General features: G+C 36.6%; 2 protein-coding genes, 7 long non-coding RNA genes, 9 other non-coding genes and 2 pseudogenes across 29 annotated transcripts; 5 read left to right on the top strand and 15 right to left on the bottom strand.

The window, feature by feature from the left end:
- Nucleotides 1-3,078: 3,078 nt before the first annotated feature.
- Nucleotides 3,079-38,145, bottom strand: slc1a2b (solute carrier family 1 member 2b). Its single transcript, XM_055192578.2, has 11 exons — nt 37,954-38,145; nt 17,659-17,798; nt 16,604-16,756; nt 14,730-14,980; nt 14,497-14,647; nt 14,275-14,401; nt 13,968-14,201; nt 12,461-12,655; nt 9,856-9,990; nt 9,506-9,740; nt 3,079-6,395 (listed from the first exon to the last, which is right to left on the bottom strand). The coding sequence occupies exons 2-11, from the start codon at nt 17,786-17,788 to the stop codon at nt 6,333-6,335; spliced, it is 1,674 nt and encodes a 557-aa protein (XP_055048553.1). The 5' UTR covers nt 17,789-17,798; nt 37,954-38,145; the 3' UTR covers nt 3,079-6,332.
- Nucleotides 38,146-45,795: 7,650 nt separating this feature from the next.
- On the bottom strand, nt 45,796-47,663 carry LOC129434274 (C-type mannose receptor 2-like). Its single transcript, XM_073869103.1, has 3 exons — nt 47,606-47,663; nt 47,031-47,375; nt 45,796-46,324 (listed from the first exon to the last, which is right to left on the bottom strand). Exons 1-3 carry the CDS (start codon nt 47,661-47,663, stop codon nt 45,954-45,956), a joined length of 774 nt encoding a protein of 257 aa, XP_073725204.1. The 3' UTR covers nt 45,796-45,953.
- Nucleotides 47,664-50,240: 2,577 nt separating this feature from the next.
- On the bottom strand, nt 50,241-52,650 carry LOC141364230 (uncharacterized). 5 transcript variants are annotated; one of them, XR_012369887.1, is made up of 3 exons: nt 51,407-52,650; nt 50,766-51,214; nt 50,241-50,641 (listed from the first exon to the last, which is right to left on the bottom strand). It is a non-coding gene; the product is annotated as an uncharacterized lncRNA (long non-coding RNA). The 5 variants fall into 5 exon arrangements; XR_012369888.1 differs by having other exon boundaries at nt 50,766-51,855; nt 51,962-52,650; XR_012369886.1 differs by having other exon boundaries at nt 50,766-52,143; nt 52,349-52,650.
- Nucleotides 52,651-60,341: 7,691 nt separating this feature from the next.
- On the top strand, nt 60,342-62,211 carry LOC129434277 (uncharacterized). Its single transcript, XR_008640662.2, has 4 exons — nt 60,342-60,475; nt 61,149-61,305; nt 61,413-61,460; nt 61,781-62,211. It is a non-coding gene; the product is annotated as an uncharacterized lncRNA (long non-coding RNA).
- A 6,371-nt stretch (nt 62,212-68,582) lies between these two features.
- Nucleotides 68,583-68,747, bottom strand: LOC129435525 (U1 spliceosomal RNA). The gene has a single exon (XR_008641331.2). It is a non-coding gene; the product is annotated as a U1 spliceosomal RNA (small nuclear RNA).
- Nucleotides 68,748-69,818: 1,071 nt separating this feature from the next.
- LOC129435528 (U2 spliceosomal RNA) lies at nt 69,819-69,993 on the bottom strand (annotated as a pseudogene).
- Nucleotides 69,994-80,127: 10,134 nt separating this feature from the next.
- Nucleotides 80,128-80,292, bottom strand: LOC129435537 (U1 spliceosomal RNA). The gene has a single exon (XR_008641336.1). It is a non-coding gene; the product is annotated as a U1 spliceosomal RNA (small nuclear RNA).
- Nucleotides 80,293-94,086: 13,794 nt separating this feature from the next.
- On the bottom strand, nt 94,087-94,277 carry LOC141364454 (U2 spliceosomal RNA). The gene has a single exon (XR_012370174.1). It is a non-coding gene; the product is annotated as a U2 spliceosomal RNA (small nuclear RNA).
- A 7,517-nt stretch (nt 94,278-101,794) lies between these two features.
- On the top strand, nt 101,795-105,472 carry LOC141364229 (uncharacterized). 2 transcript variants are annotated; one of them, XR_012369883.1, is made up of 5 exons: nt 101,795-103,302; nt 103,578-103,715; nt 104,072-104,197; nt 104,493-104,584; nt 104,932-105,472. It is a non-coding gene; the product is annotated as an uncharacterized lncRNA (long non-coding RNA). The 2 variants fall into 2 exon arrangements; XR_012369882.1 differs by having other exon boundaries at nt 101,795-103,715.
- Nucleotides 105,473-125,593: 20,121 nt separating this feature from the next.
- LOC141364453 (U2 spliceosomal RNA) lies at nt 125,594-125,784 on the bottom strand. The gene has a single exon (XR_012370173.1). It is a non-coding gene; the product is annotated as a U2 spliceosomal RNA (small nuclear RNA).
- An 8,756-nt stretch (nt 125,785-134,540) lies between these two features.
- On the bottom strand, nt 134,541-134,705 carry LOC141364505 (U1 spliceosomal RNA). Its single transcript, XR_012370215.1, has one exon. It is a non-coding gene; the product is annotated as a U1 spliceosomal RNA (small nuclear RNA).
- Nucleotides 134,706-135,779: 1,074 nt separating this feature from the next.
- LOC141364452 (U2 spliceosomal RNA) lies at nt 135,780-135,970 on the bottom strand. Its single transcript, XR_012370172.1, has one exon. It is a non-coding gene; the product is annotated as a U2 spliceosomal RNA (small nuclear RNA).
- A 4,047-nt stretch (nt 135,971-140,017) lies between these two features.
- Nucleotides 140,018-140,170, bottom strand: LOC141364464 (U2 spliceosomal RNA; annotated as a pseudogene).
- A 12,137-nt stretch (nt 140,171-152,307) lies between these two features.
- On the top strand, nt 152,308-157,622 carry LOC129434388 (uncharacterized). Of its 7 annotated transcripts, XR_012369880.1 has the most exons (9): nt 152,308-154,052; nt 154,409-154,534; nt 154,830-154,921; nt 155,269-156,365; nt 156,449-156,627; nt 156,703-156,805; nt 156,983-157,110; nt 157,338-157,451; nt 157,531-157,622. It is a non-coding gene; the product is annotated as an uncharacterized lncRNA (long non-coding RNA). The 7 variants fall into 7 exon arrangements; XR_012369875.1 differs by having other exon boundaries at nt 152,308-153,639; nt 153,915-154,052; nt 156,449-157,110; XR_012369876.1 differs by having other exon boundaries at nt 155,269-155,889; nt 156,133-156,365; nt 156,449-157,110.
- A 4-nt stretch (nt 157,623-157,626) lies between these two features.
- On the top strand, nt 157,627-162,171 carry LOC141364228 (uncharacterized). The gene is made up of 5 exons (XR_012369881.1): nt 157,627-158,322; nt 158,621-158,812; nt 159,003-159,155; nt 160,567-160,750; nt 161,517-162,171. It is a non-coding gene; the product is annotated as an uncharacterized lncRNA (long non-coding RNA).
- A 3,859-nt stretch (nt 162,172-166,030) lies between these two features.
- On the bottom strand, nt 166,031-166,634 carry LOC141364227 (uncharacterized). Its single transcript, XR_012369873.1, has 2 exons — nt 166,330-166,634; nt 166,031-166,120 (listed from the first exon to the last, which is right to left on the bottom strand). It is a non-coding gene; the product is annotated as an uncharacterized lncRNA (long non-coding RNA).
- An 8,764-nt stretch (nt 166,635-175,398) lies between these two features.
- Nucleotides 175,399-175,589, bottom strand: LOC141364451 (U2 spliceosomal RNA). Its single transcript, XR_012370171.1, has one exon. It is a non-coding gene; the product is annotated as a U2 spliceosomal RNA (small nuclear RNA).
- An 8,756-nt stretch (nt 175,590-184,345) lies between these two features.
- On the bottom strand, nt 184,346-184,510 carry LOC141364501 (U1 spliceosomal RNA). The gene has a single exon (XR_012370211.1). It is a non-coding gene; the product is annotated as a U1 spliceosomal RNA (small nuclear RNA).
- A 1,074-nt stretch (nt 184,511-185,584) lies between these two features.
- On the bottom strand, nt 185,585-185,775 carry LOC129435370 (U2 spliceosomal RNA). Its single transcript, XR_008641268.1, has one exon. It is a non-coding gene; the product is annotated as a U2 spliceosomal RNA (small nuclear RNA).
- Nucleotides 185,776-193,277: 7,502 nt separating this feature from the next.
- Nucleotides 193,278-195,677, top strand: LOC141364226 (uncharacterized). The gene is made up of 3 exons (XR_012369872.1): nt 193,278-194,782; nt 195,058-195,195; nt 195,552-195,677. It is a non-coding gene; the product is annotated as an uncharacterized lncRNA (long non-coding RNA).
- The last annotated feature ends 19,390 nt before the right edge of the window (nt 195,678-215,067 follow it).

The raw sequence follows: 215,067 nt of genomic DNA, 5'->3' as shown, positions 1-215,067 counted from the left end.
GTTATTTTAAGACGTTTGACAGACTGGTGTGCATTTAACAGAAAATAACCAACACCCATGGAACAGTTCTCAACCACCCGACGCGTAGCGTAGTGCATTAAAACCCTTTAATGCATGGCTAGCTGTGGATTATCCTACTTATACCTTGGTTATTTGCCAAGTTAAAGCTGTAATTAATGTTTACAGTGTAATCTTTTAACAGACGGGTAAAATGACGGTCATTTTCTTAAGTTAAGGCTCGCACTCCGTTCGCCATTGTATTGCTCTTATTTAAATGAATTATCACATTTATTTAAATTTATTATTAAAAGAGAGAGACAGAGAAATGAGAGAAAGAGAGAGAGAGAGAGATGTGTGCTCGAGTTACCTGTGGCTGTGTGCGTCTCCTTTAAAGTTTATCCCGTCGTTGCTTAAGCACAAGAGCGTCGCCAGGGGATTTTTGAGTTTAGAGTTTAGCCCCGAATGTATTTTGAAAAGTTGACTGACAAATATTGAACCGGACAATAGCCTAGGTAAACCTTTTCAATCAAGTTGTCTTATTTCATTGTGCCTTATTTCGTTTCTGCCACTCTGTTGAATATGCAACAGGTAGGGGAGAAGCTAACGAGAGCACTATTTAGCTATCGGAATGGAACCACCGATCTCTACAACGGTAACTTGAAAAAGTATCTTTAATATTTAAATCAGATAATTTAATGCATTATTACATTAAACGTAATAATATAAAACATAACTTATAAAAACATTCCCAAAATAGCAATTTCTTCTATGGCTGTCCAGAAACAAGGGGTGGAACTACTTCCCCCCTGGCACAAATCGCCCCACTCTCCCCTATATTATGTTTTAGAAGTTCTGTATGGTACATAAATAAGGTGGTTATACAGTAAGTATAAAGTATTGTAGGTTTATTTATCACTTGATCGTTATTCCTTCGGCGCAGCAGTTTAATAATCTAATTTTGACGGTTCTGTGACATCATCAACTCACTCGGGTAATGTCTGAGTAAAACTCAGGTGCAAAAATCTACCTGAGAGGAAAGATTAAAGTTCTTATGACATTTTACTCCTGCGACCCACCGCGATTAGGTGAGTACACTTTTATATGCTACAGATCACAGATCACTCTTTGAATGATCCCTGTATTTAATATGGTCTGGGCTAAGCCCCGGATATCCTTCAATGCTGGAAACTCCTCTGCTTAAGCATATAGCTAACTTAATGATTCTTTATTTGATTTATTCAAATAATTTATGAATGACAGGCAACACTGACAGTGACAATGCAATATTTATTTAAACTAATCATGTCATTTATTTATTTATGTAAAGTGTGAAATAAAACCGGCGTCTCTAACCACGATTACTATATAAGGACACATTATATTTATTGAAAGCGATGTTTTAAAAGAGATAGACAGAGAACTGAGAGAAAGAGAGAGAGACGCACTCAAGTCTCTCTCGCTTGCTCGCTCGCTCTCTCTGCAAATGTAACCATGTTACTATAGTTACCAATGTTTATAGTAGCGGATTAATTTCTAACTGTAATCAAACTGACTGGAACTACCTGTGCATTAAACGATTTAATGCACACCTTCCAGCCAATGAGAATCGAGTATTTAAACAGACCATGGTATAATAATGGGTATAATATGAATGAAATGTCTGTGAGGTGTTGCCGTTTTAATTATTACTGGATTACATGAACTATATTGCGGGAACATTTTGAAATGTGTTTAGATATTTCAGTGATACTGTATTTGTTTGTTGAATAGAAATTATAAATCTGAGCATGATATTGAGTGTCATATGGTTTTATATGTATTTACCATGTTCATGTTACAAACTAGAATAGAATAGAATAGAAGTTTCCTTTATGAGTTATGAATGAGTTTTGTTTCTTCTGTGTGGATGTGATTTGTTCTTACTGTCTTGTAGGTAAAATTAACTGACTTTAAGTAGTTTTTATCTCACAAGCGTATATATATTAAATTAATAACAGTCTAAATGAAATCCATATCTGTTTATTACAGTTTTTACCAATTGCTTACACACGTTTTCAAAACTAAGTCTCCTTTTTTCAAAACTAAGTCTCTCTTTAGTGGAATGGATTTGACTGACGGCACCCTGACAAGTGAACAGACATACACTCACCTAAAAGATTATTAGGAACACCATACTAATACTGTGTTTGACCCCTTTTCGCCTTCAGAACTGCCTTAATTCTATGTGGCATTGACTCAACAAGGTGCTGAAAGCATTCTTTAGAAATGTTGACCCATATTGATAGGATAGCATCTTTGGGTTGAGATCTGGTGACTGTGGGGGCCACTTTAGTACAGTGAACTCATTGTCATGTTCAAGAAACCAATTTGAAATGATTCGAGCTTTGTGACATGGTGCATTATCCTGCTGGAAGTAGCCATCAGAGGATGGGTACATGGTGGTCATAAAGGAATGGACATGGTCAGAAACAATGCTCAGGTAGGCCATGGAATTTAAATGATGCCTAATTGGCACTAAGGGGCCTAAAGTGTGCCAAGAAAACCTCCCCCACACCATTACACCATTGCCTAAATGAGAAATTGAACAGGTGTTCCTAATAATGCTTTAGGTTAGTGTATGTGCTAAATTAGAGAAAAAGTGAATGAGTCCAATATCATTAGTCTTTAGAAGTGGGGGGGGGGATATGTCCCACACACATATAATGGTTCTGATGCCATGCTTAGAAATAACTACTTATTATCAGTTGTGTAAAATTCACGGGCTATATGATCATGTTTACTATTCATGATACAGGTTAACAAATTCTCTTTATTTTCCGTCAACTGAATCATTTATGTTACAAATTACCACTAAGAAAACTAATATTTTAACTCATTCAAATTTGACGGGTCATAGCTCCGAGCGAGTATTTTGTAGAAACATGTGGGTTACTACATTTGAAGAGGTTGAGGCTCTGTAAATGTTTCCTTTTTTTTAAGTTATTAAAGTTATCCGTCTTATGCTGATTTCTTGGACTACATGTTACAGTACACCTATGTTGTTAAATGATCCTGTCAGGTCAAAAACATAAACTTCAGTTAGTTATGAATCAACATTTATTAGTTATAATAACTGTATGTACACCAATGGTACAACACATTTATGTGCATGAACATAAATTTTATTTGACAAAGGAAAAAAATGTAACACTTTCCTTTTGACTTTAGTTGTCTCCCCTTTTACATAAAAAACATCAAAATAGGATAAGAGAAGAGAGTAACAGAACAGATGGGTTTAAATGTAAGACCATTGTAAGAAATGTAACCATCTGCTAATGATGGCTTTAAAATAATCAGTTAGGTAAGAAGAATAAGCATGGGTTTATATTAATATGATTCTAAATTTAACATTTCACATGAGAAATTATGTCTGTAAATTTCTTTGAGTGTGTGCACTGACACAAAGTATAATGTGAGTCACAGAAGCAGCAAAGAATGGAGAAATAAACAGTTTTACAGATACTGTAGATGTGTCTCAACACAGAATGAATATAGCATGCTTTATAATATCAAAATCAGATAATTTTATAAGTTGCTATACCAAACTTTTTTAAACATCTGGAAAATGTTTTGTGAATACAGGAAACACACACACACACACACACAAATTATATATATTTTTTCAAAATGCATATATATTTTGAGATGCATTACATAATACCCAAATATTTTTATGTATATGCTATAATAGGTAACTTTATAAAGGAAGAAAACATTCCAAACACAGATCAGATACAAGAATGAATACAAAACAAATGAGTCTGAGAAAGCTACATAAAGCTGTTTAGAATTAAAATCAAACAATATATTACCTTTCTATACATTTCACTATAGATCTAGCAGAGAGGGTTACAAAAATCACCAGTTAAATTGTCACAACAAACACCATATCCATGTTTCTACATTTGAAAATGCTACAGTACCCACAATATTCATACTAAACTGGTGCAAATGCTAAATGTCCATGCATCTTACAAAAGTAAAATGAATCCGTGGCTCAGTGACTTAGCAAACTTCTTAAATATCTCAAACAGCTGCCTGCTTAACAGATGGTCCAGATGAGCGACATCATTCAACTCAATATTATGTGGCAACTTGAACTTGTGTTTATATGGAATTCATTTTCTTGGCAAAGGATATAACACTGAAACATCAAAAAGCTGCAATGATGTAATATTATCGATACATGTATCAATGTAAAAGTATAGTTTATACTCACCTGTACCTCATGTAGAAAGGAATAAGAAAACAGATCCCGTAGCGGATTTCTATATGCCTCTAATTTATTAATCCATCTAAATTTCTCACTCATTTGAAAGAAAGAAAAAATCTGCCTAAATCTCTAAGTGGCATAGCGAGGTATGTGAAGACGTGAGGTGTGTGTGCTGATTGGTCAGACTAAAAAGAAGCGAAAAGAAGTTGCAGCATTGTTGGGCTAAGAAACAGTCAAGTGCACTGTAAAAAAACTTTGCTGCCTTGTAAATCCGAGTTGATTCAACAAAAATGTTTAAGTCATTTTAACTGACTATTATTTATCTTGTTTTATAACTACAGGTGAGTTGTTATAACTTATAAAATATAGTTGAAAAAAACTCAACTTCATGTTTTAAGTTGTAACAACTCGTCTATATTCAAGATAAATAATAGTAAGTTGACATGACTTGTAAATCTGAGTTGATTTAACAAAAAAATGTTAAGGCAGCAAAGTAATTTTTTACAGTGTGTATTATAAGAGATAAATGCTTAAAAGGTCTCTGATGAATACATACACATAGTGCTTCACATCACTATATATGCAATATCATCTCATTACTGTAATTTATCCCTTGCAGAGTAATATTTTGTTGGTTTTATGGGACCCAGTCTGTGAAAAGCCAGTTTTAAAGTCATTTTTTTGCGGTTCACTGTTTTCTACATAAAATCATCCTAAAGATTATTCTGTGAAAATATAATCTTTTAATATTGAAGTAAGATCATGAATTGAAATGACGTCAATAGATTATGAAACTTTAGACTGAATTTCACAGACAGGATCACATATGTGCAGTTCAGTTATGTGCAGTGTAAAACAAAAAGTACTCTAATTACAGTAGCCTTGGCTATTTCTATTTGAGGTAAGAAGTCATTTAAAAAGGTTGTAAACAATGATAAAAGCAGACGTCGGCAGTGAACTAGGTTAGAAAAGTGTAAATCCACACTGATTGAACAGCTCTCTGCGATTTAGTAACAGGACCTCAATACAAATGATTTCATCTGGCTGCATTAGGAATGTTTTGTAAATGAGTATATATATACTGTATATCTTATGTGCCTGAGTAATATTTCAACATCATATGATGGTCATTTAGTCCAAAATACAGTCTATGCAAACCTTGTGTATTTGCTTTAGTTAATAATACTGCACACACATACACACACAAATGGGATTCATCCAAATTTTGAATTCCAAACCACCGCAGCATCTACAAATAGTCACACAATTTATTAGCACTTCTGGATTTCAAATGGTCACGTGGCATTAACCATATGTTCATTTTATGACACAACCTCAGGCATTGCTTTGGTTGTACAAAAATAGACAGTTTCTGCTTTTAAATAAAAAAACAATGCATTGCATATTTCAGTATGTTTCAGTAAATGTCAGACAGCTCACTTTAAAAATTAGGGCTCTTTAAACACCTGATATGGTAAATATGATTATTTGTTTGAAAAGTTATTGTGCTTTTCTTTGACAGAATAAATCCCACGTTATAAAAACAGCTCTGCCAAATGTGGCTTGTGCTTTACGTTTCATCTATGTGCCATGCCATCCCTCCCTCCTATGGTATCCTAGCAACCACACATGAGCCTCCATGACAACAGTGATTCTGTTCTGAAAATAATGTTGTGCGGTTGTCACAGCGAGAGGCGGAGGAACAGGACAGGTTTTTATTGTGCCTTCATATAAAGAGCAGCTTTGCCAGGAAATTAATCTAGTAACTGAGTTAACTTTCTATTCTCATCATACCTCATATTTCACCTCTCCTCATTATATAGAAATTTGGAAGTTCACACTGTACATATTTATTAGCATTGTGAATATTTTACGTAACAGCTGCATGTGTGAGCTTGGAGCCTCACATTCTTGTTTCATCATACAACCAGATATATACTGTAGTTAAACATGTTAAAAGAAGGACAGAAACCATAGAAATAAACTATAAAACCCATCGTTTGTTCTATGTGCATGATTATAGGTTTTTTCTCTCTTGTTTTGCAAGCTGGGGTCCGTGTGCTTGAATTGAATGGTTTTTTCAAGGGTCTTCCTCAACAAGCGTGCACTCCGCATTTGAGCCATTCGTGGCTCCCAAGGTTACCTGAAACAATTATCAACAAATATAAGTGCACAGCTATGACAATATTCAACAACGCATGAGAAGCTCAGATGCAAAACCCTCTAAGTGATTCTTGTAAATTAGCATTTTTATTCACTCTTATGTTTATGTTCAGTCATTTCACTTTAATGCAAATGAAAACGTCATTGGTCACTAATCAAAAGGTGACCCAAGTTTGCATGTGATCCATGGTGGTTTCATGTTCGCTCTCCACGCACTTTGAAGACTTGATGTGGGGTTAAAGCACTGATCTATATAAATGACTGGATTGCGCATGACGTCACAACTGTGAAGCCACCGCGCCGCCATGTTGGTATACCCAAACATTCTATTAAATCAATGGACGCGATCAGATTTTAATGATAAAACATCACTTTACTAGTCTTCATTTTAATATCTGAAGTTACCCTGTACATTATTACAACACAAACATCCTAAGCATGTACATAGTTATTTACTGAAAGTTGTACATTTTAGTTTTTAATCAGTTATTATACATTCATCTTCATTACAGTATCAGATCAGCAGACAGACCACAGCATATTTAGTATTAATGACAAACAATCATACTTTGTACAGTATGTGCATGCAATAATTTGCTGGTTTTATGTTATCTAAACTTACAAGTTACCTAAACTTATTTAGAGAAATAACGCTGGCCGTGTAGCTGAATGTCAAAAAAAACTTTATTTATACCCGTGTCATTAACAGAACGCAGCAGACACACTCACATTAACGTTTTTTTACAAATCCATTTTCCTGCCTGATTTAAACATAAACATTGCAAATAACACCAGAATTAACAGTTAATTTACGTACACATATCCTAAAAATAATCTTGCGTGACTGATACGCTGTAAAGCGGGTGAATTTAAAACATGATTTTGAATGGAAGTCAATGACACCATCTGCTGGTTGGGTATACCAAGATGGCGGCTCGAACTCTGCGCTGGCTTCACCTCACGCTGTTACGTTAAGCGTTCTATGCGCAATCCAGTCATTTATATAGATCAGTGGGTTAAAGCCACTATTTCTGAATGGCCTGAATCTGGGATTAAGCAGCAGCATTTAATGAACTTTTAATATGTGCCGAAAGGCATTTTTGTAATATCATTATCTCATTTCAGACAGAAATGGTGTTTAGCAGTTTTTGCATCTGAACTCTTCACATGTAAATGATGTCTGAAGTTTTAAAGTAAAGAATCTAGGATCAAATTTAGTCCCACTTTATAATAAATTGTCTTCTATAAATATAATGTGTCCATACTTAAAATAATAACATTTGACACATTATACTTATTGTGCATATGTGTTGTTCTGGGTGGTGTTGTGTTAATTGGTGGGTTTAGGGTTAGTGACAGGGTCAAGAGTTTAACTACTCTATATTTATAAAGAAATGTATACAGCACAGCTGTTGTCTAGCATATAAATGCAGTTAAATACACCAAATATAAAGTGGGTACTTGCAAATAAAAAGTATAATTCCTTGACAAATACACAGACTAATCTATAACATTCAATATTCAATTAAGCTTTTTTTCATTCTTCTGGCATTTATGAGTACTGTAATTTCTTGCTTTTCTAATGATAAGCATTTAGATAAATTGGGTTAGTTTATAGATGTGCATCAAAAGCATGCAAGCAAGTAATAACAGTAGCAGCAGCAAAAGCAGATCTAGTTCTGTCAATAACAAATACACTGACAACCATTAACATGCTAAAACTTACACAGCTGCAGTCACAGGTTCTTATTTTTTGGTTTCAAGATATAATTTATTTACGTAGAAACGTCCCTTAAAAGTAACTGACATCATTCTGTGAGTCTCCCAATAGGGGATTATCACGCTTCCGGGTTTCGTGGGCAGGACTTGTTAACTTTGTGCATGTCCACTTCCGGCGCAGTTAGGTTAGGCATCTAACATCTTTTTGACCCAACGCCAGATACTGGAATGAAAATAATCCAACATTTTTAAGCGTGTAGACTCCAGCAGTCAGAGATCACTAAAGAAGATATTAAAGAGTTGTGTGAGCTCGCAAAAACTCAGACAATCTTATATGCTCTGGTCCCCTCCCGCCCTATCGTGCTGATGCGATATACAGTAGATTATTGTTACTTCATTGTCCCTACAATGTCCCTACTACATTGTTAAAAACTATGCACACCCGTGTAGTGATAGGGCGATATATCGGGCCGATTTTGCAAGTTGTATGCGTATCGGCCAATAAGTGGCTGCTGTGTTCGCAGATTTTTTCCGGCATTATTTACAGACAGAGTGCTGGAAATCGCAAGCGATTGCAGGTCATGCGACTAAAAACAACCAACCTTTCCATGACAACATCGAAAGCTCGGCCTAACAACTGATCATAGTTGGACAAAGCGGGTTTTTATTTCTCATCTCTATATATATATTTGTAGAAGTGTTAGAAATCAATATCATTTGCTGATAGTTCCTCGTCATTGTGGAGAGTGCAGTTCATGGTTCCATAGCACCCTCACCTGTTATTGCTATTTGTTAAATATAGTTTAAGTTCAATAAATGTTACTTTTTTAAATTGAGAATTGTAACATTTGGCATCATCATGTCATTTTTATGATGTTAATTGAGTGAGCAAAAGCAGTATCGGCTCCAAATATCGGCAGCCTGTATCGGTCTAAGGCTGATGAAAAGAAATCGGCATCGGCACTAAAAAATCCATATCGGTCGATCCCTACACCCGTGGTGTAACGGCACTCTGCTTCGCGTCATATATCACCTTGGGTGTGTGTTATTTTTGAATAATTAAACAGCCTGTCATCAATTATTCCTTACTTCATTGACTAAGTGTTTGATAGTTTACAATCTAAGGTTACAATATATTTATAAAGACAAAAAATTTCAACACAATGAAATGTTGACATTCTTTTTTTACTTTTTTAATACATGTAAAATAGTTTCATATGTGAAAAAGATAAAATAGATAGAATATAAAATTATGATTCTTTTTTTTAAATTTTGCAAATTCCTCAAGGCATATGTAAGCTTATTATCCCAACCCCATATACATATTGTAAACATGCAGGGAGGTGTTAGATATGTTAGTATGACCTGTACCTTGCAATCATCTACTAACACTGAATTTTGAGCAGCATTGACGCACTGGTTGGAGTTGTTTTCATGATGGTTTTTGAGATCATCGTAGTAAGACTGGGTCTTGTTCATCATCTCAATGTCATCTGATTTTCCATGCTGAGCATCCAGAGCATCAAGCTCTGCCTTTGACAGATGGTAGACGATGCCAGCACCATATGAGTCACCAACCACATTGACTGAGGTACGGAAACGATCCCTGTAATGAAAATAAACAGCAAGTCAAAAACTCCACTCAGCTTGAATGTATTCGTAAATTGGATAAGTAAATCTAGACTAAATAAAGATTCTGGAACTGGATTCAGAAAACCTACAAAAGCCAGTCAACGGCCACCAACAGACTGATGTCTTGAGTCGGCAATCCTACAGCTGTCAGAATGAGTAACATGGTGACGAGTCCAGCACTCGGGATACTCGCTGCTCCCACACTGGCAAGTGTTGCTGTAAGACTAAATTCAAGAGAAAAGATTGAAAGAACTTAGTTTTCATTCATATTTACATTTTAATTTATGTTTATCGGTCTAGGTGGAAGGAGTACAATGCAGATATTATGTACTGTGTTTGCTCTACTATAAGTAGCTCAAAACCAAGCAGGCAGCGGATCTTCGCCCAGACAGCAGCCGAGCCAAGCACGCTAATAGTGGGTGACTCTATTATCAGAAACATTGAAAGCAAGGCTACCCGTACATATTGTTTTCCTCAGGCAATGGTTTCTGATGTTAACAAGGAACTATGCAAGATTCTGATCAATCAACTGTCAGTCGGAGTGTCAAACTTGTGGTAAGAATTCGGAAATCCTTAAGAGGGATTTCAATGAACTTTTTGAAACACTTGGAAGACCGATCAGTCATTCATCAGTGGACCTCTCCTAGCTCGAGGAACAAATGTTTTCTCGGCTACTCAGTTTAAATACATGGCTGCAAAAAAAAACATAAAAAGAACATGTCCTCCACTTAAATAACTGGTCCTAGGTTGTTTAAGGACAATATATATTTCTTCCTTCATCATACATCAGCACAGTGTGCAAATCCCCTCCTGAATGGCTTAAATGACAATAGGATTTCACATCAGCATTGAGATGGAGATTTAGATGACAAGGATAAAACTACTGTTCACTAACACAGATCAGGATGAACCCCACCCACACACAGGCCTCACTACAGCTCGATTGTGAATCAACACCCTCTCTCCAACATCATCACTTCTGTGCTTTTCAGAGAAAATGGAGGAACTAATATTTGATGGAACAAAGCTCTCCCACTATATTGCTGGGAGTCCCCAAATATCAACCAAGAACCTATGGGCTCCACAACCACCAAAGCCTTCTGGCCCAGCTCGCCCTCCCCCTTTTGCTGAGAAAGCACTCCGACCTCTGCCTCAACATCAGGGATCACACCAGCCCTCATCTGCAAACAACACTGGTAACTGATTTGTGTTGGGTCTCCTCTACGACAGCAGTAACAATCATAAATGTTTACAGAACGAGGTGATTACCAGTCCTTTTAATACTTGCTGTGTTACTTCAAAAGATGCACCATACATTTTGTTGATAATGATCTATAGGCCTCCTAAATACACCCCAGCATTTGTTGATGATTTTACAGAACTGTTATCAATTATTTCCTCTCCTTATTGTTGGAGATTTCAATATAGACAACACAGAAAACAACAGTGCGATTGAATGTTTTAAAGAAATGTTCTAAAGGCACGGACCTAAACACAATCAGGGAATCACTCTTCATTTCACTACGTGAAATCACACGTGAATTCTACTATTCTACCATCTCAGAAATATTGTCAAAATTCAATATTTTGTCTTATGACAGGATTTAGAGAAACTCGTAAATGGAATCAGCTGCCAGAGATCACATCAGATGTGCTTCAATCTAAATTAAAACCACATCTGATTAACTGTGCATTTACTGAATAAGCACTGTGCTGCTTCACACTTACTGCACTTTTATTCCATTAATTTAATTTCTGTTAAATTTGTGTGTATCTTTTAAAATATCTTTATTTTTTTACTGTTAGTTTTATGTTGCTTCTTTTTCTTGGAAATGATTTATTTCTATTGTGGTAAAGTACAGTACTTACCCATGAGTATGAAATGTTCTACATAAAACAACTTGCCTCGCCTTTTTCAGGAAATAGCAGTTCTAAAAGGCACTCTTGTGTCAGTTGGAACCACTTTTGTTGTATGTTTTGTAAAAAGTTTGTGAATGTATAAGTGAGGTATTGGCACACTTTGCACTGACAGTTGATGAGATCGCACCATTGAAGCGGGGTGGTTTGCATCAAATACTGTTTTCTATGGTAATATCTGTACTCAAGAGGACAGAGCTCAGGTCATGAAACTGAACCAACGCTACTTTGAAATGGGGTTGCATCTATTACTAGAGGGAGTAAATAGTGGTGTCTCAGGAAATAATGTCTCAATGCCTTATAGTGTTTCTGAGCCTCTGTGAAGCACTCAGCGAAGTTCTCCATGGAACCTTGAAGACGGACAAACAGGGATACAGGAGGGTCTTTTTGTTCCTGTCCTTCAGCCACAACAACAATGTCTGAGGCTATGTAGCGTATTATGTAGCAATAGAAGCTCTCCCTGATCCCACCCTTAAACAGCAGTACTATTTTACTGCCATCATGTAATAAGGCTTCAGTGTTAAGGTGAAAAGGAGTTTCCAAGTAGTGTCAGCTAATGATATGATGATAATGATAAGGTTTGTCTTGGATGTTTAGGTCAAGAGGCTTCACATGGTTACACATTTCTATTGAGCATATCTACAGGTTCCCAGAAAATGTTTTTTTATGCTGTATTAGTACAACTGTGATGTTTTGTTAGTGTACCAGCATAAAATTAATTAAAGATTAAATATAAGTTTGTTTATAATACAGTTTATAATAAATATTCTGTCTTACCTGACAGTGACGATCTGACCAGGATCTAAGTCAATTCCATTCATCTGGGCAATAAAGATGGCAGCTACAGCCTCGTAAAGAGCCGTACCATCCATGTTAATTGTTGCTCCGACCGGAAGCACAAATCGTGTAACTCTTTTGTCTATACCAAGGTTCTCCTCAAGACAACGGAAAGTTACAGGCAGAGTGCCAGCACTATAAGAAGAAAATAGAAATTATCTTATGTATATGCTTGTAGTTTTGTCTCAATAATTAGCTTATCAGAATCTTTTTCTAATTTAAGATGTTTCAGATGAAACACAGGTATGTAATTTTCCACAGACAAATATCTGTCTTTTTCATCTTCAAAGTAAGAAGTATTTTGGTTTTGTTGAATTATTTGTTCTACAAATCTATTTTGAACTAATTGGCAACAAACAGCGGTTTGTTACTATTTACATACACCACACATACACCTCAACCCAGTATCACGAAATTACGTACCTATAATCCCTAAACTGAAGCATCAATGGTTTGAAAATAGGACAAAACAGTTGAGTAAGAAATACGTGACAGTGACATGTAAACAGAAATGCGTGACATGTTCACGCAAAAAGGCTGAAAAACGTGTCAGTATCACAGAAAAGACACACATTTACGTAACTATAGACCGTTTCATCGGACGCACGTGCGGTGACGCGATACCGTCTGGTCCGAACTTTACTTCTGGCTTCATTTTTTTAATGATCTGCTACACTGAACTCTTGAACAAATACCTCGTCGAAAATAACAAATGTTTTGGTTTCCTAGGTAATCTACCTGTTATTTATTTTGCTTGTTATATAAATAAACTATGTTTAAAGTATTTTGTTGTTATTTATTCTTAGCGGAATTTACTGTAAGTTACATGTTGACCACAAAAGCTGCTTGTGTATGTTGTTACTGCTAAAGCCGTCTATTCGTGATACAGGGTTGTACACCTATATGTTACATTAATGACATAACAAAGACACCGTAATTTACCGGTTCAGCTTTAATGAGTCAACATCCTAATTAAAAAAAAAAATGAACATTTTGTCATTCATTTCCCTACCTTCATGCCGTTTTGAATATGTACATTTTATTTACTTTATGTTTAAATAAGCACAATTTAAAGGTATTTCTATAGTACAGGCATTATAGAAATGAAATAAAGAAAGAGAGTTGATGGAAAACATAATAAAGTTAGAAAATACATAGAATACAGGGTATTATGGCAATTTTTTTCAGAGAATGTATATTAACCTTACTTGCTATGAAATAATGTATTAACAAATGTATTGATGAATATATCAGGTATAAAAAATATTTTGTAGTGTAATCTCTTCAAATAAGCCAAAATTGTCAGCACACTAAAAACATAAAAAGACCAAAAAGTCTCAGAAATATTGCTTTTTTACACATGCAAGGTGCAAAGTGTCTTAAAAACAGACCCAAGAGCAAATGTTTCAGCACATGATTTTATCAGTGCTCATTTTTTTTCTCTTACCTGGAGGCTGTGCCCAGGGCAGTGATCCAGGCCTGGAAGATACCCATGAAGAACGTGAAGGGGTTTTTCCTCACAATTGCAAAGTAGATACATGGCAGGAATATAGCACCATGGATGATCAGACCAATGATAACAGTGACCATGTACATCCCCAGCTGCCTTGCCACTACCTCCAAATCTTTAATGGAGATGATCTTTCCACAAATCAGGCAGGCAATGCCAAGGGGTGAGTACCTATAAGATTAAGCCAATCCATGTAAAGTTTACGCAAGTTTTTAGCAAGTTACTGTTAAAGATTTTAACTTACCACATGATCATGATAACCAGCTTCATCACAATCTCATTAAGAATGTTGAAGAAGTCAATCATAAGCCTGGCTTTCTCTCCCATCTTACCCATAGAAATACCAAATGCAATGAAGAATCCAATTAGACCTGGAACATATCAAAAGTCAGAGAAGTGAACTAATTAAAAAGAAGGGAAAACAACAAGGAAGTATCGGTAAATATCTCAGAAATATTTTCCCTACCCAGTACATTCATTCCACTCTTGAATTGCAGGGATTTCTTGTCTTTGAAAATGGGGGGAGCCTTGGTGGCGTTAGCGAGGTAGTCACCCATAGTGCTATTGGTGTTGTCAAAATCAGGTTGAACCTCTACCTTCTTAACAACAGTCTGGACCTGTGTATTCAAACAGCACTCAACTGTATTCAACATTTTACTGCAAGTACATTATGGGAGCATATAGCAGCATGCATCTTACCTGCTGAAAGCAAGCCTGGACCAAGTTCTCGGGAAAGAGGTTTCTGATAAGGTCAAAAAAGGCATCAAGACTGGAAACCTCATCGTTTTCGGCTCCCTCTCCCAGATTCTCCTTAAGTTTTGGGTTTCCAGGGTGAATGAGGAGCACCAGAATCACACCCAGCACAGCAGCAATGATTGTAGTAGTCATGTAATATATCATGGCTCTGGAACCCAGACGACCACTCGACTTTGCATCCAGACCCGCAAGACCTTTGTTCAGAAATTGGGGAAGATTATTTTACACCATTGTGGTTTTATATTTATAATGTCAAATATACTCGTTTACATTCACTGCCATTGTTTCTACAAGAATATACAGTTTGCCACATTTTCTCAATTCTGTTCTCAGCATAGTTTGTTATTTGGGGGTGGTTTCTCAGATAGTGATTAGTTTAAGCCAGGGCTAGGCCTTAGTTTAATTAGGACATATAACTAGTTTTAAAGCAACACTAAAGAGTTTTTGCTCTTTGCTCCCCCTACAGGTTAGAAGCGGAATTGTCAATTACCTCTGTCTTAAATACTGCAGCATAGCTGGCTCTGATTGGATTGTAGGTCTGCCGTAAAGCAAGTTTTTGTAGTTTTCACTCAAACTACAGGACCGCAACCCGATGGTTGGAAACTTCTTTAGTGCGGTTTTGGCCGATAGATGGCTGCAAAGCGAATGTGAAAGTGCCGTTCACCCTGTTTCGAGTCGATGAACGACTAAAACTTTTTTGGAAACGTTATTTTAAGGTAAAAAAATCTTTGGTGTTGCTTTAACAAACATGCTGTCAGGATCCTGTCAGAATCGTGTCTTGAATTATATCTAGTCTTTGTGACAGGGTCCTGGCAGTACAATGTTTTATGTGGGAGATGCGTGGTTTTAGTATTGATTTATTCTGACCACGCATTTCCCGGGTCTCATCACTTTTTCCTCGATCCCTTACTTGTGATTTGTTTCAGATGTTTGTAATTTATTTTGACCCTATTTAAAGTCCTTGTGTTTGATGTTCCTTACTCGTGCATTTGTCCAGTTTTGTGACCATTTATTCCTAGTCTAGTTTAGTGTCAGTTAAGGGTCAAGTCTCTAGTTTATTGTCAAGTTTAGTCTAGTCCTGTTAGTCTTTTGTATTTAAGTCTTGTTGTTTGCCCCATCATGGGTTTTTGTTTTGCTGTTTTTGTTTAATAAAGTGTTCATTGATTTTTTTACCCCCCCCCCGTCTGCACTTGGGTTCATTTTCCGCAATTCCTGACACATGCCTTACTAAAAGCATTACTTGTGTGCATTTTGAAGCAAAACAAAGGGCACTGGTATATTTTAAAATAAGTTGTTTTCAGTAGTTGTATTTAAGTCTAGGACTAGTCTTATCCCTGTCCAGGAAACCGCCCCATAGCGTTTAATTTAAAACTACAGTATTGTAACGTTGTAATGAGGTAAGCAATTTGAGAACCCAAGTGCAGTTTATTAAAACATAGACATGAACAAGAACTAAACGTAGACATGAACAAAAACATGGCATGGCATGAAAACTCACCAAACTGAAGAACATTACATTAACAAAGCTTGACAAAGACAATGGGAACATGAGGCCTATATATACAGACAAGGAACAATTCATAACATGACACATCAGGGAACATGGACACTAGAGACAAACATGACAATGAACAATATCAAAATAAACGACATGAACATGAGAACTATGACTTTAAAATAAAAGACCTGAACACAAGACACGACAGAATCCTGACAGGTATATATTACAACTAGATTTGTTTATCTGTTTAACTTCTTTATAGTTTCTGTGATTTTCAATCTTTTTATTAATGATAGTTTGTGAAGGTTTGTGTTACCTGTAATTAAGCTGGAGATGATCAAGGGAAGGATGAGCATTTTCAGCATCCTCATCAGAATATCTCCAGGGAAGGAAATGACCATGACAATGTTGTCATCGATCGGAGAAGCAATGCGCAGCAGCATGCCAAAAACAGCTCCCAAAATCACACCTATGATGGTACAGTGTCAGAGAGAATGTGTTAAAAGGATTATTTTTACTTTCATTAGTCAAATGATTAAAAGATTACAAATCATACAGCAAAAGTCTAAGGCCACCACTCAACCATTAGATTTGTTGTTTCTTTATTAGAGTCTCTTAATTTGTATGCAGTGCTAAAAATTGGTAAAAGTTTTATTTTGTGCCACCATACTTACTGGTGTAACTACTCATGTAACAGTCTTTAAATAGGCAAAACATGAAAGTGTTTGGTGGCTTCTTCTAAATGCATCCCTGTTTGGAGCCATAGGAATAAATGGGGCTAGGCCAGTGGTTCTCAATCCTGGTCCTGGAGGCCCACTGCTCTGCACATTTTGTATGTCTCTCTTATCTGATAGACAATGGGATCTCTGCTAATGAGCTGATGATTTGAATCAGCTGTGTTAAACAAGGGAGACATACAAAATGTACAGAGCAGTGCAGAACCACTGGGCTAGGCTAAATGCGAACACATTCGCAAGGTGCTGTACAAAGATTAAAAGTGCACGCAAAAAAGATAGATATGTATTAATTTGTATAAATTGAGGTAAGAACCCATAGTACAATATTGAAAAACGGTGGTGTTTTCCTTTAAGGACCTTGTACTTAATTGGCCAGCAAACTCCCCTGACCTTAACCCCATAGAAAATCTATGGGGTATTGTGAAGAGGAAGATGTGATATGCCAGACCCAACAATGCAGAAGGTGAAGCTGAAGGCCACTATCAGAGCAACCTGGGCTCTCATAACACCTGAGCAGTGCCACAGACTGATCGACTCCATGCTACGCCACATTGCCTTGTCAATGTAAAACTTCATAATTGCAGAGGATAGGTTTGGTAAAAGAAAAGGCATTGGCCTGTTGGAGGACACTCACCCAGCACAGTCAGTGTGAGCAGCAGGTTCTTGCACATCTTCTGGCAAATTGTGGCCAATTTGGAGCGCGGCCTGGTTTCTATAGGTTCTAAGTGGCTGTCGTGCATTCTCACCTCCACGTGCTTCGGCATGATGTCAGAGCTGCAGAGATAAACAGAATTACAGTAAATCAATTTATGTAATCCCTGTAGGATTAAATAAATGTAACCCTGATATCCCTGATTTGTGTTTTAAATGTAATAAGATTCCAGGTACATTTTTCCACTTTGTGTGGGAGTGTGAGTTGGTACAGAGGTTTTGGGTTGGGGTAATTCAATATGTATCACAGTTTACTTCCTCTCCAGTTCCTCTTTGTGTTGTGTGTAATGAGTATGTACAAAGACAATTGTTCGTTGTCCACTATAGAAAGAAAGTAGATGGATTTGTGCATATTACAAGCAAGACGCTCTATTGCCCTCTGTTGGAAGAGTAGGAATTGCTCTTAGCTTGGACTATGGCTGAAAAACTTAATGGGGTGGTTTCCCGGACAGGGATTAGCTTAAACCAGGACTAGGTCTCAGTTTAATTAGGAAATATAACTAGTTTGACAGACATGCCTTACTAAAAACATTACTTGTGTGCATTTTGAGGCAAAACAAAGGGCACTGATGTATTTTAAGATATGTCAGTGCAAGATGTTTTCAGTTTGGACAGCTCTCACATTTATTTTAGTCTAGGACTAGTCTAATCCCTGTCCGGGAAACCACCCCAATAACTTGTTTGGCTCTTATAAAGCTTACATATGTAATAAGAAAGAAACCCTCTGAATTTTTTGATATCTGGAGGATGTTCCTAGATTTTGTTAAAAAATTTAGATATTGAAGAAGCTTTGGATGTATGTAAGATGTGGTTTGTTTGATTTTTATTTTATTTTATTATTTATTTGTATTTTATTTATTGATTTGTTTTATTTTTTTAATCCTGCCTGGGGTAAGAGGTTGTGTGTTTTTTCTGTTTTGAATATTGTGTAAAATCTCAATAAAGACATGTTCTACAAAACAATTTAAGTTAAAGATTAATTATTTTAGGTCTGAGTTTGCACACACATACAAATTTATCTCAAAATAACAAAAATGGTACAATATGAACAGACAATGTCCTAAAATAATCTATTTATTTTATCTGACAATATACTAATATTGCAAACACAAGCTAAACTATTTAATAAGGTATCATGTACTGCAATGTGCTTTTAGAACCAAAAATCGACCTAGTCCTGGAAATCCTGTTAATGTTTTCAATAAAAATCAAAATTATTTTGGATGAGCTCTAATTTTTTGTAAAGCCAACTAATTAAAATCATTTAATTCCACTTACTAAATCTCTAATATAAATTTTCCTGGATAATTACAAAGGTCAGAAAAGCTGTTGTAAAACTGTAGAGCTCAAGTTCATTAGCAAAACTTGCTCTCATAGATATCATAGTGTTAAAGTTGGTTCATTATGTGTTATCTTATGTAATTATACATATTTTTAATTGGATGCAAGTAAATGGGTTTAGATGAATTAGCAGCATGGGCACATGTCTTTTTTTTGTAGGTCATCTCATCTGCTTAAAGAAATAAAGAAATATAAGACTAAAGGGATTTCTTGAATGCACTCTACCGTAGTGACCGAAAGTAAATGTTGGGGGGGGGGTATACAATATTTGCTTTCAACGTCCCCTCAAATTTGATTAAACCATTACAATATGAAGTGTATGGTACAAAATGCCAAAACATTTTTTGGGCAAAACAGCAAACTACAGCATATCGACAAATCTGGATTTTGTTTGAATAGACAAAAATGCATAGAAGAATAAAAAGTTCAAGGATATAAAGCATACACTGACTACAGTTTTATCTGTTGTTAACATTTCTTGATCGTTGTTGGATCAATGAGTGGATCCAAAAGTCCAAAATTGCCTCAGTCAAATTTGGTGTTCCCCAGGGATCAATTTAGATTTTTCCCCTTGCTCAGTTTCTTGGATCTCTTGGTCTTAAATTGCACTTTTATGCTGATAACACCCAGATGCTAATTATGCTAATTTTACATTTGACCCTTCAATTCAATTCAATTTTATTTATATAGTGCTTTTCACAATTGGTAATTGTTTCAAAGCAGCTTTACATTAATAGAAGCAGGGAACAACACAGAAAATTCGACAGATAGCATAACATAATACAGGTAGCATAAGCAGCAGATTTTGCTGTAGCTATGAATCAACATTATAAGCGAGCGTATTAGTAATGTAACGTATAGAAGATGGTGCAAAGTAAAGCTAAAGAAGGCTGACTCCCCGGGTTGAAAAACCCCCTAGGAGAAAACCCCCCAGACTTTTAGCCGAGGAAAAAAAGTCCTAGGAGGAAAAAACCCTTGAGATATATATATATATACACCCTCATGTCCAGAACACTGTTAAATCTTTATTTTTCATCTCAGAAATATTGCAAGACTGCACCCCATCATGTTATCTTTTTCTTTTACTTTGGCAGAATAAAGATCAATACATTTGACGCTTTCTCCAAAAATGTGTCCCTGAAAAACTATGTCTGACCCTTCTCATATTCTATATGAGGAATATAAGCTTTGTCATCAAACTGAAGACTTTGACCACCATATGCTACAGTGAACTGATTACGGAAATATTTTGTTATGTCTATGGGATTAATATATCAGAATCGGGGATCTATAGGCCTCTGGATTCTGAAGAAAAGAAGGACGAGATCATTGCACTGCAGCTGGATGTGTATTAACATACTTATGTGCTATGTGATTTGTATAATGTGGTGTCTACTGTGGTATCTTATTAATTGATGTGGATGTGCACTGATGTGAAGTAATGTTAGACAGTAAATGCTTTTGTGATGGCCATTTAATAGAAATGCCATTTAATAAACAGAAAATTGAATCGAAATGAATATTACAGCTGCTTTACTATTTAAAGGGCTGGATTATTTTGAAGGATGTGGAAGGCAGGCACTCGGTCTTCAAAGGATGCTGACTTTAAAGTCCACAAAGGATTAAATGAAATGGGACAGTGTAGCTTAGAGTGGATTTCCTAGTTTCATCATCTGTTCTCAGCCACTGCTCCTAATATCAGTGACAACAGCAGTGAACCTTCTGATACTCTGCTGTGATGCATTTAGTCATTGAATGCAGCCTTTGGAGGACACAGTCTTTAAATTGGGATGCAGCAGCTAAGATCATACAAATGTGAATGGACCTCAAAATGTCCCCACATGTTCAAAAATGTACTGCTATTTCGACATAAATTTGGTCCCCACAATGTGATGATTACCAGGTACACACCGCCCAGGCCACCTAAACTGTCTGCACCCTCTTGCTTCCGGTGCGGGCTGCACCTCCCTGACTCCCGGTGCCATGTTTACCGTCCTTATACCATTGGCAGATTTGTTTTACTTGTTTTATGCACAAAATCACTTAAATTTTATATTTTTGGTCTAAAAACTAGACTTATTTTCTTGGGTCGTTTTGCTCATCAAGGAAAAGCATCCTAATTTAAGAATTTTTTGATATTTTTACTGAAAATAAGACAAAAATACTACAATTTTTTTTCTTGAAAATCATTTTTTGCAGTGCAAGATCGGCTTAACCATCCTTTTGCTAGCTGTCTTGACATGTTAAGATCACATAAATCACAGGTTACTAAGTTTATTAGTAGTGTGGGTATGGTTTTATGTGAATATACAGTGTATTGTTTTAAGCCATATGTCAAAATGATAGCTGATCTCTTAATTAAATAAGGAGTAAACGCAAAGCGGAGTCCCGTTACACCATGGGTGTGCATTATTTTCAAGTAATTCAAAGGACCAGAGTCAATTATTAATAAGTTATTAATTATATTATTACAGACCAAAATATGGATGTGCTTTGGTTGACAAAAACCTGGCTTAAAATTACATTACATTTAAATGGAGCCACAGCACAAGATTATTATTATAGGCATGAGCCTTTTTTAAAGGGTGGTAAAATTATTCAAAGTAAGTCATAAATCTGGACTAAAATTTAATTCATTGGAAATTATGGTGCTAAATATGACATATAGACCACAACAACAATCATCAGACATTCATATTTCCAATCTTTGCCCCCCATTTTTTTCCATCTTAGAAATATTTCAAAAATGCTTCACATGCTGTCTACTCCAGATGCCGAGAAGCTTAAGAACCTCAAGAATTGACTATTGTAACTCATTACTAGGGAAATGTCATGCAAATCAAGTAAACAAGCTTCAAATTTTCATTTAAAATATTGCTAATCACATATAAAGCCTTAAATGGCCCAGCACTTCTGTACATTTGTTTTCTGATAGTTATTTACTATCCATCACGGTCATTGTGTTCGCAAAATTCTGGTCTCTTAATAATCCCTAGAATTTCAATTTTATCTAAAGGTGCTTGACCTACCTGGCCCCTAAGCTCTTGAATGACGTATCCAGCAACAGTGTTGGGGAAAGTTACTTTTAAAAGTAATGCATTACAATATTAAGTTACTCCCAAAAAAAGTAACTAATTGCTTTACTAAGTTAAAAGTAATCCTTATGTTACAGTTTAGTTACTTATGCGTTACTTTTTCTTGGCTGAGGCTTGATCTCTTTCATGCCTTGCAGGTGTTTTTATGACTGAAAAGTTCTGCATTCAGAAATAGCTTATTTCATCATAAAAATGTCGAGCTCTGGCCTGACATGTCAGATTCTGACTCAAACTTTTCCTACACAAGCGTGTACGCATGGAGTGCATAATGTAACTATGTTTAGTTTAATTTAGTACATAATTTATTTTTAATCGAATTAATTAAACTAAAAAAGTAACTTGCATTACAAATAATCCGGCCACCGCCACCAGTACGACGGTCTGTGAGAGCCGAGCTGGCCCATCTGCTATTGCTACCTCCGGACAACTTCCAAAAGTAACTAGCGCAGATATAGAGCAACAATCGTCAAGCCCTCCAAGTCAGCGGACAGCGGTTGATGACATCGGGACCGACAAGCCTGTTCAAATTGTGTTAAAACATTGCCCCCTCAGATCTGATTTGTGCCCCCTGTGTTTCATTTTTGTATTCATGGTTACAAATAAAATGTTCAACCTTTTGAGTTAAGTAATAATTTAAACTTATCCCCATATGGGATTTATAATGTTGAGTGAAGTGACATTACTGCCAGATTCAAACGTCTTTTGCGTTGGTTGGCGCTGAGTCAGACGGACGAGCTCAGCGGTGTCAATGCAGTGTTTTCAACCTCATAATGTTTATTTTAGATTTCAGACATTTAAATACACATAAGCACTGGTAAAACAATAGCCTACATTTAGTGTGTAAATTACACACCGATGTCTGTGGACGCAGCAATAAAAATCTATTCAAATAAGATAGTAATTTGCAAATAATAAATAAATATTATTTTCAAATAATAATAATTTGCCGACGTGTGTTATTCATGTCAGACAAACACAGTGGAAGCAACTATAAAGTTTACTCTATTGTTATAAAGGTTATAATGATAACTTTATTTAAACTTGCGGTTAACAGCGTTTGGTGCATTTAGCCTGCCTCAGAGTTTATTTCAGTAATATTGCTGTTATTCCGGTAATAATAATAAAATTGACATGTCAATCCTGCTTCCTTCTCTGTTTTTGAATTTCATTATGCTGCTATGTTAAGTTATATGTGGAAATGTATTGCCATATGAAACGTCCGTTGCCGTTATATAAATACCCTCGTCTATTGAAATCATATGCAGAATAATGCGTGCATCTTTGAATAATTGTAAGAATACAGTTCCTTTGAAAATAACTTTTGTCAAAGTTTTGAGAAATAATGTTAGGATATTTATTGCAGACGTTTATTGCTGTTGAATAGCCTACTCTCCTCTATAATATGGAAATCACATAGGAAATATATAATGTGGTATACTGCACAGTTACCCTGCTAATTTTAATTTATATGTGGAGATAAATAAACCTTTGCAAATCTGCTGATTTAATTAATTAATTTCCTTACCACCAAGCACCAGGCTAGAGATGTTAAACATCCTTAATCCACACTTACTGGTCTATCAAATAATATCTTATGATCTATCATCATTAGTGAGTTTCTGGTTACCTGTGCTGTGCAGTTGCGTATGGAGTGTTTTATGGACAGCTACATTTAAAAGTATGTCTTTCCAAAGCGAGATCTCAGTGTATCATTGATGGTATAACTTTAAGCCCCCTCAAAAATTTCACATGCCCCCTCAGTCATTTCATCCTGCAGCCGGGCCTGGGTTACACATGTCAAAAACAACAAATATAGAATAGGCCTATTTTATTTGTATTTTCTTTTTTGAGATGCCAGTAAAAAATTCTGTCTGGGCAAGTAAAATAACTAACTAGTTAGCAATTATTGTATTGTTCGTGCTTTCTTTTTTCTGAGCAGCCTGTATGTAGTTCAGTGTGCACTATACTATTACAAGTTTGCAACTCCTCAGGTTAATATAAGATTGCCATGGAAAACACTGTCCCTGAATCATTAAGTGAAACAACGTGTCCTGTATTTTGTGCATAAAACTGTTAAGAATGCTTTCTTACTCACTCACTTACCGGTAGCCTGCCTGTAGTTGTTATGTTATATAAATGAGTTGTTATATATAAATAAAGATCAATTGTTTGGTTGACATTACTGCTAGGGACAATTCAGTGTTCCCTGAATATTGGTAGGGACATGTCCCTAGTGTCCCTACCCAAATCGACACCCTTGCTAGAAACAACTCGCCACTTTCTTGGTGTACTTGCAGCTCTTTTAAATTCTATAATATTTTTCTTTATTTCAATTTCATGTACAGCTGTTCTGGAGCAATGAACAATTGTGAACAGTGCTAAATAAGCAAAATTTACTTGACTTGTTAAAGTTTTTGTTATAGTGTTCTTTTCTCATTTTATTGTTTTAAGAGACTATGCTTAACGTTTTGAATTAAGTTTAAAATGAAATGCACAGCAAGACATGAATTTGCAAAAAACAAGGTGCTGTTGGGTTTTTGTTTCTTCATTGCACCCATCTGTGGCCTTAAAACAATGCTGATTTTGTAAACTAATTCTTTAAATAGGATTGCTATTTTATTTCTTATTATCATATGATTATGGGGCAGTCTCACGGCCGGCGGGTTGCGACTGTGGTGCCTTTGAGCAAGGCAACTTACAATAATTGCTCGGATAGCTGCCCACTGCTTCGGGTGCATGTGCGTTCATGACTTATAGTGCCTGCAGAAGTCATGCAGAAGTCACATTTCGAGTATGTGTTGCGTGCTTGTCACTTTCACTTTTTCATTTTTGTAAGTCCTTAATTGATTCCTCATAATGATCATCAAAAATGTTTTTATGACAACAGTCTATCTTGTGATTGGACAACAGGCAGACCGAAAGCAATTCACTCACTCTCTAAAGATACTATTATAGGCTTCCTCTAGTTTAAACACACTTTCACGCCGCATTTGAGAGTAGTTATAGGTGGAATGCAGAGTGTGTTGTTTATGTAATTGGGACTTCCATGCCAAAAGAGGCCACTGAAAGGTAATGTAGAATTCATTACCTTTTTCTCTCATACTTGGCTGGGACCATGTGAAGTCCCTGGCTACTTGTCTACCGATCTGAGGGCTTTTGTCCTGCCCTCCATTCCCCCACCACCACCCCTGAGCAAAGCTTTGGGTTCAGTATGGCAGTGAGAGGGATGCAGGAGAATGCCAGCCACATTCATCCCGCTGATGTCATGAATATGCCTACCGTGGGAGAGCAGCGGATGGACTCAGAGGAGGATGAGGGCCCATTCTTCTCTTCCCCACCCACTCTCTTTTTGAATGAATGAATGAATCTTTCTGCTATGGCAGCAAACTGTGTGGCACAATGGATGATGGTTATCCTATTTTTATGCTATACCTTCCCTGAGTGAAGTTTCTCTCTGACTTTTTCTGTATCTCTCTCTCTCTCTCTCTCTCTGACAGCTTTTACAACATTTCTGCCTTGCTTGAAACACAAAGACTTCAATCTCATAATCCCCCGTTAAAGGCTAAAAATTCTACCTTAGAATTATTATTAGCCATGTGTTCAGTAATTAATAGACGGTTTCATTGGAAGCATGAACGTTGCCACGGTTATGAGCCTGGCCCGAAGTTAACTTCCAGTCTGTGCTTGTTTATCAGTCTGGCTAGTGGCTAAAATGACCTCTGGAACAAACTGACCCTTGTTGAAAATAAAGTGCTTTGGTGTCCCCAAAGACACAGACTGTGTGGAATTTGGCAGCCAGGCAAGAATTCAAGGATCTGTAGTATGCATTTATTTTATAGTAACGTTAGCTCATTGTAATGGTTAACTCTTTAATGGTAATTTACTGGTTATTTGGTGGTTTTTGTTAACAGTGCATGGCAGAAATCGGCACAAGGCGCATTTACTTCATCAGGATCTCTGAAGTGCAGCTTAAGCTATGGCCTCACCAAACAAATGTTTTAATCTTATCAGATTTTCAAAATGTGAGAGACAACAAACATGATGAAAAAAATAGACGATTTAACAAGTTTTTACCTATAGTGTGTACACTGCCGCTATGTGGTCATGACAGTGCACCACGCACCATCAGATTAACTTCACAAACAACAACAGTCTCAGCTGAGAACACAGGAAATCTGGCGAGATCTCGCAATTTTTCATGGTGAACAACTGGCATAAAGAAATGGCATTAATACAATGGACTGCTTTGTATTTATGTCCATCTCACTTTGGACTGTGCCTGTTGCGCCCATGTAGTTGTTATGGGTTTATCTTTTATCAGCTTCCTTTCTAATTGAGTATCGTTTTGTTTCACGTGATCTACAGCATGTGTGTATGTTTGTCCAAGGGGTTTCTTCACAAAACAAGATTTCTGATCAACATGTGGATTATTTGCAATTTGTGATTGGAGCGACCCAGACATGCTTCCTAGCAAATTCAGACACTCTTAACACACTGCGCACCACAGAAAAATCTGATAAGATAATTGGTTCAACTACGAAGACGATCCCTTTTCCAAAGTGGTCTCAGACCCTTTCTTGTTCACATCAGGGAACTACACTAATCTTTTCCACTGGTGGCACTTGCGCTACTAACTTTTCAGTTACTGGCGCAAAACATGATTTGGCCACACAAATTAGTTATATTAGTATATTAGTTATATATTATTATAATCATGAGGTCAAAGGAACTGCCCAAGGAGCTCAGAGACAGAATTGTGGCAAGGCATGGATCTGGCCAAGGTTACAAAATAATTTCTGCAGCACTCAAGGTTCCTAAGAGCACAGTGGCCTCCATAATCCTTAAATGAAAGAAGTTTGTGATGACCAGAACTCTTGCTAGACCAGGCCGTCCAGCCAAACTGAGCAATCATGGGAGGAGAGCCTTGGTGAGAGAGGTAAAGAAGAACCCAAAGAACACTGTGGCTGAGCTCCAGAGATTGAAGTTTTTGGCGTTAATTCTAAGCTGTATGTGTGGAGAAAACCAGGCACTGCTCATCACCTACCCAATACAATCCCAACAGTGAAACATGGTGGTGGCAGCATCATGCTATGGGGGTGTTTTTCAGCTGCAAGGACAGGACAACTGGTTGAAATTGAAGGAAATATGAATGTGAGCAAGTACAGAGATATCCTGGAAGAAAACCTCTTCCAGAGTGCTTTAGACTGGGCAGAAGGTTCACCTTCCAACAAGACAATGACCATAAGCACACAGCTTATGGTAACAAATGAGTGGCTTCAGAACAACTCTGTGACCATTTTTGATTGGTTAAGAAGTCATCACAAGCTATGCACCACTTCTTGCAGAAAAGGATGAGCTCTTCCACTGATGTCGTCCGCCCCAAACTGCCGCAACAATGCTCTAAATCTGCACCAACCCCAGCACAGTTGCAGCAGCAACCCAGAGCTGAACCAGATCTTAAACATCAGCGAGAACATGGTGGCCTGACAAGATCCCCGTCCCAGACTGAAATTGGACCCCGCACCTCCGCTAAATACCTGAAGCGTAAGGTTCAAGTAATAAAAGAGGCTTATGTCTCGCCTCCCGCAGAAAACCCCTGAAATTTTCCCTGAGATAACTGGAACGAGCATTGCGTAGCTGGCTGTGCTATAACACCAAGCATTAATAATCTAGTATGTGTTCATTTTCTGTCATAGTTTCTTCAAAATTAAGTTTTATTTGAGTGTTTTAAATAAAAATATTTTAATTTACACCCCGCCCCTTTGATTGTCATGCCCCCCGGCCCCGCAATCCCCCGCCCAACACTACCACCTTAACTAACACATTTTCTGCGGGAAACCCTGTATTGTAAATAAGTATTAAATAAAACTCAATATGAGATGTAGTGGAGTAAAAAGTATGGTATTATGCTTTAGATTGTAGATGTCAGGGGTGTGTGTGGAGAGAGACAAGCAAATCCACACAATAAATACTTTAATTATAATTAAACAAGAAACAGGTAACTGGTAGGAGCAATACACACTAAACACATGACAGGGGGTATAAACGCACAAAACTGATGATAACTAAACAAGAAACAGGTGATGATGATAAGAACCAGACAATGAAATGATAAACAGGATAATTAAATAATAAATGAACATGAGGAAAACTACCAAACAGAAACATGACTATGACAGTAGAAAAGTAAAAGAAACACACTGATAAAGTACAGATACTTAAAAAGTACTTTACACCTTGTCAGGTGCATTTAACCCTTCCCAGTAAGTTGTGCAACACACGCACTGCAAGTCATGAACAGACATACATCCGACTCTCTAACTGTGAAAATAGTATTCCAAATTCTAATATTCCAATATCCTGGTTAAAATATAAAACTGTTATTTTAGCATAGCATATATCAAGGGACCTGGATTAGATAGGGGGTGCTGGTCCATAAAAGGTTGAGAACTGCACTGTGCTTAAGGGTTTGACTGATTAAAATGATTTTAAAAACTTTCTGCCATGAGTCTTTTGGTGATGCATGCCAAGTTCCAAGCATATCAGGCAAACAGAAGTGATACAACAAACATGGAGATGCACCTGAGTAGTTGTGGAATTTCTGACCATTCCAACAAGTTCAGTATCTCTTCAGCTTAGTCTATGATTCCCAGATACCTTTGAGGCTAAAAAGACCCATAAAATACCCCCAAAATACACCATAAGTAGTACCATGAGCTGCCAGTATGAGTTAAAGTATGGACATAAGCTCTGTCACACAGCACACACACAAACAAGCAGGGCAAAAACATTATGTCCTGGATCAAGACTCAAGGCAAAAATGAATATAAATGTCAAGACAGAAGTCAAATGTTTGCTGGAGGACACACACACACACACACACACACACACACACACACACACACACACACACACACACACACACACACACACACACACACACACACACACACACACACACACACACAAAGGACACAAATGTTCCCACCAGGTAAACTATTAAAACTGAATCATAGGAGCAAATACAATACTAATTTTGTTTGAATAAGCTTTTATAAACAACAGTCAAACCAAAAAGTAGTTACTACAGTACAAATCTCTTTAAAAAAAAAGCTAAAACATCACAAGTATTTAAGCCACAATGGGGCGGTTTCCCGGACAGGGATTAGACTAGTTCTAGACTAAAATAAATGTAAGAGCTGCCCAAACTGAAAACAACTTACACTTACATATCTTAAAATACATCAGTACCCTTTGTTTTGCCTCGAAATGCACCTAAGTAATCTTTTTAGTAGGTATGTTTGTTAAAACTAGTTATATTTTCTAATTAAACTAAGGCTTAGTCCTGGCTTAAGCTAATCTTTGTCCGGGAAACCACCCCAATATCTTTGTAACTAAATTCGTATTTGCAGTGGAGGCTGGGGTGCAAAAAATTTCATGAGTTTCAGACATGAAGACAGACATGAGGCACATGTAGGGAAAGCATAATATTGCACAGATGATTTTCTGTCATATCATGTCCTACAAATAACAATTTATATCATTTATTTTATAGTGTGTGTGTTGCCAAGGAAGGGTGGTGCCCTGACGCCCTCTATTTAGTCGCTACTGCATATTTCTTACTTAGAAAATGGCAACACAAAGAAGTCTGCGTTTGATGGGGAGCGTGAGGTAAATACAAACACATGACTGACCCATATGAACCATGTGCTCTATCAGTGTGCATGGTCGCACATTCATTGTGCACGAAAACTGTAATGAGTTGGTGATTAGGGCATTGTGGGATATTATGTGAGCAGTAATGATGTGTTTACAGATCATTCTGGATGAAGGGATACCAGGCTTTCAAAAAGAGAGAGAGAGAGAGAGGTCACATCACAATTACTCACCTACATATCCCACTTCATATCTCTTTATATCTTTTTATAATTTCAGAAATATTAAAGGTTATTTTCAGCATCATGTTTATAGACAGCACCTGTGCCATGTTGTTGAATTTCACAGAATCACACAATAACACACATGAGCATAAGCGTCATGTGATGATTCACTTACTAACTTTATGCGGGTATAGTTATATTCACACTGTTTGTCTTGACTAGTTTAGAATGTAAACCCAATTACTTTCACTTGATTACTGTGCACAAATACCTTGAATTAACTCATATTTTAGGCAAAGTTGACATGAGGTAAAGTTGACATCCATTAAGAAAAGCAGTAAATCACTTTAAAACAGTGATTTTGAGATTGAACAGATTCATTTCCTCTACAAATGTGATGGTATGACAGTAAACGATTACTGTTTTTCTACAATAACACATTACTGCACTTGTATATTCTAGGGCTGGGCAAAAAAATCGGGTAGATTCAAAATCAATTCTCAAAGAGCAGAATCGATTTTTTCTTTCATATTTATTTCCGCAAACATTAACCGTAAGATTAACGTTAATCTAATTACTAGTCTTCTTCACTCTTCATTCATTCAGTGCTTAAAATGGCAGTTTCATGTGCTTCATTGACGTTGATGCCACCTTCACATAAAAAGTCAGAAGTATGGAAGAATTTTAGATTTCACAACCAAGACGACGACGATAGTGTTGTGTCTTTTTTATTTCTTTTTATTAATTACCCACTTGTAAACTGCTGTTCACTGTTCTTTTTTATTAATATAGTATTTGTATTAAATCTATATTCATTGAGTTGAATCGAGCATCGAGTATAAAAACCTACCCGAGAACCGTAATCAAAAATTGAACCGAGAATCGAAATCGAATCGATTTGATAGCTTGTGAATCGAAATCGAATCGATCTGGAACATCTGAATCGATACCCAGCCCTAGTAAATTCACACTTACTGTAGAAGTCAGCACTACTATTTTAAATCTTGACTACTAGAAATGCTTATAAAAAAGTTGAAACTGCTTATTTTGATGTGTTAAAGTAATGTGAAACCATACAGTAGGTTTTCATGATTTATTAATTTATTTATTAATTTATTTTTACACTGTATAGGGAGAACAAATAATCTTGAACAAATAATTGAATGTAAATAATATTGTTCTAGTGCCAATTGAACTATTAGTGAATAATGGCAGATTCTCTAGCTCACATTCCTCTTGCATGTGTCTCTCTCTCTTTTTCACATGCACCTCTCTCTCTCTCTCTCTCTCTCTCTCTCTCTCTCTCTCTCTCTCTCTCTCTCTCTCTCAACTTGGACCGCTATTGAAAGATCTTTCTCAAAGCAAAGCAATACGCTCCATATCAATAAAATACACACCACTGGGGCAGAGTTTTAATGCGGGGCTTTGATAAGAAAGAAGACAAAAGAGCCACAATACTAAAAGTGTGAGGGAGACAGACTTATATGTGAAGTAATATTAAAAACTGAGGTTGCAAGTATCATAATGCATTGAGATCTCAAACTGAATCTTTGACATAATAATACTAATCGGATCGTGAGACCAGTGACAATTCACAACCCTAGAGAATTTATAATGAAACTGTTAGCATTGTTGTTGTGATTTTTTATGTGTAATCGAATGTATGTTGAGTGAAGTCTTATGTGAACGATCTTTATTTTTATGTGTGTCCTGTATGATTACAAGAGACTATTCAGCACGTTTGTCTAGAGACCAAGACGAGAAGATGTCAGGATAACTGTATTTACAATGTGTTTAAAATTATTATGCACATGTAATTTTGTTTATTTATATAATACAGTCAGTAGGTTTACTCATTTTATTTTACCCTCAACCGTTATATGACAGTGTGGATGTTATTATAATGACATTAAATAGAAATGTCAAAAGATATTTTAATACTTAAATGCAAAATTTGCTGTTCCAAATTATTATGGAGAATGCACTTTCACAAAATTCAATGGGTTATAATGATCCAAAAACAAATGTGCTGCATATATGAATTAAAATAGTCAATGGTGCTTTTTGCAGCATGGGATGATGTATTATCCTTCATGAAAGTAAATTTATTTCAGAAGACATGATTCCTTTCATACCCTATAGTAAAAAGCAACTTTTAGGAACTCTACATATCTCACAGATGCCTTTTTGACACCCTCAAAGACCCTAAAGAAATCTACCATCTTTCTTCACAATATTCCTGTCCAAATCATTATTCTGCCTCTCTTTGGTTTACATGTTTGATTCTTAGCATTGGCTTTTTTATAGTATTTTCCTTAATAAGCCTTCATAAATCTTTCTGAACTGTAAATCACTCATAACTCTTTTTGTAAGATAATGCACATTATTTTGTCTTTAGAAAGATCTTTTTTTCATACCCATATTGTATGACAACTACAACTTGCTTAATAATGTGAAACAACTTTTTCAACTAGATTTCCTTTTAACTAAGATCTTCCAACCAGTGAAGATCTGCAAACTTGTAAAGAAACGTGTACCCTTTAGATAAAAAGTTATGGGAAATAAAATAAAAAGCTAGTTCTTTAAAACCTGTTTTTTTACTGAAATCTTACTGATATGTGACATGCATAATTTGAAACACAGTGTAGTATGGAGTATTTTTCTTTATATTCATTACTAACATGAGTAAATAAGGGTGTAATATGCTGATATTTAGCTTAACCAGAACTGAACACATACATCCATTTTACTGGGTACACACTAAAAATTTGTATACCAGCATAGGTTTAACTCAGTGGTGGTCAATACATTTTACACCTAGGCCTTCAGTGCTGTCCTAGATGAAATAATCCATCTCGTAATAACATCATTATGAAGTCACAACAATAGAAACACATCAACAGTTTAATTGCAGTAGAAGAAGTAAATTAGAAATTACTATATTTTACACCTCAAGGAATAACAGTCAAATTTTACTTTATTAAAAAAGACAATAAAAAATAAGACACAGCTGATATTATACAGAGACCCATTTGAAAGCTATATGAAATGAAGGCAAATTCTTTTATTTTGGTTCTTTAAAAAGCTTACCAGGTGTTTTGAAGAATCAAAAGTATAACAAATTATCTTGTTGACTTCAAAGATAATGAAAAGAGTTTTTCAAAGGTTTATATTAAAAAAGTGATATTCACAAATTTTACAAATATTCAAGGATACTTTTGCCTTCAAAATGAGTCCTGACATACATTACAGTTAGTCCTGTTTTTAAGTGGGACAGATTCAGTGGCGGCTCGGTGACAACCGAGAGACGCTAATTTAAAATAAGTGTTTGGAGTGTCATGTGTGTGGTTCCTTTTTTCAAAATATGTGTTCTGTGCATCAAGAGATTCTGTGTGCATCACGTGTTTTGTTAAAAATAAATCGTTTATGATAAAAGAGATGCCCACGTTCACAAAATACACGCAAGACACTCCCTTAAAAGTAAACTTTGATTACACATGAGTTTATGCGAGTATCTGGCAAACGCAAGCGTCTCTTTTATCATAAACCCTTTAGATGCATATGCAACAGGCACTTATTTTGACAAAACACGTGATGCACACAGGATCTCAACTCACAGAACACATATTTTGAAAAAAACGAACCACACAAATTACAGGTTATTTACATGTTGTGACGAACTTTGCATTGAGTGCCCTCGAAAAAGTGTTCCATGACTCTGCGACTGCGTTAAGATGGAGAACTTATGGATGATGTACTTATGGATAACCGATTGCTTCCGACTGCTCGTAGATCAACAACAATTTTCAAGTACTACTACAATGCTTTTGGGTAACAGCCCAAGAGTCTAAGATGATTTGTACAATTTTAAATATCAATCTACATACATTTCCAGAAAACAGTACCTTTAAAAATGATGCTAATATGTATTATTTAGGTACATATATGTACCTTTGAGATACCCATTTGTATCAGCGTGTACCTTTTGAAAAGGTACCACCCCAATGACAACTTTTGTACCTCCATGTACCTTTTTTTCTGAGAGTGTAGGCTTATGATGCTTTTAGGAAATGCAGCCCTGATGGTTTTTTTTTTACTTGTGAGTTATAATACTTTTATATCCCATATATTTCATCCTATGTGTTTCATTTTAATATGTTTATTTTACTCTATTTACTGTAAAGCAATTGTATTCTCTTTTGTTTTGTGTATCTGGATTTGTTTTGTAGTTGTCATTTGTATTTTTAAACGTGAATAGGTATAATATGTATTAGTTTAATTATTCGTGCCTACTAAAAATAACCAATATTCACAGCTGCTGTATATAGACATAAATATAGACATAGACATATAGATATTAAAATGTAGGCATTCTGTGATGGCATCCTCTCATCTCATAAAAGAACGGTTTACAACGGCTCGGCCCATCATTAAACGTGGCACATCTGTTATCTGAGTTTAGTGAAGAGCAGCATTTGATCATCTCAGCTTGAAGCCCAGAGGAGCTCATTAAATCCTCAAACCCCAACCCCCAGCATCCCATACTACACACATTCATACGGAGAGTAGGGAAACAGACTTCAGGAGAGTCTAATTAAAGAAGACTGGATATTGACAAAGCCACACTTCTGTTCGAGACAAAAAAATGCACAAAAATTTGTGGAATCAAATTAAAGATTGAGTTTTGTTTTATTTACTGATGAGTAAGAATCATTGGGACATTGAAAAAGCTAAACAATCTGCTCTGTGAATTTAACTGAATGGTGAGATTAACATAAGTCACATGCTTCTTAAAGTTATGTACAACAGAGAATCAATGTGTTGTCTTTTTGCATAAGAAACTGTAAATACTGGTTGCTGCAGAGTGGCTGAAGCATTTTACCATCAGGATAAGAATGACATTATATAAAAACACCACGCTGACTTCATCATTATTCACTGCACGTTAACTCCAATCTACTGGCATGTCAGTGAGAGAGAAAATTACATAATGTTAAGATTTCCTAAAATGTATTGCTTTAGCATTCTGGTACCAGGTATATAGGTGGTATACTACAGCCACGAAAACCACAACAAGCCATTCAATAATTTGTACCGATCGCTAGACAAACAGTCGAACGGACAGATAGAGCAAATGAATGACAATCTTAATGAACTAATGTGTGTGAGCCGAGCCAAGTTCCCCACAAAAGCCTTCTGTTTGGAACTGGCCATTCAAACACAAGCAGCTCTTGCGCCATGCCAAGTGCTGAGAAATAATGGAGCCGTTTAAAGGCTCTGTGCCTGTTCACAGGCTCTCTGAGCTGGGAAACTGTTATTGCAACCTTCACCACGGGCTTTTCATTGTTTTCTCATCTATCTTTTTTTCTCTCCGCCTTTCAAAACCAGGGCTCGCAAACAAGCGATGAACGGGATTGTTTGGTGTTCCGCTGGCCGAGGCCGGAGGTAAACACAGCACGCCTCTGTGTTCCCCCGGGCGGCGACGACCGGGCCATTTTGAAAAGGGGGAGCGAAAGAGTCAGAGATTGAGGCCCTCCGGAAGCTAATGGAGATGCTCACAGGGTGCCATTATGAGAGCTGGCATTGTGTGTGGGGCTGAGATTCCCATGTAGCCTATGTCTGTTAAGAACGAACGAGTGAGGGTGATAAAGCTTTCTGATGAAGTGAGTAACAGTTCTCCGCTCCCACACATTTTCTTACTCAAGAGTGAAATTAATGCCCCGCAATATCCGGCAGTGCACACAAAGACACCTTAAAGGCCCATTAGAGACTTTGGGAGAAATGGATGGTTTGGGAAGAGAGGGTTCATGAATCTGGGGTTTGGGAGCGGCACTTGAGAGGCTGCCAACAAGCGCCAGAGATTGCTTCCCTGTAAGCGAAAAATACAAAAAAAACTGAAACAGAAACAGACAGAGCCTATAAAACAGATAGGTCCTTGCATGTTATATGCATTTTTATCATTTCCCTTGTTTTTGCTGATCATCACTGTTCTTACACTTAACACTGTAAGCTAATTGATGATTGGACATCACAGACCTGCCTCTGATCTCTTTTACTCAAAAGATAATCATAATGCGCAATCATTAATATAAACGCTGCATTTTGACTGAATTTTTATGGGAACATTACACAGATATATGAAAAAACCTCCGGCCATAAGACTATAATGGTGCACCTGTTCAAAATGATTGGAAATCCCATTAGTCAGTGCAGCCCATGGGAATGGATTTAGCATTTCGAATGCCGATATATATCCAACAGCCAAAAGAGCAAGACACCGTCTCTACCAACTCTAATGACCAAATTCATTTACAACCCGCACAGGCCGTGGACGAGCTGGGATGGGGGAGGTGAAAGACACAGAAAGGAGTGATGAAGAGAGCAAAGAGAAAGGAGTTGGATGGCGTTTTGGCAGCACATGCTTGTTCCCAGGAGGATTACTTAGGCCTGAAACACACATATACATTGGATTTTTCTCTTTTACATCTAACAGCCCTCAAGCTGTTTAAAATGTCTATTCATTTATCCATGTTTTCAGCATCCTGCTTTTCAGTTTCTAATCAGTCTCATTCCTTTTCCCAGTATGTAAGGAAGAACGTTCTTCATCTCAAGCAATGTGTTCAAAATGCATGTGTGCAGGTTTTAATACCCACTGTACACTCTAAACAAAAGCCTACCAAAATGACCGCATCTTTACGTCCATTCATTACTCCTACAATCACTCATATAAAATAGCCTATCTTCACAGATTTAACAGACAATATCATAACCTGAATATAACCTCCTTATTCAAAACCAATGTACCCTAATTCATCTTTACAGCTGGTTTAATGGAGATGAATGCTCTGTTTCCCTGGTGATACTTTATTACATTGATCGTGACCTAACACATCTAACCCGAGGCTTAATTTCACCCCCACCACACCTGCCCGCCCTGGCTAACCTTTGACCTTCAGCTGTGATTTAAAACAACATAGGGTGGGCCTCATGGATGGGTTTTATATCTTACTACCAATGCTCCATCACCTATTGTTAAAATCAAAGAAAGTTAAAAACAGCATGCAAAATTCTGCTTCTTATTTTCAGCTAAAACCGTTCATTTGGATTTGTTGTAGTTGCACATTTGTAGATTTTTTAGGTTTGAATAAAACATTATGTATATATAACTCTATAAATAATATGAATGCACATACAGGTCCTGGAACAAAGTGTCGGATCTCTGACAGAATGAAAGTAATAAAAGCTAATTCAATAAATTAGTCAAGCAGTGATTTTAAAATAAAAGAGTTTAACATGATTCCTAAAAAATACTTACAATTTAGAAAGGTAAAAGTGCGGAATGAATCCAAAAGGATAAAATATTTTTTTCTTAAAGAACAAAGGATCGAGGTATGAATAGATTTTGTTGCCATTTTTTTCCGTTTTGCTCAATCACATATTTTATTTAATATGTTGTCAAATTCGATTTTAGCAATTAATTATCAGTCTTTCTTGTTTACATTTTTACATTTCTTTCAGATTATTTACAACCTGAAGTAAAAAATAATTGTTAAATAAAAGTATTTTTCACCAGCAGCTTTAAGCAAAACAATGTGCAGATTTGCGCGACGTTGTCTGGTAACAGGTGAATGAATTACGACACATCAAAATAACAGAAATCCTAATACAGCTCAATGAAAAATGCAGCTCCCTATTTAATATATTTAGTCAATTTTATCCAGACAAGTAAATACAAAGAAAGAAAGAAAAAAAGAAAGAAAGAAAGAAAGAAAGAAAGAGATTCCACTCAAGCAATTCAACAATCTGAAAGATCACCTCAGTATATTAATGCATTCTATTAATGGTAAATTTATTTAAATGAAGTCATAGTTGTGAAAAAACAGATATCTGTGCAGCTCTCACCTTTGTTGTCAGACCTGAAGATTCACAAACAGATAAATGTTGATGTTTTCTGCGCTCTCTGCTCTGTTTCTTTCATGCGACGCGACGCGTTGGGATCGCGCAGGAGAATAGACGCGCATTCACAGCTCTCGGTTTGGTTAATCCGGTGCACGATCGCTCTGAAGAAAGCAAGCAAGACTACCTCATTGAGAGCACACGAACTGTGTTTACAATGCCTCTGCTCCGCCTCGTACCCCCTCCTGATGTGTCCACCTGGTGCAGGATTTCAGAAACACAGGCTACTGTTAATAAACCTACAGTGTTTTACATTCATTATCTATGCACATTTTCTCTGTTTAAAAGGAACTCGGTAACACAACGCTAAATTGCTAAGATTCAGTTTGTGCTGATAAAATACTTACATCTGATTAATAAAAACACTCGACTGAAAGTGTAAAAAGTTGTGGAGAAAGAAGCATGACAGGCTACTGTACATGCATAGAATTCACTTCTACTTGTGTTTCTCATAATATTGATTCAAAGCAACTTTACAGATTTTTTTACAAAGTAGAACAGTGCATAAAAGAAGTGGGGTATTATTTGAGCAATTCAAATAAATTAATAATAAAAAAAAAACGAATACATTTCTGCTGAACATTTACATAGAGAAGACAGGTGTTTTAATACGGCTGTAAGAGGGAAGCAAAAGTTGTTGTTAGTGTAGGGTTCAGTCTTCTCTGAAATGTAATTGTCAATGTTAAAAAAAAAAAAAAATCATAATAGGTGTAGCAATTAAACAAGCTGTATAATAATAAAGATTCTGTAAGGTCTACCATATGTTTTTGATGTGCTAATGGAAGGTGCTGGGTTCTTTTGTTTTTAATGCACTGTTTTCTGTAAAATAAAGGTGGTGCTGGTAAGATAATAAAGTCGCCATGAAAATATTAATTGTTTTTTTTCCTGTGGTGATATCCAAGTAAAACCGGCAGGGCTAATTGCTAATCGCTGCAATCTTTTCCGGGACTATACCATATGACCGGAAGTAAAGAGATCGTTTTGAGGAGGGAAGGAGTTTTTGATAAAAGATAATGAGGGCACATGAATTTAAAAAAAATAATGACGCTCACAGATAAGTCATTAAAATACCAAAATATTCCTAAACAAATGACAGTTGTTCCTTTTAATTTCATGGTGACTTTAAGTAAGGGATAATGTATAGGCAGCCGGTTGTTATCGCAGAATTAAGCCCCGGACTGACAGGAAGCGGGGGGTCTTGTATCACACTGAAGAGGTTTATTTCACAATAACAACCTGCTGCCTGTACATTATCCCGCTTATTACATGGTTATTTATCTCATAAGTAAGGTAAGGTATTTTATTTGCTCATTTTTAACAAATGCAGACCTTCCATAAGAAAAACCTGTTCACTTTCAGTTTTAAGATAAGACAAAATGTTCAATTCAATTCAATTTTATTTATATAGCGCTTTTCACAATTGTTAATTGTTGCAAAGCAGCTTTACATGAGTAGATGTAAAGGAGAACACAGAAAATCAATAGATAATATAAGAAGTAGAATATAACGGCTAAGGTTAAACCGTACAAGCTAGCGCATTAATAATGTAACGTATACAGTAAAGTGCTAAGTTAAGCCAAAGTTGGCTGACTCTCCCTGGGACGAAAAAAAACGCTAGGAGAAAACCCGGTGGGAAAAACTCCTAGAAGGACAAAAACGCTTGGGAGAAATTAATATATATATATATATATATATATATATATATATATATATATATATATATATATATATATATGGGCCATTCTACCGAATTCGTGCAAATTGCTGTCCCGGAACCAAAAAACTAATTTAAAAAGCATTAATGTAGGAAAATGTTTGATAATAAAAAAATATAAGCAAATACCAATCAACACCCAAAGTAATATTTGAGGTAGCGGCAGGCTTTATATATAAAATATCATCATTTATATGGTGCTTTCAATTGAGAGGTGGTTGTCCCAAACCCCAAGGTCTGAATTTCACCATAGGAAAAAAAATATGAAATATTTTTTGTAATTTTTTTTATCATTGTTTTAAGAAGTATCATTTTGAATACTTTTGTTAATTAAAACCAAAAATATATTTATTGAATATTTTCAGTAAAAAATCATGTAAAATCATGTAAAAAAACACTGTCCCGCATTTTCACGTCACTACCGAAACATTGCATAGTTTGGTCAATAATATAATACTGCTTTAAGCCACTCCCCTCCATTTTGAACCAGAAACTTTGTCTGTGTCTCTCTCCCTTGTGGTGACATGGTGATTAGATCAGTCCCATGGTTTTGAAGTAAATGTGATCAAAAGTTTGGAAATCAGTGTGTGACATTTATGAAGGTCACTACCGATCACACGTTTTCAATGATTAATTAAGTTTTTTTTATTTTTTCTACTGGTCATTTAGGTTTTACTCATGTTTCAATGTTGAGAACTGTGCTAGTTAACTATTCAGCCGGTGGTCGTTGGTCGCGCATCGGCTAGGCATCACGTTGAAGGACAGCCAGTAGATCAGTGGTGCGATGACCTTCACAGCAACAGGAACTGGGGCTGTTTGTCTCATTGTCCTCGGGGTCGAGGACGAGACAGGGAGACAAAAACAGAGTTCTATTAGTGTAGGGGCCGTTCGCATGTAATGCAAGTGTCATACATTATAGTGATTTAAGTCAGCTCGGTTCCAGACAGGCTAACTATTGCGGCAATAGTATATTACCCATGTGAGTGCTTTGTTCTAGACAAACTAACTACTGCGTGAAAAGTACATTTACTGGACATATTTTATGTGAATGCTTTGTTAAAGAAGAATGTCTTAAGTTTAGATTTAAATTGATCAACTGTGTCTGACACTCGAACACTACCTGGCAAATCATTCCAGAGCCCAGGGGCCAAGCAGGAAAAGGATCCACCACCTTTCGACACTTTTGATATTCTAGGGATAATTAAGTGACCAGAATTTTGTGAGCGCAGTTTACGTGGTGGATTGTATTCTGATAGTAGTTCTTTAATATACGAGGGCGCTAGGCCACTTAAGGCTTTGTATGGGATTAGTAATATTTTAAATTGTATGGGATATTTAACTGGTAGCCAATGTAAAGATTCCAGAATTGGACTAATGTGGTCATACTTTTTAGATCAAGTAAGCACTCTTGCGGCGGCGTTTCGAACCAGCTGTAGCTTGTTTACCTGATTTGAATGGCATCCCCCGAGTAACGAGTTACAATAGTCTATTCTAGAGGTCATAAAAGCATGGATAAGCTTTTCTGCATCTGATGCAGACAGCATATGGCGCATTTTTGAGATATTTCTAAGATGGAAGAATGCTGTGCGGCAGACGTTGGAGATATGACTATCGAAAGATAGATTGCTGTCGAACATTACACCTAAATTCTTAACCGTGGAAGATGGCACCACCATGCAGCCATCTATGGACAACTTGTAATCTGACATATTATGTTTGTAGCGATTTGGTTCAATAATAAGTATATCAGTCTTATTGGAGTTTAGCATAAGAAAGTTATGTGCCACCCAGTCCCTAATATCACTAATGCAGTCTGTTAGCTTAGCAAACTGGTGGGTTTCACTAGGATGTGACTGTTATGATTTCCGTCTTATTGGCTGCTTTGTCTTTGTTTCACTATGTGTTGTGTTTTTGTTTTGACAGCTCCACACGTGCGCGTCTTCCACCTGGTGATCTCATTACCTCTGACTTCTCTCACCTGCGACCCGCACCTGATTCTCATTATTGTCCAATCCGGTTTGATTTAAATTCCCCTCGTTTCCTTTGTTCTTTGCAAGTTCGTCTTTGTGTGTTCCTGCCCGCTAGCTCTGTCTAGTTCTTGTCGAGTCTAGTTCTGATTGTGTCTTAGTTCTTTCAAGTTTATTTTCACCGTGCTCTCTGCTGCCTTTGCCCCGTTAGATTTCCTGTCCTGCTGTCAGTCTTCCCGATTGGTGTGGCATCTGTCAAGTCGGATACTCCCGGTCATAGGACACTCTTAGTGATTTTCTACTCCGTTCGCTGTCCAGCCGCAGTGCGCTCATGAGCGCGTAATTCTGCTGAAGACGCTGACAGCCGCAGTGCGCTCTTGCGCGTAATTCTGCTCTACTCCCTGACTACCGCCGTGCGCTGTCCAGCGCGCGCTCTGCTGAAGATTCTGACCTCCTCTCTCTTTCATTGTGCCACCAGGATCTCTCTCTGTGCCCTGTGAAGATATCATCTAGTGTTTACTGAAAGTGGATGTCCTGCTGTGTTTCCCACTTAGTGTTTTGCCGTTACACACACACACATACATTACATGAAGACATTGAGTGTTTTATTATTATACATACCCACTGATTCTGTGTCTCATTAAAGACCCTCTGCTCTGGGAATCCCGTGTTGTGTAGTTCCTAACAGTGACGAGATGTAAAGCTGGGTATCATCCGCATAGCAGTGAAAACTTATGTTATGTTTCCTGATAATGTCTCCTAGAGGTAACATATATAACGAGAATAGGATAGGGCCTAAAACTGATCCCTGTGGTACGCCGTATTTAACCGGGGAGTGATATGACTCAATAAACAAAGTGATATCGATTGGTTAGATACGATCTAAACCAGGCTAACGCCTGACCACTGATGCCAACATAGTTTTCTAGCCTATTGAGTAAGATTCTGTGATCTATTGTGTCAAAGGCTGCACTTAAGGTCTAGTAATATAAGGAGTGAAATGTCACCACGATCGGATGTTAATAGGAGGTCATTTGTAACTCTAAGCAGCGCTGTCTCTGTGCTATGGTGGGGCCTGAATCCTGATTGGAACTTTTCATATGTATTATTATTCGCTATGAATGTGCGTAGCTGGCTTGCCACTACTTTTTCTAATATTTTAGAAAGAAAAGGTAGATTTGAGATTGGTCTAAAGTTATTAAGATCTCCCTGGTCAAGGTTTGGTTTTTTAATGAGCGGTCTAATAACTGCTAGTTTGAAAGCCGTTGGAACGTATCCTAATTCTAGAGATGAGTTAAAGATGTTTAGTACCGTGTCTGACACTACATGAAATACCTCTTTTAGTAATTTTGTGGGAACGGGGTCTAGTATACAGGACGATGATTTGGATGAAGTTACTAATTTAGAGAGCTCTTCTATTGTAGTAGGTTTAAATGACTCAAAATGTTTGTATGGTAATCTAGTGGTAACTGTACTATTGGGTATAGTGGTGGCTGCTTGCGTAGTTTCTATGTTTCCCCTAACAAACATAATTTTGTTAGTAAAGAAGTTCATGAAGTCGTTACTATTGTGTTGGAGTTTACTATTGGTTTCTGTTTGTTCTTTGTTTCTAGTCAGTTTCGCAACTGTGCTAAGGAGGAAACAAGGGTTGTTATGATTTTCTTTAATAAGCGTACTGAGATAGGTAGATCTGGCGGTTTTAATAGCCTGTCTGTTGTGTTGAACACTCTCTTTCCATGCTGAACGCCATACCTCTAACTTTGTGCTTCGGTAGTTTCTCTCCATTTTACTATCTACTTTTTTAAGGGCTGCAGTGTGATGGTCATACCATGGAGCTGGCATTTATTTCTTTGATTCTCTTTTTTCGAATGGGAGCAACGGCATCCAATGTGCTAGTGCAAACGTTGTTCAGGTTATCTATTATAATATCCAGATCTTCACAGTTATCTGCTACATGTTTCATTTGAGACAGGTCTGGAAGAGTGCTAATAAAGCTATCTTTAGTGGTGGAGATTATTGTTCAGGCTAATCTGTAGCATGTTGTAGACTGAGCTGTCCTATCTAGAAGCATTGTGTATGACACAAGGCAATGGTCTGAAACGGCATCGCTCTGGGGTGATATTTCGATGTCATTAATATTGAGTCCGAGTGACAGAATTAAGTCTAATGTGTGCTTACGAGTATGCGTGGGCCCTGACACGTTTCGTTTAATACCGAGAGAATTTAGAACATCCATAAATGCACATCCTAATGCATCTTTTGGGTTATCCACATGAATATTAAAATCACCAACGCTCACTATCTGAGCTACAGTGACTGTGAGCTCAGATAGGATGTCTGCTATTTCTTTAAGAAAATCTGTGTGGTGGGCCGGAGGCCTGTATATGGTAGCTAAAATGAACGAAAGCTGTTTGTTGTTACGATCAGTTATTTCCATAAATATTTTGTTGTGTTGCGCTAATTGCTTCTATTGTTACCTCATTTGTAAGTCGCTTTGAACAAAGGGTCTGCTAAATGACTAAACGTAAATATAAATAAGACTTAATGTAAATATAAATATATAAATGACTAAATGTAAATATATTTGCTAATTGGTGCATGCCAGGGCAGTAACCACAATAGTAGGGATGGCTCCCGCGAAACTGACGTTTCGACACTGTGTCGAGATCCCGAAGCGTAAATGTTTCGAAACACTGCTCCGAAATGTGATTCGAAACACCCATGTCACGTGATGAAGTGATTCGAAAGGTGGCGTACCTGTCGAATCTGCATCGAATCTTAATATGACAGGGTAGGAAACAAATCTGACAATACATCATGCGTTTTTGGCAAGATCAAATACTATAATTTACTGAAAAGAAGTCATTTTTCCTCATATGTATGTAACACTTACAAAAAAAATGCATGCCAGCAAAAGTGTCCCTTGTGTGAGAATGTTTTCAAAGGCTGGAGAAATTATATGTAAAAAAGAAGCTGGTTGAGTTTATCAACACAGAACAATTTATATTTATGAATCAACATCTTTATATGTAAACAATGTGGCATTTTATGGCTTGATATATTTTATGAATCTCTTATTATTTATTTGGTATATCTCTATTCAATTTATTAATTAAATAGACACGAATAGCCTATAGTTATCGACAATTGTGAGCCTAAAAGCTCATGTAGTTGTCAAACAGATGTTAAAACAACAACAAAAAGCATTTTATTACGATGACATAGCGCATACATTTCCCGGGTTTGATCCTAAGATCTACGCATGAGAGTCAAGAGCACTATCCACTCTCCCATTCTATCACTTGTGGCTCAATCAAACAACATGTGGGATACAATTTGTCAGCGCTCATCTAAAATCTTGTCAAGGCTGCTTCATGTAAAGACATGCAAACGACCGCTAGGTGTCACTGTGGAGGCAGTTTCGGATTGATGTTTCGAAGCCTCGAAACATACGGCACAATTGATTAAACTGTTTCAGTGTTTCACGAAGCCTCGCTCTGCCCACCACTACACAATAGACACAGAGGGGGACATGCCCCCCCAAAAAAAATCAGAAACAGCCCAACTGTCCCAAGGTTTGATTTTTTTAATATACATACAGGGAAATAAACATACATATTCTCGAAGTAAACGCAGAACAGAAGAAACACAAGGCACAACTTTACACTTGATAATACCAGACAGTAGACAACTGAAACACAAGGGTTATTTATACACAGGTGAGATTGTGGTGGATCAATAAATTGCTATGGCAACAAAACAAGGTGGGAGTGGTTTCAATCAATATCCATGGAAACAAACAAGAGGGGTGGAGTAGAAACAACAGGGAAACAAGGAACACTAAAAACAGGGGAAACAGACAGGACTCGTAACAGAATCAATCTAAACACATTTGATTCACTTAAGATCCAGAAATAATTCTCATTAAACTCTGATATGAACTCATAATCTTTATTAATCACACATGAAACAGAACAGAAGTGACACATCTGATGATTAAATATTTTTACCCACTCCCAAAATATACATGTAACTAACACATTTATTTCACATAATTCAACAGTAAAGAAACATAAGATATTGTGTCAGGAGATTAAAATGGGAGATTAATGTAGAATATATATATATTTTTTAATATACATGAAATGATTCTTAAATGAAGTATAATGCTGTTATATGTTTATAAATTCTCCCTACAGCTAAAAAAAGAAAAGCAGACAATTAACAAAAAAAGAACAAGAAGAAAGGGATAGACACAAATCGTTTTATTCATCATCTTTTCTAATGCAGATGAAGTTGAGTTGGTGAGATTCAGGAAGGCTGATCCAGCCATGATCTCCTCCAGATTGAACTGCTCCAGATTTCACTTCATGGTCACAGTCTTCCACAGCGGTTTTGTTCCCTGGAGCCCAATTCTTATAGCACACCATCTCTCCATTCACCCAGAACCAAAGGCCAACAGCACAGGAGTGACGCAAGCCCATCCACACAGCATCAGTTGAGGCCTGATCAATCACGTCTGTCACCCAACGCTGAATCTCCTCTAAATCAACTGAAACCAGATCCAGATGATTCTCTCTGCAGTATCTCAGAGCTTCAGACCAGCTCAGACTCTTCTGAATCAATATCAGAATATCTGAACACACAACAAACACAAACTACACATCAGATTAAAAGAAACATACAGGACGAACACTCAACTGAGATCATTTTAATAATGAGAAACTTCTTTCATCAAACACACAATGAGTGTGTTTACATGCACAGTCTTGCGCCGATTATGCTTAATAAACTGATAACGTGTGGGGTCATGTAAACGCGTAAAAAGGTTTTCCTTTATCGGGGAAAGCCCATAAACGGCGTAAGCAAAAACTGATCGGCATAGGTAGTTTTTTGCTCATTACGCCGATTTCGCGCGGCATGTAAACACCTTAACCGGCTTTCTCACGGTTTTGTCCATGTGCACATGTCTCTGCGTATGAAAGATAAACGTCACATGCGGAAGTAAGCGCAAAGTAATGCATAAAAGTCTCCGCTCGACTAAAGCAGATGGCAGAGAAACTGTTAAAATAGAAGCTCATGTTACATTTACAGGTTTTGCACACACGAGAAGAGATACAACAGTATAGCTTAAGACAGATATGCCATTGACTTTTTGAACGACTATTGTGTACAATAGGTGATGACGTCACTGCCTGCAAGAAAACTGACAATTGTCTGCATAGCCGGCTTATTGATTTGCATGTAAATGCATGAAAACAGTTTTCTGTAATAAGCAGATTTTTGATAGTTATCCGCTTATTCTGTGCATGTAAACCTACTCATTGACTTTTATTACTCACCTTCATGACACACAAAGGTCAGAGAGGCATTGCATCTCAAGTCATTCCACTGACCCTGCTGATTTATTTTAACCTTTGTACAATCTTCAATACCATCATAATTATCAGGTTGACCAGGCACCCAGTATCTGAATCCAGATTCACTGTTATCTGACCACTCCCATGAGTCATTGAACAGACAAATCCAGACTTCAGATATGTTTGTGTTATTTAGGATCTTCTCAATCTGTTGATTCTCAGTCTGATTGCTCACACTGGTCAGATCAGTATGATGCTCTCTGCAGAAGGTCTGAGCTTCTTTCCATGATACTGAAGAACCATCAATGATGAATCCTTCACTGCTCTCTGTTTAAGAAAATAAAGATTGTTTAATGATTTACTTTGACTCTTGGATGTGAATCTACAAAAACTCTTGACTTGTCAAACTCTAAACACATGTAGCTTGCTGTAGTTTACAGAAGAGTGAATGTGTCAAACATGATATTTCTGTTTCTGTGATGTTTATTGTTGTCTTTTAAAGTTTACATCTGATCATGTTTTGGATCATGTTTTGTTAAAAACTTCTTAACACGCACCGGCCCGGCGGCGGGCCCTAAGGGGCGTTTTTACGTGTTTTTGTACTTTGTTTAACATCAAATATTCAATCAACAATCATAAACTTTGCATTCTTTGAAAGTTTAAACACTCCAAATTCATGTTCTGAGCTTATTTTTGCAATCAATACACTGGTGTGCAAAAGATTATGCATATAAAATTTTTTGTGGGTACTCACATGTCTTGCCATATGGTTCTGATAATTTCTGACAATTCCCAAAAACTTCAACGTACATTTCAAGGTAAGGGTCCACTCTTCAAAAAGCATCCCACGTTTTAATCCAAAACAATGAAAAATAGTGAGAAATCCAGCAATATCCTCCTTTGTTTACATCCGCGCGTCCGCTAAGTATGATCGATCATGTATATTTTCTATCAAATATCGATTTTTATCAGTGAAAATCCATCTCTTCCTGCTTCGTTAGACTGTTCAGATAAATATCCCGCCCTATTTTTCTGTTTTGTCCAATCAGAAAAGGTTTGACAACTCAAAATCTCATGCGAGCAATGATTTGCTTAGATAGATGTCCTTCAGCTCACCATAGGCTTTTGACTGGATTACACCAAAACAAAGCCAGCCAATGCATAGTGAGCAAAGCTTTGATTGACAGAGGAAGTAACCAATCATGAAACGATTACAAGGATTCAACTTACGTCAGTAAAGTGTACTTCTGCGCAAATCTACAGAAGCGCATGGAGAGAAATGCCCACGCCCTCTCCATGCGCGTTTGTTTGTTTGGGTAGCATAGCAGCCGGCTAAGCGCTCCGGAGCCGCTGAGAAACCTCTTCAAAGGTTAGATATAACATCTCCATTGTGGATCGTGGACTGCAGATGACTTTTTTGTGTTGAAAGTGTTTTGGAGAAGTCGATAAAGAGCATGATCGCGGATCAACAATGCAAGACTGGATATAAACAAAGTGCGTCGTCGAGGAGAGATGGACCGGATTATTAGCTCAGCTGCTCTCGCTTGGATAAAGTAAGTGGATTATTTTGTTGATTATTTATTTTACGTTACATTTCTTGTTTCATGTAAGCTGTTTTGATTATAAAGTAGCACTGGAGATGACTAATATACGAGTTTTACATGGTTTCGTTTTTCTGACATGTTATATAAATGCATCATATTTATAGCTAACGTTATATGAATCCAATGCACAGGATATACAAACTAAAAACTAGATAATAAGATATGTGGTGGAAAATATGAGTATTACCAGCTGATAAATATAGGTTATTTGGCAAACATAAGACATTTGTAATTATAAATAAATATATTCATGTAATGTGTGTGTGTGTTTGTGTATATGTATTATGTTCATGTATATTACATCATAGTTTCTCATACAAATAGTTGTATGTCTCTAACTTTTGACTCAAACTAAAATCCTCTCTTGCTTTGTGTGTGTGTGATGTGATGTGATGTAAAACAGGACTTCAGCTGACACAGGAGGACTGGAATCTGGAGTGCATTCATGAGCGACCACATTCAAAATAGCAAGTATTTTGTTATAATGTGCAAATGTTTTTTTCTGAAATAGTTTTTTCTATGTGCTTTGGTGGGCAGAGAAGTTCTGAATTGATATACATAATGTAATATGTAGTCCTGACTCATTTTCTTTTTATAATAATGTCATATTGTTATCATGTGTATATTTGGAGTTTCCAAGTGCACTTTTTCTGAAAGGACGCCTGGACTTTTTTGAAATAAAAGCTCACAGAAACAACATTTTTTGGAGTATCATTCTCAAATTTGAATCACAGCATGGTCAGACATTCAGTTCACCTATATGGTGTCCCCAGGTGTCTCACATGACCATTTCATACCTTTTTTGCTAAGTGAATGTTATTTAAAGAAAAACGGAAGTCATTTAATGTATATTTTACCTTGTTTTACTCTGTTTCTTTACTACTCTGAGTTGTTATGACTATTAGGCAACAATATGTCAAGTGTCTAGTTTCAAACAAGACCAGAATTATGAATATAGACCATAGGGTTTAAGAGCTGCAGATGTTTTAGTTTGGAGTTGTCGTTTTTCAGAAAATGCTCAAAAATAGAAGTGCTAGCTAACAGGTTAAGTGAAGGTTTAATGTCATTTTAGAAAGCTTCACTCACCATTGTAGCAGATGAATCTCATGTTCATATTACAGCCCCATGATGATGCCATGATCCATCTCTCATAAAAGCACAATGATCTGAACCATTTGAGTCTCCATTATACCAGTTTGCATATTTCACGGGATCACCCAGAGACCACTTCCATTTATAAACACTTAATTTATTCAGTCCAATCCAGACCTCATATGTCAGACTGTTATTCACACTCTTCGTCAGTTGATTCATGTCATTGATGTTGTTGACTGTGGCCAGATCTGTGTAGTTTTCTCTGGAGTACCTCTGAGCTTCAGTCCAGGTCTTCTCTATTTTTATATGGTGATAGCGGCGCTGAATGCATTCAGATAATAAACAGAGAGCTATGAAAGAAAGAGTTTGAGTCAAATCTCATGAGATTGTCACAAGCCGGGGGTGGCCGCAAATGTAACTAGGCCATGCCCCTGTTTAACTTCCACCTCGAGGAGGTCCCCAAAGCCAACCCAATGACCAAACAACACAAGCGTGAATAAGTAATAAAATAATCTTTTATTTAATTTAATTAAAATAACTTTAAGAAGGGCAGGGGAAAAGGGGGTATTTAAAACTAATGCTCCGATTCTGTTCTCCAGGTAGATCGTGACCCAAAACCAATAGAAGGGGAGGGGGAGAGAAGGGGGTCGGACCTGGGACTTCCACGTATTTCACAAAGGGAGGGGTGTGCCTCAGGCTTCTCCGCCTGGCTCGTGAACCCGTGGCGCCCTCCTCTTCCTCCTGGAGGCAGAACAGAATACAACAATGAATGCTGGGAAAACAACGTGTGTGTGTCTGGAACGTACCCCTAATCACGGGTATCTCTCTCTCTCTTCCCAGGTAGCTGGTCGAACACACAGAGGGGTCAAATACACAACTGGGGGTTTCTCTCACCTCTCCAGCGGACACGTCGTGCAGTAAGTATGGTAAGTATGGGCGCCGCTTCTCTCTTCCTCCGCACAGGCTGCTGGCTGGGGCACACAGAATGGTTACGTACACAATTGGGGGTTTCTCTCACCTCTCCAGCGGACACGACATACAGTAAGTATGGTAGGTATAATCTCCTCTTCTCCCTTTCTTCACACAGGCTGCTGTCTGGGACACACAGAATAGGTAAGTACACAACTGGGGGTTCCTCTCACCTCTCCAGCGGACACGACATACAGTAAGTATGGTAGGTATAATCTCCTCTTCTCTCTTTCTTCACACAGGCTGCTGGCTGGGACACACAGAATGATTAAGTACACAACTGGGGGTTTCTCTCACCTCTCCAGCGGACGCGGCATACAGTAAGTATGGTAGATATAATCTCTTCTTCTTCCCTTCTTCACACAGGCTGCTGTCTGGGACGCACAGAATAGGTAAGTACACAACTGGGGGTTCCTCTCACCTCTCCAGCAGACACGACATACAGTAAGTATGGTAGGTATAATCTCCTCTTCTCTCTTTCTTCACACAGGCTGCTGGCTGGGACACACAGAATAGGTAAGTACACAACTGGGGGTTTCTCTCACCTCTCCAGCGGACACCACATACAGTAAGTATGGAAGGTATAATCTCTTCTTCTCTAGTTCCCTTACTTTCACACGTGGCTAGTCAACGGTCAATACAGGCATACGTTTCGTTTGGGTGAGTGAGAGAAGAAAAAGGTGGACTTACAGTGACCATTGTTCCCCAACTCGCCGAAGGCCTCGAGGCAAGATGACAATGATGGTATCGAGGAACAACACCTCTTGATGGCTGCTGCTACTGCGGGGGCACAACTCACTCTGCCACACCGAGCCGAGTGCTGCCCTCTCCTTTCCACTGCGTCGGCTAGCGAGCGCTAGACAGGGGCACCCTTTTGAAGAGGCTACGGGACAGATGAGAACGACCCCGCCTCACTCCGCAAAGCACAGGTTATGAATCACAACATGCAAGCAATTGCGTATCCTTCATGTTACTCACACAGTTCGTTGTGGTCAAACGCTTCACCACCTCTCCGTCACACAACCCAAATCCACAGGAAGTCCGTCGATCTCCAGCCACAACAAGCGTCTCCACTCGGGCTCACCTACAGCATGAATTTGAAAGATGCAGCGACTGACGCCGGCAGCCTTTCCGTCTTTCTACAGTTCAGAGGATAGGGGCGGGGGTCTGGCAGATAATACACACACAGCAAAGAAAAGACACTGCACCACTTCAAGTGAAAGGTTCCACACAATATAGACTCACCACACCACACTACAAGTGAGCGCTGAGAAACCCTGTCTTCTCCTTCTTCCCCGGAATTCGATGTGGCGTTGTTTACCGACTCAGTCTACGTTCATAGGGACCATAGTCACCCAAGCTGGCTTTCTTCCGGCACTCCCACCACACTGCTCCGCGGTAGGGCCGTCCTGCTTTCACTAGACAGTCTGTCACATAACGGGTTAGCAGCCAATGTCTAAAAGTATTTATTTGTACTCATAAGCACCGTACAGTATGCTCCGTTGCCAGCCTTTCTTCCACACACAGGCTCACATCCACAGCAGCAGACGAGTTGGCGTGTACACACGCAGCACAATGTTTACACCAATAATGCCAGTAGCTCTTGTTTCCTTCGAATCATTTATTACTCACTCTGATGCCGATTTCTCTCTTTGTTTCGTTTCAGGTTTCCAGCAATATGCTTTCCTTCGTCCCACGCCAGCCCAGCCTGAAGAGTAATACACCACACAACAGCAACGCCAACACACGCCAACAAAGACTCCAGCAAAACGACTGACTCTAACTGCGTTTTTAGATGATCTCTTTATACTCCCCGGATCTGTTGTTTCCTTCAGTCACCAACCGCTACGGTTAATCAGCCGCACCTGCGACGAATTCGCTGATTTTGCGCTTGCGGGGTTTTACCGGAAGTTCCGGTGTTCGTGGTCTTCCGTCTAGACTCAATCCACTTTACAAAGGGAAACTCGACTCGCAAACAAACAGAAAATGCTTTGCAAATACAAAATCAATTTGAGTGAAAATGTAGAGGTGTTACAAATATGTACTGTGTTTTGCACAAATGTGACCATGATTTTCTCACAGATGTGCACATGATTTTCTCACAAATGTGAACATGATTTTCTCACAAATGTGACCATGATTTTCTCACAAATGTGAACATGATTTTCTCACAATTGTGAACATGATTTTCTCACAAATGTGAACATGATTTTCTCACAAATGTGAACATGATTTTCTCACAAATGTGAACATGATTTTCTCACAAATGTGTGCAATCCAAAACAGCAGATGGCACTTTTTCGACTTTGTCAGACTTTTTAAACCCCCAAAAAACCCTGGATTTTACGTTAGACACCACCCCTGCTTATTATGGCAGCAACTGAATAAAGACATATTTCCTTTGTCGGGCTTCATGTTAAAGGTACCGTTCTTTCTGTGTTTTTAAAGCTTTGATTGTGTTAACAGTGCTTAATATAACATGTGTTCATGTTTCAGGTGTACAAAACACAGTATTTTTGACACAATTTACTTATTTGTGTATACCGCTGTTTTCACGGTCCTAAAAACAGGCTGATGTCTTCTTTGTTCAAAAAGTCCCTCCTTCAAAAATGCATTAGTTCTGATTGTTTAGTTTGTTTAGTATGTTGTGATTTGACAGCAGCTTAGCTTAGCAGAGCAGTTTGAGCTTAGCTGGCGACTGAGGTATTCCTGTGGGCGGAGTTTAGTCAAAAACTCTTATATTGACGTCATTCAACTGGGAAGTAGAGGGCTGTAGTCCAAACTGGCCGTTCGCTGTAGGCTTTGAAAGGGGAATTCTGTTAAAGAAAATATATTGCCTGGCAGTGAACTTTTCAGCTTTATCAATTTGCAGGTATTATTAACTAACAGCAACATTACACACTAACTAAAGTTTGAAAAAATTGGATCAGGAAGAACGTCACCTTTAATATTATTTAATTTATTAAAAGTGTAATAATAATAATAAAATGTCTGTTATTAGTACACACAGAATTTGTTTACTATTAACAGACATTTAGGGTGGGTTGCACCAACAAGGATTAAATTAAGCAGAGTTTAGAGCTAACCTAGGGTTTGTTGATCTCAGTTTAATTTTAATTCGAGTTGTGCTGCACCACTTAAATTTAAACACAGATTAACAAATCTTAGATTAAAACTTTAAACTGTATTAAACCCTTCATCTGCTATTTATTTTGTCCGCTATGTTGTAATTACGGTGTAATTAAATAGCAATAATGTTGACGTTGTCATTTAAAAAACAAATAAACAGTTTATGCAAGCAAAGGTAATGTAATTTTTGTATTATAAATCACCTACATACACCAGTAGGCTAATCTAAAGGCCTGATTCAAATAAAAACATTTGACAATCTTTTAAAACAATTGTATTGATTAACAGATCAGGAAATATTGTGACAGGAAATATCGCAAAGCTCAGATATTGTGATATAATGAAAAAGATGTGTCGACGCATTTGTCATGAAGCGCCACCATGTGTCCGTTCATTCACTGTCCTTCGTCTGGCTGGAGCGCGCGTGACAGAGGAGAAGCACATACGAGCATCGCTGTCAGCGGTGCTGTTAATAATCTTTTTGAGCCGCCAAACACACTTTGTTGAGACGTTATAATAAACGCATCTTTGAGTTGCTCCACCATGCTCGCAGTATGTGTTTCAAATCATTTAGCCAGACATTTAATTGTAAAAAAAAACATATTTAAACCTCCTCATATGCAAGTTTAAAGTTAATCCCTCACTGAGATTTTAAACAGAGTTTAAAGTAATAGAGCAACAGGATAAAAGATAATCTAGGTTTACTGTAAAAACTTGGATCAAAATGGCAGTTTAAACCAGATTTATGTCTAATTCTTGTTGGTGCAACCAACTCTTAAACTTGGATCAAAATGGCAGTTTAAATGAAAACCTGATTATTTTTAAACAGGTTTAAAGTTTGGTGCAACATAATTATTAAATAAGCTTTGATTTAAACCAGATTTAGGCCTAATCCTTGTTGGTGCAACCCACACTTGGTATTATTAACACTTTCAATAAATTCAATGAGACCAACAGAATGAAGCCCAACAAATGAAATATGTCTTTATTCAGTTGCTGACACTGGATGATCAAGATCATGCAAGATCATGATTTCTCACAAATGTGAACACTGTGTTCACATTTGTGAGAAAACGGTGTTCACATTTGTGAGAAAACGGTGTTCACATTTTTGAGAAATCATGATCTTGCAAAGCATTTTCTGTTTGTTTGCGAGTCGAGTTACCCTTTGCAAAGCGGATTGAGTTTGTTTGCAACATGCTGGATTTGTTAACTCTTTCCCCGCCATAATCTGCAATACCGCTATTATCCACCAGGTGGGCAAACTAGAGCCCTGCACGGGCCGGAAATCTAAGCCCTGACCCGGTCCTGGCCCGAGACGCTTAAGCCTTAGCCCGGCCCTTGTCCGACAGCTTATCAGAATTCTCAGCCCGAGTCCGACCCAAGTCCGAACTTTTTAATTCTCCCCATTAGGAATCTGTGTCCGCATAGTCACTGCATTGCGTGTGTTTGTGAGTAGAAGTCTGTGCTGTCTGCTGTGAGGTTTTTATGAGAGAAGCACAAACTTTTTAATAGCCTATTTAATATGTAAACTTGAATTTGAAATAAAACTTACTGCGGAGAAGTTAATGAGATCTCTATCGTCTCTCTTGCTACGTGACGCGACAATTATTTATTATTTGAAATCCGTTTACAAGATAAATATATATACATTGTGTTGTTAAACTGATTAAAATTATCTTGCTATACGCTACATTCATTATGAGAAGCTTTTTCTTTTTACTCTTACACTGTAGACAGTAATATATGTAATTTATATAAAACTCTATGGTCGTGACAGCACATTATCCATTATCTGTTGGTTCATGTTGGTCCAGTTTAATTCAGGGTAATCCTTTAATAAAATGTATAATATAGTTATAAAATATTTTATTGTTTTGTAATATTCACAGCGCACATTCTTACACGAAATTAATACAGGGAGAAGTCTTTAATAGATTATGTCTTGGATGCTGTCTGCATAGATTATGTGCAGTATCCAAGGTTTTAATCTAGTACTCCATTTATAATTTTTCCTGGTGCGCTGAAGGTCCATATGCAACAGTTGCATTGTAAATGTGTGGCTGTGCGTAGCGGACTCATGCGATAGGTTAAACGTCTTCCTATGTTTGTTTTGCAATCATCATTGTCTGTCAAAAGGTTCTTTTAATTAAATTGAAAAATATAAAAAGATGGATAAGCCTAAATAAGCCCGAGGTCCGGCCCGCGTATCTGCTGTGACGTTAAAATTGGCCCGAAACCCGACCCGAAGGGCGTAAACAGGTCGGGCCCCGTTGGGCTGAAATACAGGGCTCTAGGGCAAACAGCATATGTCCGTGTATGTTTTAAAGATCGCTCTGCATCTGATCTATATCAAAAGTCCTTCACAAAAATGGAATTACCTCAGCTTTTTGCTCAAAATTTGGTGTTTTTGATGAAACCTACACATATTCTAGAGGTGATAAAAACAGAACACATGAAGGTAGGATGAAAGATTTTTTTGTTTGAAAGCAGAGGGTCTGTTCTTTTAATTCATAGCATTTTCTGGAAGGCATTAAACTTTTGTGAAAATCATGAAAAATGCTGGCGGTGAAAGAGTTAAATATGGCACAAAATTCACTCTATATTTAAAGTGTCTAGTTTTTTTCTGTCCACTCCCAATAAAAACAGAATGTTGTGCTTTTCGCAAAATTAAGAAAATAAACATGATGCGCGTTTTGTTCTCTCTCCCTCAGTGAAGTCCTTTCAGAAACGTGTCAGAAAAATTAACTGTAACTTAACGAATACATGTCATAGAAACAAAAGATAAATGTCTACATAATGCTTGGAATGTCAGCTTTTAAATGATATTTTAAATGAAAACATATATTGTCATTCGGTGTAAACTGTATGAGAAGGAGAAGAGGGACCGTCTCTCTCAGTGGCGGCGTTTCACGAAAACCTAGGGTATGGCAAAAATTCTTCGTACAAGAAGGCCATTCAAATAACTAATCTATGAAACCACATTATATGTGTACATACTCCACCAACCTGTACAAAATCATACTACGATTGCACGGATGTGCACTTACTGACAACAATACGGAGGCAATACAAATAAAAACAAAAATAGAAATCATGGTTGTTTAAAATGCTTTTCAAATGTTGTAATTCTTAACTAAGTGCAACTCCAGCAACAGATAAACTAAAACAAGATAATATCAAAACATACCCTTCACAAACTTGTCATGACAACCGCCAATAAACACTTATAAAAACACAATAAAGACTTTTAAATGATGTGATAGAGCACACGTATTTAACCAAATAAGACTAAAACACTAAATAAAACTCTTAGTAAAACAGGGCTAAACGCAAAAACAAGTCTTACCTTTTGTCGTCGTGCAGTTTTTATTCCACAAGTGGCCATATTCAAAAATGCGTGAAAATAATTAATACAATTCACTTCGACTGCGCTACAATTTCCCAGTGGAAGAGAACCTGTTTATTTATCCACAGAGAACAAATCATATTACTGCAGAAAAAATGTGTGCAGCATAGCGCGAGTGTGGGGGAGAACGAGTCTGTTTGAATGTTAAAACAAAAAAAGGATTTTACTAGCGAAAATAAAGATTATAACAGCAGCGTTTATCATGAGACCTCCTGCAGGGACTTCAAGCTGCGCTGCAAGAACGACAGGCTGATGACATCAAAGTTCCGCGAGGGTGAGGCGAGAAATCATCGGAAGAGTTTGCTTTCAAACAGCTCTCGCGGCACGTTGATGTCATCCGCATGTCGGTTCCTGTATTTCAGCATGAAGTCGAACACACGTGTAAATTATCCATATTAGTGATGTACCAATGTTCAGATATGTTCTACTGAAAATATTTAAAATGATCCTTAATGAGCATCATTATATCCTGTTGATTTCTGGTGTTTTGTCTGAATGCTAGGGTATGGCAACTGCCATACCCTGCCATACGCAAAGCCGCCCCTGGTCTCTCTCCTGTTACCTGTTTATCTGTAATGAGTTGAGATCGCCACACCCCCACGCCATTGAAGTGAATGAGCAGAGACATCCATATGCATAACTCGTGCCTCCTACAGTCAATGGATACACAATCCACAATCCAATCTCTCCATTCCTTGTTGTTTCATCCGAGTGCACCAAACATGACATATAAATCCTTATTTACTTGCGTATGTGTGTCAGTATCTCCAGACGCGAGTGTTTTCTTTGTTCTTCCGTCAAACAGTTCAAGCAACGCGTACATACACAACGCACTTTTTGCTATTCTTATAAAATACGCGATTGCAAACAGTACAATCCTTATTTAGTTGCGTCTAAGCGCACAGCAAGTTTATTAAACACAGGATCACTTGCATGTGCACACATACTGCTTTCATGATCAACACGTGGCGTGAGGGAGTAATGGCGGCGGCGGCTGTAAACAAACATTGATACGTTTATCACGCTTGTCCCTTGTTGTGTTTCTACTATAATGATTACAAAAACACAAATAAGAGTCCAGACAATGATAGGCAGTTCTTTTGAGCTTTTTACTGCACAAAAGTAAACCTCTCGCTGGCCAACCAAACACTAACCCTGTTTTCATTTTTATGATGGCCAAACACTTTACTATGATTACTATGGTTTTTAAGGTATACTTGTGAAATTAATAGAAAATATTTCTATATATTTCGATATATACACACACATTATATATTTTTTGTTATAAATTCCCAAGTAAACCTTTTCATGGTTTTACTACAGAGAAAGTCACATTTCTATTCCTACAAGGCTCATTATGTGGCTCATTATGCAACTCTTTTGTTTCTCAGCTGTCAATCACTGATTATTCAGGAGCTTTCCCGCCTCCACGCATAGTGCCTTTCCCAAGCAAATGTGTCGTAAATCAATATATTGTTTTATGTGAATGAGCAGGCCGGATGATTTTCACATCATTTTGAAGAAAAAAAACTATAGACTACTAGATCATGTTTTGAAAAGTCTTGGGAAAACATGTTTAGAATGAGTTTTGTGGACTTATATCAGTGACTTAAAAATTTAGCTTTTTCAAAAACCATGCATAAACATTTTTCGCTCAAAAATACAAACATGTACATACATGTTGATCATATAATATTGTAGCCCAGTTTGTGCTGAACGCAGTGTTATGAGACTTTTACCATTTATATGTTTTTAAGCAACTGAAGAAAGGACAAATGTCAGTGCATGTCAAAACTTCCCCAGGGCCCTAAAAACCCCTTAGACCCCAGAGGGTTAAAGTCTGCACTCTATGATGTCGTAAAAGTGTGGACTCCGAGGAGGACCACAAGTCCTGAGTGTGCCATTTGGGACAGGCCCATTACAGTCAACATCTTTCATCTGAAGACTCTTGTCGGGAAATTTTGCCTTCAACATGAGAATAAGGCCCTGCAAGAGTGGCCCTCTTTCAAGATTCATGTCCTTATTGAAGCATTTAAAGTGGGTGAAATAAAGTCATAACTTCAATCAGCCCTTTTTCACAACACACTAATTCTATGTGTGGGGGCAGTTAAAACCAGCTAGTAGGGGATATTACAACTTTATAAAGTTTATATTTATATACCCTTAAAGACTTAAACGAGGAAAGGATCTTTTCCCCCACCTCAGTACTTTGAGGCTCAATGTATGTGTATACTTTTTTATCTTACTCTTTTGTATGATATATTATAATACAGACATAGGAAATGTGGGCTTCAGGTAAGTATGTTGAAACTGTGGCTTTTCTAAAGTGTAGATGTTTAGTACAAGGTAGAGATCTTATTGGGTCCAAAGAAATGTACCTGACCTAAAATGATCACTTTTTACTCGAACCCAACTATTTTTTTCTTTTAAAGAAAGACCCAACCCAAGACTTGAGTCCAACCCAATCGAGTGGCAATTTTTTTTAACCCGCATGTAAATTGAACTAACGTGTGTGCAGTCTGCAGCCCCACAGCACCCTGAACAAGACAGAAAGAAACCCTGGTGGCCTCACAACCAATCTGGTACACTGCTCCATTTATTCCGTGGTCCTTAAACCAGATTTATTCTGACTTTGCATCTCAGAATTCTGACTTTGCATCTCAAAATTCTGACTTTACATCTCAGAATTGTGACTTTGTATCTCAGAATTCTGACTTTACATCTCGGAATTCTTACTTACATCTCAGAATTCTGACTAAAAAAAATTTTACAACATGGCGGAAACGTATAGAGATAGATTAATCTCTTTAATAATTCACGCAAAAAACATGATTCACACATGCGTACACACACAATTTCACATGCATGAAATCTAACTCACATACACAAAAATATATATATTCGCAAAAAAACGATGTACATACACAAAATAAAAATACATATTCATAAAATACGTTTCACAAACGAAAAAAAAACTATTCACAAATGTAGAACAGTGTATGAAAAGTTTTAAATTTTGAGTTTATCATGACTGTGAATGTACGAATCGTCTTTTTCGTGAGTGAATTGCTTTGAATTCGTAAGCTTACCATTCAACCAATCATAACCCGCCAAAAGCGCAGCATTCAAGGAGCTCAGCATTGCACACCTTTTGCGCAATCAACTGAAATGAAGCTTCACGTCATCAACCAAGCATGGCGAATGAAGTGCGGGATATACGTGTAAGTTATTACTTTATTTCATATTGTTTCATAATTTAATATCGCTAAAATAACACACATTACACTCGCTGTTTACAAGAGATTCCCGCGATTAATGTGAACGACGTTAATCGTATTGCAAGACAGACTGTCTCACCTAACAGTAAGAAGGAGAAGTGTTTTTTAAAGTTAAATCAACAACTTTGAGAGTACGTTAAGTATTCTCATCTCATGCTAAATCCTCGTCTCTGTTTCTGACCAGTTAATATTGATCTTTGTATTATTTATCTATTTAGTTAAATAGTAAACACTTACAGTATAGTCTTTATGTTATGCCATAAAGTGTTTGTTTTTGCAATGTACGTACAGAAATACGATTGTTACTGACTATAAGTAGTTTTTCAGGTCACTGCATGAGAGATCAGGGTGAGGGCGACTTGTTTCAGGCCGATGAGAAAGTCAAACAACATAAACTGAGTGTATATGAAAACACAAAAGACAGCTAAAATGCATTTTAAGCAGACGTTTTTGTGGGTTCTACATCTGTGCATATACAGGCTAAATCTGTTCATAAGTGCTTCAGTTTCATGACAGTAGCCTAGTAAATAGAGTTTACATGTGTCATATTTAGAATCAGTTTACATATAACATTGATTCTTTATTCTTGATATTGTTTAATGTCATTTATTCACAGATTGTATTAAAGGACTCTCGTCATGTAATACTGTCACAGAGCAGTGGTTCTTGTGTTGCTGGGACAGCACATTGTTGCACTACTCAGAACTTGGCATCAGTGAAGTTCACAGCTGTACTAAAAAACGGTTGAGAGCTGACACAGACCTAGAACAATGGTAATTTTTATTTAATCTACATTTTACTCTAATGTAGTATTCCAAACTTTGCTGTTATTTTTTATTAATGTTAACATGGCCACTGTGTGTTTTCTGTGTATTTTCAGAGGTTCTGTCTGCAAGACCCAAAGAAATGAGCTTGCTGATGTATTAAGGTACAACACAAAAATTTTGCAATGTAGTATTTTACACAGACACACATATATACTTCACAAATGAGATTATGAGTATGAGATCAGGCTCATTTCACTGAAAATGTTTATGTAACAGATAAATTCCATACGAGTGGTTATTACAGAATAATCCATTACAATGTACAAAACAGTCCTGTCCAGATTGAGGCTGCGGTGTGACATTCAGGACGTCAGACAATTAGAAGTATTGCAAATGTCATGTAATAAGAAGCAGTATTTGATAAAAAACTGCAAAAGATTTTACAGACTAAAATGATAGGAATTGACCTTTTTTATTTCAGGAGTACCTTTTAAAAGAGTGACACCTGTAAGCTGTCTGACCTCACAGTCCTCCAAGTAGCAGAGGCATTTAAGGACTTTGCCAGTGCTGTAGCCCCTTCGGTCACCACTATCAGGATGTCACATGTCAATTCTTTGGTGGATTTTGGCTTTGGCAGAGTTTAGTATGAAAGTGTGCTGTCATACCAGCCGCAACAACACGCAACCTTAATCGCTATCAAGATGCCCCATAACTACAACCTCTGCAACTACTTGGCTACAGCCTTGACACATCTGTTTGCTTGTTAGTTATTTATATTTACATGTTTACATTTCTGAAGTGTAGGCAGTTATTTACAGTATATTTAAATACATTACTGCATGGTAAATGTTCAAAGCCACATGTTTACATTCCTGCAGTGCATGCAACACTGAATAAAAGTTACTTACAGTATATTTACATTCATTACTGCATTGCAAATGTTTAAAGTCATTTATATTTCCATCCCTGCAGTGCAGGCAACACTGAATGAAAGTAATTAACAGTATATTTAAATACATTTCTGCATTGCAAATGTGTAAAGTCATTTATATTTCCATCCCTGCAGTGCAGGCAACACTGAATGAAAGTAATTAACAGTATATTTAAATACATTACTGCATTGCAAATGTGTAAAGTAATTTATATTTACATTCCTGCAGTGCAGGCAACACTGAATAGAAGTTAATTATATACATGTCAATATTAATTATACCTGAACAAAACTAAATGCAATACTTGGTTCACTGGATAAGGCAGCGTCCTTTCTCAGCCAGCGACGCACTTTAGATAGCCATATCAAATTATAGCACGATCAAATTATCACTTATAAAATGACTGCAGATCCTTGTATGATATGTGATGTTAAATCGTTCACGTCGAATGTTGTGAATCCATTTTCTGCGTGTTTTTCGTCCACAAAAAACATTTGGAAACTCATACAGAGTTGAACTTTGAGGAGTCCTCACATAACTGGACACAGCAATGTTCAGCTTAACTACTTTCTTTCCGCTGTAGATTTTAAACTTTCTGGAAGCCATTACTATAATGGTTAACTACATAATGCTATAAATATACTTTAGTTATAAATCGCTCTCAAATGAATTATATGAAAGCATTTTGCTGCTAGTACACTCAGATACGAAATGCGCTGGAAGATTCTTCCGGAAATACGTCAGGAGAGCCAGATTGCGCAAAAGGTGTGCATTGCTGAGCTCCTTGAGTGCTGCGCTCTTGGCGGGTTATGATTAGTTGACCGTGTGTCTCAATTCGTTCCCTAGCTCCCGAGGTCGTGAATCAGTATATCGTGTACACAGGTTCGGGCACTGGTAAGGACCCTAGCTCACTTCACATTGGGACGATGTTCACTTATTTTTCTGTCACGGCTGCTTAAGCGCGTTGTAATCACTCACAGCTGTTACTCATCAACAACCAGCAAAACCAACATCTCTCTGACCTAATTTTAAAAACAGTACATTGTGAAAAATGCTGTCATTATTCTCTTACATATCTTTGCATAAAATTGGAGGCATATAATTACATTTTAAATGTAATAAATATATTTACAATTTTAAATAAATATTATTCTTTTAAATATTGAGTAGATTGTGGTCCCTTACTGTGTAGCAATGTGTGTTTATATTTACAACTAAAACAAACGTTTGTCTTTATAAAAGTTCTGTAACATTTCATAAAGTTTATTGAGTTGGATCACGTGATGTTCGGTTGGCGAGCTTTAGAAAAGGTCACGTGATTTCCGGTTAGGGAACATAGGGATCATCGATGCTCACTGGTTTTTGCGTTGCATTGTGGGAATTTTTAGGGAACGAACGTTCCAGTGCACTGATCGGATTTTGCGATTGAGACAGCCCTTAAAATGGCCGACTCCCTGATCAGTGCCCTGACTACTGAACAAGGGAGCTGATTGAGACACACGGTAGTTGAATGGTAAGCTTGCATCTGATTGGCTAAAGAGTACGAGTGACCCACGTTGGAGAGCGCGCTGCCACCAAAGTCTCAAAAAACACACACACGAATTCAAAGCAATTCACACACAAAAAAGACGATTCGTACATTCACAGTCATGATAAACTCAAAATGTAAAACTTTTCGTACACAGTTCTACATTTGTAAATAGTTTTTTTTTTTGTTTGTGAAACGTATTTTATAAATATGTATTTTTTGTATGTAAATCGTTTTTTTTGCGAATATATATATTTTTGTGTATGTGAATTAGATTTCATGCATGTGAATTATGTTTTTTGCGTGAATTATTAATGAGATTAAGCTATCTCCATAGGAATCAGCTTTCAGATGAGATCAGACGTGTTTCCACAGTATACGCACTTTTAAATCTAGATTAAAAACACAACGGTTTAACTTTGCATTGACTGAAGAATATAAAACAGTACGAATAAAACAGTATAAAAGAATACAACAGTATGATCGGTTTAACTTTGCATTTACTGAATGATTTAAAACAGTACGAATAAAACAGTATAAAAGAATACAACAGTATGATCGGTTTAACTTTGCATTTACTGAATGATTTAAAACAGTACGAATAAAACAGTATAAAAGAATACAACAGTATGATCGGTTTAACTTTGCATTTACTGAATGATTTAAAACAGTACGAATAAAACAGTATAAAAGAATACAACAGTATGAACCTGTAGCTGGAATCAGCTTTCAAATGAGATCCGATGTGTTTCAACAGAAGACACTTTTAGATCTAGATCGGTTTAACTTTGCATTTACTGAATGATTTAAAACGGTACGAATATCGCAGTATAAAAGAATACAACAGTATGAACCTGTAGCTGGAATCAGCTTTCAAATGAGATCCGATGTGTTTCAACAGAAGATACTTTTAAACCTAGATTAAAGACACATCGGTTTAACTTTGCATTTACTGAATGATTTAAAACAGTACGAATATAACAGTATAAAATAATACAACAGTATGAACCTGTAGCTGGAATCAGCTTTCAAATGAGATCAGATGTGTTTCAACAGTAGGCACTTTTAAACATAAATTAAAAACACATCGGTTTAACTTTGCATTTACTGAATGATTTAAAACAGTACGAATAAAACAGTATAAAAGAATACAACAGTATGAACCTGTAGCTGGAATCAGCTTTCAAATGAGGTCAGATGTGTTTCAACAGAAGACACTTTTAAACCTAGATTAAAGACACATCGGTTTAACTTTGCATTTACTGAATGATTTAAAACAGTACGAATATAACAGTATAAAAGAATACAACAGTATGAACCTGTAGCTGGAATCAGCTTTCAAATGAGATCAGATGTGTTTCAACAGTAGGCACTTTTAAATCTAGATTAAAAACACATCGGTTTAATTTTGCATTTACTGAAGAATATAAAACAGTACGAATAAAACAGTATAAAAGAATACAACAGTATGATCGGTTTAACTTTGCATTTACTGAATGATTTAAAACAGTACGAATATAACAGTATAAAAGAATACAACAGTATGAACCTGTAGCTGGAATCAGCTTTCAAATGAGATCAGATGTGTTTCAACAGTAGGCACTTTTAAATCTAGATTAAAAACACATCGGTTTAATTTTGCATTTACTGAAGAATATAAAACAGTACGAATGAAACAGTATAAAAGAATACAACAGTATGATCGGTTTAACTTTGCATTTACTGAATGATTTAAAACAGTACGAATAAAACAGTATAAAAGAATACAACAGTATGAACCTGTAGCTGGAATCAGCTTTCAAATGAGGTCAGATGTGTTTCAACAGAAGACACTTTTAAACCTAGATTAAAGACACATCGGTTTAACTTTGCATTTACTGAATGATTTAAAACAGTACGAATATAACAGTATAAAAGAATACAACAGTATGAACCTGTAGCTGGAATCAGCTTTCAAATGAGATCAGATGTGTTTCAACAGTAGGCACTTTTAAATCTAGATTAAAAACACATCGGTTTAATTTTGCATTTACTGAAGAATATAAAACAGTACGAATAAAACAGTATAAAAGAATACAACAGTATGATCGGTTTAACTTTGCATTTACTGAATGATTTAAAACAGTACGAATATAACAGTATAAAAGAATACAACAGTATGAACCTGTAGCTGGAATCAGCTTTCAAATGAGATCAGATGTGTTTCAACAGTAGGCACTTTTAAATCTAGATTAAAAACACATCGGTTTAATTTTGCATTTACTGAAGAATATAAAACAGTACGAATTAAACAGTATAAAAGAATACAACAGTATGATCGGTTTAACTTTGCATTTACTGAATGATTTAAAACAGTACGAATAAAACAGTATAAAAGAATACAACAGTATGAACCTGTAGCTGGAATCAGCTTTCAAATGAGGTCAGATGTGTTTCAACAGAAGACACTTTTAAACCTAGATTAAAGACACATCGGTTTAACTTTGCATTTACTGAATGATTTAAAACAGAACGAATAAAACAGTATAAAAGAATACAACAGTATGAACCTGCAGCTGGAATCAGCTTTCAGAAGAGATCAGATGTGTTTCAACAGAAGACACTTTTAGATCTAGATTAAAAACACATCGGTTTAACTTTGCATTTACTGAATGATTTAAAACGGTACGAATATAACAGTATAAAAGAATACAACAGTATGAACCTGTAGCTGGAATCAGCTTTCAAATGAGATCAGATGTGTTTCAACAGTAGGCACTTTTAAACATAAATTAAAAACACATCGGTTTAACTTTGCATTTACTGAATGATTTAAAACAGTACGAATAAAACAGTATAAAAGAATACAACAGTATGAACCTGTAGCTGGAATTAGCTTTCAAATGAGATCAGATGTGTTTCAACAGTAGGCACTTTTAAATCTAGATTAAAAACACATCGGTTTAACTTTGCATTTACTGAATGATTTAAAACGGTACGAATATAACAGTATGAAAGAATACAACAGTATAAACCTGTAGCTGGAATCAGCTTTCAGATGAGATCAGATGTGTTTCAACAGTAGGCACTTTTAAATCTAGATTAAAAACACCATCGGTTTAACTTTGCATTTACTGAATGATTTAAAATAAAACAGTATAAAAGAATAAAACAGTATGAACCTTACCTGTTATAAAGGGAATGAAGCTTACGGTATGGTGCTTACCTGCAGAAATAAATAAAGTACAAAAAGAACACACAGAACTTCAATTTTCAACCTGTTTGTGATTACCACACAATCCGGTCACCTGGCTGTGGTCTTCATTTGGTGAACGGTTCTTCACTCATAATTGACCTATACAAGAAATAGAGAAAAATAATAAGCAATTCTGCTCTTACATTTAGATGTGCCCCAAGAACACAGACACACCGGCTCCAAAATGTTGAAACAGTACATTTCTGTTATTTTAATGTGGCAAATGTGTCAGCTTTAAAAGAATCATACATTACCTTTTAAACACGATGCGCACTGCATTAAATACCTTTACTTCCAGCATAAGCAAGCAATTTTCAAAATGCTTTAAAAGTAAATGGTGATTATTTTACTTGTTTACCTGTTTTTGACTACCAGAGAATCCTGTCACCTGGATTCCAACCTATCATTTTCAGGCTTGTAAAGCAAATAATGAAATACATTATCATTGACTTCCATAGTAGGAAAAAAATATTTTGGAAGTATCGTGATAAATGATGAAGAAAATATTTTGAAAAATGACGGTTAGCACACAGTTGATGGTACCTATTAAATTTCATCATATTTTTTTATTCCTACTATGGAAGTCAATGGTCACTATCTGCTGTGGGTTTACCATCATTCCTCAAAATATCTTCTTTTGTGTTAATCAGAAAAAACGAACGCATACAGGTTTAAAACAACAGGAGGATGAGTAAATGATGACAGAATTATCATTATTATAAATTGAAATATTTTCTTACTGCAAGTCATTTAGGTAATCAAGAAAATACTTTACCCGTTGTCTTTGCAAGTTAAACAAATACAGCTTTGCTTCCAGGTCTGTCGACGTTGCTGCGGTTTTTCGACAGCTGTAGTATGAAGGGTAGCGAATGAATGAATACATTTCACAAAAAAATCATTTTTAACTATGCAAATATCTAAAAATTCTTAAAATAAGATGCATTATTTTGATGAGCAAAATGACATAAGAAAATAAGCCTAGCCTTTCGGGAGACAAAACATAAAATTTAAGTGAATTTGGGCTTAAAACAAGCAAATAAATCTGCCAAAGGGGTTAGAAACAAATCTAGATTTAAACACCTAATTCAAGAAAAAATGTCTTAGCCCATTGGCAGATTTGTTGGCTTGTTTTAATGTACATTCATGTACAATATTTCGTTTTGTCTTGTATTTCTAAGCATTTTGTATTGCCCAACGTTGTCTAGGTTGTTTAACGGTTGTCATTTTCTTTTAAAAGCTTTATAATTTATTAGTTTGGATGATTGCCATTCCTGAGAACCGCTTACATTGTAAGTAAAAGAATCATCTAAGCATTATTTTGTTGAATGTCTCTTAGACATGTAGCTGTTTGATTGTGGTTCTATTTAATGGCCAGTCTATACTTGGGGAACGGTCAAACGTCTATTAGATTTTCACTGACAGCCCAAATTAAGCCTTGTTTTAGCCTAGACACATATTCGCGGTCTATTAGAAGTTATGTAGTCGTATAATAGCCGCTTTTTGATGACCAATCCGTTCTTGTGCCGTGGTTAGACGTCTCTTGGATTTTCCGTAAAAAGACAAACGAATCTATTTTTAACACAAAGGCCAGGGGAGAGCGCGAACGCAGTCCCCCGCTATCAGAAATTTTGCAGTCGAGATTCCCACATTTGGGGAATTCGCAAAGGGTCAGCACAACCGGAGTGCAATGGCTGAGCCTCGCCCTGGGTGAACCACCTTCATGATCATGGTATCTCCCCTGCCAGGTAAGTATGAGCAACAGCCTTTGAGGCCAGACGGCCGCATCTTCCTGTGACCGATCACATCGACGGCGCCCCCGAAGGCCGTCCGACTACCATTTCATTACTGCGTGTGACCAGGCGGAAAGGCGCACAAAGCCAGGTCTGAAACCAAATATTCTTCGAGATCTACCCATTTTCCGTTTCCAGCCCGGTTAAACCGTGCAGAGAGAAAAACGTGAAACAATTTAAATCAAATGGATTTAAATAGCGCATTTCAATATATCGTTTCGTTATTACAAAGTAACTTTACGTGGAATAGAAACAAAGAAATGTACAGAGCAATCGAGAAACAACGAAAGCATAGCAATTTTAGAACGTGGATAAATAAAAACACAAGGGCTCAATGACTTACCCGTTGTCGTTGTGAGTTAAACAAATACAGCTATGCTTCCAGATCTGCCGACGTTGCTGTGGTTCTTCGACAGCTGTAGTACAGTGAAAAAAAGTTTTAAGGTGTTGTTGCGAACATCCCAATCTGTCTCGTTCGCTTTTTCAGCTGTGTCGATGATGTTTAAGTCGTCATCGTGTCACCTCCAAAATACGAATGCATACAGGTTGAAAACAACACGAGGATGAATAAATGATGACAGAGTTATCATTATAAATTAAAATATTTTCTTACTGCAAGTCATTTAGGTAATCAAGAAAATACTTGTTGTCTTAAACAAATACAGCTATGCTTCCAGGCGTGTCGACGTTGCTGTGGTTTTTCGACAGCTGTAGTATGAAGGGTAGTGAAAAAAAAAGTTTTCAGGTGTTTTTAACATCCCAAACTGTCTCGTACGATTTCGTTGCGCCTTCAGCTGTGTCGAGGCTGTTTAATTCGTCCTGGTATCACCTCCGCAAACTGTAAGGAAAATAATTAAATACATTACAAAAACATTTCGTTATCAGCGTGTTCGTTTCCATGCAAGCTTTTCGTTAAACCAATAATGCCAACGAATACACAGCACTTTTAAAACACACGAATTAAAAAACACTCTGTCATTCACGCACAAAAGAAACAAATTCTGTTTTTTACCTAACTTATTTGTCCCCGAGAAGGGGAGCGCACCGTTCATGGAAACACTGCAATACCACGTCGATGCATGGAGTGGAAGGAGCAAGCTCCGCTTCCATTTCCGAAGGTCAAAAATCCATTTAACGTATAGTCCCCGGGTAGGAGACGTATCAGACATTAAACTGATAAGAACAGATTTTTTTCTTTCGAAAAATTTTATTGTCACACAATCATATAAAACATCTTGCCATCACTTCAAGTAAAATAAAATGCATGTTGTCACACAATCATATAACACATCTTGCCTTCACTTCAAGTAAAATAAAATAAAAGGCATGTTGTCACACAATCATATAAAACATCTTGCCATCACTTCAAGTAAAAAATGCATGTATTCGTCGTAGTTAAAACAAGTAAAAATAATAAATTATAAATCATCAAATAGTCAATTTATTTAAAAAGACACAAATAAATTTACACATAAATATTAAAAGCTCACTCTTCTGCTGTACATAAACTACAAGTGGGTACTTAAACAATCTTAAACCATCCTTTCAGCTCCCCAGAACATTTCTACACCTGGAATGTCAGGACCCAGAGGAGATCCTCTTAAACCAAGGCTCCGCTGCCCCAGCCTGATTGTTTGTGGGGGGCATCTACGGGCAGTCAGGACTCGTGGCTGAGGGGACCTCCCTGTGAAGCTCCGACCCCCACGTCCGAATGGCGACGTATGGCGTACTCCTGCAGCCTTTCTTTGGCCAGCTGTAACATGGCCTGCAGAGACACCTGTACGCGCTTCCCCACCAACAGGTTTCTGGAGGTCCATATGGCATCTTTGATGCAATTAATGGTAAGCCAGAGCCTGGTATAAGTGTCCGCTGGCATTTGGCTCTGGCCTGTTCCACCCATGACCATCCTGTAATCTGTGACCCCCCCTGCTGGCAGGTACGGGAATTGCTGGGGGCCGGCCGTTGCCCACAGGTCCCTCACAGCACTGCATTCCCAGAGTGCATGTCTCACGGTCTCAGGCATGCCGCAACTGAGCCGTGGACATATTGGATTTCTTGACATTCCCCGGGAATGCATCACGGCCCTGACCGGGAGGATCTCATGGGCTGCCATCCACGCCAGGTCCTTGTGCCTGTTCTGAAGAGCTGAATGGGACACATCGCGCCACACTTTCTTGGCCTCATCTAACATGAGCCCGCGCACTTGACTCACTTTTTCCCGTTCCTGCACAGCAGAGAGAATAGAGCGGTGATTAGTTAAAACATCTATACTTTCTTTTTCCAGGTTGTATTGTCTTAAAAAGGTTTTAATAAAAGCATAGGCTGGCGGTAAATCAAATGCAATGGGTGTTTTTAAATTAACTGTTAAAAGCTTTAAGGACCGCAAATACGACCCCATCCAGAATCTGGCCATGGCTATTGTTTTGTGGTCTTTAGATGGGGTTGTAGCATATTTTATATGTAGTGCAGTGTAGTGTGCTCCTAAAACCAGGTGGGGGTCCGGCACCCCTTTGCCTCCATGCTTAGGTGCTTGCTTCATGATCTCTCTCTTAAGCCTCTCCCATTTGGACCCCCACAGGAAATAAAAGACAGCTCGATTCAGGGCTAAAAAGAAGGATCTAGGAGGATAAAAGACTGAACACAACAATAAAATTAGTGGCAAAATCACTGCTTTTATTATTAAAACTTTCCCTTCCAATGTAAGTTGGCGAAGTCCCCAAAACCCCAGTCTCTGTGTTACTTTTGCTAAAACCTCTGACCAATTCCCACTACCTCCTCCTTTACTGTCAAACTTAATGCCCAATATTTTCAAGTCTGTCTTTTTTACAGTTAAATCCAGTCCATTTGTGTCTATAGGTTGCCAGGGGCCAAAGAATTGTGCTTGTGTTTTGTCTCTGTTTAGTTTGGCCCCTGAAGCTCTCCCAAACCAGTCAGTCACATCCATTGTCCTCTTAATAGATAGAATGTCTGTGCATAAAATGTTTATGTCGTCCATATACAGTACCGTCTTAGCCTATCTGTCCTCCTGTCCCTGGTAAGTCCAGTCCTTTGATCCAATGATCCCTTCGCAATACCTGCGCTAAAGGCTCAATACAGGCCACGTATAGGAGGGGAGATAACGGACATCCCTGACGGACACCGCAGCGAATATTTACTGCTTTGGACAAGTTCCCATTTACTACAATTCTGCTAGTTATGTCCCGATACAGCATTCCCACCCAAGCTATGAATTTCCCCGGAAAACCCATTTTTTTCAGTACTTGAAACAAGTACTGGTGCGAGACTCGGTCGAATGCCTTTTCAAAATCTAAATTTAGGACTACTAAACGAATGTTTCTGTCTCTCGCGTAACAGATGGTGTCTCTAATCAGTACTAGGCTGTCTGTGATCTTTCTCCCAGGGACTGCGCAGGCTTGGTCCGGGTGGATCAGTTCTGTTAAAACCATAGACATTCATTTCATTAATATTTTGCTAAAAAGTTTCAAATCAAAATTTAAAAGAGTTATTGGGCGCCAGTTCTTTAGGTCTGATTTGTCATTCTTTTTGTGTAGCAGTGTTACTATCCCTGTCCTAAAACTGTCCGGTAGTCTGTCACATTTGTCAAAGTCATTAAAAACAGCTAAAAGGTCTGGTGCTAAAATGTCCCAAAAAGTCTGATAAAATTCTAAAGGGAGTCCATCAACTCCTGGAGACTTTTGCCTCTTAAAATTTCTTAAAGCTTTTTCAATTTCAAAATGGGTGAAATGTTTAGTTAAAAAGGAACTGTCTTGCACTGTTTTTGTTATGTGGGATAAAACTTCTCTTGCTATGTCTCCATCAATTGTTTTCTCTCCGTACAGGTCTTCATAAAAACTTTCTACTACATTCATTATATCTTTTGTTCCTGTTAAAATTTCTCCATGGTTGTTTTTTAATTTCACTATTGCTTTGTCCCTACTAATAATTTTCTTAAAAAAGTATCTGGTGCATTTCTCACCTTCTTCCAGTTCCTTTTCTTTGCATCTTAACATAATACCTCTACTCTGGGCCTCCATCAGATCAGACATTTCCTTTTTTACTTCTTCTATTTCTTCCTTAAAATCAAACCCCATGTTAAAAAGGTTAAAATAACGCTGTAGCCTTTTTTGCAATCCCACCATACGTCGTCTTTCTTTTTCCTTTTTTCTTTTCCCTGCCTGCCTAAAAAAAATCTGTGTCTTTCGCTTTACCATTTCCCACCACTGTGCCCGTGATTCATAAAAGTCTTGAAGGGTCTGCCATTGACTATACTGCTCTCTGTATTTACTGACTATATCTTTTTCTAATAACAGAGAGCAGTTTAGCTTCCACAGACCTCTTCCTAAAGTCACACCAGAGGGAAGTGAGAGGGTGCAGGATAGCATTACGTGGTCAGAAAAAAACAGGGGGGTTAATGTAGCATCTGTGGGCGGACAATCTCTGGTAAAAATGTAATCAATCCGAGAGGCTCTGGTGACATCACCACTAAACCAGGTGAAGCCCTCCTCACTAGGATGCATTATATTAAAACACTCTATTAGGTTAAAATCTTTAATTATATTCTGTAATAAAACTGATGTTTTATCTACCCTAAAATCATCCCCTGCCCCTTTCCTGTCTTTTTTACTTAAAACACAATTAAAATCACCCGCAAAAATTAAAGGCACTCTTCCTAAAAGGTGGGATTGCAAGTCTTTTAAAAGCTCATACCTTTCATTCTTTTCTGTAAAACCATAGACATTAAGAATGTTAAAATCCCTCTCTAAAAAAGTCAGGTTTGCTAAAAGGGCCCGCCCTTCTTTCACCACGGTGCTGCCCTTCACCAAGATGTTTGGGTTATTTATCAGAATGGCCACACCGTCATTTTTATTAAAATTGGACCCACTCCATACAGATGGCCCACTAGTCCACATTTCCTCCCATTTTCTGTACGATTTGGTAAAAGGTAATGAACACTCTTGTAATATAAAAACATCTGACTTGAGGGATTTTAAAAAGGATAAAACATTCTGTGCTCTTATAGTGGCTCTCACACTCCTTACATTGATGGTTGAAATGATGAGAGCCATGAGCAGGAAGGTAAAAAGGCATGATGCTTTAAAAGACATTTTTAAAAATCTAAAAAACTGTAAAGTGGGGTTACAAAAAAATCAAAAACAAAACTTAGTTAGAATCAATAAAATTTTCAATCTCTTGTGAAACAGATTCTTCCTTTACTCCAATAGGTGAGGACTCAGGGGTTTCAATCTGTTTCTCCCTAGGGCAACTATAAGCTGCTCTAGGGGTAGATTATTTAAGCTCAATTGTTAAGAAGGAAATTTCATTTGGTGAGTTTGTTGGAAAAAGCCTGTTTAGATCTCCCGAGGATGAAGAATCTAAATCAGGTTCAAACCTTTCTCTAATGTCAAGTTCCTCTACAACGGGGGATTGGGTACCCCTTTTCCTTTTTAACTGAGCACTGGGCAACCTATCAGGGGACTGTTCCCCTCCTTGTTCATGTATTTCAATTTGGGTTTCACTTTTACTTTCATTTTCATTTTCCTTTTCATTGTTTAATACATTACCATCTTGCTGTTCCTGGTTGGCTTCTGGGCTGGCTGGGCGGAGCCCTACCACCTCACCACCTTCTCCACCAATAGCAGAGTTTGGCGGGAAATTTGAAATTTCTGGCTCCGCCCCCTCATTAACTGTCTCCTTTTCAACCGTTTTGTTTGCTTTCAGCTTGTTGGCAAACGACATGGGGCAATCTCTGTAAAGGTGGTTAAAATCCCCACAGAGATTGCACTTTCTGCCATTTGGACACTCTTCAAAAGAGTGCCCAATTTCTCTACACTTTCTACAAAATGTCTTCTGGCAAGCTTCTACCAGGTGTCCAAGTTCACCACACTTGCGGCAGAGCTTGGGCATACCCTGGTAGTGTATGTAGCCTCTGTTTTCTCCAAGAACTATCATTGATGGCAAATGTTTTAGGCCCTGGTAGCCCTGGGGGTCTTCCCATTGTTTAATGGGGACCCTCCATGAGCAATTCCAGATCCCATCCTCATCCACCACCTTCATAGCTTGGCCCTTAACAGTGCAGTATCTCCCCAACCATACACAAATATCCTCTCCACTAACGGTTTCATTAAACATCCTGACAACAACAACTTTCTGTGTGTTATCAGTCAGTTTATCCACCTTAAAAATGGAGAACTGGGTTTTAACATTTTCAAAACGTTGCCAGAAGACATTCAACAAAGCTGCATTTCTAAAACTAACATCAAAACCTTTGTTAAAAGGCAGGGTCAGAATACAGTTTAGCTCATCAGGACTAAAACCAAGCACTTTCTGAACTAACTTACGTGAAAAATCCAACCTAGACATTTCCACTGTTTTCCCATTTTGCTCTAAAAAATTAAATCGGACGCTGTGGTGCCTCCGCACGCCAGCACGAGCAGCTGACATGGCAGAGGCACCGACAGCCTAATAAAAACACAATAAAACCAACAAACAATAAAAGAAAGCACTTACCTTAAAACAGTAAAAACCCAGAGACCAGCTCTTCTTAAGCAATCTGGAATTAAAACCTGAAAAGTTAATAAACAAATAGAAAAAAAGCACAACTATACCTCCTAGCAGATACGGGGTTAATGCTATTGAAAAGCACAAACCAAAAACCTGCAAGAGGCGATCGCAGCACCGCCCTGTGGCCAGACACGGGATCTTAGCCAAAAGGCCGAGAAGCGAAGGCACTGAAGGTCTGGGTCCATTCCTCACCGTGTGCATTTCACTCTATACGTGTAAAAAACATACAAATACATAAAATACATACACAAAAAGAACATGAAGGTAAAGCTTCAGTTAATTTGCTTGCTGATTGCTTTTTGCATGCACATAAAAAACTGAACAAAACTGATATACTAAACAAAATAGGCCCTAAAATTGAGGAACACCAGTTGTATAGCTATTTTTTAAATATGAAATAAGACAATGAATTACAAATAACATTTGAATGCCTGCAGCTTGTTCATGTCCACTCCACAAACAAAACAGTGTGACCCTTCTATTTGGTTTCAAGTTTGAAAGTTTCGAACCTATGCAACACTCTTAAGACAAATGCTCCTAAAAAGTACCAAATAAGGGTTCCTCAGCATGTAACCACAGCAGAACCCGTTTTTTGGTACTATATGGAAACTTTTTATAAGGTTCTATAAAGAATCTTGCCTTGAAAAGTGCTCGCCTCAATGGTGCTATAAAAAAACATTAATTTATCAGCTGTCAGGAGTGACATTTTTGTTAATTATCCACTTTTTAATGTATAACACTTGATAAAGATTATTTATTGTCAATTCTTCACATGTTTCAAGCATACAAAGCAATCGAAATACAAGGTGCATCAGCATTCAGTTAATATGCCACCTGGAGCTGGAATCAGCTTTCAGAAGAGATCAGATGTGTTTCAACAGTAGACACTTTTAAATCTAGATGAAAAACACGACGGTTTAACTTTGCATTTACTGAATGATTTAAAACAGTACGAATAAAACAGTATAAAAGAATACAACAGTATGATCGTTTTAACTTTGCATTTACTGAATGATTTAAAACAGTACGAATAAAACAGTATAAAAGAATACAACAGTATGAACCTGTAGCTGGAATCAGCTTTCAGAAGAGATCAGATGTGTTTCAACAGTAGGCACTTTTAAATCTAGATTAAAGACAGATCGGTTTAACTTTGCATTTACTGAATGATTTAAAACAGTACGAATAAAACAGTATAAAAGAATACAACAGTATGATCGTTTTAACTTTGCATTTACTGAATGATTTAAAACAGTACGAATAAAACAGTATAAACGAATACAACAGCATGAACCTGTAGCTGGAATCAGCTTTCAGAAGAGATCAGATGTGTTTCAGCAGTAGGCACTTTTAAATCTAGATTAAAGACAGATCGGTTTAACTTTGCATTTACTGAATGATTTAAAACAGTACGAATAAAACAGTATAAAAGAATACAACAGTATGATCGTTTTAACTTTGCATTTACTGAATGATTTAAAACAGTACGAATAAAACAGTATAAAAGAATACAACAGCATGAACCTGTAGCTGGAATCAGCTTTCAGAAGAGATCAGATGTGTTTCAACAGTAGGCACTTTTAAATCTAGATTAAAGACACATCGGTTTAACTTTGCATTTACTGAATGATTTAAAACAGTACGAATGAAACAGTATAAAAGAATACAACAGTATGATCGGTTTAACTTTGCATTTACTGAATGATTTTTTAAAACAGTACGAATAAAACAGTATAAAAGAATACAACAGTATGAACCTGTAGCTGGAATCAGCTTTCAGATGAGATCAGATGTGTTTCAACAGTAGGCACTTTTAAATCTAGATTTAAAGACACATCGGTTTAACTTTGCATTTACTGAATAAACAGTACGAATGAAACAGTATAAAAGAATACAACAGTATAAACCTGTAGCTGGAATCAGCTTTCAGATGAGATCAGATGTGTTTCAACAGTAGGCACTTTTAAATCTAGATTAAAGACACAACGGTTTAACTTTGCATTTACTGAATAAACAGTACGAATTAAACAGTATAAAAGAATACAACAGTATGATCGGTTTAACTTTGCATTTACTGAATGATTTAAAACAGTACGAATAAAACAGTATAAAAGAATACAACAGTATGAACCTGTAGCTGGAATCAGCTTTCAGAGGAGGTCAGATGTGTTTCAACAGAAGAAACTTTTAGATCTAGATTAAAAACACATCGGTTTAACTTTGCATTTACTGAATGATTTAAAACGGTACGAATATAACAGTATAAAAGAATACAACAGTATGAACCTGTAGCTGGAATCAGCTTTCAAATGAGATCAGATGTGTTTCAACAGTGGGCACTTTTAAATCTAGATTAAAGACACAACGGTTTAACTTTGCATTTACTGAATAAACAGTACGAATAAAACAGTATAAAAGAATACAACAGTATGATCGGTTTAACTTTGCATTTACTGAATGATTTAAAACAGTACGAATAAAACAGTATAAAAGAATACAACAGTATGAACCTGTAGCTGGAATCAGCTTTCAAATGAGATCAGATGTGTTTCAACAGTGGGCACTTTTAAACCTAGATTATAGACACATCGATTTAACTTTGCATTTACTGAAGAATATAAAACAGTACGAATAAAAGAGTATAAAAGAATACAACAGTATGATCAGTTTAACTTTGCATTTACTGAATGATTTAAAACAGAACGAATAAAACAGTATAAAAGAATACAACAGTATGAACCTGTAGCTGGAATCAGCTTTCAAATGAGATCAGATGTGTTTCAACAGAAGACACTTTTAAATCTAGATTAAAAACACATCGGTTTAACTTTGCATTTACTTGAATGATTTAAAACAGTACGAATAAAACAGTATAAAAGAATACAACAGTATGATCGGTTTAACTTTAGATTTACTGAATGATTTAAAACAGTACGAATAAAACAGTATAAAAGAATACAACAGTATGAACCTGTATAGCTGGAATCAGCTTTCAGATGAGATCAGATGTGTTTCAACAGTAGGCACTTTTAAATCTAGATTAAAAACACCATCGGTTTAACTTTGCATTTACTGAATGATTTAAAATAAAACAGTATAAAAGAATAAAACAGTATGAACCTTACCTGTTATAAAGGGAATGAAGCTTACGGTATGGTGCTTACCTGCAGAAATAAATAAAGTACAAAAAGAACACACAGAACTTCAATTTTCAACCTGTTTGTGATTACCACACAATCCCGTCACCTGGCTGTGGTCTTCATTTGGTGAACGGTTCTTCACTCATAATTGACCTATACAAGAAATAGAGAAGAATATTAAGCAATTCTGCTCTTACATTTAGATGTGCCCCAAGAACACAGACACACCGGCTCCAAAATGTTGAAACAGTACATTTCTGTTATTTTAATGTGGCAAATGTGTCAGCTTTAAAAGAATCATACCTTACCTTTTAAACAGGATGCGCACTGCATTAAATACCTTTACTCCCAGCATAAGCAAGCAATTTTCAAAATGCTTTAAAAGTAAATGGTGATTATTTTACTTGTTTGCCTGTTTTTGACTACCATAGAATCCTGTCGCCTGGATTCCAACCTATCATTTTCAGGCTTGTAAAGCAAATAATGAAATACATTATCATTGACTTCCATAGTAGGAAAAAAAATATTTTGGAAGTATCGTGATAAATGATGAAGAAAATATTTTGAAAAATGATGGTTAGCACACAGTCGATGGTACCTATTAAATTTCATCATATTTTTGTATTCCTACTATGGAAGTCAATGGTCACTATCTGCTGTGGGTTTACCATCATTCCTCAAAATATCTTCTTTTGTGTTAATCAGAAAAAACGAACGCATACAGGTTTAAAACAACACGAGGATGAGTAAATGATGACAGAATTATCATTATTATAAATTGAAATATTTTCTTACTGCAAGTCATTTAGGTAATCAAGAAAATACTTTACCCGTTGTCTTTGCAAGTTAAACAAATACAGCTTTGCTTCCAGGTCTGTCGACGTTGCTGTGGTTTTTCGACAGCTGTAGTATGAAGGGTAGCGAATGAATGAATACATTGCACAAAAAATCCTTTTTAACTATGCAAATATCTAAAAAGTCTTAAAATAAGATGCATTATTTTGATGAGCAAAAGGACATAAGAAAATAAGCCTAGCCTTTCGGGAGAAAAAACATAAAATTTAAGTGAATTTGGGCTTAAAACAAGCAAATAAATCTGCCAAAGGGGTTAGAAACAAATCTAGATTTAAACACCTAATTCAAGAAAAATTGTCTTAGCCCATTGGCAGATTTGTTGGCTTGTTTTAATGTACATTCATGTACAATATTTCGTTTTGTCTTGTATTTCTAAGCATTTTGTACTGCCCAACGTTGTCTAGGTTGTTTAACGGTTGTCATTTTCTTTTAAAAGCTTTATAATTTATTAGTTTGGATGATTGCCATTCCTGAGAACCGCTTACATTGTAAGTAAAAGAATCATCTAAGCATTATTTTGTTGAATGTCTCTTAGACATGTAGCTGTTTGATTGTGGTTCTATTTAATGGCCAGTCTATACTTGGGGAACGGTCAAACGTCTATTAGATTTTCACTGACAGCCCAAATTAAGCCTTGTTTTAGCCTAGACACATATTCGCGGTCTATTAGAAGTTATGTAGTCGTTTAATAGCCGCTTTTTGATGACCAATGCGTTCTTGTGCCGTGGTTAGGCGTCTCTTGGATTTTCCGTAAAAAGACAAACGAATCTATTTTTAACACAAAGGCCAGGGGAGAGCGCGAACGCAGTCCCCCACTATCAGAAATTTTGCAGTCGAGATTCCCACATTTGGGGAATTCGCAAAGGGTCAGCACAACCGGAGTGCAATGGCTGAGCCTCGCCCTGGGTGAACCACCTTCATGATCATGGTATCTCCCCTGCCAGGTAAGTATGAGCAACAGCCTTTGAGGCCAGACGGCCGCATCTTCCTGTGACCGATCACATCGACGGCGCCCCCGAAGGCCGTCCGACTACCATTTCATTACTGTGTGTGACCAGGTGGAAAGGCGCACGAAGCCAGGTCTGAAACCAAATATTCTTCGAGATCTACCCATTTTCCGTTTCCAGCCCGGTTAAACCGTGCAGAGAGAAAAACGTGAAACAATTTAAATCAAATGGATTTAAATAGCGCATTTCAATATATCGTTTCGTTATTAGGGCCCGAGCACCGAGGAGCAGGCCAGAATGGCCTGCACCGAAAGGTGTGAAGCCCTATTGTTTTTGCTCGGATTATTATTAGGGCCCGAGCACCGAGGAGCAGGCCAGAATGGCCTGCACCGAAAGGTGCGAAGCCCTATTGTTTTCCTTAGGATTATTAGGGCCCGAGCACCGAGGAGCAGGCCAGAATGGCCTGCACCGAAAGGTGCGAAGCCCTATTGTTTTTGCTCGGATTATTATTTTTATTATTATTATTATTTTTTTTTTTATTTTTTTTTTACGTTTCGGGGCAATTTGGCGGCCTTAACATACTCAAAAACTCTTGAAATTTTGCACAGACATCAGAGTCGTCGGCCATCAGGTCCGGGCAAAGGCCGGAACACGGGCGTGGCAAGGGAGCTCTGTAGCGCCCCCTGTAATTCAAAAACAAACATTGGGGCACAGATCGGGCAAAAATGTACGCACATGTACGAGAGTTGGTACACATATAGAACTCATCGACCCGAACAACTTTCGCCTTTAAACCTATTAGCTCCGCCCAACAGGAAGTCGGCCATTTTTGATTGTTTCAAAAACGCATGTGCTGAACTTTTAAATACTCCTCCTAGGGGATTTACGCGATTGACACCAAACGCGGTGAACATGATGTCGAGACATTGGACTTGCTAAATTGCAAAGGGATTTTTGATATCTCGAACGGTTCTGCCATGGCGAAGCGACAAAGTCATGGCGAAATCAGAGAAACAGGAAGTGTCTAATATCAAAGGCAAAAAATGTCTTATTGTAATGACACGCAGGACGTTTGTTCGTCTGAAGATTCCGAACGCATCGATGTGCCTATTGTGAGTCTCGGGTATAGCGCCACCACCAGGCGCCAGTAAGTGTGTCAGTCACAAAGGTGGATTTTTTTGACAGTTCCATCCAATGTTCTTTTAAATACTCCTTCTAGGATTTTCATGCGATTGACACCAAAAGTGGTCAACATGATGCCGAGGCATAGTAGATGATAAATTGCGAAGGGATTTTTGATATCTCCAACGCTGTTCCCATGGCAACGCGTAAAATTTTACTTTAATTTCAGGCATGTTTAAGGCTCTTGGCGTGCTTAGATTAACCTAAAACTTGGCACACACATCAGAGTCGTCGACTGTTAAGTGTGCACAAAAAGGTCAGACATAGGCGTGTCTCTTAAGTGGCTCACCAGCGCCCCCGTTTGTCTAAAATGTGGGGTTTCTTTTACCTACAGTCCCCAAATGGGTCAATAACAACATGAAATAGCCCACTGATATTTACCCACTTGATGCACTTGCTCACCGTGCATCGTTTTCTCGGAGGCATCGTATAGCGGTAAAATAACGTGCGAGGGCCCGCCATCGCTGCTTGCAGCTATATTTATTTTTATTTTTTTATTTTTTATTTTTTTCAACACTTGACCTAATTTGGGTCCCTTAACATACTCGAAAACTCTTGAAATTTGGCACACATGTCAGAGTCCCATACCACTAGGCTCATGCAAAGGCTGAAACACGGGCGTGGCACAGGGGCTCTGTAGCGCCCCCTGTAATGCAAAAACAAACATTGGTGCACAGATTGGGCAAGCATGTACGCACATGTACGAAAGTTGGTACGCATATAGATCTCATCGACCCGAACAACTTTCGCCCTCTAACATTTTAGCTCCGCCCAACAGGAAGTCCGCCATTTTGGATTGTTTAAAAAATGCATGCGGTGAACTTTTGAATACTCCTCCTAGGGGATTCATGCAAATGACACCAAACGTGGTGATCATGATGTCAAGACATTGGACTTGCTAAATTGCGAAGGGATTTTTGATATCTCGAACGGTGTTGCCATGGCGAAGCGGCAAAGTCATGGCGAAATCAGAGAAACAGGAAGTGTCTAATATCTATGGCAAAAAATGTCTTATTGTAATGACAAGCGGGGTGTTTGTTCATCTGAAGATTCCGATCGAATCGATGCGCCTATTGTGACTCCCGGGTATAGCGCCACCACCAGGCGGCAGGAAGTGTGTCAGTTACAAAGCTGGATTTTTTTGACAGTTCCATGCAATGTTCTTTTAAATACTCCTTCTAGAAAAATCATGCAATTGACACCAAAAGTGGTCAACATGATGATGAGACATTGTAGATGATAAATTGCGAAGGGATTTTTGATATCTCGAACGCTGTTCCCATGGCAACGTGTCAAACTTTACTTTCATTTTAAAGGCATATTTAAGCCTTACAGTTTCATGCAGTGAACTTTTAAATACTCCTTCTAGGGTATTCATGCGATTGACACCAAAAGTGGTCAACATGATGCTGAGACATTGTAGATGATAAATTGCGAAGGGATTTTTGATATCTCGAATGTTGTTCCTATGGCAACGCGACAAATTTTACTTTCATTTTAAAGGCTTATTTAAGCATTACAGTTGCATGCGATGTTCTTTTAAATACTCCTTCTAGGTAAATAATGTTATTGACACCAGAAGTGGTCAACATGATGCTGAGACATTGTAGATGCTAAAATGCGAAGGAATTTTTGACATCTCGAACGCTGTTACCATGGCAACACGTCAAACTTTACTTTTATTTCAGGCATATTTAAGGCTCTTGGCGTGCTTAGATTAAATTTAAATTTTGGCAAACACATCAGAGTTGTCGGCTGTTAAGTGTTGACAAAAACGTCAGATAAAGGCGTGTCTATTTAGTGTCTCACTAGCACCCACATTTGTCTAAAATGTGGGGTTTCTTTTACCTACAGTACCTAAATGGATCAGTAGCAAAATGAAATATTCCACTGATATTTACCCACTTGATGCACATGCCCACCGTGCATCGTTTTCTCGGAGGCACCGTGTAGCGGTAAAAAAACGTGCGAGGGCCCGCCATCGCTGCTTGCAGCTATATTTAGGGCCCGAGCACCGAGGAGCAGGCCAGAATGGCCTGCACCGAAAGGTGCGAAGCCCTATTGTTTTTGCTCGAATTTATTATTAGGGCCCGAGCACCGAGGAGCAGGCCAGAATGGCCTGCACCGAAAGGTGCGAAGCCCTATTGTTTTTGCTCGGATTATTATTTTTATTATAATTATTATTTTTTTTTTTTTATTTTTTTTTTACGTTTCGGGGCAATTTGGGGGCCTTAACATACTCAAAAACTCTTGAAATTTTGCACAGACATCAGAGTCATCGGCCATCAGGTCCGGGCAAAGGCCGGACCACGGGCGTGGCAAGGGAGCTCTGTAGCGCCCCCTGTAATTCAAAAACAAACATTGGGGCACAGATCGGGCAAAAATGTACGCACATGTACGAGAGTTGGTACACATATAGAACTCATCGACCCGAACAACTTTTGCCCTTAAACCTATTAGCTCCGCCCAACAGGAAGTCGGCCATTTTTGATTGTTTCAAAAACGCATGTGATGAACTTTTAAATACTCCTCCTAGGGGATTTATGCGATTGACACCAAACGCGGTGAACATGATGTCGAGACATTGTACTTGCTAAATTGCGAAGGGATTTTTGATATCTCGAACGGTTCTGCCATGGCGAAGCGACAAAGTCATGGCGAAATCAGAGAAACAGGAAGTGTCTAATATCTAAGGCAAAAAATGTCTTATTGTAATGATACGCAGGACGTTTGTTCGTCTGAAGATTCCGAACGCATCGATGTGCCTATTGTGAGTCTTGGGTATAGCGCCACCACCAGGTGCCAGGAAGTGTGTCAGTCACAAAGGTGGATTTTTTTGACAGTTCCATCCAATGTTCTTTTAAATACTCCTTCTAGGATTTTCATGCGATTGACACCAAAAGTGGTCAACATGATGCCGAGGCATAGTAGATGATAAATTGCGAAGGGATTTTTGATATCTCCAACGCTGTCCCCATGGCAACGCGTCAAATTTTACTTTAATTTTAGGCATGTTTAAGGCTCTTGGCGTGCTTAGATTAACCTAAAACTTGGCACACACATCAGAGTTGTCGACTGTTAAGTGTGCACAAAAAGGTCAGACATAGGCGTGTCTCTTAAGAGGCTCACCAGCGCCCCCGTTTGTCTAAAATGTGGGGTTTCTTTTACCTACAGTCCCAAAATGGGTCAATAACAACATGAAATAGCCCACTGATATTTACCCACTTGATGCACTTGCTCACCATGCATCGTTTTCTCGGAGGCATCGTATAGCGGTAAAATAACGTGCGAGGGCCCGCCATCGCTGCTTGCAGCTATATTTTTTATTATTTTTTTCAACACTTTTGGGCATTTTGGGGGCCTTAACATACTCGAAAACTCTTGAAATTTGGCACAGACATCAGAGTCGTCTGTGATCGCCGAAAGCCAAAGGCTGGAACACGGGCGTGGCACGGGGGCTCTGTAGCGCCCCCTGTAATTCAAAAACAAACAGGAGTGCGCAGATCGGGCAAACATGTACGCACATGTACGAAAGTTGGTACACATATAGATCTCATCGACCTGAACAACTTTCGCACTCTAACCTATTAGCTCCGCCCAACAGGAAGTCGGCCATTTTGGATTGTTTAAAAAATGCATGCGGTGAACTTTTGAATACTCCTCTGAGGGGATTCATGGGATTGACACCAAACGTGGTGATCATGATGTCGAGACATTGTACTTGCTAAATTGCGAAGGGATTTTTGATATCTCGAACGGTTCTGCCATGGCGAGGCGACAAAGTCATGGCGAATTCAGAGAAACAGGAAGTGTCTAATATCTAAGGCAAAAAATGTCTTATAGTGATGACAGGCGGGGTGTTTGTTCGTCTGAAGATTCTGATCGCATCAATGTGCCTATTGTAAGTCTCGGGTATAGCGCCACCACCAGGCGCCAGGAATTGTTGCAGCCACAAAGGTTGATTTTTTTGACAGTTCCATGTGATGTTCTTTTAAATACTCCTCCTAGAATGTTTATGCGATTGACACCAAAAGTGGGGAACATGATGCCAAGACATTGTAGATGATAAATTGCGAAGGGATTTTTGATATCTCGAACGTTGTTCCCATGGCAACGCATCAAACTTTACTTTCATTTTAAAGGCATATTTAAGCCCTTCAGTTGCATGCAGTTAACTTTTAAATACTCCTTCTAGAATAATCATGCAATTGACACCAAAAGTGGTCAACATGATGCAGAGACATTGTAGACGATAAATTGCGAAGGGATTTTTGATATCTCCAACTCTGTTCCCATGGCAACGTGTCAAACTTTACCTTCATTTTTACACATATTTAAGACTGACAGTTACATGCTGTGAACTTTTGAATACTCCTTGTATGGGATTCATGCGATTGACACCAAAAGTGGTCAACATCATGCTGAGACATTGTAGATGCTAAATTGCGAAGGAATTTTTGACATCTTGAACGCTGTTCCCATGGCAACGCGTCAAAACTTTACTTTCATTTCAGGCATATTTAAGGCTCTTGGCGTGCTTAGATTAAATTTAAATTTGGCACACACATCAGAGTTGTCGGCTGTTAAGTGTTGACAAAAAGGTCAGACATAGGCGTGTCTCTTAAGTGGCTCACTAGTGCCCCCGTTTGTCTAAAATGTGGGGTTTCTTTTACCTACAGTCCCCAAATGGGTCAGTAACAACATTAAATAGCCCACTGATATTTACCCACTTGATGCACATGCCCACCGTGCATCGTTTTCTCGGACGCACCGTGTAGCGGTAAACAAACGTGCGAGGGCCCGCCATCGCTGCTTGCAGCTATATTTTTTTTTTTTATTTTTATTTTTTTTTTTATTTTTTTTATTTTTTTTAACACTTTTGGGCATTTTGGGTGCCTAAACATACTCGAAAACTCTTGAAATTTGGCACAGACGTCAAAGTCGTCCGTCATTGCGAACGGGCAAAGGCTGGAACACGGGCGTGGCACAGGGGCTCTGTAGCGCCCCCTGTAATGCAAAAAAAAACATTAGTGCACAGATCGGGCAAACATGTACGCACATGTTGGAGAGTTGGTACGCATATAGATCTCATCGACCCGAACAACTTTCGCCCTCTAACATTTTAGCTCCGCCCAACAGGAAGTCTGCCATTTTGGATTGTTTAAAAAATGCATGCGGTGAACTTTTAAATACTCCTTCTAGGGGATTCATGGGATTGACACCAAACGTGGTGATCATGATGTCAAGACATTGTACTTGCTAAATTGCGAAGGGATTTTTGATATCTCGAACGGTTCTGCCATGGCGAGGTGACAAAATCATGGCGAATTTAGAGAAACAGGAAGTGTCTAATATCTATGGCAAAAAATATCTTATTGTGATGCCATGCGGGGTGTTTGTTTGTCTGATGATTCCGATCGCATCGATGTGCCTATTGTGACTCCCGGGTATAGCGCCACCACCAGGCGCCAGGAAGTGTGTCAGTCATGAACTTTTAAATACTTCTCCTAGGGAATTCATACGATTGACACCAAACGTGGTGAAGATGATGCTGAGACATTGGACTTGCTAAATTGCGAAGGGATTTTTGATATCTCGAACGGTGTTGCCATGGCGAGGCGACAAATTTATGGCGAATTCAGAGAAACAGCAGGTGTCTAATATCTAAAGCAAAAAATGTCTTATTGGGATGAAAAGCAGTGTGTATGTTCGGCCAAGGATTCCGATCGCATCGATGTGCCTATTGTGAGTCTCGGGTATAGCACCACCACCAGGCGCCAGGAAGTGTGACAGTCACAAAAGGTGGATTTTTTGACAGTTGCATGCGGTTAACTTTTAAATACTCCTCCTAGGATTTTCATGCGATTGACACCAAAAGTGGTCAACATGATGCTGAGACATTGTAGATGATAAATTGCGAAGGGATTTTTGATATCTCGAATGCTGCTCCATTGGCAACACGTCAAATTTTACTTTCATTTTCAGGCATATTTAAGCACTTGGCATGCACTTTGAGTGCCTTAACATGCTCTAAAACACCGGGAATTTGGCACAGACCTCAAAGTCGTCAGCCATTAGGACGGGGCAAACGCTGGAACATGGCCGTGGCAGTAGGGCTCTGTAGTGCCCCCTATAATGCAAAAAAATTATTGGTGCACAAATCTGGCAAACATGTACGCACATGTACGAGAGTTGGTACGTATATAGATCCCATCGACACGAACAACTTTCACAATCAAACCTATTAGCTCCGCCCAACAGGAAGTCGGCCATTTTGGATGGTTTAAAAAATGCATACGGTGAACTTTTGAATACTCCTTCTAGGGGATTCATGGGATTGACACCAAACGTGGTGAACATGATGCCGAGACATTGTTCTTGCTAAATTGTGAAGGGATTTTTAATATCTCGAACGGTTCTGTCATGGCGAGGCGACAAATTCATGGCGAAATCAGAGAAACAGGAAGTGTCTAATATCTAAGGTAAAAAATATCTTATTGTGATGCCATGCAGGGTGTTTGTTCGTCTGAAGATTCTGATCGCATCGATGTGCCTATTGTGAGTCTCGGGTATAGCGCCACCACCAGGCGCCAGGAAGTGTTGCAGTCACAAAGGTTGATTTTTTTGACAGTTCCATGTGATGTTCTTTTAAATACTCCTCCTAGAATGTTTATGCGATTGACACTAAAATTGGTCAACATGATGCTGAGACATTGTAGATGCTAAATTGCGAAGGGATTTTTGATATCTCTAACGCTGTTCCCATGGCAACGCCCCAAACTTTACTTTTATATCAGGCATATTTAGGGCTCTTGGCATGCTTAGATTAACCTAAAAGTTGGCACACACATGAGAGTTTTCGGCTGTTAAGTGTTGACAAAAAGGTCAGATAAAGGCGTGTCTATTTAGTGGCTCACTAGTGCCCCCGTTTGTCTAAAATGTGGGGTTTCTTTTACCTACAGAACCCAAATAGGTCAGTAGAAACATGAAATAGTCCACTGATATTTACCCACTTGATGCACGTGTCCACTGTGCATTGTTTTCTCGGAGGCACCGTATAGCGGTAAAAAAAACGTGCGAGGGCCCGCCATCGCTGCTTGCAGCTATATTTTTTATTAGGGCCCGAGCACCGAGGAGCAGGCCAGAATGGCCTGCACCGAAAGGTGCGAAGCCCTATTGTTTTTGCTCGAATTTATTATTTTTTTTTTATTTTTTTTTATTTTTATTTTTTTTAACACTTTTGGGCATTTTGGGTGCCTTAACATACTCGAAAACTCTTGAAATTTGGCAAAGACGTCAAAGTCGTCCGTCATTGCAGAAAACCAAAGGCTGGACAACGGGCGTGGCACAGGGGCTCTGTAGCGCCCCCTGTAATGCAGAAGAAACCATTGATGCACAGATCGGGCAAAAATGTACGCACATGTACGAGAATTGGTACGCTTATAAATCTCATCAACCCGAACAACTTTCGCCCTCTAACATTTAAGCTCCACCCAACAGGAAGTCGGCTATTTTGCATTGTTTAAAAAATGCATGCGGTGAACTTTTAAATACTCCTTCTAGGGGATTCATGCGAATGACACCAAACGTGGTGATCATGATGTCGAGACATTGTACTTGCTAAATTGCGAAGGGATTTTTGATATCTCGAACGGTCCTGCCATGGCGAGGCGACAAAGTTGTGGCGAAATCAGAGAAACAGGAAGTGTCTAATATCTAAGGCAAAAAAATTCTTATTGTTATGCCAAGCGGGGCGTTTGTTCGTGTGAAGATTCCGATCGCATTGATGTGCCTATTGTGAGTCTCAGATATAGCGCCACCACCAGGCGCCAGGAAGTGTGTCAGTCATGAACTTTTAAATACTTCTCCTAGGGAATTCATACAATTGACACCAAACGTGGTGAACATGATGCTGAGACATTGGACTTGCTAAATTGCGAAGGGATTTTTGATATCTCGAACGGTGTTGCCATGGCGAGGCGACAAATTTATGGCGAATTCAGAGAAACAGGAAGTGTCTAATATCTAAAGCAAAAAATGTCTTATTGGGATAAAACGCAGTGTGTATGTTCGGCCAAGGATTCCGATCGCATCGATGTGCCTATTGTGAGTCTCGGGTATAGCGCCACCAACAGGCACCAGGAAGTGTGGCAGTCACAAAAGGTGGATTTTTTGACAGTTCCATGCGATGTTCTTTTAAATACTCCTCCTAGGATTTTTTATGCGATTGACACCAAAAGTGGTCAACATGATGCTGAGGCATAGTAGATGATAAATTGCGAAGGGATTTTTGATATCTCGAATGCTGCTCCCATGGCAACACGTCAAACTTTACTTTCATTTTCAGGGATATTTAAGCACTTGGCATGCACTTTGGGTGCCTTAACATGCTCGAAAACACCGGAAATTTGGCACAGACCTCAAAGTCGTCGGCCATTAGGTCTGGGTAAACGCTGGAACACGGGTGTGGCAGTAGGGCTCTGTAGCGCCCCCTGTAATGCAAAAAAAATATTGGTGCACAAATCGGGCAAACATGTACGCACATGTACGAAAGTGGGTACGTATATAGATCTCATCGACCCGAACAACTTTCACAATCAAACCTATTAGCTCCGCCCCACAGGAAGTCGGCCATTTTGGAGGGTTAAAAAATGCATATTGTGAACTTTTGAATACTCCTTCTAGGGGATTCATGGGATTGACACCAAACATGGTGATCATGATGTCGAGACATTGTACTTGCTAAATTGCGAAGGGATTTTTGATATCTCGAACGGTTCTGTCATGGCGAGGCGACAAATTCATGGCGAAATCAGAGAAACAGGAAGTGTCTAATATCTAAGGTAAAAAATGTCTTATTATGATGACACACAGGGTGTTTGTTCGTCTGAAGATTCTGATCGCATCGATGTGCCTATTGTGAGTCTCGGGTATAGCGCCACCACCAGGCGCCAGGAAGTGTTGCAGTCACAAAGGTTGATTTTTTTGACAGTTCCATGTGATGTTCTTTTAAATACTCCTCCTAGAATGTTTATGTGATTGACACCAAGAGTGGTCAACATGATGCTGAGACATTGTAGATGCTAAATTGCGAAGGAATTTTTGACATCTCGAACACTGTTGCCATGGCAACGCTTCAAACTTTACTTTAATTTCAGGCATGTTTAAGGCTCTTTGCATGCTTAGATTAACTTTAAATTTGGCACACACATGAGAGTTGTCGGCTGTTAAAGCTCACGTAACACATGCTGTTTCTGCATTTCTGATATGAATCTGGAGTACCCATAGAGTAGTATGACATCCTTTATATCTCCGAAGAGTCTTTAGTTGAATCAGATTTATAAAAGAAAGATTAGCTTTACCGAATCTTTCTGATAACGTACGAGAAAACGAAGAAGGAGGAGTTATAACACGGGAGGAGCGAGTACGAGTCATGCAACACTATACAACACTTTTTTAACTTATGATTCACTACATGTTCGTGTCATTTATATAATATACACGCGCCTATTTCCAACATAAGACAGAAGTCTTACTTACCACGTGTAACTCGTCATGACCCGGTTCTGAAAATCCACCGCATCAAACGCACACGCAAAACTCCGCTGCTAATCCGGATAATAAACTATATCCATTGTTTCCATGAGGCTGGATGTCTTCTCCTTACATCCAAAAACACACTTCTTGTTGTGCCATTGTTGACTTTTGAAATTAAACAAAGCTGAGTGGCGTGAAAAGCTGTTAGCAAGCTCTAGCGTCTCCCGCTGACTGACGGCTGGGCGGGGTTTTCCGGGGGAAGTTTTCCGGCGGAAGCCCATATAAAGAAGTGATACGTATCGAAAACCCCTGAAACGTCAGTTAGAACCGTAATCGAAAAAAATTAGCCGAAACTTGTACGAACCCTGGCGAAGTGCATTCGGCACAGAAATACTCTGAAACACGCCCAACTGCATTTTTGACACTTTGCCTACGTTTAGCATGAGGAAACAACTCTATAACTGTGTTAATAAGTCAGAATGCTTGAAATACCATTAAACCCCCCCTTTAAAGTGTTGACAAAAAAGTCAGATAAAGGCATGTCTATTTAGTGGCTCACTAGCGCCCCCGTTTGTCTAAAATGTGGGGTTTCTTTTACCTACAGTACCCAAATTGGTCAGTAGCAACATGAAATAGTCCACTGATATTTACCCACTTGATGCACGTGCCCACTTTGCGTCGTTTTCTCGGAGGCACCGTGTAGCGGTAAAAAAACGTGCGAAGGCCCGCCATTGCTGCTTGCAGCTATATTTATTATTATTATTATTTTTTTTTTTTTCAACACTTTTGGGCATTTTGGGGGCCTTAACATACTCGAAAACTCTTGAAATTTGGCACAGACATCAGAGTCGTCCGTGATCGCCGAAAGCCAAAGGCCGGAACACGGGCGTGGCACGGGGGCTCTGTAGCGCCCCCTGTAATGCAAAAACAAACAGGAGTGCGCAGATCGTGCAAATATGTACGCACATGTACGAGAGTTGGTACGCATATAGATCTCATCGACCCGAACAACTTTCGCCCTCTAACATTTAAGCTCCGCCCAACAGGAAGTCAGTTATTTTGGATTGTTTAAAAAATGCATGCGTTGAACTTTTGAATACTCCTCCTAGAGGATGCATGCAATTGACACCAAAAGTGGTGAACATGATGTCGAGACATTGGACTTGCTAAATTGCGAAGAGATTTTTGATATCTCGAACGGTTCTGCCATGGCGAGGCGACAAAGTTGTGGCGAAATCAGAGAAACAGGAAGTGTCTAATATCTAAGGCAAAAAATGTCTTATTGTAATGACACGCGGGGTGTTTGTTCGTCTTAAGATTCCGATCGCATCGATGTGCCTATTGTGACTCCCGGGTATAGCGCCACCAGCAGGCGCCAGGAAGTGTGTCAGTCACAAAGCTGGATTTTTTTGAAAGTTCCATGCAATGTTCTTTTAAATACTCCTCCTAGGATTTTCATGCGATTGACACCAAAAGTGGTCACCATGATGCCGAGACATTGTAGATGATAAATTGCGAAGGGATTTTTGATATCTCAAACACTGTTCCCATGGCAACGCATCAAACTTTACTTTTATTTTAAAGGCATATTTAAGCCTTTCAGTTGCATACAGTTAACTTTTAAATACTCCTTCTAGGATTTTCATGCGATTGACACGAGAAGTGGTCAAGAGGATGCCGAGACATTGTAGATGATAAATTGCGAAGGGATTTTTGATATCTCGAACGCTGTTCCCATGGCAATGCATCAAACTTTACTTTCATTTTTACACATATTTAAGGCTGACAGTTACATGCTGTGAACCTTTAAATACTCCTCGTATGGGATTCATGCGATTGACACCAGAAGTGGTCAAGATGATGCCGAGACATTGTAGATGATAAATTGCGAAGGAATTTTTGACATCTCGAACGCTGTTCCCATGGCAATGCGTCAAACTTTACTTTAATTTCAGGCATGTTTAAGGCTCTTGGCGTGCTTAGTTGAACTTTAAATTTGGCACACACATCAGAGTTTTCGGCTGTTAAGTGTTGACAAAAAGGTCAGACATAGGTGTGTCTCTTAAGTGGCTCACTAGTGCCCCTGTTTGTCTAACATGTGGGGTTTCTTTTACCTACAGTCCCCAAATGGCTCAGAAACAACATTAAATAGCCCACTGATATTTTACCCACTTGATGCCCTTGCCCACCGTGCATCGTTTTCTCTGACGCACCGTGTAGCGGTAAAAAAACGTGCGAGGGCCCGGCATTGCTGCTTGCAGCTATATTTACAAAGTAACTTTACGTGGAATAGAAACAAAGAAATGTACAGAGCAATCGAGAAACAACGAAAGCATAGCAATTTTAGAACGTGGATAAATAAAAACACAAGGGCTCAATGACTTACCCGTTGTCGTTGTGAGTTAAACAAATACAGCTATGCTTCCAGATCTGCCGACGTTGCTGTGGTTCTTCGACAGCTGTAGTACAGTGAAAAAAAAGTTTTCAGGTGTTTTGAACATCCCAATCTGTCTCGTTCGCTTTTTCAGCTGTGTCGATGATGTTTAAGTCGTCATCGTGTCACCTCCAAAATACGAATGCATACAGGTTGAAAACAACACGAGGATGAATAAATGATGACAGAGTTATCATTATAAATTAAAATATGTTCTTACTGCAAGTCATTTAGGTAATCAAGAAAATACTTTACCCGTTGTCTTAAACAAATACAGCTATGCTTCCAGGCGTGTCGACGTTGCTGTGGTTTTTCGACCGCTGTAGTATGAAGGGTAGTGGAAAAAAAAGTTTTCAGGTGTTTTTAACATCCCAAACTGTCTCGTACGATTTTCTTGCGCCTTCAGCTGTGTCGAGGCTGTTTAATTCGTCCTGGTATCACCTCCGCAAACTGTAAGGAAAATAATTAAATACATTACAAAAACATTTCGTTATCAGCGTGTTCATTTCCATGCAAGCTTTTCGTTAAACCAATAATGCCAACGAATACACAGCACTTTTAAAACACACGAATTAAAAAACACTCTGTCATTCACGCACAAAAGAAACAAATTCTGATTTTTACCTAACTTATTTGTCCCCGAGAAGGGGAGCGCACCGTTCATGGAAACACTGCAATACCACGTCGATGCATGGAGTGGAAGGAGCAAGCTCCGCTTCCATTTCCGAAGGTCAAAAATCCATTTAACGTATAGTCCCCGGGTAGGAGACGTATCAGACATTAAACTGATAAGAACAGATACTACACTTGATCTTAGCCAAAAGGCCGAGAAGCGATACCGCAATAGACGCAGCCAAAGGGCAGCCGGCGAAGGCGCTGGCTTTCGGGGTGGAGGCTAGCGGGCATTTAACTCTAATATGAAGTAGTATGTAATATGAAGGGTAGAGTGAAAAAAAAGTGTTAAAGTGTTTTAAACATCCAAATCTGTTCGTTTACTTTGTATTTTTTTCCTGTTTTCGAGTAAAAAAGAATTCTTAAATCGAGATGCATTTTCTTAAGCAAAGTGGCTTAGATTTTAAGTCTTGTTTACTGAAATAAATTCTAAAATGTAATAGGTTAAGGCCTAAATCAAGTAAAAATATATGCCAGTGGTTTAAGGGAAATAAACCTAAATTGAGTTTATTATTGCATTAAGTTGGAACAGAAATTAAGTTTATTTTTCTTACCCCACCGGCAGATATTTTTACTTGTTTTAAATATAAACCTGTTGCTTTTTAGAATTTATTTCAATTATTACAACACATAATATCTTAAGCCACTTTGCTTAACAAGTAAATGCATCTCGATTTAAGAATGGTCAGATATTTACTAGAAAACAAGACAAAAACTTCCAAACATGAATTTACAGACGGCTGGAAATTTTAAACAAAATAACTAGACATACCTATTCGGGTCTGCTCCCGTTTGCTGTGATGAAGGGGGTCTTAGTCCAAAGCACATTTTGAGGAATACTTACACATTTTACTTCTTATTTCTTTAGAATGAATTATTATTTATTTTCAATTACAAAGTATGCGATCTGATTTTCTATTTATTTATTTATTTAGCTTGTTGCACATTTGATTTGTTGCCGCATCATTCCGTGTTAATGTATTTCAATGTATTTGTTTATAAGCAAAAAGTGCGTTATTATAATTCATTATATAGCTGCGAAATATATAAAAGTATTCCCAGCAAACACAAAACGTTTTTATAACGTTTTTGTATTTGCTGGGTTGGCATCACTTTCTTTAGCTCACACAAAATTCTACCAAAAAACAGCATATCATTTTCTACTAAATAACTGCATACACTGTGGATTAAAAATGTCCGGAATGCGAACCTGGTAAAACCCAGGTAAAAAAAGCAAATAAAAAATAAACCATTTTGATTTAGCAAAAGTTTACAAATAAATGCACTCCCTGTACACAACAAGCACGTCTCGTTACCATTCATATTTTGCGTGATTTAAGTTTCGTCGCATACATTTTGGAAGGCACACGAGAAAATAAAATAAGGCTTTTAATGTATGCAGACTTCATTCTCCATTAAGGGCTTATCAATCATAATGAACGCTGTTAACTATTCTCATTGAATGGTCTAAATCCAATGCTGGTAAAGAAATCAAATGTCCATTTAAACGCAACAAGCAAACAGCTATGCTTCCAGGTCTGTCGACGTTGCTGTGGTTTTTCGACAGCTGTAATATGAAGGGTAGAGTGAAAAAAAGTGTTTAAGTGTTTTAAACATCCAAATCTGTTCGTTTACTTGCTACTTTTTTCCTGTTTTCGAGTAAAAAAAGAATTCTTAAATCGAGATGCACTCTCCCGCCAAGCAAAGTGGCTCAGATTTTAAGTCTTGTTTACAGAAATACATTCTAAAATGTAATAGGTTAAGGCCTAAATCAAGTAAAAATATATGCCAGTGGGTTAAGGGAAATAAACCTAAATTGAGTTTATTATTGAATTAAGTTGAAACTGAAATTAAGTTTATTTTTCTTACCCCGCCGGCAGATATTTTTACTTGTTTTAAATATAAACCTGTTGATTTTTGTAATTTATTTCAATTATTACAATACATAACATCTTAAGCCACTTTGCGTAACAAGTAAATGCATGTCGATTTAAGAATTGTCAGATATTTACTAGAAAACAAGACAATAACAGCAAGACAGACCTTAATTTACTTTTTTCTTCCAAACATGAATTTACAGACGGCTGGAAATTTTAAATAAAACAACTAGACATACCTATTCGGGTCTGCTCCCGTTTGCTGTGATGAACGGGGTCTTGGTCCAAAGCACATTTTGAGGAATACTTACACATTTTACTTCTTATTTCTTTAGAATTAATTATTATTTATTTTCAATTACAAAGTATGCGATCTGATTTTCTAATCGCGGTGTGTTTTATTCCTCGTTTGCTTGCATGGATTTGCTTTATTTATTTTGCTTGTTGCATTTAAATGCACATTTGATTTGTTGCCGCATTATCCTGTGTTAATGTATTTCAACGTGCTTATAAACAAAAAGTGCGTTATTATAACCAATTATATAGCTGTGAAATATATAAAAGTATTCCCAAAAACCCAGGTAAAAAAGTAAAATAAAAAATAAACCATTTTGATTTAGCAAAAGTTTACAAATAAATGCACTCCCTGTACACAACAAGCACGTCTGGTTACCATTCATGTTTTGCATGATTTAAGTCTCGTCGCATACATGTTTGCGTAAGGATTTGATATTTATTTTTTGTGGAAGTTTATTAAACTAAAAGGCTTTGTATTTTTGCTCCGTGAGCCGCTTGGACGCTGTTTAAATAGTCATCGGGAGTTAACTGTATTTTGCTGTCCTGCAGTTTTTTTCTTTCTTTACGTGTGTATATAAGTGTATGTACCATTTATATAACTATTTCCACATGTAATATCTGAGCGGTGGTTTTTGAGACTTAAACAGAAGGCGAGAGTATGTTTGTGTGTTTTGGTTTATTTTTGGTTCGTCACTGCTTTTAAGAACTATGCACTGATTTGCTGTGTGGTTTGTCCCTTCTGTTAAAAAGTGGATTTAATCTAGTCTCTCCAATTGTGGGTAAATAACCGGTGGGCCGTAAATTTTATCTTTTAAATATTTTTAAGCACTTTCTGTAAAAAATAAATTTGTACTATTTTTGGAGAGTCACGTCTCTGTCTTTAATCCCATCCGAACCAGCAGGGTCCTTTTCATATTTTTGTAACTTTTTTGTTTGTTTATTTTTTCTCTTGGGTTCAATCTATTTTCCTGTGTGAATAAATAACCCAGGTGACCTAGTCGGTTCCTTTTCATACCTTTAACCAAAGGTTACACATGCAAGCAAACGAGGAATAACACATACGATTAGATCATCACGTCACATACTTTGGAATTAATAAGAAACAATTATTCAGTCTAAAGAAATGAGAAGTAAAACGTGTATGTACTTCTTCAAATGGGCACACTTTGGACAACGACCCCCGTCATTACAGTAAAATGTTTTCCCTACTTCCGGTCAAAGCCGCCATTTTGTGAAATGGGCATATAGGAGACGCTGGCGCATGCCGCCATTGTCTCTGTTCAACAAAACAATTGTGTTTATATATAGATCTATTCGATTTTTTTTTCGATTTCAATCACCGAATACAAGGTACAACACGACGCCATCTGGCCCTTCTCTCTGGTTTATGTTTGTAAGGAAAATAGAGGGCGAAATTCCATTTCAGTCAAACATTTCTTCGTGCCACGCTGCTTTTTTTCTTTGAACGAAAAAAAAAAACCCGTGTGCTCCGCCTATACAATTCGTTTTCCTGTTTATGATTATTTTATGCTTAAAACAAGCAAATAAATCTGCCTAAAGGGTAAGAAAAAAAGTCGTGAACTTTTCCCATAAATACTATTTCAAGAAAAACTGTCCTACCCCACTGGCCGATTTTTTGCTTGTTTAAATTCACTTCGATTGCATATATAAAAATATTGTCTACAAACTAGATCACCGGGCAGATGTTTATCTTTTTAGTATCCACCGAAGACACATGCGAACCTGCATATGGGCCAAACTTTTCCACAATACACATTCGTTGTGTGCACGCGCCATTGTCTTTGTTCAACGCGACAGCGTGCTCCGCCTAAATAATTTGACCCATTTTAACATGGGTTTGTTTCTCGTTGTTGTTTTTTCTTTGAAAACAATCTATATAGCGCTCTCCACAATCGTTTTGGTGTTAGCTTTACGTGGAATAGAAACACACAAAAGTACTGAGCGAACGAGAAACATATTATAGAACGCGCAACATCATATAGATCACGGATTGGAAACCAAACTGGCAACCACGCACAAAAGAAGCAAACTCTGGTTTTAAACTCACCTTATTTGTGCCCGGAAAGCGCCCGAGTCGATGAACGGAGTGGACGGAGCAAGCCTCGCTTCCATTTCCGAAGGTCAAAAATCCATTTAAACTTGTAGTCCCCGGTGTCCACTTGTTCTTGTCCAAAAAGCCGAGAAGCGATACCGCAATGGGAGCCGGAGAAGGCGCTGGCTGTCGGGATGGAGGTTAACGGGTCAGAGGTCTGGCACTGAAGGTCTGGGTCCATTCCTCACCGTGTGCATTTCACTCTATACGTGTAAAAAACATACAAATACATAAAATACATACAGAAACAGTTATCACTTACACAAAAAGAACATGAAGGTAAAGCTTCAGTTAATTTGCTTGCTGATTGCTTTTTGCATGCACATAAAAAACTGAACAAAACTGATATACTAAACAAAATAGGCCCTAAAATTGAGGAACACCAGTTGTATAGCTATTTTTTAAATATGAAATAAGACAATAAATTACAAATAACATTTGAATGCCTGCAGCTTGTTCATGTCCACTCCACACAAAAAAAACAGTGTGACCCTTCTATTTGGTTTCAAGTTTGAAAGTTTCGAACCTATGCAACACTCTTAAGACAAATGCTCCTAAAAAGTACCAAATAAGGATTCCTCAGCATGTAACCACAGCAGAACCCGTTTTTTGGTACTATATGGAAACTTTTTATAAGGTTCTATAAAGAATCTTGCCTTGAAAAGTGCTCGCCTCAATGGTGCTATAAAAAAAACATTAATTTATCAGCTGTCAGGAGTGACATTTTTGTTACTTATCCACTTTTTAATGTATAACACTTGATAAAGATTATTTATTGTCAATTCTTCACATGTTTCAAGCATACAAAGCAATCGAAATACAAGGTGCATCAGCATTCAGTTAATATGCCACCTGGAGCTGGAATCAGCTTTCAGAAGAGATCAGATGTGTTTCAACGGTAGACACTTTTAAATCTAGATGAAAAACACGACGGTTTAACTTTGCATTTACTGAATGATTTAAAACAGTACGAATGAAACAGTATAAAAGAATACAACAGTATGAACCTGTAGCTGGAATCAGCTTTCGGATGAGATCAGATGTGTTTCAACAGTAGGCACTTTTAAACCTAGATTAAAAACACATCAGTTTAACTTTGCATTTACTGAATGATTTAAAACAGTACGAATGAAACAGTATAAAAGAATACAACAGTATGAACCTGTAGCTGGAATCAGCTTTCAAATGAGATCAGATGTGTTTCAACAGTGGGCACTTTTAAACCTAGATTAAAGACACATCGATTTAACTTTGCATTTACTGAAGAATATAAAACAGTACGAATAAAACAGTATAAAAGAATACAACAGTATGATCGGTTTAACTTTGCATTTACTGAATGATTTAAAACAGTACGAATAAAACAGTATAAAAGAATACAACAGTATGAACCTGTAGCTGGAATCAGCTTTCAGATGAGATCAGATGTGTTTCAACAGTAGGCACTTTTAAATCTAGATTTAAAGACACATCGGTTTAACTTTGCATTTACTGAAGAATTTGAAACAGTACGAATGAAACAGTATAAAAGAATACAACAGTATAAACCTGTAGCTGGAATCAGCTTTCAGATGAGATCAGATGTGTTTCAACAGTAGGCACTTTTAAATCTAGATTAAAGACACAACGGTTTAACTTTGCATTTACTGAATAAACAGTACGAATAAAACATTATAAAAGAATACAACAGTATGATCGGTTTAACTTTGCATTTACTGAATGATTTAAAACAGTACGAATGAAACAGTATAAAAGAATACAACAGTATGAACCTGTAGCTGGAATCAGCTTTCAAATGAGATCAGATGTGTTTCAACAGTGGGCACTTTTAAACCTAGATTAAAGACACATCGGTTTAACTTTGCATTTACTGAAGAATATAAAACAGTACGAATAAAAGAGTATAAAAGAATACAACAGTATGATCGGTTTAACTTTGCATTTACTGAATGATTTAAAACAGAACGAATAAAACAGTATAAAAGAATACAACAGTATGAACCTGTAGCTGGAATCAGCTTTCAAATGAGATCAGATGTGTTTCAACAGAAGACACTTTTAAATCTAGATTAAAAACACATCGGTTTAACTTTGCATTTACTGAATGATTTAAAACAGTACGAATAAAACAGTATAAAAGAATACAACAGTATGATCGGTTTAACTTTGCATTTACTGAATGATTTAAAACAGTACGAATAAAACAGTTTAAAAGAATACAACAGTATGATCGGTTTAACTTTAGATTTACTGAATGATTTAAAACAGTACGAATAAAACAGTATAAAAGAATACAACAGTATGAACCTGTAGCTGGAATCAGCTTTCAAATGAGATCAGATGTGTTTCAACAGTGGGCACTTTTAAACCTAGATTAAAGACACAAATTAGCATTTACTGAAGAATATAAAACAGTACGAATAAAAGAGTATAAAAGAATACAACAGTATGATCGGTTTAACTTTGCATTTACTGAATGATTTAAAACAGAACGAATAAAACAGTATAAAAGAATACAACAGTATGAACCTGTAGCTGGAATCAGCTTTCAAATGAGATCAGATGTGTTTCAACAGAAGACACTTTTAAATCTAGATTAAAAACACATCGGTTTAACTTTGCATTTACTGAATGATTTAAAACAGTACGAATAAAACAGTATAAAAGAATACAACAGTATGATCGGTTTAACTTTTCATTTACTGAATGATTTAAAACAGTACGAATAAAACAGTTTAAAAGAATACAACAGTATGATCGGTTTAACTTTAGATTTACTGAATGATTTAAAACAGTACGAATAAAACAGTATAAAAGAATACAACAGTATGAACCTGTATAGCTGGAATCAGCTTCAGATGAGATCAGATGTGTTTCAACAGTAGGCACTTTTAAATCTAGATTAAAAACACCATCGGTTTAACTTTGCATTTACTGAATGATTTAAAATAAAACAGTATAAAAGAATAAAACAGTATGAACCTTACCCGCCATAAAGGGAATGAAGCTTACGGTATGGTGCTTACCTGCAGAAATAAAGTACAAAAAGAACACACAGAACTTCAATTTTCAACCTGTTTGTGATTACCACACAATCCCGTCACCTGGCTGTGGTCTTCATTTGGTGAACGGTTCTTCACTCATAATTGACCTATACAAGAAATAGAAAAGAATATTAAGCAATTCTGCTATTACATTTAGATGTGCCCCAAGAACACAGACACACCGGCTCCAAAATGTTGAAACAGTACATTTCTGTTATTTTAATGTGGCAAATGTGTCAGCTTTAAAAGAACCATACCTTACCTTTTAAACAGGATGCGCACTGCAATAAATACCTTTACTCCCAGCATAAGCAAGCAATTTTCAAAATGCTTTAAAAGTAAATGGTGATTATTCAACACAGTCTCACACCCTATTCGTCACATACTGCCGTTTGGTCATGACCCCCTCACGTCCATAGCGGACGTTGAGGGTACCCCCTATTCGTCGCTTGAAAACGTAGAGGGTCGTCCTATAGATTTGAATGCAAACCCCTCATCTTTGAATTTTGACGAAATGGGTTTATCGGTTTGCCTGCGCAATATGGTTTTAGGCGATTGATTTTATGCTGCAAATGTGCATTTTGCACAAGCGTGCGGCGCATAAACGGTTACAATCATTATTGATGCGGTGACCAAACATTTTCGTGGAGCGGAAAGCCTTCTGAATCGGTGTATCACGACTTTTCTCTCTCTTTTTATATAGATATATTTGGTATACAATAAAATGACATATTTACAGGGCTGTATTTGCTGTGTGTTTAAAACATGCCTTAATTAACGTAGATATTTTATTATTTTCGATCACGCACAGTTGGTCATTCCCCCTCACGTCTATAAGCTGACGTTGAGGGTACCCCCCAATTCGTCGCTTGACAACGTAGAAGGGTCGTCCGATATTTGAATCCAAATCCCTCATCTTTGGATTTTGACGTAATGGGGGTATTCATGCCTGCGCTGCAAAGTATGTTTTAGGCGATTGATTTTATTGTTCAAATGTGTATTTTGCAGTAGCGTGCGGCTGTTAATTCATTGGTGCGGTCACTACATTTTCGTGGGGCAGAATCCCTTGTCTGAAGCGGGATCACGAATTTCTCTCTCTTTAAGTTTCTCTTTAAATATATATTGTTCTACATTAAAATGACATGTTTACAGGACTGTATATTTGCTGTATGTTTAATTAAGATATACCCAAGGCAGTTCGTGTAATTTAATCGATTCGTGTCCATGGACACGATTTTCCCCTTTTTTCGTGCCAGTCAGAACGACTTTCAATCTAATGTATTTCAATAGGAAGTATTTTTCGTGCCTGCACCACGTTTTTTTGTCCTATTATTTTTTTCGTGTTTATAAGCACGAATTTAATCTAATGTATCGCAATAGTATATACCAGGGATTGTTTTACTTTATTTGTCATTAATTGATTACACTTTAAGCGCTACTTTACTCAACATTTAATCAGGAGATGTTTATCCTATAATATTGATTTTTTTGATCGGTTTCGTGTGTCAAATACAATAATTAATACTACAGTACCCATGAGCCTTATCGACATCTACTATGGTGAAGGCACCAGCTAAAACTACATGTGGGCCCGCTGCAGATCACAATATTTTCTCAACACATGAATACTAACGTGTGCTTGATAATTCAACAATACGATGTTATGGCCATCAATTTTGATTGTTTCTACTTTGATTGTAAAAAAAATAATAAGTCAGTTTCGGACGCCTGCATTTCCCAGAATCCTCTCTGCCTTCGTTGCTATGGAATCTGAGCCAGTCCTCTTTGCTATTGGGTGATTTCTTCTTCGGTACTCGTAATTGACAGGGATTCTCTCATACGCGAAAATCATTGTCCAGGTAAGTCACGATGCTTTCGTTTAAAGTTCACTATTTGTTTAAATGTTATAATTCACGCCTTTCTTTTGGCATTACGCTGACATTGCCATAGCCGTACGAAAATTAACCATGTTTTTGTGGTAAAAGTGTAGTAACTACGGTTTGTGTATCGATTATTTGCAAAATGGTTTTACTAAACCAAACATGGTTTAACTTTTTTTTTTCAAATTCATGGTTCTTTCTTAACTTGCAACCTATCTCTATATATACTGCATCTGTTGTACCTGTCTGTCCAGCTGTGTGTTTGTCTTTCTGTCTTTGTCTGCTTTGCAATGGCCACCAGATATACCCCTCACAAACAGGATCCCCACTACCAAGAGGGGAGGCTCATGGCTCTTGAGCTGAACCATGACCACATTCTAGCTGAAGCCAAGGTTAGAGTTTTTATTTACCTGTTAGTTTATACTTAAACATAATGGATGTGTGACAACTTAAAATAAAAATGATAAATATGGAAAAGAGATGAGTGTTGAAGATTTAATACGGTATATTGTAATAGCAACTTATTTAGCAACTAACATCCTATAATGTTCCGTGGCATGTTTTAATAAGGTAATATATTTTGGAAAAGAGAGGTTTCATCCCCTGAGTTTCAGAGACTTGGAGAATCTATGCCAAGGCTCATTTAGGTGTTTCAATACTTATGCTGTGTTTCCTTTAGTTGTTGCATGTTTTTCACGTCCTGTACCTTTATTAGTCTTACAAGAAATATTCACTTCAACACACACAGAGCAGCTGTGGAGACGAAATGTTTATGCCCTAGAAGAGACCCTTCACAGACCTCTAAAAGGATCTTTGTTGGCTGGGGCAAGCCGAGGGGGAGGCAAGGAGGCTGACGCCAAGCCTCAGCTACAGGGTATATCTGAATTATTTCAGATTTGTAGGAATTTAAATGTAAATGGTGGACCAAATCAAATTACGGAATAACATTGTAATTGTATTTGAGTATTAACAGTTTAAAACATTTAAATATGACAAAACAAATAAGAAATAGAGTATAACACTTAAGTATACTATCATGTCAAGTACTTCGTTATGTCTTTACCAAACCCTTAACAGAAATACATCTGATTTCATAAACAGTTCTGTATATATGTTGAAAAAGATCATGTATGTAGTGATAGCCTAACCTGTTCTGTGTACTGTTGCAGTCACTTTTACAGGTTGAGTGCTTCCTGTCATCCAGTGTGGAGATTTCACCTAACTGTACCCTCAGCAAAACTAAATCCTCATGAGGAATTTGGTAAATCGCATTGATTAATTTGAGTTTAATTTTATTTAGTCAATAATATTAAACTTTAATTACTTAAAGTATGCTTGCTAAGAATTAATGCACAGTGCCCTGCTTTATGGTTTAAGATGCATGTTTTTGGGGGGGATTTGAGAAACCAGATAAAAACACATTTAAGAGAAAATTAAATCTAGGACCTTCTTGCTGTGAGGTGATAGTGCTAAACATTGAGCCACTAAGCAATCCTATACAAAAAAATCAAACCTAGAATCCAACTAAATCTTGAATAGTTTGGTTTAGTGTATTATTTTTATATGAGTTATTCACCTAGAATAATGTTAATTTATTTTTCTCCCTAGGTGCAGAGAGTGGTTCTGTGGGGACCGTGATGTATTACGTCACAAAAAACAGCCACTCCACAATAGGGAATGTGTAATTAATAGTTTTTTTGTAGCCATCCGTCCAACCAAATGCATCATTAAAGGGGAAGATGGATATTGCACTCAACACAAGGTATGTTCTCAAAAAAGCCCTAATTTTGATGTTTTTATGTGTCTGCAGCCAGTAACAGGTAATCTAAACTAGTGGTTTTCTTTCTTTTTGGCAGTCGGCAAGATGACATACCACTGTTGTAAACGCACAAACGTAATAATGCTTTCAGGCAAACCAATCATTTTAATTACCATCAATGGTAAAACCAATTCACAGTTTAGATTTCCATTTTAGATTTGATGTTTTTCACACTATGTTTTGATGTTTTCAATGCTGTGGCATTGTACTTTCCAGTAGAGTCAAAGTGCATTGTATAGCACATTACAATCCAAGTAGGGCATCGTGAGCAAGGCCTGTTGTGGGAGTCTAAATGGGGGTCAACTGCATGCAATTTATGTTTAGTTATTATTTATTTATTTTGTGATTTTAGATATGTTCATCATTCATCAGTTCTCACTTCCCTGGACTTCAACCTGGCTACACACATGGTATCGTTATTAATAGAAACAAAGACAGATATCTTTATATTTTTGTTCTCTGCAGACAAACAAAAAATGTTAGCTGTTGCAAAGAAATTTGGTGAGTTAGCAAATGATACTACTCGAGAAGTTAGGCAGAAGGAGTGCTATACTTGGATTATAGAAACTTATAAGATGTCTCTTAAACATTCACAATGTGCAGAATGAACTAACTGTTTTAAAATAGTATGTGGTAAATGTTTTTTTTCCAAGGGCGTTTTGACTTGCCTCAGCCACTGTATTTCTGTTAAACATGCAAACAGCAAAGGACCCCAGACCTGAAAGACCTTCTGAGGAGTGGATATTGGCCAGCTTCAATAAACAACACCACGCTTTACACACTGGACCTCCTGATCTCCTTTCAAGAACTCAAGGTCATCTCTCCAAGATTTTCCAGACAAGCCTTCGGAAAGCTGCTGGAGCATTGCACGAAGTGTGGAAGAAGAGTAAGTGTAAATGTTATCATTTTATTCAAAACTCCATAAGCAGACAATATCACAATTACTATTTCATTCTATATATCTTCCAGTTTGGATATATCAACGGCGATGCACTGCAATGCAGCTTCTTGGAGTTTTCATACGCTTCATTTGAATCAGACCAGCTCTGGTGTGGTGCTCCTTTCACCTGCCCAGCCTGAATGCTAGAATTGTTGGCTGCTTCAGCAGATCGAAACAGAAAGCTATATCGCTTTTGCCGAAACAGAAGGTGGTCTTTATTCCAGTATTTTTATTGGTTTATTTATTTACTTTAATTGATGGATTTCCTATTTTTCTTTCTTAGCTCTGGTGTTCCTGTTTTTTGTTTTCTTTTTTGAGGGGCCTTTTGTGGCTGAAGACAGTGCGGTGTCTAGATTTGTCAACACCATACAAAAAGCACTGAAAATGCAAGTTTTAATCATAACTTGACAAAATAGTTGTTACACAAAAAATCTTGTTCGGAGTTGATTTCTACTTTTGCCTACCAAGTACTCCTAAATCAAATTAGGAATAAATGCCATATACTGTATTGTATGACACCATCACTTTAATTTGATTTGTTGTGTTTGTTGTGTGTTTCATAGACTGTGGCTTGCAAATATTGGCCATACTTGAAGAAAGTTGCTAGTGTCCTTCCTGATCTTCAGGAGCTGACCTCAATGAAAACTTTTCTTAATGTTATGTATGCTTGAGCCACGCTACAACGTGTGAGGTATGTATAATATTTTTGCTTCATACGTACATGTGTAATGTACATTCATAAGAAATAGAAGTTAATGGCTTGACTACACTATTTAGATTCTTTTTGGCATAACCATTTCTTGTACAGGTTGTAAAAGCCCTTTGAGGACAAATGTGATATTGGGCTATATAAATAAAATGTATTTGAATTGAATTAGTCTTGAATTCTTAAATTAGTCTTCCACCATTTATTCACAGATTAAATGAAGTGGTAGGAACCAGGAAGGAACAGGGACAACCACCGGTGAGTGGAGCAAGTGAACAGCTACCTTTCACGTTGTGCCCGTACAACCAAATATATGTCCAAAGCAGGTGATCAGAGTGTTTGTTATATTTTTGCATACTTTTTTATTTGGAGCATCATACCCTCATTATTTTCTTTCAACGGCAGGGGTGGACATGCTTACATTGCATGCAATGGGCTGGAACCATAAAAAAGTATCTCTCTACATCAGGCACTTTCCACAATATATGTGAAAGTAAGTTTTTTTTATATATATATATATAAATGTTTTGTGTGTCTTTTAGTTGTTGTGTGCATTTTGCCTGATGTTAATTGTACAATGTACAACAATCCTGATTATTGAATAACAGACATCCAGCACGAGACTGCAAGGCTAGCAGAACTAAAAACAAAGCTACATTGCACAGATAAAGGGGCGTCACAAGGCTTTCTGATGTGAAAGAATGGGCAGCTGGTGGTAAGCGAGACCAATATTCTTCCCACTACTATCTGAATTTTTCAGTTTGATATTAAACAAGTGCCAAAGATGGTAGGCTTATCATCTATTTCTTAACCTCCTAGGACAGGGGTGTCCAAAGTCGGTCCTGGAGGGCCTGTGTCCTGCAGAGTTTAGCTAAAAGTTCCCTCAACACACCTGCCTCAAAGTATCTAGTCTGCCTAGTAAGACCTTGATTAGCTGGATCAGGTGTGTTTGATTAGGGTTGGAATAAAACTCTGCAGAGACACCGGCCCTCCAGGAGCAGGAGTGGACACCCCTGTCCTAAGACCTGGTGTGTCCACATACATGGATATCACATTTTTTGTTGTTTGCATCATAATACTTTATTCTGTGTAACTGGAACCTGGTACACAAACGTGAACAATAACACTGCTTCATTTTCAAAAAAAAAAATTTGGTTAATATATATATTGTTTTTTCCTAACCCCAAATAGCTGGAAGAAATCTAAAATGCAAGCCAAACCAAAGCTCGGGTCTTAGAAGGTTAAACAGTTGGTGACATCTCCTGCCACCATAAACAAGCCAACTTCATCTCACCATCAAATGTTATTGCACATTTATGTTGTGTTTATGTTTATTATAGTTTCTTTGCAGGAACCATACATATCAAGTAAAGTTGTTTAAACCATTAAAATGGCTTTTATATACAAATGTATCCTCTGAAATGTTTGTGTGTTGTTTAAACAGTGAATTTGCTTTCATTATCACTTCTACAGAGACATCAGAAACATCTCATGCCAGTCAAGACACCACACACAGAGAACTTCAGCAGTCAATTGAGGGGCTTTATCTTAGTGTGATGCTGCGCAAGCAAACTCTCTACTGTCAGAATGGTATAACTATTATAATTTAATAGCTTGATAAATTCTAAAAGCTAATGTATGCATCCTACTTTCCAACAACAATTACATGGAATTAGCATTTAATTCTGAATTCTGTTCTTGAAATGTCTAGTCTGTAGGATTTATGTAGCTGTAACATTTTAGCTTCCTCCCCTAAATGGATCTTTCAGTTACCTCTTTGTCAATCTAAATTGTAATTTTCGCATAAAATTCAATTGCTGCTTTCCCTTTTGCTTGTAACATTTTTTCTTGGTGAACAGTTCACAAACCCCTGTACATGTCTTTCTAGACAGCAGCAAGCTTTGCCACCGCCTTCGAAGAAAGCTGGCAGAGGACAAAAAGCTCCTTCTTCAGGAGATACAGAACTACAATGATCTTGTACTAGACTCTGCCACAAACATTGACCTAGCTGTGGTGGAGCATTCCCTCACTGGAGAGAGCAGTGTGTCTCAGATATGACCGTGGGACCTTCATGGCAGTGGTATGTCAAGAATTTATTTACAGTTTTGCTTTATAGAGTATTCTGAACAAAAGCATGCAACATAGTCAGTGTTAAAATATTCATTTAATTTATTGGTGTTTGCTTATTATGTATCAGTTTGTAAAAAGTATGCATAATGCGATTATGCAATATTGTCTCAAATTAACATATAACTGTTATTGATTCTTAGCAAACATTTCAGTCAAGAAACGATTGCATGACCAAGTGATGTTGACAATGTGACTGCAAGAGGAAAGGGGCATTGTGGTGTTGGAGATGGCACGACACTGGACATGGTTGCAGAGCCTGGCAGTGGCTCTTCAGAACAAGATGGCTGAGGAGGGTAAGTTAAATAAAAATCCTGTCAATTCAAAGTTTGAATAAAGAAGTCACCCTCAGTCTCTGAACTTGGATGGAGTAGAACGGTTATTGCTCTGTTTACCATGGACATTTGGCTTGTACATAATAAAATAGGCATTATAGTTGTTGTTCACAACAAATACGGCTTTGCTAGACTGTGATTTAGGTAGTACTAGTTTAACACAGTTAAATATTTAACACAATGCCAGTTTCTTTAACTCACAAAAGTGTTAAAGGGGTCATATTATGACATTTTTTATTGTGTAAAATAAATGTTTGGTGTCCCCAGAGTACATATGTGAAGTTTTAGCTTAAAATACCCCACAGATAATTTATTATAGCATGTGAAAATTGCCACTTTGTAAGTGCGAGCAAAAATGTGCCATTTTGGAGTGTGTGCTTTAAAGGAAACAGCCAACATCTAAACCTGGGTTAATAAAATAACACATAACACAGAGATGGTGATAGAGACAATAAAGTAAAAGATTGCAGATCTTCATCAGTGTTACTTTTTAACGCACTTTAATATTGGGACACTATATATATATATATATATATATATATATATATATATATATATATATATATATATATATATACATACATACATACATACATACATACATACATACATACATACATACATACATACATACATACATACATACATATACATATATAAATATAACCCAGCAGTGTTCGTTTAACTAGGGTTCAAGGACAACAAACACAAAAAGTTTATAAAAGTTAATTACAGTTAAAATCGAAGCATTAAAAATGAGTTTAAATAATTTAGTTTCACTAAATGATAGGCGACCAGCCCAAACGGAAGACTGAAATGTGTGGGTGGACTGTAATTGCATCTCTAACTGTACGTTCACAACGCTGATGGAGACTGTTAAAAAAACACTCTGGCTGCCCTGCAAACAACGCTATAGAAAAAGAGTAGCGGACACTCGAATACGTTCTACAGAATAATTTTCCACCTTCTGATTGGTTGCCGCCGAATGTTTTCTCTGACTTCCGGCCACATTAACGCTCTCGTCGGTGGCGGTGTGAACGTATAGTAAGGAAACTGGTATTATTAACTCTGTCAATTAACTCCAAATCTGAACAACAATTTACTCTGAATATGTTAAATTTGCTCTTTAGGTGTTCAATTCAACTCAGAAATGTTTAACACTGAAATTTTTACTGTCCAATTTTGCTGTGTACCGGTACTTAAGCACAACTATATTGAAGAAGAAAACGGTTAACCAAAAGGGCCTATCAGACATTGGCTGAAACACAAAATGCTTTTTTCTGCTTTTGGTCTTTCTGTTACCTCAGTGATCCATCATGTTGCCTCGGTTTATACAGAGTCATCTAGCCGGGTACCATTGCAACAATGCACAGAAAAATGACAGCCATTCTTGTATGTAGATTTAAATGGGTGACATTTTTTTACTCTATTGAAGTTCTTTGGCCTCAAAAAGCAAAATTAATACCAAGTTAGTTTGTCTTTAATGTAATCTCTTTTGTATTTTAGACAAGGGAAATGAAGGACTTTGCTGTCTCTTAAGAAGATCGTCAGTGGTGTCAGAAGGGTTGCAAGTCGTCCTTCAACAATACAAGACTGCATTAGGTCTTGAGGTCTCTGTCCTTCTACATGTTGAAGAAGAAGATCTGACCTCAGCAGTCCAGATACCAGCGAGGATGAAAACATAATTTAGGTATTTTATTTATTTATTTATTTGTATGTATGTTTGTTCTCAAAAATTGACCAGAGGCTATTCCATCAAAGTGGATAAAGGAAAAGATTTTTGATAAGTCTCACAAATTTAAGTGGGAGTTCTGTTCCATTACTGTGGCTTAAGCCCAGTTCAGATCAAAGATTCACAACAAGACAAAGCTGTTTTAAAAGTTAACAGGGGGAAGTTGCAGCAACATGAACTGGCTCGTCTCACCTCTACTCAAGCCAGCTTTTGGGGTTGCTGCATCACAGCTTGTCAATTTGCCAGCTGCTGGTTTTAGAAGGTTTCAACACATAGTCAGCTTGTAACAGAGTCAACTGGTCAAGTCACTATTCAACTAAGTCAACTATTGGCTGGTTCAAGTTTTGGACGAAAGAAAGTGGGGAACAATTTGTTTATTTGTTTGAGGAACAGCTGTGTCTGTTTGCCTAAAAACGTAAAATGTACTTAACTCTTCAGGGCACCTTATGTGCACGAGCACACTATATACCTATTCTGGCTCGGTTAAAGTCAACATGGACTTGTTATTGCTATATTACACTGACTTTCACTGTAGGCTCAAGCCATTTCACTGACAATGTTAATTTAAGCAAGGCTTTTTCAAGTGAGCACAGCTTTCCTTAGCTGCATTGATGGAATTTCCCCATTATTTTTACATGAAATCACATTTTTGTGTAATTAATAATGCTTTACACACCTAAAACAGCTGAACTTAACCTTCTTTTCCTACCTCTTGCTTTCCCAGATAGAAACTACACAAAGGACTGCGTTTAAGGAAATGGACTTGGGATATATCTGTGTAGTGTTAGTATGCTAACTACATTAAAATCTGTATGCATCCTATATTGTTGAAATGTTCAACCTGTGTCTAGATTATCAAGCATGTTATTTAGCACGTTGATGCTCCTTAAATATGCACAAACATCTCAAGATAGGTGCAACAATCGTATGATATTATCAGTTGTAATAATTGAACTGATGTTATATTTGGCTAGTGTATTCATAATTTGTGTATTTAAAGTTGCTAATGGGCATTGTTAGCCACATCACAAACTCAATGTTAAAACACTGCTTATTGTGCCTTATTGTGTTTATGTACTTGCATTGGTGCAGTAATATTGATGTAATGCAGTAAGGTCATTGGTGTGTTTTACAATGGCTTTGAACAAAGCTCAACCAATCAGAATAATCATTGATAATAAAGGAAAAGTTTTATAACGGGTAAGTTGATATGAAATATTGTAAGCACATTCATCAGGATGACTTTGCTGACCTTGTGACCTTTATTACCACATTTAGGCCAAAATGTGAAAACTCTACTTGATTGAGTGTATTATAGGATATAACTGTTGTGCACCATTAAAGATAAACATCATAAATTCTTTCTTAAAGATGGATAATTTGTTGGCCATGTGTCTGTCACTATCAGTTCTGTTCTTATAAGCTTATTGTACATTAAGCACTATAGTATGCAAAAGAAAAATACACTACATTTATATTTTATGATTATACTTATATTGTGTATTACTACAACTTTATTCCCCTGTTCTGCTGGTTGTTTTCAAGTGAACTTCACAGTCTAGTGTTATTAAATTCAGACTTATGGCTTGATTGACAAATTTGCATTTCATGTATTTTCACTGCTTTTATTGTGAAAGACAAAAAATAAAGTGTTTCTAAATATGAGCATATTATGTTTTTACTTGTTCATACATTGTTAGTTAAAAACAAAATGTGATTATGCGTATTTATATGGGCGATCTTGGTTAATTTGACAACAGACTGCATTATATAATAAATGCATTACTTTAAAGCAGGGGTGGGCATTCCTGGTCCTGGAGGGCTACTGTCCTGCAAAGTTTAGCGCCAACCTTAATCAAACCTTTGATTACAGCCTTTGATTAGGGTTTTTCAGGTGTGTTTGATTAAGGTTGGAGCTAAACTTTGCAGGACAGTAGCCCTCCAGGCCAGGAATGCCCACTCCTGCTTTAATGCATGCATTGGTCTCCAACAAGGTTGCCTTGTGAATTGTCAAAGCACACTACTAATAGCCTTAATTTAATTTTATTTATTAAACAGGACTATTTATTTATTACATATTTTTATATTAGCTTGGCATCTTTTATGTACGTTAACATTTTAAACTTTTATAAACCATTAACAAGTAAAATAAAATAAAAATCAAGTAAAACAAAAAAGTTTTTAGTAGACTATTTAAAAAAAGTGGCCCTGCAGAATTGTTTTATCCATTGTGGTAGCCCTTGCTCACAAAAAGGTTGGGGACCCATGCTTTAAGGCAGGGGTCAACAATCCTGCTCCTGATGGCTCGGTGTCTCTGCAGAGTTTAGCCCCAACCCTAATCAAATACACCTGAAGGGCTGGAGCTAAACTCTGCAAAGACACTAGCCCTCCAGGAGCAAGACTGGTGACCCTTCCTTTAAGGCATATATTTTACTTATCTTCAAACCGCTTGCTTTTGCTTATATTTGGTGATGTAATGATTCTAGCAGAAAGTGTTCTAGCAGTGGTAGAGCTCAAACTAGATCAGTAGGACCCACAGCTCTGCATATTTTGTATGTTTTCCTTAACTGACACACCCAGAACCCAGATCTGTTCATGGATCTCTCCCTTAATGAGCTGATGATCTAAATCAGTTTAGGGAGACATGCAAAATGTGCAGAGGAGTGGATCACCTGGGTTTCAGATCATCAGCTCTGAGATTATGGAGAGATCCATAAACAGAAATTGGTTTGTCAGTTAAGGTAGACCTAGAAATTATGCAGAGCCGTGGGTCACCTGGGACAAGATTGAAAACCACTGGTTAAGGCAGACAACATAGATCTTGGATGTCATTATCCAAATAAGGTAATAATTCAGGCCATGTCAAATAGTTTCTTTTCAAAGGGTCCTGTGAAGCTATGCATGCAAAGTCATGTCCAAGAAATTATGAGAATTGAAACTTTGTCACATGACTAAACATATTAAAGAACTCAAACTAATTTGGGCACTATTTCTACATAAAATAACTAAATAAAAATGAAGCTTTGTGTTTATTTGTGTATATAATAGGCCTTCGAAGTGCTCTCTGAAACTAGGCCAGGGACAGCTTGAATCAGTGAAAAAAAACATTTTATCATAGAGCTATACGAAATGCATCCTTGGAAAGGTCTTGACCTGGGGAGTAACATATGTGAGTGTAAAGATTCTACATGGCTCATGCTTTCTAAATTCTCACCCTTAAACCTTAACATTTTACCATTGTTGAAAGCTTATAATCCAGCAACAAGAATGTTTACAGATGTGAGACCAATAGTTATACACAGTTCTGGACCTCACTTATCACATGAGTATAGTCACTAATGGATACCATCCAAAAGTGCAGTACAAATAGCCCATAAGCAATTTTCACCCATTTAACAATTAGACTTTTAAAATCTGACAACACTAATGTTTTCCCCACGCCCTAAAACCCCTAGGAGTACCATCAGTTTTATATTACCACTTTCTTATTATGGTGAATATACCAATGTATTTAAAGACTACAATTCCCAGCAGAGACACGCCCTTGAACTTTTTACTAAGCATGCAAATCGGTGTCCATATTTGAAGTTCTTCAGACTTGAATTAGGGTTAGGGCTATAAAATGTATTTATACTATGCGTTTCAATAACCTACTACAGCTAAAACATACATTATACTATATAGCAAGGACGTCAGTTTATTGGTGATATTGTAGAGCGTTCAGCCTTCTCCAATGTGCTTATAAACTACAACATCCAGAGTAACGCGCCATAGAGCTTCGTACAAAGCGTACAAATCAGCCATAATACTTGTAGTTCTTCCGGTTTTCAGAGCGTGAATATGGTTATACGGATTTACTATTTATAAATCATCGATATTTTAGTTTAAACAGCCGAAACATAAATTATTATTTTGTATTTACATGTTCAGGTTGAAAAACACGGCAGTATGTCAGTTCATTCGGGTTAGTTTAGCTACTCTAGAACTGAATTCAAGGTCAATGTCGGCGGGTGTTACTGTACACTTCAAATAGCGATATTATATTAAACATTAAATACTTTCAAAAGGTATGTCTACTCTCCAGACAAAGGCTTTCAGTTCACAATAGTTGTTAACTAGTGACAAAAACGGTTTAATGCTAGTATATAATAGTGATCCAGATAAGTGGCCTATATTTATAAGTATTATCTCTAATTGGCATTTCAAAACCATCCACTTAAAACAACCTAAGGCAAAGTTATTTGTTCTACTTTTTCATAACCATGTCACCGTCATATTGTGTTTGGAATTAATATGATGTATGGAATAGTAAAAACAAAAAGGATTATCTTTTGCAATATTTGTGGTTCTTCACAAAGATACAGGTAAAAGAGACCAAACGCTTATTTATTGCTTATTTATTCACTAGAAGCTTAAAGAGTGATCAAACAAATGCATTATTGAGATGCACAACAAATTTAAATGATGCAGCCTTTAGCAAATTGACCACATGTAGGTGCAGAGAAATTCATGATATATAAAGGAATCCTCAATTGGAGTCTAAACACTGGTGGTGGTGGTGATGATGAAGAGGTGAATAGCAATGCTCAAGCTCCTGGTGAACACGCACTGGAAGGATACCTAGGAGCTTAAAGCAATGAGGACTGTCTGCAGATGGAAATGGGGTGAAAGAGAGTTGCATCGCTTTACCCTGAAATGACAACTGACTACAGCAGAGAGTAACATAAGATGAGAGTAAGATATGATTGGTTTTTAGGAAGTAACAACATAGAATAGCATAGTGCAGGGCTATTCAAATCTTACCCTGGAGGGCCAGAGCACTGCAGATTTTAGCTCAAACCCTGATCAAACACACCTGAGCAAGCTAATCAAGGTCTTCATGATCACTAGACAAACACAGGTGGTTAAGTTTGATTAGGGTTGGAGCTAAACTATGCAGTGCTCAGGTGAGGTGGCCTTTCTGTGTGCAGTTTACATGTTCTCCCTGTGTCAGCATGAATTTACTCCGGTTTCCTCCCAAAGGCCAAAAACATGCTAGTTAGGCAAATTGGAAATGTCAAATTGTCCCTCTCACCATGAAAATAGCCATAGATGCTGGAATGGCGTAAAGAATAAAGAAACTCCATGTGTCACATTTCTTGAATTTCTTGAACATTTCCACCTTTTACCACTACAGAAGCACAATACGACTTCAAATGCAGCACAGAAAAATGTAATAAATAGTCAGAAACCAAAATGGAATTTTAGTGTAATACAATTTTTATTTAATTATTTTAATTAATTTGGAGAGAATCCTTTGGCTGCCAGGGATGGGTCCAAATCTCATCACTAAAACAGAAGAGAAAGTGTGGAGCACAAATTATAACATGTCTTTTATAAATATAAGTTTCTTTTTTTGTCATTTGTGAAACAGTTCAGATAAGAAAATTATTGTAGCCAAATAAAAAAACAAACAAAGTTAAAGTGAATAAATAAATAAAAATAAATAAATAATGCATGCATTAATTGATAAAGCAAGCAAACAGAAGATTACATACCATACTGGACAGGGCTCCCAGTCCACCAAAATGTCTGCTTTCCCCTATTAAGGAAACAACAAAACAAAAAAAGCAAACACATGAATTTCATTTTTAGCATGATGTTTAGATTATGTTTGGCTATAGGCATTAAGTTTAAGTAACACAGTGGGTCACTGTTGATATTTACAGCATCTGATCATGGATTTTTCTGTTCCTTCTTAGCCTGCAATTTAAAAAGACTAAACACAGAAAGTATCTACATAACAATTATGATATCAATGTTATTTATTACCCACAAGGAAGTATTTAAATCCTATATTAGACTCTGCATATGGTCTATATGCATTTCTTTTATGACTGTCTAACCTTTGTGACTGTTGTAAGTAGTTAGAGAAATAAGCAATAGAACTATAACAAATAACCAGGGGTAAAATACCAATGTCAACACACTGATAAAAGCATCCATGTTTACGTACACTTACTCCTTTTAAGCTTTTTCTTATCAGGCATAAGCTTTGGTCCACCTGTAGGATAGAAGATTACAGTCCAGTCATATATCCACTAAGAAAAAACTCATTAATAAAAAAAGGACAAAATGCTTAGTTGTAATGTGTGTCTGGTACTAAACATGGGCATCAGAAACAAAAAAATGTGGGTGGGTCTAAAATATTTACTGGGGTAGATACCATTTTCTTGTATTCTGGTGCATTTTAATATTAAAAAAATGCTTTTATAACCTAAAAGCTTTGTTTAGCGTGTTGTGGAAGTGCATCATGCAAAGTAGTAAAAACAAAAACAACATGGAGTTTAATTTATAGGGACTCTAAATTAGACAAGCGAAACGGATTTGAGGAAGCAGCAACTAAAATGTGGAACGGAGTTGAATTTATTAAGGCATTACTCTAGTGCAGTTTTCTTCAACCCTGGTCCTGGAGGACCTCCTTCCAGAATGTTTTAGATGTCTCCTTAATCAACACACCTATTTTAACGTATCAGCTTGTTAGGAAGACATTCTGGAAGGAGGCTGATGAGTTGGTTCAGGTTTTTTAAATAAGGAGACATCTAAAACTTTCTGGAAGGGGATCCTCCAGGAGCAGGGTTGAAGAACACTGCTCTAGTGCAGTGGTTTTCAAACTGGGGGCCGCGAGATGGTGCCAGGGGGGCCCCAGTTTTATGTCATTTTATGAAATACATTAATTTATCATGAATTCTGTGTAATTAAACCTAAAAAAATAAGGCTACTAACCAAAAGCACTACTTTTTTGTATAATTAAATTTTTTTTTAAATAAAATGTTGAGTTTTAGAACAGTTTTTTGTCACAAATTTTCTTTGGGGGGCCGCGAAGGAATGCACCGTACACAAGGGGGGCCGCACGCTGAAAAAGTTTGGGAACCCCTGCTCTAGTGGAATAGACTTGATTGCCGGTGCCCTGACAAGTGAAAAGACTAAAGGTACATTCACATAAGCGATTTTGTCGCTCGTCTCTTCAAGAGGTCGTTTGGGGGTGTTTCTAAATCTGGTTGTCATAAACAAATGAGTAACGTCCACTCCAGTAACTGATAAGAGACGGATGACATGAACTTCACTGCTTGGCTCTCACTGGTAGTTGCTCCAGAAAATCGCTCATCACTTGCACAAAGTTAAACTGCATTCAGACTAGCAGTAGCAGTGTGACACGATTTCATTTATTTCAATGGAAGCTTGGTGACTTCTGGTGACCCGACTGACAATGGCCATTGGCTTCTGAATGGGTGTGTCAAATTTGAGACAAGGTTGAGAAAAGTTTAACTTTATACAAATGATGAGCTACTTTCTGAAGTGACTACCAATAAGAGCAAAGCAGTTGAGTTCCTGTCATCCATCTGTAGTCAGTTACTGGAGTGGACGTTAATCATTTGTTTATTACAACTAGATTTAGACACTCCCCTAACGACCTATTTGAAAGATACGAGCGCCACAGTAACAAAGTCACACGTAATATGTATGAGGCTTTAAACTTTTCTTAAATTTGTCGTTCGGCTGGACATGCCCAATCTGGTCGCCAAAGGTCACTGTCGCTCGTGTCATCGAGCTGGCATTGAAATTAATGAGATCGCGTCTCTCTGCGCTAGTCACTGCTAGTCTGAATGCAGCTATATGCACTAAGATTAAGATGCATTCTGGTCGATCGGATTACAAGTGGACTAGACTAAACACAGGTTTAAACAGTGTTCAAAACGTTTTGGGCTCATCCACTTTTGACCACATTCAGAGGTAGGCTTTTATTTTGTGAGCATGTAAAAGTTGTGCAAGCTTATTTCATCAATGGCTCTGAAATATCAGAGAAAGCTCTTACATAAACATGTACAAAACACTGTGCAGCATGTTTACTAACACCACAAGCAGCGGACTTTGACATAATATTAGTTTGCGTCAATTTAAACCCGCCAATTCTCCCGCTCACTTTTAAACGAAAGCAGAGGGACTCGCTCAGTTTCTCACAGTAATTAGGATGAAGTGGTCGAAAGTGGACAAAACAGATCAAGTCAACTCAAGGTTTATTTATATAGCACAGATTTAACACAAGTGTAGTGTGTTAATCCATCTGTAAAACAGATACATTTAAATACCACCAATAATTACTCTACAAACATTATTTACATACCTGGCTTTTTCTTTTTGCGACAGAGTGCAAGATTTGTGACTGTGGCTGACCATGTGTAGACACCTGTGGGTTTGAAGAAAGAAAATTACTCATTAACCAAATAAACCTTTAACTTCTTATTTCAAATACTGGACAATCACAACATCACTGTGCTGCAGTACATGTATAAGTGTGAAGTACATGTAGCCTATAGTTATTGTGATTTAAAGTTTTATGTTAAGTGTTTATAAACAAGGACATTAAGGATCTACTGTATATATGATACTTAACATCTTCTGTTACTGGATTTTTTAAAAAAAATAGCCTTTTGTTATGGGTGATCTATAAGCAATGTAACTGTGTTTCAGCTGGTGCAAAGAGTTTGCTTTACTTTTAAAAATGTCTATAGTGTATTGCATGTACAAAAAATGAAGCATGACCAAAATCAAATCTACTTTATGGTTGATCTGAGTGGCAAAATATTCTGGTGCGGCTGAACAGATTTATACAACGTTACATGTCATCTTGTAAATACAGATTAGTGCTGTCAATCTTCCTCTATTATTCCATTCAAAGTACATTTCATAGTTTTTTTAATATTCAAATTATCCCAATATATTGAAATGTACTTAAAATGTAGCCTAGTCACAGACCTGTAATAAGCACATCTAATCATTCAATTGTGTCTTTATGGAACAAGAAAAACTATGACCATATTTAACACCTACAGCTACAAGTATAAGTGTAATAATTGACTCCAGTCCTTTGAATTATTTGAAAATAATGTACACCTGCGTTGTAATACTTCACTTTGCATCATGCCACATTACCACCTTGAATGTGCATTATTTTTAATATTCAACTGCCCGTCATCAATTATTCCTAACGCAAAACACATATAAATAGTAATTTTGCACTTAAAAATGACAATCCACATTGTGTGTTTTTTGATGTCTTGATGACACATGACAAAGACACCTATTTTAATGTCAGAAAACCCTATAACATGATATGTTTGAGTTCATTTTCGCAACTTGATTTCATGCGTCCTGCAATGTGACCATTTCACATGCACACAATGCAATGTTGATGCTGAAAATATATCAGCCTTAACCTGAATAAAGCTCTATGGGAAAACACTGGACAACAGGTAGCGTTAAGGTAACCCATAGGTTAAGTACTTGAAACCCAGATATAAATGGCAACTCTTAAAATCTGTCTTAATTACCTTGGCCCTTCGTAGTGCTCGCCTGCTCCAGCTGCCCTTCCATAGTGTTCGCTGCCTCCACCTGTCCCTCTGTAGTAGTCGCCTGCTCCACCATGTTTGTCATCTCTTCCAGTTGTTTGCATTCTCCAGTGGGTCACAGGGTGTGAGGTGCAGTGTAACCAGCTGATCATAATGCCACTGGAATCCTGGGTCCAACCTGTGCAGGTTAAATCATAATGGATGTTTTAAAACATAAGACTTTAAAGGGATAGTTGACAAAAAAATGAAAATTCTGTTATAATTTTTGATCCTCATGTTGTTCTAAACCTTTATGAATTGTATTTCTTCTGTTAAACACACTTTGTGTTCATTAGAAAAAAGAATCCTTTAACTATGGGATTGGGCTGTACCTCTTAAGTGTTTGAATCATATGGTCTAATTTTTCCAAACCAGATTTATTGCCACTTTAGATTAGAGCTGAGGTAACGATAGACTATTGGATGTATTAGATATGTGCAAATCTATATTTGATTGATTCTATAGGACTATAACAAATACAATATATCTTTTGATCAGGAAAAAACAGAGTGCTTATATATTATCAATTCAAAGAATAACACCAAGTGTGATGTTTGTTTAAAGAAAAATGTATGCTTTATGCTTTCAAGTTAGCAGCAGCGTAAGTGTATGATGTCTCAAGCCAACATTTGATGGTTTCCTTTTTTTGTGTTATTTCTGCTAATGGTCCATCTGCATTGTAAGCTCTACATTTCATATACAAGAGTATAATGATATTCATTTTCATTTGATTCAGTAACTGAGTGACCTACAAAAGGACTTTACAAATTTAAATTGATGTGTGTCCCTACAAACAATTGTTTAAGTCAGTGTGCCTAAACATTAAAAATTATGTTGTATGTGGGCTGAAAACAAATAAAATATGGCTTCTACAAAAAAAACATTCCAAACATAATAATTCCTAAGTTAACATAGTATGTATTCAGGTATATGCTTGAACCAAGTTAACTATGGGTACCAAATCCCATCCGCTTGTTTGTCTGACATCACACAGCACCGCTTCCGGGTCCAAAAGCTCTATCAGATGCTGAGGAAACAAACAAAAATACTGATATACAATCACAATTCTAACCTCTCTCTCTAAGTGGACATCCCAGATGATCGTTCAGTCATTACAATGGTAGTGCACAGTGTGAGTTTATAAAAGCTTAGCTTAAATGCATGAAATCAATAAACTACCATGTTGTAAATGTCTGTTTAGATTTCACTCAAAATCAGTGAAGGCGTGGGCCTGGAAACGGTATCCTTACGTCACAAATTACCAAGTGGATTGAAGGCCAGTGTGCTGCCTGCAAGCTATAAATAGAAATGGCCTTAAAGGTACCCCATGCACAACTATCCATGTCTTAATTAATATTCATGATATACCGATCAATCACATAATCATAGTAGTTTGCTATCAAAATAAATGCCATAATTCTTCATCCCCAAATCTTGTGCAAATGCTTTCAAACCTCACAATACTATGCAGGTAAAAGCAGTGGACTGTAGAAATTGTTTGAGTCAGTTGTCTTATAAGTTGTTGTTTGCCAAATCTTACAGAATGGTTTGATGGAGTGCTGTTTGACTGTGTCTAAGGTTAGATAAATATTGAAATACTTCAAATGTTTTGAAAAGATCCAGTGTTGTGCTAACAAACTTTGTGGTTATTTAAAAACAAAAACCTCTCCCAACGTTTTACTGTCAATGAGTTTAGGTGTTGATGACTGAATTTCAGTTTTATGGAGTGAGCTATCCTTTCAAAGGGAACATTTCACAAGACTTGGCGTCCCCACAGTATGTATGTAAAGTTTTAGCTTAAAATACCATATAGATAATTTATTATAACATGTTAAAATAGCCACTTTGTAGGAGTGGAATCTTTTGACATCACAAGGGGAGCCAATAACCTATTTTTTCCACATGCTTGCAGAAAATGGTTTCTGTTACCGTTTTTTTTTTTTTTACATTTTCTAGGTTGATAGAAGCACTGGGGACCCAATTATAGCACTTATACATGGAAAAAGTCAGATTTTCATGAAATGTCCCCTTTAAGATTTTAATATTGATCAAATCTTTTGCCTACTCAACAAGCTGTGAACTGTGACTTTAAAAATACAGTGCATGCATCTCACCTTCACAAAGGTATTCATAAAAGGAACCGATCTTCTGAAGGTAGTCCTGGGCATAGGCGATAATCTCTCACACTTAATATTTTGCTTCTTGGTCTCCTTTTCACGAAGCAGAACTGGCTTGTATCCAGTAGCATGGAGTTTGTCAAGCTGCAATGACAACATTGTGTATTTACTGAATGGAATATTGGTTAATGTCATTCAGGATATTTTTTACTTCATGGTGAGTTTAGCTTTTGTATAACCAAGTATGTGAAAACAGGAAAGAGTAATACATTAAAAGAAAACAGCAAAAACATAAATGACATCATAAGGTTAGTAGGTTTGGCTGGTAACTATGGTAACTATTGTGCAATTGGACAGTGACAATCTACTGTATAAATTTATTCAAAATAAAGGCCAAACGTTAATCATTAAATAGGTTGCTTTGGATGGACTACAGAATCTGCATAGCAGTATGAATGCAGTCTATTTGATAATTGTCATTCAGAGAATTCCCAAGTGTCACTTATATTTTGTTGTGGTAGATAATTTAGGACTGTGATGTGTTAAAGTGAAAATGTGTTTACTGAAGAGAATTGCCACTAAAATAAAAACAATATATTAAAAGAGATATACAAGAATGTGTAAGAAATTCTACTTACTAGGGCTGCACGATAAATCGCACGTGATTGTCATGCGCATCTCTTCAGTAAAGCCGGTTCTTTGATTAGTAGTACACCAACATCACCTGCTTTGAGATGGAGCAGCATTTACTACACAAAGCCATAGTTACCTGACAACCGGGGCAATTTCGCATTAATTATCGCCTGCGATAGGTATGCGATATGGCCCAGCTTGTCAGTGAACTAGGGCTTTGTGTAGCAAACAATGGCTCTTAAAAGTGCCTTTGGGTTTATAAAATAAGCAACGTTAAATCTAAGTTGTAACAGGTGATTCGATTGACAGGATCTGCAGGGAGAACAGAAAATGTTTATTATGTAGTGTAAATTAGCTCTAATATAAGGCTTAAATAGTGTACCCCAATAGTGGGGATTCCTATTTTCTTACAAATATTATAAGACAAATATTAAAACTTTAGACTATATTAATCTCACACAATAAAGCAATGACCACTTTAAGTTACTCTAATGTTGATAACCCTGCTGAAAAAAATAGCATCAAACCAGCATGGGAATTATTGGTCTATGCTGGTTTAGCTGGTGGTCACCAGCATACCAGCACCAAAACACAACATATGCTGGTATGACCAGCATGGGATGCTGGTGCTAATGCTGGTTTAGCTGGTGCTAATGCTGGTTTAGCTGGTGTTCACCAGCAAATCAGCACCAAAACACAACATAGCTGGTCTTGCTGTTTTTTTCAGCAGGGAACTTATACTAGGTTAACGTTAGCTTCTTAATGGGACATTAATTCTCTAACACGAAACGTTAGACTTCCCTTGCGAAAATTAAACATTGTTTTACTACAGTTAAGAAATAACCATGGATTTGAAAAAGAAGTTAAACCATGTTTGGTTTAGTAAAACCATTTTGCAAATAATCGATACACACAAACCGTGGTTACTACACTTTTACCACAAAAACATGGTTAATTTTCGTACGAGTATGGCAATGTCAGCCTAATGCCAAAAGAAAGGCGTGAATTATAACATTTAAACAAATAGTGAACTTTAAACGAAAGCATCTTGACTTACCTGAACAGTGATTTACGCGTAATGAGAGAATCCCTGTCAATTACGAGTACCGAAGAAGAAATCACCCAATAGCAAAGAGGACTGGCTCAGATTCCATAGCATCGGAGGCAGAGAGGATTCTGGGAAAAGCAGGCGTCCGAAACGGGCTTATTTTTTTTCAATGAAAGTAGAAACAATCAAAATTGATGGCCATAACATCGTATTGTTGAACTATCAAGCACACGTCAGTGTTCATGTGTTGAGAAAATATTGTGATCTGCAGCGGGCCCACATGTAGTTTTAGCTGGTGCCTTCACCATAGTAGATGTCGATAAGGCTCATGGGTAGTGTAGTATTTACTCTTGTATTTGACACACGAAACCGATCGAAAAATCAATATTTCTCAGAAAAAACGGCAACATTTGGAAACGATTGCAGTAGCAAAACTCTGCAGTCTCGTAAATTAACAATTATGTACTGCTGACGATGGTTTACAATGGCGATCATCATGCAGAATATTAAACAAATAAAAAAGGATAAACATCTCCTGATTAAATGTTGAGTAAAGTAGCGCTTAAAGTGTAATAAATTAATGACAAATAAAGTAAAACAATACAGCTCCCGGGTATATACTATTGCAATACATTAGATTAAATTCGTGCTGAAAAACACGAAAAAATAATAGGACAAAAAAACGTGGTGCAGGCACGAAAAATACTTCCTATTGAAATACATTAGATTGAAAGTCGTTCTGACTAGCACGAAAAAAAGGGGAAAATCGTGTCCATGAACACGAATCAATAGATTAAATTACGTGACTATGGCACGAACTGCCGTGAGACTGGGTTGGTCGATGATGTTTAAGTCGTCATCGTGTCACCTCCAAAATACGAATGCATACAGGTTGAAAACAACACGAGGATGAATAAATGATGACAGAGTTATCATTATAAATTAAAATATGTTCTTACTGCAAGTCATTTAGGTAATCAAGAAAATACTTTACCCGTTGTCTTAAACAAATACAGCTATGCTTCCAGGCGTGTCGACGTTGCTGTGGTTTTTCGACCGCTGTAGTATGAAGGGTAGTGGAAAAAAAAGTTTTCAGGTGTTTTTAACATCCCAAACTGTCTCGTACGATTTTCTTGCGCCTTCAGCTGTGTCGAGGCTGTTTAATTCGTCCTGGTATCACCTCCGCAAACTGTAAGGAAAATAATTAAATACATTACAAAAACATTTCGTTATCAGCGTGTTCATTTCCATGCAAGCTTTTCGTTAAACCAATAATGCCAACGAATACACAGCACTTTTAAAACACACGAATTAAAAAACACTCTGTCATTCACGCACAAAAGAAACAAATTCTGATTTTTACCTAACTTATTTGTCCCCGAGAAGGGGAGCGCACCGTTCATGGAAACACTGCAATACCACGTCGATGCATGGAGTGGAAGGAGCAAGCTCCGCTTCCATTTCCGAAGGTCAAAAATCCATTTAACGTATAGTCCCCGGGTAGGAGACGTATCAGACATTAAACTGATAAGAACAGATACTACACTTGATCTTAGCCAAAAGGCCGAGAAGCGATACCGCAATAGACGCAGCCAAAGGGCAGCCGGCGAAGGCGCTGGCTTTCGGGGTGGAGGCTAGCGGGCATTTAACTCTAATATGAAGTAGTATGTAATATGAATATGTAGAGTGAAAAAAAAGTGTTAAAGTGTTTTAAACATCCAAATCTGTTCGTTTACTTTGTATTTTTTTCCTGTTTTCGAGTAAAAAAGAATTCTTAAATCGAGATGCATTTTCTTAAGCAAAGTGGCTTAGATTTTAAGTCTTGTTTACTGAAATAAATTCTAAAATGTAATAGGTTAAGGCCTAAATCAAGTAAAAATATATGCCAGTGGTTTAAGGGAAATAAACCTAAATTGAGTTTATTATTGCATTAAGTTGGAACAGAAATTAAGTTTATTTTTCTTACCCCACCGGCAGATATTTTTACTTGTTTTAAATATAAACCTGTTGCTTTTTAGAATTTATTTCAATTATTACAACACATAATATCTTAAGCCACTTTGCTTAACAAGTAAATGCATCTCGATTTAAGAATGGTCAGATATTTACTAGAAAACAAGACAAAAACTTCCAAACATGAATTTACAGACGGCTGGAAATTTTAAACAAAATAACTAGACATACCTATTCGGGTCTGCTCCCGTTTGCTGTGATGAAGGGGGTCTTAGTCCAAAGCACATTTTGAGGAATACTTACACATTTTACTTCTTATTTCTTTAGAATGAATTATTATTTATTTTCAATTACAAAGTATGCGATCTGATTTTCTATTTATTTATTTATTTAGCTTGTTGCACATTTGATTTGTTGCCGCATCATTCCGTGTTAATGTATTTCAATGTATTTGTTTATAAGCAAAAAGTGCGTTATTATAATTCATTATATAGCTGCGAAATATATAAAAGTATTCCCAGCAAACACAAAACGTTTTTATAACGTTTTTGTATTTGCTGGGTTGGCATCACTTTCTTTAGCTCACACAAAATTCTACCAAAAAACAGCATATCATTTTCTACTAAATAACTGCATACACTGTGGATTAAAAATGTCCGGAATGCGAACCTGGTAAAACCCAGGTAAAAAAAGCAAATAAAAAATAAACCATTTTGATTTAGCAAAAGTTTACAAATAAATGCACTCCCTGTACACAACAAGCACGCCTCGTTACCATTCATATTTTGCGTGATTTAAGTTTCGTCGCATACATTTTGGAATAAAATAAGGCTTTTAATGTATGCAGACTTCATTCTCCATTAAGGGCTTATCAATCATAATGAACGCTGTTAACTATTCTCATTGAATGGTCTAAATCCAATGCTGGTAAAGAAATCAAATGTCCATTTAAACGCAACAAGCAAACAGCTATGCTTCCAGGTCTGTCGACGTTGCTGTGGTTTTTCGACAGCTGTAATATGAAGGGTAGAGTGAAAAAAGTGTTTAAGTGTTTTAAACATCCAAATCTGTTCGTTTACTTGCTACTTTTTTTCTGTTTTCGAGTAAAAAAATAATTCTTAAATCGAGATGCATTTTCTTGTTAAGCAAAGTGGCTTAGATTTTAAGTCTTGTTTACTGAAATAAATTCTAAAATGTAATAGGTTAAGGCCTAAATCAAGTAAAAATATATGCCAGTGGGTTAAGGGAAATAAACCTAAATTGAGTTTATTATTGAATTAAGTTGAAACTGAAATTAAGTTTATTTTTCTTACCCCGCCGGCAGATATTTTTACTTGTTTTAAATATAAACCTGTTGATTTTTGTAATTTATTTCAATTATTACAATACATAACATCTTAAGCCACTTTGCGTAACAAGTAAATGCATGTCGATTTAAGAATTGTCAGATATTTACTAGAAAACAAGACAATAACAGCAAGACAGACCTTAATTTACTTTTTTCTTCCAAACATGAATTTACAGACGGCTGGAAATTTTAAATAAAACAACTAGACATACCTATTCGGGTCTGCTCCCGTTTGCTGTGATGAACGGGGTCTTGGTCCAAAGCACATTTTGAGGAATACTTACACATTTTACTTCTTATTTCTTTAGAATTAATTATTATTTATTTTCAATTACAAAGTATGCGATCTGATTTTCTAATCGCGGTGTGTTTTATTCCTCGTTTGCTTGCATGGATTTGCTTTATTTATTTTGCTTGTTGCATTTAAATGCACATTTGATTTGTTGCCGCATTATCCTGTGTTAATGTATTTCAACGTGCTTATAAACAAAAAGTGCGTTATTATAACCAATTATATAGCTGTGAAATATATAAAAGTATTCCCAAAAACCCAGGTAAAAAAGTAAAATAAAAAATAAACCATTTTGATTTAGCAAAAGTTTACAAATAAATGCACTCCCTGTACACAACAAGCACGTCTGGTTACCATTCATGTTTTGCATGATTTAAGTCTCGTCGCATACATGTTTGCGTAAGGATTTGATATTTATTTTTTGTGGAAGTTTATTAAACTAAAAGGCTTTGTATTTTTGCTCCGTGAGCCGCTTGGACGCTGTTTAAATAGTCATCGGGAGTTAACTGTATTTTGCTGTCCTGCAGTTTTTTTCTTTCTTTACGTGTGTATATAAGTGTATGTACCATTTATATAACTATTTCCACATGTAATATCTGAGCGGTGGTTTTTGAGACTTAAACAGAAGGCGAGAGTATGTTTGTGTGTTTTGGTTTATTTTTGGTTCGTCACTGCTTTTAAGAACTATGCACTGATTTGCTGTGTGGTTTGTCCCTTCTGTTAAAAAGTGAATTTAATCTAGTCTCTCCAATTGTGGGTAAATAACCGGTGGGCCGTAAATTTTATCTTTTAAATATTTTTAAGCACTTTCTGTAAAAAATAAATTTGTACTATTTTTGGAGAGTCACGTCTCTGTCTTTAATCCCATCCGAACCAGCAGGGTCCTTTTCATATTTTTGTAACTTTTTTGTTTGTTTATTTTTTCTCTTGGGTTCAATCTATTTTCCTGTGTGAATAAATAACCCAGGTGACCTAGTCGGTTCCTTTTCATACCTTTAACCAAAGGTTACACATGCAAGCAAACGAGGAATAACACATACGATTAGATCATCACGTCACATACTTTGGAATTAATAAGAAACAATTATTCAGTCTAAAGAAATGAGAAGTAAAACGTGTATGTACTTCTTCAAATGGGCACACTTTGGACAACGACCCCCGTCATTACAGTAAAATGTTTTCCCTACTTCCGGTCAAAGCCGCCATTTTGTGAAATGGGCATATAGGCGACGCTGGAGCATGCCGCCATTGTCTCTGTTCGACAAAACAATTGTGTTTATATATAGATCTATTCGATTTTTTTTCGATTTCAATCACCGAATACAAGGTACAACACGATGCCATCAGGCCCTTCTCTCTGGTTTATGTTTGTAAGGAAAATAGAGGGCGAAATTCCATTTCAGTCAAACATTCCTTCCGTGCCACGCTGCTTTTTTTCTTTGAACGAAAAAAAAAACCCGTGTGCTCCGCCTATACAATTCGTTTTCCTGTTTATGATTATTTTATGCTTAAAACAAGCAAATAAATCTGCCTAAAGGGTAAGAAAAAAAGTCGTGAACTTTTCCCATAAATACTATTTCAAGAAAAACTGTCCTACCCCACTGGCCGATTTTTTGCTTGTTTAAATTCACTTCGATTGCATATATAAAAATATTGTCTACAAACTAGATCACCGGGCAGATGTTTATCTTTTTAGTATCCACCGAAGACACATGCGAACCTGCATATGGGCCAAACTTTTCCACAATACACATTCGTTGTGTGCACGCGCCATTGTCTTTGTTCAACGCGACAGCGTGCTCCGCCTAAATAATTTGACCCATTTTAACATGGGTTTGTTTCTCGTTGTTGTTTTTTCTTTGAAAACAATCTATATAGCGCTCTCCACAATCGTTTTGGTGTTAGCTTTACGTGGAATAGAAACACACAAAAGTACTGAGCGAACGAGAAACATATTATAGAACGCGCAACATCATATAGATCACGGATTGGAAACCAAACTGGCAACCACGCACAAAAGAAGCAAACTCTGGTTTTAAACTCACCTTATTTGTGCCCGGAAAGCGCCCGAGTCGATGAACGGAGTGGACGGAGCAAGCCTCGCTTCCATTTCCGAAGGTCAAAAATCCATTTAAACTTGTAGTCCCCGGTGTCCACTTGTTCTTGTCCAAAAAGCCGAGAAGCGATACCGCAATGGGAGCCGGAGAAGGTGCTGGCTGTCGGGATGGAGGTTAACGGGTCAGAGGTCTGGCACTGAAGGTCTGGGTCCATTCCTCACCGTGTGCATTTCACTCTATACGTGTAAAAAACATACAAATACATAAAATACATACAGAAACAGTTATCACTTACACAAAAAGAACATGAAGGTAAAGCTTCAGTTAATTTGCTTGCTGATTGCTTTTTGCATGCACATAAAAAACTGAACAAAACTGATATACTAAACAAAATAGGCCCTAAAATTGAGGAACACCAGTTGTATAGCTATTTTTTAAATATGAAATAAGACAATAAATTACAAATAACATTTGAATGCCTGCAGCTTGTTCATGTCCACTCCACAAAAAAAAAAAACAGTGTGACCCTTCTATTTGGTTTCAAGTTTGAAAGTTTCGAACCTATGCAACACTCTTAAGACAAATGCTCCTAAAAAGTACCAAATAAGGGTTCCTCAGCATGTAACCACAGCAGAACCCGTTTTTTGGTACTATATGGAAACTTTTTATAAGGTTCTATAAAGAATCTTGCCTTGAAAAGTGCTCGCCTCAATGGTGCTATAAAAAAACATTAATTTATCAGCTGTCAGGAGTGACATTTTTGTTACTTATCCACTTTTTAATGTATAACACTTGATAAAGATTATTTATTGTCAATTCTTCACATGTTTCAAGAATACAAAGCAATCGAAATACAAGTTGCATCAGCATTCATTTAATATGCCACATGGAGCTGGAATCATCTTTCAGAAGAGATCAGATTTGTTTCAACGGTAGACACTTTTAAATCTATATGAAAAACACGACGGTTTAACTTTGCATTTACTGAATGATTTAAAACAGTACGAATGAAACAGTATAAAAGAATACAACAGTATGAACCTGTAGCTGGAATCAGCTTTCGGATGAGATCAGATGTGTTTCAACAGTAGGCACTTTTAAACCTAGATTAAAAACACATCAGTTTAACTTTGCATTTACTGAATGATTTAAAACAGTACGAATGAAACAGTATAAAAGAATACAACAGTATGAACCTGTAGCTGGAAAAAGCTTTCAAATGAGATCAGATGTGTTTCAACAGTGGGCACTTTTAAACCTAGATTAAAGACACATCGATTTAACTTTGCATTTACGGAAGAATATAAAACAGTACGAATAAAACAGTATAAAAGAATACAACAGTATGATCGGTTTAACTTTGCATTTACTGAATGATTTAAAACAGTATGAATAAAACAGTATAAAAGAATACAACAGTATGAACCTGTAGCTGGAATCAGCTTTCAGATGAGATCAGATGTGTTTCAACAGTAGGCACTTTTAAATCTAGATTTAAAGACACATCGGTTTAACTTTGCATTTACTGAAGAATTTGAAACAGTACGAATGAAACAGTATAAAAGAATACAACAGTATAAACCTGTAGCTGGAATCAGCTTTCAGATGAGATCAGATGTGTTTCAACAGTAGGCACTTTTAAATCTAGATTAAAGACACAACGGTTTAACTTTGCATTTACTGAATAAACAGTACGAATAAAACATTATAAAAGAATACAACAGTATGATCGGTTTAACTTTGCATTTACTGAATGATTTAAAACAGTACGAATGAAACAGTATAAAAGAATACAACAGTATGAACCTGTAGCTGGAATCAGCTTTCAAATGAGATCAGATGTGTTTCAACAGTGGGCACTTTTAAACCTAGATTAAAGACACATCGGTTTAACTTTGCATTTACTGAAGAATATAAAACAGTACGAATAAAAGAGTATAAAAGAATACAACAGTATGATCGGTTTAACTTTGCATTTACTGAATGATTTAAAACAGAACGAATAAAACAGTATAAAAGAATACAACAGTATGAACCTGTAGCTGGAATCAGCTTTCAAATGAGATCAGATGTGTTTCAACAGAAGACACTTTTAAATCTAGATTAAAAACACATCGGTTTAACTTTGCATTTACTGAATGATTTAAAACAGTACGAATAAAACAGTATAAAAGAATACAACAGTATGATCGGTTTAACTTTGCATTTACTGAATGATTTAAAACAGTACGAATAAAACAGTTTAAAAGAATACAACAGTATGATCGGTTTAACTTTAGATTTACTGAATGATTTAAAACAGTACGAATAAAACAGTATAAAAGAATACAACAGTATGAACCTGTAGCTGGAATCAGCTTTCAAATGAGATCAGATGGGTTTCAACAGTGGGCACTTTTAAACCTAGATTAAAGACACATCGGTTTAACTTTGCATTTACTGAAGAATATAAAACAGTACGAATAAAAGAGTATAAAAGAATACAACAGTATGATCGGTTTAACTTTGCATTTACTGAATGATTTAAAACAGAACGAATAAAACAGTATAAAAGAATACAACAGTATGAACCTGTAGCTGGAATCAGCTTTCAAATGAGATCAGATGTGTTTCAACAGAAGACACTTTTAAATCTAGATTAAAAACACATCGGTTTAACTTTGCATTTACTGAATGATTTAAAACAGTACGAATAAAACAGTATAAAAGAATACAACAGTATGATCGGTTTAACTTTGCATTTACTGAATGATTTAAAACAGTACGAATAAAACAGTTTAAAAGAATACAACAGTATGATCGGTTTAACTTTAGATTTACTGAATGATTTAAAACAGTACGAATAAAACAGTATAAAAGAATACAACAGTATGAACCTGTATAGCTGGAATCAGCTTCAGATGAGATCAGATGTGTTTCAACAGTAGGCACTTTTAAATCTAGATTAAAAACACCATCGGTTTAACTTTGCATTTACTGAATGATTTAAAATAAAACAGTATAAAAGAATAAAACAGTATGAACCTTACCCGCCATAAAGGGAATGAAGCTTACGGTATGGTGCTTACCTGCAGAAATAAAGTACAAAAAGAACACACAGAACTTCAATTTTCAACCTGTTTGTGATTACCACACAATCCCGTCACCTGGCTGTGGTCTTCATTTGGTGAACGGTTCTTCACTCATAATTGACCTATACAAGAAATAGAAAAGAATATTAAGCAATTCTGCTATTACATTTAGATGTGCCCCAAGAACACAGACACACCGGCTCCAAAATGTTGAAACAGTACATTTCTGTTATTTTAATGTGGCAAATGTGTCAGCTTTAAAAGAACCATACCTTACCTTTTAAACAGGATGCGCACTGCATTAAATACCTTTACTCCCAGCATAAGCAAGCAATTTTCAAAATGCTTTAAAAGTAAATGGTGATTATTTTACTTGTTTGCCTGTTTTTGACTACCATAGAATCCTGTCGCCTGGATTCCAACCTATCATTTTCAGGCTTGTAAAGCAAATAATGAAATACATTATCATTGACTTCCATAGTAGGAAAAAAAATATTTTGGAAGTATCGTGATAAATGATGAAGAAAATATTTTGAAAAATGATGGTTAGCACACAGTCGATGGTACCTATTAAATTTCATCATATTTTTTTATTCCTACTATGGAAGTCAATGGTCACTATCTGCTGTGGGTTTACCATCATTCCTCAAAATATCTTCTTTTGTGTTAATCAGAAAAAACGAACGCATACAGGTTTAAAACAACACGAGGATGAGTAAATGATGACAGAATTATCATTATTATAAATTGAAATATTTTCTTACTGCAAGTCATTTAGGTAATCAAGAAAATACTTTACCCGTTGTCTTTGCAAGTTAAACAAATACAGCTTTGCTTCCAGGTCTGTCGACGTTGCTGTGGTTTTTCGACAGCTGTAGTATGAAGGGTAGCGAATGAATGAATACATTGCACAAAAAATCCTTTTTAACTATGCAAATATCTAAAAAGTCTTAAAATAAGATGCATTATTTTGATGAGCAAAAGGACATAAGAAAATAAGCCTAGCCTTTCGGGAGAAAAAACATAAAATTTAAGTGAATTTGGGCTTAAAACAAGCAAATAAATCTGCCAAAGGGGTTAGAAACAAATCTAGATTTAAACACCTAATTCAAGAAAAATTGTCTTAGCCCATTGGCAGATTTGTTGGCTTGTTTTAATGTACATTCATGTACAATATTTCGTTTTGTCTTGTATTTCTAAGCATTTTGTACTGCCCAACGTTGTCTAGGTTGTTTAACGGTTGTCATTTTCTTTTAAAAGCTTTATAATTTATTAGTTTGGATGATTGCCATTCCTGAGAACCGCTTACATTGTAAGTAAAAGAATCATCTAAGCATTATTTTGTTGAATGTCTCTTAGACATGTAGCTGTTTGATTGTGGTTCTATTTAATGGCCAGTCTATACTTGGGGAACGGTCAAACGTCTATTAGATTTTCACTGACAGCCCAAATTAAGCCTTGTTTTAGCCTAGACACATATTCGCGGTCTATTAGAAGTTATGTAGTCGTTTAATAGCCGCTTTTTGATGACCAATGCGTTCTTGTGCCGTGGTTAGGCGTCTCTTGGATTTTCCGTAAAAAGACAAACGAATCTATTTTTAACACAAAGGCCGGGGGAGAGCGCGAACGCAGTCCCCCACTATCAGAAATTTTGCAGTCGAGATTCCCACATTTGGGGAATTCGCAAAGGGTCAGCACAACCGGAGTGCAATGGCTGAGCCTCGCCCTGGGTGAACCACCTTCATGATCATGGTATCTCCCCTGCCAGGTAAGTATGAGCAACAGCCTTTGAGGCCAGACGGCCGCATCTTCCTGTGACCGATCACATCGACGGCGCCCCCGAAGGCCGTCCGACTACCATTTCATTACTGTGTGTGACCAGGTGGAAAGGCGCACGAAGCCAGGTCTGAAACCAAATATTCTTCGAGATCTACCCATTTTCCGTTTCCAGCCCGGTTAAACCGTGCAGAGAGAAAAACGTGAAACAATTTAAATCAAATGGATTTAAATAGCGCATTTCAATATATCGTTTCGTTATTACAAAGTAACTTTACGTGGAATAGAAACAAAGAAATGTACAGAGCAATCGAGAAACAACGAAAGCATAGCAATTTTAGAACGTGGATAAATAAAAACACAAGGGCTCAATGACTTACCCGTTGTCGTTGTGAGTTAAACAAATACAGCTATGCTTCCAGATCTGCCGACGTTGCTGTGGTTCTTCGACAGCTGTAGTACAGTGAAAAAAAAGTTTTCAGGTGTTTTGAACATCCCAATCTGTCTCGTTCGCTTTTTCAGCTGTGTCGATGATGTTTAAGTCGTCATCGTGTCACCTCCAAAATACGAATGCATACAGGTTGAAAACAACACGAGGATGAATAAATGATGACAGAGTTATCATTATAAATTAAAATATGTTCTTACTGCAAGTCATTTAGGTAATCAAGAAAATACTTTACCCGTTGTCTTAAACAAATACAGCTATGCTTCCAGGCGTGTCGACGTTGCTGTGGTTTTTCGACCGCTGTAGTATGAAGGGTAGTGGAAAAAAAAGTTTTCAGGTGTTTTTAACATCCCAAACTGTCTCGTACGATTTTCTTGCGCCTTCAGCTGTGTCGAGGCTGTTTAATTCGTCCTGGTATCACCTCCGCAAACTGTAAGGAAAATAATTAAATACATTACAAAAACATTTCGTTATCAGCGTGTTCATTTCCATGCAAGCTTTTCGTTAAACCAATAATGCCAACGAATACACAGCACTTTTAAAACACACGAATTAAAAAACACTCTGTCATTCACGCACAAAAGAAACAAATTCTGATTTTTACCTAACTTATTTGTCCCCGAGAAGGGGAGCGCACCGTTCATGGAAACACTGCAATACCACGTCGATGCATGGAGTGGAAGGAGCAAGCTCCGCTTCCATTTCCGAAGGTCAAAAATCCATTTAACGTATAGTCCCCGGGTAGGAGACGTATCAGACATTAAACTGATAAGAACAGATACTACACTTGATCTTAGCCAAAAGGCCGAGAAGCGATACCGCAATAGACGCAGCCAAAGGGCAGCCGGCGAAGGCGCTGGCTTTCGGGGTGGAGGCTAGCGGGCATTTAACTCTAATATGAAGTAGTATGTAATATGAATATGTAGAGTGAAAAAAAAGTGTTAAAGTGTTTTAAACATCCAAATCTGTTCGTTTACTTTGTATTTTTTTCCTGTTTTCGAGTAAAAAAGAATTCTTAAATCGAGATGCATTTTCTTAAGCAAAGTGGCTTAGATTTTAAGTCTTGTTTACTGAAATAAATTCTAAAATGTAATAGGTTAAGGCCTAAATCAAGTAAAAATATATGCCAGTGGTTTAAGGGAAATAAACCTAAATTGAGTTTATTATTGCATTAAGTTGGAACAGAAATTAAGTTTATTTTTCTTACCCCACCGGCAGATATTTTTACTTGTTTTAAATATAAACCTGTTGCTTTTTAGAATTTATTTCAATTATTACAACACATAATATCTTAAGCCACTTTGCTTAACAAGTAAATGCATCTCGATTTAAGAATGGTCAGATATTTACTAGAAAACAAGACAAAAACTTCCAAACATGAATTTACAGACGGCTGGAAATTTTAAACAAAATAACTAGACATACCTATTCGGGTCTGCTCCCGTTTGCTGTGATGAAGGGGGTCTTAGTCCAAAGCACATTTTGAGGAATACTTACACATTTTACTTCTTATTTCTTTAGAATGAATTATTATTTATTTTCAATTACAAAGTATGCGATCTGATTTTCTATTTATTTATTTATTTAGCTTGTTGCACATTTGATTTGTTGCCGCATCATTCCGTGTTAATGTATTTCAATGTATTTGTTTATAAGCAAAAAGTGCGTTATTATAATTCATTATATAGCTGCGAAATATATAAAAGTATTCCCAGCAAACACAAAACGTTTTTATAACGTTTTTGTATTTGCTGGGTTGGCATCACTTTCTTTAGCTCACACAAAATTCTACCAAAAAACAGCATATCATTTTCTACTAAATAACTGCATACACTGTGGATTAAAAATGTCCGGAATGCGAACCTGGTAAAACCCAGGTAAAAAAAGCAAATAAAAAATAAACCATTTTGATTTAGCAAAAGTTTACAAATAAATGCACTCCCTGTACACAACAAGCACGTCTCGTTACCATTCATATTTTGCGTGATTTAAGTTTCGTCGCATACATTTTGGAATAAAATAAGGCTTTTAATGTATGCAGACTTCATTCTCCATTAAGGGCTTATCAATCATAATGAACGCTGTTAACTATTCTCATTGAATGGTCTAAATCCTGGTAAAGAAATCAAATGTCCATTTAAACGCAACAAGCAAACAGCTATGCTTCCAGGTCTGTCGACGTTGCTGTGGTTTTTCGACAGCTGTAATATGAAGGGTAGAGTGAAAAAAAGTGTTTAAGTGTTTTAAACATCCAAATCTGTTCGTTTACTTGCTACTTTTTTCCTGTTTTCGAGTAAAAAAATAATTCTTAAATCGAGATGCATTTTCTTGTTAAGCAAAGTGGCTTAGATTTTAAGTCTTGTTTACTGAAATAAATTCTAAAATGTAATAGGTTAAGGCCTAAATCAAGTAAAAATATATGCCAGTGGGTTAAGGGAAATAAACCTAAATTGAGTTTATTATTGAATTAAGTTGAAACTGAAATTAAGTTTATTTTTCTTACCCCGCCGGCAGATATTTTTACTTGTTTTAAATATAAACCTGTTGATTTTTGTAATTTATTTCAATTATTACAATACATAACATCTTAAGCCACTTTGCGTAACAAGTAAATGCATGTCGATTTAAGAATTGTCAGATATTTACTAGAAAACAAGACAATAACAGCAAGACAGACCTTAATTTACTTTTTTCTTCCAAACATGAATTTACAGACGGCTGGAAATTTTAAATAAAACAACTAGACATACCTATTCGGGTCTGCTCCCGTTTGCTGTGATGAACGGGGTCTTGGTCCAAAGCACATTTTGAGGAATACTTACACATTTTACTTCTTATTTCTTTAGAATTAATTATTATTTATTTTCAATTACAAAGTATGCGATCTGATTTTCTAATCGCGGTGTGTTTTATTCCTCGTTTGCTTGCATGGATTTGCTTTATTTATTTTGCTTGTTGCATTTAAATGCACATTTGATTTGTTGCCGCATTATCCTGTGTTAATGTATTTCAACGTGCTTATAAACAAAAAGTGCGTTATTATAACCAATTATATAGCTGTGAAATATATAAAAGTATTCCCAAAAACCCAGGTAACAAAGTAAAATAAAAAATAAACCATTTTGATTTAGCAAAAGTTTACAAATAAATGCACTCCCTGTACACAACAAGCACGTCTGGTTACCATTCATGTTTTGCATGATTTAAGTCTCGTCGCATACATGTTTGCGTAAGGATTTGATATTTATTTTTTGTGGAAGTTTATTAAACTAAAAGGCTTTGTATTTTTGCTCCGTGAGCCGCTTGGACGCTGTTTAAATAGTCATCGGGAGTTAACTGTATTTTGCTGTCCTGCAGTTTTTTTCTTTCTTTACGTGTGTATATAAGTGTATGTACCATTTATATAACTATTTCCACATGTAATATCTGAGCGGTGGTTTTTGAGACTTAAACAGAAGGCGAGAGTATGTTTGTGTGTTTTGGTTTATTTTTGGTTCGTCACTGCTTTTAAGAACTATGCACTGATTTGCTGTGTGGTTTGTCCCTTCTGTTAAAAAGTGGATTTAATCTAGTCTCTCCAATTGTGGGTAAATAACCGGTGGGCCGTAAATTTTATCTTTTAAATATTTTTAAGCACTTTCTGTAAAAAATAAATTTGTACTATTTTTGGAGAGTCACGTCTCTGTCTTTAATCCCATCCGAACCAGCAGGGTCCTTTTCATATTTTTGTAACTTTTTTGTTTGTTTATTTTTTCTCTTGGGTTCAATCTATTTTCCTGTGTGAATAAATAACCCAGGTGACCTAGTCGGTTCCTTTTCATACCTTTAACCAAAGGTTACACATGCAAGCAAACGAGGAATAACACATACGATTAGATCATCACGTCACATACTTTGGAATTAATAAGAAACAATTATTCAGTCTAAAGAAATGAGAAGTAAAACGTGTATGTACTTCTTCAAATGGGCACACTTTGGACAACGACCCCCGTCATTACAGTAAAATGTTTTCCCTACTTCCGGTCAAAGCCGCCATTTTGTGAAATGGGCATATAGGCGACGCTGGCGCATGCCGCCATTGTCTCTGTTCAACAAAACAATTGTGTTTATATATAGATCTATTCGATTTTTTTTTCGATTTCAATCACCGAATACAAGGTACAACACGACGCCATCTGGCCCTTCTCTCTGGTTTATGTTTGTAAGGAAAATAGAGGGCGAAATTCCATTTCAGTCAAACATTCCTTCCGTGCCACGCTGCTTTTTTTCTTTGAACGAAAAAAAAACCCGTGTGCTCCGCCTATACAATTCGTTTTCCTGTTTATGATTATTTTATGCTTAAAACAAGCAAATAAATCTGCCTAAAGGGTAAGAAAAAAAGTCGTGAACTTTTCCCATAAATACTATTTCAAGAAAAACTGTCCTACCCCACTGGCCGATTTTTTGCTTGTTTAAATTCACTTCGATTGCATATATAAAAATATTGTCTACAAACTAGATCACCGGGCAGATGTTTATCTTTTTAGTATCCACCGAAGACACATGCGAACCTGCATATGGGCCAAACTTTTCCACAATACACATTCGTTGTGTGCACGCGCCATTGTCTTTGTTCAACGCGACAGCGTGCTCCGCCTAAATAATTTGACCCATTTTAACATGGGTTTGTTTCTCGTTGTTGTTTTTTCTTTGAAAACAATCTATATAGCGCTCTCCACAATCGTTTTGGTGTTAGCTTTACGTGGAATAGAAACACACAAAAGTACTGAGCGAACGAGAAACATATTATAGAACGCGCAACATCATATAGATCACGGATTGGAAACCAAACTGGCAACCACGCACAAAAGAAGCAAACTCTGGTTTTAAACTCACCTTATTTGTGCCCGGAAAGCGCCCGAGTCGATGAACGGAGTGGACGGAGCAAGCCTCGCTTCCATTTCCGAAGGTCAAAAATCCATTTAAACTTGTAGTCCCCGGTGTCCACTTGATCTTGTCCAAAAAGCCGAGAAGCGATACCGCAATGGGAGGCGGAGAAGGCGCTGGCTGTCGGGATGGAGGTTAACGGGTCAGAGGTCTGGCACTGAAGGTCTGGGTCCATTCCTCACCGTGTGCATTTCACTCTATACGTGTAAAAAACATACAAATACATAAAATACATACAGAAACAGTTATCACTTACACAAAAAGAACATGAAGGTAAAGCTTCAGTTAATTTGCTTGCTGATTGCTTTTTGCATGCACATAAAAAACTGAACAAAACTGATATACTAAACAAAATAGGCCCTAAAATTGAGGAACACCAGTTGTATAGCTATTTTTTAAATATGAAATAAGACAATAAATTACAAATAACATTTGAATGCCTGCAGCTTGTTCATGTCCACTCCACACAAAAAAAACAGTGTGACCCTTCTATTTGGTTTCAAGTTTGAAAGTTTCGAACCTATGCAACACTCTTAAGACAAATGCTCCTAAAAAGTACCAAATAAGGATTCCTCAGCATGTAACCACAGCAGAACCCGTTTTTTGGTACTATATGGAAACTTTTTATAAGGTTCTATAAAGAATCTTGCCTTGAAAAGTGCTCGCCTCAATGGTGCTATAAAAAAAACATTAATTTATCAGCTGTCAGGAGTGACATTTTTGTTACTTATCCACTTTTTAATGTATAACACTTGATAAAGATTATTTATTGTCAATTCTTCACATGTTTCAAGCATACAAAGCAATCGAAATACAAGGTGCATCAGCATTCAGTTAATATGCCACCTGGAGCTGGAATCAGCTTTCAGAAGAGATCAGATGTGTTTCAACGGTAGACACTTTTAAATCTAGATGAAAAACACGACGGTTTAACTTTGCATTTACTGAATGATTTAAAACAGTACGAATGAAACAGTATAAAAGAATACAACAGTATGAACCTGTAGCTGGAATCAGCTTTCGGATGAGATCAGATGTGTTTCAACAGTAGGCACTTTTAAACCTAGATTAAAAACACATCAGTTTAACTTTGCATTTACTGAATGATTTAAAACAGTACGAATGAAACAGTATAAAAGAATACAACAGTATGAACCTGTAGCTGGAATCAGCTTTCAAATGAGATCAGATGTGTTTCAACAGTGGGCACTTTTAAACCTAGATTAAAGACACATCGATTTAACTTTGCATTTACTGAAGAATATAAAACAGTACGAATAAAACAGTATAAAAGAATACAACAGTATGATCGGTTTAACTTTGCATTTACTGAATGATTTAAAACAGTACGAATAAAACAGTATAAAAGAATACAACAGTATGAACCTGTAGCTGGAATCAGCTTTCAGATGAGATCAGATGTGTTTCAACAGTAGGCACTTTTAAATCTAGATTTAAAGACACATCGGTTTAACTTTGCATTTACTGAAGAATTTGAAACAGTACGAATGAAACAGTATAAAAGAATACAACAGTATAAACCTGTAGCTGGAATCAGCTTTCAGATGAGATCAGATGTGTTTCAACAGTAGGCACTTTTAAATCTAGATTAAAGACACAACGGTTTAACTTTGCATTTACTGAATAAACAGTACGAATAAAACATTATAAAAGAATACAACAGTATGATCGGTTTAACTTTGCATTTACTGAATGATTTAAAACAGTACGAATGAAACAGTATAAAAGAATACAACAGTATGAACCTGTAGCTGGAATCAGCTTTCAAATGAGATCAGATGTGTTTCAACAGTGGGCACTTTTAAACCTAGATTAAAGACACATCGGTTTAACTTTGCATTTACTGAAGAATATAAAACAGTACGAATAAAAGAGTATAAAAGAATACAACAGTATGATCGGTTTAACTTTGCATTTACTGAATGATTTAAAACAGAACGAATAAAACAGTATAAAAGAATACAACAGTATGAACCTGTAGCTGGAATCAGCTTTCAAATGAGATCAGATGTGTTTCAACAGAAGACACTTTTAAATCTAGATTAAAAACACATCGGTTTAACTTTGCATTTACTGAATGATTTAAAACAGTACGAATAAAACAGTATAAAAGAATACAACAGTATGATCGGTTTAACTTTGCATTTACTGAATGATTTAAAACAGTACGAATAAAACAGTTTAAAAGAATACAACAGTATGATCGGTTTAACTTTAGATTTACTGAATGATTTAAAACAGTACGAATAAAACAGTATAAAAGAATACAACAGTATGAACCTGTAGCTGGAATCAGCTTTCAAATGAGATCAGATGTGTTTCAACAGTGGGCACTTTTAAACCTAGATTAAAGACACAAATTAGCATTTACTGAAGAATATAAAACAGTACGAATAAAAGAGTATAAAAGAATACAACAGTATGATCGGTTTAACTTTGCATTTACTGAATGATTTAAAACAGAACGAATAAAACAGTATAAAAGAATACAACAGTATGAACCTGTAGCTGGAATCAGCTTTCAAATGAGATCAGATGTGTTTCAACAGAAGACACTTTTAAATCTAGATTAAAAACACATCGGTTTAACTTTGCATTTACTGAATGATTTAAAACAGTACGAATAAAACAGTATAAAAGAATACAACAGTATGATCGGTTTAACTTTTCATTTACTGAATGATTTAAAACAGTACGAATAAAACAGTTTAAAAGAATACAACAGTATGATCGGTTTAACTTTAGATTTACTGAATGATTTAAAACAGTACGAATAAAACAGTATAAAAGAATACAACAGTATGAACCTGTATAGCTGGAATCAGCTTCAGATGAGATCAGATGTGTTTCAACAGTAGGCACTTTTAAATCTAGATTAAAAACACCATCGGTTTAACTTTGCATTTACTGAATGATTTAAAATAAAACAGTATAAAAGAATAAAACAGTATGAACCTTACCCGCCATAAAGGGAATGAAGCTTACGGTATGGTGCTTACCTGCAGAAATAAAGTACAAAAAGAACACACAGAACTTCAATTTTCAACCTGTTTGTGATTACCACACAATCCCGTCACCTGGCTGTGGTCTTCATTTGGTGAACGGTTCTTCACTCATAATTGACCTATACAAGAAATAGAAAAGAATATTAAGCAATTCTGCTATTACATTTAGATGTGCCCCAAGAACACAGACACACCGGCTCCAAAATGTTGAAACAGTACATTTCTGTTATTTTAATGTGGCAAATGTGTCAGCTTTAAAAGAACCATACCTTACCTTTTAAACAGGATGCGCACTGCAATAAATACCTTTACTCCCAGCATAAGCAAGCAATTTTCAAAATGCTTTAAAAGTAAATGGTGATTATTCAACACAGTCTCACACCCTATTCGTCACATACTGCCGTTTGGTCATGACCCCCTCACGTCCATAGCGGACGTTGAGGGTACCCCCTATTCGTCGCTTGAAAACGTAGAGGGTCGTCCTATAGATTTGAATGCAAACCCCTCATCTTTGAATTTTGACGAAATGGGTTTATCCCAGATAGCAAAACCACACTGGGGTGGATCTGGCCCACACCTACCATGCGATCCACCCCGGATCCATCTCACGGACATGGTCCAGTGTCCAAATGCACAGCGGGCCAAAAGTGATCAGGATTTGTTTCATGGCTCTGCACCAGAGATGGGTCAGCCCTGGCCCACTCTCGTACCAAAACAGTAAAACAACACTGGGGTGGAGCTGGCCCACACATACCGTTCCATCCGCATCAGATCCGTTTAACTAACACGGTCCAGCGTCCAAACGCACATCGGCCAAGAAGTGGTCAGGATCAGTTTCACGGATCTGAACTGGAAATGGAACAGAGCTGGCCCAGTCCCGCATAGAGATGCGGCACAGATCCGCGTACCAGATCATTGCCAGCTATGCCTTATTTTTGGGATTTATGGCCTATGTGATGTTTAGTCTATCATGTGTTTAGGCTACCTTATATTTAATTACCCTACAGTCAGAAGCAATAATCATAGGCCTCCATCCACATAAAGTACACATGAAATTTTCAGAATGTATATAAGCTAACAACCATAGCACTTGTCGCTTGGTGTAGGTCTTTAGGCATTAAACACATTAAAGAACACATTATTTGTGGACATGAGCAAAAAAGAAGCATGTTTTGATTTAGGACTTTTATTTTTTTAACTATAATAACAATTTCAAAATACTTTATTATATAAAGGGATAGTTCACCCAAAAATGAATATTTAGTCATTTACTCCCTCTCATGTTTCAAACCTGTATACCTTTCTATGTTCTGCGGAACACAAAGATATTTGAAAGAATGTTTTTAAAAAAGCAGATCTCACAACCCATTACTACAATGGTAAAAAAAAATATTATGACAGTTAATGGGTTGTGAGAAATGCTTGGTTACAAACATTATTCAATCTTTGTGTTCAGCAGAAAATAAAAATGTATACAGGTTTGAAACACGTGGGTAAGGAAATTATAACAATTTAAATTTTTGTGTGAACTATCTCTAACACATTACATCTGTTTGGCTTATTTTTTGTATTCACAACCCCTAGCTCTCTTCCTGGAGCGTGCTTGAGGTGGTCTGCCATAGCTGCATCGATTTCCGAGTCTGTGGCTTTTGGGCTCCACCTCCTCACAGCATCTGAGGGAAGAGAAGAATATGTTTCTTTTTAAAATAAATACAATTAAACATTTGAGGTAAATGACATGCACTTACTTTCAAAATCTTTATGGTCTACAGCTAAAATTATATATATATAATTTTTCAGAAATCTTGTTTTTTGGTTGTTCAACTGCAGTTGGTTTGTTTTGATTTAAACCTTCATAACTTAAAAAATACAGCTAGGTAGCACCATATAACAAGATAATAACATGATAACAAAATAATAAACATGTTTTGACAAAAATGTTAAAAACGGAGTTATCTCGTTTTGCAACGAAACTCTTCATATATATAAAAAATATTGTATAAAAGATGTTATGCTTTAAATAAGTGTTAGATCAGTTGTGGGACCAACAGCATTTGTCCCCTTGCTCTTCAATACCACTGTGGTGCCCTTGAGAAAGACCCTAAACTAGGTGTGTAACTGTCAAAAAATGAACAGGACATTTCTGATAAAGACAGGTGAGCTGTGATGTCCCCTAAATACATAAATCATAGCAATAAAAATTACATCAATATACAAGAACAAGAGGTTTTTTTTAGATCAACATATTCCCCAAATTACCTTGAATAACACAATACAAAGGTCTGCCTTTAAAAGACTTCTTTTCCAGATGTCCACCAACCCTCATATTGAACTTTGCCATAAGACAATTAGACATCATTCTGTGAAAGAAATGTAAGATTACTTCACCTTAGACAAATAACCTTAATGGTCAATAAATCACAATTAACAGTAATGTGCAACATAGCAATTGCATGCAATCTACATACACTATGTTTTAAACTTTACAACTACTCATCTACCATGTAACAAGTGCTATAAACTATATCCTCATCCATAGGTTTTGGTGACAAGTAATGGCTTACACTGAAATTATGTTTTGATTTCTTGTTTGACTGTTTGAGCCACTACGAACATTAAAACTTCTGACAAGTAATGTGTGACAGATTAAATCCTGAAATGAAGTAATATAAATAGCTGGGTTAATGGTGGTAATCAACATATATTCCTGAAATATTATGCAGGATTACACAATTCAAGAGAAATACATACCTGTTCATAACATTGTTCACGCAGTCTCTGACAGAATATCCACCAACTCAGACAGTTGCTGGACCTAAATGTGAAAACAATTGAAATAATGTTATAAAAAGATAGATGGAAATATATATACATATTCTTTATATCACAACTTACACAGATCAACTTGTTATCAACATCTTTGATGTATTCATAATGCATTCATAATGCAAAATACACGTCATATAGCATTTCTTACTTCTTGCATTTGAAGCTAAGGCCATAGGTGAAGGATCAGGTAGTCTCCATCCTGTTATTTTTTCGTTGTGTTACCTCACCTGTACAAATATAGTTTATTATATGGTAGTGTAAAATATTAACAGTAAATCACTTCACAGTGTAATACTGCATTAGTTATGAAATCAGATGGCTGTACTTTTAGGTCTTAGTGGTTGAGCAATGACAGACATTATAAGCTCTGTATTTGTAACTATTAACTCAGATTCAGAGAAATGTACATGTTTATACTCTAAGCTGTGTTGTCACTAATGTAGTTTCTAGCGATGCATGATAAATATCATGCGCATCTCGTCAGTGAAGCCGGTTCCTTGATTAGTAGTAAATTGCCATCACCTGCTTTCAGATGGAGCAGCACTCACCACACAAAGCCGAGGTCAACTGACAAGCTGGGCCATATCGCATGTATCGCAGGAGATGCGTCCTCGATAATTAATGCGAAATTGCCCCAATTGTCAGTGAACTAAGGCTTTGTGTAGTAAATGCCGCTCCATCTGAAAGCAGGTGATGGCGATCATGGAACCAGCTTCACTGACGAGATGTGCAATGACAATCACATGCGATATATTGCAACCCAATATCACGCAAATACGTGACTATTTCACGTATGGACCAACGTGAAAATGTCACGTTTTGCCGGTTTTGAACGTGAGCATGTTTGTGTCACTTTCACGTTTTGGTTACTCAACTTTTTTGTCCTAATTTCTTACCATTGTCGCTTCGGGGTTAGGGTTAGATTTACATAAAATGACATCCTTACCTAAACAAACTCTAACCCCAACGTCAGGCGACAATTGGTTAAAGTTTAGAAAATATAAAAGAATAAGTCTTGTATCTTTTTTTTATAAACCAATACTTAAAGTGACAAATACTTAAAGTGACATATAACACAAGCACCAAATCTAACCCTAAACCGAAGCGAAAATGGTTTGAAAATAGGACAAAAAAGTTGAGTAACCAAAACGTGAAAGTGACACAAACAGAAAACGTGACATGCTCACGTTCAAAACCGGCAAAACGTGACATTTTCACGTTGGCCCATACGTGAAATAGTCACGTATTTGCGTGATATAGGGTTGTATATTGTGCATCCCTAGTAGAATCTGCTTAAAATAAGATGCGACTGTAAAGTTCTCACATACAATGGGATGCTCTCTGGGATTGGAGTGCCTTCTGGTACTGGGGCGACAATCCAGAATTTGGGATTGTAGACAATACTATATAGACATTAAAAACAAAAGGAGTGAAAAATGACAAGTTATTTAAGGTAAGAAAGGACACATTAATGAATGAATAACACCATAACTGTACAATTACAAAAAATCCTCTTTAGGTGTATGACAATACACAAGAAAACAATACTCTGCCTGTTTCGGTTGTCTGGAAGATGGCTGTTCATTATGTCACCCTGCAAAACAAATTACACCTTGCATGTAATTTCATTAAGTACAATAAACATACACATGCACAATGTATTTAAAAAAAAACATAGTAGTGTAAAATATTAAAATAAATCACTTTTTATATCAAAGTTTTGGGATATTATGTTGACATTCAGGCAAAACGCTGATGGAATAAATGTTTACCTATAAATGAGAATGACATTATAAAGTCAAAAGTGTATGCACTTTGGAGCCAAGCTACGTGTTTGTATAGTGTGGGAATGCACCAAAAAAATAACAAAAAGCATCAGTAGCACGTACGTCTCATAGTGTCACAGCTTATTCTAGGGTATAGATGAATCACACCATCTTGATACCGATGTTTACTGTCATGAAGTGTGCCATCACCTGTGTAAACAAAATACACCAAAACAATTTATATACATTTTTGAGTTTCATATCGAAATATATAAAAGTCCTTTTTGAAAGCATGATTCTTTTTCAAAGTAAAGCAAAGCAGTCAAAAACTTACAACTTAATGTAGGGTAGACAAAGTCAGGGGTCGGGCACGTCTCATCCAAGTGTGTTGGACACAAAACTTGATCTTTAGCACAAACAAGAAGATATGACACATTAGAACATTAACAAATATATAGACTGACTGTTTAAGCCATATCTACAGTTCGCCATACCTTCTTTTTTTATTGTTTGTGGAATGTGCAACATCTTCATTTGGTTTGTGTTGACCACCTTCAACTGTAAATAAAATGAAATTGTAATTACTGATATTAACCCCACAAATACCAACTCCTATGTGTTTAAGTGTATAAAACTGAGGCATTTACCTGGCTTTTAACAGCTTGTTTATTTTTATTTGGATTAGGTTCTGCTCTTCCTTTGTACAAAACAAAAGCAAAGGAAGTTAATCAAACACTTATGCTGAGCTTTTAATACAGAACAGTATTTAACATTTTACATGTGCAATGTGTAGGCAATCAAATCATTCCATCATGCCAAATAACTTTTCTCTTTCAGATGTTTTAATTTCTGAAAGAAATTCTCAAAGGCTACATAAATAAGCTAAAGTAATAACTTTGACTGTACCATTAAACATACTTTATACTATGGTATAACATGTGTAAGTTCAAAGTACCTTTTAGCCTATTAGCTAATTTTAGCCATACTCAGTGTGGACAATTCTGGCAATGTTTATTTTGGTTCATTTGTGTCAAACAATTAAAACTTAAGCACGTTAATCAAATAATACAAAATGTACTTGCCCAACAGTAGATTTTATATAATATATAGACAAAACTCCTTAGTAAATTCCCCCTCTCCTCGTGGTTGCATGCCGAGGATTTTTTATGTCATGATGGACTATAAATGCACCTGTAAAAGACATGCATCCAATTCACATCAGGGTATATATTGAAGTACACGTAGCTAAAAGTCAAAGTAACAATTATACATGTAACCCCATAGAACTATAGACATGTACAAATGTATCAGAATGCATTTTTATGACATGTTTTTTTTTTTTACATATTTTCACCGATTTATGCCGTCATACCGCGACTATTTTTGGCCAGGGACACGACGTTGCCGTTGGACCAATGTTTGCTGGGTAACTAGAAAAATGTATACATTTCTATTTTTCTTTTTTCATTTTATAAATGTAAACGATAAATGAAAATTCGATTTGTTTTTTCATTTTTGGTTTTTAATTTTAAAACGAATATGGAATGGACGGAAGATACCCTGATTCACAACGCGTGTCAGACGAACATTTGGAAACCCAAACAAAACAGCACACACAGTAAAAGACAGAATATAATGCATGCACATTGCACCGTGAAAGCTTTAGCCAGAAACCTTTATGCTGATATTACTCAAACAGAAGCTGCATCCTCCGCAGGTCGCATATGCAGGATGCATACAGTACGTCATCAAGCCTGCTTTATTTCAGTAAATTGAGCATTACATTCGCAAGTCATAAGCATATTACAACAATTAACTAAATATAAATACAGCTATGATTAACTAAATATAATAGTGTAAAACTTTATAATTGTTAATATTCTGTAACAAGACAGTCTTTATGACGTATGCAGTTTACAAATGCGACCTCCTATGCAGCCTTTTGTTTAAGGAACCTCCAAGAGAAAGGTTCATTTATCAAATGTTATTTTAAAGTATTAAAAACATCGTTGTTTTAGAATTTTTCGAAACGAATTGGTTGGTAATTACTTCACGATAGCTGATAGCGGGATGGGGCAAACTGTTCTAGGATTTCATTCTTATGGGGGCTTAGCCCTCAGTGATTATGTGAAGAGAGCATTGTGATGCCTTTTTGCAAATTGGGACCAGTATTATTATATTAATAAATTCATGTAGGCTACATATACATTACTCTTCTATATAGTTCCAAGCCCTTATTATTATTAACCTAATAAAAATAAATAAAAATTCTCTTGAACAGATATAAAAGGTATAAAAAGTTATTTATTACTATTATTTATTATTGTGTATCTTGAATTCAAGTTCATGTATACTATATATATTCAAAGTTTAATGAATACTAACAATTTATATGAGAATTTATATTTATACGAGTCAGACTGTACTTTTCGGTATACATTATAAATCAGTTTTACTTTCCAGATGTATCATGCATGCTTCTAGCATGCATAACCAGATTCATAAACTTACTAACAACAACCTGCAGTGATTCTAAATATGACTGTAATAAATCATACATGACCCCTTTAGTTTCTGATCAGAAAATAAAAGCTGTTATGTTTTAAAACAACATAAGGGTAAGTAAATAATGGAATGATGTTAATTTTAGGGGCTAATAATAATAACATTTATCATGACTATGAAACTGCAACAATCACTTTATCATCTCTTAACGTTACCTGTCACTGACCTCTTCAGTCTCTCCAACTCTTTCTCCACCTGTTTTCTCTCCTTTCCAGCATTTAAAAAACGTTATATATCCATCTATAAAAGCAAACAAGTCACTGAATGTTGTTTATAGTCTATCTTATTTGTGGGTTTAATTTCGTGGGTTAAACTCATATGACATATTTCTCAATTGCACATTCGATAACTTAGCATCATATTATTCACAGCTGGTATTACTGTTAACTATAAAAAGGTAAAAATATAGACCTTGTAGTATTGCAAAATGTGTCATGACAACGGCAAACTTTAAACGGCACGGCTTCAGTATGCAAAGCAGTTTTGAATTATAAACGGGGGATAACTATTATTATCTCATTTAAGACGGCAAATATCCTTATATATTTTGTAGACATGACTGCACTCATACAGGTTAGCAAACAAATTAAAACATTAGCGAAAATACCTTCTGAGCTTCCACGCTGGATATTTTATGAAACAATTCCCTCTGTGTGACCTGAAGCACAGGCGCTCGAGCTCTCCTCCACTGACGGTTACGACGCATGCGCAGAACAGCAAAGCTAATCAAATGCCTTATAAACTCGTAATTTTTTTCTAAATGTCCTGCATTCTGCGTTTTTTTTAAATAATTATCTTCGAATAAATAGTTTTTACAAATGAATAAAACTTCAGAAAAATATATTTGATAGTTTGGTAGAAATATTAAGACTAATTTTAGGGGGGCTAAGATGACGGCAGGGTGGCTGGAGCCCCACTTAAAAGGGTCTAGAACCGCCCCTGGGGCAAACTAAAACTTAAAGCAGAAACTTGCAGTCCCATAACACTATATTCACCATAATCACACCATTGCCAACTAAATATAGTATTAAAAAATCAATATACGTACCCATGTTGCCATCCATTATGTGTGCCAGTGCCGTTTTTTCCCACGATGTTCGCAATTTTTTTTCTTCCCAGGATGGCAATACAGCTTGGACCATTGCACTTGGATAGTGGACAGTTGCTAATGTATTCTTTTTAGTTATGTGGTAAATCTTCCATTTTAAGACAAGCCTATTACTTTGTTAGTGAATTAATCATTTTTGTGTAGGCTACGTGCAAGTGTTCCATTGTAAGATTTAACAAATCAGGATTTAATAACGAAATATGGCAATGGGCACCCCCACAAAAGTTTCATTTGCTCTATTCCAACGGTTTCTGGCTATAATCCGTGGTACGGATGAGGGCCAGATCAGCATAACGTCTCTCAAACGGACGGACCTCACTCACTTCGCGCGTTCGGCTCTGTTCAGTAAACCAGAGTGGAACACACAAGTTTGGAGGTGGTTTGGGTCAATATTACAGATGTGGGCCACATCAGTGAACTGACTTTCTGGAAGCTTTGGTTCTTATGTGGTAAGTGGATCTGGCCCAAATCTGCTGACTGTAGAAAAACAGCACTGAAAAGTCTAACTGGCACATCTACTGAGCCAATAGCTTAAATTCCAGCCTTAGTGTAGAAATGAAGTGGCCATGGGCACATAGTGCACCCTCATGTTTCTAAATTTGTGCCATTACAAAATACTTTTATTCTACAGCAGCCAGATAGTTGACTTCTCTGTTCAATTTATACCACCTGCTCCTTCTGCCCATATCCGTATCACAGGTTTGGGCCAAATTAGTGTTTTGTATTTTAAACGCATCTCCTGATTTCCGGTTGAGTTGCGGAAAACGGACCTGGGACAAATCTGTAAATCGATGAAAAAACAGCTTTGCTAGCAGAGCTGAAATCTTATCAGGTGCAGATCTGGCCCACAGTCAGATACCGTATGTCCGCTACAGACGGATGTAAACGCTTTCATGCGGATCCGGCCCAAGGGGAATTGCTATCTGGGTATCGGTTTGCCTGCGCAATATGGTTTTAGGCGATTGATTTTATGCTGCAAATGTGCATTTTGCACAAGCGTGCGGCGCATAAACGGTTACAATCATTATTGATGCGGTGACCAAACATTTTCGTGGAGCGGAAAGCCTTCTGAATCGGTGTATCACGACTTTTCTCTCTCTTTTTATATAGATATATTTGGTATACAATAAAATGACATATTTACAGGGCTGTATTTGCTGTGTGTTTAAAACATGCCTTAATTAACGTAGATATTTTATTATTTTCGATCACGCACAGTTGGTCATTCCCCCTCACGTCTATAAGCTGACGTTGAGGGTACCCCCCAATTCGTCGCTTGACAACGTAGAAGGGTCGTCCGATATTTGAATCCAAATCCCTCATCTTTGGATTTTGACGTAATGGGGGTATTCATGCCTGCGCTGCAAAGTATGTTTTAGGCGATTGATTTTATTGTTCAAATGTGTATTTTGCAGTAGCGTGCGGCTGTTAATTCATTGGTGCGGTCACTACATTTTCGTGGGGCAGAATCCCTTGTCTGAAGCGGGATCACGAATTTCTCTCTCTTTAAGTTTCTCTTTAAATATATATTGTTCTACATTAAAATGACATGTTTACAGGACTGTATATTTGCTGTATGTTTAATTAAGATATACCCAAGGCAGTTCGTGTAATTTAATCGATTCGTGTCCATGGACACGATTTTCCCCTTTTTTCGTGCCAGTCAGAACGACTTTCAATCTAATGTATTTCAATAGGAAGTATTTTTCGTGCCTGCACCACGTTTTTTTGTCCTATTATTTTTTTCGTGTTTATGAGCACGAATTTAATCTAATGTATCGCAATAGTATATACCAGGGATTGTTTTACTTTATTTGTCATTAATTGATTACACTTTAAGCGCTACTTTACTCAACATTTAATCAGGAGATGTTTATCCTATAATATTGATTTTTTTGATCGGTTTCGTGTGTCAAATACAAGAATTAATACTACAGTACCCATGAGCCTTATCGACATCTACTATGGTGAAGGCACCAGCTAAAACTACATGTGGGCCCGCTGCAGATCACAATATTTTCTCAACACATGAATACTAACGTGTGCTTGATAATTCAACAATACGATGTTATGGCCATCAATTTTGATTGTTTCTACTTTGATTGTAAAAAAAATAATAAGTCAGTTTCGGACGCCTGCATTTCCCAGAATCCTCTCTGCCTTCGTTGCTATGGAATCTGAGCCAGTCCTCTTTGCTATTGGGTGATTTCTTCTTCGGTACTCGTAATTGACAGGGATTCTCTCATACGCGAAAATCATTGTCCAGGTAAGTCACGATGCTTTCGTTTAAAGTTCACTATTTGTTTAAATGTTATAATTCACGCCTTTCTTTTGGCATTACGCTGACATTGCCATAGCCGTACGAAAATTAACCATGTTTTTGTGGTAAAAGTGTAGTAACTACGGTTTGTGTATCGATTATTTGCAAAATGGTTTTACTAAACCAAACATGGTTTAACTTTTTTTTTTCAAATTCATGGTTCTTTCTTAACTTGCAACCTATCTCTATATATACTGCATCTGTTGTACCTGTCTGTCCAGCTGTGTGTTTGTCTTTCTGTCTTTGTCTGCTTTGCAATGGCCACCAGATATACCCCTCACAAACAGGATCCCCACTACCAAGAGGGGAGGCTCATGGCTCTTGAGCTGAACCATGACCACATTCTAGCTGAAGCCAAGGTTAGAGTTTTTATTTACCTGTTAGTTTATACTTAAACATAATGGATGTGTGACAACTTAAAATAAAAATGATAAATATGGAAAAGAGATGAGTGTTGAAGATTTAATACGGTATATTGTAATAGCAACTTATTTAGCAACTAACATCCTATAATGTTCCGTGGCATGTTTTAATAAGGTAATATATTTTGGAAAAGAGAGGTTTCATCCCCTGAGTTTCAGAGACTTGGAGAATCTATGCCAAGGCTCATTTAGGTGTTTCAATACTTATGCTGTGTTTCCTTTAGTTGTTGCATGTTTTTCACGTCCTGTACCTTTATTAGTCTTACAAGAAATATTCACTTCAACACACACAGAGCAGCTGTGGAGACGAAATGTTTATGCCCTAGAAGAGACCCTTCACAGACCTCTAAAAGGATCTTTGTTGGCTGGGGCAAGCCGAGGGGGAGGCAAGGAGGGTGACGCCAAGCCTCAGCTACAGGGTATATCTGAATTATTTCAGATTTGTAGGAATTTAAATGTAAATGGTGGACCAAATCAAATTACGGAATAACATTGTAATTGTATTTGAGTATTAACAGTTTAAAACATTTAAATATGACAAAACAAATAAGAAATAGAGTATAACACTTAAGTATACTATCATGTCAAGTACTTCGTTATGTCTTTACCAAACCCTTAACAGAAATACATCTGATTTCATAAACAGTTCTGTATATATGTTGAAAAAGATCATGTATGTAGTGATAGCCTAACCTGTTCTGTGTACTGTTGCAGTCACTTTTACAGGTTGAGTGCTTCCTGTCATCCAGTGTGGAGATTTCACCTAACTGTACCCTCAGCAAAACTAAATCCTCATGAGGAATTTGGTAAATCGCATTGATTAATTTGAGCTTAATATTATTTAGTCAATAATAATAAAGTTTAATTACTTAAAGTATGCTTGCTAAGAATTAATGCACAGTGCCCTGCTTTATGGTTTAAGATGCATGTTTTTGGGGGGGATTTGAGAAACCAGATAAAAACACATTTAAGAGAAAATTAAATCTAGGACCTTCTTGCTGTGAGGTGATAGTGCTAAACATTGAGCCACTAAGCAATCCTATACAAAAAAATCAAACCTAGAATCCAACTAAATCTTGAATAGTTTGGTTTAGTGTATTATTTTTATATGAGTTATTCACCTAGAATAATGTTAATTTATTTTTCTCCCTAGGTGCAGAGAGTGGTTCTGTGGGGACCGTGATGTATTACGTCACAAAAAACAGCCACTCCACAATAGGGAATGTGTAATTAATAGTTTTTTTGTAGCCATCCGTCCAACCAAATGCATCATTAAAGGGGAAGATGGATATTGCACTCAACACAAGATATGTTCTCAAAAAAGCCCTAATTTTGATGTTTTTATGTGTCTGCAGCCAGTAACAGGTAATCTAAACTAGTGGTTTTCTTTCTTTTTGGCAGTCGGCAAGATGACATACCACTGTTGTAAACGCACAAACGTAATAATGCTTTCAGGCAAACCAATCATTTTAATTACCATCAATGGTAAAACCAATTCACAGTTTAGATTTCCATTTTAGATTTGATGTTTTTCACACTATGTTTTGATGTTTTCAATGCTGTGGCATTGTACTTTCCAGTAGAGTCAAAGTGCATTGTATAGCACATTACAATCCAAGTAGGGCATCGTGAGCAAGGCCTGTTGTGGGAGTCTAAACGGGGGTCAACTGCATGCAATTTATGTTTAGTTATTATTTATTTATTTTGTGATTTTAGATATGTTCATCATTCATCAGTTCTCACTTCCCTGGACTTCAACCTTGCTACACACATGGTATCGTTATTAATCGAAACAAAGACAGATATCTTTATATTTTTGTTCTCTGCAGACAAACAAAAAATGTTAGCTGTTGCAAAGCAATTTGGTGAGTTAGCAAATGATACTACTCGAGGAGTTAGGCAGAAGGAGTGCTATACTGGGATTATAGAAACTTATAAGATGTCTCTTAAACATTCACAATGTGCAGAATGAACTAACTGTTTTAAAATAGTATGTGGTAAATGTTTTTTTTCCAAGGGCGTTTTGACTTGCCTCAGCCACTGTATGTCTGTTAAACATGCAAACAGCAAAGGACCCCAGACCTGAAAGACCTTCTGAGGAGTGGATATTGGCCAGCTTCAATAAACAACACAACACTTTACACACTGGACCTCCTGATCTCCTTTCAAGAACTCAAGGTCATCTCTCCAAGATTTTCCAGACAAGCCTTCGGAAAGCTGCTGGAGCATTGCACGAAGTGTGGAAGAAGAGTAAGTGTAAATGTTATCATTTTATTCAAAACTCCATAAGCAGACAATATCACAATTACTATTTCATTCTATATATCTTCCAGTTTGGATATATCAACGGCGATGCACTGCAATGCAGCTTCTTGGAGTTTTCATACGCTTCATTTGAATCAGACCAGCTCTGGTGTGGTGCTCCTTTCACCTGCCCAGCCTGAACGCTAGAATTGTTGGCTGCTTCAGCAGATCGAAACAGAAAGCTATATCGCTTTTGCCGAAACAGAAGGTGGTCTTTATTCCAGTATTTTTATTGGTTTATTTATTTACTTTAATTGATGGATTTCCTATTTTTCTTTCTTAGCTCTGGTGTTCCTGTTTTTTGTTTTCTTTTTTGAGGGGCCTTTTGTGGCTGAAGACAGTGCGGTGTCTAGATTTGTCAACACCATACAAAAAGCACTGAAAATGCAAGTTTTAATCATAACTTGACAAAATAGTTGTTACACAAAAAATCTTGTTCGGAGTTGATTTCTACTTTTGCCTACCAAGTACTCCTAAATCAAATTAGGAATAAATGCCATATACTGTATTGTATGACACCATCACTTTAATTTGATTTGTTGTGTTTGTTGTGTGTTTCATAGACTGTGGCTTGCAAATATTGGCCATACTTGAAGAAAGTTGCTAGTGTCCTTCCTGATCTTCAGGAGCTGACCTCAATGAAACCTTTCCTTAATGTCATGCATGCTTGAGCCACGCTACAACGTGTGAGGTATGTATAATATTTTTGCTTCATACGTACATGTGTAATGTACATTCATAAGAAATAGAAGTTAATGGCTTGACTACACTATTTAGATTCTTTTTGGCATAACCATTTCTTGTACAGGTTGTAAAAGCCCTTTGAGGACAAATGTGATATTGGGCTATATAAATAAAATGTATTTGAATTGAATTAGTCTTGAATTCTTAAATTAGTCTTCCACCATTTATTCACAGATTAAATGAAGTGGTAGGAACCAGGAAGGAACAGGGACAACCACCGGTGAGTGGAGCAAGTGAACAGCTACCTTTCACGTTGTGCCCGTACAACCAAATATATGTCCAAAGCAGGTGATCAGAGTGTTTGTTATATTTTTGCATACTTTTTTATTTGGAGCATCATACCCTCATTATTTTCTTTCAACGGCAGGGGTGGACATGCTTACATTGCATGCAATGGGCTGGAACCATAAAAAAGTATCTCTCTACATCAGGCACTTTCCACAATATATGTGAACACACCTGCCTCAAAGTATCTAGTCTGCCTAGTAAGACCTTGATTAGCTGGATCAGGTGTGTTTGATTAGGGTTGGAATAAAACTCTGCAGAGACACCGGCCCTCCAGGAGCAGGAGTGGACACCCCTGTCCTAAGACCTGGTGTGTCCACATACATGGATATCACATTTTTTTGTTGTTTGCATCATAATACTTTATTCTGTGTAACTGGAACCTGGTACACAAACGTGAACAATAACACTGCTTCATTTTCAAAAAAAAAAAATTTGGTTAATATATATATTGTTTTTTCCTAACCCCAAATAGCTGGAAGAAATCTAAAATGCAAGCCAAACCAAAGCTCGGGTCTTAGAAGGTTAAACAGTTGGTGACATCTCCTGCCACCATAAACAAGCCAACTTCATCTCACCATCAAATGTTATTGCACATTTATGTTGTGTTTATGTTTATTATAGTTTCTTTGCAGGAACCATACATATCAAGTAAAGTTGTTTAAACCATTAAAATGGCTTTTATATACAAATGTATCCTCTGAAATGTTTGTGTGTTGTTTAAACAGTGAATTTGCTTTCATTATCACTTCTACAGAGACATCAGAAACATCTCATGCCAGTCAAGACACCACACACAGAGAACTTCAGCAGTCAATTGAGGGGCTTTATCTTAGTGTGATGCTGCGCAAGCAAACTCTCTACTGTCAGAATGGTATAACTATTATAATTTAATAGCTTGATAAATTCTAAAAGCTAATGTATGCATCCTACTTTCCAACAACAATTACATGGAATTAGCATTTAATTCTGAATTCTGTTCTTGAAATGTCTAGTCTGTAGGATTTATGTAGCTGTAACATTTTAGCTTCCTCCCCTAAATGGATCTTTCAGTTACCTCTTTGTCAATCTAAATTGTAATTTTCGCATAAAATTCAATTGCTGCTTTCCCTTTTGCTTGTAACATTTTTTCTTGGTGAACAGTTCACAAACCCCTGTACATGTCTTTCTAGACAGCAGCAAGCTTTGCCACCGCCTTCGAAGAAAGCTGGCAGAGGACAAAAAGCTCCTTCTTCAGGAGATACAGAACTACAATGATCTTGTACTAGACTCTGCCACAAACATTGACCTAGCTGTGGTGGAGCATTCCCTTACTGGAGAGAGCAGTGTGTCTCAGATATGACCGTGGGACCTTCATGGCAGTGGTATGTCAAGAATTTATTTACAGTTTTGCTTTATAGAGTATTCTGAACAAAAGCATGCAACATAGTCAGTGTTAAAATATTCATTTAATTTATTGGTGTTTGCTTATTATGTATCAGTTTGTAAAAAGTATGCATAATGCGATTATGCAATATTGTCTCAAATTAACATATAACTGTTATTGATTCTTAGCAAACATTTCAGTCAAGAAACGATTGCATGACCAAGTGATGTTGACAATGTGACTGCAAGAATAAAGGGGCATTGTGGTGTTGGAGATGGCACGACACTGGACATGGTTGCAGAGCCTTGCAGTGGCTCTCCAGAACAAGATGGCTGAGGAGGGTAAGTTAAATAAAAATCCTGTCAATTCAAAGTTTGAATAAAGAAGTCACCCTCAGTCTCTGAACTTGGATGGAGTAGAACGGTTATTGCTCTGTTTACCATGGACATTTGGCTTGTACATAATAAAATAGGCATTATAGTTGTTGTTCACAACAAATACGGCTTTGCTAGACTGTGATTTAGGTAGTACTAGTTTAACACAGTTAAATATTTAACACAATGCCAGTTTCTTTAACTCACAAAAGTGTTAAAGGGGTCATATTATGACATTTTTTATTGTGTAAAATAAATGTTTGGTGTCCCCAGAGTACATATGTGAAGTTTTAGCTTAAAATACCCCACAGATAATTTATTATAGCATGTGAAAATTGCCACTTTGTAAGTGCGAGCAAAAATGTGCCATTTTGGAGTGTGTGCTTTAAAGGAAACAGCCAACATCTAAACCTGGGTTAATAAAATAACACATAACACAGAGATGGTGATAGAGACAATAAAGTAAAAGATTGCAGATCTTCATCAGTGTTACTTTTTAACGCACTTTAATATTGGGACACTATATATATAAATATAACCCAGCAGTGTTCGTTTAACTAGGGTTCAAGGACAACAAACACAAAAAGTTTATAAAAGTTAATTACAGTTAAAATCGAAGCATTAAAAATGAGTTTAAATAATTTAGTTTCACTAAATGATAGGCGACCAGCCCAAACGGAAGACTGAAATGTGTGGGTGGACTGTAATTGCATCTCTAACTGTACGTTCACAACGCTGATGGAGACTGTTAAAAAAACACTCTGGCTGCCCTGCAAACAACGCTATAGAAAAAGAGTAGCGGACACTCGAATACGTTCTACAGAATAATTTTCCACCTTCTGATTGGTTGCCGCCGAATGTTTTCTCTGACTTCCGGCCACATTAACGCTCTCGTCGGTGGCGGTGTGAACGTATAGTAAGGAAACTGGTATTATTAACTCTGTCAATTAACTCCAAATCTGAACAACAATTTACTCTGAATATGTTAAATTTGCTCTTTAGGTGTTCAATTCAACTCAGAAATGTTTAACACTGAAATTTTTACTGTCCAATTTTGCTGTGTACCGGTACTTAAGCACAACTATATTGAAGAAGAAAACGGTTAACCAAAAGGGCCTATCAGACATTGGCTGAAACACAAAATGCTTTTTTCTGCTTTTGGTCTTTCTGTTACCTCAGTGATCCATCATGTTGCCTCGGTTTATACAGAGTCATCTAGCCGGGTACCATTGCAACAATGCACAGAAAAATGACAGCCATTCTTGTATGTAGATTTAAATGGGTGACATTTTTTTACTCTATTGAAGTTCTTTGGCCTCAAAAAGCAAAATTAATACCAAGTTAGTTTGTCTTTAATGTAATCTCTTTTGTATTTTAGACAAGGGAAATGAAGGACTTTGCTGTCTCTTAAGAAGATCGTCAGTGGTGTCAGAAGGGTTGCAAGTCGTCCTTCAACAATACAAGACTGCATTAGGTCTTGAGGTCTCTGTCCTTCTACATGTTGAAGAAGAAGATCTGACCTCAGCAGTCCAGATACCAGCGAGGATGAAAACATAATTTAGGTATTTTATTTATTTATTTATTTGTATGTATGTTTGTTCTCAAAAATTGACCAGAGGCTATTCCATCAAAGTGGATAAAGGAAAAGATTTTTGATAAGTCTCACAAATTTAAGTGGGAGTTCTGTTCCATTACTGTGGCTTAAGCCCAGTTCAGATCAAAGATTCACAACAAGACAAAGCTGTTTTAAAAGTTAACAGGGGGAAGTTGCAGCAACATGAACTGGCTCGTCTCACCTCTACTCAAGCCAGCTTTTGGGGTTGCTGCATCACAGCTTGTCAATTTGCCAGCTGCTGGTTTTAGAAGGTTTCAACACATAGTCAGCTTGTAACAGAGTCAACTGGTCAAGTCACTATTCAACTAAGTCAACTATTGGCTGGTTCAAGTTTTGGACGAAAGAAAGTGGGGAACAATTTGTTTATTTGTTTGAGGAACAGCTGTGTCTGTTTGCCTAAAAACGTAAAATGTACTTAACTCTTCAGGGCACCTTATGTGCACGAGCACACTATATACCTATTCTGGCTCGGTTAAAGTCAACATGGACTTGTTATTGCTATATTACACTGACTTTCACTGTAGGCTCAAGCCATTTCACTGACAATGTTAATTTAAGCAAGGCTTTTTCAAGTGAGCACAGCTTTCCTTAGCTGCATTGATGGAATTTCCCCATTATTTTTACATGAAATCACATTTTTGTGTAATTAATAATGCTTTACACACCTAAAACAGCTGAACTTAACCTTCTTTTCCTACCTCTTGCTTTCCCAGATAGAAACTGCACAAAGGACTGCGTTTAAGGAAATGGACTTGGCATATATCTGTGTAGTGTTAGTATGCTAACTACATTAAAATCTGTATGCATCCTATATTGTTAAAATGTTCAACCTGTGTCTAGATTATCAAGCATGTTATTTAGCACGTTGATGCTCCTTAAATATGCACAAACATCTCAATATAGGTGCAAGAATCGTATGATATTATCAGATGTAATAATTGAACTGATGTTATATTTGGCTAGTGTATTCATAATTTGTGTATTTAAAGTTGCTAATGGGCATTGTTAGCCACATCACAAACTCAATGTTAAAACACTGCTTATTGTGCCTTATTGTGTTTATGTACTTGCATTGGTGCAGTAATATTGATGTAATGCAGTAAGGTCATTGGTGTGTTTTACAATGGCTTTGAACAAAGCTCAACCAATCAGAATAATCATTGATAATAAAGTAAAAGTTTTATAACGGGTAAGTTGATATGAAATATTGTAAGCACATTCATCAGGATGACTTTGCTGACCTTGTGACCTTTATTACCACATTTAGGCCAAAATGTGAAAACTCTACTTGATTGAGTGTATTATAGGATATAACTGTTGTGCACCATTGAAGATAAACATCATAAATTCTTTCTTAAAGATGGATAATTTGTTGGCCATGTGTCTGTCACTATCAGTTCTGTTCTTATAAGCTTATTGTACATTAAGCACTATAGTATGCAAAAGAAAAATACACTACATTTATATTTTATGATTATACTTATATTGTGTATTACTACAACTTTATTCCCCTGTTCTGCTGGTTGTTTTCAAGTGAACTTCACAGTCTAGTGTTATTAAATTCAGACTTATGGCTTGATTGACAAATTTGCATTTCATGTATTTTCACTGCTTTTATTGTGAAAGACAAAAAATAAAGTGTTTCTAAATATGAGCATATTATGTTTTTACTTGTTCATACATTGTTAGTTAAAAACAAAATGTGATTATGCGTATTTATATGGGCGATCTTGGTTAATTTGACAACAGACTGCATTATATAATAAATGCATTACTTTAAAGCAGGGGTGGGCATTCCTGGTCCTGGAGGGCTACTGTCCTGCAAAGTTTAGCGCCAACCTTAATCAAACCTTTGATTACAGCCTTTGATTAGGGTTTTTCAGGTGTGTTTGATTAAGGTTGGAGCTAAACTTTGCAGGACAGTAGCCCTCCAGGCCAGGAATGCCCACTCCTGCTTTAATGCATGCATTGGTCTCCAACAAGGTTGCCTTGTGAATTGTCAAAGCACACTACTAATAGCCTTAATTTAATTTTATTTATTAAACAGGACTATTTATTTATTACATATTTTTATATTAGCTTGGCATCTTTTATGTACGTTAACATTTTAAACTTTTATAAACCATTAACAAGTAAAATAAAATAAAAATCAAGTAAAACAAAAAAGTTTTTAGTAGACTATTTAAAAAAAGTGGCCCTGCAGAATTGTTTTATCCATTGTGGTAGCCCTTGCTCACAAAAAGGTTGGGGACCCATGCTTTAAGGCAGGGGTCAACAATCCTGCTCCTGATGGCTCGGTGTCTCTGCAGAGTTTAGCCCCAACCCTAATCAAATACACCTGAAGGGCTGGAGCTAAACTCTGCAAAGACACTAGCCCTCCAGGAGCAAGACTGGTGACCCTTCCTTTAAGGCATATATTTTACTTATCTTCAAACCGCTTGCTTTTGCTTATATTTGGTGATGTAATGATTCTAGCAGAAAGTGTTCTAGCAGTGGTAGAGCTCAAACTAGATCAGTAGGACCCACAGCTCTGCATATTTTGTATGTTTTCCTTAACTGACACACCCAGAACCCAGATCTGTTCATGGATCTCTCCCTTAATGAGCTGATGATCTAAATCAGTTTAGGGAGACATGCAAAATGTGCAGAGGAGTGGATCACCTGGGTTTCAGATCATCAGCTCTGAGATTATGGAGAGATCCATAAACAGAAATTGGTTTGTCAGTTAAGGTAGACCTAGAAATTATGCAGAGCCGTGGGTCACCTGGGACAAGATTGAAAACCACTGGTTAAGGCAGACAACATAGATCTTGGATGTCATTATCCAAATAAGGTAATAATTCAGGCCATGTCAAATAGTTTCTTTTCAAAGGGTCCTGTGAAGCTATGCATGCAAAGTCATGTCCAAGAAATTATGAGAATTGAAACTTTGTCACATGACTAAACATATTAAAGAACTCAAACTAATTTGGGCACTATTTCTACATAAAATAACTAAATAAAAATGAAGCTTTGTGTTTATTTGTGTATATAATAGGCCTTCGAAGTGCTCTCTGAAACTAGGCCAGGGACAGCTTGAATCAGTGAAAAAAAACATTTTATCATAGAGCTATACGAAATGCATCCTTGGAAAGGTCTTGACCTGGGGAGTAACATATGTGAGTGTAAAGATTCTACATGGCTCATGCTTTCTAAATTCTCACCCTTAAACCTTAACATTTTACCATTGTTGAAAGCTTATAATCCAGCAACAAGAATGTTTACAGATGTGAGACCAATAGTTATACACAGTTCTGGACCTCACTTATCACATGAGTATAGTCACTAATGGATACCATCCAAAAGTGCAGTACAAATAGCCCATAAGCAATTTTCACCCATTTAACAATTAGACTTTTAAAATCTGACAACACTAATGTTTTCCCCACGCCCTAAAACCCCTAGGAGTACCATCAGTTTTATATTACCACTTTCTTATTATGGTGAATATACCAATGTATTTAAAGACTACAATTCCCAGCAGAGACACGCCCTTGAACTTTTTACTAAGCATGCAAATCGGTGTCCATATTTGAAGTTCTTCAGACTTGAATTAGGGTTAGGGCTATAAAATGTATTTATACTATGCGTTTCAATAACCTACTACAGCTAAAACATACATTATACTATATAGCAAGGACGTCAGTTTATTGGTGATATTGTAGAGCGTTCAGCCTTCTCCAATGTGCTTATAAACTACAACATCCAGAGTAACGCGCCATAGAGCTTCGTACAAAGCGTACAAATCAGCCATAATACTTGTAGTTCTTCCGGTTTTCAGAGCGTGAATATGGTTATACGGATTTACTATTTATAAATCATCGATATTTTAGTTTAAACAGCCGAAACATAAATTATTATTTTGTATTTACATGTTCAGGTTGAAAAACACGGCAGTATGTCAGTTCATTCGGGTTAGTTTAGCTACTCTAGAACTGAATTCAAGGTCAATGTCGGCGGGTGTTACTGTACACTTCAAATAGCGATATTATATTAAACATTAAATACTTTCAAAAGGTATGTCTACTCTCCAGACAAAGGCTTTCAGTTCACAATAGTTGTTAACTAGTGACAAAAACGGTTTAATGCTAGTATATAATAGTGATCCAGATAAGTGGCCTATATTTATAAGTATTATCTCTAATTGGCATTTCAAAACCATCCACTTAAAACAACCTAAGGCAAAGTTATTTGTTCTACTTTTTCATAACCATGTCACCGTCATATTGTGTTTGGAATTAATATGATGTATGGAATAGTAAAAACAAAAAGGATTATCTTTTGCAATATTTGTGGTTCTTCACAAAGATACAGGTAAAAGAGACCAAACGCTTATTTATTGCTTATTTATTCACTAGAAGCTTAAAGAGTGATCAAACAAATGCATTATTGAGATGCACAACAAATTTAAATGATGCAGCCTTTAGCAAATTGACCACATGTAGGTGCAGAGAAATTCATGATATATAAAGGAATCCTCAATTGGAGTCTAAACACTGGTGGTGGTGGTGATGATGAAGAGGTGAATAGCAATGCTCAAGCTCCTGGTGAACACGCACTGGAAGGATACCTAGGAGCTTAAAGCAATGAGGACTGTCTGCAGATGGAAATGGGGTGAAAGAGAGTTGCATCGCTTTACCCTGAAATGACAACTGACTACAGCAGAGAGTAACATAAGATGAGAGTAAGATATGATTGGTTTTTAGGAAGTAACAACATAGAATAGCATAGTGCAGGGCTATTCAAATCTTACCCTGGAGGGCCAGAGCACTGCAGATTTTAGCTCAAACCCTGATCAAACACACCTGAGCAAGCTAATCAAGGTCTTCATGATCACTAGACAAACACAGGTGGTTAAGTTTGATTAGGGTTGGAGCTAAACTATGCAGTGCTCAGGTGAGGTGGCCTTTCTGTGTGGAGTTTACATGTTCTCCCTGTGTCAGCATGAATTTACTCCGGTTTCCTCCCAAAGGCCAAAAACATGCTAGTTAGGCAAATTGGAAATGTCAAATTGTCCCTCTCACCATGAAAATAGCCATAGATGCTGGAATGGCGTAAAGAATAAAGAAACTCCATGTGTCACATTTCTTGAATTTCTTGAACATTTCCACCTTTTACCACTACAGAAGCACAATACGACTTCAAATGCAGCACAGAAAAATGTAATAAATAGTCAGAAACCAAAATGGAATTTTAGTGTAATACAATTTTTATTTAATTATTTTAATTAATTTGGAGAGAATCCTTTGGCTGCCAGGGATGGGTCCAAATCTCATCACTAAAACAGAAGAGAAAGTGTGGAGCACAAATTATAACATGTCTTTTATAAATATAAGTTTCTTTTTTTGTCATTTGTGAAACAGTTCAGATAAGAAAATTATTGTAGCCAAATAAAAAAACAAACAAAGTTAAAGTGAATAAATAAATAAAAATAAATAAATAATGCATGCATTAATTGATAAAGCAAGCAAACAGAAGATTACATACCATACTGGACAGGGCTCCCAGTCCACCAAAATGTCTGCTTTCCCCTATTAAGGAAACAACAAAACAAAAAAAGCAAACACATGAATTTCATTTTTAGCATGATGTTTAGATTATGTTTGGCTATAGGCATTAAGTTTAAGTAACACAGTGGGTCAATGTTGATATTTACAGCATCTGATCATGGATTTTTCTGTTCCTTCTTAGCCTGCAATTCAAAAAGACTAAACACAGAAAGTATCTACATAACAATTATGATATCAATGTTATTTATTACCCACAAGGACGTATTTAAATCCTATATTAGACTCTGCATATGGTCTATATGCATTTCTTTTATGACTGTCTAACCTTTGTGACTGTTGTAAGTAGTTAGAGAAATAAGCAATAGAACTATAACAAATAACCAGGGGTAAAATAGCAATGTCAACACACTGATAAAAGCATCAATGTTTACGTACACTTACTCCTTTTAAGCTTTTTCAGGCATAAGCTTTGGTCCACCTGTAGGATAGAAGATTACAGTCCAGTCATATATCCACTAAGAAAAAACTCATTAATAAAAAAAGGACAAAATGCTTAGTTGTAATGTGTGTCTGGTACTAAACATGGGCATCAGAAACAAAAAAATGTGGGTGGGTCTAAAATATTTACTGGGGTAGATACCATTTTCTTGTATTCTGGTGCATTTTAATATTAAAAAAATGCTTTTATAACCTAAAAGCTTTGTTTAGCGTGTTGTGGAAGTGCATCATGCAAAGTAGTAAAAACAAAAACAACATGGAGTTTAATTTATAGGGACTCTAAATTAGACAAGCGAAACGGATTTGAGGAAGCAGCAACTAAAATGTGGAACGGAGTTGAATTTATTAAGGCATTACTCTAGTGCAGTTTTCTTCAACCCTGGTCCTGGAGGACCTCCTTCCAGAATGTTTTAGATGTCTCCTTAATCAACACACCTATTTTAACGTATCAGCTTGTTAGGAAGACATTCTGGAAGGAGGCTGATGAGTTGGTTCAGGTTTTTTAAATAAGGAGACATCTAAAACTTTCTGGAAGGGGATCCTCCAGGAGCAGGGTTGAAGAACACTGCTCTAGTGCAGTGGTTTTCAAACTGGGGGCCGCGAGATGGTGCCAGGGGGGCCCCAGTTTTATGTCATTTTATGAAATACATTAATTTATCATGAATTCTGTGTAATTAAACCTAAAAAAATAAGGCTACTAACCAAAAGCACTACTTTTTTGTATAATTAAATTTTTTTTTAAATAAAATGTTGAGTTTTAGAACAGTTTTTTGTCACAAATTTTCTTTGGGGGGCCGCGAAGGAATGCACCGTACACAAGGGGGGCCGCACGCTGAAAAAGTTTGGGAACCCCTGCTCTAGTGGAATAGACTTGATTGCCGGTGCCCTGACAAGTGAAAAGACTAAAGGTACATTCACATAAGCGATTTTGTCGCTCGTCTCTTCAAGAGGTCGTTTGGGGGTGTTTCTAAATCTGGTTGTCATAAACAAATGAGTAACGTCCACTCCAGTAACTGATAAGAGACGGATGACATGAACTTCACTGCTTGGCTCTCACTGGTAGTTGCTCCAGAAAATCGCTCATCACTTGCACAAAGTTAAACTGCATTCAGACTAGCAGTAGCAGTGTGACACGATTTCATTTATTTCAATGGAAGCTTGGTGACTTCTGGTGACCCGACTGACAATGGCCATTGGCTTCTGAATGGGTGTGTCAAATTTGAGACAAGGTTGAGAAAAGTTTAACTTTATACAAATGATGAGCTACTTTCTGAAGTGACTACCAATAAGAGCAAAGCAGTTGAGTTCCTGTCATCCATCTGTAGTCAGTTACTGGAGTGGACGTTAATCATTTGTTTATTACAACTAGATTTAGACACTCCCCTAACGACCTATTTGAAAGATACGAGCGCCACAGTAACAAAGTCACACGTAATATGTATGAGGCTTTAAACTTTTCTTAAATTTGTCGTTCGGCTGGACATGCCCAATCTGGTCGCCAAAGGTCACTGTCGCTCGTGTCATCGAGCTGGCATTGAAATTAATGAGATCGCGTCTCTCTGCGCTAGTCACTGCTAGTCTGAATGCAGCTATATGCACTAAGATTAAGATGCATTCTGGTCGATCGGATTACAAGTGGACTAGACTAAACACAGGTTTAAACAGTGTTCAAAACGTTTTGGGCTCATCCACTTTTGACCACATTCAGAGGTAGGCTTTTATTTTGTGAGCATGTAAAAGTTGTGCAAGCTTATTTCATCAATGGCTCTGAAATATCAGAGAAAGCTCTTACATAAACATGTACAAAACACTGTGCAGCATGTTTACTAACACCACAAGCAGCGGACTTTGACATAATATTAGTTTGCGTCAATTTAAACCCGCCAATTCTCCCGCTCACTTTTAAACGAAAGCAGAGGGACTCGCTCAGTTTCTCACAGTAATTAGGATGAAGTGGTCGAAAGTGGACAAAACAGATCAAGTCAACTCAAGGTTTATTTATATAGCACAGATTTAACACAAGTGTAGTGTGTTAATCCATCTGTAAAACAGATACATTTAAATACCACCAATAATTACTCTACAAACATTATTTACATACCTGGCTTTTTCTTTTTGCGACAGAGTGCAAGATTTGTGACTGTGGCTGACCATGTGTAGACACCTGTGGGTTTGAAGAAAGAAAATTACTCATTAACCAAATAAACCTTTAACTTCTTATTTCAAATACTGGACAATCACAACATCACTGTGCTGCAGTACATGTATAAGTGTGAAGTACATGTAGCCTATAGTTATTGTGATTTAAAGTTTTATGTTAAGTGTTTATAAACAAGGACATTAAGGATCTACTGTATATATGATACTTAACATCTTCTGTTACTGGATTTTTTAAAAAAAATAGCCTTTTGTTATGGGTGATCTATAAGCAATGTAACTGTGTTTCAGCTGGTGCAAAGAGTTTGCTTTACTTTTAAAAATGTCTATAGTGTATTGCATGTACAAAAAATGAAGCATGACCAAAATCAAATCTACTTTATGGTTGATCTGAGTGGCAAAATATTCTGGTGCGGCTGAACAGATTTATACAACGTTACATGTCATCTTGTAAATACAGATTAGTGCTGTCAATCTTCCTCTATTATTCCATTCAAAGTACATTTCATAGTTTTTTTAATATTCAAATTATCCCAATATATTGAAATGTACTTAAAATGTAGCCTAGTCACAGACCTGTAATAAGCACATCTAATCATTCAATTGTGTCTTTATGGAACAAGAAAAACTATGACCATATTTAACACCTACAGCTACAAGTATAAGTGTAATAATTGACTCCAGTCCTTTGAATTATTTGAAAATAATGTACACCTGCGTTGTAATACTTCACTTTGCATCATGCCACATTACCACCTTGAATGTGCATTATTTTTAATATTCAACTGCCCGTCATCAATTATTCCTAACGCAAAACACATATAAATAGTAATTTTGCACTTAAAAATGACAATCCACATTGTGTGTTTTTTGATGTCTTGATGACACATGACAAAGACACCTATTTTAATGTCAGAAAACCCTATAACATGATATGTTTGAGTTCATTTTCGCAACTTGATTTCATGCGTCCTGCAATGTGACCATTTCACATGCACACAATGCAATGTTGATGCTGAAAATATATCAGCCTTAACCTGAATAAAGCTCTATGGGAAAACACTGGACAACAGGTAGCGTTAAGGTAACCCATAGGTTAAGTACTTGAAACCCAGATATAAATGGCAACTCTTAAAATCTGTCTTAATTACCTTGGCCCTTCGTAGTGCTCGCCTGCTCCAGCTGCCCTTCCATAGTGTTCGCTGCCTCCACCTGTCCCTCTGTAGTAGTCGCCTGCTCCACCATGTTTGTCATCTCTTCCAGTTGTTTGCATTCTCCAGTGGGTCACAGGGTGTGAGGTGCAGTGTAACCAGCTGATCATAATGCCACTGGAATCCTGGGTCCAACCTGTGCAGGTTAAATCATATGGATGTTTTAAAACATAAGACTTTAAAGGGATAGTTGACAAAAAAATGAAAATTCTGTTATAATTTTTGATCCTCATGTTGTTCTAAACCTTTATGAATTGTATTTCTTCTGTTAAACACACTTTGTGTTCATTAGAAAAAAGAATCCTTTAACTATGGGATTGGGCTGTACCTCTTAAGTGTTTGAATCATATGGTCTAATTTTTCCAAATCAGATTTATTGCCACTTTAGATTAGAGCTGAGGTAACGATAGACTATTGGATGTGTTAGATATGTGCAAATCTATATTTGATTGATTCTATAGGACCATAACAAATACAATATATCTTTTGATCAGGAAAAAACAGAGTGCTTATATATTATCAATTCAAAGAATAACACCAAGTGTGATGTTTGTTTAAAGAAAAATGTATGCTTTATGCTTTCAAGTTAGCAGCAGCGTAAGTGTATGATGTCTCAAGCCAACATTTGATGGTTTCCTTTTTTTGTGTTATTTCTGCTAATGGTCCATCTGCATTGTAAGCTCTACATTTCATATACAAGAGTATAATGATATTCATTTTCATTTGATTCAGTAACTGAGTGACCTACAAAAGGACTTTACAAATTTAAATTGATGTGTGTCCCTACAAACAATTGTTTAAGTCAGTGTGCCTAAACATTAAAAATTATGTTGTATGTGGGCTGAAAACAAATAAAATATGGCTTCTACAAAAAAAAACATTCCAAACATAATAATTCCTAAGTTAACATAGTATGTATTCAGGTATATGCTTGAACCAAGTTAACTATGGGTACCAAATCCCATCCGCTTGTTTGTCTGACATCACACAGCACCGCTTCCGGGTCCAAAAGCTCTATCAGATGCTGAGGAAACAAACAGAAATACTGATATACAATCACAATTCTAACCTCTCTCTCTATGTGGACATCCCAGATGATTGTTCAATCATTACAATGGTAGTGCACAGTGTGAGGTTATAAAAACTTAGCTTAAATGCATGAAATCAATAAACTACCATGTTGTAAATGTCTGTTTAGATTTCACTCAAAATCAGTGAAGGCGTGGGCCTGGAAACGGTATCCTTACGTCACAAATTACCAAGTGGATTGAAGGCCAGTGTGCTGCCTGCAAGCTATAAATAGAAATGGCCTTAAAGGTACCCCATGCACAACTACCCATGTCTTAAATAATATTCATGATATATCGATCAATCACATAATCATAGTAGTTTGCTATCAAAATAAATGCCATAATTCTTCATCCCCAAATCTTGTGCAAATGCTTTCAAACCTCACAATACTATGCAGGTAAAAGCAGTGGACTGTAGAAATTGTTTGAGTCAGTTGTCTTATAAGTTGTTGTTTGCCAAATCTTACAGAATGGTTTGATGGAGTGCTGTTTGACTGTGTCTAAGGTTAGATAAATATTGAAATACTTCAAATGTTTTGAAAAGATCCAGTGTTGTGCTAACAAACTTTGTGGTTATTTAAAAACAAAAACCTCTCCCAACGTTTTACTGTCAATGAGTTTAGGTGTTGATGACTGAATTTCAGTTTTATGGAGTGAGCTATCCTTTCAAAGGGAACATTTCACAAGACTTGGTGTCCCCACAGTATGTATGTAAAGTTTTAGCTTAAAATACCATATAGATAATTTATTATAACATGTTAAAATAGCCACTTTGTAGGAGTGGAATCTTCTGACATCACAAGGGGAGCCAATGACCTATTTTTTCCACATGCTTGCAGAAAATGGTTTGTGTTACCGTTTTTTTTTTTTTTTACATTTTCTAGGTTGATAGAAGCACTGGGGACCCAATTATAGCACTTTTACATGGAACAAGTCAGATTTTCATGAAATGTCCCCTTTAAGATTTTAATATTGATCAAATCTTTTGCCTACTCAACAAGCTGTGAACTGTGACTTTAAAAATACAGTGCATGCATCTCACCTTCACAAAGGTATTCATAAAAGGAACCGATCTTCTGAAGGTAGTCCTGGGCATAGGCGATAATCTCTCACACTTAATATTTTGCTTCTTGGTCTCCTTTTCACGAAGCAGAACTGGCTTGTATCCAGTAGCATGGAGTTTGTCAAGCTGCAATGACAACATTGTGTATTTACTGAATGGAATATTGGTTAATGTCATTCAGGATATTTTTTACTTCATGGTGAGTTTAGCTTTTGTATAACCAAGTATGTGAAAACAGGAAAGAGTAATACATTAAAAGAAAACAGCAAAAACATAAATGACATCATAAGGTTAGTAGGTTTGGCTGGTAACTATGGTAACTATTGTGCAATTGGACAGTGACAATCTACTGTATAAATTTATTCAAAATAAAGGCCAAACGTTAATCATTAAATAGGTTGCTTTGGATGGACTACAGAATCTGCATAGCAGTATGAATGCAGTCTATTTGATAATTGTCATTCAGAGAATTCCCAAGTGTCACTTATATTTTGTTGTGGTAGATAATTTAGGACTGTGATGTGTTAAAGTGAAAATGTGTTTACTGAAGAGAATTGCCACTAAAATAAAAACAATATATTAAAAGAGATATACAAGAATGTGTAAGAAATTCTACTTACTAGGGCTGCACGATAAATCGCACGTGATTGTCATGCGCATCTCGTCAGTAAAGCCGGTTCTTTGATTAGTAGTACACCAACATCACCTGCTTTGAGATGGAGCAGCATTTACTACACAAAGCAATAGTTACCCGACAACCGGGGCAACCTCGCACTAATCATCGCCTGCGATATGTATGCGATATGGCCCAGCCTGTCAGTGAACTATGGCCCCGTGCAGCAAACAATGGCTCTTAAAAGTGCCTTTGGGTTTATAAAATAAGCAACGTTAAATCTAAGTTGTAACAGGTGATTCGATTGACAGGATCTGCAGGGAGAACAGAAAATGTTTATTATGTAGTGTAAATTAGCTCTAATATAAGGCTTAAATAGTGTACCCCAATAGTGGGGATTCCTATTTTCTTACAAATATTATAAGACAAATATTAAAACTTTAGACTATATTAAGCTCACACAATAAAGCAATGACCACTTTAAGTTACTCTAATGTTGATAACCCTGCTGAAAAAAATAGCATCAAACCAGCATGGGAATCATTGGTCTATGCTGGTTTAGCTGGTGGTCACCAGCATACCAGCACCAAACCACCACATATGCTGGTATGACCAGCATGGGATGCTGGTGCTAATGCTGGTTTAGCTGGTGCTAATGCTGGTTTAGCTGGTGTTCACCAGCAAATCAGCACCAAAACACAACATAGCTGGTCTTGCCGTTTTTTTCAGCAGGGAACTTATACTAGGTTAACGTTAGCTTCTTAATGGGACATTAATTCTCTAACACGAAACGTTAGACTTCCCTTGCGAAAATTAAACATTGTTTTACTACAGTTAAGAAATAACCATGGATTTGAAAAAGAAGTTAAACCATGTTTGGTTTAGTAAAACCATTTTGCAAATAATCGATACACACAAACCGTGGTTACTACACTTTTACCACAAAAACATGGTTAATTTTCGTACGAGTATGGCAATGTCAGCCTAATGCCAAAAGAAAGGCGTGAATTATAACATTTAAACAAATAGTGAACTTTAAACGAAAGCATCTTGACTTACCTGAACAGTGATTTACGCGTAATGAGAGAATCCCTGTCAATTACGAGTACCGAAGAAGAAATCACCCAATAGCAAAGAGGACTGGCTCAGATTCCATAGCATCGGAGGCAGAGAGGATTCTGGGAAAAGCAGGCGTCCGAAACGGGCTTATTTTTTTTCAATGAAAGTAGAAACAATCAAAATTGATGGCCATAACATCGTATTGTTGAACTATCAAGCACACGTCAGTGTTCATGTGTTGAGAAAATATTGTGATCTGCAGCGGGCCCACATGTAGTTTTAGCTGGTGCCTTCACCATAGTAGATGTCGATAAGGCTCATGGGTAGTGTAGTATTTACTCTTGTATTTGACACACGAAACCGATCGAAAAATCAATATTTCTCAGAAAAAACGGCAACATTTGGAAACGATTGCAGTAGCAAAACTCTGCAGTCTCGTAAATTAACAATTATGTCTGCTGACGATGGTTTACAATGGCGATCATCATGCAGAATATTAAACAAATAAAAAAGGATAAACATCTCCTGATTAAATGTTGAGTAAAGTAGCGCTTAAAGTGTAATAAATTAATGACAAATAAAGTAAAACAATACAGCTCCCGGGTATATACTATTGCAATACATTAGATTAAATTCGTGCTGAAAAACACGAAAAAATAATAGGACAAAAAAACGTGGTGCAGGCACGAAAAATACTTCCTATTGAAATACATTAGATTGAAAGTCGTTCTGACTAGCACGAAAAAAAGGGGAAAATCGTGTCCATGAACACGAATCAATAGATTAAATTACGTGACTATGGCACGAACTGCCGTGAGACTGGGTTGGTCGATGATGTTTAAGTCGTCATCGTGTCACCTCCAAAATACGAATGCATACAGGTTGAAAACAACACGAGGATGAATAAATGATGACAGAGTTATCATTATAAATTAAAATATGTTCTTACTGCAAGTCATTTAGGTAATCAAGAAAATACTTTACCCGTTGTCTTAAACAAATACAGCTATGCTTCCAGGCGTGTCGACGTTGCTGTGGTTTTTCGACCGCTGTAGTATGAAGGGTAGTGGAAAAAAAAGTTTTCAGGTGTTTTTAACATCCCAAACTGTCTCGTACGATTTTCTTGCGCCTTCAGCTGTGTCGAGGCTGTTTAATTCGTCCTGGTATCACCTCCGCAAACTGTAAGGAAAATAATTAAATACATTACAAAAACATTTCGTTATCAGCGTGTTCATTTCCATGCAAGCTTTTCGTTAAACCAATAATGCCAACGAATACACAGCACTTTTAAAACACACGAATTAAAAAACACTCTGTCATTCACGCACAAAAGAAACAAATTCTGATTTTTACCTAACTTATTTGTCCCCGAGAAGGGGAGCGCACCGTTCATGGAAACACTGCAATACCACGTCGATGCATGGAGTGGAAGGAGCAAGCTCCGCTTCCATTTCCGAAGGTCAAAAATCCATTTAACGTATAGTCCCCGGGTAGGAGACGTATCAGACATTAAACTGATAAGAACAGATACTACACTTGATCTTAGCCAAAAGGCCGAGAAGCGATACCGCAATAGACGCAGCCAAAGGGCAGCCGGCGAAGGCGCTGGCTTTCGGGGTGGAGGCTAGCGGGCATTTAACTCTAATATGAAGTAGTATGTAATATGAATATGTAGAGTGAAAAAAAAGTGTTAAAGTGTTTTAAACATCCAAATCTGTTCGTTTACTTTGTATTTTTTTCCTGTTTTCGAGTAAAAAAGAATTCTTAAATCGAGATGCATTTTCTTAAGCAAAGTGGCTTAGATTTTAAGTCTTGTTTACTGAAATAAATTCTAAAATGTAATAGGTTAAGGCCTAAATCAAGTAAAAATATATGCCAGTGGTTTAAGGGAAATAAACCTAAATTGAGTTTATTATTGCATTAAGTTGGAACAGAAATTAAGTTTATTTTTCTTACCCCACCGGCAGATATTTTTACTTGTTTTAAATATAAACCTGTTGCTTTTTAGAATTTATTTCAATTATTACAACACATAATATCTTAAGCCACTTTGCTTAACAAGTAAATGCATCTCGATTTAAGAATGGTCAGATATTTACTAGAAAACAAGACAAAAACTTCCAAACATGAATTTACAGACGGCTGGAAATTTTAAACAAAATAACTAGACATACCTATTCGGGTCTGCTCCCGTTTGCTGTGATGAAGGGGGTCTTAGTCCAAAGCACATTTTGAGGAATACTTACACATTTTACTTCTTATTTCTTTAGAATGAATTATTATTTATTTTCAATTACAAAGTATGCGATCTGATTTTCTATTTATTTATTTATTTAGCTTGTTGCACATTTGATTTGTTGCCGCATCATTCCGTGTTAATGTATTTCAATGTATTTGTTTATAAGCAAAAAGTGCGTTATTATAATTCATTATATAGCTGCGAAATATATAAAAGTATTCCCAGCAAACACAAAACGTTTTTATAACGTTTTTGTATTTGCTGGGTTGGCATCACTTTCTTTAGCTCACACAAAATTCTACCAAAAAACAGCATATCATTTTCTACTAAATAACTGCATACACTGTGGATTAAAAATGTCCGGAATGCGAACCTGGTAAAACCCAGGTAAAAAAAGCAAATAAAAAATAAACCATTTTGATTTAGCAAAAGTTTACAAATAAATGCACTCCCTGTACACAACAAGCACGTCTCGTTACCATTCATATTTTGCGTGATTTAAGTTTCGTCGCATACATTTTGGAATAAAATAAGGCTTTTAATGTATGCAGACTTCATTCTCCATTAAGGGCTTATCAATCATAATGAACGCTGTTAACTATTCTCATTGAATGGTCTAAATCCAATGCTGGTAAAGAAATCAAATGTCCATTTAAACGCAACAAGCAAACAGCTATGCTTCCAGGTCTGTCGACGTTGCTGTGGTTTTTCGACAGCTGTAATATGAAGGGTAGAGTGAAAAAAGTGTTTAAGTGTTTTAAACATCCAAATCTGTTCGTTTACTTGCTACTTTTTTCCTGTTTTCGAGTAAAAAAATAATTCTTAAATCGAGATGCATTTTCTTGTTAAGCAAAGTGGCTTAGATTTTAAGTCTTGTTTACTGAAATAAATTCTAAAATGTAATAGGTTAAGGCCTAAATCAAGTAAAAATATATGCCAGTGGGTTAAGGGAAATAAACCTAAATTGAGATTATTATTGAATTAAGTTGAAACTGAAATTAAGTTTATTTTTCTTACCCCGCCGGCAGATATTTTTACTTGTTTTAAATATAAACCTGTTGATTTTTGTAATTTATTTCAATTATTACAATACATAACATCTTAAGCCACTTTGCGTAACAAGTAAATGCATGTCGATTTAAGAATTGTCAGATATTTACTAGAAAACAAGACAATAACAGCAAGACAGACCTTAATTTACTTTTTTCTTCCAAACATGAATTTACAGACGGCTGGAAATTTTAAATAAAACAACTAGACATACCTATTCGGGTCTGCTCCCGTTTGCTGTGATGAACGGGGTCTTGGTCCAAAGCACATTTTGAGGAATACTTACACATTTTACTTCTTATTTCTTTAGAATTAATTATTATTTATTTTCAATTACAAAGTATGCGATCTGATTTTCTAATCGCGGTGTGTTTTATTCCTCGTTTGCTTGCATGGATTTGCTTTATTTATTTTGCTTGTTGCATTTAAATGCACATTTGATTTGTTGCCGCATTATCCTGTGTTAATGTATTTCAACGTGCTTATAAACAAAAAGTGCGTTATTATAACCAATTATATAGCTGTGAAATATATAAAAGTATTCCCAAAAACCCAGGTAAAAAAGTAAAATAAAAAATAAACCATTTTGATTTAGCAAAAGTTTACAAATAAATGCACTCCCTGTACACAACAAGCACGTCTGGTTACCATTCATGTTTTGCATGATTTAAGTCTCGTCGCATACATGTTTGCGTAAGGATTTGATATTTATTTTTTGTGGAAGTTTATTAAACTAAAAGGCTTTGTATTTTTGCTCCGTGAGCCGCTTGGACGCTGTTTAAATAGTCATCGGGAGTTAACTGTATTTTGCTGTCCTGCAGTTTTTTTCTTTCTTTACGTGTGTATATAAGTGTATGTACCATTTATATAACTATTTCCACATGTAATATCTGAGCGGTGGTTTTTGAGACTTAAACAGAAGGCGAGAGTATGTTTGTGTGTTTTGGTTTATTTTTGGTTCGTCACTGCTTTTAAGAACTATGCACTGATTTGCTGTGTGGTTTGTCCCTTCTGTTAAAAAGTGAATTTAATCTAGTCTCTCCAATTGTGGGTAAATAACCGGTGGGCCGTAAATTTTATCTTTTAAATATTTTTAAGCACTTTCTGTAAAAAATAAATTTGTACTATTTTTGGAGAGTCACGTCTCTGTCTTTAATCCCATCCGAACCAGCAGGGTCCTTTTCATATTTTTGTAACTTTTTTGTTTGTTTATTTTTTCTCTTGGGTTCAATCTATTTTCCTGTGTGAATAAATAACCCAGGTGACCTAGTCGGTTCCTTTTCATACCTTTAACCAAAGGTTACACATGCAAGCAAACGAGGAATAACACATACGATTAGATCATCACGTCACATACTTTGGAATTAATAAGAAACAATTATTCAGTCTAAAGAAATGAGAAGTAAAACGTGTATGTACTTCTTCAAATGGGCACACTTTGGACAACGACCCCCGTCATTACAGTAAAATGTTTTCCCTACTTCCGGTCAAAGCCGCCATTTTGTGAAATGGGCATATAGGCGACGCTGGAGCATGCCGCCATTGTCTCTGTTCGACAAAACAATTGTGTTTATATATAGATCTATTCGATTTTTTTTCGATTTCAATCACCGAATACAAGGTACAACACGATGCCATCAGGCCCTTCTCTCTGGTTTATGTTTGTAAGGAAAATAGAGGGCGAAATTCCATTTCAGTCAAACATTCCTTCCGTGCCACGCTGCTTTTTTTCTTTGAACGAAAAAAAAAACCCGTGTGCTCCGCCTATACAATTCGTTTTCCTGTTTATGATTATTTTATGCTTAAAACAAGCAAATAAATCTGCCTAAAGGGTAAGAAAAAAAGTCGTGAACTTTTCCCATAAATACTATTTCAAGAAAAACTGTCCTACCCCACTGGCCGATTTTTTGCTTGTTTAAATTCACTTCGATTGCATATATAAAAATATTGTCTACAAACTAGATCACCGGGCAGATGTTTATCTTTTTAGTATCCACCGAAGACACATGCGAACCTGCATATGGGCCAAACTTTTCCACAATACACATTCGTTGTGTGCACGCGCCATTGTCTTTGTTCAACGCGACAGCGTGCTCCGCCTAAATAATTTGACCCATTTTAACATGGGTTTGTTTCTCGTTGTTGTTTTTTCTTTGAAAACAATCTATATAGCGCTCTCCACAATCGTTTTGGTGTTAGCTTTACGTGGAATAGAAACACACAAAAGTACTGAGCGAACGAGAAACATATTATAGAACGCGCAACATCATATAGATCACGGATTGGAAACCAAACTGGCAACCACGCACAAAAGAAGCAAACTCTGGTTTTAAACTCACCTTATTTGTGCCCGGAAAGCGCCCGAGTCGATGAACGGAGTGGACGGAGCAAGCCTCGCTTCCATTTCCGAAGGTCAAAAATCCATTTAAACTTGTAGTCCCCGGTGTCCACTTGTTCTTGTCCAAAAAGCCGAGAAGCGATACCGCAATGGGAGCCGGAGAAGGTGCTGGCTGTCGGGATGGAGGTTAACGGGTCAGAGGTCTGGCACTGAAGGTCTGGGTCCATTCCTCACCGTGTGCATTTCACTCTATACGTGTAAAAAACATACAAATACATAAAATACATACAGAAACAGTTATCACTTACACAAAAAGAACATGAAGGTAAAGCTTCAGTTAATTTGCTTGCTGATTGCTTTTTGCATGCACATAAAAAACTGAACAAAACTGATATACTAAACAAAATAGGCCCTAAAATTGAGGAACACCAGTTGTATAGCTATTTTTTAAATATGAAATAAGACAATAAATTACAAATAACATTTGAATGCCTGCAGCTTGTTCATGTCCACTCCACAAAAAAAAAAAACAGTGTGACCCTTCTATTTGGTTTCAAGTTTGAAAGTTTCGAACCTATGCAACACTCTTAAGACAAATGCTCCTAAAAAGTACCAAATAAGGGTTCCTCAGCATGTAACCACAGCAGAACCCGTTTTTTGGTACTATATGGAAACTTTTTATAAGGTTCTATAAAGAATCTTGCCTTGAAAAGTGCTCGCCTCAATGGTGCTATAAAAAAACATTAATTTATCAGCTGTCAGGAGTGACATTTTTGTTACTTATCCACTTTTTAATGTATAACACTTGATAAAGATTATTTATTGTCAATTCTTCACATGTTTCAAGCATACAAAGCAATCGAAATACAAGGTGCATCAGCATTCAGTTAATATGCCACCTGGAGCTGGAATCAGCTTTCAGAAGAGATCAGATGTGTTTCAACGGTAGACACTTTTAAATCTAGATGAAAAACACGACGGTTTAACTTTGCATTTACTGAATGATTTAAAACAGTACGAATGAAACAGTATAAAAGAATACAACAGTATGAACCTGTAGCTGGAATCAGCTTTCGGATGAGATCAGATGTGTTTCAACAGTAGGCACTTTTAAACCTAGATTAAAAACACATCAGTTTAACTTTGCATTTACTGAATGATTTAAAACAGTACGAATGAAACAGTATAAAAGAATACAACAGTATGAACCTGTAGCTGGAAAAAGCTTTCAAATGAGATCAGATGTGTTTCAACAGTGGGCACTTTTAAACCTAGATTAAAGACACATCGATTTAACTTTGCATTTACGGAAGAATATAAAACAGTACGAATAAAACAGTATAAAAGAATACAACAGTATGATCGGTTTAACTTTGCATTTACTGAATGATTTAAAACAGTATGAATAAAACAGTATAAAAGAATACAACAGTATGAACCTGTAGCTGGAATCAGCTTTCAGATGAGATCAGATGTGTTTCAACAGTAGGCACTTTTAAATCTAGATTTAAAGACACATCGGTTTAACTTTGCATTTACTGAAGAATTTGAAACAGTACGAATGAAACAGTATAAAAGAATACAACAGTATAAACCTGTAGCTGGAATCAGCTTTCAGATGAGATCAGATGTGTTTCAACAGTAGGCACTTTTAAATCTAGATTAAAGACACAACGGTTTAACTTTGCATTTACTGAATAAACAGTACGAATAAAACATTATAAAAGAATACAACAGTATGATCGGTTTAACTTTGCATTTACTGAATGATTTAAAACAGTACGAATGAAACAGTATAAAAGAATACAACAGTATGAACCTGTAGCTGGAATCAGCTTTCAAATGAGATCAGATGTGTTTCAACAGTGGGCACTTTTAAACCTAGATTAAAGACACATCGGTTTAACTTTGCATTTACTGAAGAATATAAAACAGTACGAATAAAAGAGTATAAAAGAATACAACAGTATGATCGGTTTAACTTTGCATTTACTGAATGATTTAAAACAGAACGAATAAAACAGTATAAAAGAATACAACAGTATGAACCTGTAGCTGGAATCAGCTTTCAAATGAGATCAGATGTGTTTCAACAGAAGACACTTTTAAATCTAGATTAAAAACACATCGGTTTAACTTTGCATTTACTGAATGATTTAAAACAGTACGAATAAAACAGTATAAAAGAATACAACAGTATGATCGGTTTAACTTTGCATTTACTGAATGATTTAAAACAGTACGAATAAAACAGTTTAAAAGAATACAACAGTATGATCGGTTTAACTTTAGATTTACTGAATGATTTAAAACAGTACGAATAAAACAGTATAAAAGAATACAACAGTATGAACCTGTAGCTGGAATCAGCTTTCAAATGAGATCAGATGGGTTTCAACAGTGGGCACTTTTAAACCTAGATTAAAGACACATCGGTTTAACTTTGCATTTACTGAAGAATATAAAACAGTACGAATAAAAGAGTATAAAAGAATACAACAGTATGATCGGTTTAACTTTGCATTTACTGAATGATTTAAAACAGAACGAATAAAACAGTATAAAAGAATACAACAGTATGAACCTGTAGCTGGAATCAGCTTTCAAATGAGATCAGATGTGTTTCAACAGAAGACACTTTTAAATCTAGATTAAAAACACATCGGTTTAACTTTGCATTTACTGAATGATTTAAAACAGTACGAATAAAACAGTATAAAAGAATACAACAGTATGATCGGTTTAACTTTGCATTTACTGAATGATTTAAAACAGTACGAATAAAACAGTTTAAAAGAATACAACAGTATGATCGGTTTAACTTTAGATTTACTGAATGATTTAAAACAGTACGAATAAAACAGTATAAAAGAATACAACAGTATGAACCTGTATAGCTGGAATCAGCTTCAGATGAGATCAGATGTGTTTCAACAGTAGGCACTTTTAAATCTAGATTAAAAACACCATCGGTTTAACTTTGCATTTACTGAATGATTTAAAATAAAACAGTATAAAAGAATAAAACAGTATGAACCTTACCCGCCATAAAGGGAATGAAGCTTACGGTATGGTGCTTACCTGCAGAAATAAAGTACAAAAAGAACACACAGAACTTCAATTTTCAACCTGTTTGTGATTACCACACAATCCCGTCACCTGGCTGTGGTCTTCATTTGGTGAACGGTTCTTCACTCATAATTGACCTATACAAGAAATAGAAAAGAATATTAAGCAATTCTGCTATTACATTTAGATGTGCCCCAAGAACACAGACACACCGGCTCCAAAATGTTGAAACAGTACATTTCTGTTATTTTAATGTGGCAAATGTGTCAGCTTTAAAAGAACCATACCTTACCTTTTAAACAGGATGCGCACTGCATTAAATACCTTTACTCCCAGCATAAGCAAGCAATTTTCAAAATGCTTTAAAAGTAAATGGTGATTATTTTACTTGTTTGCCTGTTTTTGACTACCATAGAATCCTGTCGCCTGGATTCCAACCTATCATTTTCAGGCTTGTAAAGCAAATAATGAAATACATTATCATTGACTTCCATAGTAGGAAAAAAAATATTTTGGAAGTATCGTGATAAATGATGAAGAAAATATTTTGAAAAATGATGGTTAGCACACAGTCGATGGTACCTATTAAATTTCATCATATTTTTTTATTCCTACTATGGAAGTCAATGGTCACTATCTGCTGTGGGTTTACCATCATTCCTCAAAATATCTTCTTTTGTGTTAATCAGAAAAAACGAACGCATACAGGTTTAAAACAACACGAGGATGAGTAAATGATGACAGAATTATCATTATTATAAATTGAAATATTTTCTTACTGCAAGTCATTTAGGTAATCAAGAAAATACTTTACCCGTTGTCTTTGCAAGTTAAACAAATACAGCTTTGCTTCCAGGTCTGTCGACGTTGCTGTGGTTTTTCGACAGCTGTAGTATGAAGGGTAGCGAATGAATGAATACATTGCACAAAAAATCCTTTTTAACTATGCAAATATCTAAAAAGTCTTAAAATAAGATGCATTATTTTGATGAGCAAAAGGACATAAGAAAATAAGCCTAGCCTTTCGGGAGAAAAAACATAAAATTTAAGTGAATTTGGGCTTAAAACAAGCAAATAAATCTGCCAAAGGGGTTAGAAACAAATCTAGATTTAAACACCTAATTCAAGAAAAATTGTCTTAGCCCATTGGCAGATTTGTTGGCTTGTTTTAATGTACATTCATGTACAATATTTCGTTTTGTCTTGTATTTCTAAGCATTTTGTACTGCCCAACGTTGTCTAGGTTGTTTAACGGTTGTCATTTTCTTTTAAAAGCTTTATAATTTATTAGTTTGGATGATTGCCATTCCTGAGAACCGCTTACATTGTAAGTAAAAGAATCATCTAAGCATTATTTTGTTGAATGTCTCTTAGACATGTAGCTGTTTGATTGTGGTTCTATTTAATGGCCAGTCTATACTTGGGGAACGGTCAAACGTCTATTAGATTTTCACTGACAGCCCAAATTAAGCCTTGTTTTAGCCTAGACACATATTCGCGGTCTATTAGAAGTTATGTAGTCGTTTAATAGCCGCTTTTTGATGACCAATGCGTTCTTGTGCCGTGGTTAGGCGTCTCTTGGATTTTCCGTAAAAAGACAAACGAATCTATTTTTAACACAAAGGCCGGGGGAGAGCGCGAACGCAGTCCCCCACTATCAGAAATTTTGCAGTCGAGATTCCCACATTTGGGGAATTCGCAAAGGGTCAGCACAACCGGAGTGCAATGGCTGAGCCTCGCCCTGGGTGAACCACCTTCATGATCATGGTATCTCCCCTGCCAGGTAAGTATGAGCAACAGCCTTTGAGGCCAGACGGCCGCATCTTCCTGTGACCGATCACATCGACGGCGCCCCCGAAGGCCGTCCGACTACCATTTCATTACTGTGTGTGACCAGGTGGAAAGGCGCACGAAGCCAGGTCTGAAACCAAATATTCTTCGAGATCTACCCATTTTCCGTTTCCAGCCCGGTTAAACCGTGCAGAGAGAAAAACGTGAAACAATTTAAATCAAATGGATTTAAATAGCGCATTTCAATATATCGTTTCGTTATTACAAAGTAACTTTACGTGGAATAGAAACAAAGAAATGTACAGAGCAATCGAGAAACAACGAAAGCATAGCAATTTTAGAACGTGGATAAATAAAAACACAAGGGCTCAATGACTTACCCGTTGTCGTTGTGAGTTAAACAAATACAGCTATGCTTCCAGATCTGCCGACGTTGCTGTGGTTCTTCGACAGCTGTAGTACAGTGAAAAAAAAGTTTTCAGGTGTTTTGAACATCCCAATCTGTCTCGTTCGCTTTTTCAGCTGTGTCGATGATGTTTAAGTCGTCATCGTGTCACCTCCAAAATACGAATGCATACAGGTTGAAAACAACACGAGGATGAATAAATGATGACAGAGTTATCATTATAAATTAAAATATGTTCTTACTGCAAGTCATTTAGGTAATCAAGAAAATACTTTACCCGTTGTCTTAAACAAATACAGCTATGCTTCCAGGCGTGTCGACGTTGCTGTGGTTTTTCGACCGCTGTAGTATGAAGGGTAGTGGAAAAAAAAGTTTTCAGGTGTTTTTAACATCCCAAACTGTCTCGTACGATTTTCTTGCGCCTTCAGCTGTGTCGAGGCTGTTTAATTCGTCCTGGTATCACCTCCGCAAACTGTAAGGAAAATAATTAAATACATTACAAAAACATTTCGTTATCAGCGTGTTCATTTCCATGCAAGCTTTTCGTTAAACCAATAATGCCAACGAATACACAGCACTTTTAAAACACACGAATTAAAAAACACTCTGTCATTCACGCACAAAAGAAACAAATTCTGATTTTTACCTAACTTATTTGTCCCCGAGAAGGGGAGCGCACCGTTCATGGAAACACTGCAATACCACGTCGATGCATGGAGTGGAAGGAGCAAGCTCCGCTTCCATTTCCGAAGGTCAAAAATCCATTTAACGTATAGTCCCCGGGTAGGAGACGTATCAGACATTAAACTGATAAGAACAGATACTACACTTGATCTTAGCCAAAAGGCCGAGAAGCGATACCGCAATAGACGCAGCCAAAGGGCAGCCGGCGAAGGCGCTGGCTTTCGGGGTGGAGGCTAGCGGGCATTTAACTCTAATATGAAGTAGTATGTAATATGAATATGTAGAGTGAAAAAAAAGTGTTAAAGTGTTTTAAACATCCAAATCTGTTCGTTTACTTTGTATTTTTTTCCTGTTTTCGAGTAAAAAAGAATTCTTAAATCGAGATGCATTTTCTTAAGCAAAGTGGCTTAGATTTTAAGTCTTGTTTACTGAAATAAATTCTAAAATGTAATAGGTTAAGGCCTAAATCAAGTAAAAATATATGCCAGTGGTTTAAGGGAAATAAACCTAAATTGAGTTTATTATTGCATTAAGTTGGAACAGAAATTAAGTTTATTTTTCTTACCCCACCGGCAGATATTTTTACTTGTTTTAAATATAAACCTGTTGCTTTTTAGAATTTATTTCAATTATTACAACACATAATATCTTAAGCCACTTTGCTTAACAAGTAAATGCATCTCGATTTAAGAATGGTCAGATATTTACTAGAAAACAAGACAAAAACTTCCAAACATGAATTTACAGACGGCTGGAAATTTTAAACAAAATAACTAGACATACCTATTCGGGTCTGCTCCCGTTTGCTGTGATGAAGGGGGTCTTAGTCCAAAGCACATTTTGAGGAATACTTACACATTTTACTTCTTATTTCTTTAGAATGAATTATTATTTATTTTCAATTACAAAGTATGCGATCTGATTTTCTATTTATTTATTTATTTAGCTTGTTGCACATTTGATTTGTTGCCGCATCATTCCGTGTTAATGTATTTCAATGTATTTGTTTATAAGCAAAAAGTGCGTTATTATAATTCATTATATAGCTGCGAAATATATAAAAGTATTCCCAGCAAACACAAAACGTTTTTATAACGTTTTTGTATTTGCTGGGTTGGCATCACTTTCTTTAGCTCACACAAAATTCTACCAAAAAACAGCATATCATTTTCTACTAAATAACTGCATACACTGTGGATTAAAAATGTCCGGAATGCGAACCTGGTAAAACCCAGGTAAAAAAAGCAAATAAAAAATAAACCATTTTGATTTAGCAAAAGTTTACAAATAAATGCACTCCCTGTACACAACAAGCACGTCTCGTTACCATTCATATTTTGCGTGATTTAAGTTTCGTCGCATACATTTTGGAATAAAATAAGGCTTTTAATGTATGCAGACTTCATTCTCCATTAAGGGCTTATCAATCATAATGAACGCTGTTAACTATTCTCATTGAATGGTCTAAATCCTGGTAAAGAAATCAAATGTCCATTTAAACGCAACAAGCAAACAGCTATGCTTCCAGGTCTGTCGACGTTGCTGTGGTTTTTCGACAGCTGTAATATGAAGGGTAGAGTGAAAAAAAGTGTTTAAGTGTTTTAAACATCCAAATCTGTTCGTTTACTTGCTACTTTTTTCCTGTTTTCGAGTAAAAAAATAATTCTTAAATCGAGATGCATTTTCTTGTTAAGCAAAGTGGCTTAGATTTTAAGTCTTGTTTACTGAAATAAATTCTAAAATGTAATAGGTTAAGGCCTAAATCAAGTAAAAATATATGCCAGTGGGTTAAGGGAAATAAACCTAAATTGAGTTTATTATTGAATTAAGTTGAAACTGAAATTAAGTTTATTTTTCTTACCCCGCCGGCAGATATTTTTACTTGTTTTAAATATAAACCTGTTGATTTTTGTAATTTATTTCAATTATTACAATACATAACATCTTAAGCCACTTTGCGTAACAAGTAAATGCATGTCGATTTAAGAATTGTCAGATATTTACTAGAAAACAAGACAATAACAGCAAGACAGACCTTAATTTACTTTTTTCTTCCAAACATGAATTTACAGACGGCTGGAAATTTTAAATAAAACAACTAGACATACCTATTCGGGTCTGCTCCCGTTTGCTGTGATGAACGGGGTCTTGGTCCAAAGCACATTTTGAGGAATACTTACACATTTTACTTCTTATTTCTTTAGAATTAATTATTATTTATTTTCAATTACAAAGTATGCGATCTGATTTTCTAATCGCGGTGTGTTTTATTCCTCGTTTGCTTGCATGGATTTGCTTTATTTATTTTGCTTGTTGCATTTAAATGCACATTTGATTTGTTGCCGCATTATCCTGTGTTAATGTATTTCAACGTGCTTATAAACAAAAAGTGCGTTATTATAACCAATTATATAGCTGTGAAATATATAAAAGTATTCCCAAAAACCCAGGTAACAAAGTAAAATAAAAAATAAACCATTTTGATTTAGCAAAAGTTTACAAATAAATGCACTCCCTGTACACAACAAGCACGTCTGGTTACCATTCATGTTTTGCATGATTTAAGTCTCGTCGCATACATGTTTGCGTAAGGATTTGATATTTATTTTTTGTGGAAGTTTATTAAACTAAAAGGCTTTGTATTTTTGCTCCGTGAGCCGCTTGGACGCTGTTTAAATAGTCATCGGGAGTTAACTGTATTTTGCTGTCCTGCAGTTTTTTTCTTTCTTTACGTGTGTATATAAGTGTATGTACCATTTATATAACTATTTCCACATGTAATATCTGAGCGGTGGTTTTTGAGACTTAAACAGAAGGCGAGAGTATGTTTGTGTGTTTTGGTTTATTTTTGGTTCGTCACTGCTTTTAAGAACTATGCACTGATTTGCTGTGTGGTTTGTCCCTTCTGTTAAAAAGTGGATTTAATCTAGTCTCTCCAATTGTGGGTAAATAACCGGTGGGCCGTAAATTTTATCTTTTAAATATTTTTAAGCACTTTCTGTAAAAAATAAATTTGTACTATTTTTGGAGAGTCACGTCTCTGTCTTTAATCCCATCCGAACCAGCAGGGTCCTTTTCATATTTTTGTAACTTTTTTGTTTGTTTATTTTTTCTCTTGGGTTCAATCTATTTTCCTGTGTGAATAAATAACCCAGGTGACCTAGTCGGTTCCTTTTCATACCTTTAACCAAAGGTTACACATGCAAGCAAACGAGGAATAACACATACGATTAGATCATCACGTCACATACTTTGGAATTAATAAGAAACAATTATTCAGTCTAAAGAAATGAGAAGTAAAACGTGTATGTACTTCTTCAAATGGGCACACTTTGGACAACGACCCCCGTCATTACAGTAAAATGTTTTCCCTACTTCCGGTCAAAGCCGCCATTTTGTGAAATGGGCATATAGGCGACGCTGGCGCATGCCGCCATTGTCTCTGTTCAACAAAACAATTGTGTTTATATATAGATCTATTCGATTTTTTTTTCGATTTCAATCACCGAATACAAGGTACAACACGACGCCATCTGGCCCTTCTCTCTGGTTTATGTTTGTAAGGAAAATAGAGGGCGAAATTCCATTTCAGTCAAACATTTCTTCGTGCCACGCTGCTTTTTTTCTTTGAACGAAAAAAAAAACCCGTGTGCTCCGCCTATACAATTCGTTTTCCTGTTTATGATTATTTTATGCTTAAAACAAGCAAATAAATCTGCCTAAAGGGTAAGAAAAAAAGTCGTGAACTTTTCCCATAAATACTATTTCAAGAAAAACTGTCCTACCCCACTGGCCGATTTTTTGCTTGTTTAAATTCACTTCGATTGCATATATAAAAATATTGTCTACAAACTAGATCACCGGGCAGATGTTTATCTTTTTAGTATCCACCGAAGACACATGCGAACCTGCATATGGGCCAAACTTTTCCACAATACACATTCGTTGTGTGCACGCGCCATTGTCTTTGTTCAACGCGACAGCGTGCTCCGCCTAAATAATTTGACCCATTTTAACATGGGTTTGTTTCTCGTTGTTGTTTTTTCTTTGAAAACAATCTATATAGCGCTCTCCACAATCGTTTTGGTGTTAGCTTTACGTGGAATAGAAACACACAAAAGTACTGAGCGAACGAGAAACATATTATAGAACGCGCAACATCATATAGATCACGGATTGGAAACCAAACTGGCAACCACGCACAAAAGAAGCAAACTCTGGTTTTAAACTCACCTTATTTGTGCCCGGAAAGCGCCCGAGTCGATGAACGGAGTGGACGGAGCAAGCCTCGCTTCCATTTCCGAAGGTCAAAAATCCATTTAAACTTGTAGTCCCCGGTGTCCACTTGTTCTTGTCCAAAAAGCCGAGAAGCGATACCGCAATGGGAGCCGGAGAAGGCGCTGGCTGTCGGGATGGAGGTTAACGGGTCAGAGGTCTGGCACTGAAGGTCTGGGTCCATTCCTCACCGTGTGCATTTCACTCTATACGTGTAAAAAACATACAAATACATAAAATACATACAGAAACAGTTATCACTTACACAAAAAGAACATGAAGGTAAAGCTTCAGTTAATTTGCTTGCTGATTGCTTTTTGCATGCACATAAAAAACTGAACAAAACTGATATACTAAACAAAATAGGCCCTAAAATTGAGGAACACCAGTTGTATAGCTATTTTTTAAATATGAAATAAGACAATAAATTACAAATAACATTTGAATGCCTGCAGCTTGTTCATGTCCACTCCACACAAAAAAAACAGTGTGACCCTTCTATTTGGTTTCAAGTTTGAAAGTTTCGAACCTATGCAACACTCTTAAGACAAATGCTCCTAAAAAGTACCAAATAAGGATTCCTCAGCATGTAACCACAGCAGAACCCGTTTTTTGGTACTATATGGAAACTTTTTATAAGGTTCTATAAAGAATCTTGCCTTGAAAAGTGCTCGCCTCAATGGTGCTATAAAAAAAACATTAATTTATCAGCTGTCAGGAGTGACATTTTTGTTACTTATCCACTTTTTAATGTATAACACTTGATAAAGATTATTTATTGTCAATTCTTCACATGTTTCAAGCATACAAAGCAATCGAAATACAAGGTGCATCAGCATTCAGTTAATATGCCACCTGGAGCTGGAATCAGCTTTCAGAAGAGATCAGATGTGTTTCAACGGTAGACACTTTTAAATCTAGATGAAAAACACGACGGTTTAACTTTGCATTTACTGAATGATTTAAAACAGTACGAATGAAACAGTATAAAAGAATACAACAGTATGAACCTGTAGCTGGAATCAGCTTTCGGATGAGATCAGATGTGTTTCAACAGTAGGCACTTTTAAACCTAGATTAAAAACACATCAGTTTAACTTTGCATTTACTGAATGATTTAAAACAGTACGAATGAAACAGTATAAAAGAATACAACAGTATGAACCTGTAGCTGGAATCAGCTTTCAAATGAGATCAGATGTGTTTCAACAGTGGGCACTTTTAAACCTAGATTAAAGACACATCGATTTAACTTTGCATTTACTGAAGAATATAAAACAGTACGAATAAAACAGTATAAAAGAATACAACAGTATGATCGGTTTAACTTTGCATTTACTGAATGATTTAAAACAGTACGAATAAAACAGTATAAAAGAATACAACAGTATGAACCTGTAGCTGGAATCAGCTTTCAGATGAGATCAGATGTGTTTCAACAGTAGGCACTTTTAAATCTAGATTTAAAGACACATCGGTTTAACTTTGCATTTACTGAAGAATTTGAAACAGTACGAATGAAACAGTATAAAAGAATACAACAGTATAAACCTGTAGCTGGAATCAGCTTTCAGATGAGATCAGATGTGTTTCAACAGTAGGCACTTTTAAATCTAGATTAAAGACACAACGGTTTAACTTTGCATTTACTGAATAAACAGTACGAATAAAACATTATAAAAGAATACAACAGTATGATCGGTTTAACTTTGCATTTACTGAATGATTTAAAACAGTACGAATGAAACAGTATAAAAGAATACAACAGTATGAACCTGTAGCTGGAATCAGCTTTCAAATGAGATCAGATGTGTTTCAACAGTGGGCACTTTTAAACCTAGATTAAAGACACATCGGTTTAACTTTGCATTTACTGAAGAATATAAAACAGTACGAATAAAAGAGTATAAAAGAATACAACAGTATGATCGGTTTAACTTTGCATTTACTGAATGATTTAAAACAGAACGAATAAAACAGTATAAAAGAATACAACAGTATGAACCTGTAGCTGGAATCAGCTTTCAAATGAGATCAGATGTGTTTCAACAGAAGACACTTTTAAATCTAGATTAAAAACACATCGGTTTAACTTTGCATTTACTGAATGATTTAAAACAGTACGAATAAAACAGTATAAAAGAATACAACAGTATGATCGGTTTAACTTTGCATTTACTGAATGATTTAAAACAGTACGAATAAAACAGTTTAAAAGAATACAACAGTATGATCGGTTTAACTTTAGATTTACTGAATGATTTGAAACAGTACGAATGAAACAGTATAAAAGAATACAACAGTATAAACCTGTAGCTGGAATCAGCTTTCAGATGAGATCAGATGTGTTTCAACAGTGGGCACTTTTAAACCTAGATTAAAGACACAAATTAGCATTTACTGAAGAATATAAAACAGTACGAATAAAAGAGTATAAAAGAATACAACAGTATGATCGGTTTAACTTTGCATTTACTGAATGATTTAAAACAGAACGAATAAAACAGTATAAAAGAATACAACAGTATGAACCTGTAGCTGGAATCAGCTTTCAAATGAGATCAGATGTGTTTCAACAGAAGACACTTTTAAATCTAGATTAAAAACACATCGGTTTAACTTTGCATTTACTGAATGATTTAAAACAGTACGAATAAAACAGTATAAAAGAATACAACAGTATGATCGGTTTAACTTTTCATTTACTGAATGATTTAAAACAGTACGAATAAAACAGTTTAAAAGAATACAACAGTATGATCGGTTTAACTTTAGATTTACTGAATGATTTAAAACAGTACGAATAAAACAGTATAAAAGAATACAACAGTATGAACCTGTATAGCTGGAATCAGCTTCAGATGAGATCAGATGTGTTTCAACAGTAGGCACTTTTAAATCTAGATTAAAAACACCATCGGTTTAACTTTGCATTTACTGAATGATTTAAAATAAAACAGTATAAAAGAATAAAACAGTATGAACCTTACCCGCCATAAAGGGAATGAAGCTTACGGTATGGTGCTTACCTGCAGAAATAAAGTACAAAAAGAACACACAGAACTTCAATTTTCAACCTGTTTGTGATTACCACACAATCCCGTCACCTGGCTGTGGTCTTCATTTGGTGAACGGTTCTTCACTCATAATTGACCTATACAAGAAATAGAAAAGAATATTAAGCAATTCTGCTATTACATTTAGATGTGCCCCAAGAACACAGACACACCGGCTCCAAAATGTTGAAACAGTACATTTCTGTTATTTTAATGTGGCAAATGTGTCAGCTTTAAAAGAACCATACCTTACCTTTTAAACAGGATGCGCACTGCAATAAATACCTTTACTCCCAGCATAAGCAAGCAATTTTCAAAATGCTTTAAAAGTAAATGGTGATTGTTGCAACACAGTCTCACACCCTATTCGTCACATACTGCCGTTTGGTCATGACCCCCTCACGTCCATAGCGGACGTTGAGGGTACCCCCTATTCGTCGCTTGAAAACGTAGAGGGTCGTCCTATAGATTTGAATGCAAACCCCTCATCTTTGAATTTTGACGAAATGGGTTTATCGGTTTGCCTGCGCAATATGGTTTTAGGCGATTGATTTTATGCTGCAAATGTGCATTTTGCACAAGCGTGCGGCGCATAAACGGTTACAATCATTATTGATGCGGTGACCAAACATTTTCGTGGAGCGGAAAGCCTTCTGAATCGGTGTATCACGACTTTTCTCTCTCTTTTTATATAGATATATTTGGTATACAATAAAATGACATATTTACAGGGCTGTATTTGCTGTGTGTTTAAAACATGCCTTAATTAACGTAGATATTTTATTATTTTCGATCACGCACAGTTGGTCATTCCCCCTCACGTCTATAAGCTGACGTTGAGGGTACCCCCCAATTCGTCGCTTGACAACGTAGAAGGGTCGTCCGATATTTGAATCCAAATCCCTCATCTTTGGATTTTGACGTAATGGGGGTATTCATGCCTGCGCTGCAAAGTATGTTTTAGGCGATTGATTTTATTGTTCAAATGTGTATTTTGCAGTAGCGTGCGGCTGTTAATTCATTGGTGCGGTCACTACATTTTCGTGGGGCAGAATCCCTTGTCTGAAGCGGGATCACGAATTTCTCTCTCTTTAAGTTTCTCTTTAAATATATATTGTTCTACATTAAAATGACATGTTTACAGGACTGTATATTTGCTGTATGTTTAATTAAGATATACCCAAGGCAGTTCGTGTAATTTAATCGATTCGTGTCCATGGACACGATTTTCCCCTTTTTTCGTGCCAGTCAGAACGACTTTCAATCTAATGTATTTCAATAGGAAGTATTTTTCGTGCCTGCACCACGTTTTTTTGTCCTATTATTTTTTTCGTGTTTATAAGCACGAATTTAATCTAATGTATCGCAATAGTATATACCAGGGATTGTTTTACTTTATTTGTCATTAATTGATTACACTTTAAGCGCTACTTTACTCAACATTTAATCAGGAGATGTTTATCCTATAATATTGATTTTTTTGATCGGTTTCGTGTGTCAAATACAATAATTAATACTACAGTACCCATGAGCCTTATCGACATCTACTATGGTGAAGGCACCAGCTAAAACTACATGTGGGCCCGCTGCAGATCACAATATTTTCTCAACACATGAATACTAACGTGTGCTTGATAATTCAACAATACGATGTTATGGCCATCAATTTTGATTGTTTCTACTTTGATTGTAAAAAAAATAATAAGTCAGTTTCGGACGCCTGCATTTCCCAGAATCCTCTCTGCCTTCGTTGCTATGGAATCTGAGCCAGTCCTCTTTGCTATTGGGTGATTTCTTCTTCGGTACTCGTAATTGACAGGGATTCTCTCATACGCGAAAATCATTGTCCAGGTAAGTCACGATGCTTTCGTTTAAAGTTCACTATTTGTTTAAATGTTATAATTCACGCCTTTCTTTTGGCATTACGCTGACATTGCCATAGCCGTACGAAAATTAACCATGTTTTTGTGGTAAAAGTGTAGTAACTACGGGTTGTGTATCGATTATTTGCAAAATGGTTTTACTAAACCAAACATGGTTTAACTTTTTTTTTTCAAATTCATTGTTCTTTCTTAACTTGCAACCTATCTCTATATATACTGCATCTGTTGTACCTGTCTGTCCAGCTGTGTGTTTGTCTTTCTGTCTTTGTCTGCTTTGCAATGGCCACCAGATATACCCCTCACAAACAGGATCCCCACTACCAAGAGGGGAGGCTCATGGCTCTTGAGCTGAACCATGACCACATTCTAGCTGAAGCCAAGGTTAGAGTTTTTATTTACCTGTTAGTTTATACTTAAACATAATGGATGTGTGACAACTTAAAATAAAAATGATAAATATGGAAAAGAGATGAGTGTTGAAGATTTAATACGGTATATTGTAATAGCAACTTATTTAGCAACTAACATCCTATAATGTTCCGTGGCATGTTTTAATAAGGTAATATATTTTGGAAAAGAGAGGTTTCATCCCCTGAGTTTCAGAGACTTGGAGAATCTATGCCAAGGCTCATTTAGGTGTTTCAATACTTATGCTGTGTTTCCTTTAGTTGTTGCATGTTTTTCACGTCCTGTACCTTTATTAGTCTTACAAGAAATATTCACTTCAACACACACAGAGCAGCTGTGGAGACGAAATGTTTATGCCCTAGAAGAGACCCTTCACAGACCTCTAAAAGGATCTTTGTTGGCTGGGGCAAGCCGAGGGGGAGGCAAGGAGGGTGACGCCAAGCCTCAGCTACAGGGAATATCTGAATTATTTCAGATTTGTAGGAATTTAAATGTAAATGGTGGACCAAATCAAATTACGGAATAACATTGTAATTGTATTTGAGTATTAACAGTTTAAAACATTTAAATATGACAAAACAAATAAGAAATAGAGTATAACACTTAAGTATACTATCATGTCAAGTACTTCGTTATGTCTTTACCAAACCCTTAACAGAAATACATCTGATTTCATAAACAGTTCTGTATATATGTTGAAAAAGATCATGTATGTAGTGATAGCCTAACCTGTTCTGTGTACTGTTGCAGTCACTTTTACAGGTTGAGTGCTTCCTGTCATCCAGTGTGGAGATTTCACCTAACTGTACCCTCAGCAAAACTAAATCCTCATGAGGAATTTGGTAAATCGCATTGATTAATTTGAGTTTAATTTTATTTAGTCAATAATATTAAACTTTAATTACTTAAAGTATGCTTGCTAAGAATTAATGCACAGTGCCCTGCTTTATGGTTTAAGATGCATGTTTTTGGGGGGGATTTGAGAAACCAGATAAAAACACATTTAAGAGAAAATTAAATCTAGGACCTTCTTGCTGTGAGGTGATAGTGCTAAACATTGAGCCACTAAGCAATCCTATACAAAAAAATCAAACCTAGAATCCAACTAAATCTTGAATAGTTTGGTTTAGTGTATTATTTTTATATGAGTTATTCACCTAGAATAATGTTAATTTATTTTTCTCCCTAGGTGCAGAGAGTGGTTCTGTGGGGACCGTGATGTATTACGTCACAAAAAACAGCCACTCCACAATAGGGAATGTGTAATTAATAGTTTTTTTGTAGCCATCCGTCCAACCAAATGCATCATTAAAGGGGAAGATGGATATTGCACTCAACACAAGGTATGTTCTCAAAAAAGCCCTAATTTTGATGTTTTTATGTGTCTGCAGCCAGTAACAGGTAATCTAAACTAGTGGTTTTCTTTCTTTTTGGCAGTCGGCAAGATGACATACCACTGTTGTAAACGCACAAACGTAATAATGCTTTCAGGCAAACCAATCATTTTAATTACCATCAATGGTAAAACCAATTCACAGTTTAGATTTCCATTTTAGATTTGATGTTTTTCACACTATGTTTTGATGTTTTCAATGCTGTGGCATTGTACTTTCCAGTAGAGTCAAAGTGCATTGTATAGCACATTACAATCCAAGTAGGGCATCGTGAGCAAGGCCTGTTGTGGGAGTCTAAATGGGGGTCAACTGCATGCAATTTATGTTTAGTTATTATTTATTTATTTTGTGATTTTAGATATGTTCATCATTCATCAGTTCTCACTTCCCTGGACTTCAACCTGGCTACACACATGGTATCGTTATTAATCGAAACAAAGACAGATATCTTTATATTTTTGTTCTCTGCAGACAAACAAAAAATGTTAGCTGTTGCAAAGCAATTTGGTGAGTTAGCAAATGATACTACTCGAGAAGTTAGGCAGAAGGAGTGCTATACTGGGATTATAGAAACTTATAAGATGTCTCTTAAACATTCACAATGTGCAGAATGAACTAACTGTTTTAAAATAGTATGTGGTAAATGTTTTTTTTCCAAGGGCGTTTTGACTTGCCTCAGCCACTGTATGTCTGTAAAACATGCAAACAGCAAAGGATCCCAGACCTGAAAGACCTTCTGAGGAGTGGATATTGGCCAGCTTCAATAAACAACACAACACTTTACACACTGGACCTCCTGATCTCCTTTCAAGAACTCAAGGTCATCTCTCCAAGATTTTCCAGACAAGCCTTCGGAAAGCTGCTGGAGCATTGCACGAAGTGTGGAAGAAGAGTAAGTGTAAATGTTATCATTTTATTCAAAACTCCATAAGCAGACAATATCACAATTACTATTTCATTCTATATATCTTCCAGTTTGGATATATCAACGGCGATGCACTGCAATGCAGCTTCTTGGAGTTTTCATACGCTTCATTTGAATCAGACCAGCTCTGGTGTGGTGCTCCTTTCACCTGCCCAGCCTGAACGCTAGAATTGTTGGCTGCTTCAGCAGATCGAAACAGAAAGCTATATCGCTTTTGCCGAAACAGAAGGTGGTCTTTATTCCAGTATTTTTATTGGTTTATTTATTTACTTTAATTGATGGATTTCCTATTTTTCTTTCTTAGCTCTGGTGTTCCTGTTTTTTGTTTTCTTTTTTGAGGGGCCTTTTGTGGCTGAAGACAGTGCGGTGTCTAGATTTGTCAACACCATACAAAAAGCACTGAAAATGCAAGTTTTAATCATAACTTGACAAAATAGTTGTTACACAAAAAATCTTGTTCGGAGTTGATTTCTACTTTTGCCTACCAAGTACTCCTAAATCAAATTAGGAATAAATGCCATATACTGTATTGTATGACACCATCACTTTAATTTGATTTGTTGTGTTTGTTGTGTGTTTCATAGACTGTGGCTTGCAAATATTGGCCATACTTGAAGAAAGTTGCTAGTGTCCTTCCTGATCTTCAGGAGCTGACCTCAATGAAACCTTTCCTTAATGTCATGCATGCTTGAGCCACGCTACAACGTGTGAGGTATGTATAATATTTTTGCTTCATACGTACATGTGTAATGTACATTCATAAGAAATAGAAGTTAATGGCTTGACTACACTATTTAGATTCTTTTTGGCATAACCATTTCTTGTACAGGTTGTAAAAGCCCTTTGAGGACAAATGTGATATTGGGCTATATAAATAAAATGTATTTGAATTGAATTAGTCTTGAATTCTTAAATTAGTCTTCCACCATTTATTCACAGATTAAATGAAGTGGTAGGAACCAGGAAGGAACAGGGACAACCACCGGTGAGTGGAGCAAGTGAACAGCTACCTTTCACGTTGTGCCCGTACAACCAAATATATGTCCAAAGCAGGTGATCAGAGTGTTTGTTATATTTTTGCATACTTTTTTATTTGGAGCATCATACCCGCATTATTTTCTTTCAACGGCAGGGGTGGACATGCTTACATTGCATGCAATGGGCTGGAACCATAAAAAAGTATCTCTCTACATCAGGCACTTTCCACAATATATGTGAAAGTAAGTTTTTTTTATATATATATATATAAATGTTTTGTGTGTCTTTTAGTTGTTGTGTGCATTTTGCCTGATGTTAATTGTACAATGTACAACAATCCTGATTATTGAATAACAGACATCCAGCACGAGACTGCAAGGCTAGCAGAACTAAAAACAAAGCTACATTGCACAGATAAAGGGGCGTCACAAGGCTTTCTGATGTGAAAGAATGGGCAGCTGGTGGTAAGCGAGACCAATATTCTTCCCACTACTATCTGAATTTTTCAGTTTGATATTAAACAAGTGCCAAAGATGGTAGGCTTATCATCTATTTCTTAACCTCCTAGGACAGGGGTGTCCAAAGTCGGTCCTGGAGGGCCTGTGTCCTGCAGAGTTTAGCTAAAAGTTCCCTCAACACACCTGCCTCAAAGTATCTAGTCTGCCTAGTAAGACCTTGATTAGCTGGATCAGGTGTGTTTGATTAGGGTTGGAATAAAACTCTGCAGAGACACCGGCCCTCCAGGAGCAGGAGTGGACACCCCTGTCCTAAGACCTGGTGTGTCCACATACATGTATATCACATTTTTTGTTGTTTGCATCATAATACTTTATTCTGTGTAACTGGAACCTGGTACACAAACGTGAACAATAACACTGCTTCATTTTCAAAAAAAAAAATTTGGTTAATATATATATTGTTTTTTCCTAACCCCAAATAGCTGGAAGAAATCTAAAATGCAAGCCAAACCAAAGCTCGGGTCTTAGAAGGTTAAACAGTTGGTGACATCTCCTGCCACCATAAACAAGCCAACTTCATCTCACCATCAAATGTTATTGCACATTTATGTTGTGTTTATGTTTATTATAGTTTCTTTGCAGGAACCATACATATCAAGTAAAGTTGTTTAAACCATTAAAATGGCTTTTATATACAAATGTATCCTCTGAAATGTTTGTGTGTTGTTTAAACAGTGAATTTGCTTTCATTATCACTTCTACAGAGACATCAGAAACATCTCATGCCAGTCAAGACACCACACACAGAGAACTTCAGCAGTCAATTGAGGGGCTTTATCTTAGTGTGATGCTGCGCAAGCAAACTCTCTACTGTCAGAATGGTATAACTATTATAATTTAATAGCTTGATAAATTCTAAAAGCTAATGTATGCATCCTACTTTCCAACAACAATTACATGGAATTAGCATTTAATTCTGAATTCTGTTCTTGAAATGTCTAGTCTGTAGGATTTATGTAGCTGTAACATTTTAGCTTCCTCCCCTAAATGGATCTTTCAGTTACCTCTTTGTCAATCTAAATTGTAATTTTCGCATAAAATTCAATTGCTGCTTTCCCTTTTGCTTGTAACATTTTTTCTTGGTGAACAGTTCACAAACCCCTGTACATGTCTTTCTAGACAGCAGCAAGCTTTGCCACCGCCTTCAAAGGAAGCTGGCAGAGGACAAAAAGCTCCTTCTTCAGGAGATACAGAACTACAATGATCTTGTACTAGACTCTGCCACAAACATTGACCTAGCTGTGGTGGAGCATTCCCTCACTGGAGAGAGCAGTGTGTCTCAGATATGACCGTGGGACCTTCATGGCAGTGGTATGTCAAGAATTTATTTACAGTTTTGCTTTATAGAGTATTCTGAACAAAAGCATGCAACATAGTCAGTGTTAAAATATTCATTTAATTTATTGGTGTTTGCTTATTATGTATCAGTTTGTAAAAAGTATGCATAATGCGATTATGCAATATTGTCTCAAATTAACATATAACTGTTATTGATTCTTAGCAAACATTTCAGTCAAGAAACGATTGCATGACCAAGTGATGTTGACAATGTGACTGCAAGAATAAAGGGGCATTGTGGTGTTGGAGATGGCACGACACTGGACATGGTTGCAGAGCCTTGCAGTGGCTCTTCAGAACAAGATGGCTGAGGAGGGTAAGTTAAATAAAAATCCTGTCAATTCAAAGTTTGAATAAAGAAGTCACCCTCAGTCTCTGAACTTGGATGGAGTAGAACGGTTATTGCTCTGTTTACCATGGACATTTGGCTTGTACATAATAAAATAGGCATTATAGTTGTTGTTCACAACAAATACGGCTTTGCTAGACTGTGATTTAGGTAGTACTAGTTTAACACAGTTAAATATTTAACACAATGCCAGTTTCTTTAACTCACAAAAGTGTTAAAGGGGTCATATTATGACATTTTTTATTGTGTAAAATAAATGTTTGGTGTCCCCAGAGTACATATGTGAAGTTTTAGCTTAAAATACCCCACAGATAATTTATTATAGCATGTGAAAATTGCCACTTTGTAAGTGCGAGCAAAAATGTGCCATTTTGGAGTGTGTGCTTTAAAGGAAACAGCCAACATCTAAACCTGGGTTAATAAAATAACACATAACACAGAGATGGTGATAGAGACAATAAAGTAAAAGATTGCAGATCTTCATCAGTGTTACTTTTTAACGCACTTTAATATTGGGACACTATATATATATATATATATATATATATATATATATATATATATATATATATATATATATATATATATATATATATATATATATATATATACATACATACATACATACATACATACATACATACATACATACATACATACATACATACATACATATACATATATAAATATAACCCAGCAGTGTTCGTTTAACTAGGGTTCAAGGACAACAAACACAAAAAGTTTATAAAAGTTAATTACAGTTAAAATCGAAGCATTAAAAATGAGTTTAAATAATTTAGTTTCACTAAATGATAGGCGACCAGCCCAAACGGAAGACTGAAATGTGTGGGTGGACTGTAATTGCATCTCTAACTGTACGTTCACAACGCTGATGGAGACTGTTAAAAAAACACTCTGGCTGCCCTGCAAACAACGCTATAGAAAAAGAGTAGCGGACACTCGAATACGTTCTACAGAATAATTTTCCACCTTCTGATTGGTTGCCGCCGAATGTTTTCTCTGACTTCCGGCCACATTAACGCTCTCGTCGGTGGCGGTGTGAACGTATAGTAAGGAAACTGGTATTATTAACTCTGTCAATTAACTCCAAATCTGAACAACAATTTACTCTGAATATGTTAAATTTGCTCTTTAGGTGTTCAATTCAACTCAGAAATGTTTAACACTGAAATTTTTACTGTCCAATTTTGCTGTGTACCGGTACTTAAGCACAACTATATTGAAGAAGAAAACGGTTAACCAAAAGGGCCTATCAGACATTGGCTGAAACACAAAATGCTTTTTTCTGCTTTTGGTCTTTCTGTTACCTCAGTGATCCATCATGTTGCCTCGGTTTATACAGAGTCATCTAGCCGGGTACCATTGCAACAATGCACAGAAAAATGACAGCCATTCTTGTATGTAGATTTAAATGGGTGACATTTTTTTACTCTATTGAAGTTCTTTGGCCTCAAAAAGCAAAATTAATACCAAGTTAGTTTGTCTTTAATGTAATCTCTTTTGTATTTTAGACAAGGGAAATGAAGGACTTTGCTGTCTCTTAAGAAGATCGTCAGTGGTGTCAGAAGGGTTGCAAGTTGTCCTTCAACAATACAAGACTGCATTAGGTCTTGAGGTCTCTGTCCTTCTACATGTTGAAGAAGAAGATCTGACCTCAGCAGTCCAGATACCAGCGAGGATGAAAACATAATTTAGGTATTTTATTTATTTATTTATTTGTATGTATGTTTGTTCTCAAAAATTGACCAGAGGCTATTCCATCAAAGTGGATAAAGGAAAAGATTTTTGATAAGTCTCACAAATTTAAGTGGGAGTTCTGTTCCATTACTGTGGCTTAAGCCCAGTTCAGATCAAAGATTCACAACAAGACAAAGCTGTTTTAAAAGTTAACAGGGGGAAGTTGCAGCAACATGAACTGGCTCGTCTCACCTCTACTCAAGCCAGCTTTTGGGGTTGCTGCATCACAGCTTGTCAATTTGCCAGCTGCTGGTTTTAGAAGGTTTCAACACATAGTCAGCTTGTAACAGAGTCAACTGGTCAAGTCACTATTCAACTAAGTCAACTATTGGCTGGTTCAAGTTTTGGACGAAAGAAAGTGGGGAACAATTTGTTTATTTGTTTGAGGAACAGCTGTGTCTGTTTGCCTAAAAACGTAAAATGTACTTAACTCTTCAGGGCACCTTATGTGCACGAGCACACTATATACCTATTCTGGCTCGGTTAAAGTCAACATGGACTTGTTATTGCTATATTACACTGACTTTCACTGTAGGCTCAAGCCATTTCACTGACAATGTTAATTTAAGCAAGGCTTTTTCAAGTGAGCACAGCTTTCCTTAGCTGCATTGATGGAATTTCCCCATTATTTTTACATGAAATCACATTTTTGTGTAATTAATAATGCTTTACACACCTAAAACAGCTGAACTTAACCTTCTTTTCCTACCTCTTGCTTTCCCAGATAGAAACTGCACAAAGGACTGCGTTTAAGGAAATGGACTTGGCATATATCTGTGTAGTGTTAGTATGCTAACTACATTAAAATCTGTATGCATCCTATATTGTTGAAATGTTCAACCTGTGTCTAGATTATCAAGCATGTTATTTAGCACGTTGATGCTCCTTAAATATGCACAAACATCTCAATATAGGTGCAACAATCGTATGATATTATCAGTTGTAATAATTGAACTGATGTTATATTTGGCTAGTGTATTCATAATTTGTGTATTTAAAGTTGCTAATGGGCATTGTTAGCCACATCACAAACTCAATGTTAAAACACTGCTTATTGTGCCTTATTGTGTTTATGTACTTGCATTGGTGCAGTAATATTGATGTAATGCAGTAAGGTCATTGGTGTGTTTTACAATGGCTTTGAACAAAGCTCAACCAATCAGAATAATCATTGATAATAAAGGAAAAGTTTTATAACGGGTAAGTTGATATGAAATATTGTAAGCACATTCATCAGGATGACTTTGCTGACCTTGTGACCTTTATTACCACATTTAGGCCAAAATGTGAAAACTCTACTTGATTGAGTGTATTATAGGATATAACTGTTGTGCACCATTGAAGATAAACATCATAAATTCTTTCTTAAAGATGGATAATTTGTTGGCCATGTGTCTGTCACTATCAGTTCTGTTCTTATAAGCTTATTGTACATTAAGCACTATAGTATGCAAAAGAAAAATACACTACATTTATATTTTATGATTATACTTATATTGTGTATTACTACAACTTTATTCCCCTGTTCTGCTGGTTGTTTTCAAGTGAACTTCACAGTCTAGTGTTATTAAATTCAGACTTATGGCTTGATTGACAAATTTGCATTTCATGTATTTTCACTGCTTTTATTGTGAAAGACAAAAAATAAAGTGTTTCTAAATATGAGCATATTATGTTTTTACTTGTTCATACATTGTTAGTTAAAAACAAAATGTGATTATGCGTATTTATATGGGCGATCTTGGTTAATTTGACAACAGACTGCATTATATAATAAATGCATTACTTTAAAGCAGGGGTGGGCATTCCTGGTCCTGGAGGGCTACTGTCCTGCAAAGTTTAGCGCCAACCTTAATCAAACCTTTGATTACAGCCTTTGATTAGGGTTTTTCAGGTGTGTTTGATTAAGGTTGGAGCTAAACTTTGCAGGACAGTAGCCCTCCAGGCCAGGAATGCCCACTCCTGCTTTAATGCATGCATTGGTCTCCAACAAGGTTGCCTTGTGAATTGTCAAAGCACACTACTAATAGCCTTAATTTAATTTTATTTATTAAACAGGACTATTTATTTATTACATATTTTTATATTAGCTTGGCATCTTTTATGTACGTTAACATTTTAAACTTTTATAAACCATTAACAAGTAAAATAAAATAAAAATCAAGTAAAACAAAAAAGTTTTTAGTAGACTATTTAAAAAAAGTGGCCCTGCAGAATTGTTTTATCCATTGTGGTAGCCCTTGCTCACAAAAAGGTTGGGGACCCATGCTTTAAGGCAGGGGTCAACAATCCTGCTCCTGATGGCTCGGTGTCTCTGCAGAGTTTAGCCCCAACCCTAATCAAATACACCTGAAGGGCTGGAGCTAAACTCTGCAAAGACACTAGCCCTCCAGGAGCAAGACTGGTGACCCTTCCTTTAAGGCATATATTTTACTTATCTTCAAACCGCTTGCTTTTGCTTATATTTGGTGATGTAATGATTCTAGCAGAAAGTGTTCTAGCAGTGGTAGAGCTCAAACTAGATCAGTAGGACCCACAGCTCTGCATATTTTGTATGTTTTCCTTAACTGACACACCCAGAACCCAGATCTGTTCATGGATCTCTCCCTTAATGAGCTGATGATCTAAATCAGTTTAGGGAGACATGCAAAATGTGCAGAGGAGTGGATCACCTGGGTTTCAGATCATCAGCTCTGAGATTATGGAGAGATCCATAAACAGAAATTGGTTTGTCAGTTAAGGTAGACCTAGAAATTATGCAGAGCCGTGGGTCACCTGGGACAAGATTGAAAACCACTGGTTAAGGCAGACAACATAGATCTTGGATGTCATTATCCAAATAAGGTAATAATTCAGGCCATGTCAAATAGTTTCTTTTCAAAGGGTCCTGTGAAGCTATGCATGCAAAGTCATGTCCAAGAAATTATGAGAATTGAAACTTTGTCACATGACTAAACATATTAAAGAACTCAAACTAATTTGGGCACTATTTCTACATAAAATAACTAAATAAAAATGAAGCTTTGTGTTTATTTGTGTATATAATAGGCCTTCGAAGTGCTCTCTGAAACTAGGCCAGGGACAGCTTGAATCAGTGAAAAAAAACATTTTATCATAGAGCTATACGAAATGCATCCTTGGAAAGGTCTTGACCTGGGGAGTAACATATGTGAGTGTAAAGATTCTACATGGCTCATGCTTTCTAAATTCTCACCCTTAAACCTTAACATTTTACCATTGTTGAAAGCTTATAATCCAGCAACAAGAATGTTTACAGATGTGAGACCAATAGTTATACACAGTTCTGGACCTCACTTATCACATGAGTATAGTCACTAATGGATACCATCCAAAAGTGCAGTACAAATAGCCCATAAGCAATTTTCACCCATTTAACAATTAGACTTTTAAAATCTGACAACACTAATGTTTTCCCCACGCCCTAAAACCCCTAGGAGTACCATCAGTTTTATATTACCACTTTCTTATTATGGTGAATATACCAATGTATTTAAAGACTACAATTCCCAGCAGAGACACGCCCTTGAACTTTTTACTAAGCATGCAAATCGGTGTCCATATTTGAAGTTCTTCAGACTTGAATTAGGGTTAGGGCTATAAAATGTATTTATACTATGCGTTTCAATAACCTACTACAGCTAAAACATACATTATACTATATAGCAAGGACGTCAGTTTATTGGTGATATTGTAGAGCGTTCAGCCTTCTCCAATGTGCTTATAAACTACAACATCCAGAGTAACGCGCCATAGAGCTTCGTACAAAGCGTACAAATCAGCCATAATACTTGTAGTTCTTCCGGTTTTCAGAGCGTGAATATGGTTATACGGATTTACTATTTATAAATCATCGATATTTTAGTTTAAACAGCCGAAACATAAATTATTATTTTGTATTTACATGTTCAGGTTGAAAAACACGGCAGTATGTCAGTTCATTCGGGTTAGTTTAGCTACTCTAGAACTGAATTCAAGGTCAATGTCGGCGGGTGTTACTGTACACTTCAAATAGCGATATTATATTAAACATTAAATACTTTCAAAAGGTATGTCTACTCTCCAGACAAAGGCTTTCAGTTCACAATAGTTGTTAACTAGTGACAAAAACGGTTTAATGCTAGTATATAATAGTGATCCAGATAAGTGGCCTATATTTATAAGTATTATCTCTAATTGGCATTTCAAAACCATCCACTTAAAACAACCTAAGGCAAAGTTATTTGTTCTACTTTTTCATAACCATGTCACCGTCATATTGTGTTTGGAATTAATATGATGTATGGAATAGTAAAAACAAAAAGGATTATCTTTTGCAATATTTGTGGTTCTTCACAAAGATACAGGTAAAAGAGACCAAACGCTTATTTATTGCTTATTTATTCACTAGAAGCTTAAAGAGTGATCAAACAAATGCATTATTGAGATGCACAACAAATTTAAATGATGCAGCCTTTAGCAAATTGACCACATGTAGGTGCAGAGAAATTCATGATATATAAAGGAATCCTCAATTGGAGTCTAAACACTGGTGGTGGTGGTGATGATGAAGAGGTGAATAGCAATGCTCAAGCTCCTGGTGAACACGCACTGGAAGGATACCTAGGAGCTTAAAGCAATGAGGACTGTCTGCAGATGGAAATGGGGTGAAAGAGAGTTGCATCGCTTTACCCTGAAATGACAACTGACTACAGCAGAGAGTAACATAAGATGAGAGTAAGATATGATTGGTTTTTAGGAAGTAACAACATAGAATAGCATAGTGCAGGGCTATTCAAATCTTACCCTGGAGGGCCAGAGCACTGCAGATTTTAGCTCAAACCCTGATCAAACACACCTGAGCAAGCTAATCAAGGTCTTCATGATCACTAGACAAACACAGGTGGTTAAGTTTGATTAGGGTTGGAGCTAAACTATGCAGTGCTCAGGTGAGGTGGCCTTTCTGTGTGGAGTTTACATGTTCTCCCTGTGTCAGCATGAATTTACTCCGGTTTCCTCCCAAAGGCCAAAAACATGCTAGTTAGGCAAATTGGAAATGTCAAATTGTCCCTCTCACCATGAAAATAGCCATAGATGCTGGAATGGCGTAAAGAATAAAGAAACTCCATGTGTCACATTTCTTGAATTTCTTGAACATTTCCACCTTTTACCACTACAGAAGCACAATACGACTTCAAATGCAGCACAGAAAAATGTAATAAATAGTCAGAAACCAAAATGGAATTTTAGTGTAATACAATTTTTATTTAATTATTTTAATTAATTTGGAGAGAATCCTTTGGCTGCCAGGGATGGGTCCAAATCTCATCACTAAAACAGAAGAGAAAGTGTGGAGCACAAATTATAACATGTCTTTTATAAATATAAGTTTCTTTTTTTGTCATTTGTGAAACAGTTCAGATAAGAAAATTATTGTAGCCAAATAAAAAAACAAACAAAGTTAAAGTGAATAAATAAATAAAAATAAATAAATAATGCATGCATTAATTGATAAAGCAAGCAAACAGAAGATTACATACCATACTGGACAGGGCTCCCAGTCCACCAAAATGTCTGCTTTCCCCTATTAAGGAAACAACAAAACAAAAAAAGCAAACACATGAATTTCATTTTTAGCATGATGTTTAGATTATGTTTGGCTATAGGCATTAAGTTTAAGTAACACAGTGGGTCACTGTTGATATTTACAGCATCTGATCATGGATTTTTCTGTTCCTTCTTAGCCTGCAATTTAAAAAGACTAAACACAGAAAGTATCTACATAACAATTATGATATCAATGTTATTTATTACCCACAAGGAAGTATTTAAATCCTATATTAGACTCTGCATATGGTCTATATGCATTTCTTTTATGACTGTCTAACCTTTGTGACTGTTGTAAGTAGTTAGAGAAATAAGCAATAGAACTATAACAAATAACCAGGGGTAAAATAGCAATGTCAACACACTGATAAAAGCATCAATGTTTACGTACACTTACTCCTTTTAAGCTTTTTCTTATCAGGCATAAGCTTTGGTCCACCTGTAGGATAGAAGATTACAGTCCAGTCATATATCCACTAAGAAAAAACTCATTAATAAAAAAAGGACAAAATGCTTAGTTGTAATGTGTGTCTGGTACTAAACATGGGCATCAGAAACAAAAAAATGTGGGTGGGTCTAAAATATTTACTGGGGTAGATACCATTTTCTTGTATTCTGGTGCATTTTAATATTAAAAAAATGCTTTTATAACCTAAAAGCTTTGTTTAGCGTGTTGTGGAAGTGCATCATGCAAAGTAGTAAAAACAAAAACAACATGGAGTTTAATTTATAGGGACTCTAAATTAGACAAGCGAAACGGATTTGAGGAAGCAGCAACTAAAATGTGGAACGGAGTTGAATTTATTAAGGCATTACTCTAGTGCAGTTTTCTTCAACCCTGGTCCTGGAGGACCTCCTTCCAGAATGTTTTAGATGTCTCCTTAATCAACACACCTATTTTAACGTATCAGCTTGTTAGGAAGACATTCTGGAAGGAGGCTGATGAGTTGGTTCAGGTTTTTTAAATAAGGAGACATCTAAAACTTTCTGGAAGGGGATCCTCCAGGAGCAGGGTTGAAGAACACTGCTCTAGTGCAGTGGTTTTCAAACTGGGGGCCGCGAGATGGTGCCAGGGGGGCCCCAGTTTTATGTCATTTTATGAAATACATTAATTTATCATGAATTCTGTGTAATTAAACCTAAAAAAATAAGGCTACTAACCAAAAGCACTACTTTTTTGTATAATTAAATTTTTTTTTAAATAAAATGTTGAGTTTTAGAACAGTTTTTTGTCACAAATTTTCTTTGGGGGGCCGCGAAGGAATGCACCGTACACAAGGGGGGCCGCACGCTGAAAAAGTTTGGGAACCCCTGCTCTAGTGGAATAGACTTGATTGCCGGTGCCCTGACAAGTGAAAAGACTAAAGGTACATTCACATAAGCGATTTTGTCGCTCGTCTCTTCAAGAGGTCGTTTGGGGGTGTTTCTAAATCTGGTTGTCATAAACAAATGAGTAACGTCCACTCCAGTAACTGATAAGAGACGGATGACATGAACTTCACTGCTTGGCTCTCACTGGTAGTTGCTCCAGAAAATCGCTCATCACTTGCACAAAGTTAAACTGCATTCAGACTAGCAGTAGCAGTGTGACACGATTTCATTTATTTCAATGGAAGCTTGGTGACTTCTGGTGACCCGACTGACAATGGCCATTGGCTTCTGAATGGGTGTGTCAAATTTGAGACAAGGTTGAGAAAAGTTTAACTTTATACAAATGATGAGCTACTTTCTGAAGTGACTACCAATAAGAGCAAAGCAGTTGAGTTCCTGTCATCCATCTGTAGTCAGTTACTGGAGTGGACGTTAATCATTTGTTTATTACAACTAGATTTAGACACTCCCCTAACGACCTATTTGAAAGATACGAGCGCCACAGTAACAAAGTCACACGTAATATGTATGAGGCTTTAAACTTTTCTTAAATTTGTCGTTCGGCTGGACATGCCCAATCTGGTCGCCAAAGGTCACTGTCGCTCGTGTCATCGAGCTGGCATTGAAATTAATGAGATCGCGTCTCTCTGCGCTAGTCACTGCTAGTCTGAATGCAGCTATATGCACTAAGATTAAGATGCATTCTGGTCGATCGGATTACAAGTGGACTAGACTAAACACAGGTTTAAACAGTGTTCAAAACGTTTTGGGCTCATCCACTTTTGACCACATTCAGAGGTAGGCTTTTATTTTGTGAGCATGTAAAAGTTGTGCAAGCTTATTTCATCAATGGCTCTGAAATATCAGAGAAAGCTCTTACATAAACATGTACAAAACACTGTGCAGCATGTTTACTAACACCACAAGCAGCGGACTTTGACATAATATTAGTTTGCGTCAATTTAAACCCGCCAATTCTCCCGCTCACTTTTAAACGAAAGCAGAGGGACTCGCTCAGTTTCTCACAGTAATTAGGATGAAGTGGTCGAAAGTGGACAAAACAGATCAAGTCAACTCAAGGTTTATTTATATAGCACAGATTTAACACAAGTGTAGTGTGTTAATCCATCTGTAAAACAGATACATTTAAATACCACCAATAATTACTCTACAAACATTATTTACATACCTGGCTTTTTCTTTTTGCGACAGAGTGCAAGATTTGTGACTGTGGCTGACCATGTGTAGACACCTGTGGGTTTGAAGAAAGAAAATTACTCATTAACCAAATAAACCTTTAACTTCTTATTTCAAATACTGGACAATCACAACATCACTGTGCTGCAGTACATGTATAAGTGTGAAGTACATGTAGCCTATAGTTATTGTGATTTAAAGTTTTATGTTAAGTGTTTATAAACAAGGACATTAAGGATCTACTGTATATATGATACTTAACATCTTCTGTTACTGGATTTTTTAAAAAAAATAGCCTTTTGTTATGGGTGATCTATAAGCAATGTAACTGTGTTTCAGCTGGTGCAAAGAGTTTGCTTTACTTTTAAAAATGTCTATAGTGTATTGCATGTACAAAAAATGAAGCATGACCAAAATCAAATCTACTTTATGGTTGATCTGAGTGGCAAAATATTCTGGTGCGGCTGAACAGATTTATACAACGTTACATGTCATCTTGTAAATACAGATTAGTGCTGTCAATCTTCCTCTATTATTCCATTCAAAGTACATTTCATAGTTTTTTTAATATTCAAATTATCCCAATATATTGAAATGTACTTAAAATGTAGCCTAGTCACAGACCTGTAATAAGCACATCTAATCATTCAATTGTGTCTTTATGGAACAAGAAAAACTATGACCATATTTAACACCTACAGCTACAAGTATAAGTGTAATAATTGACTCCAGTCCTTTGAATTATTTGAAAATAATGTACACCTGCGTTGTAATACTTCACTTTGCATCATGCCACATTACCACCTTGAATGTGCATTATTTTTAATATTCAACTGCCCGTCATCAATTATTCCTAACGCAAAACACATATAAATAGTAATTTTGCACTTAAAAATGACAATCCACATTGTGTGTTTTTTGATGTCTTGATGACACATGACAAAGACACCTATTTTAATGTCAGAAAACCCTATAACATGATATGTTTGAGTTCATTTTCGCAACTTGATTTCATGCGTCCTGCAATGTGACCATTTCACATGCACACAATGCAATGTTGATGCTGAAAATATATCAGCCTTAACCTGAATAAAGCTCTATGGGAAAACACTGGACAACAGGTAGCGTTAAGGTAACCCATAGGTTAAGTACTTGAAACCCAGATATAAATGGCAACTCTTAAAATCTGTCTTAATTACCTTGGCCCTTCGTAGTGCTCGCCTGCTCCAGCTGCCCTTCCATAGTGTTCGCTGCCTCCACCTGTCCCTCTGTAGTAGTCGCCTGCTCCACCATGTTTGTCATCTCTTCCAGTTGTTTGCATTCTCCAGTGGGTCACAGGGTGTGAGGTGCAGTGTAACCAGCTGATCATAATGCCACTGGAATCCTGGGTCCAACCTGTGCAGGTTAAATCATATGGATGTTTTAAAACATAAGACTTTAAAGGGATAGTTGACAAAAAAATGAAAATTCTGTTATAATTTTTGATCCTCATGTTGTTCTAAACCTTTATGAATTGTATTTCTTCTGTTAAACACACTTTGTGTTCATTAGAAAAAAGAATCCTTTAACTATGGGATTGGGCTGTACCTCTTAAGTGTTTGAATCATATGGTCTAATTTTTCCAAATCAGATTTATTGCCACTTTAGATTAGAGCTGAGGTAACGATAGACTATTGGATGTGTTAGATATGTGCAAATCTATATTTGATTGATTCTATAGGACCATAACAAATACAATATATCTTTTGATCAGGAAAAAACAGAGTGCTTATATATTATCAATTCAAAGAATAACACCAAGTGTGATGTTTGTTTAAAGAAAAATGTATGCTTTATGCTTTCAAGTTAGCAGCAGCGTAAGTGTATGATGTCTCAAGCCAACATTTGATGGTTTCCTTTTTTTGTGTTATTTCTGCTAATGGTCCATCTGCATTGTAAGCTCTACATTTCATATACAAGAGTATAATGATATTCATTTTCATTTGATTCAGTAACTGAGTGACCTACAAAAGGACTTTACAAATTTAAATTGATGTGTGTCCCTACAAACAATTGTTTAAGTCAGTGTGCCTAAACATTAAAAATTATGTTGTATGTGGGCTGAAAACAAATAAAATATGGCTTCTACAAAAAAAAAAACATTCCAAACATAATAATTCCTAAGTTAACATAGTATGTATTCAGGTATATGCTTGAACCAAGTTAACTATGGGTACCAAATCCCATCCGCTTGTTTGTCTGACATCACACAGCACCGCTTCCGGGTCCAAAAGCTCTATCAGATGCTGAGGAAACAAACAAAAATACTGATATACAATCACAATTCTAACCTCTCTCTCTCTCTATGTGGACATCCCAGATGATCGTTCAGTCATTACAATGGTAGTGCACAGTGTGAGTTTATAAAAGCTTAGCTTAAATGCATGAAATCAATAAACTACCATGTTGTAAATGTCTGTTTAGATTTCACTCAAAATCAGTGAAGGCGTGGACCTGGAAACGGTATCCTTACGTCACAAATTACCAAGTGGATTGAAGGCCAGTGTGCTGCCTGCAAGCTATAAATAGAAATGGCCTTAAAGGTACCCCATGCACAACTATCCATGTCTTAATTAATATTCATGATATACCGATCAATCACATAATCATAGTAGTTTGCTATCAAAATAAATGCCATAATTCTTCATCCCCAAATCGTGTGCAAATGCTTTCAAACCTCACAATACTATGCAGGTAAAAGCAGTGGACTGTAGAAATTGTTTGAGTCAGTTGTCTTATAAGTTGTTGTTTGCCAAATCTTACAGAATGGTTTGATGGAGTGCTGTTTGACTGTGTCTAAGGTTAGATAAATATTGAAATACTTCAAATGTTTTGAAAAGATCCAGTGTTGTGCTAACAAACTTTGTGGTTATTTAAAAACAAAAACCTCTCCCAACGTTTTACTGTCAATGAGTTTAGGTGTTGATGACTGAATTTCAGTTTTATGGAGTGAGCTATCCTTTCAAAGGGAACATTTCACAAGACTTGGCGTCCCCACAGTATGTATGTAAAGTTTTAGCTTAAAATACCATATAGATAATTTATTATAACATGTTAAAATAGCCACTTTGTAGGAGTGGAATCTTCTGACATCACAAGGGGAGCCAATGACCTATTTTTTCCACATGCTTGCAGAAAATGGTTTGTGTTACCGTTTTTTTTTTTTTTTTTACATTTTCTAGGTTGATAGAAGCACTGGGGACCCAATTATAGCACTTTTACATGGAAAAAGTCAGATTTTCATGATATGTCCCCTTTAAGAATTTAATATTGATCAAATATTTTGCCTACTCAACACAAGCTGTGAACTGTGACTTTAAAAATACAGTGCATGCATCTCACCTTCACAAAGGTATTCATAAAAGGAACCGATCTTCTGAAGGTAGTCCTGGGCATAGGCGATAATCTCTCACACTTAATATTTTGCTTCTTGGTCTCCTTTTCACGAAGCAGAACTGGCTTGTATCCAGTAGCATGGAGTTTGTCAAGCTGCAATGACAACATTGTGTATTTACTGAATGGAATATTGGTTAATGTCATTCAGGATATTTTTTACTTCATGGTGAGTTTAGCTTTTGTATAACCAAGTATGTGAAAACAGGAAAGAGTAATACATTAAAAGAAAACAGCAAAAACATAAATGACATCATAAGGTTAATAGGTTTGGCTGGTAACTATGGTAACTATTGTGCAATTGGACAGTGACAATCTACTGTATAAATTTATTCAAAATAAAGGCCAAACGTTAATCATTAAATAGGTTGCTTTGGATGAACTACAGAATCTGCATAGCAGTATGAATGCAGTCTATTTGATAATTGTCATTCAGAGAATTCCCAAGTGTCACTTATATTTTGTTGTGGTAGATAATTTAGGACTGTGATGTGTTAAAGTGAAAATGTGTTTACTGAAGAGAATTGCCACTAAAATAAAAACAATATATTAAAAGAGATATACAAGAATGTGTAAGAAATTCTACTTACTAGGGCTGCACGATAAATCGCACGTGATTGTCATGCGCATCTCGTCAGTAAAGCCGGTTCTTTGATTAGTAGTACACCAACATCACCTGCTTTGAGATGGAGCAGCATTTACTACACAAAGCCATAGCTACCCGACAACCGGGGCAATCTCGCATTAACTATCGCCTGCGATATGTATGCGATATGGCCCAGCCTGTCAGCGAACTATGGCCTTGTGTAGTAAACAATGGCTCTTAAAAGTGCCTTTGGGTTTATAAAATAAGCAACGTTAAATCTAAGTTGTAACAGGTGATTCGATTGACAGGACCTGCAGGGAGAACAGAAAATGTTTATTATGTAGTGTAAATTAGCTCTAATATAAGGCTTAAATAGTGTACCCCGATAGTGGGGA

Source organism: Misgurnus anguillicaudatus, chromosome 6 (assembly GCF_027580225.2).
Source record: "Misgurnus anguillicaudatus chromosome 6, ASM2758022v2, whole genome shotgun sequence".
In the NCBI taxonomy this organism is placed as follows: Eukaryota; Metazoa; Chordata; class Actinopteri; order Cypriniformes; family Cobitidae; genus Misgurnus; species Misgurnus anguillicaudatus.
Note: the sequence above shows the minus strand (reverse complement) of the source record. Positions and strands in the feature narration are given on the sequence as shown.

Excerpts from the sequence above, each read along its gene's own strand:
- slc1a2b (XM_055192578.2), bottom strand. The coding sequence starts at position 17,788 with ATGCCGAAGCACGTGGAGGTGAGAATGCACGACAGCCACTTAGAACCT. Across the intron at positions 14,402-14,496 it reads GAGTGGAATGAATGTACTGG|GTCTAATTGGATTCTTCATT; the intron begins GTAGGGAAAATA and ends GATATGTTCCAG. Across the intron at positions 12,656-13,967 it reads GCCCTGGGCACAGCCTCCAG|TGCTGGCACTCTGCCTGTAA; the intron begins GTAAGAGAAAAA and ends TTCTTCTTATAG.
- LOC129434274 (XM_073869103.1), bottom strand. The coding sequence starts at position 47,663 with ATGTTAAACAAAGTACAAAAACACGTAAAAACGCCCCTTAGGGCCCGC. Across the intron at positions 47,376-47,605 it reads TAGGGCCCGCCGCCGGGCCG|AGAGCAGTGAAGGATTCATC; the intron begins GTGCGTGTTAAG and ends TTTCTTAAACAG. Across the intron at positions 46,325-47,030 it reads GACCTTTGTGTGTCATGAAG|ATATTCTGATATTGATTCAG; the intron begins GTGAGTAATAAA and ends TTGTGTGTTCAG.